Genomic DNA, 256547 nt, shown 5'->3' on the forward strand with positions numbered 1-256547 from the left:
GAATTGAATTTTGTTTTTTGTCAAACTGCTAAAATTATTTGTAAGTACTTATCTGCACATAGCGTGTGACATGTCTTGGGTTTTATCCATCAGAAAAACTCTGCTGGGCATCATAAAACTTTGCACAGCAATTTCCAAGCAAGTATACTTAGAAAAATATTGAATATTAGGAAATATTTTATTTATGCTAATATTTCTTCCTTGTATACAATAGTGACTACTTTAAAAGAATACCATTTTCACATAAAATAGTTAAGAAATCAAATAAAACAGGCTTATTTCAGTTGGCTCGTTAGTCTAGGGTATGATTCTTGCTTAGGGTGCGAGAGGTCCCTGGTTCAAATCCCGGACGAGCCCTCTATTTCTTTTTTACGGTGCATCTCATGGTTTATATATATCTGATTTTCTCAATTGGCTAAGTCAATAGCATCAACTGAGTTTTGTTTTTGCCATACTCCCAATAGAATTTGTACATACTTATGAATCTTGCCTTCATCATTTTTCAATTGCCTTTCTTCTATTTATGCATGATTTACACATAGCTTTTGACAAGTCTTGGGTTTTATCGATCAGACAAGTCCAAACTCTGTAGCCATTTTTAAATCTTGTCACTGCACTTTCCAAATAAGCACACAAAGAAAACTATCAATAGAATCTTACGGAAACATTTTAGATGTTCTAAAAATAAGAGCATACTTATTCAAATTTCAACTGTATTGTGGTATATTAGGAAAACTGCAGGTTCCCTACTGTCTAGATAGCTTTGAATGTTTTAAAAGAATAGTCTCATTTTGAAACACAAAAAGTTCAAAAATGAAATTGCAAGGTTTTCTTTTGCCTTTCTTCTGTGTCTGGAAGCATGATTTGTACATTGCATATGACAAGTCTTTAGCTTCGTCCATGAGAGAAGTCCAAACTCTGTAGGCACTCACAAATCTTGTCCCTGCACTTTTCCTATATGCATACTTAGAAAACTATCTACTGGACCATAAGGAAATATTTTATTTATTCTACAAATTCATTTTTACATAAATGTATATGGTGTTTTTAAAAACAAAAAGCTATTTTCTTTAAATCAATTGAAAAATCAATAGAAAAATGGTCAGGTAGGTGGCTTGTTGGTCTAGGGTTATGATTCTCGCTTAGGGTGTGAGAGGTCCCAGGTTCAAATCGTGGATGAGCCCAAATTTTCAAATTCTTTGATATGGTTCCATTATCTTATTGAAGTCAATTTCCTGAGTCAAATCTTCAACTGAATATTATTTTTTAAAAACTCACAAAATAGATTGGATTTACTTATTTGCACAATTGAATTTTGTTTTTTGTCAAGCTGCTATAATTATTTGTAATTACTTACCTGCACATAGCATGTGACATGTCTTGGGTTTTATCCATCAGAAAAACTCTGCTGGGCATCATAAAACTTTGCACAGCAATTTCCAAGCAAGTATACTAAGAAAAATATTGACTATTAGGAAATATTTTATTTATGCTAATATTTCCTCCTTGTATACATTAGTGACTGCTTTAAAAGAATACCATTTTCACATAAAAACAGTTAAGAAATCAAATAAAACATGCTTACTTGATGACTCTATGATTCTCACTTTGGGTGCGAGAGGTCACGGGTTCAAATCCCGGTCGAGCCCTCTATTTCTTTTTTACTGTGCATCTCATAGTTTATATATATCTGATTTTCTCAATTGGCTAAGTCAATAGCATCAACTGAGTTTTGTTTTTGCCATACTCCCAATAGAATTTGTACATACTTATGAATCTTGCCTTCATCATTTTTCAATTGATTTTCTTCTATTTATGCATGATTTACACATAGCTTTTGACAAGTCTTGGGTTTTATCGATCAGACAAGTCCAAACTCTGTAGCCATTTTTAAATCTTGTCACTGCACTTTCCAAATAAGCACACAAAGAAAACTATCAATAGAATCTTACGGAAACATTTTAGTTGTTCTAAAAATAAGAGCATACTTATTCAAATTTCAACTGTATTGTGGTATATTAGGAAAACTGCAGATTCCCTATTGTCTAGATAGCTTTGAATGATTTAAAAGAATAGTCTCATTTTGAAACACAAAAAGTTCAAAAATGAAATTGCAAGGTTTTCTTTTGCCTTTCTTCTGTGTCTGGAAGCATGATTTCTACATTGCATATTACAAGTCTTTAGCTTCATCCAAGAGAGAAGTCCAAACTCTGTAGGCTCTCACAAATCTCGTCCCTGCACTTTTCCTATATGCATACTTAGAAAACTATCTACTGGACCATAAGGAAATATTTTATTTATTCTACAAATTCATTTTTACATAAATGTATATGGTGTTTTTAAAAACAAAAAGCTATTTTCTTTAAATCAATTGAAAAATCAAAAGAAAAATGGTCAGGTAGGTGGCTTGTTGGTCTAGGGTTATGATTCTCGCTTAGGGTGTGAGAGGTACCAGGTTCAAATCGTGGACGAGCCCAAATTTTCAGATTCTTTGACATGGTTCCATTATCTTATTGAAGTCAATTTTCTGAGTCAAATCTTCAACTGAATATTATTTTTTAAAAACTCACAAAATAGATTGGATTTACTTATTTGCACAATTGAATTTTGTTTTTTGTCAAGCTGCTAAAATTATTTGTAATTACTTACCGGCACATAGCATGTGATATGTCTTGGGTTTTATCCATCAGAAAAACTCTACTGGGCATCATAAAACTTTGCACCGCAATTTCCAAGCAAGTATACTTAGAAAAATATTGACTATTAGGAAATATTTTAATTATGCTAATATTTCCTCCTTTTAAGCATTAGTGACTGCTTTAAAAGAATACCATTTTCACATAAAAACAATTAAGAAATCAAATAAAACATGCTTACTTGATGACTCTATGATTCTCACTTTGGGTGTGAGAGTTCACGGGTTCAAATCCTGGATGAGCCCAACTTTTCAGATTCTTTGACATGGTTCCATTATCTTATTGAAGTCAATTTCCTGAGTGAATTTCAACTGAATGTTGTTTTTTCAAAACTCTCAAAATAGATTGGATTTACTTATTTGCAGAATTGAATTTTGTTTTTTGTCAGACTGCTAAAATTATTTGTAAGTACTTATCTGAACATAGCATGTGACATCACTTGGGTTTTATCCATCAGAAAAACTCTGCTGGGCATCATAAAACTTTGCACAGCAATTTCCAAGCAAGTATACTTAGACAAATATTGACTATTAGGAAATATATTACTTATGTTAATATTTCCACCTTGTATACATTAGTGACTGCTTTAAAATAATAAAATTTTCACATAAAAACAGTTAAGAAATCAAATAAAACAAATTTACTTCAGTTGGCTCGTTGGTCTAGGGGTATGATTCTTGCTTTGGGTGCGAGAGGTCCCGGCTTCAAATCCTGGATGAGCCCTCTATTTCTTTTTTACAGTGCATCTCATGGTTTATATATATCTGATTTTCTCAATTGGCTAAGTCAATAGCATCAACTGAGTTTTGTTTTTGCCATACTCCCAATAGAATTTGTACATACTTATGAATCTTGCCTTCATCATTTTTCAATTGCCTTTCTTCTATTTATGCATGATTGACACATAGCTTTTGGCAAGTCTTGGGTTTTATCGATCAGACAAGTCCAAACTCTGTAGCCATTTTTAAATCTTGTCACTGCACTTTCCAAATAAGCACACAAAGAAAACTATGAATAGAATCTTTTGGAAACATTTTAGTTGTTCTAAAAATAAGAGCATACTTATTCAAATTTCAACTGTATTGTGGTATATTAGGAAAACTGCAGGTTCCCTACTGTCTAGATAGCTTTGAATGTTTTATAAGAATAGTCTCATTTTGAAATACAAAAAGTTCAAAAATGAAATTGTAAGGTTTTCTTTTGCCTTTCTTCTGTGTCTGGAAGCATGATTTGTACATTGCATATGACAAGTCTTTAGCTTCGTCCATGAGAGAAGTCCAAACTCTGTAGGCACTCAAAAATCTTGTACCTGCACTTTTCCTATGTGCATACTTAGAAAACTATCTAATGGACCATAAGGAAATATTTTATTTATTCTACAAATTCATTTTTACATAAATGTATATGGTGTTTTTAAAAACAAAGCTATTTTCTTTAAATCAATTGAAAAATCAATAGAAAAATGTTCAGGTAGGTTGCTTGTTGGTCTAGGGTTATGATTCTCGCTTAGGGTGCGAGAGGTCCCAGGTTCAAATCGTGGACGAGCCCAAATTTTCAAATTCTTTGACATGGTTCCATTATCTTATTGAAGTCAATTTCCTGAGTGAATTTCAACTGAATGTTGTTTTTTCAAAACTCTCAAAATAGAATGGATTTACTTATTTGCAGAATTGAATTTTGTTTTTTGTCAAACTGCTAATATTATTTGTAAGTACTTATCTGCACATAGCATGTGACATGTCTTGGGTTTTATCCATCAGAAAAACTCTGCTGGGCATCATAAAACTTTGCACAGCAATTTCCAAGCAAGTATACTTAGAAAAATATTGACTATTAGGAAATATATTACTTATGTTAATATTTCCACCTTGTATACATTAGTGACTACTTTAAAATAATACAATTTTCACATAAAAACAGATAAGAAATCATATAAAACATGCTTACATGATGATTCTATGACTCTCACTTTGGGTGCGAGAGGTCCCGGGTTCAAATCCTGGATGAGCCCAAATTTTTAGATTCTTTGACATGGTTCCATTATCTTATTGAAGTCAATTTCCAGAGTGAATTTCAACTGAATGTTGTTTTTTCAAAACTCTCAAAATAGATTGGATTTGCTTATTTGCACAATTGAATTTTGTTTTTTGTCAAACTGCTAAAATTATTAGTAAGTACTTATCTGCACATAGCATGTGACATGTCTTGGGTTTTATCCATCAGAAAAACTCTGCTGGGCATCATAAAACTTTGCACAGCAATTTCCAAGCAAGTATACTTAGAAAAATATTGACTATTAGGAAATATTTTATTTATTCTAATATTTCCACCATATATACATTAGTGACTGCTTTAAAATAATACAATTTTCACATAAAAACAGTTAAGAAATCAAATAAAACATGCTTACTTGATGACTCTATGATTCTCACTTGGGTGCGAGAGGTCACAGGTTCAAATCCCGGACAAGCCTAAATTTTTAGATTCTTTGACATGGTTCCATTATCTTATTGAAGTTAATTTCCAGAGTGAATTTCAACTGAATATTGTTTTTTCAAAACTCTCAAAATAGATTGGATTTACTTATTTGCAGAATTGAATTTTGTTTTTTGTCAAACTGCTAAAATTATTTGTAAGTACTTATTTGCACATAGCATGTGACATGTCTTGGGTTTTATCCATCAGAAAAACTCTGCTGGGCATCATAAAACTTTGCACAGCAATTTCCAAGCAAGTATACTTAGAAAAATATTGAATATTAGGAAATATTTTATTTATGCTAATATTTCTTCCTTGTATACAATGGTGACTACTTTAAAAGAATACCATTTTCACATAAAATAGTTAAGAAATCAAATAAAACAGGCTTATTTCAGTTGGCTTGTTAGTCTAGGGTATGATTCTTGCTTAGGGTGCGAGAGGTCCCGGGTTCAAATCCCGGATGAATCCTCTATTTCTTTTTTACGGTGCATCTCATGGTTTATATATATCTGATTTTCTCAATTGGCTAAGTCAATAGCATCAACTGAGTTTTGTTTTTGCCATACTCCCATTAGAATTTGTACATACTTATGAATCTTGCCTTCATCATTTTTCAATTGCCTTTCTTCTATTTATGCATGATTTACACATAGCTTTTGACAAGTCTTGGGTTTTATCGATCAGACAAGTCCAAACTCTGTAGCCATTTTTAAATCTTGTCACTGCACTTTCCAAATAAGCACACAAAGAAAACTATCAATAGAATCTTACGGAAACATTTTAGATGTTCTAAAAATAAGAGCATACTTATTCAAATTTCAACTGTATTGTGGTATATTAGGAAAACTGCAGGTTCCCTACTGTCTAGATAGCTTTGAATGTTTTAAAAGAATAGTCTCATTTTGAAACACAAAAAGTTCAAAAATGAAATTGCAAGGTTTTCTTTTGCCTTTCTTCTGTGTCTGGAAGCATGATTTGTACATTGCATATGACAAGTCTTTAGCTTCGTCCATGAGAGAAGTCCAAACTCTGTAGGCACTCACAAATCTTGTCCCTGCACTTTTCCTATATGCATACTTAGAAAACTACCTACTGGACCATAAGGAAATATTTTATCTATTCTACAAATTCATTTTTACATAAATGTATATGGTGTTTTTAAAAACAAAAAGCTATTTTCTTTAAATCAATTGAAAAATCAATAGAAAAATGGTCAGGTAGGTGGCTTGTTGGTCTAGGGTTATGATTCTCGCTTAGGGTGTGAGAGGTCCCAGGTTCAAATCGTGGATGAGCCCAAATTTTCAGATTCTTTGATATGGTTCCATTATCTTATTGAAGTCAATTTCCTGAGTCAAATCTTCAACTGAATATTATTTTTTAAAAACTCACAAAATAGATTGGATTTACTTATTTGCACAATTGAATTTTGTTTTTTGTCAAGCTGCTATAATTATTTGTAATTACTTACGTGCACATAGCATGTGACATGTCTTGGGTTTTATCCATCAGAAAAACTCTGCTGGGCATCATAAAACTTTGCACAGCAATTTCCAAGCAAGTATACTAAGAAAAATATTGACTATTAGGAAATATTTTATTTATGCTAATATTTCCACCTTGTATACATTAGTGACTGCTTTAAAATAATACAATTTTCACATAAAAACAGTTAAGAAATCAAATAAAACATGCTTACTTGATGACTCTATGATTCTCACTTTGGGTGCGAGAGGTCACGGGTTCAAATCCCGGTCGAGCCCTCTATTTCTTTTTTACTGTGCATCTCATGGTTTATATATATCTGATTTTCTCAATTGGCTAAGTCAATAGCATCAACTGAGTTTTGTTTTTGCCATACTCCCAATAGAATTTGTACATACTTATGAATCTTGCCTTCATCATTTTTCAATTGCCTTTCTTCTATTTATGCATGATTTACACATAGCTTTTGACAAGTCTTAGGTTTTATCGATCAGACAAGTCCAAACTCTGTAGCCATTTTTAAATCTTGTCACTGCACTTTCCAAATAAGCACACAAAGAAAACTATCAATAGAATCTTACGGAAACATTTTAGATGTTCTAAAAATAAGAGCATACTTATTCAAATTTCAACTGTATTGTGGTATATTAGGAAAACTGCAGGTTCCCTACTGTCTAGATAGCTTTGAATGTTTTAAAAGAATAGTCTCATTTTGAAACACAAAAAGTTCAAAAATGAAATTGCAAGGTTTCCTTTTGCCTTTCTTCTGTGTCTGGAAGCATGATTTGTACATTGGATATGACAAGTCTTTAGCTTCGTCGATGAGAGAAGTCCAAACTCTGTAGGCACTCACAAATCTTGTCCCTGCACTTTTCCTATATGCATACTTAGAAAACTATCTACTGGACCATAAGGAAATATTTTATTTATTCTACAAATTCATTTTTACATAAATGTATATGGTGTTTTTAAAAACAAAAAGCTATTTTCTTTAAATCAATTGAAAAATCAATAGAAAAATGGTCAGGTAGGTGGCTTGTTGGTCTAGGGTTATGATTCTCGCTTAGGGTGTGAGAGGTCCCAGGTTCAAATCGTGGATGAGCCCAAATTTTCAGATTCTTTGATATGGTTCCATTATCTTATTGAAGTCAATTTCCTGAGTCAAATCTTCAACTGAATATTATTTTTTAAAAACTCACAAAATAGATTGGATTTACTTATTTGCACAATTGAATTTTGTTTTTTGTCAAGCTGCTATAATTATTTGTAATTACTTACGTGCACATAGCATGTGACATGTCTTGGGTTTTATCCATCAGAAAAACTCTGCTGGGCATCATAAAACTTTGCACAGCAATTTCCAAGCAAGTATACTAAGAAAAATATTGACTATTAGGAAATATTTTATTTATGCTAATATTTCCACCTTGTATACATTAGTGACTGCTTTAAAATAATACAATTTTCACATAAAAACAGTTAAGAAATCAAATAAAACATGCTTACTTGATGACTCTATGATTCTCACTTTGGGTGCGAGAGGTCACGGGTTCAAATCCCGGTCGAGCCCTCTATTTCTTTTTTACTGTGCATCTCATGGTTTATATATATCTGATTTTCTCAATTGGCTAAGTCAATAGCATCAACTGAGTTTTGTTTTTGCCATACTCCCAATAGAATTTGTACATACTTATGAATCTTGCCTTCATCATTTTTCAATTGCCTTTCTTCTATTTATGCATGATTTACACATAGCTTTTGACAAGTCTTAGGTTTTATCGATCAGACAAGTCCAAACTCTGTAGCCATTTTTAAATCTTGTCACTGCACTTTCCAAATAAGCACACAAAGAAAACTATCAATAGAATCTTACGGAAACATTTTAGATGTTCTAAAAATAAGAGCATACTTATTCAAATTTCAACTGTATTGTGGTATATTAGGAAAACTGCAGGTTCCCTACTGTCTAGATAGCTTTGAATGTTTTAAAAGAATAGTCTCATTTTGAAACACAAAAAGTTCAAAAATGAAATTGCAAGGTTTTCTTTTGCCTTTCTTCTGTGTCTGGAAGCATGATTTGTACATTGGATATGACAAGTCTTTAGCTTCGTCGATGAGAGAAGTCCAAACTCTGTAGGCACTCACAAATCTTGTCCCTGCACTTTTCCTATATGCATACTTAGAAAACTATCTACTGGACCATAAGGAAATATTTTATTTATTCTACAAATTCATTTTTACATAAATGTATATGGTGTTTTTAAAAACAAAAAGCTATTTTCTTTAAATCAATTGAAAAATCAATAGAAAAATGGTCAGGTAGGTGGCTTGTTGGTCTAGGGTTATGATTCTCGCTTAGGGTGTGAGAGGTCCCAGGTTCAAATCGTGGATGAGCCCAAATTTTCAGATTCTTTGATATGGTTCCATTATCTTATTGAAGTCAATATCCTGAGTCAAATCTTCAACTGAATATTATTTTTTAAAAACTCACAAAATAGATTGGATTTACTTATTTGCACAATTGAATTTTGTTTTTTGTCAAGCTGCTATAATTATTTGTAATTACTTACCTGCACATAGCATGTGACATGTCTTGGGTTTTATCCATCAGAAAAACTCTGCTGGGCATCATAAAACTTTGCACAGCAATTTCCAAGCAAGTATACTAAGAAAAATATTGACTATTAGGAAATATTTTATTTATGCTAATATTTCCACCTTGTATACATTAGTGACTGCTTTAAAATAATACAATTTTCACATAAAAACAGTTAAGAAATCAAATAAAACATGCTTACTTGATGACTCTATGATTCTCACTTTGGGTGCGAGAGGTCACGGGTTCAAATCCCGGTCGAGCCCTCTATTTCTTTTTTACTGTGCATCTCATGGTTTATATATATCTGATTTTCTCAATTGGCTAAGTCAATAGCATCAACTGAGTTTTGTTTTTGCCATACTCCCAATAGAATTTGTACATACTTATGAATCTTGCCTTCATCATTTTTCAATTGCCTTTCTTCTATTTATGCATGATTTACACATAGCTTTTGACAAGTCTTAGGTTTTATCGATCAGACAAGTCCAAACTCTGTAGCCATTTTTAAATCTTGTCACTGCACTTTCCAAATAAGCACACAAAGAAAACTATCAATAGAATCTTACGGAAACATTTTAGATGTTCTAAAAATAAGAGCATACTTATTCAAATTTCAACTGTATTGTGGTATATTAGGAAAACTGCAGGTTCCCTACTGTCTAGATAGCTTTGAATGTTTTAAAAGAATAGTCTCATTTTGAAACACAAAAAGTTCAAAAATGAAATTGCAAGGTTTTCTTTTGCCTTTCTTCTGTGTCTGGAAGCATGATTTGTACATTGGATATGACAAGTCTTTAGCTTCGTCCATGAGAGAAGTCCAAACTCTGTAGGCACTCACAAATCTTGTCCCTGCACTTTTCCTATATGCATACTTAGAAAACTATCTACTGGACCATAAGGAAATATTTTATTTATTCTACAAATTCATTTTTACATAAATGTATATGGTGTTTTTAAAAACAAAAAGCTATTTTCTTTAAATCAATTGAAAAATCAATAGAAAAATGGTCAGGTAGGTGGCTTGTTGGTCTAGGGTTATGATTCTCGCTTAGGGTGTGAGAGGTCCCAGGTTCAAATCGTGGATGAGCCCAAATTTTCAGATTCTTTGATATGGTTCCATTATCTTATTGAAGTCAATTTCCTGAGTCAAATCTTCAACTGAATATTATTTTTTAAAAACTCACAAAATAGATTGGATTTACTTATTTGCAGAATTGAATTTTGTTTTTTGTCAAACTGCTAATATTATTTGTAAGTACTTATCTGCACATAGCATGTGACATGTCTTGGGTTTTATCCATCAGAAAAACTCTGCTAGGCATCATAAAACTTTGCAGAGCAATTTCCAAGCAAGTATACTTAGAAAAATATTGACTATTAGGAAATATTTTATTTATGCTAATATTTCCTCCTTGTATACATTAGTGACTGCTTTAAAAGAATACCATTTTCACATAAAAACAGTTAAGAAATCAAATAAAACATGCTTACTTGATGACTCTATGATTCTCACTTTGAGTGCGAGAGGTCATGGGTTCAAATCCTGGATGAGCCCAACTTTTCAGATTCTTTGACATGGTTCCATTATCTTATTGAAGTCAATTTCCTGAGTGAATTTCAACTGAATGTTGTTTTTTCAAAACTCTCAATATAGATTGGATTTACTTATTTGCAGAATTGAATTTTGTTTTTTGTCAGACTGCTAAAATTATTTGTAAGTACTTATCTGAATAAAGCATGTGACATGTCTTGGGTTTTATCCATCAGAAAAACTCTGCTGGGCATCATAAAACTTTGCACAGCAATTTCCAAGTAAGTATACTTAGAAAAATATTGACTATTAGGAAATATATTACTTATGCTAATATTTCTACCTTGTATACATTTGTGACTGCTTTAAAATAATACAATTTTCACATAAAAACAGTTAAGAAATCATATAAAACATGCTTACTTGAAGATTCTATGACTCTCACTTTGGGTACGAGAGGTCCCGGGTTCAAATCCCGGACAAGCCCAAATTTTTAGATTCTTTGACATGGTTCCATTATCTTACTGAAGTCAATTTCCAGAGAGAATTTCAACTGAATGTTGTTATTTCAAAACTCTCAAAATAGATTGGATTTACTTATTTGCAGAATTGAATTTTGTTTTTTGTCAAACTGCTAAAATTATTTGCAAGCACTTATCTGCACATAGCATGTGACATGTCTTGGGTTTCATCCATCAGAAAAACTCTGCTGGGCACCATAAAACATTGCACAGCAATTTCCAAGCAAGTATACTTGACTATTAGGAAATATTTTATTTATTCTAATATTTCCACCTTGTATACATTAGTGACTGGTTTAAAATAATACAATTTTCACATAAAAACAGTTAAGAAATCAAATAAAACATGCTTACTTGATGACTCTATGATTCTCACTTTGGGTGCGAGAGGTCACGGGTTCAAATCCCGGATGAGCCCAAATTTTTAGATTCTTTGACATGGTTCCATTATCTTATTGAAGTCAATTTCCAGAGTGAATTTCAACTGAATGTTGTTTTTTCAAAACTCTCAAAATAGATTGGATTTACTTATTTGCAGAATTGAATTTTGTTTTTTGTCAAACTGCTAAAATTATTTGTAAGTACTTATCTGCACATAGCATGTGACATGTCTTGGGTTTTATCCATCAGAAAAATTCTGCTGGGCATTATAAAACTTTGCACAGCAATTTCCAAGCAAGTATACTTAGAAAAATATTGACTATTAGGAAATATTTTATTTATGCTAATATTTCCTCCTTGTATACATTACTGACTGCTTTAAAAGAATACCATTTTCATATAAAATAGTTAAGAAATCAAATAAAACAGACTTATTTCAGTTGGCACATTGGTCTAGGGGTATGATTCTCGCTTTGGGTGCGAGAGGTCCCGGGTTCAAATCACGGACGAGCCCTCAATTTCTTTTTTACGGTGCATCTCATGGTTTATATATATCTGATTTTCTCAATTGGCTAAGTCAATAGTATCAACTGAGTTTTGTTTTTGCCATACTCCCAATAGAATTTGTACATACTTATGAATCTTGCCTTCATCATTTTTCAATTGCCTTTCTTCTATTTATGCATGATTTACACATAGCTTTTGACAAGTCTTGGGTTTTATCGATCAGACAAGTCCAAACTCTGTAGCCATTTTTAAATCTTGTCACTGCACTTTCCAAATAAGCACACAAAGAAAACTATTAATAGAATCCTACGGAAACATTTTAGTTGTTCTAAAAATAAGAGCATACTTATTCAAATTTCAACTGTATTGTGGTATATTAGGAAAACTGCAGGTTCCCTACTGTCTAGATAGCTTTGAATTTTTTAAAAGAATAGTCTCATTTTGAAACACAAAAAGTTCAAAAATGAAATTGCAAGGTTTTCTTTTGCCTTTCTTCTGTGTCTGGAAGCATGATTTGTACATTGCATATGACAAGTCTTTAGCTTCGTCCATGAGAGAAGTCCAAACTCTGTAGGCACTCACAAATCTTGTCCCTGCACTTTTCCTATATGCATACTTAGAAAACTATCTACTGGACCATAAGGAAATATTTTATTTATTTTACAAATTCATTTTTACATAAATGTGTATGGTGTTTTTAAAAACAAAAAGCTATTTTCTTTAAATCAGTTGAAAAATCAATAGAAAAATGTTCAGGTAGGTGGCTTGTTGGTCTAGGGTTATGATTCTCGCTTAGGGTGCAAGAGGTCCCAGGTTCAAATCGTGATCGAACCCAATTTTTCAGATTCTTTGACATGGTTCCATTATCTTATTGAAGTCAATTTACTGAGTAAATTCTTCAACTGAATATTATTTTTTAAAAACTCACAAAATAGATTGGATTTGCTTATTTGCACAATTGAATTTTGTTTTTTGTCAAACTGCTAAAATTATTTGTAATTACTTACCTGCAGATAGCATGTGACATATCTTGGGTTTTATCCATCAGAAAAACTCTGCTGGGCATCATAAAACTTTGCACAGCAATTTCCAAGCAAGTGTACTTAGAAAAATATTGACTATTAGGAAATATTTTATTTATGATAATATTTCCTCCTTGTATACATTAGTGACTGCTTTAAAAGAATACCATTTTTGTATAAAAACAGTTAAGAAATCAAATAAAACATGCTTACTTGATGATTCTATGACTCTCACTATGGGTGTGAGAGGTCCCGGGTTCAAATCCTGGATGAGCCCAACTTTTCAGATTTTTTGACATGGTTCCATTATCTTATTGAAGTCAATTTCCTGAGTGAATTTCAACTGAATGTTGTTTTTTCAAAACTCTCAAAATAGATTGGATTTACTTATTTGCACAATTGAATTTTGCTTTTTGTCAAACTGCTAAAATTATTTGTAAGTACTTATCTGCACATAGCATGTGACATGTCTTGGGTTTTATCCATCAGAAAAACTCTGCTGGCATCATAAAACTTTGCACAGCAATTTCCAAGCAAGTATACTTTGAAAAATATTTACTATTATGAAATATTTCATTTATTCTAATATTTCCACCTTGTATACATTAGTGACTACTTTAAAATAATACAATTTTCACATAAAAACAGATAAGAAATCATATAAAATATGCTTACATGATGATTCTATGACTCTCACTTTGGGTGCGAGAGGTCCCGGGTTCAAATCCTGGATGAGCCCAAATTTTTAGATTCTTTGACATGGTTCCATTATCTTATTGAAGTCAATTTCCAGAGTGAATTTCAACTAAATGTTGTTTTTTCAAATTCTCAAAATAGATTGGATTTGCTTATTTGCACAATTGAATTTTGTTTTTTGTCAAACTGCTAAAATTATTAGTAAGTACTTATCTGCACATAGCATGTGACATGTCTTGGGTTTTATCCATCAGAAAAACTCTGCTGGGCATCATAAAACTTTGCACAGCAATTTCCAAGCAAGTATACTTAGAAAAATATTGACTATTAGGAAATATTTTATTTATTCTAATATTTCCACCATATATACATTAGTGACTGCTTTAAAATAATACAATTTTCACATAAAAACAGTTAAGAAATCAAATAAAACATGCTTACTTGATGACTCTATGATTCTCACTTGGGTGCGAGAGGTCACAGGTTCAAATCCCGGACAAGCCCAAATTTTTAGATTCTTTGACATGGTTCCATTATCTTATTGAAGTTAATTTCCAGAGTGAATTTCAACTGAATATTGTTTTTTCAAAACTCTCAAAATAGATTGGATTTACTTATTTGCAGAATTGAATTTTGTTTTTTGTCAAACTGCTAAAATTATTTGTAAGTACTTATCTGCACATAGCATGTGACATGTCTTGGGTTTTATCCGTCAGAAAAACTCTGCTGGGCATCATAAAACTTTGCACAGCAATTTCCAAGCAAGTATACTTAGAAAAATATTGAATATTAGGAAATATTTTATTTATGCTAATATTTCTTCCTTGTATACAATAGTGACTACTTTAAAAGAATACCATTTTCACATAAAATAGTTAAGAAATCAAATAAAACAGGCTTATTTCAGTTGGCTCGTTAGTCTAGGGTATGATTCTTGCTTAGGGTGCGAGAGGTCCCTGGTTCAAATCCCGGTCGAGCCCTCTATTTCTTTTTTACAGTGCATCTCATGGTTTATATATATCTGATTTTCTCAATTGGCTAAGTCAATAGCATCAACTGAGTTTTGTTTTTGCCATACTCCCAATAGAATTTGTACATACTTATGAATCTTGCCTTCATCATTTTTCAATTGCCTTTCTTCTATTTATGCATGATTTACACATAGCTTTTGACAAGTCTTAGGTTTTATCGATCAGACAAGTCCAAACTCTGTAGCCATTTTTAAATCTTGTCACTGCACTTTCCAAATAAGCACACAAAGAAAACTATCAATAGAATCTTACGGAAACATTTTAGATGTTCTAAAAATAAGAGCATACTTATTCAAATTTCAACTGTATTGTGGTATATTAGGAAAACTGCAGGTTCCCTACTGTCTAGATAGCTTTGAATGTTTTAAAAGAATAGTCTCATTTTGAAACACAAAAAGTTCAAAAATGAAATTGCAAGGTTTTCTTTTGCCTTTCTTCTGTGTCTGGAAGCATGATTTGTACATTGGATATGACAAGTCTTTAGCTTCGTCCATGAGAGAAGTCCAAACTCTGTAGGCACTCACAAATCTTGTCCCTGCACTTTTCCTATATGCATACTTAGAAAACTATCTACTGGACCATAAGGAAATATTTTATTTATTCTACAAATTCATTTTTACATAAATGTATATGGTGTTTTTAAAAACAAAAAGCTATTTTCTTTAAATCAATTGAAAAATCAATAGAAAAATGGTAAGGTAGGTGGCTTGTTGGTCTAGGGTTATGATTCTCGCTTAGGGTGTGAGAGGTCCCAGGTTCAAATCGTGGATGAGCCCAAATTTTCAGATTCTTTGATATGGTTCCATTATCTTATTGAAGTCAATTTCCTGAGTCAAATCTTCAACTGAATATTATTTTTTAAAAACTCACAAAATAGATTGGATTTACTTATTTGCACAATTGAATTTTGTTTTTTGTCAAGCTGCTATAATTATTTGTAATTACTTACCTGCACATAGCATGTGACATGTCTTGGGTTTTATCCATCAGAAAAACTCTGCTGGGCATCATAAAACTTTGCACAGCAATTTCCAAGCAAGTATACTAAGAAAAATATTGACTATTAGGAAATATTTTATTTATGCTAATATTTCCACCTTGTATACATTAGTGACTGCTTTAAAATAATACAATTTTCACATAAAAACAGTTAAGAAATCAAATAAAACATGCTTACTTGATGACTCTATGATTCTCACTTTGGGTGCGAGAGGTCACGGGTTCAAATCCCGGTCGAGCCCTCTATTTCTTTTTTACTGTGCATCTCATGGTTTATATATATCTGATTTTCTCAATTGGCTAAGTCAATAGCATCAACTGAGTTTTGTTTTTGCCATACTCCCAATAGAATTTGTACATACTTATGAATCTTGCCTTCATCATTTTTCAATTGCCTTTCTTCTATTTATGCATGATTTACACATAGCTTTTGACAAGTCTTAGGTTTTATCGATCAGACAAGTCCAAACTCTGTAGCCATTTTTAAATCTTGTCACTGCACTTTCCAAATAAGCACACAAAGAAAACTATCAATAGAATCTTACGGAAACATTTTAGATGTTCTAAAAATAAGAGCATACTTATTCAAATTTCAACTGTATTGTGGTATATTAGGAAAACTGCAGGTTCCCTACTGTCTAGATAGCTTTGAATGTTTTAAAAGAATAGTCTCATTTTGAAACACAAAAAGTTCAAAAATGAAATTGCAAGGTTTTCTTTTGCCTTTCTTCTGTGTCTGGAAGCATGATTTGTACATTGGATATGACAAGTCTTTAGCTTCGTCCATGAGAGAAGTCCAAACTCTGTAGGCACTCACAAATCTTGTCCCTGCACTTTTCCTATATGCATACTTAGAAAACTATCTACTGGACCATAAGGAAATATTTTATTTATTCTACAAATTCATTTTTACATAAATGTATATGGTGTTTTTAAAAACAAAAAGCTATTTTCTTTAAATCAATTGAAAAATCAATAGAAAAATGGTCAGGTAGGTGGCTTGTTGGTCTAGGGTTATGATTCTCGCTTAGGGTGTGAGAGGTCCCAGGTTCAAATCGTGGATGAGCCCAAATTTTCAGATTCTTTGATATGGTTCCATTATCTTATTGAAGTCAATTTCCTGAGTCAAATCTTCAACTGAATATTATTTTTTAAAAACTCACAAAATAGATTGGATTTACTTATTTGCACAATTGAATTTTGTTTTTTGTCAAGCTGCTATAATTATTTGTAATTACTTACCTGCACATAGCATGTGACATGTCTTGGGTTTTATCCATCAGAAAAACTCTGCTGGGCATCATAAAACTTTGCACAGCAATTTCCAAGCAAGTATACTAAGAAAAATATTGACTATTAGGAAATATTTTATTTATGCTAATATTTCCACCTTGTATACATTAGTGACTGCTTTAAAATAATACAATTTTCACATAAAAACAGTTAAGAAATCAAATAAAACATGCTTACTTGATGACTCTATGATTCTAACTTTGGGTGCGAGAGGTCCCTGGTTCAAATCCCGGTCGAGCCCTCTATTTCTTTTTTACTGTGCATCTCATGGTTTATATATATCTTATTTTCTCAATTGGCTAAGTCAATAGCATCAACTGAGTTTTGTTTTTGCCATACTCCCAATAGAATTTGTACATACTTATGAATCTTGCCCTCATCATTTTTCAATTGCCTTTCTTCTATTTATGCATGATTTACACATAGCTTTTGACAAGTCTTAGGTTTTATCGATCAGACAAGTCCAAACTCTGTAGCCATTTTTAAATCTTGTCACTGCACTTTCCAAATAAGCACACAAAGAAAACTATCAATAGAATCTTACGGAAACATTTTAGATGTTCTAAAAATAAGAGCATACTTATTCAAATTTCAACTGTATTGTGGTATATTAGGAAAACTGCAGGTTCCCTACTGTCTAGATAGCTTTGAATGTTTTAAAAGAATAGTCTCATTTTGAAACACAAAAAGTTCAAAAATGAAATTGCAAGGTTTTCTTTTGCCTTTCTTCTGTGTCTGGAAGCATGATTTGTACATTGGATATGACAAGTCTTTAGCTTCGTCCATGAGAGAAGTCCAAACTCTGTAGGCACTCACAAATCTTGTCCCTGCACTTTTCCTATATGCATACTTAGAAAACTATCTACTGGACCATAAGGAAATATTTTATTTATTCTACAAATTCATTTTTACATAAATGTATATGGTGTTTTTAAAAACAAAAAGCTATTTTCTTTAAATCAATTGAAAAATCAATAGAAAAATGGTCAGGTAGGTGGCTTGTTGGTCTAGGGTTATGATTCTCGCTTAGGGTGTGAGAGGTCCCAGGTTCAAATCGTGGATGAGCCCAAATTTTCAGATTCTTTGATATGGTTCCATTATCTTATTGAAGTCAATTTCCTGAGTCAAATCTTCAACTGAATATTATTTTTTAAAAACTCACAAAATAGATTGGATTTACTTATTTGCACAATTGAATTTTGTTTTTTGTCAAGCTGCTATAATTATTTGTAATTACTTACCTGCACATAGCATGTGACATGTCTTGGGTTTTATCCATCAGAAAAACTCTGCTGGGCATCATAAAACTTTGCACAGCAATTTCCAAGCAAGTATACTAAGAAAAATATTGACTATTAGGAAATATTTTATTTATGCTAATATTTCCACCTTGTATACATTAGTGACTGCTTTAAAATAATACAATTTTCACATAAAAACAGTTAAGAAATCAAATAAAACATGCTTACTTGATGACTCTATGATTCTCACTTTGGGTGCGAGAGGTCACGGGTTCAAATCCCGGTCGAGCCCTCTATTTCTTTTTTACTGTGCATCTCATGGTTTATATATATCTGATTTTCTCAATTGGCTAAGTCAATAGCATCAACTGAGTTTTGTTTTTGCCATACTCCCAATAGAATTTGTACATACTTATGAATCTTGCCTTCATCATTTTTCAATTGCCTTTCTTCTATTTATGCATGATTTACACATAGCTTTTGACAAGTCTTAGGTTTTATCGATCAGACAAGTCCAAACTCTGTAGCCATTTTTAAATCTTGTCACTGCACTTTCCAAATAAGCACACAAAGAAAACTATCAATAGAATCTTACGGAAACATTTTAGATGTTCTAAAAATAAGAGCATACTTATTCAAATTTCAACTGTATTGTGGTATATTAGGAAAACTGCAGGTTCACTACTGTCTAGATAGCTTTGAATGTTTTAAAAGAATAGTCTCATTTTGAAACACAAAAAGTTCAAAAATGAAATTGCAAGGTTTTCTTTTGCCTTTCTTCTGTGTCTGGAAGCATGATTTGTACATTGGATATGACAAGTCTTTAGCTTCGTCCATGAGAGAAGTCCAAACTCTGTAGGCACTCACAAATCTTGTCCCTGCACTTTTCCTATATGCATACTTAGAAAACTATCTACTGGACCATAAGGAAATATTTTATTTATTCTACAAATTCATTTTTACATAAATGTATATGGTGTTTTTAAAAACAAAAAGCTATTTTCTTTAAATCAATTGAAAAATCAATAGAAAAATGGTCAGGTAGGTGGCTTGTTGGTCTAGGGTTATGATTCTCGCTTAGGGTGTGAGAGGTCCCAGGTTCAAATCGTGGATGAGCCCAAATTTTCAGATTCTTTGATATGGTTCCATTATCTTATTGAAGTCAATTTCCTGAGTCAAATCTTCAACTGAATATTATTTTTTAAAAACTCACAAAATAGATTGGATTTACTTATTTGCACAATTGAATTTTGTTTTTTGTCAAGCTGCTATAATTATTTGTAATTACTTACCTGCACATAGCATGTGACATGTCTTGGGTTTTATCCATCAGAAAAACTCTGCTGGGCATCATAAAACTTTGCACAGCAATTTCCAAGCAAGTATACTAAGAAAAATATTGACTATTAGGAAATATTTTATTTATGCTAATATTTCCACCTTGTATACATTAGTGACTGCTTTAAAATAATACAATTTTCACATAAAAACAGTTAAGAAATCAAATAAAACATGCTTACTTGATGACTCTATGATTCTAACTTTGGGTGCGAGAGGTCCCTGGTTCAAATCCCGGTCGAGCCCTCTATTTCTTTTTTACTGTGCATCTCATGGTTTATATATATCTTATTTTCTCAATTGGCTAAGTCAATAGCATCAACTGAGTTTTGTTTTTGCCATACTCCCAATAGAATTTGTACATACTTATGAATCTTGCCTTCATCATTTTTCAATTGCCTTTCTTCTATTTATGCATGATTTACACATAGCTTTTGACAAGTCTTAGGTTTTATCGATCAGACAAGTCCAAACTCTGTAGCCATTTTTAAATCTTGTCACTGCACTTTCCAAATAAGCACACAAAGAAAACTATCAATAGAATCTTACGGAAACATTTTAGATGTTCTAAAAATAAGAGCATACTTATTCAAATTTCAACTGTATTGTGGTATATTAGGAAAACTGCAGGTTCCCTACTGTCTAGATAGCTTTGAATGTTTTAAAAGAATAGTCTCATTTTGAAACACAAAAAGTTCAAAAATGAAATTGCAAGGTTTTCTTTTGCCTTTCTTCTGTGTCTGGAAGCATGATTTGTACATTGGATATGACAAGTCTTTAGCTTCGTCCATGAGAGAAGTCCAAACTCTGTAGGCACTCACAAATCTTGTCCCTGCACTTTTCCTATATGCATACTTAGAAAACTATCTACTGGACCATAAGGAAATATTTTATTTATTCTACAAATTCATTTTTCCATAAATGTATATGGTGTTTTTAAAAACAAAAAGCTATTTTCTTTAAATCAATTGAAAAATCAATAGAAAAATGGTCAGGTAGGTGGCTTGTTGGTCTAGGGTTATGATTCTCGCTTAGGGTGTGAGAGGTCCCGGGTTCAAATCGTGGATGAGCCCAAATTTTCAGATTCTTTGATATGGTTCCATTATCTTATTGAAGTCAATTTCCTGAGTCAAATCTTCAACTGAATATTATTTTTTAAAAACTCACAAAATAGATTGGATTTACTTATTTGCACAATTGAATTTTGTTTTTTGTCAAGCTGCTATAATTATTTGTAATTACTTACCTGCACATAGCATGTGACATGTCTTGGGTTTTATCCATCAGAAAAACTCTGCTGGGCATCATAAAACTTTGCACAGCAATTTCCAAGCAAGTATACTAAGAAAAATATTGACTATTAGGAAATATTTTATTTATGCTAATATTTCCACCTTGTATACATTAGTGACTGCTTTAAAATAATACAATTTTCACATAAAAACAGTTAAGAAATCAAATAAAACATGCTTACTTGATGACTCTATGATTCTAACTTTGGGTGCGAGAGGTCCCTGGTTCAAATCCCGGTCGAGCCCTCTATTTCTTTTTTACTGTGCATCTCATGGTTTATATATATCTTATTTTCTCAATTGGCTAAGTCAATAGCATCAACTGAGTTTTGTTTTTGCCATACTCCCAATAGAATTTGTACATACTTATGAATCTTGCCTTCATCATTTTTCAATTGCCTTTCTTCTATTTATGCATGATTTACACATAGCTTTTGACAAGTCTTGGGTTTTATCGATCAGACAAGTCCAAACTCTGTAGCCATTTTTAAATCTTGTCACTGCACTTTCCAAATAAGCACACAAAGAAAACTATCAATAGAATCTTACGGAAACATGTTAGTTGTTCTAAAAATAAGAGCATACTTATTCAAATTTCAACTGTATTGTGGTATATTAGGAAAACTGCAGGTTCCCTACTGTCTAGATAGCTTTGAATGATTTAAAAGAATAGTCTCATTTTGAAACACAAAAAGTTCAAAAATGAAATTGCAAGGTTTTCTTTTGCCTTTCTTCTGTGTCTGGAAGCATGATTTCTACATTGCATATGACAAGTCTTTAGCTTCATCCAAGAGAGAAGTCCAAACTCTGTAGGCTCTCACAAATCTCGTCCCTGCACTTTTCCTATATGCATACTTAGAAAACTATCTACTGGACCATAAGGAAATATTTTATTTATTCTACAAATTCATTTTTACATAAATGTGTATGGTGTTTTTAAAAACAAAAAGCTATTTTCTTTAAATCAATTGAAAAACCAGTAGAAAAATGTTCTGGTAGGTGGCTTGTTGGTCTAGGGTTATGATTCTCGCTTAGGATGCGAGAGGTCCCAGGTTCAAATCGTGGATGAGCCCAAATTTTCAGATTCTTTGACATGGACTTATTGAAATCAATTTCCAGAGTGAATTTCAACTGAATGTTGTTTTTTCAAAACTCTCAAAATATATTGGATTTACTTATTTGCAGAATTGAATTTTGTTTTTTGTCAAACTGCTAATATTATTTGTAAGTACTTATATGCACATAGCATGTGACATGTCTTGGGTTTTATCCATCAGAAAAACTCTGCTAGGCATCATAAAACTTTGCAGAGCAATTTCCAAGCAAGTATACTTAGAAAAATATTGACTATTAGGAAATATTTTATTTATGCTAATATTTCCTCCTTGTATACATTAGTGACTGCTTTAAAAGAATACCATTTTCACATAAAAACAGTTAAGAAATCAAATAAAACATGCTTACTTGATGACTCTATGATTCTCACTTTGAGTGCGAGAGGTCATGGGTTCAAATCCTGGATGAGCCCAACTTTTCAGATTCTTTGACATGGTTCCATTATCTTATTGAAGTCAATTTCCTGAGTGAATTTCAACTGAATGTTGTTTTTTCAAAACTCTCAATATAGATTGGATTTACTTATTTGCAGAATTGAATTTTGTTTTTTGTCAGACTGCTAAAATTATTTGTAAGTACTTATCTGAATAAAGCATGTGACATGTCTTGGGTTTTATCCATCAGAAAAACTCTGCTGGGCATCATAAAACTTTGCACAGCAATTTCCAAGTAAGTATACTTAGAAAAATATTGACTATTAGGAAATATATTACTTATGCTAATATTTCTACCTTGTATACATTAGTGACTGCTTTAAAATAATACAATTTTCACATAAAAACAGTTAAGAAATCATATAAAACATGCTTACTTGAAGATTCTATGACTCTCACTTTGGGTACGAGAGGTCCCGGGTTCAAATCCCGGACAAGCCCAAATTTTTAGATTCTTTGACATGGTTCCATTATCTTACTGAAGTCAATTTCCAGAGAGAATTTCAACTGAATGTTGTTATTTCAAAACTCTCAAAATAGATTGGATTTACTTATTTGCAGAATTGAATTTTGTTTTTTGTCAAACTGCTAAAATTATTTGCAAGCACTTATCTGCACATAGCATGTGACATGTCTTGGGTTTCATCCATCAGAAAAACTCTGCTGGGCATCATAAAACATTGCACAGCAATTTCCAAGCAAGTATACTTGACTATTAGGAAATATTTTATTTATTCTAATATTTCCACCTTGTATACATTAGTGACTGGTTTAAAATAATACAATTTTCACATAAAAACAGTTAAGAAATCATATAAAACATGCTTACTTGAAGATTCTTTGACTCTCACTTTGGGTACGAGAGGTCACGGGATCAAATCCCGGATGAGCCCAAATTTTTAGATTCTTTGACATGGTTCCATTATCTTATTGAAGTCAATTTCCAGAGTGAATTTCAACTGAATGTTGTTTTTTCAAAACTCTCAAAATAGATTGGATTTACTTATTTGCAGAATTGAATTTTGTTTTTTGTCAAACTGCTAAAATTATTTGTAAGTACTTATCTGCACATAGCATGTGACATGTCTTGGGTTTTATCCATCAGAAAAATTCTGCTGGGCATTATAAAACTTTGCACAGCAATTTCCAAGCAAGTATACTTAGAAAAATATTGACTATTAGGAAATATTTTATTTATGCTAATATTTCCTCCTTGTATACATTAGTGACTGGTTTAAAAGAATACCATTTTCATATAAAATAGTTAAGAAATCAAATAAAACAAACTTATTTCAGTTGGCACATTGGTCTAGGGGTATGATTCTCGCTTTGGGTGCGAGAGGTCCCGGGTTCAAATCACGGACGAGCCCTCTATTTCTTATGTACGGTGCATCTCATGGTTTATATATATCTGATTTTCTGAATTGGCTAAGTCAATAGCATCAACTGAGTTTTGTTTTTGCCATACTCACAATAGAATTTGTACATACTTATGAATCTTGCCTTCATCATTTTTCAATTGCCTTTCTTCTATTTATGCATGATTTACACATAGCTTTTGACAAGTCTTGGGTTTTATCGATCAGACAAGTCCAAACTCTGTAGCCATTTTTAAATCTTGTCACTGCACTTTCCAAATAAGCACACAAAGAAAACTATTAATAGAATCCTACGGAAACATTTTAGTTGTTCTAAAAATAAGAGCATACTTATTGAAATTTCAACTGTATTGTGGATTATTAGGAAAACTGCAGGTTCCCTACTGTCTAGATAGCTTTGAATGTTTTAAAAGAATAGTCTCATTTTGAAACACAAAAAGTTCAAAAATGAAATTGCAAGGTTTTCTTTTGCCTTTCTTCTGTGTCTGGAAGCATGATTTGTACATTGCATATGACAAGTCTTTAGCTTCGTCCATGAGAGAAGTCCAAACTCTGTAGGCACTCACAAATCTTGTCCCTGCACTTTTCCTATATGCATACTTAGAAAACTATCTACTGGACCATAAGGAAATATTTTATTTATTTTACAAATTCACTTTTACATAAATGTGTATGGTGTTTTTAAAAACAAAAAGCTATTTTCTTTAAATCAATTGAAAAATCAATAGTAAAATGTTCACGTAGGTGGCTTGTTGGTCTAGGGTTATGATTCTCGCTTAGGGTGCGAGAGGTCCCAGGTTCAAATCGTGATCGAACCCAAATTTTCAGATTCTTTGACATGGTTCCATTATCTTATTGAAGTCAATTTCCTGAGTAAATTCTTCAACTGAATTTTATTTTTTAAAAACTCACAAAATAGATTGGATTTGCTTATTTGCACAATTGAATTTTGTTTTTTGTCAAACTGCTAAAATTATTTGTAATTACTTACCTGCACATAGCATGTGACATGTCTTGGGTTTTATCCATCAGAAAAACTCTGCTGGGCATCATAAAACTTTGCACAGCAATTTCCAAGCAAGTGTACTTAGAAAAATATTGACTATTAGGAAATATTTTATTTATGATAATATTTCCTCCTTGTATACATTAGTGACTGCTTTAAAAGAATACCATTTTCACATAAAAACAGTTAAGAAATCAAATAAAACATGCTTACTTGATGATTCTATGACTCTCACTTTGGGTGCGAGAGGTCCCTGGTTCAAATCCTGGACGAGCCCAACTTTTCAGATTTTTTGACATGGTTCCATTATCTTATTGATGTCAATTTCCTGAGTGAATTTCAACTGAATGTTGTTTTTTCAAAACTCTCAAAATAGATTGGATTTACTTATTTGCACAACTGAATTTCGTTTTTTGTCAAACTGCTAAAATTATTTGTAAGTACTTATCTGCACATAGCATGTGACATGTCTTGGGTTTTATCCATCAGAAAAATTCTGCTGGGCATCATAAAACTTTGTACAGCAATTTCCAAGCAAGTATACTTAGAAAAATATTGACTATTAGGAAATATTTTATTTATGCAAATATTTCCTCCTTGTATACATTAGTGACTGCTTTAAAAGAATACCATTTTCATATAAAATAGTTAAGAAATCAAATAAAACAGACTTATTTCAGTTGGCACATTGGTCTAGGGGTATGATTCTCGCTTTGGGTGCGAGAGGTCCCGGGTTCAAATCACGGACGAGCCCTCTATTTCTTATGTACGGTGCATCTCATGGTTTATATATATCTGATTTTCTGAATTGGCTAAGTCAATAGCATCAACTGAGTTTTGTTTTTGCCATACTCACAATAGAATTTGTACATACTTATGAATCTTGCCTTCATCATTTTTCAATTGCCTTTCTTCTATTTATGCATGATTTACACATAGCTTTTGACAAGTCTTGGGTTTTATCGATCAGACAAGTCCAAACTCTGTAGCCATTTTTAAATCTTGTCACTGCACTTTCCAAATAAGCACACAAAGAAAACTATTAATAGAATCCTACGGAAACATTTTAGTTGTTCTAAAAATAAGAGCATACTTATTGAAATTTCAACTGTATTGTGGATTATTAGGAAAACTGCAGGTTCCCTACTGTCTAGATAGCTTTGAATGTTTTAAAAGAATAGTCTCATTTTGAAACACAAAAAGTTCAAAAATGAAATTGCAAGGTTTTCTTTTGCCTTTCTTCTGTGTCTGGAAGCATGATTTGTACATTGCATATGACAAGTCTTTAGCTTCGTCCATGAGAGAAGTCCAAACTCTGTAGGCACTCACAAATCTTGTCCCTGCACTTTTCCTATATGCATACTTAGAAAACTATCTACTGGACCATAAGGAAATATTTTATTTATTTTACAAATTCACTTTTACATAAATGTGTATGGTGTTTTTAAAAACAAAAAGCTATTTTCTTTAAATCAATTGAAAAATCAATAGAAAAATGTTCAGGTAGGTGGCTTGTTGGTCTAGGGTTATGATTCTCGCTTAGGGTGCGAGAGGTCCCAGGTTCAAATCGTGATCGAACCCAAATTTTCAGATTCTTTGACATGGTTCCATTATCTTATTGAAGTCAATTTCCTGAGTAAATTCTTCAACTGAATATTATTTTTTAAAAACTCACAAAATAGATTGGATTTGCTTATTTGCACAATTGAATTTTGTTTTTTGTCAAACTGCTAAAATTATTTGTAATTACTTACCTGCACATAGCATGTGACATGTCTTGGGTTTTATCCATCAGAAAAACTCTGCTGGGCATCATAAAACTTTGCACAGCAATTTCCAAGCAAGTGTACTTAGAAAAATATTGACTATTAGGAAATATTTTATTTATGATAATATTTCCTCCTTGTATACATTAGTGACTGCTTTAAAAGAATACCATTTTCACATAAAAACAGTTAAGAAATCAAATAAAACATGCTTACTTGATGATTCTATGACTCTCACTTTGGGTGCGAGAGGTCCCTGGTTCAAATCCTGGACGAGCCCAACTTTTCAGATTTTTTGACATGGTTCCATTATCTTATTGATGTCAATTTCCTGAGTGAATTTCAACTGAATGTTGTTTTTTCAAAACTCTCAAAATAGATTGGATTTACTTATTTGCACAACTGAATTTCGTTTTTTGTCAAACTGCTAAAATTATTTGTAAGTACTTATCTGCACATAGCATGTGACATGTCTTGGGTTTTATCCATCAGAAAAATTCTGCTGGGCATCATAAAACTTTGTACAGCAATTTCCAAGCAAGTATACTTAGAAAAATATTGACGATTAGGAAATATTTTATTTATGCTAATATTTCCTCCTTGTATACATTAGTGACTGCTTTAAAAGAATACCATTTTCATATAAAATAGTTAAGAAATCAAATAAAACAGACTTATTTCAGTTGGCAAATTGGTCTAGGGGTATGATTCTCGCTTTGGGTGCGAGAGGTCCCGGGTTCAAATCAAGGACGAGCCCTCTATTTCTTATGTACGGTGCATCTCATGGTTTATATATATCTGATTTTCTGAATTGGCTAAGTCAATAGCATCAACTGAGTTTTGTTTTTGCCATACTCACAATAGAATTTGTACATACTTATGAATCTTGCCTTCATCATTTTTCAATTGCCTTTCTTCTATTTATGCATGATTTACACATAGCTTTTGACAAGTCTTGGGTTTTATCGATCAGACAAGTCCAAACTCTGTAGCCATTTTTAAATCTTGTCACTGCACTTTCCAAATAAGCACACAAAGAAAACTATTAATAGAATCCTACGGAAACATTTTAGTTGTTCTAAAAATAAGAGCATACTTATTGAAATTTCAACTGTATTGTGGATTATTAGGAAAACTGCAGGTTCCCTACTGTCTAGATAGCTTTGAATGTTTTAAAAGAATAGTCTCATTTTGAAACACAAAAAGTTCAAAAATGAAATTGCAAGGTTTTCTTTTGCCTTTCTTCTGTGTCTGGAAGCATGATTTGTACATTGCATATGACAAGTCTTTAGCTTCGTCCATGAGAGAAGTCCAAACTCTGTAGGCACTCACAAATCTTGTCCCTGCACTTTTCCTATATGCATACTTAGAAAACTATCTACTGGACCATAAGGAAATATTTTATTTATTTTACAAATTCACTTTTACATAAATGTGTATGGTGTTTTTAAAAACAAAAAGCTATTTTCTTTAAATCAATTGAAAAATCAATAGAAAAATGTTCAGGTAGGTGGCTTGTTGGTCTAGGGTTATGATTCTCGCTTAGGGTGCGAGAGGTCCCAGGTTCAAATCGTGATCGAACCCAAATTTTCAGATTCTTTGACATGGTTCCATTATCTTATTGAAGTCAATTTCCTGAGTAAATTCTTCAACTGAATATTATTTTTTAAAAACTCACAAAATAGATTGGATTTGCTTATTTGCACAATTGAATTTTGTTTTTTGTCAAACTGCTAAAATTATTTGTAATTACTTACCTGCACATAGCATGTGACATGTCTTGGGTTTTATCCATCAGAAAAACTCTGCTGGGCATCATAAAACTTTGCACAGCAATTTCCAAGCAAGTGTACTTAGAAAAATATTGACTATTAGGAAATATTTTATTTATGATAATATTTCCTCCTTGTATACATTAGTGACTGCTTTAAAAGAATACCATTTTCACATAAAAACAGTTAAGAAATCAAATAAAACATGCTTACTTGATGATTCTATGACTCTCACTTTGGGTGCGAGAGGTCCCTGGTTCAAATCCTGGACGAGCCCAACTTTTCAGATTTTTTGACATGGTTCCATTATCTTATTGATGTCAATTTCCTGAGTGAATTTCAACTGAATGTTGTTTTTTCAAAACTCTCAAAATAGATTGGATTTACTTATTTGCACAACTGAATTTCGTTTTTTGTCAAACTGCTAAAATTATTTGTAAGTACTTATCTGCACACAGCATGTGACATGTCTTGGGTTTTATCCATCAGAAAAACTCTGCTGGGCATCATAAAACTTTGCACAGCAATTTCCAAGCAAGTGTACTTAGAAAAATATTGACTATTAGGAAATATTTTATTTATGATAATATTTCCTCCTTGTATACATTAGTGACTGCTTTAAAAGAATACCATTTTCACATAAAAACAGTTAAGAAATCAAATAAAACATGCTTACTTGATGATTCTATGACTCTCACTTTGGGTGCGAGAGGTCCCTGGTTCAAATCCTGGACGAGCCCAACTTTTCAGATTTTTTGACATGGTTCCATTATCTTATTGATGTCAATTTCCTGAGTGAATTTCAACTGAATGTTGTTTTTTCAAAACTCTCAAAATAGATTGGATTTACTTATTTGCACAACTGAATTTCGATTTTTGTCAAACTGCTAAAATTATTTGTAAGTACTTATCTGCACATAGCATGTGACATGTCTTGGGTTTTATCCATCAGAAAAATTCTGCTGGGCATCATAAAACTTTGTACAGCAATTTCCAAGCAAGTATACTTAGAAAAATATTGACTATTAGGAAATATTTTATTTATGCAAATATTTCCTCCTTGTATACATTAGTGACTGCTTTAAAAGAATACCATTTTCATATAAAATAGTTAAGAAATCAAATAAAACAGACTTATTTCAGTTGGCACATTGGTCTAGGGGTATGATTCTCGCTTTGGGTGCGAGAGGTCCCGGGTTCAAATCACGGACGAGCCCTCTATTTCTTATGTACGGTGCATCTCATGGTTTATATATATCTGATTTTCTGAATTGGCTAAGTCAATAGCATCAACTGAGTTTTGTTTTTGCCATACTCACAATAGAATTTGTACATACTTATGAATCTTGCCTTCATCATTTTTCAATTGCCTTTCTTCTATTTATGCATGATTTACACATAGCTTTTGACAAGTCTTGGGTTTTATCGATCAGACAAGTCCAAACTCTGTAGCCATTTTTAAATCTTGTCACTGCACTTTCCAAATAAGCACACAAAGAAAACTATTAATAGAATCCTACGGAAACATTTTAGTTGTTCTAAAAATAAGAGCATACTTATTGAAATTTCAACTGTATTGTGGATTATTAGGAAAACTGCAGGTTCCCTACTGTCTAGATAGCTTTGAATGTTTTAAAAGAATAGTCTCATTTTGAAACACAAAAAGTTCAAAAATGAAATTGCAAGGTTTTCTTTTGCCTTTCTTCTGTGTCTGGAAGCATGATTTGTACATTGCATATGACAAGTCTTTAGCTTCGTCCATGAGAGAAGTCCAAACTCTGTAGGCACTCACAAATCTTGTCCCTGCACTTTTCCTATATGCATACTTAGAAAACTATCTACTGGACCATAAGGAAATATTTTATTTATTTTACAAATTCACTTTTACATAAATGTGTATGGTGTTTTTAAAAACAAAAAGCTATTTTCTTTAAATCAATTGAAAAATCAATAGAAAAATGTTCAGGTAGGTGGCTTGTTGGTCTAGGGTTATGATTCTCGCTTAGGGTGCGAGAGGTCCCAGGTTCAAATCGTGATCGAACCCAAATTTTCAGATTCTTTGACATGGTTCCATTATCTTATTGAAGTCAATTTCCTGAGTAAATTCTTCAACTGAATATTATTTTTTAAAAACTCACAAAATAGATTGGATTTGCTTATTTGCACAATTGAATTTTGTTTTTTGTCAAACTGCTAAAATTATTTGTAATTACTTACCTGCACATAGCATGTGACATGTCTTGGGTTTTATCCATCAGAAAAACTCTGCTGGGCATCATAAAACTTTGCACAGCAATTTCCAAGCAAGTGTACTTAGAAAAATATTGACTATTAGGAAATATTTTATTTATGATAATATTTCCTCCTTGTATACATTAGTGACTGCTTTAAAAGAATACCATTTTCACATAAAAACAGTTAAGAAATCAAATAAAACATGCTTACTTGATGATTCTATGACTCTCACTTTGGGTGCGAGAGGTCCCTGGTTCAAATCCTGGACGAGCCCAACTTTTCAGATTTTTTGACATGGTTCCATTATCTTATTGATGTCAATTTCCTGAGTGAATTTCAACTGAATGTTGTTTTTTCAAAACTCTCAAAATAGATTGGATTTACTTATTTGCACAACTGAATTTCGTTTTTTGTCAAACTGCTAAAATTATTTGTAAGTACTTATCTGCACATAGCATGTGACATGTCTTGGGTTTTATCCATCAGAAAAATTCTGCTGGGCATCATAAAACTTTGTACAGCAATTTCCAAGCAAGTATACTTAGAAAAATATTGACTATTAGGAAATATTTTATTTATGCTAATATTTCCTCCTTGTATACATTAGTGACTGCTTTAAAAGAATACCATTTTCATATAAAATAGTTAAGAAATCAAATAAAACAGACTTATTTCAGTTGGCAAATTGGTCTAGGGGTATGATTCTCGCTTTGGGTGCGAGAGGTCCCGGGTTCAAATCAAGGACGAGCCCTCTATTTCTTATGTACGGTGCATCTCATGGTTTATATATATCTGATTTTCTGAATTGGCTAAGTCAATAGCATCAACTGAGTTTTGTTTTTGCCATACTCACAATAGAATTTGTACATACTTATGAATCTTGCCTTCATCATTTTTCAATTGCCTTTCTTCTATTTATGCATGATTTACACATAGCTTTTGACAAGTCTTGGGTTTTATCGATCAGACAAGTCCAAACTCTGTAGCCATTTTTAAATCTTGTCACTGCACTTTCCAAATAAGCACACAAAGAAAACTATTAATAGAATCCTACGGAAACATTTTAGTTGTTCTAAAAATAAGAGCATACTTATTGAAATTTCAACTGTATTGTGGATTATTAGGAAAACTGCAGGTTCCCTACTGTCTAGATAGCTTTGAATGTTTTAAAAGAATAGTCTCATTTTGAAACACAAAAAGTTCAAAAATGAAATTGCAAGGTTTTCTTTTGCCTTTCTTCTGTGTCTGGAAGCATGATTTGTACATTGCATATGACAAGTCTTTAGCTTCGTCCATGAGAGAAGTCCAAACTCTGTAGGCACTCACAAATCTTGTCCCTGCACTTTTCCTATATGCATACTTAGAAAACTATCTACTGGACCATAAGGAAATATTTTATTTATTTTACAAATTCACTTTTACATAAATGTGTATGGTGTTTTTAAAAACAAAAAGCTATTTTCTTTAAATCAATTGAAAAATCAATAGAAAAATGTTCAGGTAGGTGGCTTGTTGGTCTAGGGTTATGATTCTCGCTTAGGGTGCGAGAGGTCCCAGGTTCAAATCGTGATCGAACCCAAATTTTCAGATTCTTTGACATGGTTCCATTATCTTATTGAAGTCAATTTCCTGAGTAAATTCTTCAACTGAATATTATTTTTTAAAAACTCACAAAATAGATTGGATTTGCTTATTTGCACAATTGAATTTTGTTTTTTGTCAAACTGCTAAAATTATTTGTAATTACTTACCTGCACATAGCATGTGACATGTCTTGGGTTTTATCCATCAGAAAAACTCTGCTGGGCATCATAAAACTTTGCACAGCAATTTCCAAGCAAGTGTACTTAGAAAAATATTGACTATTAGGAAATATTTTATTTATGATAATATTTCCTCCTTGTATACATTAGTGACTGCTTTAAAAGAATACCATTTTCACATAAAAACAGTTAAGAAATCAAATAAAACATGCTTACTTGATGATTCTATGACTCTCACTTTGGGTGCGAGAGGTCCCAGGTTCAAATCCTGGACGAGCCCAACTTTTCAGATTTTTTGACATGGTTCCATTATCTTATTGATGTCAATTTCCTGAGTGAATTTCAACTGAATGTTGTTTTTTCAAAACTCTCAAAATAGATTGGATTTACTTATTTGCACAACTGAATTTCGTTTTTTGTCAAACTGCTAAAATTATTTGTAAGTACTTATCTGCACATAGCATGTGACATGTCTTGGGTTTTATCCATCAGAAAAATTCTGCTGGGCATTATAAAACTTTGTACAGCAATTTCCAAGCAAGTATACTTAGAAAAATATTGACTATTAGGAAATATTTTATTTATGCTAATATTTCCTCCTTGTATACATTAGTGACTGCTTTAAAAGAATACCACTTTCATATAAAATAGTTAAGAAATCAAATAAAACAGACTTATTTCTGTTGGCACATTGGTCTAGGGGTATGATTCTCGCTTTGGGTGCGAGAGGTCCCGGGTTCAAATCACGGACGAGCCCTCTATTTCTTTTGTACGGTGCATCTCATGGTTTATATATATCTGATTTTCTGAATTGGCTAAGTCAATAGCATCAACTGAGTTTTGTTTTTGCCATACTCCCAATAGAATTTGTACATACTTATGAATCTTGCCTTCATCATTTTTCAATTGCCTTTCTTCTATTTATGCATGATTTACACATAGCTTTTGACAAGTCTTGGGTTTTATCGATCAGACACGTCCAAACTCTGTAGCCATTTTTAAATCTTGTCACTGCACTTTCCAAATAAGCACACAAAGAAAACTATCAATAGAATCCTACGGAAACATTTTAGTTGTTCTAAAAATAAGAGCATACTTATTCAAATTTCAACTGTATTGTGGTATATTAGGAAAACTGCAGGTTCCCTACTGTCTAGATAGCTTTGAATGTTTTAAAAGAATAGTCTCATTTTGAAACACAAAAAGTTCAAAAATGAAATTGCAAGGTTTTCTTTTGCCTTTCTTCTGTGTCTGGAAGCATGATTTGTACATTGCATATGACAAGTCTTTAGCTTCGTCTATGAGAAAAGTCCAAACTCTGTAGGCACTCACAAATCTTGTCCCTGCACTTTTCCTATATGCATACTTAGAAAACTATCTACTGGACCATAAGGAAATATTTTATTTATTCTACAAATTCATTTTTACATAAATGTGTATGGTGTTTTTAAAAACAAAAAGCTATTTTCTTTAAATCAATTGAAAAACCAATAGAAAAATGTTCTGGTAGGTGGCTTGTTGGTCTAGGGTTATTATTCTTGCTTAGGATTCAAGAGGTCCCAGGTTCAAATTGTGGATGAGCCCAAATTTTCAGATTCTTTGACATGGACTTTTTGAAGTCAATTTCCAGAGTGAATTTCAACTGAATGTTGTTTTTTCAAAACTCTCAAAATATATTGGATTTACTTATTTGCAGAATTGAATTTTGTTTTTTGTCAAACTGCTAATATTATTTGTAAGTACTTATCTGCACATAGCATGGGACATGTCTTGGGTTTTATCCATCAGAAAAACTCTGCTGGGCATCATAAAACTTTGCACAGCAATTTCCAAGCAAGTGTACTTAGAAAAATATTGACTATTAGGAAATATTTTATTTATGATAATATTTCCTCCTTGTATACATTAGTGACTGCTTTAAAACAATACCATTTTCACATAAAAACAGTTAAGAAATCAAATAAAACATGCTTACTTGAAGATTCTATGACTCTCACTTTGGGTGCGAGAGGTCCCGGGTTCAAATCCCGGACAAGCCCAAATTTTTAGATTCTTTGACATGGTTCCATTATCTTATTGAAGTCAATTTCCAGAGTGAATTTCAACTGAATGTTGTTTTTTCAAAACTCTCAAAATAGATTGGATTTACTTATTTGCAGAAGTGAATTTTGTTTTTGTCAAACTGCTAAAATTATTTGCAAGCACTTATCTGCACATAGCATGTGACATGTCTTGGGTTTCATCCATCAGAAAAACTCTGCTGGGCATCATAAAACATTGCACAGCAATTTCCAAGCAAGTATACTTGACTATTAGGAAATATTTTATTTATTCTAATATTTCCACCTTGTATACATTAGTGACTGCTTTAAAATAATACAATTTTCACATAAAAACAGTTAAGAAATCAAATAAAACATGCTTACTTGATGACTCTATGATTCTCACTTTGGGTGCGAGAGGTCACGGGTTCAAATCCCGGATGAGCCCAAATTTTTAGATTCTTTGACATGGTTCCATTATCTTATTGAAGTCAATTTCCAGAGTGAATTTCAACTGAATGTTGTTTTTTCAAAACTCTCAAAATAGATTGGATTTACTTATTTGCAGAATTGAATTTTGTTTTTTGTCAAACTGCTAAAATTATTTGTAAGTACTTATCTGCACATAGCATATGACATGTCTTGGGTTTTATCCATCAGAAAAATTCTGCTGGGCATTATAAAACTTTGCACAGCAATTTCCAAGCAAGTATACTTAGAAAAGTATTGACTATTAGGAAATATTTTATTTATGCTAATATTTCCTCCTTGTATACATTAGTGACTGCTTTAAAAGAATACCATTTTCATATAAAATAGTTAAGAAATCAAATAAAACAGACTTATTTCATTTGGCACATTGGTCTAGGGGTATGATTCTCGCTTTGGGTGCGAGAGGTCCCGGGTTCAAATCACGGACGATCCCTCTATTTCTTTTTTACGGTGCATCTCATGGTTTATATATATCTGATTTTCTCAATTGGCTAAGTCAATAGTATCAACTGAGTTTTGTTTTTGCCATACTCCCAATAGAATTTGTACATACTTATGAATCTTGCCTTCATCATTTTTCAATTGCCTTTCTTCTATTTATGCATGATTTACACATAGCTTTTGACAAGTCTTGGGTTTTATCGATCAGACAAGTCCAAACTCTGTAGCCATTTTTAAATCTTGTCACTGCACTTTCCAAATAAGCACACAAAGAAAACTATCAATAGAATCCTACGGAAACATTTTAGTTGTTCTAAAAATAAGAGCATACTTATTCAAATTTCAACTGTATTGTGGTATATTAGGAAAACTGCAGGTTCCCTACTGTCTAGATAGCTTTGAATGTTTTAAAAGAATAGTCTCATTTTGAAACACAAAAAGTTCAAAAATGAAATTGCAAGGTTTTCTTTTGCCTTTCTTCTGTGTCTGGAAGCATGATTTGTACATTGCATATGACAAGTCTTTAGCTTCGTCCATGAGAAAAGTCCAAACTCTGTAGGCACTCACAAATCTTGTCCCTGCACTTTTCCTATATGCATACTTAGAAAACTATCTACTGGACCATAAGGAAATATTTTATTTATTCTACAAATTCATTTTTACATAAATGTGTATGGTGTTTTTAAAAACAAAAAGCTATTTTCTTTAAATCAATTGAAAAACCAATAGAAAAATGTTCTGGTAGGTGGCTTGTTGGTCTAGGGTTATGATTCTCGCTTAGGATGCGAGAGGTCCCAGGTTCAAATTGTGAACGAGCCCAAATTTTCAGATTCTTTGACATGGGCTTATTGAAGTCAAATTCCAGAGTGAATTTCAACTGAATGTTGTTTTTTCAAAACTCTCAAAATATATTGGATTTACTTATTTGCAGAATTGAATTTTGTTTTTTGTCAAACTGCTAATATTATTTGTAAATACTTACCTGCACATAGCATGTGACATGTCTTGGGTTTTATCCATCAGAAAAACTCTGCTGGGCATCATAAAACTTTGCACAGCAGTTTCCAAGCAAGTATACTTGACTATTAGGAAATATTTTATTTATTCTAATATTTCCACCTTGTATACATTAGTGACTGCTTTAAAATAATACAATTTTCACATAAAAACAGTTAAGAAATCAAATAAAACATGCTTACTTGATGACTCTATGATTCTCACTTTGGGTGCGAGAGGTCACGGGTTCAAATCCCGGATGAGCCCAAATTTTTAGATTCTTTGACATGGTTCCATTATCTTATTGAAGTCAATTTCCAGAGTGAATTTCAACTGAATGTTGTTTTTTCAAAACTCTCAAAATAGATTGGATTTACTTATTTGCAGAATTGAATTTTGTTTTTTGTCAAACTGCTAAAATTATTTCTAAGTACTTATCTGCACATAGCATGTGACATGTCTTGGGTTTTATCCATCAGAAAAATTCTGCTGGGCATTATAAAACTTTGCACAGCAATTTCCAAGCAAGTATACTTAGAAAAATATTGACTATTAGGAAATATTTTATTTATGCTAATATTTCCTCCTTGTATACATTAGTGACTGCTTTAGAAGAATACCATTTTCATATAAAATAGTTAAGAAATCAAATAAAACAGACTTATTTCAGTTGGCACATTGGTCTAGAGGTATGATTCTCGCTTTGGGTGCGAGAAGTCCCGGGTTCAAATCACAGACGAGCACTCTATTTCTTTTTTACGGTGCATCTCATGGTTTATATATATATGATTTTCTCAATTGGCTAAGTCAATAGTATCAACTGAGTTTTGTTTTTGCCATACTCCCAATAGAATTTGTACATACTTATGAATCTTGCCTTCATCATTTTTCAATTGCCTTTCTTCTATTTATGCATGATTTACACATAGCTTTTGACAAGTCTTGGGTTTTATCGATCAGACAAGTCCAAACTCTGTAGCCATTTTTTAATCTTGTCACTGCACTTTCCAAATAAGCACACAAAGAAAACTATCAATAGAATCCTACGGAAACATTTTAGTTGTTCTAAAAATAAATGCATACTTGTTCAAATTTCAACTGTATTGTGGTATATTAGGAAAGCTGCAGGTTCCCTACTGTCTAGATAGCTTTGAATGTTTTAAAAGAATAGTCTCATTTTGAAACACAAAAAGTTCAAAAATGAAATTGCAAGGTTTTCTTTTGCCTTTCTTCTGTGTCTGGAAGCATGATTTGTACATTGCATATGACAAGTCTTTAGCTTCGTCCATGAGAGAAGTCCAAACTCTGTAGGCACTCACAAATCTTGTCCCTGCACTTTTCCTATATGCATACTTAGAAAACTATCTACTGGACCATAAGGAAATATTTTATTTATTTTACAAATTCATTTTTACATAAATGTGTATGGTGTTTTTAAAAACAAAAAGCTATTTTCTTTAAATCAATTGAAAAATCAATAGAAAAATGTTCAGGTAGGTGGCTTGTTGGTCTAGGGTTATGATTCTCGCTTAGGGTGCGAGAGGTCCCAGGTTCAAATCGTGATCGAACCCAAATTTTCAGATTCTTTGACATGGTTCCATTATCTTATTGAAGTCAATTTCCTGAGTAAATTCTTCAACTGAATATTATTTGTTAAAAACTCACAAAATAGATTGGATTTGCTTATTTGCACAATTGAATTTTGTTTTTTGTCAAACTGCTAAAATTATTTGTTATTACTTACCTGCACATAGCATGTGACATGTCTTGGGTTTTATCCATCAGAATAACTCTGCTGGGCATCATAAAACTTTGCACAGCAATTTCCAAGCAAGTGTACTTAGAAAAATATTGACTATTAGGAAATATTTTATTTATGATAATATTTCCTCCTTGTATAAATTAGTGACTGCTTTAAAAGAATACCATTTTCACATAAAAACAGTTAAGAAATCAAATAAAACATGCTTACTTGATGATTCTATGACTCTCACTTTGGGTGCGAGAGGTCCCTGGTTCAAATCCTGGACGAGCCCAACTTTTCAGATTTTTTGACATGGTTCCATTATCTTATTGAAGTCAATTTCCTGAGTGAATTTCAACTGAATGTTGTTTTTTAAAAACTCTCAAAATAGATTGGATTTACTTATTTGCACAATTGAATTTCGTTTTTTGTCAAACTGCTAAAATTATTTGTAAGTACTTATCTGCACATAGCATGTGACATGTCTTGGGTTTTATCCATCAGAAAAACTCTGCTGGGCAACATAAAACTTTGTACAGCAATTTCCAAGCAAGTATACTTAGAAAAATATTGACTATTAGGAAATATTTTATTTATGCTAATATTTCCTCCTTGTATACATTAGTGACTGCTTTAAAAGAATACCATTTTCAAATAAAATAGTTAAGAAATCAAATAAACCACACTTATTTCAGTTGGCTCGTTGGTCTAGGGGTATGATTCTCGCTTTGGGTGCGAGAGGTCCCGGGTTCAAATCCCAGACGAGCCCTCTATTTCTTTTGTACAGTACATCTCATGGTTTATATATATCTGATTTTCTCAATTGGCTAAGTCAATAGCATCAACTGAGTTTTGTTTTTGCCATACTCCCAATAGAATTTGTACATACTTATGAATCTTGCCTTCATCATTTTTCAATTGCCTCTCTTCTATTTATGCATGATTTACACATAGCTTTTGACAAGTCTTGGGTTTTATCGATCAGCAAAAGTCCAAACTCTGTAGCCATTTTTAAATCTTGTCACTGCACTTTCCAAATAAGCACACAAAGAAAACTATCAATAGAATCTTACGGAAACATTTTAGTTGTTCTAAAAATAAGAGCATACTTATTCAAATTTCAACTGTATTGTGGTATATTAGGAAAACTGCAGGTTCCCTACTGTCTAGGTAGCTTTGAATGTTTTAAAAGAATAGTCTCATTTTGAAACACAAAAAGTTCAAAAATGAAATTGCAAGGTTTTCTTTTGCCTTTCTTCTGTGTCTGGAAGCATGATTTGTACATTGCATATGACAAGTCTTTAGCTTCGTCCATGAGAGAAGTCCAAACTCTGTAGGCACTCACAAATCTTGTCCCTGCACTTTTCCTATATGCATACTTAGAAAACTATCTACTGGACCATAAGGAAATATTTTATTTATTCTACAAATTCATTTTTACATAAATGTATATGGTGTTTTTAAAAACAAAAAGCTATTTTCTTTAAATCAATTGAAAAATCAATAGAAAAATGTTCAGGTAGGTGGCTTGTTGGTCTAGGGTTATGATTCTCGCTTAGGGTGTGAGAGGTCCCGGGTTCAAATCATGGACGAGGCCAAATTTTCAGATTCTTTGACATAGTTCCATTATCTTATTGAAGTCAATTTCCTGAGTAAAATCTTCAACTGAATATTATTTTTTAAAAACTCACAAAATAGATTGGATTTACTTATTTGCACAATTGAATTTTGTTTTTTGTCAAACTGCTAAAATTATTTGTAATTACTTACCTGCACATAGCATGTGACATGTCTTGGGTTTTATCCATCAGAAAAACTCTGCTGGGCATCATAAAACTTTGCACAGCAATTTCCAAGCAAGTATACTTAGAAAAATTTTGACTATTAGGAAATATTTTATTTATGATAATATTTCCTCCTTGTATACATTAGTGACTGCTTTAAAAGAATACCATTTTCACATAAAAACAGTTAAGAAATCAAATAAAACATGCTTACTTGATGATTCTATGACTCTCACTTTGGGAGCGAGAGGTCCCGGGTTCAAATCCTCGACGAGCCCAACTTTTCAGATTTTTTTACATGGTTCCATTATCTTATTGAAGTCAATTTCCTGAGTGAATTTCAACTGAATGTTGTTTTTTAAAAACTCTCAAAATAGATTGGATTTACTTATTTGCACAATTGAATTTCGTTTTTTGTCAAACTGCTAAAATTATTTGTAAGTACTTATCTGCACATAGCATGTGACATGTCTTGGGTTTTATCCATCAGAAAAACTCTGCAGGCATCATAAAACTTTGCACAGCAATTTCCAAGCAAGTATACTTCGAAAAATATTTACTATTAGGAAATATTTCATTTATTCTAATATTTCCACCTTGTATACATTAGTGACTCCTTTAAAATAATACAATTTTCACATAAAAACAGTTAAGAAATCAAATAAAACATGCTTACTTGATGACTCTATGATTCTCACTTTGGGTGCAAGAGGTCACGGGTTCAAATCCCGGACAAGCCCAAATTTTTAGATACTTTGACATGGTTCCATTATCTTATTGAAGTCAATTTCCAGAGTGAATTTCAACTGAATTTTGTTTTTTCAAAACTCTCAAAATCGATTGGATTTACTTATTTGCAGAATTGAATTTTGATTTTTGTCAAACTGCTAAAATTATTTGTAAGTACTTATCTGCACATAGCATGTGACATGTCTTGGGTTTTATCCATCAGAAAAACTCTGCTGGGCATCATAAAACTTTGCACAGCAATTTCCAAGCAAGTATACTTAGAAAAATATTGACTATTAGGAAACATTTTATTTATGCTAATATTTCCTCCTTGTATACATTAGTGACTGCTTTAAAAGAATACCATTTTCACATAAAAACAGTTAAGAAATCAAATAAACCACACTTATTTCAGTTGGCTCGTTGGTCTAGGGGTATGATTCTCGCTTTGGGTGCGAGAGGTCCCGGGTTCAAATCCCGGATGAGCCCTCTATTTCTTTTGTACAGTACATCTCATGGTTTATATATATCTGATTTTCTCAATTGGCTAAGTCAATAGCATCAACTGAGTTTTGTTTTTGCCATACTCCCAATAGAATTTGTACATACTTATGAATCTTGCCTTCATCATTTTTCAATTGCCTTTCTTCTATTTATGCATGATTTACACATAGCTTTTGACAAGTCTTGGGTTTTATCGATCAGACAAGTCCAAACTCTGTAGCCATTTTTAAATCTTGTCACTGCACTTTCCAAATAAGCACACAAAGAAAACTATCAATAGAATCTTACGGAAACATTTTAGTTGTTCTAAAAATAAGAGCATACTTATTCAAATTTCAACTGTATTGTGGTATATTAGGAAAACTGCAGGTTCCCTACTGTCTAGATAGCTTTGAATGTTTTAAAAGAATAGTCTCATTTTGAAACACAAAAAGTTCAAAAATGAAAGTGCAAGGTTTTCTTTTGCCTTTCTTCTGTGTCTGGAAGCATGATTTGTACATTGCATATGACAAGTCTTTAGCTTCGTCCATGAGAGAAGTCCAAACTCTGTAGGCCCTTACAAATCTTGTCCCTGCACTTTTCCTATATGCATACTTAGAAAACTATCTACTGGACCATAAGGAAATATTTTATTTATTCTACAAATTCATTTTTACATAAATGTATATGGTGTTTTTAAAAACAAAAAGCTATTTTCTTTAAATCAATTGAAAAATCAATAGAAAAATGTTCAGGTAGGTGGCTTGTTGGTCTAGGGTTATGATTCTCGCTTAGGGTGTGAGAGGTCCCGGGTTCAAATCATGGACGAGGCCAAATTTTCAGATTCTTTGACATAGTTCCATTATCTTATTGAAGTCAATTTCCTGAGTAAAATCTTCAACTGAATATTATTTTTTAAAAACTCACAAAATAGATTGGATTTACTTATTTGCACAATTGAATTTTGTTTTTTGTCAAACTGCTAAAATTATTTGTAATTACTTACCTGCACATAGCATGTGACATGTCTTGGGTTTTATCCATCAGAAAAACTCTGCTGGGCATCATAAAACTTTGCACAGCAATTTCCAAGCAAGTATACTTAGAAAAATTTTGACTATTAGGAAATATTTTATTTATGATAATATTTCCTCCTTGTATACATTAGTGACTGCTTTAAAAGAATACCATTTTCACATAAAAACAGTTAAGAAATCAAATAAAACATGCTTACTTGATGATTCTATGACTCTCACTTTGGGTGCGAGAGGTCCCGGGTTCAAATCCTCGACGAGCCCAACTTTTCAGATTTTTTTACATGGTTCCATTATCTTATTGAAGTCAATTTCCTGAGTGAATTTCAACTGAATGTTGTTTTTTAAAAACTCTCAAAATAGATTGGATTTACTTATTTGCACAATTGAATTTCGTTTTTTGTCAAACTGCTAAAATTATTTGTAAGTACTTATCTGCACATAGCATGTGACATGTCTTGGGTTTTATCCATCAGAAAAACTCTGCAGGCATCATAAAACTTTGCACAGCAATTTCCAAGCAAGTATACTTCGAAAAATATTTACTATTAGGAAATATTTCATTTATTCTAATATTTCCACCTTGTATACATTAGTGACTACTTTAAAATAATACAATTTTCACATATAAACAGTTAAGAAATCAAATAAAACATGCTTACTTGATGACTCTATGATTCTCACTTTGGGTGCAAGAGGTCACGGGTTCAAATCCCGGACAAGCCCAAATTTTTAGATACTTTGACATGGTTCCATTATCTTATTGAAGTCAATTTCCAGAGTGAATTTCAACTGAATTTTGTTTTTTCAAAACTCTCAAAATCGATTGGATTTACTTATTTGCAGAATTGAATTTTGATTTTTGTCAAACTGCTAAAATTATTTGTAAGTACTTATCTGCACATAGCATGTGACATGTCTTGGGTTTTATCCATCAGAAAAACTCTGCTGGGCATCATAAAACTTTGTACAGCAATTTCCAAGCAAGTATACTTAGAAAAATATTGACTATTAGGAAATATTTTATTTATGCTAATATTTCCTCCTTGTATACATTAGTGACTGCTTTAAAAGAATACCATTTTCACATAGAAACAGTTAAGAAATCAAATAAACCACACTTATTTCAGTTGGCTCGTTGGTCTAGGGGTATGATTCTCGCTTTGGGTGCGAGAGGTCCCGGGTTCAAATCCCAGACGAGCCCTCTATTTCTTTTGTACAGTACATCTCATGGTTTATATATATCTGATTTTCTCAATTGGCTAAGTCAATAGCATCAACTGAGTTTTGTTTTTGCCATACTCCCAATAGAATTTGTACATACTTATGAATCTTGCCTTCATCATTTTTCAATTGCCTCTCTTCTATTTATGCATGATTTACACATAGCTTTTGACAAGTCTTTGGTTTTATCGATCAGACAAGTCCAAACTCTGTAGCCATTTTTAAATCTTGTCACTGCACTTTCCAAATAAGCACACAAAGAAAACTATCAATAGAATCTTACGGAAACATTTTAGTTGTTCTAAAAATAAGAGCATACTTATTCAAATTTCAACTGTATTGTGGTATATTAGGAAAACTGCAGGTTCCCTACTGTCTAGATAGCTTTGAATGTTTTAAAAGAATAGTCTCATTTTGAAACACAAAAAGTTCAAAAATGAAAGTGCAAGGTTTTCTTTTGCCTTTCTTCTGTGTCTGGAAGCATGATTTGTACATTGCATATGACAAGTCTTTAGCTTCGTCCATGAGAGAAGTCCAAACTCTGTAGGCCCTTACAAATCTTGTCCCTGCACTTTTCCTATATGCATACTTAGAAAACTATCTACTGGACCATAAGGAAATATTTTATTTATTCTACAAATTCATTTTTACATAAATGTATATGGTGTTTTTAAAAACAAAAAGCTATTTTCTTTAAATCAATTGAAAAATCAATAGAAAAATGGTCAGGTAGGTGGCTTGTTGGTCTAGGGTTATGATTCTCGCTTAGGGTGTGAGAGGTCCCAGGTTCAAATCGTGGATGAGCCCAAATTTTCAAATTCTTTGACATAGTTCCATTATCTTATTGAAGTCAATTTCCTGAGTAAAATCTTCAACTGAATATTATTTTTTAAAAACTCACAAAATAGATTGGATTTACTTATTTGCACAATTGAATTTTGTTTTTTGTCAAACTGCTAAAATTATTTGTAATTACTTACCTGCACATAGCATGTGACATGTCTTGGGTTTTATCCATCAGAAAAACTCTGCTGGGCATCATAAAACTTTGCACAGCAATTTCCAAGCAGGTATACTTAGAAAAATATTGACTATTAGGAAATATTTTATTTATGATAATAATTCCTCCTTTTATACATTAGTGACTGCTTTAAAATAATACAATTTTCACATAAAAACAGTTAAGAAATCAAATAAAATGTGCTTACTTGATGATTCTATGACTCTCACTTTGGGTGCGAGAGGTCTCTGGTTCAAATCCTGGACGAGCCCAACTTTTCAGATTCTTTGACATGGTTCCATTATCTTATTGAAGTCAATTTCCTGAGTGAATTTCAACTGAATGTTGTTTTTTCAAAACTCTCAAAATAGATTGGATTTACTTATTTGCACAATTGAATTTTGTTTTTTGCCAAACTGCTAAAATTATTTGTAAGTACTTATCTGCACATAGCATGTGATATGTCTTGGGTTTTATCCATCAGAAAAACTCTGCTGGGCATCATAAAACTTTGCACAGCAATTTCCAAGCAAGTATACTTAGAAAAATATTGACAATTAGGAAATATTTTATTTATTGTAATATTTCCACCTTGTATACATTAGTGACTGCTTTAAAATAATACAATTTTCACATAAAAACAGTTAAGAAATCAAATTAAACATGCTTACTTGATGACTCTATGATTCTCACTTTGGGTGCAAGAGGTCACGGGTTCAAATCCCGGACGAGCCCAAATTTTTAGATACTTTGACATGGTTCCATTATCTTATTGAATTCAATTTCCAGAGTGAATTTCAACTGAATTTTGTTTTTTCAAAACTCTCAAAATAGATTGGATTCACATATTTGCAGAATTGAATTTTGTTTTTTGTCAAACTGCTAAAATTATTTGTAAGTACTTATCTGCACATAGCATGTGACATGTCTTGGGTTTTATCCATCAGAAAAACTCTGCTGGGCATCATAAAACTTTGTACAGCAATTTCCAAGCAAGTATACTTAGAAAAATATTGACTATTAGGAAATATTTTATTTATGCTAATATTTCCTCATTGTATACATTAGTGACTGCTTTAAAAGAATACCATTTTCACATAAAATAGTTAAGAAATCAAATAAAACAGACTTATTTCAGTTGGTTCGTTGGTCTAGGGGTATGATTCTCGCTTTGGGTGCGAGAGGTCCCGGGTTCTTTTGTTTGGTACATCTCATGGTTTATATATATCTGATTTTCTCAATTGGCTAAGTCAATAGCATCAATTGAGGTTTGTTTTTGCCATACTCCCAATAGAATTTGTACATACTTATGAATCTTGCCTTCATCATTTTCAATTGCCTTTCTTCTATTTATGCATGATTTACACATAGCTTTTGACAAGTCTTGGGTTTTATCGATCAGACAAGTCCAAACTCTGTAGCCATTTTTAAATCTTGTCACTACACTTTCCAAATAAGCACACAAAGAAAACTATCAATAGAATCTTACGGAAACATTTTAGTTGTTCTAAAAATAAGAGCATACTTATTCAAATTTCAACTGTATTGTGGTATATTAGGAAAACTGCAGGTTCCCTACTGTCTAGATAGCTTTGAATGTTTTAAAAGAATAGTCTCATTTTGAAACACAAAAAGTTCAAAAATGAAAGTGCAAGGTTTTTTTTGCCTTTCTTCTGTGTCTGGAAGCATGATTTGTACATTGCATATGACAAGTCTTTAGCTTCGTCCATGAGAGAAGTCCAAACTCTGTAGGCACTCACAAATCTTGTCCCTGCACTTTTCCTATATGCATACTTAGAAAACTATCTACTGGACCATAAAGAAATATTTTATTTATTCTACAAATTCATTTTTACATAAATGTATATGGTGTTTTTAAAAACAAAAAGCTATTTTCTTTAAATCAATTGAAAAATCAATAGAAAAATGGTCAGGTAGGTGGCTTGTTGGTCTAGGGTTGTGATTCTCGCTTAGGGTTGCGAGAGGTCCCAGGTTCAAATCGTGGACAAGCCCAAATTTTCAGATTCTTTGACATGGTTCCATTATCTTATTGAAGTCAATTTCCTGAGTGAATTTCAACTGAATTTTGTTTTTTCAAAACTCTCAAAATAGATTGGATTTACTTATTTGCAGAATTGATTTTTGTTTTATGTCAAACTGCTAATATTATTTGTAAGTACTTATCTGCACATAGCATGTGACATGTCTTGGGTTTTATCCATCAGAAAAACTCTGCTGGGCATCATAAAACTTTGCACAGCAATTTCCAAGCAGGTATACTTAGAAAAATATTGACTATTAGGAAATATTTTATTTATGATAATATTTCCTCCTTTTATACATTAGTGACTGCTTTAAAAGAATACCATTTTCACATAAAAACAGTTAAGAAATCAAATAAAATGTGCTTACTTGATGATTCTATGACTCTCACTTTGGGTGCGAGAGGTCCCGCGTTCAAATCCTGGACGAGCCCAACTTTTCAGATTCTTTGACATGGTTCCATTATCTTATTGAAGTCAATTTCCTGAGTGAATTTCAACTGAATGTTGTTTTTTCAAAACTCTCAAAATAGATTGGATTTACTTATTTGCACAATTGAATTTTGTTTTTTGTCAAACTGCTAAAATTATTTGTAAGTACTTATCTGCACATAGCATGTGACATGTCTTGGGTTTTATCCATCAGAAAAACTCTGCAGGCATCATAAAACTTTGCACAGCAATTTCCAAGCAAGTATACTTCGAAAAATATTTACTATTAGGAAATATTTCATTTATTCTAATATTTCCACCTTGTATACATTAGTGACTACTTTAAAATAATACAATTTTCACATAAAAACAGTTAAGAAATCAAATTAAACATGCTTACTTGATGACTCTATGATTCTCACTTTGGGTGCAAGAGGTCACGGGTTCAAATCCCTGACAAGCCCAAATTTTTAGATACTTTGACATGGTTCCATTATCTTATTGAAGTCAATTTCCAGAGTGAATTTCAACTGAATTTTGTTTTTTCAAAACTCTCAAAATAGATTGGATTTACTTATTTGCAGAATTGAATTTTGATTTTTGTCAAACTGCTAAAATTATTTGTAAGTACTTATCTGCACATAGCATGTGACATGTCTTGGGTTTTATCCATCAGAAAAACTCTGCTGGGCATCATAAAACTTTGTACAGCAATTTCCAAGCAAGTATACTTAGAAAAATATTGACTATTAGGAAATATTTTATTTATGCTAATATTTCCTCCTTGTATACATTAGTGACTGCTTTAAAAGAATACCATTTTCACATAGAAACAGTTAAGAAATCAAATAAACCACACTTATTTCAGTTGGCTCGTTGGTCTAGGGGTATGATTCTCGCTTTGGGTGCGAGAGGTCCCGGGTTCAAATCCCGGACGAGCCCTCTATTTCTTTTGTACAGTACATCTCATGGTTTATATATATCTGATTTTCTCAATTGGCTAAGTCAATAGCATCAACTGAGTTTTGTTTTTGCCATACTCCAAATAGAATTTGTACATACTTATGAATCTTGCCTTCATCATTTTTCAATTGCCTCTCTTCTATTTATGCATGATTTACACATAGCTTTTGACAAGTCTTGGGTTTTATCGATCAGACAAGTCCAAACTCTGTAGCCATTTTTAAATCTTGTCACTGCACTTTCCAAATAAGCACACAAAGAAAACTATCAATAGAATCTTACGGAAACATTTTAGTTGTTCTAAAAATAAGAGCATACTTATTCAAATTTCAACTGTATTGTGGTATATTAGGAAAACTGCAGGTTCCCTACTGTCTAGATAGCTTTGAATGTTTTAAAAGAATAGTCTCATTTTGAAACACAAAAAGTTCAAAAATGAAAGTGCAAGGTTTTCTTTTGCCTTTCTTCTGTGTCTGGAAGCATGATTTGTACATTGCATATGACAAGTCTTTAGCTTCGTCCATGAGAGAAGTCCAAACTCTGTAGGCACTCACAAATCTTGTCCCTGCACTTTTCCTATATGCATACTTAGAAAACTATCTACTGGACCATAAGGAAATATTTTATTTATTCTACAAATTCATTTTTACATAAATGTATATGGTGTTTTTAAAAACAAAAAGCTATTTTCTTTAAATCAATTGAAAAATCAATGGAAAAATGGTCAGGTAGGTGGCTTGTTGGTCTAGTGTTATGATTCTCGCTTAGGGTTGTGAGAGGTCCCAGGTTCAAATCGTGGACGAGCCCAAATTTTCAGATTCTTTGACATGGTTCCATTATCTTATTGAAGTCAATTTCCTGAGTGAATTTCAACTGAATTTTGTTTTTTCAAAACTCTCAAAATAGATTGGATTTACTTATTTGCAGAATTGAATTTTGTTTTATGTCAAACTGCTAATATTATTTGTAAGTACTTATCTGCACATAGCATGTGACATGTCTTGGGTTTTATCCATCAGAAAAACTCTGCTGGGCATCATAAAACTTTGCACAGCAATTTCCAAGCAGGTATAATTAGAAAAATATTGACTATTAGGAAATATTTTATTTATGAAAATATTTCCTCCTTTTATACATTAGTGACTGCTTTAAAAGAATACAATTTTCACATAAAAACAGTTAAGAAATCAAATAAAATGTGCTTACTTGATGATTCTATGACTCTCACTTTGGGTGCGAGAGGTCCCGGGTTCAAATCCTGGACGAGCCCAACTTTTCAGATTCTTTGACATGGTTCCATTATCTTATTGAAGTCAATTTCCTGAGTGAATTTCAACTGAATGTTGTTTTTTCAAAACTCTCAAAATAGATTGGATTTACTTATTTGCACAATTGAATTTTGTTTTTTGTCAAACTGCTAAAATTATTTGTAAGTACTTATCTGCACATAGCATGTGACATGTCTTGGGTTTTATCCATCAGAAAAACTCTGCAGGCATCATAAAACTTTGCACAGCAATTTCCAAGCAAGTATACTTTGAAAAATATTGACTATTAGGAAATATTTCATTTATTCTAATATTTCCACCTTGTATACATTAGTGACTACTTTAAAATAATACAATTTTCACATAAAAACAGTTAAGAAATCAAATTAAACATGCTTACTTGATGACTCTATGATTCTCACTTTGGGTGCAAGAGGTCACGGGTTCAAATCCCGGACAAGCCCAAATTTTTAGATACTTTGACATGGTTCCATTATCTTATTGAAGTCAATTTCCAGAGTGAATTTCAACTGAATTTTGATTTTTCAAAACTCTCAAAATAGATTGGATTTACTTATTTGCAGAATTGAATTTTGATTTTTGTCAAACTGCTAAAATTATTTGTAAGTACTTATCTGCACATAGCATGTGACATGTCTTGGGTTTTATCCATCAGAAAAACTCTGCTGGGCATCATAAAACTTTGAACAGCAATTTCCAAGCAAGTATACTTAGAAAAATATTGACTATTAGGAAATATTTTATTTATGCTAATATTTCCTCCTTGTATACATTAGTGACTGCTTTAAAAGAATACCATTTTCACATAAAATAGTTAAGAAATCAAATAAACCACCCTTATTTCAGTTGGTTCGTTGGTCTAGGGGTATGATTCTCGCTTTGGGTGCGAGAGGTCCCGGGTTCAAATCCCGGACGAGCCCTCTATTTCTTTTGTACAGTACATCTCATGGTTTATATATATCTGATTTTCTCAATTGGCTAAGTCAATAGCATCAACTGAGTTTTGTTTTTGCCATACTCCCAATAGAATTTGTACTTACTTATGAATCTTGCCTTCATCATTTTTCAATTGCCTCTCTTCTATTTATGCATGATTTACACATAGCTTTTGACAAGTCTTGGGTTTTATCGATCAGACAAGTCCAAACTCTGTAGCCATTTTTAAATCTTGTCACTGCACTTTCCAAATAAGCACACAAAGAAAACTATCAATAGAATCTCACGGAAACATTTTAGTTGTTCTAAAAATAAGAGCATACTTATTCAAATTTCAACTGTATTGTGGTATATTAGGAAAACTGCAGGTTCCCTACTGTCTAGATAGCTTTGAATGTTTTAAAAGTTTAGTCTCATTTTGAAACACAAAAAGTTCAAAAATGAAAGTGCAAGGTTTTCTTTTGCCTTTCTTCTGTGTCTGGAAGCATGATTTGTACATTGCATATGACAAGTCTTTAGCTTCGTCCATGAGAGAAGTCCAAACTCTGTAGGCACTCACAAATCTTGTCCCTGCACTTTTCCTATATGCATACTTAGAAAACTATCTACTGGACCATAAGGAAATATTTTATTTATTCTACAAATTCATTTTTACATAAATGTATATGGTGTTTTTAAAAACAAAAAGCTATTTTCTTTAAATCAATTGAAAAATCAATAGAAAAATGGTCAGGTAGGTGGCTTGTTGGTCTAGGGTTATGATTCTCGCTTAGGGTTGCGAGAGGTCCCAGGTTCAAATCGTGGACGAGCCCAAATTTTCAGATTCTTTGACATGGTTCCATTATCTTATTGAAGTCAATTTCCTGAGTGAATTTCAACTGAATTTTGTTTTTTCAAAACTCTCAAAATAGATTGGATTTACTTATTTGCAGAATTGAATTTTGTTTTATGTCAAACTGCTAATATTATTTGTAAGTACTTATCTGCACATAGCATGTGACATGTCTTGGGTTTTATCCATCAGAAAAACTCTGCTGGGCATCATAAAACTTTGCACAGCAATTTCCAAGCAGGTATACTTAGAAAAATATTGACTATTAGGAAATATTTTATTTATGATAATATTTCCTCCTTTTATACATTAGTGACTGCTTTAAAAGAATACAATTTTCACATAAAAACAGTTAAGAAATCAAATGAAATGTGCTTACTTGATGATTCTATGACTCTCACTTTGGGTGCGAGAGGTCCCGGGTTCAAATCCTGGACGAGCCCAACTTTTCAGATTCTTTGACATGGTTCCATTATCTTATTGAAGTCAATTTCCTGAGTGAATTTCAACTGAATGTTGTTTTTTCAAAACTCTCAAAATAGATTGGATTTACTTATTTGCACAATTGAATTTTGTTTTTTGTCAAACTGCTAAAATTATTTGTAAGTACTTATCTGCACATAGCATGTGACATGTCTTGGGTTTTATCCATCAGAAAAACTCTGCAGGCATCATAAAACTTTGCACAGCAATTTCCAAGCAAGTATACTTCGAAAAATATTTACTATTAGGAAATATTTCATTTATTCTAATATTTCCACCTTGTATACATTAGTGACTACTTTAAAATAATACAATTTTCACATAAAAACAGTTAAGAAATCAAATTAAACATGCTTACTTGATGACTCTATGATTCTCACTTTGGGTGCAAGAGGTCACGGGTTCAAATCCCGGACAAGCCCAAATTTTTAGATACTTTGACATGGTTCCATTATCTTATTGAAGTCAATTTCCAGAGTGAATTTCAACTGAATTTTGTTTTTTCAAAACTCTCAAAATAGATTGGATTTACTTATTTGCAGAATTGAATTTTGATTTTTGTCAAACTGCTAAAATTATTTGTAAGTACTTATCTGCACATAGCATGTGACATGTCTTGGGTTTTATCCATCAGAAAAACTCTGCTGGGCATCATAAAACTTTGTACAGCAATTTCCAAGCAAGTATACTTAGAAAAATATTGACTATTAGGAAATATTTTATTTATGCTAATATTTCCTCCTTGTATACATTAGTGACTGCTTTAAAAGAATACCATTTTCACATAAAATAGTTAAGAAATCAAATAAACCACCCTTATTTCAGTTGGCTCGTTGGTCTAGGGGTATGATTCTCGCTTTGGGTGCGAGAGGTCCCGGGTTCAAATCCCGGACGAGCCCTCTATTTCTTTTGTACAGTACATCTCATGGTTTATATATATCTGATTTTCTCAATTGGCTAAGTCAATAGCATCAACTGAGTTTTGTTTTTGCCATACTCCCAATAGAATTTGTACATACTTATGAATCTTGCCTTCATCATTTTTCAATTGCCTCTCTTCTATTTATGCATGATTTACACATAGCTTTTGACAAGTCTTGGGTTTTATCGATCAGACAAGTCCAAACTCTGTAGCCTTTTTTAAATCTTGTCATTGCACTTTCCAAATAAGCACACAAAGAAAACTATCAATAGAATCTTACGGAAACATTTTAGTTGTTCTAAAAATAAGAGCATACTTATTCAAATTTCAACTGTATTGTGGTATATTAGGAAAACTGCAGGTTCCCTACTGTCTAGATAGCTTTGAATGTTTTAAAAGAATAGTCTCATTTTGAAACACAAAAAGTTCAAAAATGAAAGTGCAAGGTTTTCTTTTGCCTTTCTTCTGTGTCTGGAAGCATGATTTGAACATTGCATATGACAAGTCTTTAGCTTCGTCCATGAGAGAAGTCCAAACTCTGTAGGCACTCACAAATCTTGTCCCTGCACTTTTCCTATATGCATACTTAGAAAACTATCTACTGGACCATAAGGAAATATTTTATTTATTCTACAAATTCATTTTTACATAAATGTATATGGTGTTTTTAAAAACAAAAAGCTATTTTCTTTAAATCAATTGAAAAATCAAAAGAAAAATGGTCAGGTAGGTGGCTTGTTGGTCTAGGGTTATGATTCTCGCTTAGGGTTGCGAGAGGTCCCAGGTTCAAATCGTGGACGAGCCCAAATTTTCAGATTCTTTGACATGGTTCCATTATCTTATTGAAGTCAATTTCCTGAGTGAATTTCAACTGAATTTTGTTTTTTCAAAACTCTCAAAATAGATTGGATTTACTTATTTGCAGAATTGATTTTTGTTTTATGTCAAACTGCTAATATTATTTGTAAGTACTTATCTGCACATAGCATGTGACATGTCTTGGGTTTTATCCATCAGAAAAACTCTGCTGGGCATCATAAAACTTTGCACAGCAATTTCCAAGCAGGTATACTTAGAAAAATATTGACTATTAGGAAATATTTTATTTATGATAATATTTCCTCCTTTTATACATTAGTGACTGCTTTAAAAGAATACAATTTTCACATAAAAACAGTTAAGAAATCAAATAAAATGTGCTTACTTGATGATTCTATGACTCTCACTTTGGGTGCGAGAGGTCCCGGGTTCAAATCCTGGACGAGCCCAACTTTTCAGATTCTTTGACATGGTTCCATTATCTTATTGAAGTCAATTTCCTGAGTGAATTTCAACTGAATGTTGTTTTTTCAAAACTCTCAAAATAGATTGGATTTACTTATTTGCACAATTGAATTTTGTTTTTTGTCAAACTGCTAAAATTATTTGTAAGTACTTATCTGCACATAGCATGTGACATGTCTTGGGTTTTATCCATCAGAAAAACTCTGCAGGCATCATAAAACTTTGCACAGCAATTTCCAAGCAAGTATACTTCGAAAAATATTTACTATTAGGAAATATTTCATTTATTCTAATATTTCCACCTTGTATACATTAGTGACTACTTTAAAATAATACAATTTTCACATAAAAACAGTTAAGAAATCAAATTAAACATGTTTACTTGATGACTCTATGATTCTCACTTTGGGTGCAAGAGGTCACGGGTTCAAATCCCGGACAAGCCCAAATTTTTAGATACTTTGACATGGTTCCATTATCTTATTGAAGTCAATTTCCAGAGTGAATTTCAACTGAATTTTGTTTTTTCAAAACTCTCAAAATAGATTGGATTTACTTATTTGCAGAATTGAATTTTGATTTTTGTCAAACTGCTAAAATTATTTGTAAGTACTTATCTGCACATAGCATGTGACATGTCTTGGGTTTTATCCATCAGAAAAACTCTGCTGGGCATCATAAAACTTTGTACAGCAATTTCCAAGCAAGTATACTTAGAAAAATATTGACTATTAGGAAATATTTTATTTATGCTAATATTTCCTCCTTGTATACATTAGTGACTGCTTTAAAAGAATACCATTTTCACATAGAAACAGTTAAGAAATCAAATAAACCACACTTATTTCAGTTGGCTCGTTGGTCTAGGGGTATGATTCTCGCTTTGGGTGCGAGAGGTCCCGGGTTCAAATCCCAGACGAGCCCTCTATTTCTTTTGTACGGTGCATCTCATGGTTTATATATATCTTCTTTTCTCAATTGGCTAAGTCAATAGCATCAACTGAGTTTTGTTTTTGCCATACTCCCAATAGAATTTGTACATACTTATGAATCTTGCCTTCATCATTTTTCAATTGCCTTTCTTCTATTTATGCATGATTTACACATAGCTTTTGACAAGTCTTGGGTTTTATCGATCAAACAAGTCCAAACTCTGTAGCCTTTTTTAAATCTTGTCATTGCACTTTCCAAATAAGCACACAAAGAAAACTATCAATAGAATCTTACGGAAACATTTTAGTTGTTCTAAAAATAAGAGCATACTTATTCAAATTTCAACTGTATTGTGGTATATTAGGAAAACTGCAGGTTCCCTACTGTCTAGATAGCTTTGAATGTTTTAAAAGAATAGTCTCATTTTGAAACACAAAAAGTTCAAAAATGAAAGTGCAAGGTTTTCTTTTGCCTTTCTTCTGTGTCTGGAAGCATGATTTGAACATTGCATATGACAAGTCTTTAGCTTCGTCCATGAGAGAAGTCCAAACTCTGTAGGCACTCACAAATCTTGTCCCTGCACTTTTCCTATATGCATACTTAGAAAACTATCTACTGGACCATAAGGAAATATTTTATTTATTCTACAAATTCATTTTTACATAAATGTATATGGTGTTTTTAAAAACAAAAAGCTATTTTCTTTAAATCAATTGAAAAATCAAAAGAAAAATGGTCAGGTAGGTGGCTTGTTGGCCTAGGGTTATGATTCTCGCTTAGGGTTGCGAGAGGTCCCAGGTTCAAATCGTGGACGAGCCCAAATTTTCAGATTCTTTGACATGGTTCCATTATCTTATTGAAGTCAATTTCCTGAGTGAATTTCAACTGAATTTTGTTTTTTCAAAACTCTCAAAATAGATTGGATTTACTTATTTGCAGAATTGATTTTTGTTTTATGTCAAACTGCTAATATTATTTGTAAGTACTTATCTGCACATAGCATGTGACATGTCTTGGGTTTTATCCATCAGAAAAACTCTGCTGGGCATCATAAAACTTTGCACAGCAATTTCCAAGCAGGTATACTTAGAAAAATATTGACTATTAGGAAATATTTTATTTATGATAATATTTCCTCCTTTTATACATTAGTGACTGCTTTAAAATAATACAATTTTCACATAAAAACAGTTAAGAAATCAAATAAAATGTGCTTACTTGATGATTCTATGACTCTCACTTTGGGTGCGACAGGTCCCGCGTTCAAATCCTGGACGAGCCCAACTTTTCAGATTCTTTGACATGGTTCCATTATCTTATTGAAGTCAATTTCCTGAGTGAATTTCAACTGAATGTTGTTTTTTCAAAACTCTCAAAATAGATTGGATTTACTTATTTGCACAATTGAATTTTGTTTTTTGTCAAACTGCTAAAATTATTTGTAAGTACTTATCTGCACATAGCATGTGACATGTCTTGGGTTTTATCCATCAGAAAAACTCTGCAGGCATCATAAAACTTTGCACAGCAATTTCCAAGCAAGTATACTTCGAAAAATATTTACTATTAGGAAATATTTCATTTATTCTAATATTTCCACCTTGTATACATTAGTGACTACTTTAAAATAATACAATTTTCACATAAAAACAGTTAAGAAATCAAATTAAACATGCTTACTTGATGACTCTATGATTCTCACTTTGGGTGCAAGAGGTCACGGGTTCAAATCCCGGACAAGCCCAAATTTTTAGATACTTTGACATGGTTCCATTATCTTATTGAAGTCAATTTCCAGAGTGAATTTCAACTGAATTTTGTTTTTTCAAAACTCTCAAAATAGATTGGATTTACTTATTTGCAGAATTGAATTTTGATTTTTGTCAAACTGCTAAAATTATTTGTAAGTACTTATCTGCACATAGCATGTGACATGTCTTGGGTTTTATCCATCAGAAAAACTCTGCTGGGCATCATAAAACTTTGTACAGCAATTTCCAAGCAAGTATACTTAGAAAAATATTGACTATTAGGAAATATTTTATTTATGCTAATATTTCCTCCTTGTATACATTAGTGACTGCTTTAAAAGAATACCATTTTCACATAGAAACAGTTAAGAAATCAAATAAACCACACTTATTTCAGTTGGCTCGTTGGTCTAGGGGTATGATTCTCGCTTTGGGTGAGAGAGGTCCCGGGTTCAAATCCCAGACGAGCCCTCTATTTCTTTTGTACAGTACATCTCATGGTTTATATATATCTGATTTTCTCAATTGGCTAAGTCAATAGCATCAACTGAGTTTTGTTTTTGCCATACTCCCAATAGAATTTGTACATACTTATGAATCTTGCCTTCATCATTTTTCAATTGCCTCTCTTCTATTTATGCATGATTTACACATAGCTTTTGACAAGTCTTGGGTTTTATCGATCAGCAAAAGTCCAAACTCTGTAGCCATTTTTAAATCTTGTCACTGCACTTTCCAAATAAGCACACAAAGAAAACTATCAATAGAATCTTACGGAAACATTTTAGTTGTTCTAAAAATAAGAGCATACTTATTCAAATTTCAACTGTATTGTGGTATATTAGGAAAACTGCAGGTTCCCTACTGTCTAGGTAGCTTTGAATGTTTTAAAAGAATAGTCTCATTTTGAAACACAAAAAGTTCAAAAATGAAAGTGCAAGGTTTTCTTTTGCCTTTCTTCTGTGTCTGGAAGCATGATTTGTACATTGCATATGACAAGTCTTTAGCTTCGTCCATGAGAGAAGTCCAAACTCTGTAGGCACTCACAAATCTTGTCCCTGCACTTTTCCTATATGCATACTTAGAAAACTATCTACTGGACCATAAGGAAATATTTTATTTATTCTACAAATTCATTTTTACAAAAAATGTATATGGTGTTTTTAAAAACAAAAAGCTATTTTCTTTAAATCAATTGAAAAATCAATAGAAAAATGGTCAGGTAGGTGGCTTGTTGGTCTAGGGTTATGATTCTCGCTTAGGGTTGCGAGAGGTCCCAGGTTCAAATCGTGGACGAGCCCAAATTTTCAGATTCTTTGACATGGTTCCATTATCTTATTGAAGTCAATTTCCTGAGTGAATTTCAACTGAATTTTGTTTTTTCAAAACTCTCAAAATAGATTGGATTTACTTATTTGCAGAATTGAATTTTGTTTTATGTCAAACTGCTAATATTATTTGTAAGTACTTATCTGCACATAGCATGTGACATGTCTTGGGTTTTATCCATCAGAAAAACTCTGCTGGGCATCATAAAACTTTGCACAGCAATTTCCAAGCAGGTATACTTAGAAAAATATTGACTATTAGGAAATATTTTATTTATGATAATATTTCCTCCTTTTATACATTAGTGACTGCTTTAAAAGAATACAATTTTCACATAAAAACAGTTAAGAAATCAAATAAAATGTGCTTACTTGATGATTCTATGACTCTCACTTTGGGTGCGAGAGGTCCCGGGTTCAAATCCTGGACGAGCCCAACTTTTCAGATTCTTTGACATGGTTCCATTATCTTATTGAAGTCAATTTCCTGAGTGAATTTCAACTGAATGTTGTTTTTTCAAAACTCTCAAAATAGATTGGATTTACTTATTTGCACAATTGAATTTTGTTTTTTGTCAAACTGCTAAAATTATTTGTAAGTACTTATCTGCACATAGCATGTGACATGTCTTGGGTTTTATCCATCAGAAAAACTCTGCAGGCATCATAAAACTTTGCACAGCAATTTCCAAGCAAGTATACTTCGAAAAATATTTACTATTAGGAAATATTTCATTTATTCTAATATTTCCACCTTGTATACATTAGTGACTACTCTAAAATAATACAATTTTCACATAAAAACAGTTAAGAAATCAAATTAAACATGCTTACTTGATGACTCTATGATTCTCACTTTGGGTGCAAGAGGTCACGGGTTCAAATCCCGGACGAGCCCACATTTTTAGATACTTTGACATGGTTCCATTATCTTATTGAAGTCAATTTCCAGAGTGAATTTCAACTGAATTTTGTTTTTTCAAAACTCTCAAAATAGATTGGATTTACTTATTTGCAGAATTGAATTTTGATTTTTGTCAAACTGCTAAAATTATTTGTAAGTACTTATCTGCACATAGCATGTGACATGTCTTGGGTTTTATCCATCAGAAAAACTCTGCTGGGCATCATAAAACTTTGTACAGCAATTTCCAAGCAAGTATACTTAGAAAAATATTGACTATTAGGAAATATTTTATTTATGCTAATATTTCCTCCTTGTATACATTAGTGACTGCTTTAAAAGAATACCATTTTCACATAAAATAGTTAAGAAATCAAATTAAACAGGCTTATTTCAGTTGGCTCGTTGGTCTAGGGGTATGATTCTCGCTTTGGGTGCGAGAGGTCACTGGTTCAAATCCCGGATGAGCCCTCTTTTTCTTTTGTACGGTGCATCTCATGGTTTATATATATCTTCTTTTCTCAATTGGCTAAGTCAATAGCATCAACTGAGTTTTGTTTTTGCCATACTCCCAATAGAATTTGTACATACTTTTGAATCTTGCCTTCATCATTTTTCAATTGCCTTTCTTCTATTTATGCATGATTTACACATAGCTTTTGACAAGTCTTGGGTTTTATCGATCAGACAAGTCCAAACTCTGTAGCCTTTTTTAAATCTTGTCATTGCACTTTCCAAATAAGCACACAAAGAAAACTATCAATAGAATCTTACGGAAACATTTTAGTTGTTCTAAAAATAAGAGCATACTTATTCAAATTTCAACTGTATTGTGGTATATTAGGAAAACTGCAGGTTCCCTACTGTCTAGATAGCTTTGAATGTTTTAAAAGAATAGTCTCATTTTGAAACACAAAAAGTTCAAAAATGAAAGTGCAAGGTTTTCTTTTGCCTTTCTTCTGTGTCTGGAAGCATGATTTGAACATTGCATATGACAAGTCTTTAGCTTCGTCCATGAGAGAAGTCCAAACTCTGTAGGCACTCACAAATCTTGTCCCTGCACTTTTCCTATATGCATACTTAGAAAACTATCTACTGGACCATAAGGAAATATTTTATTTATTCTACAAATTCATTTTTACATAAATGTATATGGTGTTTTTAAAAACAAAAAGCTATTTTCTTTAAATCAATTGAAAAATCAAAAGAAAAATGGTCAGGTAGGTGGCTTGTTGGTCTAGGGTTATGATTCTCGCTTAGGGTTGCGAGAGGTCCCAGGTTCAAATCGTGGACGAGCCCAAATTTTCAGATTCTTTGACATGGTTCCATTATCTTATTGAAGTCAATTTCCTGAGTGAATTTCAATTGAATTTTGTTTTTTCAAAACTCTCAAAATAGATTGGATTTACTTATTTGCAGAATTGATTTTTGTTTTATGTCAAACTGCTAATATTATTGGTAAGTACTTATCTGCACATAGCATGTGACATGTCTTGGGTTTTATCCATCAGAAAAACTCTGCTGGGCATCATAAAACTTTGCACAGCAATTTCCAAGCAGGTATACTTAGAAAAATATTGACTATTAGGAAATATTTTATTTATGATAATATTTCCTCCTTTTATACATTAGTGACTGCTTTAAAATAATACAATTTTCACATAAAAACAGTTAAGAAATCAAATAAAATGTGCTTACTTGATGATTCTATGACTCTCACTTTGGGTGCGAGAGGTCCCGCGTTCAAATCCTGGACGAGCCCAACTTTTCAGATTCTTTGACATGGTTCCATTATCTTATTGAAGTCAATTTCCTGAGTGAATTTCAACTGAATGTTGTTTTTTCAAAACTCTCAAAATAGATTGGATTTACTTATTTGCACAATTGAATTTTGTTTTTTGTCAAACTGCTAAAATTATTTGTAAGTACTTATCTGCACATAGCATGTGACATGTCTTGGGTTTTATCCATCAGAAAAACTCTGCAGGCATCATAAAACTTTGCACAGCAATTTCCAAGCAAGTATACTTCGAAAAATATTTACTATTAGGAAATATTTCATTTATTCTAATATTTCCACCTTGTATACATTAGTGACTACTTTAAAATAATACAATTTTCACATAAAAACAGTTAAGAAATCAAATTAAACATGCTTACTTGATGACTCTATGATTCTCACTTTGGGTGCAAGAGGTCACGGGTTCAAATCCCGGACAAGCCCAAATTTTTAGATACTTTGACATGGTTCCATTATCTTATTGAAGTCAATTTCCAGAGTGAATTTCAACTGAATTTTGTTTTTTCAAAACTCTCAAAATAGATTGGATTTACTTATTTGCAGAATTGAATTTTGATTTTTGTCAAACTGCTAAAATTATTTGTAAGTACTTATCTGCACATAGCATGTGACATGTCTTGGGTTTTATCCATCAGAAAAACTCTGCTGGGCATCATAAAACTTTGTACAGCAATTTCCAAGCAAGTATACTTAGAAAAATATTGACTATTAGGAAATATTTTATTTATGCTAATATTTCCTCCTTGTATACATTAGTGACTGCTTTAAAAGAATACCATTTTCACATAGAAACAGTTAAGAAATCAAATAAACCACACTTATTTCAGTTGGCTCGTTGGTCTAGGGGTATGATTCTCGCTTTGGGTGTGAGAGGTCCCGGGTTCAAATCCCAGACGAGCCCTCTATTTCGTTTGTACAGTACATCTCATGGTTTATATATATCTGATTTTCTCAATTGGCTAAGTCAATAGCATCAACTGAGTTTTGTTTTTGCCATACTCCCAATAGAATTTGTACATACTTATGAATCTTGCCTTCATCATTTTTCAATTGCCTCTCTTCTATTTATGCATGATTTACACATAGCTTTTGACAAGTCTTGGGTTTTATCGATCAGACAAGTCCAAACTCTGTAGCCATTTTTAAATCTTGTCACTGCACTTTCCAAATAAGCACACAAAGAAAACTATCAATAGAATCTTACGGAAACATTTTAGTTGTTCTAAAAATAAGAGCATACTTATTCAAATTTCAACTGTATTGTGGTATATTAGGAAAACTGCAGGTTCCCTACTGTCTAGATAGCTTTGAATGTTTTAAAAGAATAGTCTCATTTTGAAACACAAAAAGTTCAAAAATGAAAGTGCAAGGTTTTCTTTTGCCTTTCTTCTGTGTCTGGAAGCATGATTTGTACATTGCATATGACAAGTCTTTAGCTTCGTCCATGAGAGAAGTCCAAACTCTGTAGGCACTCACAAATCTTGTCCCTGCACTTTTCCTATATGCATACTTAGAAAACTATCTACTGGACCATAAGGAAATATTTTATTTATTCTACAAATTCATTTTTACATAAATGTATATGGTGTTTTTAAAAACAAAAAGATATTTTCTTTAAATCAATTGAAAAATCAATAGAAAAATGGTCAGGTAGGTGGCTTGTTGGTCTAGGGTTATGATTCTCGCTTAGGGTTGCGAGAGGTCCCAGGTTCAAATCGTGGACGAGCCCAAATTTTCAGATTCTTTGACATGGTTCCATTATCTTATTGAAGTCAATTTCCTGAGTGAATTTCAACTGAATTTTGTTTTTTCAAAACTCTCAAAATAGATTGGATTTACTTATTTGCAGAATTGAATTTTGTTTTATGTCAAACTGCTAATATTATTTGTAAGTACTTATCTGCACATAGCATGTGACATGTCTTGGGTTTTATCCATCAGAAAAACTCTGCTGGGCATCATAAAACTTTGCACAGCAATTTCCAAGCAGGTATACTTAGAAAAATATTGACTATTAGGAAATATTTTATTTATGATAATATTTCCTCCTTTTATACATTAGTGACTGCTTTAAAAGAATACAATTTTCACATAAAAACAGTTAAGAAATCAAATAAAATGTGCTTACTTGATGATTCTATGACTCTCACTTTGGGTGCGAGAGGTCCCGGGTTCAAATCCTGGACGAGCCCAACTTTTCAGATTCTTTGACATGGTTCCATTATCTTATTGAAGTCAATTTCCTGAGTGAATTTCAACTGAATGTTGTTTTTTCAAAACTCTCAAAATAGATTGGATTTACTTATTTGCACAATTGAATTTTGTTTTTTGTCAAACTGCTAAAATTATTTGTAAGTACTTATCTGCACATAGCATGTGACATGTCTTGGGTTTTATCCATCAGAAAAACTCTGCAGGCATCATAAAACTTTGCACAGCAATTTCCAAGCAAGTATACTTCGAAAAATATTTACTATTAGGAAATATTTCATTTATTCTAATATTTCCACCTTGTATACATTAGTGACTACTTTAAAATAATACAATTTTCACATAAAAACAGTTAAGAAATCAAATTAAACATGCTTACTTGATGACTCTATGATTCTCACTTTGGGTGCAAGAGGTCACGGGTTCAAATCCCGGACAAGCCCAAATTTTTAGATACTTTGACTTGGTTCCATTATCTTATTGAAGTCAATTTCCAGAGTGAATTTCAACTGAATTTTGTTTTTTCAAAACTCTCAAAATAGATTGGATTTACTTATTTGCAGAATTGAATTTTGATTTTTGTCAAACTGCTAAAATTATTTGTAAGTACTTATCTGCACATAGCATGTGACATGTCTTGGGTTTTATCCATCAGAAAAACTCTGCTGGGCATCATAAAACTTTGTACAGCAATTTCCAAGCAAGTATACTTAGAAAAATATTGACTATTAGGAAATATTTTATTTATGCTAATATTTCCTCCTTGTATACATTAGTGACTGCTTTAAAAGAATACCATTTTCACATAAAATAGTTAAGAAATCAAATAAACCACCCTTATTTCAGTTGGCTCGTTGGTCTAGGGGTATGATTCTTGCTTTGGGTGCGAGAGGTCCCGGGTTCAAATCCCGGACGAGCCCTCTATTTCTTTTGTACAGTACATCTCATGGTTTATATATATCTGATTTTCTCAATTGGCTAAGTCAATAGCATCAACTGAGTTTTGTTTTTGCCATACTCCCAATAGAATTTGTACATACTTATGAATCTTGCCTTCATCATTTTTCAATTGCCTTTCTTCTATTTATGCATGATTTACACATAGCTTTTGACAAGTCTTGGGTTTTATCGATCAGAAAAGTCCAAACTCTGTAGCCATTTTTAAATCTTGTCACTGCACTTTCCAAATAAGCACACAAAGAAAACTATCAATAGAATCTTACGGAAACATTTTAGTTGTTCTAAAAATAAGAGCATACTTATTCAAATTTCAACTGTATTGTGGTATATTAGGAAAACTGCAGGTTCCCTACTGTCTAGGTAGCTTTGAATGTTTTAAAAGAATAGTCTCATTTTGAAACACAAAAAGTTCAAAAATGAAAGTGCAAGGTTTTCTTTTGCCTTTCTTCTGTGTCTGGAAGCATGATTTGTACATTGCATATGACAAGTCTTTAGCTTCGTCCATGAGAGAAGTCCAAACTCTGTAGGCACTCACAAATCTTGTCCCTGCACTTTTCCTATATGCATACTTAGAAAACTATCTACTGGACCATAAGGAAATATTTTATTTATTCTACAAATTCATTTTTACATAAATGTATATGGTGTTTTTAAAAACAAAAAGCTATTTTCTTTAAATCAATTGAAAAATCAATAGAAAAATGGTCAGGTAGGTGGCTTGTTGGTCTAGGGTTATGATTCTCGCTTAGGGTTGCGAGAGGTCCCAGGTTCAAATCGTGGACGAGCCCAAATTTTCAGATTCTTTGACATGGTTCCATTATCTTATTGAAGTCAATTTCCTGAGTGAATTTCAACTGAATTTTGTTTTTTCAAAACTCTCAAAATAGATTGGATTTACTTATTTGCAGAATTGAATTTTGTTTTATGTCAAACTGCTAATATTATTTGTAAGTACTTATCTGCACATAGCATGTGACATGTCTTGGGTTTTATCCATCAGAAAAACTCTGCTGGGCATCATAAAACTTTGCACAGCAATTTCCAAGCAGGTATACTTAGAAAAATATTGACTATTAGGAAATATTTTATTTATGATAATATTTCCTCCTTTTATACATTAGTGACTGCTTTAAAAGAATACAATTTTCACATAAAAACAGTTAAGAAATCAAATAAAATGTGCTTACTTGATGATTCTATGACTCTCACTTTGGGTGCGAGAGGTCCCGGGTTCAAATCCTGGACGAGCCCAACTTTTCAGATTCTTTGACATGGTTCCATTATCTTATTGAAGTCAATTTCCTGAGTGAATTTCAACTGAATGTTGTTTTTTCAAAACTCTCAAAATAGATTGGATTTACTTATTTGCACAATTGAATTTTGTTTTTTGTCAAACTGCTAAAATTATTTGTAAGTACTTATCTGCACATAGCATGTGACATGTCTTGGGTTTTATCCATCAGAAAAACTCTGCAGGCATCATAAAACTTTGCACAGCAATTTCCAAGCAAGTATACTTCGAAAAATATTTACTATTAGGAAATATTTCATTTATTCTAATATTTCCACCTTGTATACATTAGTGACTACTTTAAAATAATACAATTTTCACATAAAAACAGTTAAGAAATCAAATTAAACATGCTTACTTGATGACTCTATGATTCTCACTTTGGGTGCAAGAGGTCACGGGTTCAAATCCCGGACAAGCCCAAATTTTTAGATACTTTGACATGGTTCCATTATCTTATTGAAGTCAATTTCCAGAGTGAATTTCAACTGAATTTTGTTTTTTCAAAACTCTCAAAATAGATTGGATTTACTTATTTGCAGAATTGAATTTTGATTTTTGTCAAACTGCTAAAATTATTTGTAAGTACTTATCTGCACATAGCATGTGACATGTCTTGGGTTTTATCCATCAGAAAAACTCTGCTGGGCATCATAAAACTTTGTACAGCAATTTCCAAGCAAGTATACTTAGAAAAATATTGACTATTAGGAAATATTTTATTTATGCTAATATTTCCTCCTTGTATACATTAGTGACTGCTTTAAAAGAATACCATTTTCACATAAAATAGTTAAGAAATCAAATAAACCACCCTTATTTCAGTTGGCTCGTTGGTCTAGGTGTATGATTCTTGCTTTGGGTGCGAGAGGTCCCGGGTTCAAATCCCGGACGAGCCCTCTATTTCTTTTGTACAGTACATCTCATGGTTTATATATATCTGATTTTCTCAATTGGCTAAGTCAATAGCATCAACTGAGTTTTGTTTTTGCCATACTCCCAATAGAATTTGTACATACTTATGAATCTTGCCTTCATCATTTTTCAATTGCCTTTCTTCTATTTATGCATGATTTACACATAGCTTTTGACAAGTCTTGGGTTTTATCGATCAGAAAAGTCCAAACTCTGTAGCCATTTTTAAATCTTGTCACTGCACTTTCCAAATAAGCACACAAAGAAAACTATCAATAGAATCTTACGGAAACATTTTAGTTGTTCTAAAAATAAGAGCATACTTATTCAAATTTCAACTGTATTGTGGTATATTAGGAAAACTGCAGGTTCCCTACTGTCTAGGTAGCTTTGAATGTTTTAAAAGAATAGTCTCATTTTGAAACACAAAAAGTTCAAAAATGAAAGTGCAAGGTTTTCTTTTGCCTTTCTTCTGTGTCTGGAAGCATGATTTGTACATTGCATATGACAAGTCTTTAGCTTCGTCCATGAGAGAAGTCCAAACTCTGTAGGCACTCACAAATCTTGTCCCTGCACTTTTCCTATATGCATACTTAGAAAACTATCTACTGGACCATAAGGAAATATTTTATTTATTCTACAAATTCATTTTTACATAAATGTATATGGTGTTTTTAAAAACAAAAAGCTATTTTCTTTAAATCAATTGAAAAATCAATAGAAAAATGGTCAGGTAGGTGGCTTGTTGGTCTAGGGTTATGATTCTCGCTTAGGGTTGCGAGAGGTCCCAGGTTCAAATCGTGGACGAGCCCAAATTTTCAGATTCTTTGACATGGTTCCATTATCTTATTGAAGTCAATTTCCTGAGTGAATTTCAACTGAATTTTGTTTTTTCAAAACTCTCAAAATAGATTGGATTTACTTATTTGCAGAATTGAATTTTGTTTTATGTCAAACTGCTAATATTATTTGTAAGTACTTATCTGCACATAGCATGTGACATGTCTTGGGTTTTATCCATCAGAAAAACTCTGCTGGGCATCATAAAACTTTGCACAGCAATTTCCAAGCAGGTATACTTAGAAAAATATTGACTATTAGGAAATATTTTATTTATGATAATATTTCCTCCTTTCATACATTAGTGACTGCTTTAAAAGAATACAATTTTCACATAAAAACAGTTAAGAAATCAAATAAAATGTGCTTACTTGATGATTCTATGACTCTCACTTTGGGTGCGAGAGGTCCCGGGTTCAAATCCTGGACGAGCCCAACTTTTCAGATTCTTTGACATGGTTCCATTATCTTATTGAAGTCAATTTCCTGAGTGAATTTCAACTGAATGTTGTTTTTTCAAAACTCTCAAAATAGATTGGATTTACTTATTTGCACAATTGAATTTTGTTTTTTGTCAAACTGCTAAAATTATTTGTAAGTACTTATCTGCACATAGCATGTGACATGTCTTGGGTTTTATCCATCAGAAAAACTCTGCAGGCATCATAAAACTTTGCACAGCAATTTCCAAGCAAGTATACTTTGAAAAATATTTACTATTAGGAAATATTTCATTTATTCTAATATTTCCACCTTGTATACATTAGTGACTACTCTAAAATAATACAATTTTCACATAAAAACAGTTAAGAAATCAAATTAAACATGCTTACTTGATGACTCTATGATTCTCACTTTGGGTGCAAGAGGTCACGGGTTCAAATCCCGGACGAGCCCACATTTTTAGATACTTTGACATGGTTCCATTATCTTATTGAAGTCAATTTCCAGAGTGAATTTCAACTGAATTTTGTTTTTTCAAAACTCTCAAAATAGATTGGATTTACTTATTTGCAGAATTGAATTTTGATTTTTGTCAAACTGCTAAAATTATTTGTAAGTACTTATCTGCACATAGCATGTGACATGTCTTGGGTTTTATCCATCAGAAAAACTCTGCTGGGCATCATAAAACTTTGTACAGCAATTTCCAAGCAAGTATACTTAGAAAAATATTGACTATTAGGAAATATTTTATTTATGCTAATATTTCCTCCTTGTATACATTAGTGACTGCTTTAAAAGAATACCATTTTCACATAAAATAGTTAAGAAATCAAATTAAACAGGCTTATTTCAGTTGGCTCGTTGGTCTAGGGGTATGATTCTCGCTTTGGGTGCGAGAGGTCACTGGTTCAAATCCCGGATGAGCCCTCTATTTCTTTTGTATGGTGCATCTCATGGTTTATATATATCTTCTTTTCTCAATTGGCTAAGTCAATAGCATCAACTGAGTTTTGTTTTTGCCATACTCCCAATAGAATTTGTACATACTTATGAATCTTGCCTTCATCATTTTTCAATTGCCTTTCTTCTATTTATGCATGATTTACACATAGCTTTTGACAAGTCTTGGGTTTTATCGATCAGACAAGTCCAAACTCTGTAGCCTTTTTTAAATCTTGTCATTGCACTTTCCAAATAAGCACACAAAGAAAACTATCAATAGAATCTTACGGAAACATTTTAGTTGTTCTAAAAATAAGAGCATACTTATTCAAATTTCAACTGTATTGTGGTATATTAGGAAAACTGCAGGTTCCCTACTGTCTAGATAGCTGTGAATGTTTTAAAAGAATAGTCTCATTTTGAAACACAAAAAGTTCAAAAATGAAAGTGCAAGGTTTTCTTTTGCCTTTCTTCTGTGTCTGGAAGCATGATTTGAACATTGCATATGACAAGTCTTTAGCTTCGTCCATGAGAGAAGTCCAAACTCTGTAGGCACTCACAAATCTTGTCCCTGCACTTTTCCTATATGCATACTTAGAAAACTATCTACTGGACCATAAGGAAATATTTTATTTATTCTACAAATTCATTTTTACATAAATGTATATGGTGTTTTTAAAAACAAAAAGCTATTTTCTTTAAATCAATTGAAAAATCAAAAGAAAAATGGTCAGGTAGGTGGCTTGTTGGTCTAGGGTTATGATTCTCGCTTAGGGTTGCGAGAGGTCCCAGGTTCAAATCGTGGACAAGCCCAAATTTTCAGATTCTTTGACATGGTTCCATTATCTTATTGAAGTCAATTTCCTGAGTGAATTTCAACTGAATTTTGTTTTTTCAAAACTCTCAAAATAGATTGGATTTACTTATTTGCAGAATTGATTTTTGTTTTATGTCAAACTGCTAATATTATTTGTAAGTACTTATCTGCACATAGCATGTGACATGTCTTGGGTTTTATCCATCAGAAAAACTCTGCTGGGCATCATAAAACTTTGCACAGCAATTTCCAAGCAGGTATACTTAGAAAAATATTGACTATTAGGAAATATTTTATTTATGATAATATTTCCTCCTTTTATACATTAGTGACTGCTTTAAAATAATACAATTTTCACATAAAAACAGTTAAGAAATCAAATAAAATGTGCTTACTTGATGATTCTATGACTCTCACTTTGGGTGCGAGAGGTCCCGGGTTCAAATCCTGGACGAGCCCAACTTTTCAGATTCTTTGACATGGTTCCATTATCTTATTGAAGTCAATTTCCTGAGTGAATTTCAACTGAATGTTGTTTTTTCAAAACTCTCAAAATAGATTGGATTTACTTATTTGCACAATTGAATTTTGTTTTTTGTCAAACTGCTAAAATTATTTGTAAGTACTTATCTGCACATAGCATGTGACATGTCTTGGGTTTTATCCATCAGAAAAACTCTGCAGGCATCATAAAACTTTGCACAGCAATTTCCAAGCAAGTATACTTTGAAAAATATTTACTATTAGGAAATATTTCATTTATTCTAATATTTCCACCTTGTATACATTAGTGACTACTTTAAAATAATACAATTTTCACATAGAAACAGTTAAGAAATCAAATTAAACATGCTTACTTGATGACTCTATGATTCTCACTTTGGGTGCAAGAGGTCACGGGTTCAAATCCCGGACAAGCCCAAATTTTTAGATACTTTGACATGGTTCCATTATCTTATTGAAGTCAATTTCCTGAGTGAATTTCAACTGAATTTTGTTTTTTCAAAACTCTCAAAATAGATTGGATTTACTTATTTGCAGAATTGAATTTTGTTTTATGTCAAACTGCTAATATTATTTGTAAGTACTTATCTGCACATAGCATGTGACATGTCTTGGGTTTTATCCATCAGAAAAACTCTGCTGGGCATCATAAAACTTTGCACAGCAATTTCCAAGCAGGTATACTTAGAAAAATATTGACTATTAGGAAATATTTTATTTATGATAATATTTCCTCCTTTTATACATTAGTGACTGCTTTAAAAGAATACAATTTTCACATAAAAACAGTTAAGAAATCAAATAAAATGTGCTTACTTGATGATTCTATGACTCTCACTTTGGGTGCGAGAGGTCCCGGGTTCAAATCCTGGACGAGCCCAACTTTTCAGATTCTTTGACATGGTTCCATTATCTTATTGAAGTCAATTTCCTGAGTGAATTTCAACTGAATGTTGTTTTTTCAAAACTCTCAAAATAGATTGGATTTACTTATTTGCACAATTGAATTTTGTTTTTTGTCAAACTGCTAAAATTATTTGTAAGTACTTATCTGCACATAGCATGTGACATGTCTTGGGTTTTATCCATCAGAAAAACTCTGCAGGCATCATAAAACTTTGCACAGCAATTTCCAAGCAAGTATACTTCGAGAAATATTTACTATTAGGAAATATTTCATTTATTCTAATATTTCCACCTTGTATACATTAGTGACTACTCTAAAATAATACAATTTTCACATAAAAACAGTTAAGAAATCAAATTAAACATGCTTACTTGATGACTCTATGATTCTCACTTTGGGTGCAAGAGGTCACGGGTTCAAATCCCGGACGAGCCCACATTTTTAGATACTTTGACATGGTTCCATTATCTTATTGAAGTCAATTTCCAGAGTGAATTTCAACTGAATTTTGTTTTTTCAAAACTCTCAAAATAGATTGGATTTACTTATTTGCAGAATTGAATTTTGATTTTTGTCAAACTGCTAAAATTATTTGTAAGTACTTATCTGCACATAGCATGTGACATGTCTTGGGTTTTATCCATCAGAAAAACTCTGCTGGGCATCATAAAACTTTGCACAGCAATTTCCAAGCAGGTATACTTAGAAAAATATTGACTATTAGGAAATATTTTATTTATGATAATATTTCCTCCTTTTATACATTAGTGACTGCTTTAAAATAATACAATTTTCACATAAAAACAGTTAAGAAATCAAATAAAATGTGCTTACTTGATGATTCTATGACTCTCACTTTGGGTGCGAGAGGTCCCGGGTTCAAATCCTGGACGAGCCCAACTTTTCAGATTCTTTGACATGGTTCCATTATCTTATTGAAGTCAATTTCCTGAGTGAATTTCAACTGAATGTTGTTTTTTCAAAACTCTCAAAATAGATTGGATTTACTTATTTGCACAATTGAATTTTGTTTTTTGTCAAACTGCTAAAATTATTTGTAAGTACTTATCTGCACATAGCATGTGACATGTCTTGGGTTTTATCCATCAGAAAAACTCTGCAGGCATCATAAAACTTTGCACAGCAATTTCCAAGCAAGTATACTTCGAAAAATATTTACTATTAGGAAATATTTCATTTATTCTAATATTTCCACCTTGTATACATTAGTGACTACTTTAAAATAATACAATTTTCACATAGAAACAGTTAAGAAATCAAATTAAACATGCTTACTTGATGACTCTATGATTCTCACTTTGGGTGCAAGAGGTCACGGGTTCAAATCCCGGACAAGCCCAAATTTTTAGATACTTTGACATGGTTCCATTATCTTATTGAAGTCAATTTCCTGAGTGAATTTCAACTGAATTTTGTTTTTTCAAAACTCTCAAAATAGATTGGATTTACTTATTTGCAGAATTGAATTTTGTTTTATGTCAAACTGCTAATATTATTTGTAAGTACTTATCTGCACATAGCATGTGACATGTCTTGGGTTTTATCCATCAGAAAAACTCTGCTGGGCATCATAAAACTTTGCACAGCAATTTCCAAGCAGGTATACTTAGAAAAATATTGACTATTAGGAAATATTTTATTTATGATAATATTTCCTCCTTTTATACATTAGTGACTGCTTTAAAAGAATACAATTTTCACATAAAAACAGTTAAGAAATCAAATAAAATGTGCTTACTTGATGATTCTATGACTCTCACTTTGGGTGCGAGAGGTCCCGGGTACAAATCCTGGACGAGCCCAACTTTTCAGATTCTTTGACATGGTTCCATTATCTTATTGAAGTCAATTTCCTGAGTGAATTTCAACTGAATGTTGTTTTTTCAAAACTCTCAAAATAGATTGGATTTACTTATTTGCACAATTGAATTTTGTTTTTTGTCAAACTGCTAAAATTATTTGTAAGTACTTATCTGCACATAGCATGTGACATGTCTTGGGTTTTATCCATCAGAAAAACTCTGCAGGCATCATAAAACTTTGCACAGCAATTTCCAAGCAAGTATACTTCGAGAAATATTTACTATTAGGAAATATTTCATTTATTCTAATATTTCCACCTTGTATACATTAGTGACTACTCTAAAATAATACAATTTTCACATAAAAACAGTTAAGAAATCAAATTAAACATGCTTACTTGATGACTCTATGATTCTCACTTTGGGTGCAAGAGGTCACGGGTTCAAATCCCGGACGAGCCCACATTTTTAGATACTTTGACATGGTTCCATTATCTTATTGAAGTCAATTTCCAGAGTGAATTTCAACTGAATTTTGTTTTTTCAAAACTCTCAAAATAGATTGGATTTACTTATTTGCAGAATTGAATTTTGATTTTTGTCAAACTGCTAAAATTATTTGTAAGTACTTATCTGCACATAGCATGTGACATGTCTTGGGTTTTATCCATCAGAAAAACTCTGCTGGGCATCATAAAACTTTGTACAGCAATTTCCAAGCAAGTATACATAGAAAAATATTGACTATTAGGAAATATTTTATTTATGCTAATATTTCCTCCTTGTATACATTAGTGACTGCTTTAAAAGAATACCATTTTCACATAAAATAGTTAAGAAATCAAATTAAACAGGCTTATTTCAGTTGGCTCGTTGGTCTAGGGGTATGATTCTCGCTTTGGGTTCAAATCCCGGATGAGCCCTCTATTTCTTTTGTACGGTGCATCTCATGGTTTATATAGATCTTCTTTTCTCAATTGGCTAAGTCAATAGCATCAACTGAGTTTTGTTTTTGCCATACTCCCAATAGAATTTGTAAATTCTTATGAATCTTGCCTTCATCATTTTTCAATTGCCTTTCTTCTATTTATGCATGATTTACACATAGCTTTTGACAAGTCTTGGGTTTTTGTCGATCAGACAAGTCCAAACTCTGTAGCCATTTTTAAATCTTGTCACTGCACTTTCCAAATAAGCACACAAAGAAAACTATCAATAGAATCTTACGGAAACATTTTAGTTATTCTAAAAATAAGAGCATACTTATTGAAATTTCAACTGTATTGTGGAATATTAGGAAAACTGCAGGTTCCCTACTGTCTAGATAGCTTTGAATGTTTTAAAAGAATAGTCTCATTTTGAAACACAAAAAGTTCAAAAATGAAATTGCAAGGTTTTCTTTGGCCTTTCTTCTGTGTCTGGAAGCATGATTTGTACATTGCATATGACAAGTCTTTAGCTTCGTCCATGAGAGAAGTCCAAACTCTGTAGGCACTCACAAATCTTGTCCCTGCACTTTTCCTATATGCATACTTAGAAAACTATCTACTGGACCATAAGGAAATATTTTATTTATTCTACAAATTCATTTTTACATAAATGTATATGGTGTTTTTAAAAACAAAAAGCTATTTTCTTTAAATCAATTGAAAAATCAATAGAAAAATGTTCAGGTAGGTGGCTTGTTGGTCTAGGGTTATGATTCTCGCTTAGGGTGTGAGAGGTCCCAGGTTCAAATCATGGACGAGGCCAAATTTTCAGATTCTTTGACATAGTTCCATTATCTTATTGAAGTCAATTTCCTGAGTAAAATCTTCAACTGAATATTATTTTTTAAAAACTCACAAAATAGATTGGATTTACTTATTTGCACAATTGAATTTTGTTTTTTGTCAAACTGCTAAAATTATTTGTAATTACTTACCTGCACATAGCATGTGACATGTCTTGGGTTTTATCCATCAGAAAAACTCTGCTGGGCATCATAAAACTTTGCACAGCAATTTCCAAGCAAGTATACTTCGAAAAATATTTACTATTAGGAAATATTTCATTTATTCTAATATTTCCACCTTGTATACATTAGTGACTACTCTAAAATAATACAATTTTCACATAAAAACAGTTAAGAAATCAAATTAAACATGCTTACTTGATGACTCTATGATTCTCACTTTGGGTGCAAGAGGTCACGGGTTCATATCCCGGACGAGCCCACATTTTTAGATAATTTGACATGGTTCCATTATCTTATTGAAGTCAATTTCCAGAGTGAATTTCAACTGAATTTTGTTTTTTCAAAACTCTCAAAATAGATTGGATTTACTTATTTGCAGAATTGAATTTTGATTTTTGTCAAACTGCTAAAATTATTTGTAAGTACTTATCTGCACATAGCATGTGACATGTCTTGGGTTTTATCCATCAGAAAAACTCTGCTGGGCATCATAAAACTTTGTACAGCAATTTCCAAGCAAGTATACTTAGAAAAATATTGACTATTAGGAAATATTTTATTTATGCTAATATTTCCTCCTTGTATACATTAGTGACTGCTTTAAAAGAATACCATTTTCACATAAAATAGTTAAGAAATCAAATTAAACAGGCTTATTTCAGTTGGCTCGTTGGTCTAGGGGTATGATTCTCGCTTTGGGTGCGAGAGGTCACTGGTTCAAATCCCGGATGAGCCCTCTATTTCTTTTGTACGGTGCATCTCATGGTTTATATAGATCTTCTTTTCTCAATTGGCTAAGTCAATAGCATCAACTGAGTTTTGTTTTTGCCATACTCCCAATAGAATTTGTAAATACTTATGAATCTTGCCTTCATCATTTTTCAATTGCCTTTCTTCTATTTATGCATGATTTACACATAGCTTTTGACAAGTCTTGGGTTTTTGTCGATCAGACAAGTCCAAACTCTGTAGCCATTTTTAAATCTTGTCACTGCACTTTCCAAATAAGCACACAAAGAAAACTATCAATAGAATCTTACGGAAACATTTTAGTTATTCTAAAAATAAGAGCATACTTATTGAAATTTCAACTGTATTGTGGAATATTAGGAAAACTGCAGGTTCCCTACTGTCTAGATAGCTTTGAATGTTTTAAAAGAATAGTCTCATTTTGAAACACAAAAAGTTCAAAAATGAAATTGCAAGGTTTTCTTTGGCCTTTCTTCTGTGTCTGGAAGCATGATTTGTACATTGCATATGACAAGTCTTTAGCTTCGTCCATGAGAGAAGTCCAAACTCTGTAGGCACTCACAAATCTTGTCCCTGCACTTTTCCTATATGCATACTTAGAAAACTATCTACTGGACCATAAGGAAATATTTTATTTATTCTACAAATTCATTTTTACATAAATGTATATGGTGTTTTTAAAAACAAAAAGCTATTTTCTTTAAATCAATTGAAAAATCAATAGAAAAATGTTCAGGTAGGTAGCTTGTTGGTCTAGGGTTATGATTCTCGCTTAGGGTGTGAGAGGTCCCAGGTTCAAATCATGGACGAGGCCAAATTTTCAGATTTTTTGACATAGTTCCATTATCTTATTGAAGTCAATTTCCTGAGTAAAATCTTCAACTGAATATTATTTTTTAAAAACTCACAAAATAGATTGGATTTACTTATTTGCACAATTGAATTTTGTTTTTTGTCAAACTGCTAAAATTATTTGTAATTACTTACCTGCACATAGCATGTGACATGTCTTGGGTTTTATCCATCAGAAAAACTCTGCTGGGCATCATAAAACTTTGCACAGCAATTTCCAAGCAAGTATACTTAGAAAAATATTGACTATTAGGAAATATTTTATTTATGATAATATTTCCTCCTTGTATACATTAGTGACTGCTTTAAAAGAATACCATTTTCTCATAAAATAGTTAAGAAATCAAATAAACCACACTTATTTCAGTTGGCTCTTTGGTCTAGGGGTATGATTCTCGCTTTGGGTGGTAGAGGTCCCGGGTTCAAATCCCGGACGAGCCCTCTATTTCTTTTGTACAGTACATCTCATGGTTTATATATATCTGATTTTCTCAATTGGCTAAGTCAATAGCATCAACTGAGTTTTGTTTTTGCCATACTCACAATAGAATTTGTACATACTTATGAATCTTGCCTTCATCATTTTTCAATTGCCTTTCTTCTATTTATGCATGATTTACACATAGCTTTTGACAAGTCTTGGGTTTTATCGATCAGAAAAGTCCAAACTCTGTAGCCATTTTTAAATCTTGTCACTGCACTTTCCAAATAAGCACACAAAGAAAACTATCAATAGAATCTTACGGAAACATTTTAGTTGTTCTAAAAATAAGAGCATACTTATTCAAATTTCAACTGTATTGTGGTATATTAGGAAAACTGCAGGTTCCCTACTGTCTAGATAGCTTTGAATGTTTTAAAAGAATAGTCTCATTTTGAAACACAAAAAGTTCAAAAATGAAAGTGCAAGGTTTTCTTTTGCCTTTCTTCTGTGTCTGGAAGCATGATTTGTACATTGCATATGACAAGTCTTTAGCTTCGTCCATGAGAGAAGTCCAAACTCTGTAGGCACTCACAAATCTTGTCCCTGCACTTTTCCTATATGCATACTTAGAAAACTATCTACTGGACCATAAGGAAATATTTTATTTATTCTACAAATTCATTTTTACATAAATGTATATGGTGTTTTTAAAAACAAAAAGCTATTTTCTTTAAATCAATTGAAAAATCAATAGAAAAATGGTCAGGTAGGTGGCTTGTTGGTCTAGGGTTATGATTCTCGCTTAGGGTTGCGAGAGGTCCCAAGTTCAAATCGTGGACGAGCCCAAATTTTCAGATTCTTTGACATGGTTCCATTATCTTATTGAAGTCAATTTCCTGAGTGAATTTCAACTGAATTTTGTTTTTTCAAAACTCTCAAAATAGATTGGATTTACTTATTTGCAGAATTGAATTTTGTTTTATGTCAAACTGCTAATATTATTTGTAAGTACTTATCTGCACATAGCATGTGACATGTCTTGGGTTTTATCCATCAGAAAAACTCTGCTGGGCATCATAAAACTTTGCACAGCAATTTCCAAGCAGGTATACTTAGAAAAATATTGACTATTAGGAAATATTTTATTTATGATAATATTTCCTCCTTTTATACATTAGTGACTGCTTTAAAAGAATACAATTTTCACATAAAAACAGTTAAGAAATCAAATAAAATGTGCTTACTTGATGATTCTATGACTCTCACTTTGGGTGCGAGAGGTCCCGGGTACAAATCCTGGACGAGCCCAACTTTTCAGATTCTTTGACATGGTTCCATTATCTTATTGAAGTCAATTTCCTGAGTGAATTTCAACTGAATGTTGTTTTTTCAAAACTCTCAAAATAGATTGGATTTACTTATTTGCACAATTGAATTTTGTTTTTTGTCAAACTGCTAAAATTATTTGTAAGTACTTATCTGCACATAGCATGTGACATGTCTTGGGTTTTATCCATCAGAAAAACTCTGCAGGCATCATAAAACTTTGCACAGCAATTTCCAAGCAAGTATACTTCGAGAAATATTTACTATTAGGAAATATTTCATTTATTCTAATATTTCCACCTTGTATACATTAGTGACTACTCTAAAATAATACAATTTTCACATAAAAACAGTTAAGAAATCAAATTAAACATGCTTACTTGATGACTCTATGATTCTCACTTTGGGTGCAAGAGGTCACGGGTTCAAATCCCGGACGAGCCCACATTTTTAGATACTTTGACATGGTTCCATTATCTTATTGAAGTCAATTTCCAGAGTGAATTTCAACTGAATTTTGTTTTTTCAAAACTCTCAAAATAGATTGGATTTACTTATTTGCAGAATTGAATTTTGATTTTTGTCAAACTGCTAAAATTATTTGTAAGTACTTATCTGCACATAGCATGTGACATGTCTTGGGTTTTATCCATCAGAAAAACTCTGCTGGGCATCATAAAACTTTGTACAGCAATTTCCAAGCAAGTATACTTAGAAAAATATTGACTATTAGGAAATATTTTATTTATGCTAATATTTCCTCCTTGTATACATTAGTGACTGCTTTAAAAGAATACCATTTTCACATAAAATAGTTAAGAAATCAAATTAAACAGGCTTATTTCAGTTGGCTCGTTGGTCTAGGGGTATGATTCTCGCTTTGGGTTCAAATCCCGGATGAGCCCTCTATTTCTTTTGTACGGTGCATCTCATGGTTTATATAGATCTTCTTTTCTCAATTGGCTAAGTCAATAGCATCAACTGAGTTTTGTTTTTGCCATACTCCCAATAGAATTTGTAAATTCTTATGAATCTTGCCTTCATCATTTTTCAATTGCCTTTCTTCTATTTATGCATGATTTACACATAGCTTTTGACAAGTCTTGGGTTTTTGTCGATCAGACAAGTCCAAACTCTGTAGCCATTTTTAAATCTTGTCACTGCACTTTCCAAATAAGCACACAAAGAAAACTATCAATAGAATCTTACGGAAACATTTTAGTTATTCTAAAAATAAGAGCATACTTATTGAAATTTCAACTGTATTGTGGAATATTAGGAAAACTGCAGGTTCCCTACTGTCTAGATAGCTTTGAATGTTTTAAAAGAATAGTCTCATTTTGAAACACAAAAAGTTCAAAAATGAAATTGCAAGGTTTTCTTTGGCCTTTCTTCTGTGTCTGGAAGCATGATTTGTACATTGCATATGACAAGTCTTTAGCTTCGTCCATGAGAGAAGTCCAAACTCTGTAGGCACTCACAAATCTTGTCCCTGCACTTTTCCTATATGCATACTTAGAAAACTATCTACTGGACCATAAGGAAATATTTTATTTATTCTACAAATTCATTTTTACATAAATGTATATGGTGTTTTTAAAAACAAAAAGCTATTTTCTTTAAATCAATTGAAAAATCAATAGAAAAATGTTCAGGTAGGTGGCTTGTTGGTCTAGGGTTATGATTCTCGCTTAGGGTGTGAGAGGTCCCAGGTTCAAATCATGGACGAGGCCAAATTTTCAGATTCTTTGACATAGTTCCATTATCTTATTGAAGTCAATTTCCTGAGTAAAATCTTCAACTGAATATTATTTTTTAAAAACTCACAAAATAGATTGGATTTACTTATTTGCACAATTGAATTTTGTTTTTTGTCAAACTGCTAAAATTATTTGTAATTACTTACCTGCACATAGCATGTGACATGTCTTGGGTTTTATCCATCAGAAAAACTCTGCTGGGCATCATAAAACTTTGCACAGCAATTTCCAAGCAAGTATACTTCGAAAAATATTTACTATTAGGAAATATTTCATTTATTCTAATATTTCCACCTTGTATACATTAGTGACTACTCTAAAATAATACAATTTTCACATAAAAACAGTTAAGAAATCAAATTAAACATGCTTACTTGATGACTCTATGATTCTCACTTTGGGTGCAAGAGGTCACGGGTTCATATCCCGGACGAGCCCACATTTTTAGATAATTTGACATGGTTCCATTATCTTATTGAAGTCAATTTCCAGAGTGAATTTCAACTGAATTTTGTTTTTTCAAAACTCTCAAAATAGATTGGATTTACTTATTTGCAGAATTGAATTTTGATTTTTGTCAAACTGCTAAAATTATTTGTAAGTACTTATCTGCACATAGCATGTGACATGTCTTGGGTTTTATCCATCAGAAAAACTCTGCTGGGCATCATAAAACTTTGTACAGCAATTTCCAAGCAAGTATACTTAGAAAAATATTGACTATTAGGAAATATTTTATTTATGCTAATATTTCCTCCTTGTATACATTAGTGACTGCTTTAAAAGAATACCATTTTCACATAAAATAGTTAAGAAATCAAATTAAACAGGCTTATTTCAGTTGGCTCGTTGGTCTAGGGGTATGATTCTCGCTTTGGGTGCGAGAGGTCACTGGTTCAAATCCCGGATGAGCCCTCTATTTCTTTTGTACGGTGCATCTCATGGTTTATATAGATCTTCTTTTCTCAATTGGCTAAGTCAATAGCATCAACTGAGTTTTGTTTTTGCCATACTCCCAATAGAATTTGTAAATACTTATGAATCTTGCCTTCATCATTTTTCAATTGCCTTTCTTCTATTTATGCATGATTTACACATAGCTTTTGACAAGTCTTGGGTTTTTGTCGATCAGACAAGTCCAAACTCTGTAGCCATTTTTAAATCTTGTCACTGCACTTTCCAAATAAGCACACAAAGAAAACTATCAATAGAATCTTACGGAAACATTTTAGTTATTCTAAAAATAAGAGCATACTTATTGAAATTTCAACTGTATTGTGGAATATTAGGAAAACTGCAGGTTCCCTACTGTCTAGATAGCTTTGAATGTTTTAAAAGAATAGTCTCATTTTGAAACACAAAAAGTTCAAAAATGAAATTGCAAGGTTTTCTTTGGCCTTTCTTCTGTGTCTGGAAGCATGATTTGTACATTGCATATGACAAGTCTTTAGCTTCGTCCATGAGAGAAGTCCAAACTCTGTAGGCACTCACAAATCTTGTCCCTGCACTTTTCCTATATGCATACTTAGAAAACTATCTACTGGACCATAAGGAAATATTTTATTTATTCTACAAATTCATTTTTACATAAATGTATATGGTGTTTTTAAAAACAAAAAGCTATTTTCTTTAAATCAATTGAAAAATCAATAGAAAAATGTTCAGGTAGGTAGCTTGTTGGTCTAGGGTTATGATTCTCGCTTAGGGTGTGAGAGGTCCCAGGTTCAAATCATGGACGAGGCCAAATTTTCAGATTTTTTGACATAGTTCCATTATCTTATTGAAGTCAATTTCCTGAGTAAAATCTTCAACTGAATATTATTTTTTAAAAACTCACAAAATAGATTGGATTTACTTATTTGCACAATTGAATTTTGTTTTTTGTCAAACTGCTAAAATTATTTGTAATTACTTACCTGCACATAGCATGTGACATGTCTTGGGTTTTATCCATCAGAAAAACTCTGCTGGGCATCATAAAACTTTGCACAGCAATTTCCAAGCAAGTATACTTAGAAAAATATTGACTATTAGGAAATATTTTATTTATGATAATATTTCCTCCTTGTATACATTAGTGACTGCTTTAAAAGAATACCATTTTCTCATAAAATAGTTAAGAAATCAAATAAACCACACTTATTTCAGTTGGCTCTTTGGTCTAGGGGTATGATTCTCGCTTTGGGTGGTAGAGGTCCCGGGTTCAAATCCCGGACGAGCCCTCTATTTCTTTTGTACAGTACATCTCATGGTTTATATATATCTGATTTTCTCAATTGGCTAAGTCAATAGCATCAACTGAGTTTTGTTTTTGCCATACTCACAATAGAATTTGTACATACTTATGAATCTTGCCTTCATCATTTTTCAATTGCCTTTCTTCTATTTATGCATGATTTACACATAGCTTTTGACAAGTCTTGGGTTTTATCGATCAGAAAAGTCCAAACTCTGTAGCCATTTTTAAATCTTGTCACTGCACTTTCCAAATAAGCACACAAAGAAAACTATCAATAGAATCTTACGGAAACATTTTAGTTGTTCTAAAAATAAGAGCATACTTATTCAAATTTCAACTGTATTGTGGTATATTAGGAAAACTGCAGGTTCCCTACTGTCTAGATAGCTTTGAATGTTTTAAAAGAATAGTCTCATTTTGAAACACAAAAAGTTCAAAAATGAAAGTGCAAGGTTTTCTTTTGCCTTTCTTCTGTGTCTGGAAGCATGATTTGTACATTGCATATGACAAGTCTTTAGCTTCGTCCATGAGAGAAGTCCAAACTCTGTAGGCACTCACAAATCTTGTCCCTGCACTTTTCCTATATGCATACTTAGAAAACTATCTACTGGACCATAAGGAAATATTTTATTTATTCTACAAATTCATTTTTACATAAATGTATATGGTGTTTTTAAAAACAAAAAGCTATTTTCTTTAAATCAATTGAAAAATCAATAGAAAAATGGTCAGGTAGGTGGCTTGTTGGTCTAGGGTTATGATTCTCGCTTAGGGTTGCGAGAGGTCCCAAGTTCAAATCGTGGACGAGCCCAAATTTTCAGATTCTTTGACATGGTTCCATTATCTTATTGAAGTCAATTTCCTGAGTGAATTTCAACTGAATTTTGTTTTTTCAAAACTCTCAAAATAGATTGGATTTACTTATTTGCAGAATTGAATTTTGTTTTATGTCAAACTGCTAATATTATTTGTAAGTATTTATCTGCACATAGCATGTGACATGTCTTGGGTTTTATCCATCAGAAAAACTCTGCTGGGCATCATAAAACTTTGCACAGCAATTTCCAAGCAGGTATACTTAGAAAAATATTGACTATTAGGAAATATTTTATTTATGATAATATTTCCTCCTTTTATACATTAGTGACTGCTTTAAAATAATACAATTTTCACATAAAAACAGTTAAGAAATCAAATAAAATGTGCTTACTTGATGATTCTATGACTCTCACTTTGGGTGCGAGAGGTCCCGGGTTCAAATCCTGGACGAGCCCAACTTTTCAGATTCTTTGACCTGGTTCCATTATCTTATTGAAGTCAATTTCCTGAGTGAATTTCAACTGAATGTTGTTTTTTCAAAACTCTCAAAATAGATTGGATTTACTTATTTGCACAATTGAATTTTGTTTTTTGTCAAACTGCTAAAATTATTTGTAAGTACTTATCTGCACATAGCATGTGACATGTCTTGGGTTTTATCCATCAGAAAAACTCTGCTGGTCATCATAAAACTTTGCACAGCAATTTCCAAGCAAGTATACTTAGAAAAATATTGACTATTAGGAAATATTTTATTTATGATAATATTTCCTCCTTGTATACATTAGTGACTGCTTTAAAAGAATACCATTTTCTCATAAAATAGTTAAGAAATCAAATAAACCACTCTTATTTCAGTTGGCTCGTTGGTCTAGGGGTATGATTCTCGCTTTGGGTGCGAGAGGTCCCGGGTTCAAATCCCTGACGAGCCCTCTATTTCTTTTGTACAGTACATCTCATGGTTTATATATATCTGATTTTCTCAATTGGCTAAGTCAATAGCATCAACTGAGTTTTGTTTTTGCCATACTCCCAATAGAATTTGTACATACTTATGAATCTTGCCTTCATCATTTTTCAATTGCCTTTCTTCTATTTATGCATGATTTACACATAGCTTTTGACAAGTCTTGGGTTTTATCGATCAGACAAGTCCAAACTGTGTAGCCATTTTTAAATCTTGTCACTGCACTTTCCAAATAAGCACACAAAGAAAACTATCAATAGAATCTTACGGAAACATTTTAGTTGTTCTAAAAATAAGAGCATACTTATTCAAATTTCAACTGTATTGTGGTATATTAGGAAAACTGCAGGTTCCCTACTGTCTAGATAGCTTTGAATGTTTTAAAAGAATAGTCTCATTTTGAAATGCAAAAAGTTCAAAAATGAAAGTGCAAGGTTTTCTTTTGCCTTTCTTCTGTGTCTGGAAGCATGATTTGTACATTGCATATGACAAGTCTTTAGCTTCGTCCATGAGAGAAGTCCAAACTCTGTAGGCACTCACAAATCTTGTCCCTGCACTTTTCCTATATGCATACTTAGAAAACTATCTACTGGACCATAAGGAAATATTTTATTTATTCTACAAATTCATTTTTACATAAATGTATATGGTGTTTTTAAAAACAAAAAGCTATTTTCTTTAAATCAATTGAAAAATCAATAGAAAAATGGTCAGGTAGGTGGCTTGTTGGTCTAGGGTTATGATTCTCGCTTAGGGTTGCGAGAGGTCCCAGGTTCAAATCGTGGACAACCCCAAATTTTCAGATTCTTTGACATGGTTCCATTATCTTATTGAAGTCAATTTCCTGAGAGAATTTCAACTGAATTTTGTTTTTTCAAAACTCTCAAAATAGATTGGATTTACTTATTTGCAGAATTGAATTTTGTTTTATGTCAAACTGCTAATATTATTTGTAAGTACTTATCTGCACATAGCATGTGACATGTCTTGGGTTTTATCCATCAGAAAAACTCTGCTGGGCATCATAAAACTTTGCACAGCAATTTCCAAGCAGGTATACTTAGAAAAATATTGACTATTAGGAAATATTTTATTTATGATAATATTTCCTATTTTTATACATTAGTGACTGCTTTAAAATAATACAATTTTCACATAAAAACAGTTAAGAAATCAAACAAAATGTGCTTACTTGATGATTCTATGACTCTCACTTTGGGTGCGAGAGGTCCCGGGTTCAAATCCTGGATGAGCCCAACTTTTCAGATTCTTTGACATGGTTCCATTATCTTATTGAAGTCAATTTCCTGAGTGAATTTCAACTGAATGTTGTTTTTTCAAAACTCTCAAAATAAATTGGATTTACTTATTTGCACAATTGAATTTTGTTTTTTGTCAAACTGCTAAAATTATTTGTAAGAACTTATCTGCACATAGCATGTGACATGTCTTGGGATTTATCCATCAGAAAAACTCTGCTGGTCATCATAAAACTTTGCACAGCAATTTCCAAGCAAGTATACTTAGAAAAATATTGACTATTAGGAAACATTTTATTTATGCTAATATTTCCTCCTTGTATACATTAGTGACTGCTTTAAAAGAATACCATTTTCACATAAAAACAGTTAAGAAATCAAATAAAACTGACTTATTTCATTTGGCTCGTTGGTCTAGGGGTATGATTCTCGCTTTGGGTGCGAGAGGTCCCGGGTTCAAATCCCGGACGAGCCCTCTATTTCTTTTGTACAGTACATCTCATGGTTTATATATATCTGATTTTCTCAATTGGCTAAGTCAATAGCATCAACTGAGTTTTGTTTTTGCCATACTCCCAATAGAATTTGTACATACTTATGAATCTTGCCTTCATCATTTTTCAATTGCCTTTCTTCTATTTATGCATGATTTACACATAGCTTTTGACAAGTCTTGGGTTTTATCGATCAGACAAGTCCAAACTCTGTAGCCATTTTTAAATCTTGTCACTGCACTTGCACTTTCCAAATAAGCACACAAAGAAAACTATCAATAGAATCTTACGGAAACATTTTAGTTGTTCTAAAAATAAGAGCATACTTATTGAAATTTCAACTGTATTGTGGAATATTAGGAAAACTGCAGGTTCCCTACTGTCTAGATAGCTTTGAATGTTTTAAAAGAATAGTCTCATTTTGAAACACAAAAAGTTCAAAAATGAAATTGCAAGGTTTTCTTTGGCCTTTCTTCTGTGTCTGGAAGCATGATTTGTACATTGCATATGACAAGTCTTTAGCTTCGTCCATGAGAGAAGTCCAAACTCTGTAGGCACTCACAAATCTTGTCCCTGCACTTTTCCTATATGCATACTTAGAAAACTATCTACTGGACCATAAGGAAATATTTTATTTATTCTACAAATTCATTTTTACATAAATGTATATGGTGTTTTTAAAAACAAAAAGCTATTTTCTTTAAATCAATTGAAAAATCAATAGAAAAATGTTCAGGTAGGTAGCTTGTTGGTCTAGGGTTATGATTCTCGCTTAGGGTGTGAGAGGTCCCAGGTTCAAATCATGGACGAGGCCAAATTTTCAGATTTTTTGACATAGTTCCATTATCTTATTGAAGTCAATTTCCTGAGTAAAATCTTCAACTGAATATTATTTTTTAAAAACTCACAAAATAGATTGGATTTACTTATTTGCACAATTGAATTTTGTTTTTTGTCAAACTGCTAAAATTATTTGTAATTACTTACCTGCACATAGCATGTGACATGTCTTGGGTTTTATCCATCAGAAAAACTCTGCTGGGCATCATAAAACTTTGCACAGCAATTTCCAAGCAAGTATACTTAGAAAAATATTGACTATTAGGAAATATTTTATTTATGATAATATTTCCTCCTTGTATACATTAGTGACTGCTTTAAAAGAATACCATTTTCTCATAAAATAGTTAAGAAATCAAATAAACCACACTTATTTCAGTTGGCTCGTTGGTCTAAGGGTATGATTCTCGCTTTGGGTGGTAGAGGTCCCGGGTTCAAATCCCGGACGAGCCCTCTATTTCTTTTGTACAGTACATCTCATGGTTTATATATATCTGATTTTCTCAATTGGCTAAGTCAATAGCATCAACTGAGTTTTGTTTTTGCCATACTCCCAATAGAATTTGTACATACTTATGAATCTTGCCTTCATCATTTTTCAATTGCCTTTCTTCTATTTATGCATGATTTACACATAGCTTTTGACAAGTCTTGGGTTTTATCGATCAGAAAAGTCCAAACTCTGTAGCCATTTTTAAATCTTGTCACTGCACTTTCCAAATAAGCACACAAAGAAAACTATCAATAGAATCTTACTGAAACATTTTAGTTGTTCTAAAAATAAGAGCATACTTATTCAAATTTCAACTGTATTGTGGTATATTAGGAAAACTGCAGGTTCCCTACTGTCTAGATAGCTTTGAATGTTTTAAAAGAATAGTCTCAATTTGAAACACAAAAAGTTCAAAAATGAAAGTGCAAGGTTTTCTTTTGCCTTTCTTCTGTGTCTGGAAGCATGATTTGTACATTGCATATGACAAGTCTTTAGCTTCGTCCATGAGAGAAGTCCAAACTCTGTAGGCACTCACAAATCTTGTCCCTGCACTTTTCCTATATGCATACTTAGAAAACTATCTACTGGACCATAAGGAAATATTTTATTTATTCTACAAATTCATTTTTACATAAATGTATATGGTGTTTTTAAAAACAAAAAGCTATTTTCTTTAAATCAATTGAAAAATCAATAGAAAAATGGTCAGGTAGGTGGCTTGTTGGTCTAGGGTTATGATTCTCGCTTAGGGTTGCGAGAGGTCCCAAGTTCAAATCGTGGACGAGCCCAAATTTTCAGATTCTTTGACATGGTTCCATTATCTTATTGAAGTCAATTTCCTGAGTGAATTTCAACTGAATTTTGTTTTTTCAAAACTCTCAAAATAGATTGGATTTACTTATTTGCAGAATTGAATTTTGTTTTATGTCAAACTGCTAATATTATTTGTAAGTATTTATCTGCACATAGCATGTGACATGTCTTGGGTTTTATCCATCAGAAAAACTCTGCTGGGCATCATAAAACTTTGCACAGCAATTTCCAAGCAGGTATACTTAGAAAAATATTGACTATTAGGAAATATTTTATTTATGATAATATTTCCTCCTTTTATACATTAGTGACTGCTTTAAAATAATACAATTTTCACATAAAAACAGTTAAGAAATCAAATAAAATGTGCTTACTTGATGATTCTATGACTCTCACTTTGGGTGCGAGAGGTCCCGGGTTCAAATCCTGAACGAGCCCAACTTTTCAGATTCTTTGACATGGTTCCATTATCTTATTGAAGTCAATTTCCTGAGTGAATTTCAACTGAATGTTGTTTTTTCAAAACTCTCAAAATAGATTGGATTTACTTATTTGCACAATTGAATTTTGTTTTTTGTCAAACTGCTAAAATTATTTGTAAGTACTTATCTGCACATAGCATGTGACATGTCTTGGGTTTTATCCATCAGAAAAACTCTGCTGGTCATCATAAAACTTTGCACAGCAATTTCCAAGCAAGTATACTTAGAAAAATATTGACTATTAGGAAACATTTTATTTATGCTAATATTTCCTCCTTGTATACATTAGTGACTGCTTTAAAAGAATACCATTTTCACATAAAAACAGTTAAAAAATCAAATAAACCACACTTATTTCAGTTGGCTCGTTGGTCTAGGGGTATGATTCTCGCTTTGGGTGCGAGAGGTCCCGGGTTCAAATCCCGGACGAGCCCTCTATTTCTTTTGTACAGTACATCTCATGGTTTATATATATCTGATTTTCTCAATTGGCTAAGTCAATAGTATCAACTGAGTTTTGTTTTTGCCATACTCCCAATAGAATTTGTACATACTTATGAATCTTGCCTTCATCATTTTTCAATTGCCTTTCTTCTATTTATGCATGATTTACACATAGCTTTTGACAAGTCTTGGGTTTTATCGATCAGACAAGTCCAAACTGTGTAGCCATTTTTAAATCTTGTCACTGCACTTTCCAAATAAGCACACAAAGAAAACTATCAATAGAATCTTACGGAAACATTTTAATTGTTCTAAAAATAAGAGCATACTTATTCAAATTTCAACTGTATTGTGGTATATTAGGAAAACTGCAGGTTCCCTACTGTCTAGATAGCTTTGAATGTTTTAAAAGAATAGTCTCATTTTGAAATGCAAAAAGTTCAAAAATGAAAGTGCAAGGTTTTCTTTTGCCTTTCTTCTGTGTCTGGAAGCATGATTTGTACATTGCATATGACAAGTCTTTAGCTTCGTCCATGAGAGAAGTCCAAACTCTGTAGGCACTCACAAATCTTGTCCCTGCACTTTTCCTATATGCATACTTAGAAAACTATCTACTGGACCATAAGGAAATATTTTATTTATTCTACAAATTCATTTTTACATAAATGTATATGGTGTTTTTAAAAACAAAAAGCTATTTTCTTTAAATCAATTGAAAAATCAATAGAAAAATGGTCAGGTAGGTGGCTTGTTGGTCTAGGGTTATGATTCTCGCTTAGGGTTGCGAGAGGTCCCAGGTTCAAATCGTGGACAACCCCAAATTTTCAGATTCTTTGACATGGTTCCATTATCTTATTGAAGTCAATTTCCTGAGAGAATTTCAACTGAATTTTGTTTTTTCAAAACTCTCAAAATAGATTGGATTTACTTATTTGCAGAATTGAATTTTGTTTTATGTCAAACTGCTAATATTATTTGTAAGTACTTATCTGCACATAGCATGTGACATGTCTTGGGTTTTATCCATCAGAAAAACTCTGCTGGGCATCATAAAACTTTGCACAGCAATTTCCAAGCAGGTATACTTAGAAAAATATTGACTATTAGGAAATATTTTATTTATGATAATATTTCCTATTTTTATACATTAGTGACTGCTTTAAAATAATACAATTTTCACATAAAAACAGTTAAGAAATCAAACAAAATGTGCTTACTTGATGATTCTATGACTCTCACTTTGGGTGCGAGAGGTCCCGGGTTCAAATCCTGGATGAGCCCAACTTTTCAGATTCTTTGACATGGTTCCATTATCTTATTGAAGTCAATTTCCTGAGTGAATTTCAACTGAATGTTGTTTTTTCAAAACTCTCAAAATAAATTGGATTTACTTATTTGCACAATTGAATTTTGTTTTTTGTCAAACTGCTAAAATTATTTGTAAGAACTTATATGCACATAGCATGTGACATGTCTTGGGATTTATCCATCAGAAAAACTCTGCTGGTCATCATAAAACTTTGCACAGCAATTTCCAAGCAAGTATACTTAGAAAAATATTGACTATTAGGAAACATTTTATTTATGCTAATATTTCCTCCTTGTATACATTAGTGACTGCTTTAAAAGAATACCATTTTCACATAAAAACAGTTAAGAAATCAAATAAAACTGACTTATTTCATTTGGCTCGTTGGTCTAGGGGTATGATTCTCACTTTGGGTGCGAGAGGTCCCGGGTTCAAATCCCGGACGAGCCCTCTATTTCTTTTGTACAGTACATCTCATGGTTTATATATATCTGATTTTCTCAATTGGCTAAGTCAATAGCATCAACTGAGTTTTGTTTTTGCCATACTCCCAATAGAATTTGTACATACTTATGAATCTTGCCTTCATCATTTTTCAATTGCCTTTCTTCTATTTATGCATGATTTACACATAGCTTTTGACAAGTCTTGGGTTTTATCGATCAGACAAGTCCAAACTCTGTAGCCATTTTTAAATCTTGTCACTGCACTTGCACTTTCCAAATAAGCACACAAAGAAAACTATCAATAGAATCTTACGGAAACATTTTAGTTGTTCTAAAAATAAGAGCATACTTATTCAAATTTCAACTGAATTGTGGTATATTAGGAAAACTGCAGGTTCCCTACTGTCTAGATAGCTTTGAATGTTTTAAAAGAATAGTCTCATTTTGAAACACAAAAAGTTCAAAAATGAAAGTGCAAGGTTTTCTTTTGCCTTTCTTCTGTGTCTGGAAGCATGATTTGTACATTGCATATGACAAGTCTTTAGCTTCGTCCATGAGAGAAGTCCAAACTCTGTAGGCACTCACAAATCTTGTCCCTGCACTTTTCCTATATGCATACTTAGAAAACTATCTACTGGACCATAAGGAAATATTTTATTTATTCTACAAATTCATTTTTACATAAATGTATATGGTGTTTTTAAAAACAAAAAGCTATTTTCTTTAAATCAATTGAAAAATCAATAGAAAAATGGTCAGGTAGGTGGCTTGTTGGTCTAGGGTTATGATTCTCGCTTAGGGTTGCGAGAGGTCCCAAGTTCAAATCGTGGACGAGCCCAAATTTTCAGATTCTTTGACATGGTTCCATTATCTTATTGAAGTCAATTTCCTGAGTGAATTTCAACTGAATTTTGTTTTTTCAAAACTCTCAAAATAGATTGGATTTACTTATTTGCAGAATTGAATTTTGTTTTATGTCAAACTGCTAATATTATTTGTAAGTACTTATCTGCACATAGCATGTGACATGTCTTGGGTTTTATCCATCAGAAAAACTCTGCTGGGCATCATAAAACTTTGCACAGAAATTTCCAAGCAGGTATACTTAGAAAAATATTGACTATTAGGAAATATTTTATTTATGATAATATTTCCTCCTTTTATACATTAGTGACTGCTTTAAAATAATACAATTTTCACATAAAAACAGTTAAGAAATCAAATAAAATGTGCTTACTTGATGATTCTATGACTCTCACTTTGGGTGCGAGAGGTTCCGGGTTCAAATCCTGGACGAGCCCAACTTTTCAGATTCTTTGACATGGTTCCATTATCTTATTGAAGTCAATTTCCTGAGTGAATTTCAACTGAATGTTGTTTTTTCAAAACTCTCAAAATAGATTGGATTTACTTATTTGCACAATTGAATTTTGTTTTTTGTCAAACTGCTAAAATTATTTGTAAGTACTTATCTGCACATAGCATGTGACATGTCTTGGGTTTTGTCCATCAGAAAAACTCTGCTGGTCATCATAAAACTTTGCACAGCAATTTCCAAGCAAGTATACTTAGAAAAATATTGACTATTAGGAAACATTTTATTTATGCTAATATTTCCTCCTTGTATACATTAGTGACTGCTTTAAAAGAATACCATTTTCACATAAAAACAGTTAAAAAATCAAATAAACCACACTTATTTCAGTTGGCTCGTTGGTCTAGGGGTATGATTCTCGCTTTGGGTGCGAGAGGTCCCGGGTTCAAATCCCGGACGAGCCCTCTATTTCTTTTGTACAGTACATCTCATGGTTTATATATATCTGATTTTCTCAATTGGCTAAGTCAATAGTATCAACTGAGTTTTGTTTTTGCCATACTCCCAATAGAATTTGTACATACTTATGAATCTTGCCTTCATCATTTTTCAATTGCCTTTCTTCTATTTATGCATGATTTACACATAGCTTTTGACAAGTCTTGGGTTTTATCGATCAGACAAGTCCAAACTGTGTAGCCATTTTTAAATCTTGTCACTGCACTTTCCAAATAAGCACACAAAGAAAACTATCAATAGAATCTTACGGAAACATTTTAGTTGTTCTAAAAATAAGAGCATACTTATTCAAATTTCAACTGTATTGTGGTATATTAGGAAAACTGCAGGTTCCCTACTGTCTAGATAGCTTTGAATGTTTTAAAAGAATAGTCTCATTTTGAAATGCAAAAAGTTCAAAAATGAAAGTGCAAGGTTTTCTTTTGCCTTTCTTCTGTGTCTGGAAGCATGATTTGTACATTGCATATGACAAGTCTTTAGCTTCGTCCATGAGAGAAGTCCAAACTCTGTAGGCACTCACAAATCTTGTCCCTGCACTTTTCCTATATGCATACTTAGAAAACTATCTACTGGACCATAAGGAAATATTTTATTTATTCTACAAATTCATTTTTACATAAATGTATATGGTGTTTTTAAAAACAAAAAGCTATTTTCTTTAAATCAATTGAAAAATCAATAGAAAAATGGTCAGGTAGGTGGCTTGTTGGTCTAGGGTTATGATTCTCGCTTAGGGTTGCGAGAGGTCCCAGGTTCAAATCGTGGACGAGCCCAAATTTTCAGATTCTTTGACATGGTTCCATTATCTTATTGAAGTCAATTTCCTGAGTGAATTTCAACTGAATTTTGTTTTTTCAAAACTCTCAAAATAGATTGGATTTACTTATTTGCAGAATTGAATTTTGTTTTATGTCAAACTGCTAATATTATTTGTAAGTACTTATCTGCACATAGCATGTGACATGTCTTGGGTTTTATCCATCAGAAAAACTCTGCTGGGCATCATAAAACTTTGCACAGCAATTTCCAAGCAGGTATACTTAGAAAAATATTGACTATTAGGAAATATTTTATTTATGATAATATTTCCTCCTTTTATACATTAGTGACTGCTTTAAAATAATACAATTTTCACATAAAAACAGTTAAGAAATCAAATAAAATGTGCTTACTTGATGATTCTATGACTCTCACTTTGGGTGCGAGAGGTCCCGGGTTCAAATCCTGGACGAGCCCAACTTTTCAGATTCTTTGACATGGTTCCATTATCTTATTGAAGTCAATTTCCTGAGTGAATTTCAACTGAATGTTGTTTTTTCAAAACTCTCAAAATAGATTGGATTTACTTATTTGCACAATTGAATTTTGTTTTTTGTCAAACTGCTAAAATTATTTGTAAGTACTTATCTGCACATAGCATGTGACATGTCTTGGGTTTTATCCATCAGAAAAACTCTGCAGGCATCATAAAACTTTGCACAGCAATTTCCAAGCAAGTATACTTCGAAAAATATTTACTATTAGGAAATATTTCATTTATGCTAATATTTCCTCCTTGTATACATTAGTGACTGCTTTAAAAGAATACCATTTTCACATAAAAACAGTTAAGAAATCAAATAAAACTGACTTATTTCATTTGGCTCGTTGGTCTAGGGGTATGATTCTCGCTTTGGGTGCGAGAGGTCCCGGGTTCAAATCCCGGATGAGCCCTCTATTTCTTTTGTACAGTACATCTCATGGTTTATATATATCTGATTTTCTCAATTGGCTAAGTCAATAGCATCAACTGAGTTTTGTTTTTGCCATACTCCCAATAGAATTTGTACATACTTATGAATCTTGCCTTCATCATTTTTCAATTGCCTTTCTTCTATTTATGCATGATTTACACATAGCTTTTGACAAGTCTTGGGTTTTATCGATCAGACAAGTCCAAACTCTGTAGCCATTTTTAAATCTTGTCACTGCACTTGCACTTTCCAAATAAGCACACAAAGAAAACTATCAATAGAATCTTACGGAAACATTTTAGTTGTTCTAAAAATAAGAGCATACTTATTCAAATTTCAACTGTATTGTGGTATATTAGGAAAACTGCAGGTTCCCTACTGTCTAGATAGCTTTGAATGTTTTAAAAGAATAGTCTCATTTTGAAACACAAAAAGTTCAAAAATGAAAGTGCAAGGTTTTCTTTTGCCTTTCTTCTGTGTCTGGAAGCATGATTTGTACATTGCATATGACAAGTCTTTAGCTTCGTCCATGAGAGAAGTCCAAACTCTGTAGGCACTCACAAATCTTGTCCCTGCACTTTTCCTATATGCATACTTAGAAAACTATCTACTGGACCATAAGGAAATATTTTATTTATTCTACAAATTCATTTTTACATAAATGTATATGGTGTTTTTAAAAACAAAAAGCTATTTTCTTTAAATCAATTGAAAAATCAATAGAAAAATGGTCAGGTAGGTGGCTTGTTGGTCTAGGGTTATGATTCTCGCTAAGGGTTGCGAGAGGTCCCAAGTTCAAATCGTGGACGAGCCCAAATTTTCAGATTCTTTGACATGGTTCCATTATCTTATTGAAGTCAATTTCCTGAGTGAATTTCAACTGAATTTTGTTTTTTCAAAACTCTCAAAATAGATTGGATTTACTTATTTGCAGAATTGAATTTTGTTTTATGTCAAACTGCTAATATTATTTGTAAGTACTTATCTGCACATAGCATGTGACATGTCTTGGGTTTTATCCATCAGAAAAACTCTGCTGGGCATCATAAAACTTTGCACAGCAATTTCCAAGCAGGTATACTTAGAAAAATATTGACTATTAGGAAATATTTTATTTATGATAATATTTCCTCCTTTTATACATTAGTGACTGCTTTAAAATAATACAATTTTCACATAAAAACAGTTAAGAAATCAAATAAAATGTGCTTACTTGATGATTCTATGACTCTCACTTTGGGTGCGAGAGGTCCCGGGTTCAAATCCTGGACGAGCCCAACTTTTCAGATTCTTTGACATGATTCCATTATCTTATTGAAGTCAATTTCCTGAGTGAATTTCAACTGAATGTTGTTTTTTCAAAACTCTCAAAATAGATTGGATTTACTTATTTGCACAATTGAATTTTGTTTATTGTCAAACTGCTAAAATTATTTGTAAGTACTTATCTGCACATAGCATGTGACATGTCTTGGGTTTTATCCATCAGAAAAACTCTGCTGGTCATCATAAAACTTTGCACAGCAATTTCCAAGCAAGTATACTTAGAAAAATATTGACTATTAGGAAACATTTTATTTATGCTAATATTTCCTCCTTGTATACATTAGTGACTGCTTTAAAAGAATACCATTTTCACATAAAAACAGTTAAAAAATCAAATAAACCACACTTATTTCGGTTGGCTCGTTGGTCTAGGGGTATGATTCTCGCTTTGGGTGTGAGAGGTCCCGGGTTCAAATCCCGGACGAGCCCTCTATTTCTTTTGTACAGTACATCTCATGGTTTATATATATCTGATTTTCTCAATTGGCTAAGTCAATAGCATCAACTGAGTTTTGTTTTTGCCATACTCCCAATAGAATTTGTACATACTTATGAATCTTGCCTTCATCATTTTTCAATTGCCTTTCTTCTATTTATGCATGATTTACACATAGCTTTTGACAAGTCTTGGGTTTTATCGATCAGACAAGTCCAAACTGTGTAGCCATTTTTAAATCTTGTCACTGCACTTTCCAAATAAGCACACAAAGAAAACTATCAATAGAATCTTACGGAAACATTTTAGTTGTTCTAAAAATAAGAGCATACTTATTCAAATTTCAACTGTATTGTGGTATATTAGGAAAACTGCAGGTTCCCTACTGTCTAGATAGCTTTGAATGTTTTAAAAGAATAGTCTTATTTTGAAATGCAAAAAGTTCAAAAATGAAAGTGCAAGGTTTTCTTTTGCCTTTCTTCTGTGTCTGGAAGCATGATTTGTACATTGCATATGACAAGTCTTTAGCTTCGTCCATGAGAGAAGTCCAAACTCTGTAGGCACTCACAAATCTTGTCCCTGCACTTTTCCTATATGCATACTTAGAAAACTATCTACTGGACCATAAGGAAATATTTTATTTATTCTACAAATTCATTTTTACATAAATGTATATGGTGTTTTTAAAAACAAAAAGCTATTTTCTTTAAATCAATTGAAAAATCAATAGAAAAATGGTCAGGTAGGTGGCTTGTTGGTCTAGGGTTATGATTCTCGCTTAGGGTTGCGAGAGGTCCCAGGTTCAAATCGTGGACAACCCCAAATTTTCAGATTCTTTGACATGGTTCCATTATCTTATTGAAGTCAATTTCCTGAGAGAATTTCAACTGAATTTTGTTTTTTCAAAACTCTCAAAATAGATTGGATTTACTTATTTGCAGAATTGAATTTTGTTTTATGTCAAACTGCTAATATTATTTGTAAGTACTTATCTGCACATAGCATGTGACATGTCTTGGGTTTTATCCATCAGAAAAACTCTGCTGGGCATCATAAAACTTTGCACAGCAATTTCCAAGCAGGTATACTTAGAAAAATATTGACTATTAGGAAATATTTTATTTATGATAATATTTCCTATTTTTATACATTAGTGACTGCTTTAAAATAATACAATTTTCACATAAAAACAGTTAAGAAATCAAACAAAATGTGCTTACTTGATGATTCTATGACTCTCACTTTGGGTGCGAGAGGTCCCGGGTTCAAATCCTGGATGAGCCCAACTTTTCAGATTCTTTGACATGGTTCCATTATCTTATTGAAGTCAATTTCCTGAGTGAATTTCAACTGAATGTTGTTTTTTCAAAACTCTCAAAATAAATTGGATTTACTTATTTGCACAATTGAATTTTGTTTTTTGTCAAACTGCTAAAATTATTTGTAAGAACTTATCTGCACATAGCATGTGACATGTCTTGGGATTTATCCATCAGAAAAACTCTGCTGGTCATCATAAAACTTTGCACAGCAATTTCCAAGCAAGTATACTTAGAAAAATATTGACTATTAGGAAACATTTTATTTATCCTAATATTTCCTCCTTGTATACATTAGTGACTGCTTTAAAAGAATACCATTTTCACATAAAAACAGTTAAGAAATCAAATAAAACTGATTTATTTCATTTGGCTCGTTGGTCTAGGGGTATGATTCTCACTTTGGGTGCGAGAGGTCCCGGGTTCAAATCCCGGACGAGCCCTCTATTTCTTTTGTACAGTACATCTCATGGTTTATATATATCTGATTTTCTCAATTGGCTAAGTCAATAGCATCAACTGAGTTTTGTTTTTGCCATACTCCCAATAGAATTTGTACATACTTATGAATCTTGCCTTCATCATTTTTCAATTGCCTTTCTTCTATTTATGCATGATTTACACATAGCTTTTGACAAGTCTTGGGTTTTATCGATCAGACAAGTCCAAACTCTGTAGCCATTTTTAAATCTTGTCACTGCACTTGCACTTTCCAAATAAGCACACAAAGAAAACTATCAATAGAATCTTACGGAAACATTTTAGTTGTTCTAAAAATAAGAGCATACTTATTCAAATTTCAACTGTATTGTGGTATATTAGGAAAACTGCAGGTTCCCTACTGTCTAGATAGCTTTGAATGTTTTAAAAGAATAGTCTCATTTTGAAACACAAAAAGTTCAAAAATGAAAGTGCAAGGTTTTCTTTTGCCTTTCTTCTGTGTCTGGAAGCATGATTTGTACATTGCATATGACAAGTCTTTAGCTTCGTCCATGAGAGAAGTCCAAACTCTGTAGGCACTCACAAATCTTGTCCCTGCACTTTTCCTATATGCATACTTAGAAAACTATCTACTGGACCATAAGGAAATATTTTATTTATTCTACAAATTCATTTTTACATAAATGTATATGGTGTTTTTAAAAACAAAAAGCTATTTTCTTTAAATCAATTGAAAAATCAATAGAAAAATGGTCAGGTAGGTGGCTTGTTGGTCTAGGGTTATGATTCTCGCTTAGGGTTGCGAGAGGTCCCAAGTTCAAATCGTGGACGAGCCCAAATTTTCAGATTCTTTGACATGGTTCCATTATCTTATGGAAGTCAATTTCCTGAGTGAATTTCAACTGAATTTTGTTTTTTCAAAACTCTCAAAATAGATTGGATTTACTTATTTGCAGAATTGAATTTTGTTTTATGTCAAACTGCTAATATTATTTGTAAGTACTTATCTGCACATAGCATGTGACATGTCTTGGGTTTTATCCATCAGAAAAACTCTGCTGGGCATCATAAAACTTTGCACAGCAATTTCCAAGCAGGTATACTTAGAAAAATATTGACAATTAGGAAATATTTTATTTATGATAATATTTCCTCCTTTTATACTTTAGTGACTGCTTTAAAATAATACAATTTTCACATAAAAACAGTTAAGAAATCAAATAAAATGTGCTTTCTTGATGATTCTATGACTCTCACTTTGGGTGCGAGAGGTCCCGGGTTCAAATCCTGGACGAGCCCAACTTTTCAGATTCTTTGACATGGTTCCATTATCTTATTGAAGTCAATTTCCTGAGTGAATTTCAACTGAATGTTGTTTTTTCAAAACTCTCAAAATAGATTGGATTTACTTATTTGCACAATTGAATTTTGTTTTTTGTCAAACTGCTAAAATTATTTGTAAGTACTTATCTGCACATAGCATGTGACATGTCTTGGGTTTTATCCATCAGAAAAACTCTGCTGGTCATCATAAAACTTTGCACAGCAATTTCCAAGCAAGTATACTTAGAAAAATATTGACTATTAGAAACATTTTATTTATGCTAATATTTCCTCCTTGTATACATTAGTGACTGCTTTAAAAGAATACCATTTTCACATAAAAACAGTTAAGAAATCAAATAAAACTGATTTATTTCATTTGGCTCGTTGGTCTAGGGGTATGATTCTCACTTTGGGTGCGAGAGGTCCCGGGTTCAAATCCCGGACGAGCCCTCTATTTCTTTTGTACAGTACATCTCATGGTTTATATATATCTGATTTTCTCAATTGGCTAAGTCAATAGCATCAACTGAGTTTTGTTTTTGCCATACTCCCAATAGAATTTGTACATACTTATGAATCTTGCCTTCATCATTTTTCAATTGCCTTTCTTCTATTTATGCATGATTTACACATAGCTTTTGACAAGTCTTGGGTTTTATCGATCAGACAAGTCCAAACTGTGTAGCCATTTTTAAATCTTGTCACTGCACTTTCCAAATAAGCACACAAAGAAAACTATCAATAGAATCTTACGGAAACATTTTAGTTGTTCTAAAAATAAGAGCATACTTATTCAAATTTCAACTGTATTGTGGTATATTAGGAAAACTGCAGGTTCCCTACTGTCTAGATAGCTTTGAATGTTTTAAAAGAATAGTCTCATTTTGAAATGCAAAAAGTTCAAAAATGAAAGTGCAAGGTTTTCTTTTGCCTTTCTTCTGTGTCTGGAAGCATGATTTGTACATTGCATATGACAAGTCTTTAGCTTCGTCCATGAGAGAAGTCCAAACTCTGTAGGCACTCACAAATCTTGTCCCTGCACTTTTCCTATATGCATACTTAGAAAACTATCTACTGGACCATAAGGAAATATTTTATTTATTCTACAAATTCATTTTTACATAAATGTATATGGTGTTTTTAAAAACAAAAAGCTATTTTCTTTAAATCAATTGAAAAATCAATAGAAAAATGGTCAGGTAGGTGGCTTGTTGGTCTAGGGTTATGATTCTCGCTTAGGGTTGCGAGAGGTCCCAGGTTCAAATCGTGGACAACCCCAAATTTTCAGATTCTTTGACATGGTTCCATTATCTTATTGAAGTCAATTTCCTGAGAGAATTTCAACTGAATTTTGTTTTTTCAAAACTCTCAAAATAGATTGGATTTACTTATTTGCAGAATTGAATTTTGTGTTATGTCAAACTGCTAATATTATTTGTAAGTACTTATCTGCACATAGCATGTGACATGTCTTGGGTTTTATCCATCAGAAAAACTCTGCTGGGCATCATAAAACTTTGCACAGCAATTTCCAAGCAGGTATACTTAGAAAAATATTGACTATTAGGAAATATTTTATTTATGATAATATTTCCTATTTTTATACATTAGTGACTGCTTTAAAATAATACAATTTTCACATAAAAACAGTTAAGAAATCAAACAAAATGTGCTTACTTGATGATTCTATGACTCTCACTTTGGGTGCGAGAGGTCCCAGGTTCAAATCCTGGATGAGCCCAACTTTTCAGATTCTTTGACATGGTTCCATTATCTAATTGAAGTCAATTTCCTGAGTGAATTTCAACTGAATGTTGTTTTTTCAAAACTCTCAAAATAAATTGGATTTACTTATTTGCACAATTGAATTTTGTTTTTTGTCAAACTGCTAAAATTATTTGTAAGAACTTATCTGCACATAGCATGTGACATGTCTTGGGATTTATCCATCAGAAAAACTCTGCTGGTCATCATAAAACTTTGCACAGCAATTTCCAAGCAAGTATACTTAGAAAAATATTGACTATTAGGAAACATTTTATTTATGCTATATTTCCTCCTTGTATACATTAGTGACTGCTTTAAAAGAATACCATTTTCACATAAAAACAGTAAAGAAATCAAATAAACAACAATTATTTCAGTTGGCTTGTTGGTCTAGGGGTATGATTCTCGCTTTGGGTGCGAGAGGTCCCGGGTTCAAATCCCGGATGAGCCCTCTATTTCTTTTGTACAGTACATCTCATGGTTTATATATATCTGATTTTCTCAATTGGCTAAGTCAATAGCATCAACTGAGTTTTGTTTTTGCCATACTCCCAATAGAATTTGTACATACTTATGAATCTTGCCTTCATCATTTTTCAATTGCCTTTCTTCTATTTATGCATGATTTACACATAGCTTTTGACAAGTCTTGGGTTTTATCGATCAGACAAGTCCAAACTCTGTAGCCATTTTTAAATCTTGTCACTGCACTTTCCAAATAAGCACACAAAGAAAACTATCAATAGAATCTTACGGAAACATTTTAGTTGTTCTAAAAATAAGAGCATACTTATTCAAATTTCAACTGTATTGTGGTATATTAGGAAAACTGCAGGTTCCCTACTGTCTAGATAGCTTTGAATGTTTTAAAAGAATAGTCTTATTTTGAAATGCAAAAAGTTCAAAAATGAAAGTGCAAGGTTTTCTTTTGCCTTTCTTCTGTGTCTGGAAGCATGATTTGTACATTGCATATGACAAGTCTTTAGCTTCGTCCATGAGAGAAGTCCAAACTCTGTAGGCACTCACAAATCTTGTCCCTGCACTTTTCCTATATGCATACTTAGAAAACTATCTACTGGACCATAAGGAAATATTTTATTTATTCTACAAATTCATTTTTACATAAATGTATATGGTGTTTTTAAAAACAAAAAGCTATTTTCTTTAAATCAATTGAAAAATCAATAGAAAAATGGTCAGGTAGGTGGCTTGTTGGTCTAGGGTTATGATTCTCGCTTAGGGTTGCGAGAGGTCCCAGGTTCAAATCGTGGACAACCCCAAATTTTCAGATTCTTTGACATGGTTCCATTATCTTATTGAAGTCAATTTCCTGAGAGAATTTCAACTGAATTTTGTTTTTTCAAAACTCTCAAAATAGATTGGATTTACTTATTTGCAGAATTGAATTTTGTTTTATGTCAAACTGCTAATATTATTTGTAAGTACTTATCTGCACATAGCATGTGACATGTCTTGGGTTTTATCCATCAGAAAAACTCTGCTGGGCATCATAAAACTTTGCACAGCAATTTCCAAGCAGGTATACTTAGAAAAATATTGACTATTAGGAAATATTTTATTTATGATAATATTTCCTATTTTTATACATTAGTGACTGCTTTAAAATAATACAATTTTCACATAAAAACAGTTAAGAAATCAAACAAAATGTGCTTACTTGATGATTCTATGACTCTCACTTTGGGTGCGAGAGGTCCCGGGTTCAAATCCTGGATGAGCCCAACTTTTCAGATTCTTTGACATGGTTCCATTATCTTATTGAAGTCAATTTCCTGAGTGAATTTCAACTGAATGTTGTTTTTTCAAAACTCTCAAAATAAATTGGATTTACTTATTTGCACAATTGAATTTTGTTTTTTGTCAAACTGCTAAAATTATTTGTAAGAACTTATCTGCACATAGCATGTGACATGTCTTGGGATTTATCCATCAGAAAAACTCTGCTGGTCATCATAAAACTTTGCACAGCAATTTCCAAGCAAGTATACTTAGAAAAATATTGACTATTAGGAAACATTTTATTTATCCTAATATTTCCTCCTTGTATACATTAGTGACTGCTTTAAAAGAATACCATTTTCACATAAAAACAGTTAAGAAATCAAATAAAACTGATTTATTTCATTTGGCTCGTTGGTCTAGGGGTATGATTCTCACTTTGGGTGCGAGAGGTCCCGGGTTCAAATCCCGGACGAGCCCTCTATTTCTTTTGTACAGTACATCTCATGGTTTATATATATCTGATTTTCTCAATTGGCTAAGTCAATAGCATCAACTGAGTTTTGTTTTTGCCATACTCCCAATAGAATTTGTACATACTTATGAATCTTGCCTTCATCATTTTTCAATTGCCTTTCTTCTATTTATGCATGATTTACACATAGCTTTTGACAAGTCTTGGGTTTTATCGATCAGACAAGTCCAAACTCTGTAGCCATTTTTAAATCTTGTCACTGCACTTGCACTTTCCAAATAAGCACACAAAGAAAACTATCAATAGAATCTTACGGAAACATTTTAGTTGTTCTAAAAATAAGAGCATACTTATTCAAATTTCAACTGTATTGTGGTATATTAGGAAAACTGCAGGTTCCCTACTGTCTAGATAGCTTTGAATGTTTTAAAAGAATAGTCTCATTTTGAAACACAAAAAGTTCAAAAATGAAAGTGCAAGGTTTTCTTTTGCCTTTCTTCTGTGTCTGGAAGCATGATTTGTACATTGCATATGACAAGTCTTTAGCTTCGTCCATGAGAGAAGTCCAAACTCTGTAGGCACTCACAAATCTTGTCCCTGCACTTTTCCTATATGCATACTTAGAAAACTATCTACTGGACCATAAGGAAATATTTTATTTATTCTACAAATTCATTTTTACATAAATGTATATGGTGTTTTTAAAAACAAAAAGCTATTTTCTTTAAATCAATTGAAAAATCAATAGAAAAATGGTCAGGTAGGTGGCTTGTTGGTCTAGGGTTATGATTCTCGCTTAGGGTTGCGAGAGGTCCCAAGTTCAAATCGTGGACGAGCCCAAATTTTCAGATTCTTTGACATGGTTCCATTATCTTATGGAAGTCAATTTCCTGAGTGAATTTCAACTGAATTTTGTTTTTTCAAAACTCTCAAAATAGATTGGATTTACTTATTTGCAGAATTGAATTTTGTTTTATGTCAAACTGCTAATATTATTTGTAAGTACTTATCTGCACATAGCATGTGACATGTCTTGGGTTTTATCCATCAGAAAAACTCTGCTGGGCATCATAAAACTTTGCACAGCAATTTCCAAGCAGGTATACTTAGAAAAATATTGACAATTAGGAAATATTTTATTTATGATAATATTTCCTCCTTTTATACTTTAGTGACTGCTTTAAAATAATACAATTTTCACATAAAAACAGTTAAGAAATCAAATAAAATGTGCTTTCTTGATGATTCTATGACTCTCACTTTGGGTGCGAGAGGTCCCGGGTTCAAATCCTGGACGAGCCCAACTTTTCAGATTCTTTGACATGGTTCCATTATCTTATTGAAGTCAATTTCCTGAGTGAATTTCAACTGAATGTTGTTTTTTCAAAACTCTCAAAATAGATTGGATTTACTTATTTGCACAATTGAATTTTGTTTTTTGTCAAACTGCTAAAATTATTTGTAAGTACTTATCTGCACATAGCATGTGACATGTCTTGGGTTTTATCCATCAGAAAAACTCTGCTGGTCATCATAAAACTTTGCACAGCAATTTCCAAGCAAGTATACTTAGAAAAATATTGACTATTAGAAACATTTTATTTATGCTAATATTTCCTCCTTGTATACATTAGTGACTGCTTTAAAAGAATACCATTTTCACATAAAAACAGTTAAGAAATCAAATAAAACTGATTTATTTCATTTGGCTCGTTGGTCTAGGGGTATGATTCTCACTTTGGGTGCGAGAGGTCCCGGGTTCAAATCCCGGACGAGCCCTCTATTTCTTTTGTACAGTACATCTCATGGTTTATATATATCTGATTTTCTCAATTGGCTAAGTCAATAGCATCAACTGAGTTTTGTTTTTGCCATACTCCCAATAGAATTTGTACATACTTATGAATCTTGCCTTCATCATTTTTCAATTGCCTTTCTTCTATTTATGCATGATTTACACATAGCTTTTGACAAGTCTTGGGTTTTATCGATCAGACAAGTCCAAACTGTGTAGCCATTTTTAAATCTTGTCACTGCACTTTCCAAATAAGCACACAAAGAAAACTATCAATAGAATCTTACGGAAACATTTTAGTTGTTCTAAAAATAAGAGCATACTTATTCAAATTTCAACTGTATTGTGGTATATTAGGAAAACTGCAGGTTCCCTACTGTCTAGATAGCTTTGAATGTTTTAAAAGAATAGTCTCATTTTGAAATGCAAAAAGTTCAAAAATGAAAGTGCAAGGTTTTCTTTTGCCTTTCTTCTGTGTCTGGAAGCATGATTTGTACATTGCATATGACAAGTCTTTAGCTTCGTCCATGAGAGAAGTCCAAACTCTGTAGGCACTCACAAATCTTGTCCCTGCACTTTTCCTATATGCATACTTAGAAAACTATCTACTGGACCATAAGGAAATATTTTATTTATTCTACAAATTCATTTTTACATAAATGTATATGGTGTTTTTAAAAACAAAAAGCTATTTTCTTTAAATCAATTGAAAAATCAATAGAAAAATGGTCAGGTAGGTGGCTTGTTGGTCTAGGGTTATGATTCTCGCTTAGGGTTGCGAGAGGTCCCAGGTTCAAATCGTGGACAACCCCAAATTTTCAGATTCTTTGACATGGTTCCATTATCTTATTGAAGTCAATTTCCTGAGAGAATTTCAACTGAATTTTGTTTTTTCAAAACTCTCAAAATAGATTGGATTTACTTATTTGCAGAATTGAATTTTGTGTTATGTCAAACTGCTAATATTATTTGTAAGTACTTATCTGCACATAGCATGTGACATGTCTTGGGTTTTATCCATCAGAAAAACTCTGCTGGGCATCATAAAACTTTGCACAGCAATTTCCAAGCAGGTATACTTAGAAAAATATTGACTATTAGGAAATATTTTATTTATGATAATATTTCCTATTTTTATACATTAGTGACTGCTTTAAAATAATACAATTTTCACATAAAAACAGTTAAGAAATCAAACAAAATGTGCTTACTTGATGATTCTATGACTCTCACTTTGGGTGCGAGAGGTCCCAGGTTCAAATCCTGGATGAGCCCAACTTTTCAGATTCTTTGACATGGTTCCATTATCTAATTGAAGTCAATTTCCTGAGTGAATTTCAACTGAATGTTGTTTTTTCAAAACTCTCAAAATAAATTGGATTTACTTATTTGCACAATTGAATTTTGTTTTTTGTCAAACTGCTAAAATTATTTGTAAGAACTTATCTGCACATAGCATGTGACATGTCTTGGGATTTATCCATCAGAAAAACTCTGCTGGTCATCATAAAACTTTGCACAGCAATTTCCAAGCAAGTATACTTAGAAAAATATTGACTATTAGGAAACATTTTATTTATGCTATATTTCCTCCTTGTATACATTAGTGACTGCTTTAAAAGAATACCATTTTCACATAAAAACAGTAAAGAAATCAAATAAACAACAATTATTTCAGTTGGCTTGTTGGTCTAGGGGTATGATTCTCGCTTTGGGTGCGAGAGGTCCCGGGTTCAAATCCCGGATGAGCCCTCTATTTCTTTTGTACAGTACATCTCATGGTTTATATATATCTGATTTTCTCAATTGGCTAAGTCAATAGCATCAACTGAGTTTTGTTTTTGCCATACTCCCAATAGAATTTGTACATACTTATGAATCTTGCCTTCATCATTTTTCAATTGCCTTTCTTCTATTTATGCATGATTTACACATAGCTTTTGACAAGTCTTGGGTTTTATCGATCAGACAAGTCCAAACTCTGTAGCCATTTTTAAATCTTGTCACTGCACTTGCACTTTCCAAATAAGCACACAAAGAAAACTATCAATAGAATCTTACGGAAACATTTTAGTTGGTCTAAAAATAAGAGCATACTTATTCAAATTTCAACTGTATTGTGGTATATTAGGAAAACTGCAGGTTCCCTACTGTCTAGATAGCTTTGAATGTTTTAAAAGAATAGTCTCATTTTGAAACACAAAAAGTTCAAAAATGAAAGTGCAAGGTTTTCTTTTGCCTTTCTTCTGTGTCTGGAAGCATGATTTGTACATTGCATATGACAAGTCTTTAGCTTCGTCCATGAGAGAAGTCCAAACTCTGTACGCACTCACAAATCTTGTCCCTGCACTTTTCCTATATGCATACTTAGAAAACTATCTACTCGACCATAAGGAAATATTTTATTTATTCTACAAATTCATTTTTACATAAATGTATATGGTGTTTTTAAAAACAAAAAGCTATTTTCTTTAAATCAATTGAAAAATCAATAGAAAAATGGTCAGGTAGGTGGCTTGTTGGTCTAGGGTTATGATTCTCGCTTAGGGTTGCGAGAGGTCCCAAGTTCAAATCGTGGACGAGCCCAAATTTTCAGATTCTTTGACATGGTTCCATTATCTTATTGAAGTCAATTTCCTGAGTGAATTTCAACTGAATTTTGTTTTTTCAAAACTCTCAAAATAGATTGGATTTACTTATTTGCAGAATTGAATTTTGTTTTATGTCAAACTGCTAATATTATTTGTAAGTACTTATCTGCACATAGCATGTGACATGTCTTGGGTTTTATCCATCAGAAAAACTCTGCTGGGCATCATAAAACTTTGCACAGCAATTTCCAAGCAGGTATACTTAGAAAAATATTGACAATTAGGAAATATTTTATTTATGATAATATTTCCTCCTTTTATACTTTAGTGACTGCTTTAAAATAATACAATTTTCACATAAAAACAGTTAAGAAATCAAATAAAATGTGCTTTCTTGATGATTCTATGACTCTCACTTTGGGTGCGAGAGGTCCCGGGTTCAAATCCTGGACGAGCCCAACTTTTCAGATTCTTTGACATGGTTCCATTATCTTATTGAAGTCAATTTCCTGAGTGAATTTCAACTGAATGTTGTTTTTTCAAAACTCTCAAAATAGATTGGATTTACTTATTTGCACAATTGAATTTTGTTTTTTGTCAAACTGCTAAAATTATTTGTAAGTACTTATCTGCACATAGCATGTGACATGTCTTGGGTTTTATCCATCAGAAAAACTCTGCTGGTCATCATAAAACTTTGCACAGCAATTTCCAAGCAAGTATACTTAGAAAAATATTGACTATTAGGAAACATTTTATTTATGCTAATATTTCCTCCTTGTATACATTAGTGACTGCTTTAAAAGAATACCATTTTCACATAAAAACAGTTAAAAAATCAAATAAACCACACTTATTTCAGTTGGCTCGTTGGTCTAGGGGTATGATTCTCGCTTTGGGTGCGAGAGGTCCCGGGTTCAAATCCCGGACGAGCCCTCTATTTCTTTTGTACAGTACATCTCATGGTTTATATATATCTGATTTTCTCAATTGGCTAAGTCAATAGCATCAACTGAGTTTTGTTTTTGCCATACTCCCAATAGAATTTGTACATACTTATGAATCTTGCCTTCATCATTTTTCAATTGCCTTTCTTCTATTTATGCATGATTTACACATAGCTTTTGACAAGTCTTGGGTTTTATTGATCAGACAAGTCCAAACTGTGTAGCCATTTTTAAATCTTGTCACTGCACTTTCCAAATAAGCACACAAAGAAAACTATCAATAGAATCTTACGGAAACATTTTAGTTGTTCTAAAAATAAGAGCATACTTATTCAAATTTCAACTGTATTGTGGTATATTAGGAAAACTGCAGGTTCCCTACTGTCTAGATAGCTTTGAATGTTTTAAAAGAATAGTCTCATTTTGAAATGCAAAAAGTTCAAAAATGAAAGTGCAAGGTTTTCTTTTGCCTTTCTTCTGTGTCTGGAAGCATGATTTGTACATTGCATATGACAAGTCTTTAGCTTCGTCCATGAGAGAAGTCCAAACTCTGTAGGCACTCACAAATCTTGTCCCTGCACTTTTCCTATATGCATACTTAGAAAACTATCTACTGGACCATAAGGAAATATTTTATTTATTCTACAAATTCATTTTTACATAAATGTATATGGTGTTTTTAAAAACAAAAAGCTATTTTCTTTAAATCAATTGAAAAATCAATAGAAAAATGGTCAGGTAGGTGGCTTGTTGGTCTAGGGTTATGATTCTCGCTTAGGGTTGCGAGAGGTCCCAGGTTCAAATCGTGGACAACCCCAAATTTTCAGATTCTTTGACATGGTTCCATTATCTTATTGAAGTCAATTTCCTGAGAGAATTTCAACTGAATTTTGTTTTTTCAAAACTCTCAAAATAGATTGGATTTACTTATTTGCAGAATTGAATTTTGTGTTATGTCAAACTGCTAATATTATTTGTAAGTACTTATCTGCACATAGCATGTGACATGTCTTGGGTTTTATCCATCAGAAAAACTCTGCTGGGCATCATAAAACTTTGCACAGCAATTTCCAAGCAGGTATACTTAGAAAAATATTGACTATTAGGAAATATTTTATTTATGATAATATTTCCTATTTTTATACATTAGTGACTGCTTTAAAATAATACAATTTTCACATAAAAACAGTTAAGAAATCAAACAAAATGTGCTTACTTGATGATTCTATGACTCTCACTTTGGGTGCGAGAGGTCCCAGGTTCAAATCCTGGATGAGCCCAACTTTTCAGATTCTTTGACATGGTTCCATTATCTAATTGAAGTCAATTTCCTGGGTGAATTTCAACTGAATGTTGTTTTTTCAAAACTCTCAAAATAAATTGGATTTACTTATTTGCACAATTGAATTTTGTTTTTTGTCAAACTGCTAAAATTATTTGTAAGAACTTATCTGCACATAGCATGTGACATGTCTTGGGATTTATCCATCAGAAAAACTCTGCTGGTCATCATAAAACTTTGCACAGCAATTTCCAAGCAAGTATATTTAGAAAAATATTGACTATTAGGAAACATTTTATTTATGCTATATTTCCTCCTTGTATACATTAGTGACTGCTTTAAAAGAATACCATTTTCACATAAAAACAGTAAAGAAATCAAATAAACCACACTTATTTCAGTTGGCTCGTTGGTCTAGGGGTATGATTCTCGCTTTGGGTGCGAGAGGTCCCGGGTTCAAATCCCGGACGAGCCCTCTATTTCTTTTGTACAGTACATCTCATGGTTTATATATATCTGATTTTCTCAATTGGCTAAGTCAATAGCATCAACTGAGTTTTGTTTTTGCCATACTCCCAATAGAATTTGTACATACTTATGAATCTTGCCTTCATCATTTTTCAATTGCCTTTCTTCTATTTATGCATGATTTACACATAGCTTTTGACAAGTCTTGGGTTTTATCGATCAGACAAGTCCAAACTCTGTAGCCATTTTTAAATCTTGTCACTGCACTTTCCAAATAAGCACACAAAGAAAACTATCAATAGAATCTTACGGAAACATTTTAGTTGTTCTAAAAATAAGAGCATACTTATTCAAATTTCAACTGTATTGTGGTATATTAGGAAAACTGCAGGTTCCCTACTGTCTAGATAGCTTTGAATGTTTTAAAAGAATAGTCTCATTTTGAAACACAAAAAGTTCAAAAATGAAAGTGCAAGGTTTTCTTTTGCCTTTCTTCTGTGTCTGGAAGCATGATTTGTACATTGCATATGACAAGTCTTTAGCTTCGTCCATGAGAGAAGTCCAAACTCTGTAGGCACTCACAAATCTTGTCCCTGCACTTTTCCTATATGCATACTTAGAAAACTATCTACTGGACCATAAGGAAATATTTTATTTATTCTACAAATTCATTTTTACATAAATGTATATGGTGTTTTTAAAAACAAAAAGCTATTTTCTTTAAATCAATTGAAAAATCAATAGAAAAATGGTCAGGTAGGTGGCTTGTTGGTCTAGGGTTATGATTCTCGCTTAGGGTTGCGAGAGGTCCCAGGTTCAAATCGTGGACAACCCCAAATTTTCAGATTCTTTGACATGGTTCCATTATCTTATTGAAGTCAATTTCCTGAGAGAATTTCAACTGAATTTTGTTTTTTCAAAACTCTCAAAATAGATTGGATTTACTTATTTGCAGAATTGAATTTTGTGTTATGTCAAACTGCTAATATTATTTGTAAGTACTTATCTGCACATAGCATGTGACATGTCTTGGGTTTTATCCATCAGAAAAACTCTGCTGGGCATCATAAAACTTTGCACAGCAATTTCCAAGCAGGTATACTTAGAAAAATATTGACTATTAGGAAATATTTTATTTATGATAATATTTCCTATTTTTATACATTAGTGACTGCTTTAAAATAATACAATTTTCACATAAAAACAGTTAAGAAATCAAACAAAATGTGCTTACTTGATGATTCTATGACTCTCACTTTGGGTGCGAGAGGTCCCAGGTTCAAATCCTGGATGAGCCCAACTTTTCAGATTCTTTGACATGGTTCCATTATCTTATTGAAGTCAATTTCCTGAGTGAATTTCAACTGAATGTTGTTTTTTCAAAACTCTCAAAATAAATTGGATTTACTTATTTGCACAATTGAATTTTGTTTTTTGTCAAACTGCTAAAATTATTTGTAAGAACTTATCTGCACATAGCATGTGACATGTCTTGGGATTTATCCATCAGAAAAACTCTGCTGGTCATCATAAAACTTTGCACAGCAATTTCCAAGCAAGTATACTTAGAAAAATATTGACTATTAGGAAACATTTTATTTATGCTATATTTCCTCCTTGTATACATTAGTGACTGCTTTAAAAGAATACCATTTTCACATAAAAACAGTAAAGAAATCAAATAAACCACACTTATTTCAGTTGGCTCGTTGGTCTAGGGGTATGATTCTCACTTTGGGTGCGAGAGGTCCCGGGTTCAAATCCCGGACGAGCCCTCTATTTCTTTTGTACAGTACATCTCATGGTTTATATATATCTGATTTTCTCAATTGGCTAAGTCAATAGCATCAACTGAGTTTTGTTTTTGCCATACTCCCAATAGAATTTGTACATACTTATGAATCTTGCCTTCATCATTTTTCAATTGCCTTTCTTCTATTTATGCATGATTTACACATAGCTTTTGACAAGTCTTGGGTTTTATCGATCAGACAAGTCCAAACTCTGTAGCCATTTTTAAATCTTGTCACTGCACTTGCACTTTCCAAATAAGCACACAAAGAAAACTATCAATAGAATCTTACGGAAACATTTTAGTTGTTCTAAAAATAAGAGCATACTTATTCAAATTTCAACTGTATTGTGGTATATTAGGAAAACTGCAGGTTCCCTACTGTCTAGATAGCTTTGAATGTTTTAAAAGAATAGTCTCATTTTGAAACACAAAAAGTTCAAAAATGAAAGTGCAAGGTTTTCTTTTGCCTTTCTTCTGTGTCTGGAAGCATGATTTGTACATTGCATATGACAAGTCTTTAGCTTCGTCCATGAGAGAAGTCCAAACTCTGTAGGCACTCACAAATCTTGTCCCTGCACTTTTCCTATATGCATACTTAGAAAACTATCTACTGGACCATAAGGAAATATTTTATTTATTCTACAAATTCATTTTTACATAAATGTATATGGTGTTTTTAAAAACAAAAAGCTATTTTCTTTAAATCAATTGAAAAATCAATAGAAAAATGGTCAGGTAGGTGGCTTGTTGGTCTAGGGTTATGATTCTCGCTAAGGGTTGCGAGAGGTCCGAAGTTCAAATCGTGGACGAGCCCAAATTTTCAGATTCTTTGACATGGTTCCATTATCTTATTGAAGTCAATTTCCTGAGTGAATTTCAACTGAATTTTGTTTTTTCAAAACTCTCAAAATAGATTGGATTTACTTATTTGCAGAATTGAATTTTGTTTTATGTCAAACTGCTAATATTATTTGTAAGTACTTATCTGCACATAGCATGTGACATGTCTTGGGTTTTATCCATCAGAAAAACTCTGCTGGGCATCATAAAACTTTGCACAGCAATTTCCAAGCAGGTATACTTAGAAAAATATTGACTATTAGGAAATATTTTATTTATGATAATATTTCCTCCTTTTATACATTAGTGACTGCTTTAAAATAATACAATTTTCACATAAAAACAGTTAAGAAATCAAATAAAATGTGCTTACTTGATGTTTCTATGACTCTCACTTTGGGTGCGAGAGGTCCCGGGTTCAAATCCTGGACGAGCCCAACTTTTCAGATTCTTTGACATGGTTCCATTATCTTATTGAAGTCAATTTCCTGAGTGAATTTCAACTGAATGTTGTTTTTTCAAAACTCTCAAAATAAATTGGATTTACTTATTTGCACAATTGAATTTTGTTTTTTGTCAAACTGCTAAAATTATTTGTAAGAACTTATCTGCACATAGCATGTGACATGTCTTGGGTTTTATCCATCAGAAAAACTCTGCTGGTCATCATAAAACTTTGCACAGCAATTTCCAAGCAAGTATACTTAGAAAAATATTGACTATTAGGAAACATTTTATTTATGCTAATATTTCCTCCTTGTATACATTAGTGACTGCTTTAAAAGAATACCATTTTCACATAAAAACAGTTAAAAAATCAAATAAACCAGACTTATTTCAGTTGGCTCGTTGGTCTAGGGGTATGATTCTCGCTTTGGGTGCGAGAGGTCCTGGGTTCAAATCCCGGACGAGCCCTCTATTTCTTTTGTACAGTACATCTCATGGTTTATATATATCTGATTTTCTCAATTGGCTAAGTCAATAGCATCAACTGAGTTTTGTTTTTGCCATACTCCCAATAGAATTTGTACATACTTATGAATCTTGCCTTCATCATTTTTCAATTGCCTTTCTTCTATTTATGCATGATTTACACATAGCTTTTGACAAGTCTTGGGTTTTATCGATCAGACAAGTCCAAACTCTGTAGCCATTTTTAAATCTTGTCACTGCACTTTCCAAATAAGCACACAAAGAAAACTATCAATAGAATCTTACGGAAACATTTTAGTTGTTCTAAAAATAAGAGCATACTTATTCAAATTTCAACTGTATTGTGGTATATTAGGAAAACTGCAGGTTCCCTACTGTCTAGATAGCTTTGAATGTTTTAAAAGAATAGTCTCATTTTGAAATGCAAAAAGTTCAAAAATGAAAGTGCAAGGTTTTCTTTTGCCTTTTTTCTGTGTCTGGAAGCATGATTTGTACATTGCATATGACAAGTCTTTAGCTTCGTCCATGAGAGAAGTCCAAACTCTGTAGGCACTCACAAATCTTGTCCCTGCACTTTTCCTATATGCATACTTAGAAAACTATCTACTGGACCATAAGGAAATATTTTATTTATTCTACAAATTCATTTTTACATAAATGTATATGGTGTTTTTAAAAACAAAAAGCTATTTTCTTTAAATCAATTGAAAAATCAATAGAAAAATGGTCAGGTAGGTGGCTTGTTGGTCTAGGGTTATGATTCTCGCTTAGGGTTGCGAGAGGTCCCAGGTTCAAATCGTGGACGACCCCAAATTTTCAGATTCTTTGACATGGTTCCATTATCTTATTGAAGTCAATTTCCTGAGAGAATTTCAACTGAATTTTGTTTTTTCAAAACTCTCAAAATAGATTGGATTTACTTATTTGCAGAATTGAATTTTGTTTTATGTCAAACTGCTAATATTATTTGTAAGTACTTATCTGCACATAGCATGTGACATGTCTTGGGTTTTATCCATCAGAAAAACTCTGCTGGGCATCATAAAACTTTGCACAGCAATTTCCAAGCAGGTATACTTAGAAAAATATTGACTATTAGGAAATATTTTATTTATGATAATATTTCCTCTTTTTATACATTAGTGACTGCTTTAAAATAATACAATTTTCACATAAAAACAGTTAAGAAATCAAACAAAATGTGCTTACTTGATGATTCTATGACTCTCACTTTGGGTGCGAGAGGTCCCGGGTTCAAATCCTGGACGAGCCCAACTTTTCAGATTCTTTGACATGGTTCCATTATCTTATTGAAGTCAATTTCCTGAGTGAATTTCAACTGAATGTTGTTTTTTCAAAACTCTCAAAATAAATTGGATTTACTTATTTGCACAATTGAATTTTGTTTTTTGTCAAACTGCTAAAATTATTTGTAAGAACTTATCTGCACATAGCATGTGACATGTCTTGGGTTTTATCCATCAGAAAAACTCTGCTGGTCATCATAAAACTTTGCACAACAATTTCCAAGCAAGTATACTTAGAAAAATATTGACTATTAGGAAACATTTTATTTATGCTATATTTCCTCCTTGTATACATTAGTGACTGCTTTAAAAGAATACCATTTTCACATAAAAACAGTAAAGAAATCAAATAAACCATACTTATTTCAGTTGGCTCGTTGGTCTAGGGGTATGATTCTCGCTTTGGGTGCGAGAGGTCCCGGGTTCAAATCCCGGACGAGCCCTCTATTTCTTTTGTACAGTACATCTCATGGTTTATATATATCTGATTTTCTCAATTGGCTAAGTCAATAGCATCAACTGAGTTTTGTTTTTGCCATACTCCCAATAGAATTTGTACATACTTATGAATCTTGCCTTCATCATTTTTCAATTGCCTTTCTTCTATTTATGCATGATTTACACATAGCTTTTGACAAGTCTTGGGTTTTATCGATCAGACAAGTCCAAACTCTGTAGCCATTTTTAAATCTTGTCACTGCACTTGCACTTTCCAAATAAGCACACAAAGAAAACTATCAATAGAATCTTACGGAAACATTTTAGTTGTTCTAAAAATAAGAGCATACTTATTCAAATTTCAACTGTATTGTGGTATATTAGGAAAACTGCAGGTTCCCTACTGTCTAGATAGCTTTGAATGTTTTAAAAGAATAGTCTCATTTTGAAACACAAAAAGTTCAAAAATGAAAGTGCAAGGTTTTCTTTTGCCTTTCTTCTGTGTCTGGAAGCATGATTTGTACATTGCATATGACAAGTCTTTAGCTTCGTCCATGAGAGAAGTCCAAACTCTGTAGGCACTCACAAATCTTGTCCCTGCACTTTTCCTATATGCATACTTAGAAAACTATCTACTGGACCATAAGGAAATATTTTATTTATTCTACAAATTCATTTTTACATAAATGTATATGGTGTTTTTAAAAACAAAAAGCTATTTTCTTTAAATCAATTGAAAAATCAATAGAAAAATGGTCAGGTAGGTGGCTTGTTGGTCTAGGGTTATGATTCTCGCTTAGGGTTGCGAGAGGTCCCAAGTTCAAATCGTGGACGAGCCCAAATTTTCAGATTCTTTGACATGGTTCCATTATCTTATTGAAGTCAATTTCCTGAGTGAATTTCAACTGAATTTTGTTTTTTCAAAACAATCAAAATAGATTGGATTTACTTATTTGCAGAATTGAATTTTGTTTTATGTCAAACTGCTAATATTATTTGTAAGTACTTATCTGCACATAGCATGTGACATGTCTTGGGTTTTATCCATCAGAAAAACTCTGCTGGGCATCATAAAACTTTGCACAGCAATTTCCAAGCAGGTATACTTAGAAAAATATTGACTATTAGGAAATATTTTATTTATGATAATATTTCCTCTTTTTATACATTAGTGACTGCTTTAAAATAATACAATTTTCACATAAAAACAGTTAAGAAATCAAACAAAATGTGCTTACTTGATGATTCTATGACTCTCACTTTGGGTGCGAGAGGTCCCGGGTTCAAATCCTGGACGAGCCCAACTTTTCAGATTCTTTGACATGGTTCCATTATCTTATTGAAGTCAATTTCCTGAGTGAATTTCAACTGAATGTTGTTTTTTCAAAACTCTCAAAATAAATTGGATTTACTTATTTGCACAATTGAATTTTGTTTTTTGTCAAACTGCTAAAATTATTTGTAAGAACTTATCTGCACATAGCATGTGACATGTCTTGGGTTTTATCCATCAGAAAAACTCTGCTGGTCATCATAAAACTTTGCACAACAATTTCCAAGCAAGTATACTTAGAAAAATATTGACTATTAGGAAACATTTTATTTATGCTATATTTCCTCCTTGTATACATTAGTGACTGCTTTAAAAGAATACCATTTTCACATAAAAACAGTAAAGAAATCAAATAAACCATACTTATTTCAGTTGGCTCGTTGGTCTAGGGGTATGATTCTCGCTTTGGGTGCGAGAGGTCCCGGGTTCAAATCCCGGACGAGCCCTCTATTTCTTTTGTACAGTACATCTCATGGTTTATATATATCTGATTTTCTCAATTGGCTAAGTCAATAGCATCAACTGAGTTTTGTTTTTGCCATACTCCCAATAGAATTTGTACATACTTATGAATCTTGCCTTCATCATTTTTCAATTGCCTTTCTTCTATTTATGCATGATTTACACATAGCTTTTGACAAGTCTTGGGTTTTATCGATCAGACAAGTCCAAACTCTGTAGCCATTTTTAAATCTTGTCACTGCACTTGCACTTTCCAAATAAGCACACAAAGAAAACTATCAATAGAATCTTACGGAAACATTTTAGTTGTTCTAAAAATAAGAGCATACTTATTCAAATTTCAACTGTATTGTGGTATATTAGGAAAACTGCAGGTTCCCTACTGTCTAGATAGCTTTGAATGTTTTAAAAGAATAGTCTCATTTTGAAACACAAAAAGTTCAAAAATGAAAGTGCAAGGTTTTCTTTTGCCTTTCTTCTGTGTCTGGAAGCATGATTTGTACATTGCATATGACAAGTCTTTAGCTTCGTCCATGAGAGAAGTCCAAACTCTGTAGGCACTCACAAATCTTGTCCCTGCACTTTTCCTATATGCATACTTAGAAAACTATCTACTGGACCATAAGGAAATATTTTATTTATTCTACAAATTCATTTTTACATAAATGTATATGGTGTTTTTAAAAACAAAAAGCTATTTTCTTTAAATCAATTGAAAAATCAATAGAAAAATGGTCAGGTAGGTGGCTTGTTGGTCTAGGGTTATGATTCTCGCTTAGGGTTGCGAGAGGTCCCAAGTTCAAATCGTGGCCGAGCCCAAATTTTCAGATTCTTTGACATGGTTCCATTATCTTATTGAAGTCAATTTCCTGAGTGAATTTCAACTGAATTTTGTTTTTTCAAAACTCTCAAAATAGATTGGATTTACTTATTTGCAGAATTGAATTTTGTTTTATGTCAAACTGCTAATATTATTTGTAAGTACTTATCTGCACATAGCATGTGACATGTCTTGGGTTTTATCCATCAGAAAAACTCTGCTGGGCATCATAAAACTTTGCACAGCAATTTCCAAGCAGGTATACTTAGAAAAATATTGACTATTAGGAAATATTTTATTTATGATAATATTTCCTATTTTTATACATTAGTGACTGCTTTAAAATAATACAATTTTCACATAAAAACAGTTAAGAAATCAAACAAAATGTGCTTACTTGATGATTCTATGACTCTCACTTTGGGTGCGAGAGGTCCCGGGTTCAAATCCTGGACGAGCCCAACTTTTCAGATTCTTTGACATGGTTCCATTATCTTATTGAAGTCAATTTCCTGAGTGAATTTCAACTGAATGTTGTTTTTTCAAAACTCTCAAAATAGATTGGATTTACTTATTTGCACAATTGAATTTTGTTTTTTGTCAAACTGCTAAAATTATTTGTAAGTACTTATCTGCACATAGCATGTGACATGTCTTGGGTTTTATCCATCAGAAAAACTCTGCTGGTCATCATAAAACTTTGCACAGCAATTTCCAAGCAAGTATACTTAGAAAAATATTGACTATTAGGAAACATTTTATTTATGCTATATTTCCTCCTTGTATACATTAGTGACTGCTTTAAAAGAATACCATTTTCACATAAAAACAGTAAAGAAATCAAATAAACCACACTTATTTCAGTTGGCTCGTTGGTCTAGGGGTGTGATTCTCGCTTTGGGTGCGAGAGGTCCCGGGTTCAAATCCCGGACGAGCCCTCTATTTCTTTTGTACAGTACATCTCATGGTTTATATATATCTGATTTTCTCAATTGGCTAAGTCAATAGCATCAACTGAGTTTTGTTTTTGCCATACTCCCAATAGAATTTGTACATACTTATGAATCTTGCCTTCATCATTTTTCAATTGCCTTTCTTCTATTTATGCATGATTTACACATAGCTTTTGACAAGTCTTGGGTTTTATCGATCAGACAAGTCCAAACTCTGTAGCCATTTTTAAATCTTGTCACTGCACTTGCACTTTCCAAATAAGCACACAAAGAAAACTATCAATAGAATCTTACGGAAACATTTTAGTTGTTCTAAAAATAAGAGCATACTTATTCAAATTTCAACTGTATTGTGGTATATTAGGAAAACTGCAGGTTCCCTACTGTCTAGATAGCTTTGAATGTTTTAAAAGAATAGTCTCATTTTGAAACACAAAAAGTTCAAAAATGAAAGTGCAAGGTTTTCTTTTGCCTTTCTTCTGTGTCTGGAAGCATGATTTGTACATTGCATATGACAAGTCTTTAGCTTCGTCCATGAGAGAAGTCCAAACTCTGTAGGCACTCACAAATCTTGTCCCTGCACTTTTCCTATATGCATACTTAGAAAACTATCTACTGGACCATAAGGAAATATTTTATTTATTCTACAAATTCATTTTTACATAAATGTATATGGTGTTTTTAAAAACAAAAAGCTATTTTCTTTAAATCAATTGAAAAATCAATAGAAAAATGGTCAGGTAGGTGGCTTGTTGGTCTAGGGTTATGATTCTCGCTTAGGGTTGCGAGAGGTCCCAAGTTCAAATCGTGGACGAGCCCAAATTTTCAGATTCTTTGACATGGTTCCATTATCTTATTGAAGTCAATTTCCTGAGTGAATTTCAACTGAATTTTGTTTTTTCAAAACAATCAAAATAGATTGGATTTACTTATTTGCAGAATTGAATTTTGTTTTATGTCAAACTGCTAATATTATTTGTAAGTACTTATCTGCACATAGCATGTGACATGTCTTGGGTTTTATCCATCAGAAAAACTCTGCTGGGCATCATAAAACTTTGCACAGCAATTTCCAAGCAGGTATACTTAGAAAAATATTGACTATTAGGAAATATTTTATTTATGATAATATTTCCTCTTTTTATACATTAGTGACTGCTTTAAAATAATACAATTTTCACATAAAAACAGTTAAGAAATCAAACAAAATGTGCTTACTTGATGATTCTATGACTCTCACTTTGGGTGCGAGAGGTCCCGGGTTCAAATCCTGGACGAGCCCAACTTTTCAGATTCTTTGACATGGTTCCATTATCTTATTGAAGTCAATTTCCTGAGTGAATTTCAACTGAATGTTGTTTTTTCAAAACTCTCAAAATAAATTGGATTTACTTATTTGCACAATTGAATTTTGTTTTTTGTCAAACTGCTAAAATTATTTGTAAGAACTTATCTGCACATAGCATGTGACATGTCTTGGGTTTTATCCATCAGAAAAACTCTGCTGGTCATCATAAAACTTTGCACAACAATTTCCAAGCAAGTATACTTAGAAAAATATTGACTATTAGGAAACATTTTATTTATGCTATATTTCCTCCTTGTATACATTAGTGACTGCTTTAAAAGAATACCATTTTCACATAAAAACAGTAAAGAAATCAAATAAACCACACTTATTTCAGTTGGCTCGTTGGTCTAGGGGTATGATTCTCGCTTTGGGTGCGAGAGGTCCCGGGTTCAAATCCCGGACGAGCCCTCTATTTCTTTTGTACAGTACATCTCATGGTTTATATATATCTGATTTTCTCAATTGGCTAAGTCAATAGCATCAACTGAGTTTTGTTTTTGCCATACTCCCAATAGAATTTGTACATACTTATGAATCTTGCCTTCATCATTTTTCAATTGCCTTTCTTCTATTTATGCATGATTTACACATAGCTTTTGACAAGTCTTGGGTTTTATCGATCAGACAAGTCCAAACTCTGTAGCCATTTTTAAATCTTGTCACTGCACTTGCACTTTCCAAATAAGCACACAAAGAAAACTATCAATAGAATCTTACGGAAACATTTTAGTTGTTCTAAAAATAAGAGCATACTTATTCAAATTTCAACTGTATTGTGGTATATTAGGAAAACTGCAGGTTCCCTACTGTCTAGATAGCTTTGAATGTTTTAAAAGAATAGTCTCATTTTGAAACACAAAAAGTTCAAAAATGAAAGTGCAAGGTTTTCTTTTGCCTTTCTTCTGTGTCTGGAAGCATGATTTGTACATTGCATATGACAAGTCTTTAGCTTCGTCCATGAGAGAAGTCCAAACTCTGTAGGCACTCACAAATCTTGTCCCTGCACTTTTCCTATATGCATACTTAGAAAACTATCTACTGGACCATAAGGAAATATTTTATTTATTCTACAAATTCATTTTTACATAAATGTATATGGTGTTTTTAAAAACAAAAAGCTATTTTCTTTAAATCAATTGAAAAATCAATAGAAAAATGGTCAGGTAGGTGGCTTGTTGGTCTAGGGTTATGATTCTCGCTTAGGGTTGCGAGAGGTCCCAAGTTCAAATCGTGGCCGAGCCCAAATTTTCAGATTCTTTGACATGGTTCCATTATCTTATTGAAGTCAATTTCCTGAGTGAATTTCAACTGAATTTTGTTTTTTCAAAACTCTCAAAATAGATTGGATTTACTTATTTGCAGAATTGAATTTTGTTTTATGTCAAACTGCTAATATTATTTGTAAGTACTTATCTGCACATAGCATGTGACATGTCTTGGGTTTTATCCATCAGAAAAACTCTGCTGGGCATCATAAAACTTTGCACAGCAATTTCCAAGCAGGTATACTTAGAAAAATATTGACTATTAGGAAATATTTTATTTATGATAATATTTCCTCCTTTTATACATTAGTGACTGCTTTAAAATAATACAATTTTCACATAAAAACAGTTAAGAAATCAAACAAAATGTGCTTACTTGATGATTCTATGACTCTCACTTTGGGTGCGAGAGGTCCCGGGTTCAAATCCTGGACGAGCCCAACTTTTCAGATTCTTTGACATGGTTCCATTATCTTATTGAAGTCAATTTCCTGAGTGAATTTCAACTGAATGTTGTTTTTTCAAAACTCTCAAAATAGATTGGATTTACTTATTTGCACAATTGAATTTTGTTTTTTGTCAAACTGCTAAAATTATTTGTAAGTACTTATCTGCACATAGCATGTGACATGTCTTGGGTTTTATCCATCAGAAAAACTCTGCTGGTCATCATAAAACTTTGCACAGCAATTTCCAAGCAAGTATACTTAGAAAAATATTGACTATTAGGAAACATTTTATTTATGCTATATTTCCTCCTTGTATACATTAGTGACTGCTTTAAAAGAATACCATTTTCACATAAAAACAGTAAAGAAATCAAATAAACCACACTTATTTCAGTTGGCTCGTTGGTCTAGGGGTGTGATTCTCGCTTTGGGTGCGAGAGGTCCCGGGTTCAAATCCCGGACGAGCCCTCTATTTCTTTTGTACAGTACATATATATCTGATTTTCTCAATTGGCTAAGTCAATAGCATCAACTGAGTTTTGTTTTTGCCATACTCCCAATAGAATTTGTACATACTTATGAATCTTGCCTTCATCATTTTTCAATTGCCTTTCTTCTATTTATGCATGATTTACACATAGCTTTTGACAAGTCTTGGGTTTTATCGATCAGACAAGTCCAAACTCTGTAGCCATTTTTAAATCTTGTCACTGCACTTGCACTTTCCAAATAAGCACACAAAGAAAACTATCAATAGAATCTTACGGAAACATTTTAGTTGTTCTAAAAATAAGAGCATACTTATTCAAATTTCAACTGTATTGTGGTATATTAGGAAAACTGCAGGTTCCCTACTGTCTAGATAGCTTTGAATGTTTTAAAAGAATAGTCTCATTTTGAAACACAAAAAGTTCAAAAATGAAAGTGCAAGGTTTTCTTTTGCCTTTCTTCTGTGTCTGGAAGCATGATTTGTACATTGCATATGACAAGTCTTTAGCTTCGTCCATGAGAGAAGTCCAAACTCTGTAGGCACTCACAAATCTTGTCCCTGCACTTTTCCTATATGCATACTTAGAAAACTATCTACTGGACCATAAGGAAATATTTTATTTATTCTACAAATTCATTTTTACATAAATGTATATGGTGTTTTTAAAAACAAAAAGCTATTTTCTTTAAATCAATTGAAAAATCAATAGAAAAATGGTCAGGTAGGTGGCTTGTTGGTCTAGGGTTATGATTCTCGCTTAGGGTTGCGAGAGGTCCCAAGTTCAAATCGTGGACGAGCCCAAATTTTCAGATTCTTTGACATGGTTCCATTATCTTATTGAAGTCAATTTCCTGAGTGAATTTCAACTGAATTTTGTTTTTTCAAAACAATCAAAATAGATTGGATTTACTTATTTGCAGAATTGAATTTTGTTTTATGTCAAACTGCTAATATTATTTGTAAGTACTTATCTGCACATAGCATGTGACATGTCTTGGGTTTTATCCATCAGAAAAACTCTGCTGGGCATCATAAAACTTTGCACAGCAATTTCCAAGCAGGTATACTTAGAAAAATATTGACTATTAGGAAATATTTTATTTATGATAATATTTCCTCTTTTTATACATTAGTGACTGCTTTAAAATAATACAATTTTCACATAAAAACAGTTAAGAAATCAAACAAAATGTGCTTACTTGATGATTCTATGACTCTCACTTTGGGTGCGAGAGGTCCCGGGTTCAAATCCTGGACGAGCCCAACTTTTCAGATTCTTTGACATGGTTCCATTATCTTATTGAAGTCAATTTCCTGAGTGAATTTCAACTGAATGTTGTTTTTTCAAAACTCTCAAAATAAATTGGATTTACTTATTTGCACAATTGAATTTTGTTTTTTGTCAAACTGCTAAAATTATTTGTAAGACCTTATCTGCACATAGCATGTGACATGTCTTGGGTTTTATCCATCAGAAAAACTCTGCTGGTCATCATAAAACTTTGCACAACAATTTCCAAGCAAGTATACTTAGAAAAATATTGACTATTAGGAAACATTTTATTTATGCTATATTTCCTCCTTGTATACATTAGTGACTGCTTTAAAAGAATACCATTTTCACATAAAAACAGTAAAGAAATCAAATAAACCACAATTATTTCAGTTGGCTCGTTGGTCTAGGGGTATGATTCTCGCTTTGGGTGTGAGAGGTCCCGGGTTCAAATCCCGGACGAGCCCTCTATTTCTTTTGTACAGTACATCTCATGGTTTATATATATCTGATTTTCTCAATTGGCTAAGTCAATAGCATCAACTGAGTTTTGTTTTTGCCATACTCCCAATAGAATTTGTACATACTTATGAATCTTGCCTTCATCATTTTTCAATTGCCTTTCTTCTATTTATGCATGATTTACACATAGCTTTTGACAAGTCTTGGGTTTTATCGATCAGACAAGTCCAAACTCTGTAGCCATTTTTAAATCTTGTCACTGCACTTGCACTTTCCAAATAAGCACACAAAGAAAACTATCAATAGAATCTTACGGAAACATTTTAGTTGTTCTAAAAATAAGAGCATACTTATTCAAATTTCAACTGTATTGTGGTATATTAGGAAAACTGCAGGTTCCCTACTGTCTAGATAGCTTTGAATGTTTTAAAAGAATAGTCTCATTTTGAAACACAAAAAGTTCAAAAATGAAAGTGCAAGGTTTTCTTTTGCCTTTCTTCTGTGTCTGGAAGCATGATTTGTACATTGCATATGACAAGTCTTTAGCTTCGTCCATGAGAGAAGTCCAAACTCTGTAGGCACTCACAAATCTTGTCCCTGCACTTTTCCTATATGCATACTTAGAAAACTATCTACTCGACCATAAGGAAATATTTTATTTATTCTACAAATTCATTTTTACATAAATGTATATGGTGTTTTTAAAAACAAAAAGCTATTTTCTTTAAATCAATTGAAAAATCAATAGAAAAATGGTCAGGTAGGTGGCTTGTTGGTCTAGGGTTATGATTCTCGCTTAGGGTTGCGAGAGGTCCCAAGTTCAAATCGTGGACGAGCCCAAATTTTCAGATTCTTTGACATGGTTCCATTATCTTATTGAAGTCAATTTCCTGAGTGAATTTCAACTGAATTTTGTTTTTTCAAAACTCTCAAAATAGATTGGATTTACTTATTTGCAGAATTGAATTTTGTTTTATGTCAAACTGCTAATATTATTTGTAAGTACTTATCTGCACATAGCATGTGACATGTCTTGGGTTTTATCCATCAGAAAAACTCTGCTGGGCATCATAAAACTTTGCACAGCAATTTCCAAGCAGGTATACTTAGAAAAATATTGACTATTAGGAAATATTTTATTTATGATAATATTTCCTCCTTTTATACATTAGTGACTGCTTTAAAATAATACAATTTTCACATAAAAACAGTTAAGAAATCAAATAAAATGTGTTTACTTGATGATTCTATGACTCTCACTTTGGGTGCGAGAGGTCCCGGGTTCAAATCCTGGACGAGCCCAACTTTTCAGATTCTTTGACATGGTTCCATTATCTTATTGAAGTCAATTTCCTGAGTGAATTTCAACTGAATGTTGTTTTTTCAAAACTCTCAAAATAGATTGGATTTACTTATTTGCACAATTGAATTTTGTTTTTTGTCAAACTGCTAAAATTATTTGTAAGTACTTATCTGCACATAGCATGTGACATGTCTTGGGTTTTATCCATCAGAAAAACTCTGCTGGTCATCATAAAACTTTGCACAGCAATTTCCAAGCAAGTATACTTAGAAAAATATTGACTATTAGGAAACATTTTATTTATGCTAATATTTCCTCCTTGTATACATTAGTGACTGCTTTAAAAGAATACCATTTTCACATAAAAACAGTTAAGAAATCAAATAAACCACACTTATTTCAGTTGGCTCGTTGGTCTAGGGGTATGATTCTCACTTTGGGTGCGAGAGGTCCCGGGTTCAAATCCCGGACGAGCCCTCTATTTCTTTTGTACAGTACATCTCATGGTTTATATATATCTGATTTTCTCAATTGGCTAAGTCAATAGCATCAACTGAGTTTTGTTTTTGCCATACTCCCAATAGAATTTGTACATACTTATGAATCTTGCCTTCATCATTTTTCAATTGCCTTTCTTCTATTTATGCATGATTTACACATAGCTTTTGACAAGTCTTGGGTTTTATCGATCAGACAAGTCCAAACTCTGTAGCCATTTTTAAATCTTGTCACTGCACTTGCACTTTCCAAATAAGCACACAAAGAAAACTATCAATAGAATCTAACGGAAACATTTTAGTTGTTCTAAAAATAAGAGCATACTTATTCAAATTTCAACTGTATTGTGGTATATTAAGAAAACTGCAGGTTCCCTACTGTCTAGATAGCTTTGAATGTTTTAAAAGAATAGTCTCATTTTGAAACACAAAAAGTTCAAAAATGAAAGTGCAAGGTTTTCTTTTGCCTTTCTTCTGTGTCTGGAAGCATGATTTGTACATTGCATATGACAAGTCTTTAGCTTCGTCCATGAGAGAAGTCCAAACTCTGTAGGCACTCACAAATCTTGTCCCTGCACTTTTCCTATATGCATACTTAGAAAACTATCTACTGGACCATAAGGAAATATTTTATTTATTCTAAAAATTCATTTTTACATAAATGTATATGGTGTTTTTAAAAACAAAAAGCTATTTTCTTTAAATCAATTGAAAAATCAATAGAAAAATGTTCAGGTAGGTGGCTTGTTGGTCTAGGGTTATGATTCTTGCTTAGGGTGTGAGAGGTCCCGGGTTCAAATCATGGACAATGCCAAATTTTCAGATTCTTTGACATAGTTCCATTATCTTATTGAAGTCAATTTCCTGAGTAAAATCTTCAACTGAATATTATTTTTTAAAAACTCACAAAATAGATTGGATTTACTTATTTGCACAATTGAATTTTGTTTTTTGTCAAACTGCTAAAATTATTTGTAATTACTTACCTGCACATAGCATGTGACATGTCTTGGGTTTTATCCATCAGAAAAACTCTGCTGGGCATCATAAAACTTTGCACAGCAATTTCCAAGCAGGTATACTTAGAAAAATATTGACTATTAGGAAATATTTTATTTATGATAATATTTCCTCCTTTTATACATTAGTGACTGCTTTAAAATAATACAATTTTCACATAAAAACAGTTAAGAAATCAAACAAAATGTGTTTACTTGATGATTCTATGACTCTCACTTTGGGTGCGAGAGGTCCCGGGTTCAAATCCAGGACGAGCCCAACTTTTCAGATTCTTTGACATGGTTCCATTATCTTATTGAAGTCAATTTCCTGAGTGAATTTCAACTGAATGTTGTTTTTTCAAAACGCTCAAAATAAATTGGATTTACTTATTTGCACAATTGAATTTTGTTTTTTGTCAAACTGCTAAAATTATTTGTAAATACTTATCTGCACATAGCATGTGACATGTCTTGGGTTTTATCCATCAGAAAAACTCTGCTGGTCATCATAAAACTTTGCACAGCAATTTCCAAGCAAGTATACTTAGAAAAATATTGACTATTAGGAAACATTTTATTTATGCTATATTTCCTCCTTGTATACATTAGTGACTGCTTTAAAAGAATACCATTTTCACATAAAAACAGTAAAGAAATCAAATAAACCACACTTATTTCAGTTGGCTCGTTGGTCTAGGGGTAAGATTCTCGCTTTGGGTGCGAGAGGTCCCGGGTTCAAATCCCGGACGAGCCCTCTATTTCTTTTGTACAGTACATCTCATGGTTTATATATATCTGATTTTCTCAATTGGCTAAGTCAATAGCATCAACTGAGTTTTGTTTTTGCCATACTCCCAATAGAATTTGTACATACTTATGAATCTTGCCTTCATCATTTTTCAATTGCCTTTCTTCTATTTATGCATGATTTACACATACCTTTTGACAAGTCTTGGGTTTTATCGATCAGACAAGTCCAAACTGTGTAGCCATTTTTTAATCTTGTCACTGCACTTTCCAAATAAGCACACAAAGAAAACTATCAATAGAATCTTACGGAAACATTTTAGTTGTTCTAAAAATAAGAGCATACTTATTCAAATTTCAACTGTATTGTGGTATATTAGGAAAACTGCAGGTTCCCTACTGTCTAGATAGCTTTGAATGTTTTAAAAGAATAGTCTCATTTTGAAACACAAAAAGTTCAAAAATGAAAGTGCAAGGTTTTCTTTTGCCTTTCTTCTGTGTCTGGAAGCATGATTTGTACATTGCATATGACAAGTCTTTAGCTTCGTCCATGAGAGAAGTCCAAACTCTGTAGGCACTCACAAATCTTGTCCCTGCACTTTTCCTATATGCATACTTAGAAAACTATCTACTGGACCATAAGGAAATATTTTATTTATTCTACAAATTCATTTTTACATAAATGTATATGGTGTTTTTAAAAACAAAAAGCTATTTTCTTTAAATCAATTGAAAAATCAATAGAAAAATGTTCAGGTAGGTGGCTTGTTGGTCTAGGGTTATGATTCTTGCTTAGGGTGTGAGAGGTCCCGGGTTCAATTCATGGACGAGGCCAAATTTTCAGATTCTTTGACATAGTTCCATTATCTTATTGAAGTCAATTTCCTGAGTAAAATCTTCAACTGAATATTATTTTTTAAAAACTCACAAAATAGATTGGATTTACTTATTTGCACAATAGAATTTTGTTTTTTGTCAAACTGCTAAAATTATTTGTAATTACTTACCTGCACATAGCATGTGACATGTCTTGGGTTTTATCCATCAGAAAAACTCTGCTGGGCATCATAAAACTTTGCACAGCAATTTCCAAGCAAGTATACTTAGAAAAATATTGACTATTAGGAAATATTTAATTTATGATAATATTTCCTCCTTTTATACATTAGTGACTGCTTTAAAATAATACAATTTTCACATAAAAACAGTTAAGAAATCAAATAAAATGTGCTTACTTGATGTTTCTATGACTCTCACTTTGGGTGCGAGAGGTCCCGGGTTCAAATCCTGGACGAGCCCAACTTTTCAGATTCTTTGACATGGTTCCATTATCTTATTGAAGTCAATTTCCTGAGTGAATTTCAACTGAATGTTGTTTTTTCAAAACTCTCAAAATAAATTGGATTTACTTATTTGCACAATTGAATTTTGTTTTTTGTCAAACTGCTAAAATTATTTGTAAGAACTTATCTGCACATAGCATGTGACATGTCTTGGGTTTTATCCATCAGAAAAACTCTGCTGGTCATCATAAAACTTTGCACAGCAATTTCCAAGCAAGTATACTTAGAAAAATATTGACTATTAGGAAACATTTTATTTATGCTAATATTTCCTCCTTGTATACATTAGTGACTGCTTTAAAAGAATACCATTTTCACATAAAAACAGTTAAAAAATCAAATAAACCAGACTTATTTCAGTTGGCTCGTTGGTCTAGGGGTATGATTCTCGCTTTGGGTGCGAGAGGTCCTGGGTTCAAATCCCGGACGAGCCCTCTATTTCTTTTGTACAGTACATCTCATGGTTTATATATATCTGATTTTCTCAATTGGCTAAGTCAATAGCATCAACTGAGTTTTGTTTTTGCCATACTCCCAATAGAATTTGTACATACTTATGAATCTTGCCTTCATCATTTTTCAATTGCCTTTCTTCTATTTATGCATGATTTACACATAGCTTTTGACAAGTCTTGGGTTTTATCGATCAGACAAGTCCAAACTCTGTAGCCATTTTTAAATCTTGTCACTGCACTTTCCAAATAAGCACACAAAGAAAACTATCAATAGAATCTTACGGAAACATTTTAGTTGTTCTAAAAATAAGAGCATACTTATTCAAATTTCAACTGTATTGTGGTATATTAGGAAAACTGCAGGTTCCCTACTGTCTAGATAGCTTTGAATGTTTTAAAAGAATAGTCTCATTTTGAAATGCAAAAAGTTCAAAAATGAAAGTGCAAGGTTTTCTTTTGCCTTTTTTCTGTGTCTGGAAGCATGATTTGTACATTGCATATGACAAGTCTTTAGCTTCGTCCATGAGAGAAGTCCAAACTCTGTAGGCACTCACAAATCTTGTCCCTGCACTTTTCCTATATGCATACTTAGAAAACTATCTACTGGACCATAAGGAAATATTTTATTTATTCTACAAATTCATTTTTACATAAATGTATATGGTGTTTTTAAAAACAAAAAGCTATTTTCTTTAAATCAATTGAAAAATCAATAGAAAAATGGTCAGGTAGGTGGCTTGTTGGTCTAGGGTTATGATTCTCGCTTAGGGTTGCGAGAGGTCCCAGGTTCAAATCGTGGACAACCCCAAATTTTCAGATTCTTTGACATGGTTCCATTATCTTATTGAAGTCAATTTCCTGAGAGAATTTCAACTGAATTTTGTTTTTTCAAAACTCTCAAAATAGATTGGATTTACTTATTTGCAGAATTGAATTTTGTTTTATGTCAAACTGCTAATATTATTTGTAAGTACTTATCTGCACATAGCATGTGACATGTCTTGGGTTTTATCCATCAGAAAAACTCTGCTGGGCATCATAAAACTTTGCACAGCAATTTCCAAGCAGGTATACTTAGAAAAATATTGACTATTAGGAAATATTTTATTTATGATAATATTTCCTATTTTTATACATTAGTGACTGCTTTAAAATAATACAATTTTCACATAAAAACAGTTAAGAAATCAAACAAAATGTGCTTACTTGATGATTCTATGACTCTCACTTTGGGTGCGAGAGGTCCCGGGTTCAAATCCTGGACGAGCCCAACTTTTCAGATTCTTTGACATGGTTCCATTATCTTATTGAAGTCAATTTCCTGAGTGAATTTCAACTGAATGTTGTTTTTTCAAAACTCTCAAAATAGATTGGATTTACTTATTTGCACAATTGAATTTTGTTTTTTGTCAAACTGCTAAAATTATTTGTAAGTACTTATCTGCACATAGCATGTGACATGTCTTGGGTTTTATCCATCAGAAAAAATCTGCTGGTCATCATAAAACTTTGCACAGCAATTTCCAAGCAAGTATACTTAGAAAAATATTGACTATTAGGAAACATTTTATTTATGCTATATTTCCTCCTTGTATACATTAGTGACTGCTTTAAAAGAATACCATTTTCACATAAAAACAGTAAAGAAATCAAATAAACCACACTTATTTCAGTTGGCTCGTTGGTCTAGGGGTGTGATTCTCGCTTTGGGTGCGAGAGGTCCCGGGTTCAAATCCCGGACGAGCCCTCTATTTCTTTTGTACAGTACATCTCATGGTTTATATATATCTGATTTTCTCAATTGGCTAAGTCAATAGCATCAACTGAGTTTTGTTTTTGCCATACTCCCAATAGAATTTGTACATACTTATGAATCTTGCCTTCATCATTTTTCAATTGCCTTTCTTCTATTTATGCATGATTTACACATAGCTTTTGACAAGTCTTGGGTTTTATCGATCAGACAAGTCCAAACTCTGTAGCCATTTTTAAATCTTGTCACTGCACTTGCACTTTCCAAATAAGCACACAAAGAAAACTATCAATAGAATCTTACGGAAACATTTTAGTTGTTCTAAAAATAAGAGCATACTTATTCAAATTTCAACTGTATTGTGGTATATTAGGAAAACTGCAGGTTCCCTACTGTCTAGATAGCTTTGAATGTTTTAAAAGAATAGTCTCATTTTGAAACACAAAAAGTTCAAAAATGAAAGTGCAAGGTTTTCTTTTGCCTTTCTTCTGTGTCTGGAAGCATGATTTGTACATTGCATATGACAAGTCTTTAGCTTCGTCCATGAGAGAAGTCCAAACTCTGTAGGCACTCACAAATCTTGTCCCTGCACTTTTCCTATATGCATACTTAGAAAACTATCTACTGGACCATAAGGAAATATTTTATTTATTCTACAAATTCATTTTTACATAAATGTATATGGTGTTTTTAAAAACAAAAAGCTATTTTCTTTAAATCAATTGAAAAATCAATAGAAAAATGGTCAGGTAGGTGGCTTGTTGGTCTAGGGTTATGATTCTCGCTTAGGGTTGCGAGAGGTCCCAAGTTCAAATCGTGGACGAGCCCAAATTTTCAGATTCTTTGACATGGTTCCATTATCTTATTGAAGTCAATTTCCTGAGTGAATTTCAACTGAATTTTGTTTTTTCAAAACAATCAAAATAGATTGGATTTACTTATTTGCAGAATTGAATTTTGTTTTATGTCAAACTGCTAATATTATTTGTAAGTACTTATCTGCACATAGCATGTGACATGTCTTGGGTTTTATCCATCAGAAAAACTCTGCTGGGCATCATAAAACTTTGCACAGCAATTTCCAAGCAGGTATACTTAGAAAAATATTGACTATTAGGAAATATTTTATTTATGATAATATTTCCTCTTTTTATACATTAGTGACTGCTTTAAAATAATACAATTTTCACATAAAAACAGTTAAGAAATCAAACAAAATGTGCTTACTTGATGATTCTATGACTCTCACTTTGGGTGCGAGAGGTCCCGGGTTCAAATCCTGGACGAGCCCAACTTTTCAGATTCTTTGACATGGTTCCATTATCTTATTGAAGTCAATTTCCTGAGTGAATTTCAACTGAATGTTGTTTTTTCAAAACTCTCAAAATAAATTGGATTTACTTATTTGCACAATTGAATTTTGTTTTTTGTCAAACTGCTAAAATTATTTGTAAGAACTTATCTGCACATAGCATGTGACATGTCTTGGGTTTTATCCATCAGAAAAACTCTGCTGGTCATCATAAAACTTTGCACAACAATTTCCAAGCAAGTATACTTAGAAAAATATTGACTATTAGGAAACATTTTATTTATGCTATATTTCCTCCTTGTATACATTAGTGACTGCTTTAAAAGAATACCATTTTCACATAAAAACAGTAAAGAAATCAAATAAACCATACTTATTTCAGTTGGCTCGTTGGTCTAGGGGTATGATTCTCGCTTTGGGTGCGAGAGGTCCCGGGTTCAAATCCCGGACGAGCCCTCTATTTCTTTTGTACAGTACATCTCATGGTTTATATATATCTGATTTTCTCAATTGGCTAAGTCAATAGCATCAACTGAGTTTTGTTTTTGCCATACTCCCAATAGAATTTGTACATACTTATGAATCTTGCCTTCATCATTTTTCAATTGCCTTTCTTCTATTTATGCATGATTTACACATAGCTTTTGACAAGTCTTGGGTTTTATCGATCAGACAAGTCCAAACTCTGTAGCCATTTTTAAATCTTGTCACTGCACTTGCACTTTCCAAATAAGCACACAAAGAAAACTATCAATAGAATCTTACGGAAACATTTTAGTTGTTCTAAAAATAAGAGCATACTTATTCAAATTTCAACTGTATTGTGGTATATTAGGAAAACTGCAGGTTCCCTACTGTCTAGATAGCTTTGAATGTTTTAAAAGAATAGTCTCATTTTGAAACACAAAAAGTTCAAAAATGAAAGTGCAAGGTTTTCTTTTGCCTTTCTTCTGTGTCTGGAAGCATGATTTGTACATTGCATATGACAAGTCTTTAGCTTCGTCCATGAGAGAAGTCCAAACTCTGTAGGCACTCACAAATCTTGTCCCTGCACTTTTCCTATATGCATACTTAGAAAACTATCTACTGGACCATAAGGAAATATTTTATTTATTCTACAAATTCATTTTTACATAAATGTATATGGTGTTTTTAAAAACAAAAAGCTATTTTCTTTAAATCAATTGAAAAATCAATAGAAAAATGGTCAGGTAGGTGGCTTGTTGGTCTAGGGTTATGATTCTCGCTTAGGGTTGCGAGAGGTCCCAAGTTCAAATCGTGGCCGAGCCCAAATTTTCAGATTCTTTGACATGGTTCCATTATCTTATTGAAGTCAATTTCCTGAGTGAATTTCAACTGAATTTTGTTTTTTCAAAACTCTCAAAATAGATTGGATTTACTTATTTGCAGAATTGAATTTTGTTTTATGTCAAACTGCTAATATTATTTGTAAGTACTTATCTGCACATAGCATGTGACATGTCTTGGGTTTTATCCATCAGAAAAACTCTGCTGGGCATCATAAAACTTTGCACAGCAATTTCCAAGCAGGTATACTTAGAAAAATATTGACTATTAGGAAATATTTTATTTATGATAATATTTCCTATTTTTATACATTAGTGACTGCTTTAAAATAATACAATTTTCACATAAAAACAGTTAAGAAATCAAACAAAATGTGCTTACTTGATGATTCTATGACTCTCACTTTGGGTGCGAGAGGTCCCGGGTTCAAATCCTGGACGAGCCCAACTTTTCAGATTCTTTGACATGGTTCCATTATCTTATTGAAGTCAATTTCCTGAGTGAATTTCAACTGAATGTTGTTTTTTCAAAACTCTCAAAATAGATTGGATTTACTTATTTGCACAATTGAATTTTGTTTTTTGTCAAACTGCTAAAATTATTTGTAAGTACTTATCTGCACATAGCATGTGACATGTCTTGGGTTTTATCCATCAGAAAAACTCTGCTGGTCATCATAAAACTTTGCACAGCAATTTCCAAGCAAGTATACTTAGAAAAATATTGACTATTAGGAAACATTTTATTTATGCTATATTTCCTCCTTGTATACATTAGTGACTGCTTTAAAAGAATACCATTTTCACATAAAAACAGTAAAGAAATCAAATAAACCACACTTATTTCAGTTGGCTCGTTGGTCTAGGGGTGTGATTCTCGCTTTGGGTGCGAGAGGTCCCGGGTTCAAATCCCGGACGAGCCCTCTATTTCTTTTGTACAGTACATCTCATGGTTTATATATATCTGATTTTCTCAATTGGCTAAGTCAATAGCATCAACTGAGTTTTGTTTTTGCCATACTCCCAATAGAATTTGTACATACTTATGAATCTTGCCTTCATCATTTTTCAATTGCCTTTCTTCTATTTATGCATGATTTACACATAGCTTTTGACAAGTCTTGGGTTTTATCGATCAGACAAGTCCAAACTCTGTAGCCATTTTTAAATCTTGTCACTGCACTTGCACTTTCCAAATAAGCACACAAAGAAAACTATCAATAGAATCTTACGGAAACATTTTAGTTGTTCTAAAAATAAGAGCATACTTATTCAAATTTCAACTGTATTGTGGTATATTAGGAAAACTGCAGGTTCCCTACTGTCTAGATAGCTTTGAATGTTTTAAAAGAATAGTCTCATTTTGAAACACAAAAAGTTCAAAAATGAAAGTGCAAGGTTTTCTTTTGCCTTTCTTCTGTGTCTGGAAGCATGATTTGTACATTGCATATGACAAGTCTTTAGCTTCGTCCATGAGAGAAGTCCAAACTCTGTAGGCACTCACAAATCTTGTCCCTGCACTTTTCCTATATGCATACTTAGAAAACTATCTACTGGACCATAAGGAAATATTTTATTTATTCTACAAATTCATTTTTACATAAATGTATATGGTGTTTTTAAAAACAAAAAGCTATTTTCTTTAAATCAATTGAAAAATCAATAGAAAAATGGTCAGGTAGGTGGCTTGTTGGTCTAGGGTTATGATTCTCGCTTAGGGTTGCGAGAGGTCCCAAGTTCAAATCGTGGACGAGCCCAAATTTTCAGATTCTTTGACATGGTTCCATTATCTTATTGAAGTCAATTTCCTGAGTGAATTTCAACTGAATTTTGTTTTTTCAAAACAATCAAAATAGATTGGATTTACTTATTTGCAGAATTGAATTTTGTTTTATGTCAAACTGCTAATATTATTTGTAAGTACTTATCTGCACATAGCATGTGACATGTCTTGGGTTTTATCCATCAGAAAAACTCTGCTGGGCATCATAAAACTTTGCACAGCAATTTCCAAGCAGGTATACTTAGAAAAATATTGACTATTAGGAAATATTTTATTTATGATAATATTTCCTCTTTTTATACATTAGTGACTGCTTTAAAATAATACAATTTTCACATAAAAACAGTTAAGAAATCAAACAAAATGTGCTTACTTGATGATTCTATGACTCTCACTTTGGGTGCGAGAGGTCCCGGGTTCAAATCCTGGACGAGCCCAACTTTTCAGATTCTTTGACATGGTTCCATTATCTTATTGAAGTCAATTTCCTGAGTGAATTTCAACTGAATGTTGTTTTTTCAAAACTCTCAAAATAAATTGGATTTACTTATTTGCACAATTGAATTTTGTTTTTTGTCAAACTGCTAAAATTATTTGTAAGAACTTATCTGCACATAGCATGTGACATGTCTTGGGTTTTATCCATCAGAAAAACTCTGCTGGTCATCATAAAACTTTGCACAACAATTTCCAAGCAAGTATACTTAGAAAAATATTGACTATTAGGAAACATTTTATTTATGCTATATTTCCTCCTTGTATACATTAGTGACTGCTTTAAAAGAATACCATTTTCACATAAAAACAGTAAAGAAATCAAATAAACCACACTTATTTCAGTTGGCTCGTTGGTCTAGGGGTATGATTCTCGCTTTGGGTGTGAGAGGTCCCGGGTTCAAATCCCGGACGAGCCCTCTATTTCTTTTGTACAGTACATCTCATGGTTTATATATATCTGATTTTCTCAATTGGCTAAGTCAATAGCATCAACTGAGTTTTGTTTTTGCCATACTCCCAATAGAATTTGTACATACTTATGAATCTTGCCTTCATCATTTTTCAATTGCCTTTCTTCTATTTATGCATGATTTACACATAGCTTTTGACAAGTCTTGGGTTTTATCGATCAGACAAGTCCAAACTCTGTAGCCATTTTTAAATCTTGTCACTGCACTTGCACTTTCCAAATAAGCACACAAAGAAAACTATCAATAGAATCTTACGGAAACATTTTAGTTGTTCTAAAAATAAGAGCATACTTATTCAAATTTCAACTGTATTGTGGTATATTAGGAAAACTGCAGGTTCCCTACTGTCTAGATAGCTTTGAATGTTTTAAAAGAATAGTCTCATTTTGAAACACAAAAAGTTCAAAAATGAAAGTGCAAGGTTTTCTTTTGCCTTTCTTCTGTGTCTGGAAGCATGATTTGTACATTGCATATGACAAGTCTTTAGCTTCGTCCATGAGAGAAGTCCAAACTCTGTAGGCACTCACAAATCTTGTCCCTGCACTTTTCCTATATGCATACTTAGAAAACTATCTACTGGACCATAAGGAAATATTTTATTTATTCTACAAATTCATTTTTACATAAATGTATATGGTGTTTTTAAAAACAAAAAGCTATTTTCTTTAAATCAATTGAAAAATCAATAGAAAAATGGTCAGGTAGGTGGCTTGTTGGTCTAGGGTTATGATTCTCGCTTAGGGTTGCGAGAGGTCCCAAGTTCAAATCGTGGCCGAGCCCAAATTTTCAGATTCTTTGACATGGTTCCATTATCTTATTGAAGTCAATTTCCTGAGTGAATTTCAACTGAATTTTGTTTTTTCAAAACTCTCAAAATAGATTGGATTTACTTATTTGCAGAATTGAATTTTGTTTTATGTCAAACTGCTAATATTATTTGTAAGTACTTATCTGCACATAGCATGTGACATGTCTTGGGTTTTATCCATCAGAAAAACTCTGCTGGGCATCATAAAACTTTGCACAGCAATTTCCAAGCAGGTATACTTAGAAAAATATTGACTATTAGGAAATATTTTATTTATGATAATATTTCCTCCTTTTATACATTAGTGACTGCTTTAAAATAATACAATTTTCACATAAAAACAGTTAAGAAATCAAACAAAATGTGCTTACTTGATGATTCTATGACTCTCACTTTGGGTGCGAGAGGTCCCGGGTTCAAATCCTGGACGAGCCCAACTTTTCAGATTCTTTGACATGGTTCCATTATCTTATTGAAGTCAATTTCCTGAGTGAATTTCAACTGAATGTTGTTTTTTCAAAACTCTCAAAATAGATTGGATTTACTTATTTGCACAATTGAATTTTGTTTTTTGTCAAACTGCTAAAATTATTTGTAAGTACTTATCTGCACATAGCATGTGACATGTCTTGGGTTTTATCCATCAGAAAAACTCTGCTGGTCATCATAAAACTTTGCACAGCAATTTCCAAGCAAGTATACTTAGAAAAATATTGACTATTAGGAAACATTTTATTTATGCTATATTTCCTCCTTGTATACATTAGTGACTGCTTTAAAAGAATACCATTTTCACATAAAAACAGTAAAGAAATCAAATAAACCACACTTATTTCAGTTGGCTCGTTGGTCTAGGGGTGTGATTCTCGCTTTGGGTGCGAGAGGTCCCGGGTTCAAATCCCGGACGAGCCCTCTATTTCTTTTGTACAGTACATATATATCTGATTTTCTCAATTGGCTAAGTCAATAGCATCAACTGAGTTTTGTTTTTGCCATACTCCCAATAGAATTTGTACATACTTATGAATCTTGCCTTCATCATTTTTCAATTGCCTTTCTTCTATTTATGCATGATTTACACATAGCTTTTGACAAGTCTTGGGTTTTATCGATCAGACAAGTCCAAACTCTGTAGCCATTTTTAAATCTTGTCACTGCACTTGCACTTTCCAAATAAGCACACAAAGAAAACTATCAATAGAATCTTACGGAAACATTTTAGTTGTTCTAAAAATAAGAGCATACTTATTCAAATTTCAACTGTATTGTGGTATATTAGGAAAACTGCAGGTTCCCTACTGTCTAGATAGCTTTGAATGTTTTAAAAGAATAGTCTCATTTTGAAACACAAAAAGTTCAAAAATGAAAGTGCAAGGTTTTCTTTTGCCTTTCTTCTGTGTCTGGAAGCATGATTTGTACATTGCATATGACAAGTCTTTAGCTTCGTCCATGAGAGAAGTCCAAACTCTGTAGGCACTCACAAATCTTGTCCCTGCACTTTTCCTATATGCATACTTAGAAAACTATCTACTGGACCATAAGGAAATATTTTATTTATTCTACAAATTCATTTTTACATAAATGTATATGGTGTTTTTAAAAACAAAAAGCTATTTTCTTTAAATCAATTGAAAAATCAATAGAAAAATGGTCAGGTAGGTGGCTTGTTGGTCTAGGGTTATGATTCTCGCTTAGGGTTGCGAGAGGTCCCAAGTTCAAATCGTGGACGAGCCCAAATTTTCAGATTCTTTGACATGGTTCCATTATCTTATTGAAGTCAATTTCCTGAGTGAATTTCAACTGAATTTTGTTTTTTCAAAACAATCAAAATAGATTGGATTTACTTATTTGCAGAATTGAATTTTGTTTTATGTCAAACTGCTAATATTATTTGTAAGTACTTATCTGCACATAGCATGTGACATGTCTTGGGTTTTATCCATCAGAAAAACTCTGCTGGGCATCATAAAACTTTGCACAGCAATTTCCAAGCAGGTATACTTAGAAAAATATTGACTATTAGGAAATATTTTATTTATGATAATATTTCCTCTTTTTATACATTAGTGACTGCTTTAAAATAATACAATTTTCACATAAAAACAGTTAAGAAATCAAACAAAATGTGCTTACTTGATGATTCTATGACTCTCACTTTGGGTGCGAGAGGTCCCGGGTTCAAATCCTGGACGAGCCCAACTTTTCAGATTCTTTGACATGGTTCCATTATCTTATTGAAGTCAATTTCCTGAGTGAATTTCAACTGAATGTTGTTTTTTCAAAACTCTCAAAATAAATTGGATTTACTTATTTGCACAATTGAATTTTGTTTTTTGTCAAACTGCTAAAATTATTTGTAAGAACTTATCTGCACATAGCATGTGACATGTCTTGGGTTTTATCCATCAGAAAAACTCTGCTGGTCATCATAAAACTTTGCACAACAATTTCCAAGCAAGTATACTTAGAAAAATATTGACTATTAGGAAACATTTTATTTATGCTATATTTCCTCCTTGTATACATTAGTGACTGCTTTAAAAGAATACCATTTTCACATAAAAACAGTAAAGAAATCAAATAAACCACAAATATTTCAGTTGGCTCGTTGGTCTAGGGGTATGATTCTCGCTTTGGGTGTGAGAGGTCCCGGGTTCAAATCCCGGACGAGCCCTCTATTTCTTTTGTACAGTACATCTCATGGTTTATATATATCTGATTTTCTCAATTGGCTAAGTCAATAGCATCAACTGAGTTTTGTTTTTGCCATACTCCCAATAGAATTTGTACATACTTATGAATCTTGCCTTCATCATTTTTCAATTGCCTTTCTTCTATTTATGCATGATTTACACATAGCTTTTGACAAGTCTTGGGTTTTATCGATCAGACAAGTCCAAACTCTGTAGCCATTTTTAAATCTTGTCACTGCACTTGCACTTTCCAAATAAGCACACAAAGAAAACTATCAATAGAATCTTACGGAAACATTTTAGTTGTTCTAAAAATAAGAGCATACTTATTCAAATTTCAACTGTATTGTGGTATATTAGGAAAACTGCAGGTTCCCTACTGTCTAGATAGCTTTGAATGTTTTAAAAGAATAGTCTCATTTTGAAACACAAAAAGTTCAAAAATGAAAGTGCAAGGTTTTCTTTTGCCTTTCTTCTGTGTCTGGAAGCATGATTTGTACATTGCATATGACAAGTCTTTAGCTTCGTCCATGAGAGAAGTCCAAACTCTGTAGGCACTCACAAATCTTGTCCCTGCACTTTTCCTATATGCATACTTAGAAAACTATCTACTCGACCATAAGGAAATATTTTATTTATTCTACAAATTCATTTTTACATAAATGTATATGGTGTTTTTAAAAACAAAAAGCTATTTTCTTTAAATCAATTGAAAAATCAATAGAAAAATGGTCAGGTAGGTGGCTTGTTGGTCTAGGGTTATGATTCTCGCTTAGGGTTGCGAGAGGTCCCAAGTTCAAATCGTGGACGAGCCCAAATTTTCAGATTCTTTGACATGGTTCCATTATCTTATTGAAGTCAATTTCCTGAGTGAATTTCAACTGAATTTTGTTTTTTCAAAACTCTCAAAATAGATTGGATTTACTTATTTGCAGAATTGAATTTTGTTTTATGTCAAACTGCTAATATTATTTGTAAGTACTTATCTGCACATAGCATGTGACATGTCTTGGGTTTTATCCATCAGAAAAACTCTGCTGGGCATCATAAAACTTTGCACAGCAATTTCCAAGCAGGTATACTTAGAAAAATATTGACTATTAGGAAATATTTTATTTATGATAATATTTCCTCCTTTTATACATTAGTGACTGCTTTAAAATAATACAATTTTCACATAAAAACAGTTAAGAAATCAAATAAAATGTGTTTACTTGATGATTCTATGACTCTCACTTTGGGTGCGAGAGGTCCCGGGTTCAAATCCTGGACGAGCCCAACTTTTCAGATTCTTTGACATGGTTCCATTATCTTATTGAAGTCAATTTCCTGAGTGAATTTCAACTGAATGTTGTTTTTTCAAAACTCTCAAAATAGATTGGATTTACTTATTTGCACAATTGAATTTTGTTTTTTGTCAAACTGCTAAAATTATTTGTAAGTACTTATCTGCACATAGCATGTGACATGTCTTGGGTTTTATCCATCAGAAAAACTCTGCTGGTCATCATAAAACTTTGCACAGCAATTTCCAAGCAAGTATACTTAGAAAAATATTGACTATTAGGAAACATTTTATTTATGCTAATATTTCCTCCTTGTATACATTAGTGACTGCTTTAAAAGAATACCATTTTCACATAAAAACAGTTAAGAAATCAAATAAACCACACTTATTTCAGTTGGCTCGTTGGTCTAGGGGTATGATTCTCACTTTGGGTGCGAGAGGTCCCGGGTTCAAATCCCGGACGAGCCCTCTATTTCTTTTGTACAGTACATCTCATGGTTTATATATATCTGATTTTCTCAATTGGCTAAGTCAATAGCATCAACTGAGTTTTGTTTTTGCCATACTCCCAATAGAATTTGTACATACTTATGAATCTTGCCTTCATCATTTTTCAATTGCCTTTCTTCTATTTATGCATGATTTACACATAGCTTTTGACAAGTCTTGGGTTTTATCGATCAGACAAGTCCAAACTCTGTAGCCATTTTTAAATCTTGTCACTGCACTTGCACTTTCCAAATAAGCACACAAAGAAAACTATCAATAGAATCTAACGGAAACATTTTAGTTGTTCTAAAAATAAGAGCATACTTATTCAAATTTCAACTGTATTGTGGTATATTAAGAAAACTGCAGGTTCCCTACTGTCTAGATAGCTTTGAATGTTTTAAAAGAATAGTCTCATTTTGAAACACAAAAAGTTCAAAAATGAAAGTGCAAGGTTTTCTTTTGCCTTTCTTCTGTGTCTGGAAGCATGATTTGTACATTGCATATGACAAGTCTTTAGCTTCGTCCATGAGAGAAGTCCAAACTCTGTAGGCACTCACAAATCTTGTCCCTGCACTTTTCCTATATGCATACTTAGAAAACTATCTACTGGACCATAAGGAAATATTTTATTTATTCTAAAAATTCATTTTTACATAAATGTATATGGTGTTTTTAAAAACAAAAAGCTATTTTCTTTAAATCAATTGAAAAATCAATAGAAAAATGTTCAGGTAGGTGGCTTGTTGGTCTAGGGTTATGATTCTTGCTTAGGGTGTGAGAGGTCCCGGGTTCAAATCATGGACAATGCCAAATTTTCAGATTCTTTGACATAGTTCCATTATCTTATTGAAGTCAATTTCCTGAGTAAAATCTTCAACTGAATATTATTTTTTAAAAACTCACAAAATAGATTGGATTTACTTATTTGCACAATTGAATTTTGTTTTTTGTCAAACTGCTAAAATTATTTGTAATTACTTACCTGCACATAGCATGTGACATGTCTTGGGTTTTATCCATCAGAAAAACTCTGCTGGGCATCATAAAACTTTGCACAGCAATTTCCAAGCAGGTATACTTAGAAAAATATTGACTATTAGGAAATATTTTATTTATGATAATATTTCCTCCTTTTATACATTAGTGACTGCTTTAAAATAATACAATTTTCACATAAAAACAGTTAAGAAATCAAACAAAATGTGTTTACTTGATGATTCTATGACTCTCACTTTGGGTGCGAGAGGTCCCGGGTTCAAATCCAGGACGAGCCCAACTTTTCAGATTCTTTGACATGGTTCCATTATCTTATTGAAGTCAATTTCCTGAGTGAATTTCAACTGAATGTTGTTTTTTCAAAACGCTCAAAATAAATTGGATTTACTTATTTGCACAATTGAATTTTGTTTTTTGTCAAACTGCTAAAATTATTTGTAAATACTTATCTGCACATAGCATGTGACATGTCTTGGGTTTTATCCATCAGAAAAACTCTGCTGGTCATCATAAAACTTTGCACAGCAATTTCCAAGCAAGTATACTTAGAAAAATATTGACTATTAGGAAACATTTTATTTATGCTATATTTCCTCCTTGTATACATTAGTGACTGCTTTAAAAGAATACCATTTTCACATAAAAACAGTAAAGAAATCAAATAAACCACACTTATTTCAGTTGGCTCGTTGGTCTAGGGGTAAGATTCTCGCTTTGGGTGCGAGAGGTCCCGGGTTCAAATCCCGGACGAGCCCTCTATTTCTTTTGTACAGTACATCTCATGGTTTATATATATCTGATTTTCTCAATTGGCTAAGTCAATAGCATCAACTGAGTTTTGTTTTTGCCATACTCCCAATAGAATTTGTACATACTTATGAATCTTGCCTTCATCATTTTTCAATTGCCTTTCTTCTATTTATGCATGATTTACACATACCTTTTGACAAGTCTTGGGTTTTATCGATCAGACAAGTCCAAACTGTGTAGCCATTTTTTAATCTTGTCACTGCACTTTCCAAATAAGCACACAAAGAAAACTATCAATAGAATCTTACGGAAACATTTTAGTTGTTCTAAAAATAAGAGCATACTTATTCAAATTTCAACTGTATTGTGGTATATTAGGAAAACTGCAGGTTCCCTACTGTCTAGATAGCTTTGAATGTTTTAAAAGAATAGTCTCATTTTGAAACACAAAAAGTTCAAAAATGAAAGTGCAAGGTTTTCTTTTGCCTTTCTTCTGTGTCTGGAAGCATGATTTGTACATTGCATATGACAAGTCTTTAGCTTCGTCCATGAGAGAAGTCCAAACTCTGTAGGCACTCACAAATCTTGTCCCTGCACTTTTCCTATATGCATACTTAGAAAACTATCTACTGGACCATAAGGAAATATTTTATTTATTCTACAAATTCATTTTTACATAAATGTATATGGTGTTTTTAAAAACAAAAAGCTATTTTCTTTAAATCAATTGAAAAATCAATAGAAAAATGTTCAGGTAGGTGGCTTGTTGGTCTAGGGTTATGATTCTTGCTTAGGGTGTGAGAGGTCCCGGGTTCAATTCATGGACGAGGCCAAATTTTCAGATTCTTTGACATAGTTCCATTATCTTATTGAAGTCAATTTCCTGAGTAAAATCTTCAACTGAATATTATTTTTTAAAAACTCACAAAATAGATTGGATTTACTTATTTGCACAATAGAATTTTGTTTTTTGTCAAACTGCTAAAATTATTTGTAATTACTTACCTGCACATAGCATGTGACATGTCTTGGGTTTTATCCATCAGAAAAACTCTGCTGGGCATCATAAAACTTTGCACAGCAATTTCCAAGCAAGTATACTTAGAAAAATATTGACTATTAGGAAATATTTAATTTATGATAATATTTCCTCCTTGTATACATTAGTGACTGCTTTAAAAGAATACCATTTTCACATAAAAACAGTTAAGAAATCAAATAAAACATGCTTACTTGATGATTCTATGACTCTCAATATGGGTGCGAGAGGTCCCGGGTTCAAATCCTCGACGAGCCCAACTTTTCAGATTTTTTGACATGGTTTCATTATCTTATTGAAGTCAATTTCCTGAGTGAATTTCAACTGAATGTTGTTTTTTCAAAACTCTCAAAATAGATTGGATTTACTTATTTGAACAATTGAATTTTGTTTTTTGTCAAACTGCTAAAATTATTTGTAAGTACTTATCTGCACATAGCATGTGACATGTCTTGGGTTTTATCCATCAGAAAAACTCTGCTGGGCATCATAAAACTTTGCACAGCAATTTCCAAGCAGGTATACTTAGAAAAATATTGACTATTAGGAAATATTTTATTTATGATAATATTTCCTCCTTTTATACATTAGTGACTGCTTTAAAATAATACAATTTTCACATAAAAACAGTTAAGAAATCAAATAAAATGTGCTTACTTGATGATTCTATGACTCTCACTTTGGGTGCGAGAGGTCCCGGGTTCAAATCCTGGACGAGCCCAACTTTTCAGATTCTTTGACATGGTTCCATTATCTTATTGAAGTCAATTTCCTGAGTGAATTTCAACTGAATGTTGTTTTTTCAAAACTCTCAAAATAGATTGGATTTACTTATTTGCACAATTGAATTTTGTTTTTTGTCAAACTGCTAAAATTATTTGTAAGTACTTATCTGCACATAGCATGTGACATGTCTTGGGTTTTATCCATCAGAAAAACTCTGCTGGTCATCATAAAACTTTGCACAGCAATTTCCAAGCAAGTATACTTAGAAAAATATTGACTATTAGGAAACATTTTATTTATGCTAATATTTCCTCCTTGTATACATTAGTGACTGCTTTAAAAGAATACCATTTTCACATAAAAACAGTTAAGAAATCAAATAAACCACACTTATTTCAGTTGGCTCGTTGGTCTAGGGGTATGATTCTCACTTTGGGTGCGAGAGGTCCCGGGTTCAAATCCCGGACGAGCCCTCTATTTCTTTTGTACAGTATATCTCATGGTTTATATATATCTGATTTTCTCAATTGGCTAAGTCAATAGCATCAACTGAGTTTTGTTTTTGCCATACTCCCAATAGAATTTGTACATACTTATGAATCTTGCCTTCATCATTTTTCAATTGCCTTTCTTCTATTTATGCATGATTTACACATAGCTTTTGACAAGTCTTGGGTTTTATCGATCAGACAAGTCCAAACTGTGTAGCCATTTTTAAATCTTGTCACTGCACTTTCCAAATAAGCACACAAAGAAAACTATCAATAGAATCTAACGGAAACATTTTAGTTGTTCTAAAAATAAGAGCATACTTATTCAAATTTCAACTGTATTGTGGTATATTAAGAAAACTGCAGGTTCCCTACTGTCTAGATAGCTTTGAATGTTTTAAAAGAATAGTCTCATTTTGAAACACAAAAAGTTCAAAAATGAAAGTGCAAGGTTTTCTTTTGCCTTTCTTCTGTGTCTGGAAGCATGATTTGTACATTGCATATGACAAGTCTTTAGCTTCGTCCATGAGAGAAGTCCAAACTCTGTAGGCACTCACAAATCTTGTCCCTGCACTTTTCCTATATGCATACTTAGAAAACTATCTACTGGACCATAAGGAAATATTTTATTTATTCTAAAAATTCATTTTTACATAAATGTATATGGTGTTTTTAAAAACAAAAAGCTATTTTCTTTAAATCAATTGAAAAATCAATAGAAAAATGTTCAGGTAGGTGGCTTGTTGGTCTAGGGTTATGATTCTTGCTTAGGGTGTGAGAGGTCCCGGGTTCAAATCATGGACAATGCCAAATTTTCAGATTCTTTGACATAGTTCCATTATCTTATTGAAGTCAATTTCCTGAGTAAAATCTTCAACTGAATATTATTTTTTAAAAACTCACAAAATAGATTGGATTTACTTATTTGCACAATTGAATTTTGTTTTTTGTCAAACTGCTAAAATTATTTGTAATTACTTACCTGCACATAGCATGTGACATGTCTTGGGTTTTATCCATCAGAAAAACTCTGCTGGGCATCATAAAACTTTGCACAGCAATTTCCAAGCAGGTATACTTAGAAAAATATTGACTATTAGGAAATATTTTATTTATGATAATATTTCCTCCTTTTATACATTAGTGACTGCTTTAAAATAATACAATTTTCACATAAAAACAGTTAAGAAATCAAACAAAATGTGTTTACTTGGTGATTCTATGACTCTCACTTTGGGTGCGAGAGGTCCCGGGTTCAAATCCAGGACGAGCCCAACTTTTCAGATTCTTTGACATGGTTCCATTATCTTATTGAAGTCAATTTCCTGAGTGAATTTCAACTGAATGTTGTTTTTTCAAAACGCTCAAAATAAATTGGATTTACTTATTTGCACAATTGAATTTTGTTTTTTGTCAAACTGCTAAAATTATTTGTAAATACTTATCTGCACATAGCATGTGACATGTCTTGGGTTTTATCCATCAGAAAAACTCTGCTGGTCATCATAAAACTTTGCACAGCAATTTCCAAGCAAGTATACTTAGAAAAATATTGACTATTAGGAAACATTTTATTTATGCTATATTTCCTCCTTGTATACATTAGTGACTGCTTTAAAAGAATACCATTTTCACATAAAAACAGTAAAGAAATCAAATAAACCACACTTATTTCAGTTGGCTCGTTGGTCTAGGGGTAAGATTCTCGCTTTGGGTGCGAGAGGTCCCGGGTTCAAATCCCGGACGAGCCCTCTATTTCTTTTGTACAGTACATCTCATGGTTTATATATATCTGATTTTCTCAATTGGCTAAGTCAATAGCATCAACTGAGTTTTGTTTTTGCCATACTCCCAATAGAATTTGTACATACTTATGAATCTTGCCTTCATCATTTTTCAATTGCCTTTCTTCTATTTATGCATGATTTACACATACCTTTTGACAAGTCTTGGGTTTTATCGATCAGACAAGTCCAAACTGTGTAGCCATTTTTTAATCTTGTCACTGCACTTTCCAAATAAGCACACAAAGAAAACTATCAATAGAATCTTACGGAAACATTTTAGTTGTTCTAAAAATAAGAGCATACTTATTCAAATTTCAACTGTATTGTGGTATATTAGGAAAACTGCAGGTTCCCTACTGTCTAGATAGCTTTGAATGTTTTAAAAGAATAGTCTCATTTTGAAACACAAAAAGTTCAAAAATGAAAGTGCAAGGTTTTCTTTTGCCTTTCTTCTGTGTCTGGAAGCATGATTTGTACATTGCATATGACAAGTCTTTAGCTTCGTCCATGAGAGAAGTCCAAACTCTGTAGGCACTCACAAATCTTGTCCCTGCACTTTTCCTATATGCATACTTAGAAAACTATCTACTGGACCATAAGGAAATATTTTATTTATTCTACAAATTCATTTTTACATAAATGTATATGGTGTTTTTAAAAACAAAAAGCTATTTTCTTTAAATCAATTGAAAAATCAATAGAAAAATGTTCAGGTAGGTGGCTTGTTGGTCTAGGGTTATGATTCTTGCTTAGGGTGTGAGAGGTCCCGGGTTCAATTCATGGACGAGGCCAAATTTTCAGATTCTTTGACATAGTTCCATTATCTTATTGAAGTCAATTTCCTGAGTAAAATCTTCAACTGAATATTATTTTTTAAAAACTCACAAAATAGATTGGATTTACTTATTTGCACAATAGAATTTTGTTTTTTGTCAAACTGCTAAAATTATTTGTAATTACTTACCTGCACATAGCATGTGACATGTCTTGGGTTTTATCCATCAGAAAAACTCTGCTGGGCATCATAAAACTTTGCACAGCAATTTCCAAGCAAGTATACTTAGAAAAATATTGACTATTAGGAAATATTTAATTTATGATAATATTTCCTCCTTGTATACATTAGTGACTGCTTTAAAAGAATACCATTTTCACATAAAAACAGTTAAGAAATCAAATAAAACATGCTTACTTGATGATTCTATGACTCTCAATATGGGTGCGAGAGGTCCCGGGTTCAAATCCTCGACGAGCCCAACTTTTCAGATTTTTTGACATGGTTTCATTATCTTATTGAAGTCAATTTCCTGAGTGAATTTCAACTGAATGTTGTTTTTTCAAAACTCTCAAAATAGATTGGATTTACTTATTTGAACAATTGAATTTTGTTTTTTGTCAAACTGCTAAAATTATTTGTAAGTACTTATCTGCACATAGCATGTGACATGTCTTGGGTTTTATCCATCAGAAAAACTCTGCTGGGCATCATAAAACTTTGCACAGCAATTTCCAAGCAGGTATACTTAGAAAAATATTGACTATTAGGAAATATTTTATTTATGATAATATTTCCTCCTTTTATACATTAGTGACTGCTTTAAAATAATACAATTTTCACATAAAAACAGTTAAGAAATCAAATAAAATGTGCTTACTTGATGATTCTATGACTCTCACTTTGGGTGCGAGAGGTCCCGGGTTCAAATCCTGGACGAGCCCAACTTTTCAGATTCTTTGACATGGTTCCATTATCTTATTGAAGTCAATTTCCTGAGTGAATTTCAACTGAATGTTGTTTTTTCAAAACTCTCAAAATAGATTGGATTTACTTATTTGCACAATTGAATTTTGTTTTTTGTCAAACTGCTAAAATTATTTGTAAGTACTTATCTGCACATAGCATGTGACATGTCTTGGGTTTTATCCATCAGAAAAACTCTGCTGGTCATTATAAAACTTTGCACAGCAATTTCCAAGCAAGTATACTTAGAAAAATATTGACAATTAGGAAACATTTTATTTATGCTAATATTTCCTCCTTGTATACATTAGTGACTGCTTTAAAAGAATACCATTTTCACATAAAAACAGTTAAGAAATCAAATAAACCACACTTATTTCAGTTGGCTCGTTGGTCTAGGGGTATGATTCTCGCTTTGGGTGCGAGAGGTCCCGGGTTCAAATCCCGGACGAGCCCTCTATTTCTTTTGTACAGTACATCTCATGGTTTATATATATCTGATTTTCTCAATTGGCTAAGTCAATAGCATCAACTGAGTTTTGTTTTTGCCATACTCCCAATAGAATTTGTACATACTTATGAATCTTGCCTTCATCATTTTTCAATTGCCTTTCTTCTATTTATGCATGATTTACACATAGCTTTTGACAAGTCTTGGGTTTTATCGATCAGACAAGTCCAAACTGTGTAGCCATTTTTTAATCTTGTCACTGCACTTTCCAAATAAGCACACAAAGAAAACTATCAATAGAATCTTACGGAAACATTTTAGTTGTTCTAAAAATAAGAGCATACTTATTCAAATTTCAACTGTATTGTGGTATATTAGGAAAACTGCAGGTTCCCTACTGTCTAGATAGCTTTGAATGTTTTAAAAGAATAGTCTCATTTTGAAACACAAAAAGTTCAAAAATGAAAGTGCAAGGTTTTCTTTTGCCTTTCTTCTGTGTCTGGAAGCATGATTTGTACATTGCATATGACAAGTCTTTAGCTTCGTCCATGAGAGAAGTCCAAACTCTGTAGGCACTCACAAATCTTGTCCCTGCACTTTTCCTATATGCATACTTAGAAAACTATCTACTGGACCATAAGGAAATATTTTATTTATTCTACAAATTCATTTTTACATAAATGTATATGGTGTTTTTAAAAACAAAAAGCTATTTTCTTTAAATCAATTGAAAAATCAATAGAAAAATGGTCAGGTAGGTGGCTTGTTGGTCTAGGGTTATGATTCTCGCTTAGGGTTGCGAGAGGTCCCAAGTTCAAATCGTGGACGAGCCCAAATTTTCAGATTCTTTGACATGGTTCCATTATCTTATTGAAGTCAATTTCCTGAGTGAATTTCAACTGAATTTTGTTTTTTCAAAACTCTCAAAATAGATTGGATTTACTTATTTGCAGAATAGAATTTTGTTTTATGTCAAACTGCTAATATTATTTGTAAGTACTTATCTGCACATAGCATGTGACATGTCTTGGGTTTTATCCATCAGAAAAACTCTGCTGGGCATCATAAAACTTTGCACAGCAATTTCCAAGCAGGTATACTTAGAAAAATATTGACTATTAGGAAATATTTTATTTATGATAATATTTCCTCCTTTTATACATTAGTGACTGCTTTAAAATAATACAATTTTCACATAAAAACAGTTAAGAAATCAAATAAAATGTGCTTACTTGATGATTCTATGACTCTCACTTTGGGTGCGAGAGGTCCCGGGTTCAAATCCTGGACGAGCCCAACTTTTCAGATTCTTTGACATGGTTCCATTATCTTATTGAAGTCAATTTCCTGAGTGAATTTCAACTGAATGTTGTTTTTTCAAAACTCTCAAAATAGATTGGATTTACTTATTTGCACAATTGAATTTTGTTTTTTGTCAAACTGCTAAAATTATTTGTAAGTACTTATCTGCACATAGCATGTGACATGTCTTGGGTTTTATCCATCAGAAAAACTCTGCTGGTCATCATAAAACTTTGCACAGCAATTTCCAAGCAAGTATACTTAGAAAAATATTGACTATTAGGAAACATTTTATTTATGCTAATATTTCCTCCTTGTATACATTAGTGACTGCTTTAAAAGAATACCATTTTCACATAAAAACAGTTAAGAAATCAAATAAACCACACTTATTTCAGTTGGCTCGTTGGTCTAGGGGTATGATTCTCACTTTGGGTGCGAGAGGTCCCGGGTTCAAATCCCGGACGAGCCCTCTATTTCTTTTGTACATCTCATCTCATGGTTTATATATATCTGATTTTCTCAATTGGCTAAGTCAATAGCATCAACTGAGTTTTGTTTTTGCCATACTCCCAATAGAATTTGTACATACTTATGAATCTTGCCTTCATCATTTTTCAATTGCCTTTCTTCTATTTATGCATGATTTACACATAGCTTTTGACAAGTCTTGGGTTTTATCGATCAGACAAGTCCAAACTGTGTAGCCATTTTTAAATCTTGTCACTGCACTTTCCAAATAAGCACACAAAGAAAACTATCAATAGAATCTAACGGAAACATTTTAGTTGTTCTAAAAATAAGAGCATACTTATTCAAATTTCAACTGTATTGTGGTATATTAAGAAAACTGCAGGTTCCCTACTGTCTAGATAGCTTTGAATGTTTTAAAAGAATAGTCTCATTTTGAAACACAAAAAGTTAAAAAATGAAAGTGCAAGGTTTTCTTTTGCCTTTCTTCTGTGTCTGGAAGCATGATTTGTACATTGCATATGACAAGTCTTTAGCTTCGTCCATGAGAGAAGTCCAAACTCTGTAGGCACTCACAAATCTTGTCCCTGCACTTTTCCTATATGCATACTTAGAAAACTATCTACTGGACCATAAGGAAATATTTTATTTATTCTACATATTCATTTTTACATAAATGTATATGGTGTTTTTAAAAACAAAAAGCTATTTTCTTTAAATCAATTGAAAAATCAATAGAAAAATGGTCAGGTAGGTGGCTTGTTGGTCTAGGGTTATGATTCTCGCTTAGGGTTGCAAGAGGTCCCAGGTTCAAATCGTGGACAAGCCCAAATTTTCAGATTCTTTGACATGGTTCCATTATCTTATTGAAGTCAATTTCCTGAGAGAATTTCAACTGAATTTTGTTTTTTCAAAACTCTCAAAATAGATTGGATTTACTTATTTGCAGAATTGAATTTTGTTTTATGTCAAACTGCTAATATTATTTGTAAGTACTTATCTGCACATAGCATGTGACATGTCTTGGGTTTTATCCATCAGAAAAACTCTGCTGGGCATCATAAAACTTTGCACAGCAATTTCCAAGCAGGTATACTTACAAAAATATTGACTATTAGGAAATATTTTATTTATGATAATATTTCCTCTTTTTATACCTTAGTGACTGCTTTAAAATAATACAATTTTCACATAAAAACAGTTAAGAAATCAAACAAAATGTGCTTACTTGATGATTCTATGACTCTCACTTTGGGTGCGAGAGGTCCCGGGTTCAAATCCTGGACGAGCCCAACTTTTCAGATTCTTTGACATGGTTCCATTATCTTATTGAAGTCAATTTCCTGAGTGAATTTCAACTGAATGTTGTTTTTTCAAAACTCTCAAAATAAATTGGATTTACTTATTTGCACAATTGAATTTTGTTTTTTGTCAAACTGCTAAAATTATTTGTAAGAACTTATCTGCACATAGCATGTGACATGTCTTGGGTTTTATCCATCAGAAAAACTCTGCTGGTCATCATAAAACTTTGCACAGCAATTTCCAAGCAAGTATACTTAGAAAAATATTGACTATTAGGAAACATTTTATTTATGCTATATTTCCTCCTTGTATACATTAGTGACTGCTTTAAAAGAATACCATTTTCACATAAAAACAGTAAAGAAATCAAATAAACCACACTGATTTCAGTTGGCTCGTTGGTCTAGGGGTATGATTCTCACTTTGGGTGCGAGAGGTCCCGGGTTCAAATCCCGGACGAGCCCTCTATTTCTTTTGTACAGTACATCTCATGGTTTATATATATCTGATTTTCTCAATTGGCTAAGTCAATAGCATCAACTGAGTTTTGTTTTTGCCATACTCCCAATAGAATTTGTACATACTTATGAATCTTGCCTTCATCATTTTTCAATTGCCTTTCTTCTATTTATGCATGATTTACACATAGCTTTTGACAAGTCTTGGGTTTTATCGATCAGACAAGTCCAAACTGTGTAGCCATTTTTAAATCTTGTCACTGCACTTTCCAAATAAGCACACAAAGAAAACTATCAATAGAATCTAACGGAAACATTTTAGTTGTTCTAAAAATAAGAGCATACTTATTCAAATTTCAACTGTATTGTGGTATATTAAGAAAACTGCAGGTTCCCTACTGTCTAGATAGCTTTGAATGTTTTAAAAGAATAGTCTCATTTTGAAACACAAAAAGTTCAAAAATGAAAGTGCAAGGTTTTCTTTTGCCTTTCTTCTGTGTCTGGAAGCATGATTTGTACATTGCATATGACAAGTCTTTAGCTTCGTCCATGAGAGAAGTCCAAACTCTGTAGGCACTCACAAATCTTGTCCCTGCACTTTTCCTATATGCATACTTAGAAAACTATCTACTGGACCATAAGGAAATATTTTATTTATTCTACATATTCATTTTTACATAAATGTATATGGTGTTTTTAAAAACAAAAAGCTATTTTCTTTAAATCAATTGAAAAATCAATAGAAAAATGGTCAGGTAGGTGGCTTGTTGGTCTAGGGTTATGATTCTCGCTTAGGGTTGCGAGAGGTCCCAGGTTCAAATCGTGGACAAGCCCAAATTTTCAGATTCTTTGACATGGTTCCATTATCTTATTGAAGTCAATTTCCTGAGAGAATTTCAACTGAATTTTGTTTTTTCAAAACTCTCAAAATAGATTGGATTTACTTATTTGCAGAATTGAATTTTGTTTTATGTCAAACTGCTAATATTATTTGTAAGTACTTATCTGCACATAGCATGTGACATGTCTTGGGTTTTATCAATCAGAAAAACTCTGCTGGGCATCATAAAACTTTGCACAGCAATTTCCAAGCAGGTATACTTAGAAAAATATTGACTATTAGGAAATATTTTATTTATGATAATATTTCCTCTTTTTATACCTTAGTGACTGCTTTAAAATAATACAATTTTCACATAAAAACAGTTAAGAAATCAAACAAAATGTGCTTACTTGATGATTCTATGACTCTCACTTTGGGTGCGAGAGGTCCCGGGTTCAAATCCTGGACGAGCCCAACTTTTCAGATTCTTTGACATGGTTCCATTATCTTATTGAAGTCAATTTCCTGAGTGAATTTCAACTGAATGTTGTTTTTTCAAAACTCTCAAAATAAATTGGATTTACTTATTTGCACAATTGAATTTTGTTTTTTGTCAAACTGCTAAAATTATTTGTAAGAACTTATCTGCACATAGCATGTGACATGTCTTGGGTTTTATCCATCAGAAAAACTCTGCTGGTCATCATAAAACTTTGCACAGCAATTTCCAAACAAGTATACTTAGAAAAATATTGACTATTAGGAAACATTTTATTTATGCTATATTTCCTCCTTGTATACATTAGTGACTGCTTTAAAAGAATACAATTTTCACATAAAAACAGTAAAGAAATCAAATAAACCACACTTATTTCAGTTGGCTCGTTGGTCTAGGGGTATGATTCTCGCTTTGGGTGCGAGAGGTCCCGGGTTCAAATCCCGGACGAGCCCTCTATTTCTTTTGTACAGTACATCTCAAGGTTTATATATATCTGATTTTCTCAATTGGCTAAGTCAATAGCATCAACTGAGTTTTGTTTTTGCCATACTCCCAATAGAATTTGTACATACTTATGAATCTTGCCTTCATCATTTTTCAATTGCTTTTCTTCTATTTATGCATGATTTACACATAGCTTTTGACAAGTCTTGGGTTTTATCGATCAGACAAGTCCAAACTCTGTAGCCATTTTTAAATCTTGTCACTGCACTTTCCAAATAAGCACACAAATAAAACTATCAATAGAATCTTACGGAAACATTTTAGTTGTTCTAAAAATAAGAGCATACTTATTCAAATTTCAACTGTATTGTGGTATATTAGGAAAACTGCAGGTTCCCTACTGTCTAGATAGCTTTGAATGTTTTAAAAGATTAGTCTCATTTTGAAACACAAAAAGTTCAAAAATGATAGTGCAAGGTTTTCTTTTGCCTTTCTTCTGTGTCTGGAAGCATGATTTGTACATTGCATATGACAAGTCTTTAGCTTCGTCCATGAGAGAAGTCCAAACTCTGTAGGCACTCACAAATCTTGTCCCTGCACTTTTCCTATATGCATACTTAGAAAACTATCTACTGGACCATAAGGAAATATTTTATTTATTCTACAAATTCATTTTTACATAAATGTATATGGTGTTTTTAAAAACAAAAAGCTATTTTCTTTAAATCAATTGAAAAATCAATAGAAAAATGTTCAGGTAGGTGGCTTGTTGGTCTAGGGTTATGATTCTTGCTTAGGGTGTGAGAGGTCCCGGGTTCAAATCATGGACGATGCCAAATTTTCAGATTCTTTGACATAGTTCCATTATCTTATTGAAGTCAATTTCCTGAGTAAAATCTTCAACTGAATATTATTTTTTAAAAACTCACAAAATAGATTGGATTTACTTATTTGCACAATTGAATTTTGTTTTTTGTCAAACTGCTAAAATTATTTGTAATTACTTACCTGCACATAGCATGTGACATGTCTTGGGTTTTATCCATCAGAAAAACTCTGCTGGGCATCATAAAACTTTGCACAGCAATTTCCAAGCAAGTATACTTAGAAAAATATTGACTATTAGGAAATATTTTATTTATGATAATATTTCCTCCTTGTATACATTAGTGACTGCTTTAAAAGAATACCATTTTCACATAAAAACAGTTAAGAAATCAAATAAAACATGCTTACTTGATGATTCTATGACTCTCACTTTGGGTGCGAGAGGTCCCGAGTTCAAATCCTCGACGAGCCCAACTTTTCAGATTTTTTGACATGGTTCCATTATCTTATTGAAGTCAATTTCCTGAGTGAATTTCAACTGAATGTTGTTTTTTCAAAACTCTCAAAATAGATTGGATTTACTTATTTGCACAATTGAATTTTGTTTTTTGTCAAACTGCTAAAATTATTTGTAAGTACTTATCTGCACATAGCATGTGACATGTCTTGGGTTTTATCCATCAGAAAAACTCTGCTGGGCATCATAAGACTTTGCACAGCAATTTCCAAGCAGGTATACTTAGAAAAATATTGACTATTAGGAAATATTTTATTTATGATAATATTTCCTCCTTTTATACATTAGTGACTGCTTTAAAATAATACAATTTTCACATAAAAACAGTTAAGAAATCAAATAAAATGTGCTTACTTGATGATTCTATGACTCTCACTTTGGGTGCGAGAGGTCCCGGGTTCAAATCCTGGACGAGCCCAACTTTTCAGATTCTTTGACATGGTTCCATTATCTTATTGAAGTCAATTTCCTGAGTGAATTTCAACTGAATGTTGTTTTTTCAAAACTCTCAAAATAGATTGGATTTACTTATTTGCACAATTGAATTTTGTTTTTTGTCAAACTGATAAAATTATTTGTAAGTACTTATCTGCACATAGCATGTGACATGTCTTGGGTTTTATCCATCAGAAAAACTCTGCTGGTCATCATAAAACTTTGCACAGCAATTTCCAAGCAAGTATACTTAGAAAAATATTGACAATTAGGAAACATTTTATTTATGCTAATATTTCCTCCTTGTATACATTAGTGACTGCTTTAAAAGAATACCATTTTCACATAAAAATAGTTAAGAAATCAAATAAACCACACTTATTTCAGTTGGCTCGTTGGTCTAGGGGTATGATTCTCGCTTTGGGTGCGAGAGGTCCCGGGTTCAAATCCCGGACGAGCCCTCTATTTCTTTTGTACAGTACATCTCATGGTTTATATATATCTGATTTTCTCAATTGGCTAAGTCAATAGCATCAACTGAGTTTTGTTTTTGCCATACTCCCAATAGAATTTGTACATACTTATGAATCTTGCCTTCATCATTTTTCAATTGCCTTTCTTCTATTTATGCATGATTTACACATAGCTTTTGACAAGTCTTGGGTTTTATCGATCAGACAAGTCCAAACTGTGTAGCCATTTTTTAATCTTGTCACTGCACTTTCCAAATAAGCACACAAAGAAAACTATCAATAGAATCTTACGGAAACATTTTAGTTGTTCTAAAAATAAGAGCATACTTATTCAAATTTCAACTGTATTGTGGTATATTAGGAAAACTGCAGGTTCCCTACTGTCTAGATAGCTTTGAATGTTTTAAAAGAATAGTCTCATTTTGAAACACAAAAAGTTCAAAAATGAAAGTGCAAGGTTTTCTTTTGCCTTTCTTCTGTGTCTGGAAGCATGATTTGTACATTGCATATGACAAGTCTTTAGCTTCGTCCATGAGAGAAGTCCAAACTCTGTAGGCACTCACAAATCTTGTCCCTGCACTTTTCCTATATGCATACTTAGAAAACTATCTACTGGACCATAAGGAAATATTTTATTTATTCTACAAATTCATTTTTACATAAATGTATATGGTGTTTTTAAAAACAAAAAGCTATTTTCTTTAAATCAATTGAAAAATCAATAGAAAAATGTTCAGGTAGGTGGCTTGTTGGTCTAGGGTTATGATTCTTGCTTAGGGTGTGAGAGGTCCCGGGTTCAAATCATGGACGAGGCCAAATTTTCAGATTCTTTGACATAGTTCCATTATCTTATTGAAGTCAATTTCCTGAGTAAAATCTTCAACTGAATATTATTTTTTAAAAACTCACAAAATAGATTGGATTTACTTATTTGCACAATAGAATTTTGTTTTTTGTCAAACTGCTAAAATTATTTGTAATTACTTCCCTGCACATAGCATGTGACATGTCTTGGGTTTTATCCATCAGAAAAACTCTGCTGGGCATCATAAAACTTTGCACAGCAATTTCCAAGCAAGTATACTTAGAAAAATATTGACTATTAGGAAATATTTAATTTATGATAATATTTCCTCCTTGTATACATTAGTGACTGCTTTAAAAGAATACCATTTTCACATAAAAACAGTTAAGAAATCAAATAAAACATGCTTACTTGATGATTCTATGACTCTCACATTGGGTGCGAGAGGTCCCGAGTTCAAATCCTCGACGAGCCCAACTTTTCAGATTTTTTGACATGGTTTCATTATCTTATTGAAGTCAATTTCCTGAGTGAATTTCAACTGAATGTTGTTTTTTCAAAACTCTCAAAATAGATTGGATTTACTTATTTGAACAATTGAATTTTGTTTTTTGTCAAACTGCTAAAATTATTTGTAAGTACTTATCTGCACATAGCATGTGACATGTCTTGGGTTTTATCCATCAGAAAAACTCTGCTGGGCATCATAAAACTTTGCACAGCAATTTCCAAGCAGGTATACTTAGAAAAATATTGACTATTAGGAAATATTTTATTTATGATAATATTTCCTCCTTTTATATATTAGTGACTGCTTTAAAATAATACAATTTTCACATAAAAACAGTTAAGAAATCAAATAAAATGTGCTTACTTGATGATTCTATGACTCTCACTTTGGGTGCGAGAGGTCCCGGGTTCAAATCCTGGACGAGCCCAACTTTTCAGATTCTTTGACATGGTTCCATTATCTTATTGAAGTCAATTTCCTGAGTGAATTTCAACTGAATGTTGTTTTTTCAAAACTCTTAAAATAGATTGGATTTACTTATTTGCACAATTGAATTTTGTTTTTTGTCAAACTGCTAAAATTATTTGTAAGTACTTATCTGCACATAGCATGTGACATGTCTTGGGTTTTATCCATCAGAAAAACTCTGCTGGTCATTATAAAACTTTGCACAGCAATTTCCAAGCAAGTATACTTAGAAAAATATTGACAATTAGGAAACATTTTATTTATGCTAATATTTCCTCCTTGTATACATTAGTGACTGCTTTAAAAGAATACCATTTTCACATAAAAACAGTTAAGAAATCAAATAAACCACACTTATTTCAGTTGGCTTGTTGGTCTAGGGGTATGATTCTCGCTTTGGGTGCGAGAGGTCCCGGGTTCAAATCCCGGACGAGCCCTCTATTTCTTTTGTACAGTACATCTCATGGTTTATATATATCTGATTTTCTCAATTGGCTAAGTCAATAGCATCAACTGAGTTTTGTTTTTGCCATACTCCCAATAGAATTTGTACATACTTATGAATCTTGCCTTCATCATTTTTCAATTGCCTTTCTTCTATTTATGCATGATTTACACATAGCTTTTGACAAGTCTTGGGTTTTATCGATCAGACAAGTCCAAACTGTGTAGCCATTTTTAAATCTTGTCACTGCACTTTCCAAATAAGCACACAAAGAAAACTATCAATAGAATCTTACGGAAACATTTTAGTTGTTCTAAAAATAAGAGCATACTTATTCAAATTTCAACTGTATTGTGGTATATTAAGAAAACTGCAGGTTCCCTACTGTCTAGATAGCTTTGAATGTTTTAAAAGAATAGTCTCATTTTGAAACACAAAAAGTTCAAAAATGAAAGTGCAAGGTTTTCTTTTGCCTTTCTTCTGTGTCTGGAAGCATGATTTGTACATTGCATATGACAAGTCTTTAGCTTCGTCCATGAGAGAAGTCCAAACTCTGTAGGCACTCACAAATCTTGTCCCTGCACTTTTCCTATATGCATACTAAGAAAACTATCTACTGGACCATAAGGAAATATTTTATTTATTCTACATATTCATTTTTACATAAATGTATATGGTGTTTTTAAAAACAAAAAGCTATTTTCTTTAAATCAATTGAAAAATCAATAGAAAAATGGTCAGGTAGGTGGCTTGTTGGTCTAGGGTTATGATTCTCGCTTAGGGTTGCGAGAGGTCCCAGGTTCAAATCGTGGACGAGCCCAAATTTTCAGATTCTTTGACATGGTTCCATTATCTTATTGAAGTCAATTTCCTGAGTGAATTTCAACTGAATTTTGTTTTTTCAAAACTCTCAAAATAGATTGGATTTACTTATTTGCAGAATAGAATTTTGTTTTATGTCAAACTGCTAATATTATTTGTAAGTACTTATCTGCACATAGCATGTGACATGTCTTGGGTTTTATCCATCAGAAAAACTCTGCTGGGCATCATAAAACTTTGCACAGCAATTTCCAAGCAGGTATACTTAGAAAAATATTGACTATTAGGAAATATTTTATTTATGATAATATTTCCTCCTTTTATACATTAGTGACTGCTTTAAAATAATACAATTTTCACATAAAAACAGTTAAGAAATCAAACAAAATGTGTTTACTTGATGATTCTATGACTCTCACTTTGGGTGCGAGAGGTCCCGGGTTCAAATCCAGGACGAGCCCAACTTTTCAGATTCTTTGACATGGTTCCATTATCTTATTGAAGTCAAATTCCTGAGTGAATTTCAACTTAATGTTGTTTTTTCAAAACGCTCAAAATAAATTGGATTTACTTATTTGCACAATTGAATTTTGTTTTTTGTCAAACTGCTAAAATTATTTGTAAGTACTTATCTGCACATAGCATGTGACATGTCTTGGGTTTTATCCATCAGAAAAACTCTGCTGGTCATCATAAAACTTTGCACAGCAATTTCCAAGCAAGTATACTTAGAAAAATATTGACTATTAGGAAACATTTTATTTATGCTATATTTCCTCCTTGTATACATTAGTGACGGCTTTAAAAGAATACCATTTTCACATAAAAACAGTAAAGAAATCAAATTAACCACACTTATTTCAGTTGGCTTGTTGGTCTAGGGGTATGATTCTCGCTTTGGGTGCGAGAGGTCCCGGGTTCAAATCCCGGACGAGCCCTCTATTTCCTTTGTACAGTACATCTCATGGTTTATATATATCTGATTTTCTCAATTGGCTAAGTCAATAGCATCAACTGAGTTTTGTTTTTGCCATACTCCCAATAGAATTTGTACATACTTATGAATCTTGCCTTCATCATTTTTCAATTGCCTTTCTTCTATTTATGCATGATTTACACATAGCTTTTGACAAGTCTTGGGTTTTATCGATCAGACAAGTCCAAACTCTGTAGCCATTTTTAAATCTTGTCACTGCACTTTCCAAATAAGCACACAAAGAAAACTATCAATAGAATCTTACGGAAACATTTTAGTTGTTCTAAAAATAAGAGCATACTTATTCAAATTTCAACTGTATTGTGGTATATTAGGAAAACTGCAGGTTCCCTACTGTCTAGATAGCTTTGAATGTTTTAAAAGAATAGTCTCATTTTGAAACACAAAAATTTCAAAAATGAAAGTGCAAGGTTTTCTTTTGCCTTTCTTCTGTGTCTGGAAGCATGATTTGTACATTGCATATGACAAGTCTTTAGCTTCGTCCATGAGAGAAGTCCAAACTCTGTAGGCACTCACAAATCTTGTCCCTGCACTTTTCCTATATGCATACTTAGAAAACTATCTACTGGACCATAAGGAAATATTTTATTTATTCTACAAATTCATTTTTACATAAATGTATATGGTGTTTTTAAAAACAAAAAGCTATTTTCTTTAAATCAATTGAAAAATCAATAGAAAAATGTTCAGGTAGGTGGCTTGTTGGTCTAGGGTTATGATTCTTGCTTAGGGTGTGAGAGGTCCCGTGTTCAAATCATGGACGAGGCCAAATTTTCAGATTCTTTGACATAGTTCCATTATCTTATTGAAGTCAATTTCCTGAGTAAAATCTTCAACTGAATATTATTTTTTAAAAACTCACAAAATAGATTGGATTTACTTATTTGCACAATTGAATTTTGTTTTTTGTCAAACTGCTAAAATTATTTGTAATTACTTACCTGCACATAGCATATGACATGTCTTGGGTTTTATCCATCAGAAAAACTCTGCTGGGCATCATAAAACTTTGCACAGCAATTTCCAAGCAAGTATACTTAGAAAAATATTGACTATTAGGAAATATTTTATTTATGATAATATTTCCTCCTTGTATACATTAGTGACTGCTTTAAAAGAATACCATTTTCACATATAAACAGTTAAGAAATCAAATAAAACATGCTTACTTGATGATTCTATGACTCTCACTTTGGGTGCGAGAGGTCCCGGGTTCAAATCCTCGACGAGCCCAACTTTTCAGATTTTTTGACATGGTTCCATTATCTTATTGAAGTCAATTTCCTGAGTGAATTTCAACTGAATGTTGTTTTTTCAAAACTCTCAAAATAGATTGGATTTACTTATTTGCAGAATTGAATTTTGTTTTTTGTCAAACTGCTAAAATTATTTGTAAGTACTTATCTGCACATAGCATGTGACATGTCTTGGGTTTTATCCATCAGAAAAACTCTGCTGGGCATCATAAAACTTTGTACAGCAATTTCCAAGCAAGTATACTTAGAAAAATATTGACTATTAGGAAATATTTTATTTATGCTAATATTTCCTCCTTGTATACATTAGTGACTGCTTTAAAAGAATACCATTTTCACATAAAATAGTTAAGAAATCAAATAAAACAGGCTTATTTCAGTTGGTTCGTTGGTCTAGGGGTATGATTCTCGCTTTGGTTGCGAGAGGTCCCGGGTTCTTTTGTATGGTACATCTCATGGTTTATATATATCTGATTTTCTCAATTGGCTAAGTCAATAGCATCAATTGAGTTTTGTTTTTGCCATACTCCCAATAGAATTTGTACATACTTATGAATCTTGCCTTCATCATTTTCAATTGCCTTTCTTCTATTTATGCATGATTTACACATAGCTTTTGACAAGTCTTGGGTTTTATCGATCAGACAAGTCCAAACTCTGTAGCCATTTTTAAATCTTGTCACTGCACTTTCCAAATAAGCACACAAAGAAAACTATCAATAGAATCTTACGGAAACATTTTAGTTGTTCTAAAAATAAGAGCATACTTATTCAAATTTCAACTGTATTGTGGTATATTAGGAAAACTGCAGGTTTCCTACTGTCTAGATAGCTTTGAATGTTTTAAAAGAATAGTCTCATTTTGAAACACAAGAAGTTCAAAAATGAAATTGCAAGGTTTTCTTTTGCCTTTCTTCTGTGTCTGGAAGCATGATTTGTACATTGCATATGACAAGTCTTTAGCTTTGTCCATGAGAGAAGTCCAAACTCTGTAGGCACTCACAAATCTTGTCCCTGCACTTTTCCTATATGCATACTTAGAAAACTATCTACTGGACCATAAAGAAATATTTTATTTATTCTACAAATTCATTTTTACATAAATGTATATGGTGTTTTTAAAAACAAAAAGCTATTTTCTTTAAATCAATTGAAACATCAATAGAAAAATGTTCAGGTAGGTGGCTTGTTGGTCTAGGGTTATGATTCTCGCTTAGGGTGTGAGAGGTCCCAGTTTCAAATCGTGGACGAGTCCAAATTTTCAGATTCTTTGACATGGTTCCATTATCTTATTGAAGTCAATTTCCTGAGTGAATTTCAACTGAATGTTGGTTTTTCAAAACTCTCAAAATAGATTGGATTTACTTATTTGCAGAATTGAAATTTGTTTTTTGTCAAACTGCTAAAATTATTTGTAAGTACTTATAATCACATAGCATGTGACATGTCTTGGGTTTTATCCATCAGAAAAACTCTGCTGGGCATCATAAAACTTTGCACAGCAATTTCCAAGCAAGTATACTTAGAAAAATATTGACTATTAGGAAATATTTTATTTAGTCTAATATTTCCACCTTGTATACATTAGTGACTGCTTTAAAATAATACAATTTTTACATAAAAACAGTTAAGAAATCAAATAAACCACACTTATTTCATTTGGCTCGTTGGTCTAGGGGTATGATTCTTGTTTTGGGTGTGAGAGGTCCCGGTTTCAAATCCTGGACGAGCCCTCTATTTCTTTTTTACAGTGCATCTCATGGTTTATATATATATGATTTTCTCAATTGGCAAAGTCAATAGCATCAACTGAGTTTTGTTTTTGCCATACTCCCAATAGAATTTGAACATACTTATGAATCTTGCCTTCATCATTTTTCAATTGCCTTTCTTCTATTTATGCATGATTTACACATAGCTTTTGACAAGTCTTGGGTTTTATCGATCAGACAAGTCCAAACTCTGTAGCCATTTTTAAATCTTGTCACTGCACTTTCCAAATAAGCACACAAAGAAAACTATCAATAGAATCTTACGGAAACATTTTAGTTGTTCTAAAAATAAGAGCATACTTATTCAGATTTCAACTGTATTGTGGTATATTAGGAAAACTGCAGGTTCCCTACTGTCTAGATAGCTTTGAATGTTTTAAAAGAATAGTCTCATTTTGAAACACAAAAAGTTCAAAAATGAAAGTGCAAGGTTTTCTTTTGCCTTTCTTCTGTGTCTGGAAGCATGATTTGTACATTGCATATGACAAGTCTTTAGCTTCGTCCATGAGAGAAGTCCAAACTCTGTAGGCACTCACAAATCTTGTCCCTGCACTTTTCCTATATGCATACTTAGAAAACTATCTACTGGACCATAAGGAAATATTTTATTTATTCTACAAATTCATTTTTACATAAATGTATATGGTGTTTTTAAAAACAAAAAGCTATTTTCTTTAAATCAATTGAAAAATCAATAGAAAAAAGTTCAGGTAGGTGGCTTGTTGGTCTAGGGTTATGATTCTCGCTTAGGGTGTGAGAGGTCCCGGGTTCAAATCAAGGACGAGGCCAAATTTTCAGATTCTTTGACATAGTTCCATTATCTTATTGAAATCAATTTCCTGAGTAAAATCTTCAACTGAATATAATTTTTTAAAAACTCACAAAATAGATTGGATTTACTTATTTGCACAATTGAATTTTGTTTTTTGTCAAACTGCTAAAATTATTTGTAAGTACTTATCTGCACATAGCATGTGACATGTCTTGGGTTTTATCCATCAGAAAAACTCTGCTGGTCATTATAAAACTTTGCACAGCAATTTCCAAGCAAGTATACTTAGAAAAATATTGACAATTAGGAAACATTTTATTTATGCTAATATTTCCTCCTTGTATACATTAGTGACTGCTTTAAAAGAATACCATTTTCACATAAAAACAGTTAAGAAATCAAATAAACCACACTTATTTCAGTTGGCTCGTTGGTCTAGGGGTATGATTCTCGCTTTGGGTGCGAGAGGTCCCGGGTTCAAATCCCGGACGAGCCCTCTATTTCTTTTGTACAGTACATCTCATGGTTTATATATATCTGATTTTCTCAACTGGCTAAGTCAATAGCATCAACTGAGTTTTGTTTTTGCCATACTCCCAATAGAATTTGTACATACTTATGAATCTTGCCTTCATCATTTTTCAATTGCCTTTCTTCTATTTATGCATGATTTACACATAGCTTTTGACAAGTCTTGGGTTTTGTCGATCAGACAAGTCCAAACTCTGTAGCCATTTTTAAATCTTGTCACTGCACTTTCCAAATAAGCACACAAAGAAAACTATCAATAGAATCTTACGGAAACATTTTAGTTGTTCTAAAAATAAGAGCATACTTATTCAAATTTCAACTGTATTGTGGTATATTAGGAAAACTGCAGGTTTCCTACTGTCTAGATAGCTTTGAATGTTTTAAAAGAATAGTCTCATTTTGAAACACAAGAAGTTCAAAAATGAAATTGCAAGGTTTTCTTTTGCCTTTCTTCTGTGTCTGGAAGCATGATTTGTACATTGCATATGACAAGTCTTTAGCTTTGTCCATGAGAGAAGTCCAAACTCTGTAGGCACTCACAAATCTTGTCCCTGCACTTTTCCTATATGCATACTTAGAAAACTATCTACTGGACCATAAAGAAATATTTTATTTATTCTACAAATTCATTTTTACATAAATGTATATGGTGTTTTTAAAAACAAAAAGCTATTTTCTTTAAATCAATTGAAACATCAATAGAAAAATGTTCAGGTAGGTGGCTTGTTGGTCTAGGGTTATGATTCTCGCTTAGGGTGTGAGAGGTCCCAGTTTCAAATCGTGGACGAGTCCAAATTTTCAGATTCTTTGACATGGTTCCATTATCTTATTGAAGTCAATTTCCTGAGTGAATTTCAACTGAATGTTGGTTTTTCAAAACTCTCAAAATAGATTGGATTTACTTATTTGCAGAATTGAAATTTGTTTTTTGTCAAACTGCTAAAATTATTTGTAAGTACTTATAATCACATAGCATGTGACATGTCTTGGGTTTTATCCATCAGAAAAACTCTGCTGGGCATCATAAAACTTTGCACAGCAATTTCCAAGCAAGTATACTTAGAAAAATATTGACTATTAGGAAATATTTTATTTAGTCTAATATTTCCACCTTGTATACATTAGTGACTGCTTTAAAATAATACAATTTTTACATAAAAACAGTTAAGAAATCAAATAAACCACACTTATTTCATTTGGCTCGTTGGTCTAGGGGTATGATTCTTGTTTTGGGTGTGAGAGGTCCCGGTTTCAAATCCTGGACGAGCCCTCTATTTCTTTTTTACAGTGCATCTCATGGTTTATATATATATGATTTTCTCAATTGGCAAAGTCAATAGCATCAACTGAGTTTTGTTTTTGCCATACTCCCAATAGAATTTGAACATACTTATGAATCTTGCCTTCATCATTTTTCAATTGCCTTTCTTCTATTTATGCATGATTTACACATAGCTTTTGACAAGTCTTGGGTTTTATCGATCAGACAAGTCCAAACTCTGTAGCCATTTTTAAATCTTGTCACTGCACTTTCCAAATAAGCACACAAAGAAAACTATCAATAGAATCTTACGGAAACATTTTAGTTGTTCTAAAAATAAGAGCATACTTATTCAGATTTCAACTGTATTGTGGTATATTAGGAAAACTGCAGGTTCCCTACTGTCTAGATAGCTTTGAATGTTTTAAAAGAATAGTCTCATTTTGAAACACAAAAAGTTCAAAAATGAAAGTGCAAGGTTTTCTTTTGCCTTTCTTCTGTGTCTGGAAGCATGATTTGTACATTGCATATGACAAGTCTTTAGCTTCGTCCATGAGAGAAGTCCAAACTCTGTAGGCACTCACAAATCTTGTCCCTGCACTTTTCCTATATGCATACTTAGAAAACTATCTACTGGACCATAAGGAAATATTTTATTTATTCTACAAATTCATTTTTACATAAATGTATATGGTGTTTTTAAAAACAAAAAGCTATTTTCTTTAAATCAATTGAAAAATCAATAGAAAAAAGTTCAGGTAGGTGGCTTGTTGGTCTAGGGTTATGATTCTCGCTTAGGGTGTGAGAGGTCCCGGGTTCAAATCAAGGACGAGGCCAAATTTTCAGATTCTTTGACATAGTTCCATTATCTTATTGAAATCAATTTCCTGAGTAAAATCTTCAACTGAATATTTTTTTTTAAAAACTCACAAAATAGATTGGATTTACTTATTTGCACAATTGAATTTTGTTTTTTGTCAAACTGCTAAAATTATTTGTAAGTACTTATCTGCACATAGCATGTGACATGTCTTGGGTTTTATCCATCAGAAAAACTCTGCTGGTCATTATAAAACTTTGCACAGCAATTTCCAAGCAAGTATACTTAGAAAAATATTGACAATTAGGAAACATTTTATTTATGCTAATATTTCCTCCTTGTATACATTAGTGACTGCTTTAAAAGAATACCATTTTCACATAAAAACAGTTAAGAAATCAAATAAACCACACTTATTTCAGTTGGCTCGTTGGTCTAGGGGTATGATTCTCGCTTTGGGTGCGAGAGGTCCCGGGTTCAAATCCCGGACGAGCCCTCTATTTCTTTTGTACAGTACATCTCATGGTTTATATATATCTGATTTTCTCAACTGGCTAAGTCAATAGCATCAACTGAGTTTTGTTTTTGCCATACTCCCAATAGAATTTGTACATACTTATGAATCTTGCCTTCATCATTTTTCAATTGCCTTTCTTCTATTTATGCATGATTTACACATAGCTTTTGACAAGTCTTGGGTTTTGTCGATCAGACAAGTCCAAACTCTGTAGCCATTTTTAAATCTTGTCACTGCACTTTCCAAATAAGCACACAAAGAAAACTATCAATAGAATCTTACGGAAACATTTTAGTTGTTCTAAAAATAAGAGCATACTTATTCAAATTTCAACTGTATTGTGGTATATTAGGAAAACTGCAGGTTCCCTACTGTCTAGATAGCTTTGAATGTTTTAAAAGAATAGTCTCATTTTGAAACACAAAAAGTTCAAAAATGAAAGTGCAAGGTTTTCTTTTGCCTTTCTTCTGTGTCTGGAAGCATGATTTGTACATTGCATATGACAAGTCTTTAGCTTCGTCCATGAGAGAAGTCCAAACTCTGTAGGCACTCACAAATCTTGTCCCTGCACTTTTCCTATATGCATACTTAGAAAACTATCTACTGGACCATAAGGAAATATTTTATTTATTCTACAAATTCATTTTTACATAAATGTATATGGTGTTTTTAAAAACAAAAAGCTATTTTCTTTAAATCAATTGAAAAATCAATAGAAAAATGTTCAGGTAGGTGGCTTGTTGGTCTAGGGTTATGATTCTTGCTTAGGGTGTGAGAGGTCCCGGGTTCAAAGCATGGACGAGGCCAAATTTTCAGATTCTTTGACATAGTTCCATTATCTTATTGAAGTCAATTTCCTGAGTAAAATCTTCAACTGAATATTATTTTTTAAAAACTCACAAAATAGATTGGATTTACTTATTTGCACAATAGAATTTTGTTTTTTGTCAAACTGCTAAAATTATTTGTAATTACTTACCTGCACATAGCATGTGACATGTCTTGGGTTTTATCCATCAGAAAAACTCTGCTGGGCATCATAAAACTTTGCACAGCAATTTCCAAGCAAGTATACTTAGAAAAATATTGACTATTAGGAAATATTTAATTTATGATAATATTTCCTCCTTGTATACATTAGTGACTGCTTTAAAAGAATACCATTTTCACATAAAAACAGTTAAGAAATCAAATAAAACATGCTTACTTGATGATTCTATGACTCTCACATTGGGTGCGAGAGGTCCCGGGTTCAAATCCTCGACGAGCCCAACTTTTCAGATTTTTTGACATGGTTTCATTATCTTATTGAAGTCAATTTCCTGAGTGAATTTCAACTGAATGTTGTTTTTTCAAAACTCTCAAAATAGATTGGATTTACTTATTTGAACAATTGAATTTTGTTTTTTGTCAAACTGCTAAAATTATTTGTAAGTACTTATCTGCACATAGCATGTGACATGTCTTGGGTTTTATCCATCAGAAAAACTCTGCTGGTCATTATAAAACTTTGCACAGCAATTTCCAAGCAAGTATACTTAGAAAAATATTGACAATTAGGAAACATTTTATTTATGCTAATATTTCCTCCTTGTATACATTAGTGACTGCTTTAAAAGAATACCATTTTCACATAAAAACAGTTAAGAAATCAAATAAACCACACTTATTTCAGTTGTCTCGTTGGTCTAGGGGTATGATTCTCGCTTTGGGTGCGAGAGGTCCCGGGTTCAAATCCCGGACGAGCCCTCTATTTCTTTTGTACAGTACATCTCATGGTTTATATATATCTGATTTTCTCAACTGGCTAAGTCAATAGCATCAACTGAGTTTTGTTTTTGCCATACTCCCAATAGAATTTGTACATACTTATGAATCTTGCCTTCATCATTTTTCAATTGCCTTTCTTCTATTTATGCATGATTTACACATAGCTTTTGACAAGTCTTGGGTTTTGTCGATCAGACAAGTCCAAACTCTGTAGCCATTTTTAAATCTTGTCACTGCACTTTCCAAATAAGCACACAAAGAAAACTATCAATAGAATCTTACGGAAACATTTTAGTTGTTCTAAAAATAAGAGCATACTTATTCAAATTTCAACTGTATTGTGGTATATTAGGAAAACTGCAGGTTCCCTACTGTCTAGATAGCTTTGAATGTTTTAAAAGAATAGTCTCATTTTGAAACACAAAAAGTTCAAAAATGAAAGTGCAAGGTTTTCTTTTGCCTTTCTTCTGTGTCTGGAAGCATGATTTGTACATTGCATATGACAAGTCTTTAGCTTCGTCCATGAGAGAAGTCCAAACTCTGTAGGCACTCACAAATCTTGTCCCTGCACTTTTCCTATATGCATACTTAGAAAACTATCTACTGGACCATAAGGAAATATTTTATTTATTCTACAAATTCATTTTTACATAAATGTATATGGTGTTTTTAAAAACAAAAAGCTATTTTCTTTAAATCAATTGAAAAATCAATAGAAAAATGTTCAGGTAGGTGGCTTGTTGGTCTAGGGTTATGATTCTTGCTTAGGGTGTGAGAGGTCCCGGGTTCAAATCATGGACGAGGCCAAATTTTCAGATTCTTTGACATAGTTCCATTATCTTATTGAAGTCAATTTCCTGAGTAAAATCTTCAACTGAATATTATTTTTTAAAAACTCACAAAATAGATTGGATTTACTTATTTGCACAATAGAATTTTGTTTTTTGTCAAACTGCTAAAATTATTTGTAATTACTTACCTGCACATAGCATGTGACATGTCTTGGGTTTTATCCATCAGAAAAACTCTGCTGGGCATCATAAAACTTTGCACAGCAATTTCCAAGCAAGTATACTTAGAAAAATATTGACTATTAGGAAATATTTAATTTATGATAATATTTCCTCCTTGTATACATTAGTGACTGCTTTAAAAGAATACCATTTTCACATAAAAACAGTTAAGAAATCAAATAAAACATGCTTACTTGATGATTCTATGACTCTCACATTGGGTGCGAGAGGTCCCGGGTTCAAATCCTCGACGAGCCCAACTTTTCAGATTTTTTGACATGGTTTCATTATCTTATTGAAGTCAATTTCCTGAGTGAATTTCAACTGAATGTTGTTTTTTCAAAACTCTCAAAATAGATTGGATTTACTTATTTGAACAATTGAATTTTGTTTTTTGTCAAACTGCTAAAATTATTTGTAAGTACTTATCTGCACATAGCATGTGACATGTCTTGGGTTTTATCCATCAGAAAAACTCTGCTGGGCATCATAAAACTTTGCACAGCAATTTCCAAGCAGGTATACTTAGAAAAATATTGACTATTAGGAAATATTTTATTTATGATAATATTTCCTCCTTTTATACATTAGTGACTGCTTTAAAATAATACAATTTTCACATAAAAACAGTTAAGAAATCAAATAAAATGTGCTTACTTGATGATTCTATGACTCTCACTTTGGTTGCGAGAGGTCCCGGGTTCAAATCCTGGACGAGCCCAACTTTTCAGATTCTTTGACATGGTTCCATTATCTTATTGAAGTCAATTTCCTGAGTGAATTTCAACTGAATGTTGTTTTTTCAAAACTCTTAAAATAGATTGGATTTACTTATTTGCAGAATTGAATTTTGTTTTTTGTCAAACTGCTAAAATTATTTGTAAGTACTTATCTGCACATAGCATGTGACATGTCTTGGGTTTTATCCATCAGAAAAACTCTGCTGGTCATTATAAAACTTTGCACAGCAATTTCCAAGCAAGTATACTTAGAAAAATATTGACAATTAGGAAACATTTTATTTATGCTAATATTTCCTCCTTGTATACATTAGTGACTGCTTTAAAAGAATACCATTTTCACATAAAAACAGTTAAGAAATCAAATAAACCACACTTATTTCAGTTGGCTCGTTGGTCTAGGGGTATGATTCTCGCTTTGGGTGCGAGAGGTCCCGGGTTCAAATCCCGGACGAGCCCTCTATTTCTTTTGTACAGTACATCTCATGGTTTATATATATCTGATTTTCTCAATTGGCTAAGTCAATAGCATCAACTGAGTTTTGTTTTTGCCATACTCCCAATAGAATTTGTACATACTTATGAATCTTGCCTTCATCATTTTTCAATTGCCTTTCTTCTATTTATGCATGATTTACACATAGCTTTTGACAAGTCTTGGGTTTTATCGATCAGACAAGTCCAAACTGTGTAGCCATTTTTAAATCTTGTCACTGCACTTTCCAAATAAGCACACAAAGAAAACTATCAATAGAATCTTACGGAAACATTTTAGTTGTTCTAAAAATAAGAGCATACTTATTCAAATTTCAACTGTATTGTGGTATATTAAGAAAACTGCAGGTTCCCTACTGTCTAGATAGCTTTGAATGTTTTAAAAGAATAGTCTCATTTTGAAACACAAAAAGTTCAAAAATGAAAGTGCAAGGTTTTCTTTTGCCTTTCTTCTGTGTCTGGAAGCATGATTTGTACATTGCATATGACAAGTCTTTAGCTTCGTCCATGAGAGAAGTCCAAACTCTGTAGGCACTCACAAATCTTGTCCCTGCACTTTTCCTATATGCATACTTAGAAAACTATCTACTGGACCATAAGGAAATAATTTATTTATTCTACATATTCATTTTTACATAAATGTATATGGTGTTTTTAAAAACAAAAAGCTATTTTCTTTAAATCAATTGAAAAATCAATAGAAAAATGGTCAGGTAGGTGGCTTGTTGGTCTAGGGTTATGATTCTCGCTTAGGGTTGCGAGAGGTCCCAGGTTCAAATCGTGGACGAGCCCAAATTTTCAGATTCTTTGACATGGTTCCATTATCTTATTGAAGTCAATTTCCTGAGTGAATTTCAACTGAATTTTGTTTTTTCAAAACTCTCAAAATAGATTGGATTTACTTATTTGCAGAATAGAATTTTGTTTTATGTCAAACTGCTAATATTATTTGTAAGTACTTATCTGCACATAGCATGTGACATGTCTTGGGTTTTATCCATCAGAAAAACTCTGCTGGGCATCATAAAACTTTGCACAGCAATTTCCAAGCAGGTATACTTAGAAAAATATTGACTATTAGGAAATATTTTATTTATGATAATATTTCCTCCTTTTATACATTAGTGACTGCTTTAAAATAATACAATTTTCACATATAAACAGTTAAGAAATCAAACAAAATGTGTTTACTTGATGATTCTATGACTCTCACTTTGGGTGCGAGAGGTCACGGGTTCAAATCCTCGACGAGCCCAACTTTTCAGATTTTTTGACATGGTTCCATTATCTTATTGAAGTCAATTTCCTGAGTGAATTTCAACTGAATGTTGTTTTTTTAAAACTCTCAAAATAGATTGGATTTACTTATTTGCAGAATTGAATTTTGTTTTTTGTCAAACTGCTAAAATTATTTGTAAGTACTTATCTGCACATAGCATGTGACATGTCTTGGGTTTTATCCATCAGAAAAACTCTGCTGGGCATCATAAAACTTTGTACAGCAATTTCCAAGCAAGTATACTTAGAAAAATATTGACTATTAGGAAATATTTTATTTATGCTAATATTTCCTCCTTGTATACATTAGTGACTGCTTTAAAAGAATACCATTTTCACATAAAATAGTTAAGAAATCAAATAAAACAGGCTTATTTCAGTTGGTTCGTTGGTCTAGGGGTATGATTCTCGCTTTGGTTGCGAGAGGTCCCGGGTTCTTTTGTATGGTACATCTCATGGTTTATATATATCTGATTTTCTCAATTGGCTAAGTCAATAGCATCAATTGAGTTTTGTTTTTGCCATACTCCCAATAGAATTTGTACATACTTATGAATCTTGCCTTCATCATTTTCAATTGCCTTTCTTCTATTTATGCATGATTTACACATAGCTTTTGACAAGTCTTGGGTTTTATCGATCAGACAAGTCCAAACTCTGTAGCCATTTTTAAATCTTGTCACTGCACTTTCCAAATAAGCACACAAAGAAAACTATCAATAGAATCTTACGGAAACATTTTAGTTGTTCTAAAAATAAGAGCATACTTATTCAAATTTCAACTGTATTGTGGTATATTAGGAAAACTGCAGGTTTCCTACTGTCTAGATAGCTTTGAATGTTTTAAAAGAATAGTCTCATTTTGAAACACAAGAAGTTCAAAAATGAAATTGCAAGGTTTTCTTTTGCCTTTCTTCTGTGTCTGGAAGCATGATTTGTACATTGCATATGACAAGTCTTTAGCTTTGTCCATGAGAGAAGTCCAAACTCTGTAGGCACTCACAAATCTTGTCCCTGCACTTTTCCTATATGCATACTTAGAAAACTATCTACTGGACCATAAAGAAATATTTTATTTATTCTACAAATTCATTTTTACATAAATGTATATGGTGTTTTTAAAAACAAAAAGCTATTTTCTTTAAATCAATTGAAACATCAATAGAAAAATGTTCAGGTAGGTGGCTTGATGGTCTAGGGTTATGATTCTCGCTTAGGGTGTGAGAGGTCCCAGTTTCAAATCGTGGACGAGTCCAAATTTTCAGATTCTTTGACATGGTTCCATTATCTTATTGAAGTCAATTTCCTGAGTGAATTTCAACTGAATGTTGGTTTTTCAAAACTCTCAAAATAGATTGGATTTACTTATTTGCAGAATTGAAATTTGTTTTTTGTCAAACTGCTAAAATTATTTGTAAGTACTTATAATCACATAGCATGTGACATGTCTTGGGTTTTATCCATCAGAAAAACTCTGCTGGGCATCATAAAACTTTGCACAGCAATTTCCAAGCAAGTATACTTAGAAAAATATTGACTATTAGGAAATATTTTATTTAGTCTAATATTTCCACCTTGTATACATTAGTGACTGCTTTAAAATAATACAATTTTTACATAAAAACAGTTAAGAAATCAAATAAACCACACTTATTTCATTTGGCTCGTTGGTCTAGGGGTATGATTCTTGTTTTGGGTGTGAGAGGTCCCGGTTTCAAATCCTGGACGAGCCCTCTATTTCTTTTTTACAGTGCATCTCATGGTTTATATATATATGATTTTCTCAATTGGCAAAGTCAATAGCATCAACTGAGTTTTGTTTTTGCCATACTCCCAATAGAATTTGAACATACTTATGAATCTTGCCTTCATCATTTTTCAATTGCCTTTCTTCTATTTATGCATGATTTACACATAGCTTTTGACAAGTCTTGGGTTTTATCGATCAGACAAGTCCAAACTCTGTAGCCATTTTTAAATCTTGTCACTGCACTTTCCAAATAAGCACACAAAGAAAACTATCAATAGAATCTTACGGAAACATTTTAGTTGTTCTAAAAATAAGAGCATACTTTTTCAGATTTCAACTGTATTGTGGTATATTAGGAAAACTGCAGGTTCCCTACTGTCTAGATAGCTTTGAATGTTTTAAAAGAATAGTCTCATTTTGAAACACAAAAAGTTCAAAAATGAAAGTGCAAGGTTTTCTTTTGCCTTTCTTCTGTGTCTGGAAGCATGATTTGTACATTGCATATGACAAGTCTTTAGCTTCGTCCATGAGAGAAGTCCAAACTCTGTAGGCACTCACAAATCTTGTCCCTGCACTTTTCCTATATGCATACTTAGAAAACTATCTACTGGACCATAAGGAAATATTTTATTTATTCTACAAATTCATTTTTACATAAATGTATATGGTGTTTTTAAAAACAAAAAGCTATTTTCTTTAAATCAATTGAAAAATCAATAGAAAAAAGTTCAGGTAGGTGGCTTGTTGGTCTAGGGTTATGATTCTCGCTTAGGGTGTGAGAGGTCCCGGGTTCAAATCAAGGACGAGGCCAAATTTTCAGATTCTTTGACATAGTTCCATTATCTTATTGAAATCAATTTCCTGAGTAAAATCTTCAACTGAATATTATTTTTTAAAAACTCACAAAATAGATTGGATTTACTTATTTGCACAATTGAATTTTGTTTTTTGTCAAACTGCTAAAATTATTTGTAAGTACTTATCTGCACATAGCATGTGACATGTCTTGGGTTTTATCCATCAGAAAAACTCTGCTGGGCATCATAAAACTTTGCACAGCAATTTCCAAGCAAGTATACTTAGAAAAATATTGACTATTAGGAAATATTTTATTTATTCTAATATTTCCACCTTGTATACATTAGTGACTGCTTTAAAATAATACAATTTTCACATAAAAACAGTTAAGAAATTAAATTAAACATGCTTACTTGATGACTCTATGATTCTCACTTTGGGTGCAAGAGGTCACTGGTTCAAATCCTGGACGAGCCCAAATTTTTAGATACTTTGACATGGTTCCATTATCTTATTGAATTCAATTTCCAGAGTGAATTTCAACTGAATTTTGTTTTTTCAAAACTCTCAAAATAGATTGGATTTACTTATTTGCAGAATTAAATTTTGTTTTTTGTCAAACTGCTAAAATTATTTGTAAGTACTTATCTGCACATAGCATGTGACATGTCTTGGGTTTTATCCATCAGAAAAACTCTGATGGGCATCATAAAACTTTGTACAGCAATTTCCAAGCAAGTATACTTAGAAAAATATTGACTATTAGGAAATATTTTATTTATGCTAATATTTCCTCCTTGTATACATTAGTGACTGCTTTAAAAGAATACCATTTTCACATAAAATAGTTAAGAAATCAAATAAAACAGGCTTATTTCAGTTGGTTCGTTGGTCTAGGGGTATGATTCTCGCTTTGGGTGCGAGAGGTCCCGGGTTCTTTTGTATGGTACATCTCATGGTTTATATATATCTGATTTTCTCAATTGGCTAAGTCAATAGCATCAATTGAGTTTTGTTTTTGCCATACTCCCAAGAGAATTTGTACATACTTATGAATCTTGCCTTCATCATTTTCAATTGCCTTTCTTCTATTTATGCATGATTTACACATAGCTTTTGACAAGTCTTGGGTTTTATCGATCAGACAAGTCCAAACTCTGTAGCCATTTTTAAATCTGGTCACTGCACTTTCCAAATAAGCACACAAAGAAAACTATCAATAGAATCTTACGGAAACATTTTAGTTGTTCTAAAAATAAGAGCATACTTATTCAGATTTCAACTGTATTGTGGTATATTAGGAAAACTGCAGGTTCCCTACTGTCTAGATAGCTTTGAATGTTTTAAAAGAATAGTCTCATTTTGAAACACAAGAAGTTCAAAAATGAAATTGCAAGGTTTTCTTTTGCCTTTCTTCTGTGTCTGGAAGCATGATTTGTACATTGCATATGACAAGTCTTTAGCTTTGTCCATGAGAGAAGTCCAAACTCTGTAGGCACTCACAAATCTTGTCCCTGCACTTTTCCTATATGCATACTTAGAAAACTATCTACTGGACCATAAGGAAATATTTTATTTATTCTACAAATTCATTTTTACATAAATGTATATGGTGTTTTTAAAAACAAAAAGCTATTTTCTTTAAATCAATTGAAAAATCAATAGAAAAATGGTCAGGTAGGTGGCTTGTTGGTCTAGGGTTATGATTCTCGCTTAGGGTTGCGAGAGGTCCCAAGTTCAAATCGTGGACGAGCCCAAATTTTCAGATTCTTTGACATGGTTCCATTACCTTATTGAAGTCAATTTCCTGAGTGAATTTCAACTGAATTTTGTTTTTTCAAAACTCTCAAAATAGATTGGATTTACTTATTTGCAGAATTGAATTTTGTTTTATGTCAAACTGCTAATATTATTTGTAAGTACTTATCTGCACATAGCATGTGACATGTCTTGGGTTTTATCCATCAGAAAAACTCTGCTGGGCATCATAAAACTTTGCACAGCAATTTCCAAGCAGGTATACTTAGAAAAATATTGACTATTAGGAAATATTTTATTTATGATAATATTTCCTCCTTTTATACATTAGTGACTGCTTTAAAATAATACAATTTTCACATAAATACAGTTAAGAAATCAAATAAAATGTGCTTACTTGATGATTCTATGACTCTCACTTTGGGTGCGAGAGGTCCCGGGTTCAAATCCTGGACGAGCCCAACTTTTCCAGATTCTTTGACATGGTTCCATTATCTTATTGAAGTCAATTTCCTGAGTGAATTTCAACTGAATGTTGTTTTTTCAAAACTCTCAAAATAGATTGGATTTACTTATTTGCACAATTGAATTTTGTTTTTTTCAAACTGCTAAAATTATTTGTAAGTACTTATCTGCACATAGCATGTGACATGTCTTGGGTTTTATCCATCAGAAAAACTCTGCTGGTCATCATAAAACTTTGCACAGCAATTTCCAAGCAAGTATACTTAGAAAAATATTGACAATTAGGAAACATTTTATTTATGCTAATATTTCCTCCTTGTATACATTAGTGACTGCTTTAAAAGAATACCATTTTCACATAAAAACAGTTAAGAAATCAAATAAACCACACTTATTTCAGTTGGCTCGTTGGTCTAGGGGTATGATTCTCGCTTTGGGTGCGAGAGGTCCCGGGTTCAAATCCCGGACGAGCCCTCTATTTCTTTTGTACAGTACCTCTCATGGTTTATATATATCTGATTTTCTCAATTGGCTAAGTCAATAGCATCAACTGAGTTTTGTTTTTGCCATACTCCCAATAGAATTTGTACATACTTATGAATCTTGCCTTCATCATTTTTCAATTGCCTTTCTTCTATTTATGCATGATTTACACATAGCTTTTGACAAGTCTTGGGTTTTATCGATCAGACAAGTCCAAACTGTGTAGCCATTTTTAAATCTTGTCACTGCACTTTCCAAATAAGCACACAAAGAAAACTATCAATACAATCTTACGGAAACATTTTAGTTGTTCTAAAAATAAGAGCATACTTATTCAAATTTCAACTGTATTGTGGTATATTAGGAAAACAGCAGGTTCCCTACTGTCTAGATAGCTATGAATGTTTTAAAAGAATAGTCTCATTTTGAAACACAAAAAGTTCAAAAATGAAAGTGCAAGGTTTTCTTTTGCCTTTCTTCTGTGTCTGGAAGCATGATTTGTACATTGCATATGACAAGTCTTTAGCTTCGTCCATGAGAGAAGTCCAAACTCTGTAGGCACTCACAAATCTTGTCCCTGCACTTTTCCTATATGCATACTTAGAAAACTATCTACTGGACCATAAGGAAATATTTTATTTATTCTACATATTCATTTTTACATAAATGTATATGGTGTTTTTAAAAACAAAAAGCTATTTTCTTTAAATCAATTGAAAAATCAATAGAAAAATGGTCAGGTAGGTGGCTTGTTGGTCTAGGGTTATGATTCTCGCTTAGGGTTGCGAGAGGTCCCAGGTTCAAATCGTGGACGAGCCCAAATTTTCAGATTCTTTGACATGGTTCCATTATCTTATTGAAGTCAATTTCCTGAGTGAATTTCAACTGAATGTTGTTTTTTCAAAACTCTCAAAATAGATTGGATTTACTTATTTGCACAATTGAATTTTGTTTTTTGTCAAACTGCTAATATTATTTGTAAGTACTTATCTGCACATAGCATGTGACATGTCTTGGGTTTTATCCATCAGAAAAACTCTGCTGGTCATCATAAAACTTTGCACAGCAATTTCCAAGCAAGTATACTTAGAAAAATATTGACTATTAGGAAACATTTTATTTCTGCTAATATTTCCTCCTTGTATACATTAGTGACTGCTTTAAAAGAATACCATTTTCACATAAAAACAGTTAAGAAATCAAATAAACCACACTTATTTCAGTTGGCTCATTGGTCTAGGGGTATGATTCTCGCTTTGGGTGCGAGAGTTCCCAGGTTCAAATCCCAGATGATCCCTCTATTTCTTTTGTACAGTTCATCTCATGGTTTATATATATCTGATTTTCTCAATTGGCTAAGTCAATAGCATCAACTGAGTTTTGTTTTTGCCATACTCCCAATAGAATTTGTACATACTTATGAATCTTGCCTTCATCATTTTTCAATTGCCTTTCTTCTATTTATGCATGATTTACACATAGCTTTTGACAAGTCTTGGGTTTTATCGATCAGACAAGTCCAAACTCTGTAGCCATTTTTAAATCTTGTCACTGCACTTTCCAAATAAGCACACAAAGAAAACTATCAATAGAATCTTACGGAAACATTTTAGTTGTTCTAAAAATAAGAGCATACTTATTCAAATTTCAACTGTATTGTGGTATATTAGGAAAACTGCAGGTTCCCTACTGTCTAGATAGCTTTGAATGTTTTAAAAGAATAGTCTCATTTTGAAATGCAAAAAGTTCAAAAATGAAAGTGCAAGGTTTTCTTTTGCCTTTCTTCTGTGTCTTTAAGCATGATTTGTACATTGCATATGACAAGTCTTTAGCTTCGTCCATGAGAGAAGTCCAAACTCTGTAGGCACTCACAAATCTTGTCCCTGCACTTTTCCTATATGCATACTTAGAAAACTATCTACTGGACCATAAGGAAATATTTTATTTATTCTACAAATTCATTTTTACATAAATGTATATGGTGTTTTTAAAAACAAAAAGCTATTTTCTTTAAATCAATTGAAAAATCAATAGAAAAATGGTCAGGTAGGTGGCTTGTTGGTCTATGGTTATGATTCTCGCTTAGGGTTGCGAGAGGTCCCAGGTTCAAATCGTGGACAAGCCCAAATTTTCAGATTCTTTGACATGGTTCCATTATCTTATTGAAGTCAATTTCCTGAAAGAATTTCAACTGAATTTTGTTTTTTCAAAACTCTCAAAATAGATTGGATTTACTTATTTGCACAATTGAATTTTGTTTTTTGTCAAACTGCTAAAATTATTTGTAAGTACTTATCTGCACATAGCATGTGACATGTCTTGGGTTTTATCCATCAGAAAAACTCTGCTGGTCATCATAAAACTTTGCACAGCAATTTCCAAGCAAGTATACTTAGAAAAATATTGACAATTAGGAAAAATTTTATTTATGCTAATATTTCCTCCTTGTATACATTAGTGACTGCTTTAAAAGAATACCATTTTCACATAAAAACAGTTAAGAAATCAAATAAACCACACTTGTTTCAGTTGGCTCGTTGGTCTAGGGGTATGATTCTCGCTTTGGGTGCGAGAGGTCCCGGGTTCAAATCCCGGACGAGCCCTCTATTTCTTTTGTACAGTACCTCTCATGGTTTATATATATCTGATTTTCTCAATTGGCTAAGTCAATAGCATCAACTGAGTTTTGTTTTTGCCATACTCCCAATAGAATTTGTACATACTTATGAATCTTGCCTTCATCATTTTTCAATTGCCTTTCTTCTATTTATGCATGATTTACACATAGCTTTTGACAAGTCTTGGGTTTTATCGATCAGACAAGTCCAAACTGTGTAGCCATTTTTAAATCTTGTCACTGCACTTTCCAAATAAGCACACAAAGAAAACTATCAATAGAATCTTACGGAAACATTTTAGTTGTTCTAAAAATAAGAGCATACTTATTCAAATTTCAACTGTATTGTGGTATATTAAGAAAACTGCAGGTTACCTACTGTCTAGATAGCTTTGAATGTTTTAAAAGAATAGTCTCATTTTGAAACACAAAAAGTTCAAAAATGAAAGTGCAAGGTTTTCTTTTGCCTTTCTTCTGTGTCTGGAAGCATGATTTGTACATTGCATATGACAAGTCTTTAGCTTCGTCTATGAGAGAAGTCCAAACTCTGTAGGCACTCACAAATCTTGTCCCTGCACTTTTCCTATATGCATACTTAGAAAACTATCTACTGGACCATAAGGAAATATTTTATTTATTCTACATATTCATTTTTACATAAATGTATATGGTGTTTTTAAAAACAAAAAGCTATTTTCTTTAAATCAATTGAAAAATCAATAGAATAATGGTCAGGTAGGTGGCTTGTTGGTCTAGGGTTATGATTCTCGCTTAGGGTTGCGAGAGGTCCCAGGTTCAAATCGTGGACGAGCCCAAATTTTCTGATTCTTTGACATGGTTCCATTATCTTATTGAAGTCAATTTCCTGAGTGAATTTCAACTGAATGTTGGTTTTTCAAAACTCTCAAAATAGATTGGATTTACTTATTTGCACAATTGAATTTTGTTTTTTGTCAAACTGCTAATATTATTTGTAAGTACTTATCTGCACATAGCATGTGACATGTCTTGGGTTTTATCCATCAGAAAAACTCTGCTGGTCATCATAAAACTTTGCACAGCAATTTCCAAGCAAGTATACTTAGAAAAATATTGATTATTAGGAAACATTTTATTTCTGCTAATATTTCCTCCTTGAATACATTAGTGACTGCTTTAAAAGAATACCATTTTCACATAAAAACAGTTAAGAAATCAAATAAACCACACTTATTTCAGTTGGCTCATTGGTCTAGGGGTATGATTCTCGCTTTGGGTGCGAGAGTTCCCAGGTTCAAATCCCAGATGATCCCTCTATTTCTTTTGTACAGTTCATCTCATGGTTTATATATATCTGATTTTCTCAATTGGCTAAGTCAATAGCATCAACTGAGTTTTGTTTTTGCCATACTCCCAATAGAATTTGTACATACTTATGAATCTTGCCTTCATCATTTTTCAATTGCCTTTCTTCTATTTATGCATGATTTACACATAGCTTTTGACAAGTCTTGGGTTTTATCGATCAGACAAGTCCAAACTCTGTAGCCATTTTTAAATCTTGTCACTGCACTTTCCAAATAAGCACACAAAGAAAACTATCAATAGAATCTTACGGAAACATTTTAGTTGGTCTAAAAATAAGAGCATACTTATTCAAATTTCAACTGTATTGTGGTATATTAGGAAAACTGCAGGTTCCCTACTGTCTAGATAGCTTTGAATGTTTTAAAAGAATAGTCTCATTTTGAAACGCAAAAAGTTCAAAAATGAAAGTGCAAGGTTTTCTTTTGCCTTTCTTCTGTGTCTTTAAGCATGATTTGTACATTGCATATGACAAGTCTTTAGCTTCGTCCATGAGAGAAGTCCAAACTCTGTAGGCACTCACAAATCTTGTCCCTGCACTTTTCCTATATGCATACTTAGAAAACTATCTACTGGACCATAAGGAAATATTTTATTTATTCTACAAATTCATTTTTACATAAATGTATATGGTGTTTTTAAAAACAAAAGCTATTTTCTTTAAATCAATTGAAAAATCAATAGAAAAATGGTCAGGTAGGTGGCTTGTTGGTCTATGGTTATGATTCTCGCTTAGGGTTGCGAGAGGTCCCAGGTTCAAATCGTGGACAAGCCCAAATTTTCAGATTCTTTGACATGGTTCCATTATCTTATTGAAGTCAATTTCCTGAGAGAATTTCAACTGAATTTTGTTTTTTCAAAACTCTCAAAATAGATTGGATTTACTTATTTGCAGAATTGAATTTTGTTTTATGTCAAACTGCTAATATTATTTGTAAGTACTTATCTGCACATAGCATGTGACATGTCTTGGGTTTTATCCATCAGAAAAACTCTGCTGGGCATCATAAAACTTTGCACAGCAATTTCCAAGCAAGTATACTTAGAAAAATATTGACTATTAGGAAATATTTTATTTATGATAATATTTCCTCCTTTTATACATTAGTGACTGCTTTAAAAGAATACAATTTTCACATAAAAACAGTTAAGAAATCAAACAAAATGTGCTTACTTGATGATTCTATGACTCTCACTTTGGGTGCGAGAGGTCCCGGGTTCAAATCCAGGACGAGCCTAACTTTTCAGATTCTTTGACATGGTTCCATTATCTTATTGAAGTCAATTTCCTGAGTGAATTTCAACTGAATGTTGTTTTTTCAAAACGCTCAAAATAAATTGGATTTACTTATTTGCACAATTGAATTTTGTTTTTTGTCAAACTGCTAAAATTATTTGTAAGTACTTATCTGCACATAGCATGTGACATGTCTTGGGTTTTATCCATCAGAAAAACTCTGCTGGTCATCATAAAACTTTGCACAGCAATTTCCAAGCAAGTATACTTAGAAAAATATTGACTATTAGGAAACATTTTATTTATGCTATATTTCCTCCTTGTATACATTAGTGACTGCTTTAAAAGAATACCATTTTCACATAAAAACAGTAAAGAAATCAAATAAACCACACTTATTTCAGTTGGCTCGTTGGTCTAGGGGTATGATTCTCGCTTTGGGTGCGAGAGGTCCCGGGTTCAAATCCCGGACGAGCCCTCTATTTCTTTTGTACAGTACATCTCATGGTTTATATATATCTGATTTTCTCAATTGGCTAAGTCAATAGCATCAACTGAGTTTTGTTTTTGCCATACTCCCAATAGAATTTGTACATACTTATGAATCTTGCCTTCATCATTTTTCAATTGCCTTTCTTCTATTTATGCATGATTTACACATAGCTTTTGACAAGTCTTGGGTTTTATCGATCAGACAAGTCCAAACTCTGTAGCCATTTTTAAATCTTGTCACTGCACTTTCCAAATAAGCACACAAAGAAAACTATCAATAGAATCTTACGGAAACATTTTAGTTGTTCTAAAAATAAGAGCATACTTATTCAAATTTCAACTGTATTGTGGTATATTAGGAAAACTGCAGGTTCCCTACTGTCTAGATAGCTTTGAATGTTTTAAAAGAATAGTCTCATTTTGAAACGCAAAAAGTTCAAAAATGAAAGTGCAAGGTTTTCTTTTGCCTTTCTTCTGTGTCTTTAAGCATGATTTGTACATTGCATATGACAAGTCTTTAGCTTCGTCCATGAGAGAAGTCCAAACTCTGTAGGCACTCACAAATCTTGTCCCTGCACTTTTCCTATATGCATACTTAGAAAACTATCTACTGGACCATAAGGAAATATTTTATTTATTCTACAAATTCATTTTTACATAAATGTATATGGTGTTTTTAAAAACAAAAGCTATTTTCTTTAAATCAATTGAAAAATCAATAGAAAAATGGTCAGGTAGGTGGCTTGTTGGTCTATGGTTATGATTCTCGCTTAGGGTTGCGAGAGGTCCCAGGTTCAAATCGTGGACAAGCCCAAATTTTCAGATTCTTTGACATGGTTCCATTATCTTATTGAAGTCAATTTCCTGAGAGAATTTCAACTGAATTTTGTTTTTTCAAAACTCTCAAAATAGATTGGATTTACTTATTTGCAGAATTGAATTTTGTTTTATGTCAAACTGCTAATATTATTTGTAAGTACTTATCTGCACATAGCATGTGACATGTCTTGGGTTTTATCCATCAGAAAAACTCTGCTGGGCATCATAAAACTTTGCACAGCAATTTCCAAGCAAGTATACTTAGAAAAATATTGACTATTAGGAAATATTTTATTTATGATAATATTTCCTCCTTTTATACATTAGTGACTGCTTTAAAAGAATACAATTTTCACATAAAAACAGTTAAGAAATCAAACAAAATGTGCTTACTTGATGATTCTATGACTCTCACTTTGGGTGCGAGAGGTCCCGGGTTCAAATCCAGGACGAGCCTAACTTTTCAGATTCTTTGACATGGTTCCATTATCTTATTGAAGTCAATTTCCTGAGTGAATTTCAACTGAATGTTGTTTTTTCAAAACGCTCAAAATAAATTGGATTTACTTATTTGCACAATTGAATTTTGTTTTTTGTCAAACTGCTAAAATTATTTGTAAGTACTTATCTGCACATAGCATGTGACATGTCTTGGGTTTTATCCATCAGAAAAACTCTGCTGGTCATCAGAAAACTTTGCACAGCAATTTCCAAGCAAGTATACTTAGAAAAATATTGACTATTAGGAAACATTTTATTTATGCTATATTTCCTCCTTGTATACATTAGTGACTGCTTTAAAAGAATACCATTTTCACATAAAAACAGTAAAGAAATCAAATAAACCACACTTATTTCAGTTGGCTCGTTGGTCTAGGGGTATGATTCTCGCTTTGGGTGCGAGAGGTCCCGGGTTCAAATCCCGGACGAGCCCTCTATTTCTTTTGTACAGTACATCTCATGGTTTATATATATCTGATTTTCTCAATTGGCTAAGTCAATAGCATCAACTGAGTTTTGTTTTTGCCATACTCCCAATAGAATTTGTACATACTTATGAATCTTGCCTTCATCATTTTTCAATTGCCTTTCTTCTATTTATGCATGATTTACACATAGCTTTTGACAAGTCTTGGGTTTTATCGATCAGACAAGTCCAAACTCTGTAGCCATTTTTAAATCTTGTCACTGCACTTTCCAAATAAGCACACAAAGAAAACTATCAATAGAATCTTACGGAAACATTTTAGTTGTTCTAAAAATAAGAGCATACTTATTCAAATTTCAACTGTATTGTGGTATATTAGGAAAACTGCAGGTTCCCTACTGTCTAGATAGCTTTGAATGTTTTAAAAGAATAGTCTCATTTTGAAACACAAAAAGTTCAAAAATGAAAGTGCAAGGTTTTCTTTTGCCTTTCTTCTGTGTCTGGAAGCATGATTTGAACATTGCATATGACAAGTCTTTAGCTTCGTCCATGAGAGAAGTCCAAACTCTGTAGGCACTCACAAATCTTGTCCCTGCACTTTTCCTATATGCATACTTAGAAAACTATCTACTGGACCATAAGGAAATATTTTATTTATTCTACATATTCATTTTTACATAAATGTATATGGTGGTTTTAAAAACAAAAAGCTATTTTCTTTAAATCAATTGAAAAATCAATAGAATAATGGTCAGGTAGGTGGCTTGTTGGTCTAGGGTTATGATTCTCGCTTAGGGTTGCGAGAGGTCCCAGGTTCAAATCGTGGACGAGCCCAAATTTTCAGATTCTTTGACATGGTTCCATTATCTTATTGAAGTCAATTTCCTGAGTGAATTTCAACTGAATGTTGTTTTTTCAAAACTCTCAAAATAGATTGGATTTACTTATTTGCACAATTGAATTTTGTTTTTTGTCAAACTGCTAATATTATTTGTAAGTACTTATCTGCACATAGCATGTGACATGTCTTGGGTTTTATCCATCAGAAAAACTCTGCTGGTCATCATAAAACTTTGCACAGCAATTTCCAAGCAAGTATACTTAGAAAAATATTGACTATTAGGAAACATTTTATTTCTGCTAATATTTCCTCCTTGAATACATTAGTGACTGCTTTAAAAGAATACCATTTTCACATAAAAACAGTTAAGAAATCAAATAAACCACACTTATTTCAGTTGGCTCATTGGTCTAGGGGTATGATTCTCGCTTTGGGTGCGAGAGTTCCCAGGTTCAAATCCCAGATGAGCCCTCTATTTCTTTTGTACAGTTCATCTCATGGTTTATATATATCTGATTTTCTCAATTGGCTAAGTCAATAGCATCAACTGAGTTTTGTTTTTGCCATACTCCCAATAGAATTTGTACATACTTATGAATCTTGCCTTCATCATTTTTCAATTGCCTTTCTTCTATTTATGCATGATTTACACATAGCTTTTGACAAGTCTTGGGTTTTATCGATCAGACAAGTCCAAACTCTGTAGCCATTTTTAAATCTTGTCACTGCACTTTCCAAATAAGCACACAAAGAAAACTATCAATAGAATCTTACGGAAACATTTTAGTTGTTCTAAAAATAAGAGCATACTTATTCAAATTTCAACTGTATTGTGGTATATTAGGAAAACTGCAGGTTCCCTACTGTCTAGATAGCTTTGAATGTTTTAAAAGAATAGTCTCATTTTGAAATGCAAAAAGTTCAAAAATGAAAGTGCAAGGTTTTCTTTTGCCTTTCTTCTGTGTCTTTAAGCATGATTTGTACATTGCATATGACAAGTCTTTAGCTTCGTCCATGAGAGAAGTCCAAACTCTGTAGGCACTCACAAATCTTGTCCCTGCACTTTTCCTATATGCATACTTAGAAAACTATCTACTGGACCATAAGGAAATATTTTATTTATTCTACAAATTCATTTTTACATAAATGTATATGGTGTTTTTAAAAACAAAAGCTATTTTCTTTAAATCAATTGAAAAATCAATAGAAAAATGGTCAGGTAGGTGGCTTGTTGGTCTATGGTTATGATTCTTGCTTAGGGTTGCGAGAGGTCCTAGGTTCAAATCGTGGACAAGCCCAAATTTTCAGATTCTTTGACATGGTTCCATTATCTTATTGAAGTCAATTTCCTGAGAGAATTTCAACTGAATTTTGTTTTTTCAAAACTCTCAAAATAGATTGGATTTACTTATTTGCAGAATTGAATTTTGTTTTATGTCAAACTGCTAATATTATTTGTAAGTACTTATCTGCACATAGCATGTGACATGTCTTGGGTTTTATCCATCAGAAAAACTCTGCTGGGCATCATAAAACTTTGCACAGCAATTTCCAAGCAAGTATACTTAGAAAAATATTGACTATTAGGAAATATTTTATTTATGATAATATTTCCTCCTTTTATACATTAGTGACTGCTTTAAAAGAATACAATTTTCACATAAAAACAGTTAAGAAATCAAACAAAATGTGCTTACTTGATGATTCTATGACTCTCACTTTGGGTGCGAGAGGTCCCGGGTTCAAATCCAGGACGAGCCTAACTTTTCAGATTCTTTGACATGGTTCCATTATCTTATTGAAGTCAATTTCCTGAGTGAATTTCAACTGAATGTTGTTTTTTCAAAACGCTCAAAATAAATTGGATTTACTTATTTGCACAATTGAATTTTGTTTTTTGTCAAACTGCTAAAATTATTTGTAAGTACTTATCTGCACATAGCATGTGACATGTCTTGGGTTTTATCCATCAGAAAAACTCTGCTGGTCATCATAAAACTTTGCACAGCAATTTCCAAGCAAGTATACTTAGAAAAATATTGACTATTAGGAAATATTTTATTTATGCTAATATTTCCTCCTTGTATACATTAGTGACTGCTTTAAAAGAATACCATTTTCACATAGAAACAGTTAAGAAATCAAATAAACCACACTTATTTCAGTTGGCTCGTTGGTCTAGGGGTATGATTCTCGCTTTGGGTGCGAGAGTTCCCGGGTTCAAATCCTGGACGAGCCCTCTATTTCTTTTGTACAGTACATCTCATGGTTTATATAAATCTGATTTTCTCAATTGGCTAAGTCAATAGCATCAACTGAGTTTTGTTTTTGCCTAACTCCCAATAGAATTTGTACATACTTATGAATCTTGCCTTCATCATTTTTCAATTGCCTTTCTTCTATTTATGCATGATTTACACATAGCTTTTGACAAGTCTTGGGTTTTATCGATCAGACAAGTCCAAACTCTGTAGCCATTTTTAAATCTTGTCACTGCACTTTCCAAATAAGCACACAAAGAAAACTATCAATAGAATCTTACGGAAACATTTTAGTTGTTCTAAAAATAAGAGCATACTTATTCAAATTTCAACTGTATTGTGGTATATTAGGAAAACTGCAGGTTACCTACTGTCTAGATAGCTTTGAAAGTTTTAAAAGAATAGTCTCATTTTGAAACACAAAAAGATCAAAAATGAAAGTGCAAGGTTTTCTTTTGCCTTTCTTCTGTGTCTGGAAGCATGATTTGTACATTGCATATGACAAGTGTTTAGCTTCGTCCATGAGAGAAGTCCAAACTCTGTATGCACTCACAAATCTTGTCCCTGCACTTTTCCTATATGCATACTTAGAAAACTATCTACTGGACCATAAGGAAATATTTTATTTATTCTACAAATTCATTTTTACATAAATGTATATGGTGTTTTTAAAAACAAAAAGCTATTTTCTTTAAATCAATTGAAAAATCAATAGAAAAATGGTCAGGTAGGTGGCTTGTTGGTCTAGGGTTATGATTCTCGCTTAGGGTTGCGAGAGGTCCCAAGTTCAAATCGTGGACGAGCCCAAATTTTCAGATTCTTTGACATGGTTCCATTATCTTATTGAAGTCAATTTCCTGAGTGAATTTCAACTGAATTTTGTTTTTTCAAAACTCTCAAAATAGATTGGATTTACTTATTTGCAGAATTGAATTTTGTTTTATGTCAAACTGCTAATATTATTTGTAAGTACTTATCTGCACATAGCATGTGACATGTCTTGGGTTTTATCCATCAGAAAAACTCTGCTGGGCATCATAAAACTTTGCACAGCAATTTCCAAGCAGTTATACTTAGAAAAATATTGACTATTAGGAAATATTTTATTTATGATAATATTTCCTCCTTTTATACATTAGTGACTGCTTTAAAATAATACAATTTTCACATAAAAACAGTTAAGAAATCAAATAAAATGTGCTTACTTGATGATTCTATGACTCTCACTTTGGGTGCGAGAGGTCCCGGGTTCAAATCCTGGACGAGCCCAAATTTTCAGATTCTTTGACATGGTTCCATTATCTTATTGAAGTCAATTTCCTGAGTGAATTTCAACTGAATGTTGTTTTTTCAAAACTCTCAAAATAGATTGGATTTACTTATTTGCACAATTGAATTTTGTTTTTTGTCAAACTGCTAAAATTATTTGTAAGTACTTATCTGCACATAGCATGTGACATGTCTTGGGTTTTATCCATCAGAAAAACTCTGCAGGCATCATAAAACTTTGCACAGCAATTTCCAAGCAAGTATACTTCGAAAAATATTTACTATTAGGAAATATTTCATTTATTCTAATATTTCCACCTTGTATACATTAGTGACTACTTTAAAATAATACAATTTTCACATAAAAACAGTTAAGAAATCAAATTAAACATGCTTACTTGATGACTCTATGATTCTCACTTTGGGTGCAAGAGGTCACGGGTTCAAATCCCGGACAAGCCCAAATTTTTAGATACTTTGACATGGTTCCATTATCTTATTGAAGTCAATTTCCAGAGTGAATTTCAACTGAATTTTGTTTTTTCAAAACTCTCAAAATAGATTGGATTTACTTATTTGCAGAATTGAATTTTGATTTTTGTCAAACTGCTAAAATTATTTGTAAGTACTTATCTGCACATAGCATGTGACATGTCTTGGGTTTTATCCATCAGAAAAACTCTGCTGGGCATCATAAAACTTTGTACAGCAATTTCCAAGCAAGTATACTTAGAAAAATATTGACTATTAGGAAATATTTTATTTATGCTAATATTTCCTCCTTGTATACATTAGTGACTGCTTTAAAAGAATACCATTTTCACATAAAATAGTTAAGAAATCAAATAAACCACCCTTATTTCAGTTGGCTCGTTGGTCTAGGGGTATGATTCTCGCTTTGGGTGCGAGAGGTCCCGGGTTCAAATCCTGGACGAGCCCTCTATTTCTTTTGTACAGTACATCTCATGGTTTATATAAATCTGATTTTCTCAATTGGCTAAGTCAATAGCATCAACTGAGTTTTGTTTTTGCCATACTCCCAATAGAATTTGTACATACTTATGAATCTTGCCTTCATCATTTTTCAATTGCGTTTCTTCTATTTATGCATGATTTACACATAGCTTTTGACAAGTCTTGGGTTTTATCGATCAGACAAGTCCAAACTCTGTAGCCATTTTTAAATCTTGTCACTGCACTTTCCAAATAAGCACACAAAGAAAACTATCAATAGAATCTTACGGAAACATTTTAGTTGTTCTAAAAATAAGAGCATACTTATTCAAATTTCAACTGTATTGTGGTATATTAGGAAAACTGCAGGTTCCCTACTGTCTAGATAGCTTTGAATGTTTTAAAAGAATAGTCTCATTTTGAAACACAAAAAGTTCAAAAATGAAAGTGCAAGGTTTTCTTTTGCCTTTCTTCTGTGTCTGGAAGCATGATTTGTACATTGCATATGACAAGTCTTTAGCTTCGTCCATGAGAGAAGTCCAAACTCTGTAGGCACTCACAAATCTTGTCCCTGCACTTTTCCTATATGCATACTTAGAAAACTATCTACTGGACCATAAGGAAATATTTTATTTATTCTACAAATTCATTTTTACATAAATGTATATGGTGTTTTTAAAAACAAAAAGCTATTTTCTTTAAATCAATTGAAAAATCAATAGAAAAATGGTCAGGTAGGTGGCTTGTTGGTCTAGGGTTATGATTCTCGCTTAGGGTTGCGAGAGGTCCCAGGTTCAAATCGTGGACAAGCCCAAATTTTCAGATTCTTTGACATGGTTCCATTATCTTATTGAAGTCAATTTCCTGAGTGAATTTCAACTGAATTTTGTTTTTTCAAAACTCTCAAAATAGATTGGATTTACTTATTTGCAGAATTGAATTTTGTTTTATGTCAAACTGCTAATATTATTTGTAAGTACTTATCTGCACATAGCATGTGACATGTCTTGGGTTTTATCCATCAGAAAAACTCTGCTGGGCATCATAAAACTTTGCACAGCAATTTCCAAGCAGGTATACTTAGAAAAATATTGACTATTAGGAAATATTTTATTTATGATAATATTTCCTCCTTTTATACATTAGTGACTGCTTTAAAATAATACAATTTTCACATAAAAACAGTTAAGAAATCAAATAAAATGTGCTTACTTGATGATTCTATGACTCTCACTTTGGGTGCGAGAGGTCCCGGGTTCAAATCCTGGACGAGCCCAACTTTTCAGATTCTTTGACATGGTTCCATTATCTTATTGAAGTCAATTTCCTGAGTGAATTTCAACTGAATGTTGTTTTTTCAAAACTCTCAAAATAGATTGGATTTACTTATTTGCACAATTGAATTTGTTTTTTGTCAAACTGATAAAATTATTTGTAAGTACTTATCTGCACATAGCATGTGACATGTCTTGGGTTTTATCCATCAGAAAAACTCTGCTGGTCATCATAAAACTTTGCACAGCAATTTCCAAGCAAGTATACTTAGAAAAATATTGATTATTAGGAAACATTTTATTTCTGCTAATATTTCCTCCTTGTATACATTAGTGACTGCTTTAAAAGAATACCATTTTCACATAAAAACAGTTAAGAAATCAAATAAACCACACTTATTTCAGTTGGCTCGTTGGTCTAGGGGTATGATTCTCGCTTTGGGTGCGAGAGGTCCCAGGTTCAAATTCCGGACGAGCCCTCTATTTCTTTTGTACAGTTCATCTCATGGTTTATATATATCTGATTTTCTCAATTGGCTAAGTCAATAGCATCAACTGAGTTTTGTTTTTGCCATACTCCCAATAGAATTTGTACATACTAATGAATCTTGCCTTCATCATTTTTCAATTGCCTTTCTTCTATTTATGCATGATTTACACATAGCTTTTGACAAGTCTTGGGTTTTATCGATCAGACAAGTCCAAACTCTGTAGCCATTTTTAAATCTTGTCACTGCACTTTCCAAATAAGCACACAAAGAAAACTATCAATAGAATCTTACGGAAACATTTTAGTTGTTTAGTAGCTGGGTGGCAACGTGGATCGGCTGGATAGCCGTGGGTGGACGCTGGTAGCTGGGTGGCTACATGGAGTGGCTGGATAGCCATGGGTGGACGCTGGTAGCTGGGTGGCTACGTGGAGTGGCTGAATAGCCGTGGGTGAGAGATGGTACCATGGAAGCTACTTGGTGCGGCCTGGGACCTGTGTGGAGAAGCTGGTAGCGTGGAAGCTACTTGGAGCAGCCTGGGAGCCGTAGGTGAGAGGCTGGTAGTGTGGAAGCTACTTGGAATGGCCTGGGAGCCTTAGGTGAGATTCTGGTAGCATGGATAGCTGAACACAGCAGGCTTATGGATAGCACTGGTCTAGGAACCAGCAGGAGCCTGGTCAGGGACATACTGGTACTCAGAGGAACAGCTATAGCACAAGTTGTACACCACGGGATGTAACGAGATGTTCAAGCACTGAGTGCTATTAGAGGAGGATCTATATACCTAGACTCTGGCAGCGATTGGTGGATACAGACAGGTGGTCTGGCAGTGGCATTCTGAATGGAGCAAGGCACAACATGCAGAGGGAGTAATCATCTCTGCAACCCTTGAGAATCAGGACCTCACCTGTGATTCCAATTAAGACTAGCAATGCTCACAGACAGCAGGGTCCAGGTGATTAATCAGTGTGGGGAGGAGAGCAGTCTGAACACACAGAGATGTCACAGCCAGCATGATTCAGCCTGAGCAGATGTCCCAGGAGAATTACAAACACAGATCCTTGGAGCAGCTGGCAGAGGTAAGTCACAAAAGGTAAATCTAGCCAGGATTGTGACAGTACCCCCCTGAACACCCAAATAAATACATAGGAGAACATTAAAAAATGAGACACCCAGGAAACTGAAAAATGTTCTTCCAAACATGACATTACAGGAGCTTCAAACATAGGAACACCATCACTCTTGAAACATCTCTTTAGACATCCTCTTAATTCTTACATTTATTGGGATACCAGGAGTGGAAATTCTTCAAAAGGGATGGTTCAAGACTTTCATCGATTCTTCTTTCTACTGCGAGAACGTTTTGTGCCAACCAACAGACATGGGATCTCTGGTAACTCCTGTGGAAATACATGACTGGAAAGGACAGGGTCAAATGGCAGATGGTTTTCAGGGAATGGAGAATTATCATATGCAGGATCGAGTTCAGACTCCGAGTCAGTAGCTAAAGGTAAAATCAAAGGTTTAGTAGGACTTGAACATTGATAGGACTCCTGGGAGGAATTAAGCGAAATATAACCAATTTTGATGGTGTTTGGGAGGTACCGCAGTATGAAGAGGACAAGGAGGTGGGCACACATCTCATGTTCAGGGAAGTGGAGGACTAAGCAGAGGATGATTCTTTAGTAGAACCGAGAGACTGCTTGGACCGATTTTCAGAACTGAGAATTTCACTAGAATTTCGTTTGACAGGTTTAAGACCAAATTCTTTAATAACAGCTTCACTGAAAGTCTTTATTTTTAGAAGCACAGGATCTTTAGACTCGATGAGAGGATTGGCCTAGTCCAATGCCTTACCTCTAAAGGAAGAGAGAAGGTACTTAGCAAAGTTGGTAGGAGTGATACCACAAGCTGGATCTGCTTCCATGATTGCGGCATATTGCTCCAGTAATGCAAAGTATAGTGATAAGTCCCCATCAAAATAGATGCATCCTGGAGTATGCGATGAAGTTTGTGTGTTCGAGGAGTGTGGAGCACATTCAGGTGCAGGGCTGGAAGAGACTTGAGGATGCTCCGATTGATGAGGAGTCAAAACAACTGAAGTTGACAGCTGTTCAGTACTTGGACCAACTAAAGGAACTGGAAGGAGTCATGAGGAGCCAGAGACAGCAGCTTCAACAATCGAGGCTGAAAACAGACTACAGAAACGGTCATCCTCTGGAACGATATTAGCAGGAGACGTTGAACAGGAACCATGATCAGATTTTGTAGTACAAGACACTTCTCCATGGTAACTGGAACTTGAAACCCCCTCCTGAGGCATTAGACTTGAGACCCCCTCCTGGGGTGTGCGACTTGAGACCCCCTCCTGGGGTGTGAGACTTGAGACCCCCTCCTGGGGTGCGAGACTTGAGACCCCCTCCTGGGGTGCGAGACTTGAAACCCCCTCCTGGGGTGCGAGTCTTGAGATCCCCTTCTGGAATGAGGCACTTGAATTCTCCTCCTGGGGAATAGCACTAGAAACCCCATTCTGTGGAATGAGACTTGAGACCCCTTCCTGGGGTGCGAGACTTGAGACCCCCTCCTGGGGTGTGAGACTTGAGACCCCCTCCTGGGGTACAAGACTTGAAACCCCCTCCTGGGGTATGAGACCTGAGATCCCCTTCTGGAATGAGGCACTTGAATTCCCCTCCTGGGGAGTAGTACTAGAAACTTCATCCTGGGGTATGAGACTTGAGACCCCCTCCTGGGGTGGGAGACTTGAGACACCCTCCTGGGGTGTGAGACTTTAAACCCCCTCCTGGGGTGCGATACTTGAGACCCCTTCCTGGGGTGTGAGACTTGAGACCCCTTCCTGGGGTGCGAGACTTGAGACCCCCTCCTGGGGCATAATTCTTGTAACCCTCTCCTGAGGTGAGAGACCTAAGGTCCCCTCCTGGAGTACAGAACTTGACACTCCCTGTTGGAGTATGGGACCCAAAATCCCCTTCTGGGGAAGCTGACTCGACTTTTCCTTTTGGGGTATGGTACATGAACCCCCCTTTTGGGATGCGAGGACAGAGACTTCCTCCTGGGGTGAGTGACTCGAAACCCCTTCTTGGGTTACGAGACTTGAGGACCCTCCTGGGGTTGAGACTCTGGAGACCCCTCCTGGGGTTGCCAACTCGAGTCCCCTACCGGAACAGGCAGAATCCTGGCTGGGACCGGAACAGGCAGAATGCGGGCTGGGACCAGAACAGGCAGAATCCGGGACAGGACCGGGACATGCAGATTCCGGGACAGGACCGGAACAGGCAGAATCTGGTCGGGACCAGAACAGACAGAATCCGGGATGGGGCCGGAACAGGCAGAATCCAGGCTGGGAACAGAACAGGCAGAATCTGGGCTGGGACTGGAACAGGCAGAATCCTGAACGGGACCGGAACATGCAGAATCCGGGATGGGACCGGAACAGGCAGAATCCGGGACGGAGCCGGAACAGGCAGAATCTGGGATGGGGCCAGAACAGGCAGAATGCGGGATGGGGCCGGAACAGGCATTGAGACATTGACACCTGGAACCAATGCTGGAATTGCAAAGGGAACAGTCTTTGATAAAGTGGTCAGAAGCTCCACAATAGCGACAGAGATGTAAATCTTTACACCGCTGGTGTTCAGCCACAGAGAACTGGGAGCGTGGGTAACTTCGATGTCTCACTTTATTTGGCATGAAAGAATCTTTGGTTCTTTGAGATTCCAAGACAAAGTTTTTAGTTGAGACAGAGGTAGCTCTAAGAAATTCAGGAATGATCTGAAAGATTTTGCCGAGTAGAGCCTGTAGCTGTTCCAGCAGTTGATGGAGAGTAGTTAGGGGTTCAGGTAAGATTTGAGTATCATCTAGCCGGTTAGTCAGAATTTGCAGAAGCTGTAGTACTTGATGCTGTACCGCCTCCTGTGAATCCAAGAGACGCTGGTAGCTGGGTGGCTATCTGGAGTGGCTGGATAGCCATGGGTAGACACTGGTAGCTGGGTGACTACGTGGAGTGGCTGGATAGCCGTGGGTGAATGCTGGTAGCTGGGTGGCTACGTGGAGCGGCTGGATAGCTGTGGGTAGACGTTGGTAGCTGGGTGGCTACGTGGAGTGGCTAGATAGCCGTGGGTAGACGCTGGTAGCTGGGTGACTACGTGGAGTGGCTGGATAGCTGTGGGTGAGAGATAGTTGAGTGGAAGCTTCTTGGTGCGGCCTGGGAGCATGTGGAGAAGCTGGTAATGTGGAAGCTACTTGGAGCGGCCTGGGAGCCATAGGTGAGAGGCTGGTAGCGTGGAAGCTACTTGGAACGGCCTGGGAGCCGTAGGTGAGAGGCTGGTAGCGTGGATAGCTGAACGCAGCAGGCTTATGGATAGCACTGGTCTAGGAACCAGCAGGAGCCTAGGACATACTGGTACTCAGAGGTACAGCTATAGCACAAGTTGTACACCACGGGACGTAACAAGATGTTCAAGCACTGAGTGCTATTAGAGGAGGATCTATATACCTAGAGTCTGGCAGCGATTGGTGGATACAGACAGGTGGTCTGGCAGTGGCATTCTGAGTGGAGCAAGGCACAACATGCAGAGGGAGTAATCATCTCTGCAGCCCTTGAGAATCAGAACCACACCTGTGATTCCAATTAAGACTAGCAATGCTCACAGACAGAACAGGGTCCAGGTGATTAATCAGTGTGGGGAGGAGAGCAGTCTGCACACACAGATGTCAAAGCCAGCATGATTCAGCCAGAGCAGATGTCCCAGGAGAATTACAAACACAGATCCATGGAGCAGCTGGCAGAGGTAAGTCACAAAAGGTAAAAACTAGCCAGGATTGTGACAGTGAGTACTTCACAGTTTCCGGATGTTGTCACAGAAATCTGGCATCATGTGCAGCATCATTCACAGCTAAGAAATTGTGCAGTTATTTATGTTTCCATATATAATATCATATCCTATGTGTTGTTGAACGTGACAGAGGTACACATTTTACAGGGAAGGTATTACAAGCAATATGTCAATATATGTGTTTATAAAAAAAAGCTAAATTTAATGTGTAAACACTAACATTGAGTACAAGTTAGATAAGGTGGGTATGGAGACTACCATGAGTTGACTGGGGGCTTTTACCTCTGGTTTAGTATAACATCCACACCACTCCAAAGCGATCACTTAACCTGTGCCTTATGAGCTACTTTTTGGAAAACTGCCTATCCTTATTGTAAGTCCAGCAACAGACTGGCCACTGTTATATGATTTAACTATGGACTATGTTATACAATTCTCACAGCATCTGAAGAAAAGCAAGGAAAGCTTATGAAGAGACTCCCAGAAGAACCTTGTCATGGAGTCCAGTCTGGAGACTATGTATAGGTGAGAAATTTCTTATGTTCTGGTTGTCTCATAGATCGCTGGCAAGGCCCGTTCCAGGTTCTGCTAACAACCTCAATGTGGCTGAAAAGGACAATTGGATTCACAAAATCTCACTGCAAGAAGGTTGCCGACCCGGCGGTGAGGTCAGTTAAAGCCAAAGAAGACGCAGATAAAGACATTGACTGTGATTTAAATCTAATAAACTTATTTGATGATGGGCCTGATTAGAGCCACAGTTCAGGCCAAGATAAGGTTCACAGAATTGGGGACAGTATTAGTAATGTTCTGCGGGTTGAGAACAAAGAAAAGGAAAGGTGGCTATTGGTGATCAAATCTCTGTGTATCCATTGATTGGGAAAGTTATTTTTTTTCCATTTAAATTTTTGTATTTTTTATAGTGAATATTAGCTAACAAGGACTGCTGACTGATGAGGACGGTGTGGACAGTTATCCTAAGGGTACTGCCGGGATCATATTGGTAGACTCCACTCCTATTTTAAAACTCATGATCTTATTGGATATGGTTTTAATCACATTAAGAGGGGTATTCAATATGAAACGTTAACTTCACTGCCGAAGTTAATGTTTCATATCGGAGTTTTTTTTCTGCGTTGTCTGGTGCGTGCTCCCGCTTATCCCCGTATTCAATATAAAATTAACAAATACGGGAAACTCCGAAGTTGGATTTGCGTAAAATTACGAATTTTTCCTTAAAATAATTGGAAGACCCCCCTAAAGTTGTAAAAACATGGGGGATTGCTATGGGTACCCCCGTTTTAGCCTTTAATTGAAAGTCGGGGATTTAAATAGCCGCAGCAGGTGCTTTTTTCCCGACATTGAAGAAGTGATGCAGAAGAGCACTTAAGTTATTTTTTTCGTTTTTTTAAGTGGTCCCATAAAATTTGGGGTACATGAAAATGGGTACTAGCATATTTTGGTGTCCCTAAAGTAAGTTTTTAAAAATTCTGCATTTGTGCACCTGCCGCTATAATTCTATTCTAGAAAACACCTGCCGCATACATGCAGAATAGCCCTGAACCTATTTGCCTATTGTTTAACAATTTTTTCCCATTTTTTTTTTTGGCACCCCAATTTTTAAATTAATTTTTTTGGGTGTCCCTATTTTTTTTTTAAACTTTTTTTGACACAGTTCTTTTTTAAATGTCAATCTCAGGGGTGCAGGCTATTTTTTCTAAGCCTGCACCCCTAAACCCCAATTCTGCACTTTTTTTCGACACCTATTCAATGGTGAAAAGTTATCACCTTTTTTTATCAAAGACTTTTCAAAACTGCAATAAGTCTTTGATATTGAATACAGTGTAAAACTAAAACTAGTGATATTAATGCAAAAATGATAAAAAGTGCGATATTAACGCAAAAACACCCATATTGAATTCCCCTCTAAGAGTCATAAAAGACGCACACACTCATTTTACTACTGATACTCCCAGGTATAGGTACGCATCAGAGGATGGTCAAAAGACCAAGGGAAAAAAATAATTAAAATATTTGAAAAAGAAATACATTATAGGTAAATAAGGTCTCATACTGGTACTAGGTGCAAGATACATCTGATGAAGTATCGGAAAAAAAGAGCCATTACTATAAGGCAAAGGTGTGAAAGTTTGTCTCACAATTCCAAGGTGTATATGTAAATACTGTGGTTTAAATTCAGAAAAGGGGTATACAATGGTGCAAAGACAGCATCTCTATACAAACTGACACTTCTTCCCTTAACACTTATTATGACCTTATAGAAAGAACAATAAAGTTAATTGTTGGGTATGTAGTCACCATGTCATTCAGGGAATGTTGTGCTAATGTTTATCTCATTGGACTCAAATCAAACAACATATCACTCACTATGTGGAACTCACACACTTGAACCTTATAATGTCACAGGTTCCTTACGTTTAAAATTAACAAGGTATCCAAGGTATGATCTGGACAACATCATGTGTATTAACAAAATGGTACAGGAGCTGAAGGTATTTATTTGGGAAACAGTGGTTGTAACACAATCTTACAAGGAGGATCTTACTGAATTAAACTTGTTTGGGGATCTTTTAGAATTTATTAAATACACAAAAAACCTAATAAAAAATTATATGTGAGTGCATTAATAAACTGTGTAATAACAGAAGGAATGTTGGGGTACAATAAAACATACAGTCATCATATCGCAGAATGGAACAAGCAAGAAGAAAGCAAGGATGAAAAGGGTGCCCATTGTAATGTTCCTTATAATGCTTTTTCTAACACATTGTCTAATAAACCATTACACTACCACAGGGGTTATTTTATATGTGGGCATAAGGCTTATAAATGGTTACAAATTATTTTGAAATGGGTCTTATAAGAACATTTCTACTTGATGCAAAGGTAATACAACAGAAACATCTAAAAGAAACATATGGAACAATTACTGTGTAAGAACAGTAAATAAAAATACAATTGGTATATGGAAAAGTACAAGCACCTCTTTACACTGTTCCAAAGTTATAAGATTGGTTTAGGATTTGGTAACATAATAACATTTGGTACATAGGGAATTAATAAACAATATCAAAGACATTGTGGTAAGAGAGTTTCCAGCAATAAAATACTGAATTAAATTGCAGCATGCACTACCTTACAACTGCAACTTTAGATATTGTGTCACATTACAAACAGTATATGAGTTAAAGTGTTGTACATACTTCACAAATTCTTATGAAGAAATAAAATAAAGGTTAAATGAAATTATTCAGGTTAAAAATGAATTTGCTGAATAAATAAACATGAAGGTGTGATTCCCGACAGTTGGTTCACCTGGTCGAACCCCAGTACCTAGTTCGCATGGGTTGAAAATTGGTTTGGTGGCGTTATGCACGCAATGGGAAGATTAATATTTTTTGTCATGATAATGTTGTTGATTTTCTATATATTAGAAATGCTTCAAGAAGATGTTCCAGTGCATTAAGAAGAAATCAGACGATGCAATTTATGAGAGATATGAATTTTTGTCAGAGTTATGACCCCTCAAATTTCATGAGGATGGAACTGATAAAGCCGGAATATGTGGCCATATATATTCCTTCAGCAATTCACGAATATATTCATGCTTATGTCTTTCATTATTTTCATTGCAATTAAGAGTACATAGAAATGATTCAGGATATATATTAGTTGTAAGTTGCAGAGGACCGACATGTGTCAAATGGCCTCAGGCCTAGAGATGAGGTCTACCTTCTCTCTAAAGTAGGCAGGTGTTTGTCTGAAGCAACAGTTATTATTGGTTAATATTGTTTAATATAAAAGGTATAAGTGTTATTACGGATATAGGTATAAATCAGAACTGTGGAAAACTATTTCTTCTTTAGCAAGACAGAATCATGGGTTAGTTGAGTATGAAGAGACTAGGAGACAGTAGGTCTCAGATCCGTATAAACAAGAAGGGAGCTAATCAGGAGAGCCTTGGCCTATAAGCGGTCACCAGTATTTTGAGAACATAGAAAGGAGATTATAGGTTTTGTTATGATTAAAACATATTACCAGTGAAATATTTAGTGCGCATGAATATTGAATTTATTACTTAATATTCACCATTTTATAATATGTTAGTAGGAGAGAGAAAAAAAGTATAAAAGATTGATCAAAAAGAGGAGGGGTCGGTCAGTCGGGCTGAGCAGGCGAGATCGTAGGTCGAGAAAGTCGCGGCGCGCTGGGCTGTAAGTATAAACATTGGCTGATTGTCACCTTGTTAGTCTATGCTAGGCATTGCAAATAATCATTTTGTTAGTGCTGCTGAACTTGTTGTTTTTTTATGTTGTAAGTCTGCTTTGACATTAATACCATAATACATGTATAAGTAATTCGCTTTTAAGTAAAACATTGTCATTTATTTTAAAGTTGGTATTGGTGGGAATTATTCCATTTCTTCTTATAATAAGTAAGGTTTAAAAATAATATCCAAAACACCTCGCGATATCAATCATGGAGGCCCCAGCGATATACACCTGTTGATGCCCGCCATATCGGTGATTGAGAGAGAGTGCACGGCAGTGAGTTATTTTGCTCATTAGATAATTTTTATTTTTAAAATGTGCAGTTTTGTTTACTCTCTCCTTCAGTTTTTGATATGATGGTTAAGTTGATAGTGCTGTATTGATTGTTTTGGATTTGTTTTGTTTTGTTAGGATTTGTTTCTCAAAATAAGGTTTTTCTCCATTGTGTAGTTTGTATAAGAAAGTTTTGTATTTTGGAGAAATAGTGTTAGGAGGAGGGATTCCCCCCTCCTTTTCTTGTCTGGGCAGTGTGCCAAATAGATAGAGAAAGTAAATGGTATTTGCTGAGGGCTCTTTTTCTCCTTCCCCATGCACTGAAATATGTTGAGTGTAGAATAGAGATGATTTTTAAATTTGCAAGTTAAGTAATTTTCTTGGCATTTTTGTTAGTTGAGATATCTACTTCTGAAATTATTGGTAGATTGGTGTTTTTTTAAGAAGTTTTATGGATATCTTCTATTGTCTTTTTCTGCACACCCAGAAATATATTTTTTTTTGCGAAAAACAGTTTTTTGTTTTTTTTCCTTCTTCATTTTCTTCCTTCCTTCTTTGACATGGTTCCATTATCATATTGAAGTCAATTTCCTGAGTCAAAGCATCAACTGAATGTTGTTTTTTCAAAAGTCTCAAAATAGATTGTATTTAATTATTTGCACAATTGAATTTTGTTTTTTGTCAAACTGCTAAAATTATTTGTAAGTACTTATCTGCACATAGCATGTGACATGTCTTGGGTTTTATCCATCAGAAAATCTCTGCTGGGCATCATAAAACTTTGCACAGCAATTTCCAAGCAAGTATACTTAGAAAAATATTGACTATCAGGAAATATTTTATTTATGCTAATATTTCCTCCTTGTATACATTAGTGACTGCTTTAAAATAATACAAGTTTCACATAAAAACAGTTAAGAAATCAAATAAAACATGCCTACTTGATGATTCTATGATTCTCACTTTGGGTGCGAGAGGTCCCGGGTTCAAATCTCAGATGAGTCCAAATTTTCAGATTCTTTGACATGGTTCCATTACCTTATTGAAGTCAATTTCCTGAGAGAATTTCAACTGAATGTTGTTTTTTCAAAACTCTCAAAATAGATTGGATTTACTTATTTGCACAATTGAATTTTGTTTTTTGTCAAACTGCTAAAATTATTTGTAAGAACTTATCTGCACATAGCATGTGACATGTCTTGGGTTTTATCCATCAGAAAATCTCTGCTGGGCATCATAAAACTTTGCACAGCAATTTACAAGCAAGTATACTTAGAAAAATATTGACTATTAGGAAATATTTTATATATGCTAATGTTTCCTCCTTGTATACAATAGTGACTGTTTTAAAATAATACAAGTTTCACATAAAACCAGTTAAGAAATCAAATAAAACATGCCTACTTGATGATTCTATGATTCTCGCTTTGGGAGCGAGAGGTCCCGGGTTCAAATCCCAGATGAGTCCAAATTTTCAGATTCTTTGACATGTTTCCATTATCTTATTGAAGTCAATTTCCTGAGTGAATTTCAACTGAATGTTGTTATTTCAAAATTCTCAAAATAGATTGGATTTACTTATTTGTACAATTGAATTTTGTTTTTTGTCAAACTGCTAAAATTATTTGTAAGTACTTATTTGCACATAGCATGTGACATGTCTTGGGTTTTATCCATCAAAAAAACTCTGCTGGGCATCATAAAACTTTGCACAGCAATTTCCAAGCAAGTATACTTAGAAAAATATTGACTATTAGGAAATATTTTATTGATGCTAATATTTCCTCTTTGTATACATTAGTGACTGCTTTAAAAATATCTAATTTTCACATAAAAACAGTTAAGAAATCAAATAAAACCATATTATTTTGGTTGGCTAGTCGGTCTAGGGGTATCATTCTTGCTATGGGTGCAAGAGGTCCCGGGTTCAAATCCCAAATGAGCCCTCTATTTCTATTTTACAGTGCATCTCATGGTTTATATATATCTGATTTTCTCAATTGGCCAAGTCAATAGCATCAACTGAGTTTTGTTTTTGCCATACTCCCAATAGAATTTGTACATACTTATGAATCTTGCCTTCATCATTTTTCAATTGCCTTTCTTCTATTTATGCATGATTTACACATAGCTTTTGACAAGTCTTGGGTTTTATCGATCAGACAAGTCAAAACTCTGTAGCCATTTTTAAATCTTGTCACTGCACTTTCCAAATAAGCACACAAAGAAAACTATCAATAGAATCTTACGGAAACGTTTTAGTTGTTCTAAAAATAAGAGCATACTTATTCAAATTTCAACTGTATTGTGGTATATTAGGAAAACTGCAGGTTCCCTGCTGTCTTGATAGCTTTGAATGTTTTAAAAGAATAGTCTCATTTTGAAACACAAAAAGTTCAAAAATGAAATTGCAAGGTTTTCTTTTGCCTTTCTTCTGTGTCTGGAAGCATGATTTGTACATTGCATATGACAAGTCTTTAGCTTCGTCCATGAGAGAAGTCCAAACTCTGTAGGCACTCACAAATCTTGTCCCTGCACTTTTCCTATATGCATACTTAGAAAACTATCTACTGGACCATAAGGAAATATTTTATTTATTCTACAAATTCATTTTTACATAAATGTATATGGTGTTTTTACAAAAAAAAGCTATTTTCTTTTAATCAATTGAAAAATCAATAGAAAAATGTTCAGGTAGGTGGCTTGTTGGTCAAGGGTTATGATTCTCGCTTAGGGTGCGAGAGGTCCCAGTTTCAAATTGTGGACGAGCCCAAATTTTCAGATTCTTTGACATGGTTCCATTATCTTATTGAAGTCAATTTCCAGAGTGAATTTCAACTGAATGTTGTTTTTTCAAAACTCTCAAAATAGATTGGATTTACTTATTTGCAGAATTGAATTTTGTTTTTTGTCAAACTGCTAATATTATTTGTAAGTAATTATCTGCACATAGCATGTGACATGTCTTGGGTTTTATCCATCAGAAAAACTCTGCTGGGCATCATAAAACTTTGCACAGCAATTTCCAAGCAAGTATACTTAGAAAAATATTGTCTATTAGGAAATATTTTATTTATTCTAATATTTCCACCTTGTATACATTAGTGACTGCTTTAAAATAATACAATTTTCACATAAAAACAGTTAAGAAATCAAATAAAACATGCTTACTTGATGACTCTATGATTCTCACTTTGGGTGCGAGAGGTCACGGGTTCAAATCCCGGACGAGCCCAAATTTTCAGATTGTTTGACATGGTGCCATTATCTTATTGATGTCAATTTCCTGAGTGAATTTCACCTGAATATTGTTTTTTCAAAACTCTCAAAATTGATTGTATTTACTTATTTGCACAATTGAATTTTGTTTTTTGTCAAACTGCTAAAATTATTTGTAAGTACTTATCTGCACATAGCATGTGACATGTCTTGGGTTTTATCCATCAGAAAATCTCTGCTGGGCATCATAAAACTTTGCACAGCAATTTCCATGCAAGCATACTTTGAAAAATATTGACTCTTAGGAAATAATTTATTTATGCTAATATTTCCTCCTTGTATACATTAGTGACTGCTTTAAAATAATACAAGTTTCACCTAAAGCCAGTTAAGAAATCAAATAAAACATGCCTACTTGATGATTCTATGATTCTCGCTTTGGGTGCGAGAGGTCCCGGGTTCAAATCCCAGATGAGTCCAAATTCTCAGATTCTTTGATATGGTTCCATTATCTTATTGAAGTGAATTTCAACTGAATATTGTTTTTTCAAAACTCTTAAAATGTATTGTATTTACTTATTTGCACAATTGAATTTTGTTTTTTGTCAGACTGCTAAAATTATTTGTAAGTACTTATCTGCACATAGCATGTGACATGTCTTGGGTTTTATCCATCAGAAAATCTCTGCTGGACATCATAAAACTTTGCAAAGCAATTTCCAAGCAAGTATACTTAGAAAAATATAGACTATTAGGAAATATTTAATTGATGCTAATATTTCCTCCTTGTATACATTAGTGACTGCTTTAAAATAATACAAGTTTCACATAAAGCCAGTTAAGAAATCAAATAAAACATGCCTACTTGATGATTCTATGATTCTCGCTGTGGGTGCGAGAGGTCCCGGGTTCAAATCTCGGATGAGTCCAAATTTTCAGATTCTTTGACATGGTTCCATTAGCTTATTGAAGTCAATTTCCTGAGTCAAAGCTTCAACTGAATATTGTTTTTTCGAAACTCTCAAAATGGAATGTATTTACTTATTTGCACAATTGAATTTTGTTTTTTGTCAAATTGCTAAAATTATTTGTAAGTACTTATTTGCACATAGCATGTGACATGTCTTGGGTTTTATCCATCAAAAAAACTCTGCTGGGCATCATAAAACTTTGCACAGCAATTTCCAAGCAAGTATACTTAGAAAAATTTTGACTATTAGGAAATATTTTATTTATGCTAATATTTCCTCCTTGTATACATTAGTGACTGCTTTAAAATAATAAAATGTTCACATAAAAACAGTTAAGAAATCAAATAAAACACAGTTATTTCCGTTGGCTCGTTGGTCTAGGGGTATGATTCTCTCTTTTTGTGCGAGAGGTCCCGGGTTCAAATCCCGGACGAGCCCAAATTTTCAGATTCTTTGACATGGTTCCATTATCTTATTGAAGTCAATTTCCTGAGTGAATTTCAACTGAATGTTGTCTTTTTCAAAACTCTCAAAATAGATTGGATTTACTTATTTGCACAATAGAATTTTGTTTTTTGTCAAACTGCTAAAATTATTTGTAAGTACTTATTTGCACATAGCATGTGACATGTCTTGGGTTTTATCCATCAGAAAATCTATGCTGGGCATCATAAAACTTTGCACAGCAATTGCCAAGCAAGTATACTTAGAAAAATATTGACTATTAGGAAATATTTTCTTTATGCTAATATTTCCTCCTTGTATACATTAGTGACTGCTTTAAAATAATACAATTTTCACATAAAAACAGTTAATAAATCAAATAAAACATGCTTATTTGATGATTCTATGATTCTCACTTTGGGTGCGAGAGGTCACGGGTTCAAATCCCGGATGAGCCCAAATTTTCAGATTCTTTCACATGGTTCCATTTTCTTATAGAAGTCAATTTCCTGAGTGAATTTCAACTGAATGTTGTTTTTTCAAAACTCTCAAAATGGATTGTATTTACTTATTTGCACAATTGAATTTTGTTTTTTGTCAAACTGCTAAAATTATTTGTAAGTACTTATGTGCACATAGCATGTGACATGTCTTGGGTTTTATCCATCAGAAAATCTCTGCTGGGCATCATAAAACTTTGCAAAGCAATTTCCATGCAAGCATACTTTGAAAAATATTGACTCTTAGGAAATAGTTTATTTATGCTAATATTTCCTCCTTGTATACATTAGTGACTGATTTAAAATAATACAAGTTTCACATAAAACCAGTTAAGAAATCAAATAAAACATGCCTACTTGATGATTCTATGATTCTCGCTTTGGGTGCGAGAGGTCCCGGGTTCAAATCCCAGATGAGTCCAAATTCTCCGATTCTTTGATATGGTTCCATTATCTTATTGAAGTGAATTTCAACTGAATATTGTTTTTTCAAAACTCTTAAAATGTATTGTATTTACTTATTTGCACAATTGAATTTTGTTTTTTGTCAGACTGCTAAAATTATTTGTAAGTACTTATCTGCACATAGCATGTGACATGTCTTGGGTTTTATCCATCAGAAAATCTCTGCTGGACATCATAAAACTTTGCAAAGCAATTTCCAAGCAAGTATACTTAGAAAAATATAGACTATTAGGAAATATTTAATTGATGCTAATATTTCCTCCTTGTATACATTAGTGACTGCTTTAAAATAATACAAGTTTCACATAAAGCCAGTTAAGAAATCAAATAAAACATGCCTACTTGATGATTCTATGATTCTCGCTGTGGGTGCGAGAGGTCCCGGGTTCAAATCTCGGATGAGTCCAAATTTTCAGATTCTTTGACATGGTTCCATTAGCTTATTGAAGTCAATTTCCTGAGTCAAAGCTTCAACTGAATATTGTTTTTTCGAAACTCTCAAAATGGAATGTATTTACTTATTTGCACAATTGAATTTTGTTTTTTGTCAAATTGCTAAAATTATTTGTAAGTACTTATTTGCACATAGCATGTGACATGTCTTGGGTTTTATCCATCAAAAAAACTCTGCTGGGCATCATAAAACTTTGCACAGCAATTTCCAAGCAAGTATACTTAGAAAAATTTTGACTATTAGGAAATATTTTATTTATGCTAATATTTCCTCCTTGTATACATTAGTGACTGCTTTAAAATAATAAAATGTTCACATAAAAACAGTTAAGAAATCAAATAAAACACAGTTATTTCCGTTGGCTCGTTGGTCTAGGGGTATGATTCTCTCTTTTTGTGCGAGAGGTCCCGGGTTCAAATCCCGGACGAGCCCAAATTTTCAGATTCTTTGACATGGTTCCATTATCTTATTGAAGTCAATTTCCTGAGTGAATTTCAACTGAATGTTGTCTTTTCCAAAACTCTCAAAATAGATTGGATTTACTTATTTGCACAATAGAATTTTGTTTTTTGTCAAACTGCTAAAATTATTTGTAAGTACTTATTTGCACATAGCATGTGACATGTCTTGGGTTTTATCCATCAGAAAATCTATGCTGGGCATCATAAAACTTTGCACAGCAATTGCCAAGCAAGTATACTTAGAAAAATATTGACTATTAGGAAATATTTTCTTTATGCTAATATTTCCTCCTTGTATACATTAGTGACTGCTTTAAAATAATACAATTTTCACATAAAAACAGTTAATAAATCAAATAAAACATGCTTATTTGATGATCCTATGATTCTCACTTTGGGTGCGAGAGGTCACGGGTTCAAATCCCGGACGAGCCCAAATTTTCAGATTCTTTCACATGGTTCCATTTTCTTATAGAAGTCAATTTCCTGAGTGAATTTCAACTGAATGTTGTTTTTTCAAAACTCTCAAAATGGATTGTATTTACTTATTTGCACAATTGAATTTTGTTTTTTGTCAAACTGCTAAAATTATTTGTAAGTACTTATGTGCACATAGCATGTGACATGTCTTGGGTTTTATCCATCAGAAAATCTCTGCTGGGCATCATAAAACTTTGCAAAGCAATTTCCATGCAAGCATACTTTGAAAAATATTGACTCTTAGGAAATAGTTTATTTATGCTAATATTTCCTCTTTGTATACATTAGTGACTGATTTAAAATAATACAAGTTTCACATAAAACCAGTTAAGAAATCAAATAAAACATGCCTACTTGATGATTCTATGATTCTCGCTTTGGGTGCGAGAGGTCCCGGGTTCAAATCCCAGATGAGTCCAAATTCTCCGATTCTTTGATATGGTTCCATTATCTTATTGAAGTGAATTTCAACTGAATATTGTTTTTTCAAAACTCTCAAAATGTATTGTATTTACTTATTTGCACAATTGAATTTTGTTTTTTGTCAGACTGCTAAAATTATTTGTAAGTACTTTTCTGCACATAGCATGTGACATGTCTTGGGTTTTATCCATCAGAAAAACTCTGCTGGGCATCATAAAACTTTGCACAGCAATTTCCAAGCAAGTATACTTAGAAAAATATTGACTATTAGGAAATATTTTATTTATGCTAATATTTCTTCCTTGTATACATTAGTGACTGCTTTAAAAGAATACCATTTTCACATAAAATAGTTAAGAAATCAAATAAAATAGATTTTTTTCAGTTGGCTCGTTCATCTTGGGGTATGATTCTTGCTTAGGGTGCGAGAAGTCCCGGGTTCAAATCCTGGATAAGCCCTCTATTTCTTTTGTACGGTGCATCTCATGGTTTATATATATCTGATTTTCTCAATTGGCTAAGTCAATAGCATCAACTGAGTTTTGTTTTTGCCATACTCCCAATAGAATTTGTACATACTTATGAATCTTGCCTTCATCATTTTTCAATTGCCTTTCTTCTATTTATGCATGATTTACACATAGCTTTTGACAAGTCTTGGTTTTTATCGATCAGACAAGTCCAAACTCTGTAGCCATTTTTAAATCTTGTCACTGCACTTTCCAAATAAGCACACAAAGAAAACTATCAATAGAATCTTACGGAAACATTTTAGTTGTTCTAAAAATAAGAGCTTATTTATTCAAATTTCAACTGTATTGTGGTATATTAGGAAAACTGCAGGTTCCCTACTGTCTAGATAGCTTTGAATGTTTTAAAAGAATAGTCTCATTTTGAAACACAAAAAGTTCAAAAATGAAATTGCAAGGTTTTCTTTTGCCTTTCTTCTGTGTCTGGAAGCATGATTTGTACATTGCATATGACAAGTCTTTAGCTTCGTCCATGAGAGAAGTCCAAACTCTGTAGGCACTCATAAATCTTGTCCCTGCACTTTTCCTATATGCATACTTAGAAAACTATCTACTGGACCATAAGGAAATATTTTGTTTATTCTACAAATTCATTTTTACATAAATGTATATGGTGTTTTTAAAAACGAAAATCTATTTTCTTTAAATCAATTGAAAAATCAATAGAAAAATGTTCAGGTAGGTGGCTTGTTGGTCTAGGGTTATGATTCTTGCTTAGGGTGTGAGAGGTCCCAGGTTCAAATCGTGGACGAGCCCAAATTTTCAGATTCTTTGACATGGTTCCATTATCTTATTGAAGTCAATTTCCTGAATCAAATCTTCAACTGAATATTATTTTTTAAAAACTCACAAAATAAATTGGATTTACTTATTTGCACTATTGAATTTTGTTTTTTGTCAAACTGCTAAAATTATTTGTAATTACTTCACTGCACATAGCATGTGACATGTCTTGGGTTTTATCCATCAGAAAAACTCTGCTGGGCATCATAAAACTTTACTTTTAATTATTGGACAAACAAACACAACAAAAGACATACATACAAAAAATCTGCTCGCAATCAAAGCATATAATGCTGCAGATAACTTGCTCAGCTTATAATGCTGCAAATAATTTACTCCCTTCAGGAGTGTTAATTGTTAAACTGGCTCAAAACAATTAATATAATCTATATAGGTCTATTATTACTCCAATCAATTGTGCTATATCAGCTAGTTTACTAAATACATAATTGGTTATTTCATCAAGGTGAATAGACCTTATATTGAACAAGAGAAATTATAAAAAGTGAAATATATCAGTCAAAGGACCAATTTGTATTATCGTTCCTTGAAATATAGATAACAGTCCCGTTACAGGTATAAATTAAACATTTATATATTATAATTTGGATTCTTTTCAGTCATATTAACTGATAGATAGTCACTTCAGCACTTCTTACACTTGTATTTAGTTAGTTTTTTGTCTAACATAAATCAACACTTTTTATTTAACATTATCTATATTTATTATATTTTTTGTTTTAATGTCACAATTATTTTGAATATATTTTGGAGGTCATCTCCCTTATATAACTATGATACTATCGATCACATAATGAACACTATATGGAATCACATACTTTATCACATTCTATCACTGTATCGAATCATAATGTTACTTTAATCTTGAATTCTATTTTTTGTGGTTATATTTTTAATGCAATATGAATTATATAAAAATTTTTTTTTACTAATTTATAACCTGATTATTGGGGGTTTTATATTTATTTTGTGAAGTATATAAATTCATTTTATTACGTATAAGGATGCCTTAATAATATATATCTACACTCTATTGTGACTGATGTCTGGCTGTTTAATTATATCTCAACTATGAGAATAATAGAGACTATATGTCTCAAATAATGATATTACACGTAATTATGTCTAATTTAAGTTATGTATTGGTGTCCAGTATACACAATCTATTACAATTTCGTTATAATTTATGTTCAGCTATGTAATAATTGATAAATTACCCCAACACTCAACTAGTATTGATTTATTTTTTAATTTTTTACTTAAAAGACACTAAACCAATAATGAGAGATCAATAATCTCTAAATTACCCATGTCAATCATGACAATTAACATAAACCCTGGGGCTTTTTAAGGAGAAGCTGTCACAGGGAGAACATAGGCTCCGATGTGAACAAGCTCTCTATGTGAAACACGCTTCATCAGCCAGCGCCAGGACTCCGGGCTTCACAGGCCGCCCATGTGACCCGGCTTCCGACGGCGGCAAGGTTACCTAGCGGGACGCCGCTCCCGATCATCCCTCCCCTGCCAGACTTGTATATCAGGCTACCAGGTTATTCCATCGGCCCCCTCATCCCGCTGTCACCGGTTATACCGCCCTGCGCTGCAATATCTGCAACAGGGGGATTCCGGTGTTAGCTGGGAAAGTAGGAACCGATGACTCTCTTTGTGTCCTATTGTTTCACCCTACACCCAGGAGGTCTCCATCTCCCTCTGATCCATTCAATACCCATTAGGGTAAACGGAAACAGGGGTGAGTGGTCTTCCCCCAACAGGGTGGGGGTCTTTTCATAATATAATTTACCTGGATTGGTCCCATATATTATTATCTACAAATACCCTATACTTTGAACTGCCTCCAGATTATGATCTACAATGTATTTAATGTGGATACAAATGCCATCAAGTATTATATTCTTTAATTGATCTAATATTGGACATTGTTGATTGTGGCTTTCTGAGCAGGGGTTAATTATGTGGATTTAAACATTATTGCTATACACAAATAAGAATAGGTATATGGATGGAATGATATATACTATCAACTACCTGGTTCTGTATGTACATTTATTTTTTGACATCTTTGCTTATACCATATGCAAATACTCTGACAGGGGTTAATTATGAGGATGTGAGTAACCCTGCTATGTTTAATTTATACCTGTAATGGGACTGTTATCTATATTTCAAGGAACGATAATACTAATTGGTCCTTTGACTGATATATTTCACTTTTTATAATTTCTCTTGTTCAATATAAGGTCTATTCACATTGATGAAATAACCAATTATGTATTTAGTAAACTAGCTGATATAGCACAATTGATTGGAGTAATAATAGACCTATATAGATTATATTAATTGTTTTGAGCCAGTTTAACAATTAACACTCCTGAAGGGAGTAAATTATTTGCAGCATTATAAGCTGAGCAAGTTATCTGCAGCATTATATACTTTGATTGCGAGCAGATTTTTTGTATGTATGTCTTTTGTTGTGTTTGTTTGTCCAATAATTAAAAGTTAAGTTTTATACTGTACTGATATTCAATGTACTAATTATTAGGTAACAAGAGTGCATCAAAAAAGGAAATTTCTTTTTTCTGAGTCATTTTCTATTATGACTCAATACCCACTATATAAGTACTATCTGTACTTTTCCAATGGTGCACCACCAGCAATTCTATGAGAATTATTAAGGAAATAAATCCTATTTTAATTCTTTAAAATATGCTGGTCTTTGACTATTATACTGAATACTTCTATCAATTGACACTTTAGTCCTGTGCGGTTTCGACAATCCCCCTGTCCCCTTTCCTTTTCTTGAATTACTATAATATGTTGAGCTGAGCTCAATTTCAGAAACCTGCACGGACGTCTCTAAGATATACCTAAACAACACATATGGGAGATATATATTTAGAATCTTAGTATTAAGCTTAATACGATTTAAAAAATTTCTCTTCCCTAAATAATGGCAGAATTTTCGCTTAAAAATGCCCTGGGTAATAGACGCAGAACAGAGGATTATAGCGACATTTTTTCAGATCTTACAATAAAAACAATTACAAAAGATACATGGGAGACAGACTATCGCCAACTAAGTTTTCTACTGAAGAAACAAACTCGAATTAATTGGGATTTAATAAGTCTTGACAACTATGTGAAACAACAAATAACCACAAGAGGACTGAGACCAAAAATTTTCCCAGCCTATGACCTTATAACGGACAATCTATCAGAGGAATGGGATAAATGCCTATTAAAATGTTCACATGATCTTATGAATATCCTCATTAAACATCATCATTTGGTATTAGAAGAGTGTGAAAAAGAGATAGGAAATTTGGGGAAAGCCCTAGAAACATGGGAAAAGGATACAGACTTTCAAAATCAATTCGAAAAGAATAGAAAGGATCTGGAGGACTATGAAAAAACCATCATTGAAAGGAAGAAGAGGAAATTCCTTCGGGATAAAAAATATTATCAGATGGATAGAATTTTTAAATGGAGCAAAAAGAACAAGGAACAGGTACATAGGGATAGATTTCAAGATAATTACACATCTTCAGAGGCTGAATCCTCAGGAGGAGAGGAGTTACAATCTAATCCGCATATTTCCCCAATGATGGGACCGAACCCCTTGGAACAAATAGAGATTCCTCCTTTTTTAGGCTATGGCCCAGGAAAAAGAGGTCGTCCGCCAAGAGGAAAACAAGGAGGGGGAAGAAGAGGGGGATACGAAACTCCCAGGTGGGATTCCCCACCCATCATAAAGTACCCAACGAGGAGAAACAAAAATTTTTGATAAATGACTCACAACTGAAGATTATCAATCTCTCAGAGCACTCCCTAACATTTGATCAAACAGAGGTGCTTAGTCGTGGACTAACATTCTCACCCATGAAAAGCTTGAATAGATTTGGTTGGGAAAGGGATTTGAAATTATTTGGTAGAAAATTACTACTAACCAAATTTCATGCCCAACAAGATAAATTTATACCACAAGATGGAGAAGACACGGGTCTCCTGACGACACAAGATCAGGAAATGGTTCAAATTCTAGAAGAACTTTCCTCAGAGAAGGAGAGTGGGGCACAATCAGGTCGTATAATCTGTAAGAAAAAATCTAACTTTACCCCACAGGACCATATATGCCCAGAAGTGGGAATATTTATTAGTCTAGTAAGCAAAGAACTAGACCAAATGCACAAGATGAGGAAGATTCCGAGATATAGGGATAATCTCTGTAAAAAAGAAAGACAAGCCTTAAATGAAATAACAAAATGGAATGATGTGGTCATCAAGCCCTCTGATAAAGGGGGCAACATAGTGATCTGACCTATCTCTATGTATATGGCAGAAGCAATGAGACAACTGAACAATCAGGAATGTTATCACAAGTCAATGTTCAACCCAACAGAGAATTGTAAAATCATCTATGATGGGATTATCAGTAGAGCAAGATCCAATGGTACTATAACCAAACAGGAATTTGAATATCTTAAAAATGATAATCCTCGTACTCCCACTTTTTACCTACTTCCAAAGGTACATAAAGATATAAAAAAACCTCCCGGCAGACCAATTGTCTCAGGGATAGGTGGTATTTCTGAGAGAGCAAGTACCTTTGTCGATATACATTCAAGAAAACATGTGGAGAGTTTGTCCTCATACACACGGGACACAACAGATGTATTAACCAAAATCCATGATATTAAATTGGAAAGTAATTCTTTATTGGTGAGTTTAGATGTTGAATCCCTCTATACCAGCATTAGCCATCAAAAGGGGATTAAAGCTGTTGAATATTTTTTGAAAACAGAAGGAATAGACGATTTCAAGGAATTCTTACTGGAACTTTTACATTTCATTTTGAATAAAAATGTTTTTACATTTAATAATATGTTCTATACACAGATCAGGGGCACGGCTATGGGGGCAGCATGTGCACCCACTTATGCCAACCTATATCTAGGTTGGTGGGAACAAGAAATCGTTTTTCATGAAAAATACGACAGATTTACAAAAAACATCATGATGTGGATGAGATACATAGATGATGTTCTCTTGATATGGGAGGGAGAAAGAGCACCCCTCGAGGAATTCATTACATTACTCAATGAAAATGATCTGAACCTGAGACTGACCCACAATATAAGTGAATCTGAGGTAACATTCCTAGATCTGAAACTCTATAGAGACAGTAATAATATGTTATCAACTGAGCTGTATAGAAAAGAAACAGCAACTAACAGCCTGCTTCATTGCTCAAGCTCACACTTTCCATCTACACTCTCAAATATCCCAAGAGGGGAATTCCTGCGTCTAAGACGCAATTGCTCTGATGATGAGGTGTATAAAGTAAAGAGCGAAGAATTGGCGACAAGACTTGTAGAAAGAGGATATAGCATGAGGAGCATCAAAAAAGTAAAATCTTCACTGCTAATAACAAACAGGGACACCCTGATTTTTCAGGAAAGCAAAAGAAAGAAATTGAAACTACAAAATGAACCCCCAGAAATGAGATTTGTGGGCGATTTTTGTTATGAGTGGTATAAAATTCAGGATGCTCTTAACAAATATTGGCATATTCTACTTAATGATGTAGATCTGAACCAAAAATTGGGCACAAGGATATCAATGAGTTGGAGGCGATCCCCGAATCTAAAGGATAAATTGGTCCGGAGTCATTTTGTCAGAACATCCACAAATAAGAACAGGATTAAGGGCACTTACCCATGTGGATCATGTAAAGTATGTGAATACATGATCCAACAATCGGTGGTAAAAGACAAATATGGCGACAATATCAAAATTAATGATTACATCAATTGTAAAACCACGAATGTGATCTATTGCATCAGATGTCCAGGATCCTAGAACATCTTGGGAACATTCGGAATGCAGCATCGGACTTAAGGAAGAATAAGCAACTCACCTCAGTGGTGAGACATTTCCTACGTGCTCATCCTAACAACAGTAAAGACTTAAGAGTTTTTGGACTTGAGAGATTACATATGGGCATAAGAGGAGGTGATACCACTAAAGAACTTTCAAAGATGGAAAGTAAATGGATTTTTCAAATGGGTTCATTAATACCAAAAGGACTCAATGAATCTAATAATTATGGAGTCTTTTTGCCGACATGAAGTTTAATACGGATGCCATAAACTAAAAAAACCTTTCTCTCTCCCTTTACCAGTACATGTATATGTAGAGATGTTCCGTCTATAACATAAGTTGGTTTAGGTAGGAGATAATATAGGTAATTTTCCCTCTTTCTATTAGGAATAATTGACTTGAATGTCTCTAGTAATCCTGTTAATCACTATAAACAGCATTTTCTGTATTCTCTCTCCAACTTTTATTCAATAAACAACTATTGGTTGGTACTACATTGACTGATTAACCTTATATTAGTGGAGTGTATATATATATAATTGTGTCATTTTTAGAATATTATTAATATTTATATGATTTGATCCTATTTATTTAATTTTTAGATACCCCTTATTTTTTATATATTATAATTTGGATTCTTTTCAGTCATATTAACTGATAGATAGTCACTTCAGCACTTCTTACACTTGTATTTAGTTAGTTTTTTGTCTAACATAAATCAACACTTTTTATTTAACATTATCTATATTTATTATATTTTTTGTTTTAATGTCACAATTATTTTGAATATATTTTGGAGGTCATCTCCCTTATATAACTATGATACTATCGATCACATAATGAACACTATATGGAATCACATACTTTATCACATTCTATCACTGTATCGAATCATAATGTTACTTTAATCTTGAATTCTATTTTTTGTGGTTATATTTTTAATGCAATATGAATTATATAAAAAATTTTTTTTTACTAATTTATAACCTGATTATTGGGGGTTTTATATTTATTTTGTGAAGTAAATAAATTCATTTTATTACGTATAAGGATGCCTTAATAATATATATCTACACTCTATTGTGACTGATGTCTGGCTGTTTAATTATATCTCAACTATGAGAATAATAAAGACTATATGTCTCAAATAATGATATTACACATAATTATGTCTAATTTAAGTTATGTATTGGTGTCCAGTATACACAATCTATTACAATTTCGTTATAATTTATGTTCAGCTATGTAATAATTGATAAATTACCCCAAGACTCAACTAGTATTGATTTATTTTTTAATTTTTTACATAAAAGACACTAAACCAATAATGAGAGATCAATAATCTCTAAATTACCCATGTCAATCATGACAATTAACATAAACCCTGGGGCTTTTTAAGGAGAAGCTGTCACAGGGATAACATAGGCTCCGATGTGAACAAGCTCTCTATGTGAAACGCGCGTCATCAGCCAGCGCCAGGACTCCGGGCATCACAGGGCACCCATGTGACCCGGCTTCTGATGGCGGCAAGGTTACCTAGCGGGACGCCGCTCCCGATCATCCCTCCCCTGCCAGACTTGTATATCAGGCTACCAGGTTATTCCGTCTGCCCCCTCATCCCGCTGTCACCGGTTATAACGCCCTGCGCTGCAATATCTGCAACAGGGGGATACCGGTGTTAGCTGGGAAAGTAGGAACCAACGACTCTCTTTGTGTCCTATTGTTTCACCCTACACCCAGGAGGTCTCCATCTCCCTCTGATCCGTTCAATACCCATTAGGGTAAATGGAAACAGGGGTGAGTGGTCTTCCCCCAACAGGGTGGGGGTCTTTTCATAATATAATTTACCTGGATTGGTCCCATATATTATTATCTACAAATACCCTATACTTTTAACTGCCTCCAGATTACGATCTACAATGTATTTAATGTGGATACAAATGCCATCAAGTATTATATTCTTTAATTGATCTAATATTGGACATTGTTGATTGTGGCTTTCTGAGCAGGGGTTAATTATGTGGATTTAAACATTATTGCTATACACAAATAAGAATAGGTATATGGATGGAATGATATATACTATCAACTACCTGGTTCTGTATGTACATTTATTTTTTGACATCTTTGCTTATACCATATGCAAATACTCTGACAGGGGTTAATTATGAGGATGTGAGTAACCCTGCTATGTTTAATTTATACCTGTAACGGGACTGTTATCTATATTTCAAGGAACGATAATACAAATTGGTCCTTTGACTGATATATTTCACTTTTTATAATTTCTCTTGTTCAATATAAGGTCTATTCACATTGATGAAATAACCAATTATGTATTTAGTAAACTAGCTGATATAGCACAATTAATTGGAGTAATAATAGACCTATATAGATTATATTAATTGTTTTGAGCCAGTTTAACAATTAACACTCCTGAAGGGAGTAAATTATTTGCAGCATTATAAGCTGAGCAAGTTATCTGCAGCATTATATACTTTGATTGCGAGCAGATTTTTTGTATGTATGTCTTTTGTTGTGTTTGTTTGTCCAATAATTAAAAGTTAAGTTTTATACTGTACTGATATTCAATGTACTAATTATTAGGTAACAAGAGTGCATCAAAAAAGGAAATTTCTTTTTTCTGAGTCATTTTCTATTATGACTCAATACCCACTATATAAGTACTATCTGTACTTTTCCAATGGTGCACCACCAGCAATTCTATGAGAATTATTAAGGAAATAAATCCTATTTTAATTCTTTAAAATATGCTGGTCTTTGACTATTATACTGAATACTTCTATCAATTGACACTTTAGTCCTGTGCGGTTTCGACAATCCCCCTGTCCCCTTTCCTTTTCTTGAATTACTATAATATGTTGAGTTGAGCTCAATTTAAGAAACCTGCACGGACGTCTCTAAGATATACCTAAACAACACATATGGGAGATATATATTTAGAATCTTAGTATCAAGCTTAATAAGATTTAAAAAATTTCTCTTCCCTAAATAATGGCAGAATTTTCGCTTAAAAATGCCCTGGGTAATAGACGCAGAACAGAGGATTATAGCGACATTTTTTCAGATCTTACAATAAAAACAATTACAAAAGATACATGGGAGACAGACTATCGCCAACTAAGTTTTCTACTGAAGAAACAAACTCGAATTAATTGGGATTTAATAAGTCTTGACAACTATGTGAAACAACAAATAACCACAAGAGGACTGAGACCAAAAATTTTCCCAGCCTATGACCTTATAACGGACAATCTATCAGAGGAATGGGATAAATGCCTATTAAAATGTTCACATGATCTTATGAATATCCTCATTAAACATCATCATTTGGTATTAGAAGAGTGTGAAAAAGAGATAGGAAATTTGGGGAAAGCCCTAGAAACATGGGAAAAGGATACAGACTTTCAAAATCAATTCGAAAAGAATAGAAAGGATCTGGAGGACTATGAAAAAACCATCATTGAAAGGAAGAAGAGGAAATTCCTTCGGGATAAAAAAGATTATCAGATGGATAGAATTTTTAAATGGAGCAAAAAGAACAAGGAACAGGTACATAGGGATAGATTTCAAGATAATTACACATCTTCAGAGGCTGAATCCTCAGGAGGAGAGGAGTTACAATCTAATCCGCATATTTCCCCAATGATGGGACCGAACCCCTTGGAACAAATAGAGATTCCTCCTTTTTTAGGCTATGGCCCAGGAAAAAGAGGTCGTCCGCCAAGAGGAAAACAAGGAGGGGGAAGAAGAGGGGGATACGAAACTCCCAGGTGGGATTCCCCACCCATCATAAAGTACCCAATGAGGAGAAACAAAAATTTTTGATAAATGACTCACAACTGAAGATTATCAATCTCTCAGAGCACTCCCTAACATTTGATCAAACAGAGGTGCTTAGTCATGGACTAACATTCTCACCCATGAAAAGCTTGAATAGATTTGGTTGGGAAAGGGATTTGAAATTATTTGGTAGAAAATTACTACTAACCAAATTTCATGCCCAACAAGATAAATTTATACCACAAGATGGAGAAGACACGGGTCTCCTGACGACACAAGATCAGGAAATGGTTCAAATTCTAGAAGAACTTTCCTCAGAGAAGGAGAGTGGGGCACAATCAGGTCGTATAATCTGTAAGAAAAAATCTAACTTTACCCCACAGGACCATATATGCCCAGAAGTGGGAATATTTATTAGTCTAGTAAGCAAAGAACTAGACCAAATGCACAAGATGAGGAAGATTCCGAGATATAGGGATAATCTCTGTAAAAAAGAAAGACAAGCCTTAAATGAAATAACAAAATGGAATGATGTGGTCATCAAGCCCTCTGATAAAGGGGGCAACATAGTGATCTGACCTATCTCTATGTATATGGCAGAAGCAATGAGACAACTGAACAATCAGGAATGTTATCACAAGTCAATGTTCAACCCAACAGAGAATTGTAAAATCATCTATGATGGGATTATCAATAGAGCAAGATCCAATGGTACTATAACCAAACAGGAATTTGAATATCTTAAAAATGATAATCCTCGTACTCCCACTTTTTACCTACTTCCAAAGGTACATAAAGATATAAAAAAACCTCCCGGCAGACCAATTGTCTCAGGGATAGGTGGTATTTCTGAGAGAGCAAGTACCTTTGTCGATATACATTCAAGAAAACATGTGGAGAGTTTGTACTCATACACACGGGACACGACAGATGTACTAACCAAAATCCATGATATTAAATTGGAAAGTAATTCTTTATTGGTGAGTTTAGATGTTGAATCCCTCTATACCAGCATTAGCCATCAAAAGGGGATTAAAGCTGTTGAATATTTTTTGAAAACAGAAGGAATAGACGATTTCAAGGAATTCTTACTGGAACTTTTACATTTCATTTTGAATAAAAATGTTTTTACATTTAATAATATGTTCTATACACAGATCAGGGGCACGGCTATGGGGGCAGCATGTGCACCCACTTACGCCAACCTATATCTAGGTTGGTGGGAACAAGAAATCGTTTTTCATGAAAAATACGACAGATTTACAAAAAACATCATGATGTGGATGAGATACATAGATGATGTTCTCTTGATATGGGAGGGAGAAAGAGCACCCCTCGAGGAATTCATTACATTACTCAATGAAAATGATCTGAACCTGAGACTGACCCACAATATAAGTGAATCTGAGGTAACATTCCTAGATCTGAAACTCTATAGAGACAGTAATAATATGTTATCAAATGAGCTGTATAGAAAAGAAACAGCAACTAACAGCCTGCTTCATTGCTCAAGCTCACACTTTCCATCTACACTCTCAAATATCCCAAGAGGGGAATTCCTGCATCTAAGACGCAATTGCTCTGATGATGAGGTGTATAAAGTAAAGAGCGAAGAATTGGCGACAAGACTTGTAGAAAGAGGATATAGCATGAGGAGCATCAAAAAAGTAAAATCTTCACTGCTAATAACAAACAGGGACACCCTGATTTTTCAGGAAAGCAAAAGAAAGAAATTGAAACTACAAAATGAACCCCCAGAAATTAGATTTGTGGGCGATTTTTGTTATGAGTGGTATAAAATTCAGGATGCTCTTAACAAATATTGGCATATTCTACTTAATGATGTAGATCTGAACCAAAAATTGGGCCCAAGGATATCAATGAGTAGGAGGCGATCCCCGAATCTAAAGGATAAATTGGTCCGGAGTCATTTTGTCAGAACATCCACAAATAAGAACAGGATTAAGGGCACTTACCCATGTGCATCATGTAAAGTACGTGAATACATGATCCAACAATCGGTGGTAAAAGACAAATATGGCGACAATATCAAAATTAATGATTACATCAATTGTAAAACCACGAATGTGATCTATTGCATCAGATGTCCATGTGATAGGCAATATATAGGAATGACTACAAGGATGTTAAAATCAAGGATCCTAGAACATCTTGGGAACATTCGGAATGCAGCATCGGACTTAAGGAAGAATAAGCAACTCACCTCAGTGGTGAGACATTTCCTACGTGCTCATCCTAACAACAGTAAAGACTTAAGAGTTTTTGGATTTGAGAGATTACATATGGGCATAAGAGGAGGTGATACCACTAAAGAACTTTCAAAGATGGAAAGTAAATGGATTTTTCAAATGGGTTCATTAATACCAAAAGGACTCAATGAATCTAATAATTATGGAGTCTTTTTGCCGACATGAAGTTTAATACGGATGCCATAAACTAAAAAAACCTTTCTCTCTCCCTTTACCAGTACATGTATATGTAGAGATGTTCCGTCTATAACATAAGTTGGTTTAGGTAGGAGATAATATAGGTAATTTTCCCTCTTTCTATTAGGAATAATTGACTTGAATGTCTCTAGTAATCCTGTTAATCACTATAAACAGCATTTTCTGTATTCTCTCTCCAACTTTTATTCAATAAACAACTATTGGTTGGTACTACATTGACTGATTAACCTTATATTAGTGGAGTGTATATATATATAATTGTGTCATTTTTAGAATATTATTAATATTTATATGATTTGATCCTATTTATTTAATTTTTAGATACCCCTTATTTTTTATATATTATAATTTGGATTCTTTTCAGTCATATTAACTGATAGATAGTCACTTCAGCACTTCTTACACTTGTATTTAGTTAGTTTTTTGTCTAACATAAATCAACACTTTTTATTTAACATTATCTATATTTATTATATTTTTTGTTTTAATGTCACAATTATTTTGAATATATTTTGGAGGTCATCTCCCTTATATAACTATGATACTATCGATCACATAATGAACACTATATGGAATCACATACTTTATCACATTCTATCACTGTATCGAATCATAATGTTACTTTAATCTTGAATTCTATTTTTTGTGGTTATATTTTTAATGCAATATGAATTATATAAAAAAATTTTTTTACTAATTTATAACCTGATTATTGGGGGTTTTATATTTATTTTGTGAAGTAAATAAATTCATTTTATTACGTATAAGGATGCCTTAATAATATATATCTACACTCTATTGTGACTGATGTCTGGCTGTTTAATTATATCTCAACTATGAGAATAATAAAGACTATATGTCTCAAATAATGATATTACACGTAATTATGTCTAATTTAAGTTATGTATTGGTGTCCAGTATACACAATCTATTACAATTTCGTTATAATTTATGTTCAGCTATGTAATAATTGATAAATTACCCCAAGACTCAACTAGTATTGATTTATTTTTTAATTTTTTACTTAAAAGACACTAAACCAATAATGAGAGATCAATAATCTCTAAATTACCCATGTCAATCATGACAATTAACATAAACCCTGGGGCTTTTTAAGGAGAAGCTGTCACAGGGATAACATAGGCTCCGATGTGAACAAGCTCTCTATGTGAAACGTGCGTCATCAGCCAGTGCCAGGACTCCGGGCATCACAGGGCACCCATGTGACCCAGGCTTCTGACGGCGGCAAGGTTACCTAGCGGGACGCCGCTCCCGATCATCCCTCCCCTGCCAGACTTGTATATCAGGCTACCAGGTTATTCCGTCTGCCCCCTCATCCCGCTGTCACCGGTTATAACGCCCTGCGCTGCAATATCTGCAACAGGGGGATACCGGTGTTAGCTGGGAAAGTAGGAACCAATGACTCTCTTTGTGTCCTATTGTTTCACCCTACACCCAGGAGGTCTCCATCTCCCTCTGATCCGTTCAATACCCATTAGGGTAAATGGAAACAGGGGTGAGTGGTCTTCCCCCAACAGGGTGGGGGTCTTTTCATAATATAATTTACCTGGATTGGTACCATATATTATTATCTACAAATACCCTATACTTTTAACTGCCTCCAGATTACGATCTACAATGTATTTAATGTGGATACAAATGCCATCAAGTATTATATTCTTTAATTGATCTAATATTGGACATTGTTGATTGTGGCTTTCTGAGCAGGGGTTAATTATGTGGATTTAAACATTATTGCTATACACAAATAAGAATAGGTATATGGATGGAATGATATATACTATCAACTACCTGGTTCTGTATGTACATTTATTTTTTGACATCTTTGCTTATACCATATGCAAATACTCTGACAGGGGTTAATTATGAGGATGTGAGTAACCCTGCTATGTTTAATTTATACCTGTAACGGGACTGTTATCTGTATTTCAAGGAACGATAATACAAATTGGTCCTTTGACTGATATATTTCACTTTTTATAATTTCTCTTGTTCAATATAAGGTCTATTCACATTGATGAAATAACCAATTATGTATTTAGTAAACTAGCTGATATAGCACAATTGATTGGAGTAATAATAGACCTATATAGATTATATTAATTGTTTTGAGCCAGTTTAACAATTAACACTCCTGAAGGGAGTAAATTATTTGCAGCAATATAAGCTGAGCAAGTTATCTGCAGCATTATATACTTTGATTGCGAGCAGATTTTTTGTATGTATGTCTTTTGTTGTGTTTGTTTGTCCAATAATTAAAAGTTAAGTTTTATACTGTACTGATATTCAATGTACTAATTATTAGGTAACAAGAGTGCATCAAAAAAGGAAATTTCTTTTTTCTGAGTCATTTTCTATTATGACTCAATACCCACTATATAAGTACTATCTGTACTTTTCCAATGGTGCACCACCAGCAATTCTATGACAATTATTAAGGAAATAAATACTATTTTAATTCTTTAAAATATGCTGGTCTTTGACTATTATACTGAATACTTCTATCAATTGACACTTTAGTCCTGTGTGGTTTCGAGAATCCCCCTGTCCCCTTTCCTTTTCTTGAATCATCATAAAACTTTGCACAGCATTTTCCAAGCAAGTATACTTAGAAAAATATTGACTTAGGAAATATTTTATTTATTCTAATATTTCCACCATATATACATTAGTGACTGCTTTAAAAAAATACAATTTTCACATAAAAACAGTTAAGAAATCAAATAAAACATGCTTACTTGATAACTCTATGATTCTCACTTTGGGTGTGAGAGGTCACGAGTTCAAATCCCGGATGAGCCCAAATTTTTAGATTCTTTGACATGGTTCCATTATCTTATTGAAGTTAATTTCCAGAGTGAATTTCAACTGAATATTGTTTTTTCAAAACTCTCAAAATAGATTGGATTTACTTATTTGCAGAACTGAATTATGTTTTTTGTCAAACTGCTAAAATTATTTGTAAGTACTTATCTGCACATAGCATGTGACATGTCTTGGGTTTTATCCATCAGAAGAACTCTGCTGGGCATCATAAAACTTTGCACAGCAATTTCCAAGCAAGTATACTTAGAAAAATATTGACTATTAGGAAATATTTTATTTATGCTAATATTTCTTCCTTGTATACATTAGTGACTGCTTTAAAAGAATACCATTTTCACATAAAATAGTTAAGAAATAAAAAAAAAAAAACTTTTTTCGGTTGGCTTGTTTGTCTAGGGGTATGATTCTTGCTTTGGGTGCGAGAGGTCCCGGCTTCAAATGCCGGACGAGCCCTCTATTTCTTTTGTACGGTGCATATATATCTGATTTTCTCAATTGGCTATGTCAATAGCATCAACTGAGTTTTGTTTTTGCCATACTCCCAATAGAATTTGTACATACTTATGAATCTTGCCTTCATCATTTTTCAATTGCCTTTCTTCTATTTATGCATGATTTACACATAGCTTTTGACAAGTCTTGGGTTTTATCGATCAGACAAGTTCAAACTCTGTAGCCATTTTTAAATCTTGTCACTGCACTTTCCAAATAAGCACACAAAGTAAACTATCAATAGAATCTTACGGAAACATTTTAGTTGTTCTAAAAATAAGAGTATACTTATTCAAATTTCAACTGTATTGTGGTATATTAGGAAAACTGCAGGTTCCCTACTGTCTAGATAGCTTTGAATGTTTTAAAAGAATAGTCTCATTTTGAAACACAAAAAGTTCAAAAATGAAATTGCAAGGTTTTCATTTGCCTTTCTTCTGTGTCTGGAAGCATGATTTGTACATTGCATATGACAAGTCTTTAGCTTCGTCCATGAGAGAAGTCCAAACTCTGTAGGCACTCACAAATCTTGTCCCTGCACTTTTCCTATATGCATACTTAGAAAACTATCTACTGGACCATAAGGAAATATTTTATTTATTCTACAAATTAATTTTTACATAAATGTATATGGTGTTTTTAAAAACAAAGCTATTTTCTTTAAATCATTTGAAAAATCAATAGAAAAATGTTCATGTAGGTGGCTTGTTGGTCTAAGGGTTAAGATTTTCGCTTAGGGTGCGAGAGGTCGCAGGTTCAAATCGTGAACGAGCCCAAATTTTCAGATTCTTTGACATGGTTCCATTATCTTATTGAAGTCAATTTCCTGAGTGAATTTCAACTGAATGTTGTTTTTTCAAAACTCTCAAAATAGATTGGATTTACTTATTTGCAGAATTGAATTTTGTTTTTTGTCAAACTGCTAATATTATTTGTAAGTACTTATCTGCACATAGCATGTGACATGTCTTGGGTTTTATCCATCAGAAAAACTCTGCTGGGCATCATAAAACTTTGCACAGCAATTTCCAAGCAAGTATACTTAGAAAAATATTGACTATTAGGAAATATTTTATTTATGCTAATATTTCCTCCTTGTATACATTAGTGACTGCTTTAAAAGAATACAATTTTCACATAAAAACAGTTAAGAAATCAAATAAAACATGCTTACTTGATGATTCTATGATTCTCACTTTGGGTGCGAGAGGTCACGGGTTCAAATCCTGGATGAGCCCAACTTTTCAGATTCTTTGACATGGTTCCATTATCTTATTGAAGTCAATTTCCTGAGTGAATTTCAACTGAATGTTGTTTTTTCAAAACTCTCAAAATAGATTGGATTTACTTATTTGCAGAATTGAAGTTTGTTTTTTGTCAGACTGCTAAAATTATTTGTAAGTACTTATCTGAACATAGCATGTGACATGTCTTGGGTTTTATCCATCAGAAAAACTCTGCTGGGCATCATAAAACTTTGCACAGCAATTTCCAAACAAGTATACTTAGAAAAATATTGACTATTAGGAAATATATTACTTATGTTAATATTTCCACCTTGTATACATTAGTGACTACTTTAAAATAATACAATTTTCACATAAAAACAGATAAGAAATCATATAAAACATGCTTGCTTGATGATTCTATGACTCTCACTTTGGGTGCGAGAGGTCCCGGGTACAAATCACGGACGAGCCCAAAGTTTTAGATTCTTTGACATGGTTCCATTATCTTATTGAAGTCAATTTCCAGAGTGAATTTCAACTGAATGTTGTTTTTTCAAAACTCTCAAAATAGATTGGATTTGCTTATTTGCACAATTGAATTTTGTTTTTTGTCAAACTGCTAAAATTATTAGTAAGTACTTATCTGCACATAGCATGTGACATGTCTTGGGTTTTATCCATCAGAAAAACTCTGCTGGGCATCATAAAACTTTGCACAGCAATTTCCAAGCAAGTATACTTAGAAAAATATTGACTATTAGGAAATATTTTATTTATGCTAATATTTCCTCCTTGTATACATTAGTGACTGCTTTAAAAAAATATAATTTTCACATAAAAACAGTTAAGAAATCAAATAAAACACATTTACTTCAGTTGGCTCGTTGGTCTAGGGGTATGATTCTCGCTTTGGGTGCAAGAGGTCCCGGGTTCAAATCCTGGTCGAGCCCTCTATTTCTTTTTTACTGTGCATCTCATGGTTTATATATATCTGATTTTCTCAATTGGCTAAGTCAATAGCATCAACTGAGTTTTGTTTTTGCCATACTCCCAATAGAATTTGTACATACTTATGAATCTTGCCTTCATCATTTTTCAATTGCCTTTCTTCTATTTATGCATGATTTACACATAGCTTTTGACAAGTCTTGGGTTTTATCGATCAGACAAGTCCAAACTCTGTAGCCATTTTTAAATCTTGTCACTGCACTTTCCAAATAAGCACACAAAGAAAACTATCAATAGAATCTTACGGAAACATTTTAGTTGTTCTAAAAATAAGAGCATACTTATTCAAATTTCAACTGTATTGTGGTATATTAGGAAAACTGCAGGTTCCCTACTGTCTAGATAGCTTTGAATGATTTAAAAGAATAGTCTCATTTTGAAACAAAAAAAGTTCAAAAATGAAATTGCAAGGTTTTCTTTTGCCTTTCTTCTGTGTCTGGAAGCATGATTTGTACATTGCATATGACAAGTCTTTAGCTTCATCCAAGAGAGAAGTCCAAACTCTGTAGGCTCTCACAAATCTTGTCCCTGCACTTTTCCTATATGCAAACTTAGAAAACTATCTACTGGACCATAAGGAAATATTTTATTTATTCTACAAATTCATTTTTACATAAATGTATATGGTGTTTTTAAAAACAAAAAGCTATTTTCTTTAAATCAATTGAAAAATCAATAGAAAAGTGGTCAGGTAGGTGGCTTGTTGGTCTAGGGTTATGATTCTCGCTTGGGGTGTGAGAGGTCCCAGGTTCAAATCGTGGACGAGCCCAATTTTTCAGATTCTTTGACATGGTTCCATTATCTTATTGAAGTCAATTTTCTGAGTCAAATCTTCAACTGAATATTATTTTTTAAAAACTCACAAAATAGATTGGATTTACTTATTTGCACAATTGAATTTTGTTTTTTGTCAAGCTGCTAAAATTATATGTAATTACTTACCTGCACATAGCATGTGACATGTCTTGGGTTTTATCCATCAGAAAAACTCTGCTGGGCATCATAAAACTTTGCACAGCAATTTCCAAGCAAGTATACTTAGAAAAATATTGACTATTAGGAAATATTTTAATTATGCTAATATTTCCTCCTTGTAAGCATTAGTGACTGATTTAAAAGAATACCATTTTCACATAAAAACAGTTAAGAAATCAAATAAAACATGCTTACTTGATGACTCTATGATTCTCACTTTGGGTGCGAGAGGTCACGGGTTCAAATCCTGGATAAGCCCAACTTTTCAGATTCTTTGACATGGTTCCATTATCTTATTGAAGTCAATTTCCTGAGTGAATTTCAACTGAATGTTGTTTTTTCAAAACTCTCAAAATAGATTGGATTTACTTATTTGCAGAATTTAATTTTGTTTTTTGTCAGACTGCTAAAATTATTTGTAAGTACTTATCTGAACATAGCATGTGACATGTCTTGGGTTTTATCCATCAGAAAAACTCTGCTGGGCATCATAAAACTTTGCACAGCAATTTCCAAGCAAGTATACTTAGAAAAATATTGACTATTAGGAAATATATTACTTATGTTAATATTTCCACCTTGTATACATTAGTGACTGCTTTAAAATAATAAAATTTTCACATAAAAACAGTTAAGAAATCAAATAAAACAAATTTACTATAGTTGGCTTGTTGGTCTAGGGGTATGATTCTCGCTTTGGGTGCGATAGGTCCCGGGTTCAAATCCTGGACGAGCCCTCTATTTCTTTTTTACGGTGCATCTCATGGTTTATATATATCTGATTTTCTCAATTGGCTAAGTCAATAGCATCAACTGAGTTTTGTTTTTGCCATACTCCCAATAGAATTTGTACATACTTATGAATCTTGCCTTCATCATTTTTCAATTGCCTTTCTTCTATTTATGCATGATTGACACATAGCTTTTGGCAAGTCTTGGGTTTTATCGATCAGACAAGTCCAAACTCTGTAGCCATTTTTAAATCTTGTCACTGCACTTTCCAAATAAGCACACAAAGAAAACTATCAATAGAATCTTACGGAAACATTTTAGTTGTTCTAAAAATAAGAGCATACTTATTCAAATTTCAACTGTATTGTGGTATATTAGGAAAACTGCAGGTTCCCTACTGTCTAGATAGCTTTGAATGTTTTAAAAGAATAATCTCATTTTGAAACACAAAAAGTTCAAAAATGAAATTGCAAGGTTTTCATTTGCCTTTCTTCTGTGTCTGGAAGCATGATTTGTACATCGCATATGACAAGTCTTTAGCTTCGTCCATGAGAGAAGTCCAAACTCTGTAGGCACTCACAAATCTTGTCCCTGCACTTTTCCTATATGCATACTTAGAAAACTATCTACTGGACCATAAGGAAATATTTTATTTATTCTACAAATTCATTTTTACATAAATGTATATGGTGTTTTTACAAACAAAAAGCTATTTTCTTTAAATCAATTGAAAAATCAATAGAAAAATGTTCAGGTAGGTGGCTTGTTGGTCTAGGGTTATGATTCTCGCTTACGGTGCGAGAGGTCCCAGATTCAAATTGTAGACGAGCCCAAATTTTCAGATTCTTTGACATGGTTCCATTATCTTATTGAAGTCAATTTCCAGAGAGAATTTCAACTGAATGTTGTTTTTTCAAAACTCTCAAAATAGATTGGATTTACTTATTTGCAGAATTGAATTTTGTTTTTTGTCAAACTGCTAATATTATTTGTAATTACTTATCTGCACATAGCATGTGACATGTCTTGGGTTTTATCCTTCAGAAAAACTCTGCTGGGCATCATAAAACTTTGCACAGCAATTTCCAAGCAAGTATACTTAGAAAAATATTGACTATTAGGAAATATTTTATTTATGCTAATATTTCCTCCTTGTATACATTAGTGACTGCTTTAAAAGAATACCATTTTCACATAAAAACAGTAAAGAAATCAAATAAAACATGCTTACTTGATGATTCTATGATTCTCACTTTGGGTGCGAGAGGTCACGGGTTCAAATCCTGGATGAGCCCAACTTTTCAGATTCTTTGACATGGTTCCATTATCTTATTGAAGTCAATTTCCTGAGTGAATTTCAACTGAATGTTGTTTTTTCAAAACTCTCAAAATAGATTGGATTTACTTATTTGCAGAATTGAAGTTTGTTTTTTGTCAGACGGCTAAAATTATTTGTAATTACTTATCTGAACATAGCATGTGACATGTCTTGGGTTTTATCCATCAGAAAAACTCTGCTGGGCATCATAAAACTTTGCACAGCAATTTCCAAACAAGTATACTTAGAAAAATATTGACTATTAGGAAATATATTACTTATGTTAATATTTCCACCTTGTATACATTAGTGACTACTTTAAAATAATACAATTTTCACATAAAAACAGATAAGAAATCATATAAAACATGCTTGCTTGATGATTCTATGACTCTCACTTTGGGTGCGAGAGGTCCGGGTACAAATCACGGACGAGCCCAAATTTTTAGATTCTTTGACATGGTTCCATTATCTTATTGAAGTCAATTTCCAGAGTGAATTTCAACTGAATGTTGTTTTTTCAAAACTCTCAAAATAGATTGGATTTGCTTATTTGCACAATTGAATTTTGTTTTTTGTCAAACTGCTAAAATTATTAGTAAGTACTTATCTGCACATAGCATGTGACATGTCTTGGGTTTTATCCATCAGAAAATCTCTGCTGGGCATCATAAAACTTTGCACAGCAATTTCCAAGCAAGTATACTTAGAAAAATATTGACTATTAGGAAATATTTTATTTATGCTAATATTTCCTCCTTGTATACATTAGTGACTGCTTTAAAAAAATACAATTTTCACATAAAAACAGTTAAGAAATCAAATAAAACCATGTTATTTTGGTTGGCTAGTCGGTCTAGGGGTATCATTCTTGCTATGGGTGCAAGAGGTCCCGGGTTCAAATCCCAAATGAGCCCTCTATTTCTTTTTTACTGTGCATCTCATGGTTTATATATATCTGATTTTCTCAATTGGCTAAGTCGATAGCATCAACTGAGTTTTGTTTTTGCCATACTCCCAATAGAATTTGTACATACTTATGAATCTTGCCTTCATCATTTTTCAATTGCCTTTCTTCTATTTATGCATGATTTACACATAGCTTTTGACAAGTCTTGGGTTTTATAGATCAGACAAGTCCAAACTCTGTAGCCATTTTTAAATCTTGTCACTGCACTTTCCAAATAAGCACACAAAGAAAACTATCAATAGAATCTTACGGAAACATTTTAGTTGTTCTAAAAATAAGAGCATACTTATTCAAATTTCAACTGTATTGTGGTATATTAGGAAAACTGCAGGTTCCCTACTGTCTAGATAGCTTTGAATGTTTTAAAAGAATAGTCTCATTTTGAAACACAAAAAGTTCAAAAATGAAATTGCAAGGTTTTCTTTTGCCTTTCTTCTGTGTCTGGAAGCATGATTTGTACATTGCATATGACAAGTCTTTAGCTTCATCCAAGAGAGAAGTCCAAACTCTGTAGGCTCTCACAAATCTTGTCCCTGCACTTTTCCTATATGCATACTTAGAAAACTATCTACTGGACCATAAGGAAATATTTTATTTATTCTACAAATTCATTTTTACATAAATGTATATGGTGTTTTTAAAAACAAAAAGCTATTTTCTTTAAATCAATTGAAAAATCAATAGAAAAATTGGCAGGTAGGTGGCTTGTTGGTCTAGGGTTATGATTCTCGCTTAGGGTGTGAGAGGTCCCAGGTTCAAATTGTGGATGAGCCCAAATTTTCAGATTCTTTGACATGGTTCCATTATCTTATTGAAGTCAATTTTCTGAGTCAAATCTTCAACTGAATATTATTTTTTAAAAACTCACAAAATAGATTGGATTTACTTATTTGCACAATTGAATTTTGTTTTTTGTCAAGCTGCTAAAATTATATGTAATTACTTACCTGCACATAGCATGTGACATGTCTTGGGTTTTATCCTTCAGAAAAACTCTGCTGGGCATCATAAAACTTTGCACAGCAATTTCCAAGCAAGTATACTTAGAAAAATATTGACTATTAGGAAATATTTTATTTATGCTAATATTTCCTCCTTGTATACATCAGTGACTGCTTTAAAAGAATACCATTTTCACATAAAAACAGTTAAGAAATCAAATAAAACATGCTTACTTGATGATTCTATGATCCTCACTTTGGGTGCGAGAGGTCACGGGTTCAAATCCTGGATGAGCCCAACTTTTCAGATTCTTTGACATGGTTCCATTATCTTATTGAAGTCAATTTCCTGAGTGAATTTCAACTGAATGTTGTTTTTTCAAAACTCTCAAAATAGATTGGATTTACTTATTTGCAGAATTGAAGTTTGTTTTTTGTCAGACTGCTAAAATTATTTGTAATTACTTATCTGAACATAGCATGTGACATGTCTTGGGTTTTATCCATCAGAAAAACTCTGCTGGGCATCATAAAACTTTGCACAGCAATTTCCAAACAAGTATACTTAGAAAAATATTGACTATTAGGAAATATATTACTTATGTTAATATTTCCACCTTGTATACATTAGTGACTACTTTAAAATATTACAATTTTCACATAAAAACACATAAGAAATCATATAAAACATGCTTGCTTGATGATTCTATGACTCTCACTTTGGGTGCGAGAGGTCCCGGGTACAAATCACGGACGAGCCCAAATTTTTAGATTTTTTGATATGGTTCCATTATCTTATTGAAGTCAATTTCCAGAGTGAATTTCAACTGAATGTTGTTTTTTCAAAACTCTCAAAATAGATTGGATTTGCTTATTTGCACAATTGAATTTTGTTTTTTGTCAAACTGCTAAAATTATTAGTAAGTACTTATCTGCACATAGCATGTGACATGTCTTGGGTTTTATCCATCAGAAAAACTCTGCTGGGCATCATAAAACTTTGCACAGCAATTTCCAAGCAAGTATACTTAGAAAAATATTGACTATTAGGAAATATTTTATTTATGCTAATATTTCCTCCTTGTATACATTAGTGACTGCTTTAAAAAAATACAATTTTCACATAAAAACAGTTAAGAAATCAAATAAAACACATTTACTTCAGTTGGCTCGTTGGTCTAGGGGTATGATTCTCGCTTTGGGTGCAAGAGGTCCCGGGTTCAAATCCTGGTCGAGCCTTCTATTTCTTTTTTACTGTGCATCTCATGGTTTATATATATCTGATTTTCTCAATTGGCTAAGTCAATAGCTTCAACTGAGTTTTGTTTTTGCCATACTCCCAATAGAATTTGTACATACTTATGAATCTTGCCTTCATCATTTTTCAATTGCCTTTCTTCTATTTATGCATGATTTACACATAGCTTTTGACAAGTCTTGGGTTTTATCGATCAGACAAGTCCAAACTCTGTAGCCATTTTTAAATCTTGTCACTGCACTTTCCAAATAAGCACACAAAGAAAACTATCAATAGAATCTTACGGAAACATTTTAGTTTTTCTAAAATAAGAGCATACTTATTCAAATTTCAACTGTATTGTGGTATATTAGGAAAACTGCAGGTTCCCTACTGTCTAGATAGCTTTGAATGATTTAAAAGAATAGTCTCATTTTGAAACACAAAAAGTTCAAAAATGAAATTGCAAGGTTTTCATTTGCCTTTCTTCTGTGTCTGGAAGCATGATTTGTACATTGCATATGACAAGTCTTTAGCTTCATCCAAGAGAGAAGTCCAAACTCTGTAGGCTCTCACAAATCTTGTCCCTGCACTTTTCCTATATGCATACTTAGAAAACTATCTACTGGACCATAAGGAAATATTTTATTTATTCTACAAATTCATTTTTACATAAATGTATATGGTGTTTTTAAAAACAAAAAGCTATTTTCTTTAAATCAATTGAAAAATCAATAGAAAAATTGTCAGGTAGGTGGCTTGTTGGTCTAGGGTTATGATTCTCGCTTAGGGTGTGAGAGGTCCCAGGTTCAAATTGTGGACGAGCCCACATTTTCAGATTCTTTGACATGGTTCCATTATCTTATTGAAGTCAATTTTCTGAGTCAAATCTTCAACTGAATATTATTTTTTAAAAACTCACAAAATAGATTGGATTTACTTATTTGCACAATTGAATTTTGTTTTTTGTCAAGCTGCTAAAATTATATGTAATTACTTACCTGCACATAGCATGTGACATGTCTTGGGTTTTATCCTTCAGAAAAACTCTGCTGGGCATCATAAAACTTTGCACAGCAATTTCCAAGCAAGTATACTTAGAAAAATATTGACTATTAGGAAATATTTTATTTATGCTAATATTTCCTCCTTGTATACATTAGTGACTGCTTTAAAAGAATACCATTTTCACATAAAAACAGTAAAGAAATCAAATAAAACATGCTTACTTGATGATTCTATGATTCTCACTTTGGGTGCGAGAGGTCACGGGTTCAAATCCTGGATGAGCCCAACTTTTCAGATTCTTTGACATGGTTCCATTATCTTATTGAAGTCAATTTCCTGAGTGAATTTCAACTGAATGTTGTTTTTTCAAAACTCTCAAAATAGATTGGATTTACTTATTTGCAGAATTGAAGTTTGTTTTTTGTCAGACTGCTAAAATTATTTGTAATTACTTATCTGAACATAGCATGTGACATGTCTTGGGTTTTATCCATCAGAAAAACTCTGCTGGGCATCATAAAACTTTGCACAGCAATTTCCAAACAAGTATACTTAGAAAAATATTGACTATTAGGAAATATATTACTTATGTTAATATTTCCACCTTGTATACATTAGTGACTACTTTAAAATAATACAATTTTCACATAAAAACAGATAAGAAATCATATAAAACATGCTTGCTTGATGATTCTATGACTCTCACTTTGGGTGCGAGAGGTCCGGGTACAAATCACGGACGAGCCCAAATTTTTAGATTCTTTGACATGGTTCCATTATCTTATTGAAGTCAATTTCCAGAGTGAATTTCAACTGAATGTTGTTTTTTCAAAACTCTCAAAATAGATTGGATTTGCTTATTTGCACAATTGAATTTTGTTTTTTGTCAAACTGCTAAAATTATTAGTAAGTACTTATCTGCACATAGCATGTGACATGTCTTGGGTTTTATCCATCAGAAAATCTCTGCTGGGCATCATAAAACTTTGCACAGCAATTTCCAAGCAAGTATACTTAGAAAAATATTGACTATTAGGAAATATTTTATTTATGCTAATATTTCCTCCTTGTATACATTAGTGACTGCTTTAAAAAAATACAATTTTCACATAAAAACAGTTAAGAAATCAAATAAAACCATATTATTTTGGTTGGCTAGTCGGTCTAGGGGTATCATTCTTGCTATGGGTGCAAGAGGTCCCGGGTTCAAATCCCAAATGAGCCCTCTATTTCTTTTTTACTGTGCATCTCATGGTTTATATATATCTGATTTTCTCAATTGGCTAAGTCGATAGCATCAACTGAGTTTTGTTTTTGCCATACTCCCAATAGAATTTGTACATACTTATGAATCTTGCCTTCATCATTTTTCAATTGCCTTTCTTCTATTTATGCATGATTTACACATAGCTTTTGACAAGTCTTGGGTTTTATAGATCAGACAAGTCCAAACTCTGTAGCCATTTTTAAATCTTGTCACTGCACTTTCCAAATAAGCACACAAAGAAAACTATCAATAGAATCTTACGGAAACATTTTAGTTGTTCTAAAAATAAGAGCATACTTATTCAAATTTCAACTGTATTGTGGTATATTAGGAAAACTGCAGGTTCCCTACTGTCTAGATAGCTTTGAATGTTTTAAAAGAATAGTCTCATTTTGAAACACAAAAAGTTCAAAAATGAAATTGCAAGGTTTTCTTTTGCCTTTCTTCTGTGTCTGGAAGCATGATTTGTACATTGCATATGACAAGTCTTTAGCTTCATCCAAGAGAGAAGTCCAAACTCTGTAGGCTCTCACAAATCTTGTCCCTGCACTTTTCCTATATGCATACTTAGAAAACTATCTACTGGACCATAAGGAAATATTTTATTTATTCTACAAATTCATTTTTACATAAATGTATATGGTGTTTTTAAAAACAAAAAGCTATTTTCTTTAAATCAATTGAAAAATCAATAGAAAAATTGGCAGGTAGGTGGCTTGTTGGTCTAGGGTTATGATTCTCGCTTAGGGTGTGAGAGGTCCCAGGTTCAAATTGTGGATGAGCCCAAATTTTCAGATTCTTTGACATGGTTCCATTATCTTATTGAAGTCAATTTTCTGAGTCAAATCTTCAACTGAATATTATTTTTTAAAAACTCACAAAATAGATTGGATTTACTTATTTGCACAATTGAATTTTGTTTTTTGTCAAGCTGCTAAAATTATATGTAATTACTTACCTGCACATAGCATGTGACATGTCTTGGGTTTTATCCTTCAGAAAAACTCTGCTGGGCATCATAAAACTTTGCACAGCAATTTCCAAGCAAGTATACTTAGAAAAATATTGACTATTAGGAAATATTTTATTTATGCTAATATTTCCTCCTTGTATACATTAGTGACTGCTTTAAAAGAATACCATTTTCACATAAAAACAGTTAAGAAATCAAATAAAACATGCTTACTTGATGATTCTATGATCCTCACTTTGGGTGCGAGAGGTCACGGGTTCAAATCCTGGATGAGCCCAACTTTTCAGATTCTTTGACATGGTTCCATTATCTTATTGAAGTCAATTTCCTGAGTGAATTTCAACTGAATGTTGTTTTTTCAAAACTCTCAAAATAGATTGGATTTACTTATTTGCAGAATTGAAGTTTGTTTTTTGTCAGACTGCTAAAATTATTTGTAATTACTTATCTGAACATAGCATGTGACATGTCTTGGGTTTTATCCATCAGAAAAACTCTGCTGGGCATCATAAAACTTTGCACAGCAATTTCCAAACAAGTATACTTAGAAAAATATTGACTATTAGGAAATATATTACTTATGTTAATATTTCCACCTTGTATACATTAGTGACTACTTTAAAATATTACAATTTTCACATAAAAACACATAAGAAATCATATAAAACATGCTTGCTTGATGATTCTATGACTCTCACTTTGGGTGCGAGAGGTCCCGGGTACAAATCACGGACGAGCCCAAATTTTTAGATTCTTTGACATGGTTCCATTATCTTATTGAAGTCAATTTCCAGAGTGAATTTCAACTGAATGTTGTTTTTTCAAAACTCTCAAAATAGATTGGATTTGCTTATTTGCACAATTGAATTTTGTTTTTTGTCAAACTGCTAAAATTATTAGTAAGTACTTATCTGCACATAGCATGTGACATGTCTTGGGTTTTATCCATCAGAAAAACTCTGCTGGGCATCATAAAACTTTGCACAGCAATTTCCAAGCAAGTATACTTAGAAAAATATTGACTATTAGGAAATATTTTATTTATGCTAATATTTCCTCCTTGTATACATTAGTGACTGCTTTAAAAAAATACAATTTTCACATAAAAACAGTTAAGAAATCAAATAAAACACATTTACTTCAGTTGGCTCGTTGGTCTAGGGGTATGATTCTCGCTTTGGGTGCAAGAGGTCCCGGGTTCAAATCCTGGTCGAGCCTTCTATTTCTTTTTTACTGTGCATCTCATGGTTTATATATATCTGATTTTCTCAATTGGCTAAGTCAATAGCTTCAACTGAGTTTTGTTTTTGCCATACTCCCAATAGAATTTGTACATACTTATGAATCTTGCCTTCATCATTTTTCAATTGCCTTTCTTCTATTTATGCATGATTTACACATAGCTTTTGACAAGTCTTGGGTTTTATCGATCAGACAAGTCCAAACTCTGTAGCCATTTTTAAATCTTGTCACTGCACTTTCCAAATAAGCACACAAAGAAAACTATCAATAGAATCTTACGGAAACATTTTAGTTTTTCTAAAATAAGAGCATACTTATTCAAATTTCAACTGTATTGTGGTATATTAGGAAAACTGCAGGTTCCCTACTGTCTAGATAGCTTTGAATGATTTAAAAGAATAGTCTCATTTTGAAACACAAAAAGTTCAAAAATGAAATTGCAAGGTTTTCATTTGCCTTTCTTCTGTGTCTGGAAGCATGATTTGTACATTGCATATGACAAGTCTTTAGCTTCATCCAAGAGAGAAGTCCAAACTCTGTAGGCTCTCACAAATCTTGTCCCTGCACTTTTCCTATATGCATACTTAGAAAACTATCTACTGGACCATAAGGAAATATTTTATTTATTCTACAAATTCATTTTTACATAAATGTATATGGTGTTTTTAAAAACAAAAAGCTATTTTCTTTAAATCAATTGAAAAATCAATAGAAAAATTGTCAGGTAGGTGGCTTGTTGGTCTAGGGTTATGATTCTCGCTTAGGGTGTGAGAGGTCCCAGGTTCAAATTGTGGACGAGCCCACATTTTCAGATTCTTTGACATGGTTCCATTATCTTATTGAAGTCAATTTTCTGAGTCAAATCTTCAACTGAATATTATTTTTTAAAAACTCACAAAATAGATTGGATTTACTTATTTGCACAATTGAATTTTGTTTTTTGTCAAGCTGCTAAAATTATATGTAATTACTTACCTGCACATAGCATGTGACATGTCTTGGGTTTTATCCTTCAGAAAAACTCTGCTGGGCATCATAAAACTTTGCACAGCAATTTCCAAGCAAGTATACTTAGAAAAATATTGACTATTAGGAAATATTTTATTTATGCTAATATTTCCTCCTTGTATACATTAGTGACTGCTTTAAAAGAATACCATTTTCACATAAAAACAGTAAAGAAATCAAATAAAACATGCTTACTTGATGATTCTATGATTCTCACTTTGGGTGCGAGAGGTCACGGGTTCAAATCCTGGATGAGCCCAACTTTTCAGATTCTTTGACATGGTTCCATTATCTTATTGAAGTCAATTTCCTGAGTGAATTTCAACTGAATGTTGTTTTTTCAAAACTCTCAAAATAGATTGGATTTACTTATTTGCAGAATTGAAGTTTGTTTTTTGTCAGACTGCTAAAATTATTTGTAATTACTTATCTGAACATAGCATGTGACATGTCTTGGGTTTTATCCATCAGAAAAACTCTGCTGGGCATCATAAAACTTTGCACAGCAATTTCCAAACAAGTATACTTAGAAAAATATTGACTATTAGGAAATATATTACTTATGTTAATATTTCCACCTTGTATACATTAGTGACTACTTTAAAATAATACAATTTTCACATAAAAACAGATAAGAAATCATATAAAACATGCTTGCTTGATGATTCTATGACTCTCACTTTGGGTGCGAGAGGTCCGGGTACAAATCACGGACGAGCCCAAATTTTTAGATTCTTTGACATGGTTCCATTATCTTATTGAAGTCAATTTCCAGAGTGAATTTCAACTGAATGTTGTTTTTTCAAAACTCTCAAAATAGATTGGATTTGCTTATTTGCACAATTGAATTTTGTTTTTTGTCAAACTGCTAAAATTATTAGTAAGTACTTATCTGCACATAGCATGTGACATGTCTTGGGTTTTATCCATCAGAAAATCTCTGCTGGGCATCATAAAACTTTGCACAGCAATTTCCAAGCAAGTATACTTAGAAAAATATTGACTATTAGGAAATATTTTATTTATGCTAATATTTCCTCCTTGTATACATTAGTGACTGCTTTAAAAAAATACAATTTTCACATAAAAACAGTTAAGAAATCAAATAAAACCATATTATTTTGGTTGGCTAGTCGGTCTAGGGGTATCATTCTTGCTATGGGTGCAAGAGGTCCCGGGTTCAAATCCCAAATGAGCCCTCTATTTCTTTTTTACTGTGCATCTCATGGTTTATATATATCTGATTTTCTCAATTGGCTAAGTCGATAGCATCAACTGAGTTTTGTTTTTGCCATACTCCCAATAGAATTTGTACATACTTATGAATCTTGCCTTCATCATTTTTCAATTGCCTTTCTTCTATTTATGCATGATTTACACATAGCTTTTGACAAGTCTTGGGTTTTATAGATCAGACAAGTCCAAACTCTGTAGCCATTTTTAAATCTTGTCACTGCACTTTCCAAATAAGCACACAAAGAAAACTATCAATAGAATCTTACGGAAACATTTTAGTTGTTCTAAAAATAAGAGCATACTTATTCAAATTTCAACTGTATTGTGGTATATTAGGAAAACTGCAGGTTCCCTACTGTCTAGATAGCTTTGAATGTTTTAAAAGAATAGTCTCATTTTGAAACACAAAAAGTTCAAAAATGAAATTGCAAGGTTTTCTTTTGCCTTTCTTCTGTGTCTGGAAGCATGATTTGTACATTGCATATGACAAGTCTTTAGCTTCATCCAAGAGAGAAGTCCAAACTCTGTAGGCTCTCACAAATCTTGTCCCTGCACTTTTCCTATATGCATACTTAGAAAACTATCTACTGGACCATAAGGAAATATTTTATTTATTCTACAAATTCATTTTTACATAAATGTATATGGTGTTTTTAAAAACAAAAAGCTATTTTCTTTAAATCAATTGAAAAATCAATAGAAAAATTGGCAGGTAGGTGGCTTGTTGGTCTAGGGTTATGATTCTCGCTTAGGGTGTGAGAGGTCCCAGGTTCAAATTGTGGATGAGCCCAAATTTTCAGATTCTTTGACATGGTTCCATTATCTTATTGAAGTCAATTTTCTGAGTCAAATCTTCAACTGAATATTATTTTTTAAAAACTCACAAAATAGATTGGATTTACTTATTTGCACAATTGAATTTTGTTTTTTGTCAAGCTGCTAAAATTATATGTAATTACTTACCTGCACATAGCATGTGACATGTCTTGGGTTTTATCCTTCAGAAAAACTCTGCTGGGCATCATAAAACTTTGCACAGCAATTTCCAAGCAAGTATACTTAGAAAAATATTGACTATTAGGAAATATTTTATTTATGCTAATATTTCCTCCTTGTATACATTAGTGACTGCTTTAAAAGAATACCATTTTCACATAAAAACAGTTAAGAAATCAAATAAAACATGCTTACTTGATGATTCTATGATCCTCACTTTGGGTGCGAGAGGTCACGGGTTCAAATCCTGGATGAGCCCAACTTTTCAGATTCTTTGACATGGTTCCATTATCTTATTGAAGTCAATTTCCTGAGTGAATTTCAACTGAATGTTGTTTTTTCAAAACTCTCAAAATAGATTGGATTTACTTATTTGCAGAATTGAAGTTTGTTTTTTGTCAGACTGCTAAAATTATTTGTAATTACTTATCTGAACATAGCATGTGACATGTCTTGGGTTTTATCCATCAGAAAAACTCTGCTGGGCATCATAAAACTTTGCACAGCAATTTCCAAACAAGTATACTTAGAAAAATATTGACTATTAGGAAATATATTACTTATGTTAATATTTCCACCTTGTATACATTAGTGACTACTTTAAAATAATACAATTTTCACATAAAAACAGATAAGAAATCATATAAAACATGCTTGCTTGATGATTCTATGACTCTCACTTTGGGTGCGAGAGGTCCCGGGTACAAATCACGGACGAGCCCAAATTTTTAGATTCTTTGACATGGTTCCATTATCTTATTGAAGTCAATTTCCAGAGTGAATTTCAACTGAATGTTGTTTTTTCAAAACTCTGAAAATAGATTGGATTTGCTTATTTGCACAATTGAATTTTGTTTTTTGTCAAACTGCTAAAATTATTAGTAAGTACTTATCTGCACATAGCATGTGACATGTCTTGGGTTTTATCCATCAGAAAATCTCTGCTGGGCATCATAAAACTTTGCACAGCAATTTCCAAGCAAGTATACTTAGAAAAATATTGACTATTAGGAAATATTTTATTTATGCTAATATTTCCTCCTTGTATACATTAGTGACTGCATTAAAAAAATACAATTTTCACATAAAAACAGTTAAGAAATCAAATAAAACCATATTATTTTGGTTGGCTAGTCGGTCTAGGGGTATCATTCTTGCTATGGGTGCAAGAGGTCCCGGGTTCAAATCCCAAATGAGCCCTCTATTTCTTTTTTACTGTGCATCTCATGGTTTATATATATCTGATTTTCTCAATTGGCTAAGTCGATAGCATCAACTGAGTTTTGTTTTTGCCATACTCCCAATAGAATTTGTATATACTTATGAATCTTGCCTTCATCATTTTTCAATTGCCTTTCTTCTATTTATGCATGATTTACACATAGCTTTTGACAAGTCTTGGGTTTTATAGATCAGACAAGTCCAAACTCTGTAGCCATTTTTAAATCTTGTCACTGCACTTTCCAAATAAGCACACAAAGAAAACTATCAATAGAATCTTACGGAAACATTTTAGTTGTTCTAAAAATAAGAGCATACTTATTCAAATTTCAACTGTATTGTGGTATATTAGGAAAACTGCAGGTTCCCTACTGTCTAGATAGCTTTGAATGTTTTAAAAGAATAGTCTCATTTTGAAACACAAAAAGTTCAAAAATGAAATTGCAAGGTTTTCTTTTGCCTTTCTTCTGTGTCTGGAAGCATGATTTGTACATTGCATATGACAAGTCTTTAGCTTCATCCAAGAGAGAAGTCCAAACTCTGTAGGCTCTCACAAATCTTGTCCCTGCACTTTTCCTATATGCATACTTAGAAAACTATCTACTGGACCATAAGGAAATATTTTATTTATTCTACAAATTCATTTTTACATAAATGTATATGGTGTTTTTAAAAACAAAAAGCTATTTTCTTTAAATCAATTGAAAAATCAATAGAAAAATTGGCAGGTAGGTGGCTTGTTGGTCTAGGGTTATGATTCTCGCTTAGGGTGTGAGAGGTCCCAGGTTCAAATTGTGGATGAGCCCAAATTTTCAGATTCTTTGACATGGTTCCATTATCTTATTGAAGTCAATTTTCTGAGTCAAATCTTCAACTGAATATTATTTTTTAAAAACTCACAAAATAGATTGGATTTACTTATTTGCACAATTGAATTTTGTTTTTTGTCAAGCTGCTAAAATTATATGTAATTACTTACCTGCACATAGCATGTGACATGTCTTGGGTTTTATCCTTCAGAAAAACTCTGCTGGGCATCATAAAACTTTGCACAGCAATTTCCAAGCAAGTATACTTAGAAAAATATTGACTATTAGGAAATATTTTATTTATGCTAATATTTCCTCCTTGTATACATTAGTGACTGCTTTAAAAGAATACCATTTTCACATAAAAACAGTTAAGAAATCAAATAAAACATGCTTACTTGATGATTCTATGATCCTCACTTTGGGTGCGAGAGGTCACGGGTTCAAATCCTGGATGAGCCCAACTTTTCAGATTCTTTGACATGGTTCCATTATCTTATTGAAGTCAATTTCCTGAGTGAATTTCAACTGAATGTTGTTTTTTCAAAACTCTCAAAATAGATTGGATTTACTTATTTGCAGAATTGAATTTTGTTTTTTGTCAGACTGCTAAAATTATTTGTAATTACTTATCTGAACATAGCATGTGACATGTCTTGGGTTTTATCCATCAGAAAAACTCTGCTGGGCATCATAAAACTTTGCACAGCAATTTCCAAACAAGTATACTTAGAAAAATATTGACTATTAGGAAATATATTACTTATGTTAATATTTCCACCTTGTATACATTAGTGACTACTTTAAAATATTACAATTTTCACATAAAAACACATAAGAAATCATATAAAACATGCTTGCTTGATGATTCTATGACTCTCACTTTGGGTGCGAGAGGTCCCGGGTACAAATCACGGACGAGCCCAAATTTTTAGATTCTTTGACATGGTTCCATTATCTTATTGAAGTCAATTTCCAGAGTGAATTTCAACTGAATGTTGTTTTTTCAAAACTCTCAAAATAGATTGGATTTGCTTATTTGCACAATTGAATTTTGTTTTTTGTCAAACTGCTAAAATTATTAGTAAGTACTTATCTGCACATAGCATGTGACATGTCTTGGGTTTTATCCATCAGAAAAACTCTGCTGGGCATCATAAAACTTTGCACAGCAATTTCCAAGCAAGTATACTTAGAAAAATATTGACTATTAGGAAATATTTTATTTATGCTAATATTTCCTCCTTGTATACATTAGTGACTGCTTTAAAAAAATACAATTTTCACATAAAAACAGTTAAGAAATCAAATAAAACACATTTACTTCAGTTGGCTCGTTGGTCTAGGGGTATGATTCTCGCTTTGGGTGCAAGAGGTCCCGGGTTCAAATCCTGGTCGAGCCTTCTATTTCTTTTTTACTGTGCATCTCATGGTTTATATATATCTGATTTTCTCAATTGGCTAAGTCAATAGCTTCAACTGAGTTTTGTTTTTGCCATACTCCCAATAGAATTTGTACATACTTATGAATCTTGCCTTCATCATTTTTCAATTGCCTTTCTTCTATTTATGCATGATTTACACATAGCTTTTGACAAGTCTTGGGTTTTATCGATCAGACAAGTCCAAACTCTGTAGCCATTTTTAAATCTTGTCACTGCACTTTCCAAATAAGCACACAAAGAAAACTATCAATAGAATCTTACGGAAACATTTTAGTTTTTCTAAAATAAGAGCATACTTATTCAAATTTCAACTGTATTGTGGTATATTAGGAAAACTGCAGGTTCCCTACTGTCTAGATAGCTTTGAATGATTTAAAAGAATAGTCTCATTTTGAAACACAAAAAGTTCAAAAATGAAATTGCAAGGTTTTCATTTGCCTTTCTTCTGTGTCTGGAAGCATGATTTGTACATTGCATATGACAAGTCTTTAGCTTCATCCAAGAGAGAAGTCCAAACTCTGTAGGCTCTCACAAATCTTGTCCCTGCACTTTTCCTATATGCATACTTAGAAAACTATCTACTGGACCATAAGGAAATATTTTATTTATTCTACAAATTCATTTTTACATAAATGTATATGGTGTTTTTAAAAACAAAAAGCTATTTTCTTTAAATCAATTGAAAAATCAATAGAAAAATTGTCAGGTAGGTGGCTTGTTGGTCTAGGGTTATGATTCTCGCTTAGGGTGTGAGAGGTCCCAGGTTCAAATTGTGGACGAGCCCACATTTTCAGATTCTTTGACATGGTTCCATTATCTTATTGAAGTCAATTTTCTGAGTCAAATCTTCAACTGAATATTATTTTTTAAAAACTCACAAAATAGATTGGATTTACTTATTTGCACAATTGAATTTTGTTTTTTGTCAAGCTGCTAAAATTATATGTAATTACTTACCTGCACATAGCATGTGACATGTCTTGGGTTTTATCCTTCAGAAAAACTCTGCTGGGCATCATAAAACTTTGCACAGCAATTTCCAAGCAAGTATACTTAGAAAAATATTGACTATTAGGAAATATTTTATTTATGCTAATATTTCCTCCTTGTATACATTAGTGACTGCTTTAAAAGAATACCATTTTCACATAAAAACAGTAAAGAAATCAAATAAAACATGCTTACTTGATGATTCTATGATTCTCACTTTGGGTGCGAGAGGTCACGGGTTCAAATCCTGGATGAGCCCAACTTTTCAGATTCTTTGACATGGTTCCATTATCTTATTGAAGTCAATTTCCTGAGTGAATTTCAACTGAATGTTGTTTTTTCAAAACTCTCAAAATAGATTGGATTTACTTATTTGCAGAATTGAAGTTTGTTTTTTGTCAGACTGCTAAAATTATTTGTAATTACTTATCTGAACATAGCATGTGACATGTCTTGGGTTTTATCCATCAGAAAAACTCTGCTGGGCATCATAAAACTTTGCACAGCAATTTCCAAACAAGTATACTTAGAAAAATATTGACTATTAGGAAATATATTACTTATGTTAATATTTCCACCTTGTATACATTAGTGACTACTTTAAAATAATACAATTTTCACATAAAAACAGATAAGAAATCATATAAAACATGCTTGCTTGATGATTCTATGACTCTCACTTTGGGTGCGAGAGGTCCGGGTACAAATCACGGACGAGCCCAAATTTTTAGATTCTTTGACATGGTTCCATTATCTTATTGAAGTCAATTTCCAGAGTGAATTTCAACTGAATGTTGTTTTTTCAAAACTCTCAAAATAGATTGGATTTGCTTATTTGCACAATTGAATTTTGTTTTTTGTCAAACTGCTAAAATTATTAGTAAGTACTTATCTGCACATAGCATGTGACATGTCTTGGGTTTTATCCATCAGAAAATCTCTGCTGGGCATCATAAAACTTTGCACAGCAATTTCCAAGCAAGTATACTTAGAAAAATATTGACTATTAGGAAATATTTTATTTATGCTAATATTTCCTCCTTGTATACATTAGTGACTGCTTTAAAAAAATACAATTTTCACATAAAAACAGTTAAGATATCAAATAAAACCATATTATTTTGGTTGGCTAGTCGGTCTAGGGGTATCATTCTTGCTATGGGTGCAAGAGGTCCCGGGTTCAAATCCCAAATGAGCCCTCTATTTCTTTTTTACTGTGCATCTCATGGTTTATATATATCTGATTTTCTCAATTGGCTAAGTCGATAGCATCAACTGAGTTTTGTTTTTGCCATACTCCCAATAGAATTTGTACATACTTATGAATCTTGCCTTCATCATTTTTCAATTGCCTTTCTTCTATTTATGCATGATTTACACATAGCTTTTGACAAGTCTTGGGTTTTATAGATCAGACAAGTCCAAACTCTGTAGCCATTTTTAAATCTTGTCACTGCACTTTCCAAATAAGCACACAAAGAAAACTATCAATAGAATCTTACGGAAACATTTTAGTTGTTCTAAAAATAAGAGCATACTTATTCAAATTTCAACTGTATTGTGGTATATTAGGAAAACTGCAGGTTCCCTACTGTCTAGATAGCTTTGAATGTTTTAAAAGAATAGTCTCATTTTGAAACACAAAAAGTTCAAAAATGAAATTGCAAGGTTTTCTTTTGCCTTTCTTCTGTGTCTGGAAGCATGATTTGTACATTGCATATGACAAGTCTTTAGCTTCATCCAAGAGAGAAGTCCAAACTCTGTAGGCTCTCACAAATCTTGTCCCTGCACTTTTCCTATATGCATACTTAGAAAACTATCTACTGGACCATAAGGAAATATTTTATTTATTCTACAAATTCATTTTTACATAAATGTATATGGTGTTTTTAAAAACAAAAAGCTATTTTCTTTAAATCAATTGAAAAATCAATAGAAAAATTGGCAGGTAGGTGGCTTGTTGGTCTAGGGTTATGATTCTCGCTTAGGGTGTGAGAGGTCCCAGGTTCAAATTGTGGATGAGCCCAAATTTTCAGATTCTTTGACATGGTTCCATTATCTTATTGAAGTCAATTTTCTGAGTCAAATCTTCAACTGAATATTATTTTTTAAAAACTCACAAAATAGATTGGATTTACTTATTTGCACAATTGAATTTTGTTTTTTGTCAAGCTGCTAAAATTATATGTAATTACTTACCTGCACATAGCATGTGACATGTCTTGGGTTTTATCCTTCAGAAAAACTCTGCTGGGCATCATAAAACTTTGCACAGCAATTTCCAAGCAAGTATACTTAGAAAAATATTGACTATTAGGAAATATTTTATTTATGCTAATATTTCCTCCTTGTATACATTAGTGACTGCTTTAAAAGAATACCATTTTCACATAAAAACAGTTAAGAAATCAAATAAAACATGCTTACTTGATGATTCTATGATCCTCACTTTGGGTGCGAGAGGTCACGGGTTCAAATCCTGGATGAGCCCAACTTTTCAGATTCTTTGACATGGTTCCATTATCTTATTGAAGTCAATTTCCTGAGTGAATTTCAACTGAATGTTGTTTTTTCAAAACTCTCAAAATAGATTGGATTTACTTATTTGCAGAATTGAAGTTTGTTTTTTGTCAGACTGCTAAAATTATTTGTAATTACTTATCTGAACATAGCATGTGACATGTCTTGGGTTTTATCCATCAGAAAAACTCTGCTGGGCATCATAAAACTTTGCACAGCAATTTCCAAACAAGTATACTTAGAAAAATATTGACTATTAGGAAATATATTACTTATGTTAATATTTCCACCTTGTATACATTAGTGACTACTTTAAAATAATACAATTTTCACATAAAAACAGTTAAGAAATCATATAAAACATGCTTGCTTGATGATTCTATGACTCTCACTTTGGGTGCGAGAGGTCCCGGGTACAAATCACGGACGAGCCCAAATTTTTAGATTCTTTGACATGGTTCCATTATCTTATTGAAGTCAATTTCCAGAGTGAATTTCAACTGAATGTTGTTTTTTCAAAACTCTCAAAATAGATTGGATTTGCTTATTTGCACAATTGAATTTTGTTTTTTGTCAAACTGCTAAAATTATTAGTAAGTACTTATCTGCACATAGCATGTGACATGTCTTGGGTTTTATCCATCAGAAAAACTCTGCTGGGCATCATAAAACTTTGCACAGCAATTTCCAAGCAAGTATACTTAGAAAAATATTGACTATTAGGAAATATTTTATTTATGCTAATATTTCCTCCTTGTATACATGAGTGACTGCTTTAAAAAAATACAATTTTCACATAAAAACAGTTAAGAAATCAAATAAAACAAATTTACTTCAGTTGGCTCGTTGGTCTAGGGGTATGATTCTTGCTTTGGGTGCAAGAGGTCCCGGGTTCAAATCCCGGTCGAGCCCTCTATTTCTTTTTTACTGTGCATCTCATGGTTTATATATATCTGATTTTCTCAATTGGCTAAGTCAATAGCATCAACTGAGTTTTGTTTTTGCCATACTCCCAATAGAATTTGTACATACTTATGAATCTTGCCTTCATCATTTTTCAATTGCCTTTCTTCTATTTATGCATGATTTACACATAGCTTTTGACAAGTCTTGGGTTTTATCGATCAGACAAGTCCAAACTCTGTAGCCATTTTTAAATCTTGTCACTGCACTTTCCAAATAAGCACACAAAGAAAACTATCAATAGAATCTTACGGAAACATTTTAGTTTTTCTAAAAATAAGAGCATACTTATTCAAATTTCAACTGTATTGTGGTATATTAGGAAAACTGCAGGTTCCCTACTGTCTAGATAGCTTTGAATGATTTAAAAGAATAGTCTCATTTTGAAACACAAAAAGTTCAAAAATGAAATTGCAAGGTTTTCTTTTGCCTTTCTTCTGTGTCTGGAAGCATGATTTGTACATTGCATATGACAAGTCTTTAGCTTCATCCAAGAGAGAAGTCCAAACTCTGTAGGCTCTCACAAATCTTGTCCCTGCACTTTTCCTATATGCATACTTAGAAAACTATCTACTGGACCATAAGGAAATATTTTATTTATTCTACAAATTCATTTTTACATAAATGTATATGGTGTTTTTAAAAACAAAAAGCTATTTTCTTTAAATCAATTGAAAAATCAATAGAAAAATTGTCAGGTAGGTGGCTTGTTGGTCTAGGGTTATGATTCTTGCTTAGGGTGTGAGAGGTCCCAGGTTCAAATCGTGGACGAGCCCAAATTTTCAGATTCTTTGACATGGTTCCATTATCTTATTGAAGTCAATTTTCTGAGTCAAATCTTCAACTGAATATTATTTTTTAAAAACTCACAAAATAGATTGGATTTACTTATTTGCACAATTGAATTTTGTTTTTTGTCAAGCTGCTAAAATTATATGTAATTACTTACCTGCACATAGCATGTGACATGTCTTGGGTTTTATCCATCAGAAAAACTCTGCTGGGCATCATAAAACTTTGCACAGCTATTTCCAAGCAAGTATACTTAGAAAAATATTGACTATTAGGAAATATTTTAATTATGCTAATATTTCCTCCTTGTAAGCATTAGTGACTGCTTTAAAAGAATACCATTTTCACATAAAAACAGTTAAGAAATCAAATAAAACATGCTTACTTGATGACTCTATGATTCTCACTTTGGGTGCGAGAGGTCACGGGTTCAAATCCTGGATAAGCCCAACTTTTCAGATTCTTTGACATGGTTCCATTATCTTATTGAAGTCAATTTCCTGAGTGAATTTCAACTGAATGTTGTTTTTTCAAAACTCTCAAAATAGATTGGATTTACTTATTTGCAGAATTGAATTTTGTTTTTTGTCAGACTGCTAAAATTATTTGTAAGTACTTATCTGAACATAGCATGTGACATGTCTTGGGTTTTATCCATCAGAAAAACTCTGCTGGGCATCATAAAACTTTGCACAGCAATTTCCAAGCAAGTATACTTAGAAAAATATTGACTATTAGGAAATATATTACTTATGTTAATATTTCCACCTTGTATACATTAGTGACTGCTTTAAAATAATAAAATTTTCACATAAAAACTGTTAATAAATCATATAAAACATGCTTGCTTGATGATTCTATGACTCTCACTTTGGGTGCGAGAGGTCCCGGGTACAAATCACGGACGAGCCCAAATTTTTAGATTCTTTGACATGGTTCCATTATCTTATTGAAGTCAATTTCCAGAGTGAATTTCAACTGAATGTTGTTTTTTCAAAACTCTCAAAATAGATTGGATTTGCTTATTTGCACAATTGAATTTTGTTTTTTGTCAAACTGCTAAAATTATTAGTAAGTACTTATCTGCACATAGCATGTGACATGTCTTGGGTTTTATCCATCAGAAAAACTCTGCTGGGCATCATAAAACTTTGCACAGCAATTTCCAAGCAAGTATACTTAGAAAAATATTGACTATTAGGAAATATTTTATTTATGCTAATATTTCCTCCTTGTATACATTAGTGACTGCTTTAAAAAAATACAATTTTCACATAAAAACAGTTAAGAAATCAAATAAAACACATTTACTTCAGTTGGCTCGTTGGTCTAGGGGTATGATTCTCGCTCTGGGTGCAAGAGGTCCTGGGTTCAAATCCCGGTCAAGCCCTCCATTTCTTTTTTACTGTGCATCTCATGGTTTATATATATCTGATTTTCTCAATTGGCTAAGTCAATAGCATCAACTGAGTTTTGTTTTTGCCATACTCCCAATAGAATTTGTACATACTTATGAATCTTGCCTTCATCATTTTTCAATTGCCTTTCTTCTATTTATGCATGATTTACACATAGCTTTTGACAAGTCTTGGGTTTTATCGATCAGACAAGTCCAAACTCTGTAGCCATTTTTAAATCTTGTCACTGCACTTTCCAAATAAGCACACAAAGAAAACTATCAATAGAATCTTACGGAAACATTTTAGTTGTTCTAAAAATAAGAGCATACTTATTCAAATTTCAACTGTATTGTGGTATATTAGGAAAACTGCAGGTTCCCTACTGTCTAGATAGCTTTGAATGATTTAAAAGAATAGTCTCATTTTGAAACACAAAAAGTTCAAAAATGAAATTGCAAGGTTTTCTTTTGCCTTTCTTCTGTGTCTGGAAGCATGATTTGTACATTGCATATGACAAGTCTTTAGCTTCATCCAAGAGAGAAGTCCAAACTCTGTAGGCTCTCACAAATCTTGTCCCTGCACTTTTCCTATATGCATACTTAGAAAACTATCTACTGGACCATAAGGAAATATTTTATTTATTCTACAAATTCATTTTTACATAAATGTATATGGTGTTTTTAAAAACAAAAAGCTATTTTCTTTAAATCAATTGAAAAATCAACAGAAAAATTGTCAGGTAGGTGGCTTGTTGGTCTAGGGTTATGATTCTCGCTTAGGGTGTGAGAGGTCCCAGGTTCAAATCGTGGACGAGCCCAAATTTTCAGATTCTTTGACATGGTTCCATTATCTTATTGAAGTCAATTTTCTGAGTCAAATCTTCAACTGAATATTATTTTTTAAAAACTCACAAAATAGATTGGATTTACTTATTTGCACAATTGAATTTTGTTTTTTGTCAAGCTGCTAAAATTATATGTAATTACTTACCTGCACATAGCATGTGACATGTCTTGGGTTTTATCCATCAGAAAAACTCTGCTGGGCATCATAAAACTTTGCACAGCAATTTCCAAGCAAGTATACTTAGAAAAATATGGACTATTAGGAAATATTTTAATTATGCTAATATTTCCTCCTTGTAAGCATTAGTGACTGCTTTAAAAGAATACCATTTTCACATAAAAACAGTTAAGAAATCAAATAAAACATGCTTACTGGATGACTCTATGATTCTCACTTTGGGTGCGAGAGGTCACGGGTTCAAATCCTGGATGAGCCCAACTTTTCAGATTCTTTGACATGGTTCCATTATCTTATTGAAGTCAATTTCCTGAGTGAATTTCAACTGAATGTTGTTTTTTCAAAACTCTCAAAATAGATTGGATTTACTTATTTGCAGAATTGAATTTTGTTTTTTGTCAGACTGCTAAAATTATTTGTAAGTACTTATCTGAACATAGCATGTGACATCACTTGGGTTTTATCCATCAGAAAAACTCTGCTGGGCATCATAAAACTTTGCACAGCAATTTCCAAGCAAGTATACTTAGACAAATATTGACTATTAGGAAATATATTACTTATGTTAATATTTCCACCTTGTATACATTAGTGACTGCTTTAAAATAATAACATTTTCACATAAAAACAGTTAAGAAATCAAATAAAACAAATTTACTTCAGTTGGCTCGTTGGTCTAGGGGTATGATTCTCGATTTGGGTGTGAGAGGTCCCGGGTTCAAATCCTGGATGAGCCCTCTATTACTTTTTTACAGTGCATCTCATGGTTTATATATATCTGATTTTCTCAATTGGCTAAGTCAATAGCATCAACTGAATTTTGTTTTTGCCATACTCCCAATAGAATTTGTACATACTTATGAATCTTGCCTTCATCATTTTTCAATGGCCTTTCTTCTATTTATGCATGATTGACACATAGCTTTTGGCAAGTCTTGGGTTTTATCGATCAGACAAGTCCAAACTCTGTAGCCATTTTTAAATCTTGTCACTGCACTTTCCAAATAAGCACACAAAGAAAACTATCAATAGAATCTTTTGGAAACATTTTAGTTGTTCTAAAAATAAGAGCATACTTATTCAAATTTCAACTGTATTGTGGTATATTAGGAAAACTGCAGGTTCCCTACTGTCTAGATAGCTTTGAATGTTTTATAAGAATAGTCTCATTTTGAAATACAAAAAGTTCAAAAATGAAATTGTAAGGTTTTCTTTTGCCTTTCTTCTGTGTCTGGAAGCATGATTTGTACATTGCATATGACAAGTCTTTAGCTTCGTCCATGAGAGAAGTCCAAACTCTGTAGGCACTCAAAAATCTTGTACCTGCACTTTTACTATATGCATACTTAGAAAACTATCTAATGGACCATAAGGAAATATTTTATTTATTCTACAAATTCATTTTTACATAAATGTATATGGTGTTTTTAAAAACAAAGCTATTTTCTTTAAATCAATTGAAAAATCAATAGAAAAATGTTCAGGTAGGTTGCTTGTTGGTCTAGGGTTATGATTCTCGCTTAGGGCGCGAGAGGTCCCAGGTTCAAATCGTGGACGAGCCCAAATTTTCAAATTCTTTGACATGGTTCCATTATCTTATTGAAGTCAATTTCCTGAGTGAATTTCAACTGAATGTTGTTTTTTCAAAACTCTCAAAATAGATTGGATTTACTTATTTGCAGAATTGAATTTTGTTTTTTGTCAAACTGCTAATATTATTTGTAAGTACTTATCTGCACATAGCATGTGACATGTCTTGGGTTTTATCCATCAGAAAAACTCTGCTGGGCATCATAAAACTTTGCACAGCAATTTCCAAGCAAGTATACTTAGAAAAATATTGACTATTAGGAAATATTTTATTTATGCTAATATTTCCTCCTTGTATACATTAGAGACTGCTTTAAAAGAATACCATTTTCACATAAAAACAGTTAAGAAATCAAATAAAACATGCTTACTTTATGATTCTATGATTCTCACTTTGGGTGCGAGAGGTCACGGGTTCAAATCCTGGATGAGCCCAACTTTTCAGATTCTTTGACATGGTTCCATTATCTTATTGAAGTCAATTTCCTGAGTGAATTTTAACTGAATGTTGTTTTTTCAAAACTCTCAAAATAGATTGGATTTGCTTTTTTGCACATTTGAATTTTGTTTTTTGTCAAACTGCTAAAATTATTAGTAAGTACTTATCTGCACATAGCATGTGACATGTCTTGGGTTTTATCCATCAGAAAAACTCTGCTGGGCATCATAAAACTTTGCACAGCAATTTCCCAGCAAGTATACTTAGAAAAATATTGACTATTAGGAAATATTTTATTTATTCTAATATTTCCACCATATATACATTAGTGACTGCTTTAAAATAATACAATTTTCACATAAAAACAGTTAAGAAATCAAATAAAACATGCTTACTTGATGACTCTATGATTCTCACTTGGGTGCGAGAGGTCACAGGTTCAAATCCCGGACAAGCCCAAATTTTTAGATTTTTTGACATGGTTCCATTATCTTATTGAAGTTAATTTCCAGAGTGAATTTCAACTGAATATTGTTTTTTCAAAACTCTCAAAATAGATTGGATTTACTTATTTGCAGAATTGAATTTTGTTTTTTGTCAAACTGCTAAAATTATTTGTAAGTACTTATCTGCACATAGCATGTGACATGTCTTGGGTTTTATCCATCAGAAAAACTCTGCTGGGCATCATAAAACTTTGCACAGCAATTTCCAAGCAAGTATACTTAGAAAAATATTGAATATTAGGAAATATTTTATTTATGCTAA

At 32.8% G+C, this 256547-nt stretch overlaps 64 non-coding genes across 64 annotated transcripts; all 64 read left to right on the forward strand.

Annotated features, from left to right (window-relative positions):
* The first annotated feature begins 38993 nt into the window (after nucleotides 1-38993).
* TRNAP-UGG (transfer RNA proline (anticodon UGG)) lies at nucleotides 38994-39065 on the forward strand. Its single transcript has one exon. It is a non-coding gene; the product is annotated as a tRNA-Pro (tRNA).
* Nucleotides 39066-41226: 2161 nt separating this feature from the next.
* On the forward strand, nucleotides 41227-41298 carry TRNAP-UGG (transfer RNA proline (anticodon UGG)). The gene has a single exon. It is a non-coding gene; the product is annotated as a tRNA-Pro (tRNA).
* A 2160-nt stretch (nucleotides 41299-43458) lies between these two features.
* TRNAP-UGG (transfer RNA proline (anticodon UGG)) lies at nucleotides 43459-43530 on the forward strand. The gene has a single exon. It is a non-coding gene; the product is annotated as a tRNA-Pro (tRNA).
* A 4364-nt stretch (nucleotides 43531-47894) lies between these two features.
* TRNAP-UGG (transfer RNA proline (anticodon UGG)) lies at nucleotides 47895-47966 on the forward strand. Its single transcript has one exon. It is a non-coding gene; the product is annotated as a tRNA-Pro (tRNA).
* A 2158-nt stretch (nucleotides 47967-50124) lies between these two features.
* On the forward strand, nucleotides 50125-50196 carry TRNAP-UGG (transfer RNA proline (anticodon UGG)). The gene has a single exon. It is a non-coding gene; the product is annotated as a tRNA-Pro (tRNA).
* Nucleotides 50197-52354: 2158 nt separating this feature from the next.
* Nucleotides 52355-52426, forward strand: TRNAP-UGG (transfer RNA proline (anticodon UGG)). Its single transcript has one exon. It is a non-coding gene; the product is annotated as a tRNA-Pro (tRNA).
* A 2159-nt stretch (nucleotides 52427-54585) lies between these two features.
* Nucleotides 54586-54657, forward strand: TRNAP-UGG (transfer RNA proline (anticodon UGG)). Its single transcript has one exon. It is a non-coding gene; the product is annotated as a tRNA-Pro (tRNA).
* Nucleotides 54658-61279: 6622 nt separating this feature from the next.
* On the forward strand, nucleotides 61280-61351 carry TRNAP-UGG (transfer RNA proline (anticodon UGG)). The gene has a single exon. It is a non-coding gene; the product is annotated as a tRNA-Pro (tRNA).
* A 2158-nt stretch (nucleotides 61352-63509) lies between these two features.
* On the forward strand, nucleotides 63510-63581 carry TRNAP-UGG (transfer RNA proline (anticodon UGG)). Its single transcript has one exon. It is a non-coding gene; the product is annotated as a tRNA-Pro (tRNA).
* Nucleotides 63582-65739: 2158 nt separating this feature from the next.
* On the forward strand, nucleotides 65740-65811 carry TRNAP-UGG (transfer RNA proline (anticodon UGG)). Its single transcript has one exon. It is a non-coding gene; the product is annotated as a tRNA-Pro (tRNA).
* Nucleotides 65812-83094: 17283 nt separating this feature from the next.
* Nucleotides 83095-83166, forward strand: TRNAP-UGG (transfer RNA proline (anticodon UGG)). Its single transcript has one exon. It is a non-coding gene; the product is annotated as a tRNA-Pro (tRNA).
* Nucleotides 83167-84863: 1697 nt separating this feature from the next.
* On the forward strand, nucleotides 84864-84935 carry TRNAP-UGG (transfer RNA proline (anticodon UGG)). Its single transcript has one exon. It is a non-coding gene; the product is annotated as a tRNA-Pro (tRNA).
* Nucleotides 84936-87944: 3009 nt separating this feature from the next.
* Nucleotides 87945-88016, forward strand: TRNAP-UGG (transfer RNA proline (anticodon UGG)). Its single transcript has one exon. It is a non-coding gene; the product is annotated as a tRNA-Pro (tRNA).
* Nucleotides 88017-89713: 1697 nt separating this feature from the next.
* Nucleotides 89714-89785, forward strand: TRNAP-UGG (transfer RNA proline (anticodon UGG)). The gene has a single exon. It is a non-coding gene; the product is annotated as a tRNA-Pro (tRNA).
* Nucleotides 89786-91488: 1703 nt separating this feature from the next.
* Nucleotides 91489-91560, forward strand: TRNAP-UGG (transfer RNA proline (anticodon UGG)). Its single transcript has one exon. It is a non-coding gene; the product is annotated as a tRNA-Pro (tRNA).
* A 1696-nt stretch (nucleotides 91561-93256) lies between these two features.
* Nucleotides 93257-93328, forward strand: TRNAP-UGG (transfer RNA proline (anticodon UGG)). The gene has a single exon. It is a non-coding gene; the product is annotated as a tRNA-Pro (tRNA).
* Nucleotides 93329-95031: 1703 nt separating this feature from the next.
* On the forward strand, nucleotides 95032-95103 carry TRNAP-UGG (transfer RNA proline (anticodon UGG)). Its single transcript has one exon. It is a non-coding gene; the product is annotated as a tRNA-Pro (tRNA).
* A 1697-nt stretch (nucleotides 95104-96800) lies between these two features.
* Nucleotides 96801-96872, forward strand: TRNAP-UGG (transfer RNA proline (anticodon UGG)). Its single transcript has one exon. It is a non-coding gene; the product is annotated as a tRNA-Pro (tRNA).
* A 1702-nt stretch (nucleotides 96873-98574) lies between these two features.
* On the forward strand, nucleotides 98575-98646 carry TRNAP-UGG (transfer RNA proline (anticodon UGG)). The gene has a single exon. It is a non-coding gene; the product is annotated as a tRNA-Pro (tRNA).
* A 1696-nt stretch (nucleotides 98647-100342) lies between these two features.
* On the forward strand, nucleotides 100343-100414 carry TRNAP-UGG (transfer RNA proline (anticodon UGG)). The gene has a single exon. It is a non-coding gene; the product is annotated as a tRNA-Pro (tRNA).
* Nucleotides 100415-102111: 1697 nt separating this feature from the next.
* Nucleotides 102112-102183, forward strand: TRNAP-UGG (transfer RNA proline (anticodon UGG)). Its single transcript has one exon. It is a non-coding gene; the product is annotated as a tRNA-Pro (tRNA).
* Nucleotides 102184-103885: 1702 nt separating this feature from the next.
* TRNAP-UGG (transfer RNA proline (anticodon UGG)) lies at nucleotides 103886-103957 on the forward strand. The gene has a single exon. It is a non-coding gene; the product is annotated as a tRNA-Pro (tRNA).
* Nucleotides 103958-105653: 1696 nt separating this feature from the next.
* Nucleotides 105654-105725, forward strand: TRNAP-UGG (transfer RNA proline (anticodon UGG)). Its single transcript has one exon. It is a non-coding gene; the product is annotated as a tRNA-Pro (tRNA).
* Nucleotides 105726-107428: 1703 nt separating this feature from the next.
* TRNAP-UGG (transfer RNA proline (anticodon UGG)) lies at nucleotides 107429-107500 on the forward strand. The gene has a single exon. It is a non-coding gene; the product is annotated as a tRNA-Pro (tRNA).
* Nucleotides 107501-109196: 1696 nt separating this feature from the next.
* Nucleotides 109197-109268, forward strand: TRNAP-UGG (transfer RNA proline (anticodon UGG)). The gene has a single exon. It is a non-coding gene; the product is annotated as a tRNA-Pro (tRNA).
* Nucleotides 109269-110964: 1696 nt separating this feature from the next.
* Nucleotides 110965-111036, forward strand: TRNAP-UGG (transfer RNA proline (anticodon UGG)). Its single transcript has one exon. It is a non-coding gene; the product is annotated as a tRNA-Pro (tRNA).
* A 1703-nt stretch (nucleotides 111037-112739) lies between these two features.
* On the forward strand, nucleotides 112740-112811 carry TRNAP-UGG (transfer RNA proline (anticodon UGG)). The gene has a single exon. It is a non-coding gene; the product is annotated as a tRNA-Pro (tRNA).
* Nucleotides 112812-114507: 1696 nt separating this feature from the next.
* Nucleotides 114508-114579, forward strand: TRNAP-UGG (transfer RNA proline (anticodon UGG)). Its single transcript has one exon. It is a non-coding gene; the product is annotated as a tRNA-Pro (tRNA).
* Nucleotides 114580-116281: 1702 nt separating this feature from the next.
* On the forward strand, nucleotides 116282-116353 carry TRNAP-UGG (transfer RNA proline (anticodon UGG)). The gene has a single exon. It is a non-coding gene; the product is annotated as a tRNA-Pro (tRNA).
* A 1702-nt stretch (nucleotides 116354-118055) lies between these two features.
* TRNAP-UGG (transfer RNA proline (anticodon UGG)) lies at nucleotides 118056-118127 on the forward strand. Its single transcript has one exon. It is a non-coding gene; the product is annotated as a tRNA-Pro (tRNA).
* A 1702-nt stretch (nucleotides 118128-119829) lies between these two features.
* Nucleotides 119830-119901, forward strand: TRNAP-UGG (transfer RNA proline (anticodon UGG)). Its single transcript has one exon. It is a non-coding gene; the product is annotated as a tRNA-Pro (tRNA).
* Nucleotides 119902-121603: 1702 nt separating this feature from the next.
* TRNAP-UGG (transfer RNA proline (anticodon UGG)) lies at nucleotides 121604-121675 on the forward strand. Its single transcript has one exon. It is a non-coding gene; the product is annotated as a tRNA-Pro (tRNA).
* A 1690-nt stretch (nucleotides 121676-123365) lies between these two features.
* On the forward strand, nucleotides 123366-123437 carry TRNAP-UGG (transfer RNA proline (anticodon UGG)). Its single transcript has one exon. It is a non-coding gene; the product is annotated as a tRNA-Pro (tRNA).
* Nucleotides 123438-125140: 1703 nt separating this feature from the next.
* TRNAP-UGG (transfer RNA proline (anticodon UGG)) lies at nucleotides 125141-125212 on the forward strand. Its single transcript has one exon. It is a non-coding gene; the product is annotated as a tRNA-Pro (tRNA).
* Nucleotides 125213-126915: 1703 nt separating this feature from the next.
* On the forward strand, nucleotides 126916-126987 carry TRNAP-UGG (transfer RNA proline (anticodon UGG)). The gene has a single exon. It is a non-coding gene; the product is annotated as a tRNA-Pro (tRNA).
* A 1698-nt stretch (nucleotides 126988-128685) lies between these two features.
* On the forward strand, nucleotides 128686-128757 carry TRNAP-UGG (transfer RNA proline (anticodon UGG)). The gene has a single exon. It is a non-coding gene; the product is annotated as a tRNA-Pro (tRNA).
* Nucleotides 128758-130453: 1696 nt separating this feature from the next.
* TRNAP-UGG (transfer RNA proline (anticodon UGG)) lies at nucleotides 130454-130525 on the forward strand. Its single transcript has one exon. It is a non-coding gene; the product is annotated as a tRNA-Pro (tRNA).
* A 1702-nt stretch (nucleotides 130526-132227) lies between these two features.
* Nucleotides 132228-132299, forward strand: TRNAP-UGG (transfer RNA proline (anticodon UGG)). Its single transcript has one exon. It is a non-coding gene; the product is annotated as a tRNA-Pro (tRNA).
* A 1702-nt stretch (nucleotides 132300-134001) lies between these two features.
* On the forward strand, nucleotides 134002-134073 carry TRNAP-UGG (transfer RNA proline (anticodon UGG)). Its single transcript has one exon. It is a non-coding gene; the product is annotated as a tRNA-Pro (tRNA).
* Nucleotides 134074-135775: 1702 nt separating this feature from the next.
* On the forward strand, nucleotides 135776-135847 carry TRNAP-UGG (transfer RNA proline (anticodon UGG)). Its single transcript has one exon. It is a non-coding gene; the product is annotated as a tRNA-Pro (tRNA).
* Nucleotides 135848-137549: 1702 nt separating this feature from the next.
* Nucleotides 137550-137621, forward strand: TRNAP-UGG (transfer RNA proline (anticodon UGG)). The gene has a single exon. It is a non-coding gene; the product is annotated as a tRNA-Pro (tRNA).
* Nucleotides 137622-139311: 1690 nt separating this feature from the next.
* TRNAP-UGG (transfer RNA proline (anticodon UGG)) lies at nucleotides 139312-139383 on the forward strand. Its single transcript has one exon. It is a non-coding gene; the product is annotated as a tRNA-Pro (tRNA).
* A 1703-nt stretch (nucleotides 139384-141086) lies between these two features.
* Nucleotides 141087-141158, forward strand: TRNAP-UGG (transfer RNA proline (anticodon UGG)). The gene has a single exon. It is a non-coding gene; the product is annotated as a tRNA-Pro (tRNA).
* A 1703-nt stretch (nucleotides 141159-142861) lies between these two features.
* Nucleotides 142862-142933, forward strand: TRNAP-UGG (transfer RNA proline (anticodon UGG)). The gene has a single exon. It is a non-coding gene; the product is annotated as a tRNA-Pro (tRNA).
* Nucleotides 142934-145094: 2161 nt separating this feature from the next.
* On the forward strand, nucleotides 145095-145166 carry TRNAP-UGG (transfer RNA proline (anticodon UGG)). Its single transcript has one exon. It is a non-coding gene; the product is annotated as a tRNA-Pro (tRNA).
* A 1697-nt stretch (nucleotides 145167-146863) lies between these two features.
* TRNAP-UGG (transfer RNA proline (anticodon UGG)) lies at nucleotides 146864-146935 on the forward strand. Its single transcript has one exon. It is a non-coding gene; the product is annotated as a tRNA-Pro (tRNA).
* A 2161-nt stretch (nucleotides 146936-149096) lies between these two features.
* TRNAP-UGG (transfer RNA proline (anticodon UGG)) lies at nucleotides 149097-149168 on the forward strand. Its single transcript has one exon. It is a non-coding gene; the product is annotated as a tRNA-Pro (tRNA).
* Nucleotides 149169-150865: 1697 nt separating this feature from the next.
* On the forward strand, nucleotides 150866-150937 carry TRNAP-UGG (transfer RNA proline (anticodon UGG)). Its single transcript has one exon. It is a non-coding gene; the product is annotated as a tRNA-Pro (tRNA).
* A 1696-nt stretch (nucleotides 150938-152633) lies between these two features.
* On the forward strand, nucleotides 152634-152705 carry TRNAP-UGG (transfer RNA proline (anticodon UGG)). Its single transcript has one exon. It is a non-coding gene; the product is annotated as a tRNA-Pro (tRNA).
* A 1696-nt stretch (nucleotides 152706-154401) lies between these two features.
* TRNAP-UGG (transfer RNA proline (anticodon UGG)) lies at nucleotides 154402-154473 on the forward strand. Its single transcript has one exon. It is a non-coding gene; the product is annotated as a tRNA-Pro (tRNA).
* A 2161-nt stretch (nucleotides 154474-156634) lies between these two features.
* Nucleotides 156635-156706, forward strand: TRNAP-UGG (transfer RNA proline (anticodon UGG)). The gene has a single exon. It is a non-coding gene; the product is annotated as a tRNA-Pro (tRNA).
* A 2161-nt stretch (nucleotides 156707-158867) lies between these two features.
* Nucleotides 158868-158939, forward strand: TRNAP-UGG (transfer RNA proline (anticodon UGG)). The gene has a single exon. It is a non-coding gene; the product is annotated as a tRNA-Pro (tRNA).
* Nucleotides 158940-160635: 1696 nt separating this feature from the next.
* On the forward strand, nucleotides 160636-160707 carry TRNAP-UGG (transfer RNA proline (anticodon UGG)). Its single transcript has one exon. It is a non-coding gene; the product is annotated as a tRNA-Pro (tRNA).
* Nucleotides 160708-164990: 4283 nt separating this feature from the next.
* On the forward strand, nucleotides 164991-165062 carry TRNAP-UGG (transfer RNA proline (anticodon UGG)). The gene has a single exon. It is a non-coding gene; the product is annotated as a tRNA-Pro (tRNA).
* A 2540-nt stretch (nucleotides 165063-167602) lies between these two features.
* Nucleotides 167603-167674, forward strand: TRNAP-UGG (transfer RNA proline (anticodon UGG)). The gene has a single exon. It is a non-coding gene; the product is annotated as a tRNA-Pro (tRNA).
* Nucleotides 167675-169372: 1698 nt separating this feature from the next.
* On the forward strand, nucleotides 169373-169444 carry TRNAP-UGG (transfer RNA proline (anticodon UGG)). Its single transcript has one exon. It is a non-coding gene; the product is annotated as a tRNA-Pro (tRNA).
* Nucleotides 169445-171605: 2161 nt separating this feature from the next.
* TRNAP-UGG (transfer RNA proline (anticodon UGG)) lies at nucleotides 171606-171677 on the forward strand. The gene has a single exon. It is a non-coding gene; the product is annotated as a tRNA-Pro (tRNA).
* Nucleotides 171678-178164: 6487 nt separating this feature from the next.
* On the forward strand, nucleotides 178165-178236 carry TRNAP-UGG (transfer RNA proline (anticodon UGG)). The gene has a single exon. It is a non-coding gene; the product is annotated as a tRNA-Pro (tRNA).
* A 2540-nt stretch (nucleotides 178237-180776) lies between these two features.
* On the forward strand, nucleotides 180777-180848 carry TRNAP-UGG (transfer RNA proline (anticodon UGG)). The gene has a single exon. It is a non-coding gene; the product is annotated as a tRNA-Pro (tRNA).
* A 3001-nt stretch (nucleotides 180849-183849) lies between these two features.
* TRNAP-UGG (transfer RNA proline (anticodon UGG)) lies at nucleotides 183850-183921 on the forward strand. Its single transcript has one exon. It is a non-coding gene; the product is annotated as a tRNA-Pro (tRNA).
* A 1695-nt stretch (nucleotides 183922-185616) lies between these two features.
* Nucleotides 185617-185688, forward strand: TRNAP-UGG (transfer RNA proline (anticodon UGG)). Its single transcript has one exon. It is a non-coding gene; the product is annotated as a tRNA-Pro (tRNA).
* Nucleotides 185689-188690: 3002 nt separating this feature from the next.
* TRNAP-UGG (transfer RNA proline (anticodon UGG)) lies at nucleotides 188691-188762 on the forward strand. Its single transcript has one exon. It is a non-coding gene; the product is annotated as a tRNA-Pro (tRNA).
* A 2158-nt stretch (nucleotides 188763-190920) lies between these two features.
* TRNAP-UGG (transfer RNA proline (anticodon UGG)) lies at nucleotides 190921-190992 on the forward strand. The gene has a single exon. It is a non-coding gene; the product is annotated as a tRNA-Pro (tRNA).
* Nucleotides 190993-250412: 59420 nt separating this feature from the next.
* On the forward strand, nucleotides 250413-250484 carry TRNAP-UGG (transfer RNA proline (anticodon UGG)). Its single transcript has one exon. It is a non-coding gene; the product is annotated as a tRNA-Pro (tRNA).
* The last annotated feature ends 6063 nt before the right edge of the window (nucleotides 250485-256547 follow it).

Source organism: Taudactylus pleione, unplaced genomic scaffold, assembly GCF_031769625.1.
Source record: "Taudactylus pleione unplaced genomic scaffold, aTauple2 ptg000317l, whole genome shotgun sequence".
Taxonomy (NCBI): Eukaryota; Metazoa; Chordata; class Amphibia; order Anura; family Myobatrachidae; genus Taudactylus; species Taudactylus pleione.